Raw genomic sequence first — 273,046 nt, forward strand, 5'->3', positions numbered from 1 at the left:
AAAGCCTTCATTACCTCAATCATGATGATACACGTTCCATTTACACATGCATGCACTTTGTTTGCTTACCACACTTAAGCCTACGTCTCTCACTAGAACACAAATCGAGGTCCTAAGCTACACGTATACACTACAATCAACAAGTCTAATATATCTGTAGGTGAAAAAGCCTTGGAACCTTGCATATTGAGAAAACCTAGCTCTTCCTACGAAAGTAGTAGGAAAGAGCCAACAAGGAGCTATAGAACCAATTGTGCCTAGAGCATTGGATGACACATCTTCAACGACAATCTCAACCAAATCAGCTCCCCTGCAACAGCATGCCATAGCAGCTAATTCACAAAGCAATGTCAATAAATGGCTACAAACATTGGCAACCATCGACAACTGCCATTCATTAGACCCCATCTTCTCATAGATAGATGCTAAGGTGCTATAGGTAGATCCTCCACTCACACATGAAAAACCAATCGTGACCTAGAGATGCCATTCTTTATGGCTGACCTCAAGTGAGATAATGAACCTGAAGAAGGTACCCATACCAACGATGACTCAGATTTTCCTTAGGACCTTGAAACTAAGGCTGAGAATGCTAAAATTGAAGTTCAAATCTTTGATAATGACTTAGCCATTCTGCATGCCCTTATGGTAGTTGAGCTCCCAAAAGTTGAACCTCCAAGAAATTGTCTCAAGTGTCCATGATTCCTTGCACTCCATGTCCAAAAGCATGTCCTAACCTTGCAACTCCTCCTCCCCTCTCCTCCAACCTTGCAACCCATCCTCTCTCTCTCCTCCTCCCTCCTCTCCTCCTCCTCCTCCTCCTCCTCCCTCCTCCTCCTCCTCCCTCCTCCTCCCTTCTCCTCCTCCTCCCTCCTCCTCCCTTCTCCTTCTCCCTCCTCCTCCTCCTCCTCCCTCTCCTCCTTCTCCCTCCTCCTTCCTTCTCCTCCTCCTCCCTCCTCCCTTCTCCTCCTCCCTCCTACTCCTTCTCCTCCCTCTCCTCCTTCACCCTCCTCTCTCTTCTTTCTCCCATGCTCTTACACCTTCTTCCTCTCCCACTCCTATGCTCCCCCTAAACCCTTAGTTCCTCAACCCTTAACCTCCATGATCTACGAGGGAGACCAATTCTCCACCATGTACTCTACCCTAAACCTTGGATCCTCCTTCTAACCCTGGAACCTCTCTCTAAACCTTGGAACCTCCTTCTAACCCTTGAACCTCCTTCTAAACCTTGGAACCTGCTTCTAACCCTTAAATTCCTCCTAAACCCTGCAACCCCCACCAATGAAGGTGAAAGCGTTCATTACCTCAACCATGATGATACACGTTCCTTTTACACATGCATGCACTATGTTTGCTTACCACACTTAAGCCTATGTCTCTCATCGAAACACGACTCGAGGTCCTAAGCTACACATATACTACAACCAACAACCCCAATATATTTGTAGGTGACAAAAAGCCTTAGAACCTTGCATACTGAGAATACCTTGCTCTTCCCATGAAAGCCGTGGGAAAGAGCAAACAACAATGAAGTGATTAAAGCCAGAGAACTTTGTAAAAAAGCTAGAAAAATCACTATTCTTAGCTTTGATAACAAGTACCTGGAGAAACCTTTGACCATAGAGGAGCTCTTTGAAGCTGTCAAGGTGATAATTGATGGTAAAACACCAGGAGAGGATGGACTACCAATTGAATTCTACAAAAGATTTTGGTCCACTGTTGGCCCATACCTCCTTCTCTTATGGCAAGAAAATGTTAAAAGTGGGTTCCTACCTACACATATCAATGGTGGTGTTATAAAACTTATTCCTAAGGAAGGAGATAAGACTGAGCTAAGGAACTGGAGACCTCTTACTATGCTCAACTGTAGCTATAAACTCTTTGTTAAAGCTCTGGCTGTGAGGATAAAAAATAGAATGGCCAAGTGGATCCTACCAGAGCAGAAAGGCTTCATAAAGGATAGACATTTACTTGAAGCTATCATCAACATTTGGGAGGGATGTCGGTATGCCAGAGAAACAAAATAGGACATATGCTTCTTGAAGGTTGACTTTGACAAGGCTTATGATAGACTTGAATGGGAGTTCATCATCCAAGCTATGACTGATATGGATCTTGGCCCCCTTTACATTTCTTTTATCAAATTCCTCCTCATAAATGCTACAGCAAAGATTTGTGTTAATGGGATCATGAGCCAACCATTTGAGCTTAAAAGATCTATAAGGCAGGGGTGCCCTATTGCCCCTTTACTCTTTGTAATTGTAGCAAACTCCTTGGGATGGCTTCTCCATTCAACAAAGCCAAGAAAACAAGTTGAAAGGTATTGAGCTACCCTCAGGCAAGCACCTTAACTGTCAGTAGTTTGCAAATGATACAAACTTAACCCTCAAGAATGAGGCACAATATATCAAGGTGGCCATGGAGTCTTTTAGATATTTTTCGCAAAGCCTCTGGTTCCAAAATCAATCACTCTAAAACTGGATATGCAACACTCAAAGGTGAGGAACAGCAAGTGTTGGAAGGGATGGGATGCCAGAGGGTCAAGCATGCAGTCTTCAGGCTGCTGGTGGGTATCCCCATGGGGTTTGATATTTCCCTCAAGAAAAGGTGGGACTCATTCATGAATAGATTCCAAAACAAGATGGAGAAATGGAGAGGATTTTAGGCTAGTCTGGTAGGAAGAAGAATTGTTCTTAACCATTGCATCTATCCTATTGTTATCTTCTACCTCACAGCGTGGTCCCCCTCCAAAGTTGGAATTAACAGATTCATAAAAATTTGCAGATCTTTTCTATAGGGAGGCAAGATACCCAAGGTCAGGTGGGACTTTTGTATCAAACCCAAGTAGGAGGATGGATTAGGAGTTATTGACATAGATCAGGCTTCTCTAAAACTCTCCTCAACCTGTATTTTAAAGGCAATCCTAAACCCTATTGAAGACTGGGCTCAACTTCTCCTTAGGAATGTCAACTACCTAAGACCCCTCAGAGTTCTCAAGTGGAAAAACTATCCCATGCTATCAGCTATTTGTAACCTTGAACCCTGCAAACCTAAAGGCAGCCAGCTTTGGGTCTCTCTTTGGACAGCTTTTGAAGGGATTAAAAGCCAAATTGTCTTTTCAATTAAAGGTGCCTTTATGACCTTGGACTCAATTAAGTGATTTGAATAGATGACTCCTAGATTGCATGGATCTATTTGCACCGGTGATGATACTCAGCATGACATTACTCATACGGGCGTTGTACCTTTGGCTATGCATGATGGCCAGACTAAGAAATTTTTTGATGTGTTGAATGTGCCTTCTATCACGAAGAATTTGTTGTCTGTTGGGCAAATGGCTGAGCAAAACTTGCAGGTGCAGTTTAATAAGCATGGTTTCATTGAAGAATTTGATAATGGCTGTAAACTTATTGCAAAAGTGAAAAGACAAGAAAGAATGTTCATTTTAGATGCAGGCATACCGGAATTGAAGGCTACCATGTTCACCCATGGTATGGGTGTTGTTTAGGACTTGGAAATTTGGCACAAACACATTGGTCATATTAATATTCAGAAGCTAAAAAATATGCAGCATAAAGGGATTGTTGTTGGCCTACCAAAGTTTAAGTATAATGCTTTGGAGCATGTATGTCCTGCATGATGCCAATTTAGGAAGCAATCCAGGTTGCCATTTACTAGGCATATGTGGGAACGTAATAGAACCTTGTAGTTGATTCACACTAATGTCTGGGGTCTAGCTCAGACTACCTCGATGGGAGGTTCATCATATTGTCACATTTATTGATGATTTCAGCCGGTATACATGGCTATATTTTTTGAAACATAAGGATGAGGTCCTGCCTACTTTCAAGCATTTCAAGCAACATGTTGGAAAGGAGTTTGGGTCATATATCATATGCTTGAGATCAGATAATGGAGGTGAATATCTATCAAATGAATTTGATGACTTCTTGGCCTATCATGGGATTAGACAGGAGCTTACATGCCCATATACACCACAGTAGAATGGACTAGCTGAACGTAAGAATGGGGTGATTAGTTCATGTGGTAGAGCCATGTTGAATGAAAAGAACTTATCTGATTATTATTGGGCAGAAGCACTTGCAACTGTAGTGTATGTGCTGAATTGCACTCCTACTACTGGCATTCATATGCTCACACCATAATTGTATCGACACCGATGTCAATCATTTAAAAGTGTTTGGCAGCTTGGCATATGTGCATATACTGGATGAGAAGAGGAGAAAATCATATTCGAAGGCTAAAAAATGTGTGTTTATAGGCTATGCTCAAGATAAAAAAGGCTTTAAGTGTTACAATCCCTCTACTAGGAAGACTTTGATCAGCCGTGATGTTATTTTTGACGAGATGAGAGCTTGGTATGGTAAACCTGATATAGTGGTTCTACATCAAGCCTTGGATGCTCAGTTGAATGATAAAAATCAGCCACATACTACTTCTATGTTAGGACCTACAGCCAGTGGTGATTCCACTGTGAGTCCTTGGTCAGGCAAGTTGCATTCTTCCACCACTGGCACCTCTATGTTAGTGAGGGGGAGAGATAAAGGGAAGAACAAGGCGAATGAGATTGAGGTTGATATGCCCCCTGGACCATCTAATTTAGGTTATGATTCTTCTGGTAATGACAGTTTGGATAGTGAATTGGGCATTCCTTCTACTTCCACACCAAGTGTGAAAAGCAGCAGGTATGTGCCTTCTCATGAGAGAGGAGAAGCTAAAAAGTCAATGTTTGAAAAGTCTGTGAGAAGATCTCAAAGGGTAAGATACCCTGTTGATAGGTTGACATACACTAGGTTTGTGGCAAAACACTGTGCATACATGGCAAAAGTTGTGGGACATATAGAGCCATCTAGATTCAATGATGCTATGCATGATGAGCAATGGCGAATAGCCATGGATGAAGAAATGGATGCCCTTGCCTTGAATCAGACTTGGGATTTGGGTGAGCTTCCTGTAGGAAAGACACCCATGGGATGTAAATGGGTATACAAAGTGAAATGCAAGTCTAATGGATCAGTAGAAAGGTATAAGGTAAGGCTGGTCGCAAAGGGTTATGCACAGAAGTATGGTTTGGTTTATGAGGAAACCTTTAGTCTAGTTGCAAAGATGGATACTGTGAGGATGGCAATAGCTTTAGCTGCTGCAAAAGGATGGAAATTATAGCAAATGGATGTTAAGAATGCCTTTCTCAATGGTGATTTGCAAGAAGAGGTATACATGTCACAACCAAAAGGATATGTCCATTTTGATTTTCCGCAACATGTTTGTAGATTGAAGAAAGCCTTGTATGGGCTAAAGCAAGCTCCATGATCCTAGAATGAGAGGGTCAGTCAGTACTTGCAAAGTCTTGGTTTTATGGTTGGCAGGGCTGATCACTCATTATTTGTGAAGAAGACAGATGCTGGTTATGTTGTGATTGTTATATATGTTGATGATTTGATTCTGACTGGCAGTGATGATGATGGCATTACTAAAATTAAGAGCAAGCTGAAAATGGAGTTTGACATGAAGGATTTGGGAGATTTGAAGTTTTTTCTTCGCATAGAGTTGTTGAGAACACCTGATGGCATTTGGCTTATGTAGAGGCAGTATGCCTTGAATATGTTGGAGAGGTTTGGCATGAAGGAATGCAAACCTATGGATACACCTTATTGAGATATCAAGCTCTACCCCCGATATATCTCCTGGATGACTATCATTTATGTCACCGCCTATGTTAGTTGTACTCGTGATGTAGTTAGACTACCACGTATGTTTTTGGTTTGGGTTCACATATGAACCACGTATTCTAGGGTTTGACATATAGGGTATTTCCCTCTTCTATTGTATTGTGGTTGTGTACAAAAGTGAAGAAAGGCTTCACCCTCCAACTTTGTGTCCTCTCTCTTTTGTGTGTTGTGAAGAAAGCTGAACTTGAGTCTCCTATCTCTCTCCCTCATTCTTTACATGGTATCAGAGCCTTGTTCGTGGTAAGGAGCTCAAGAAAGCAAGCCAAGTTTGTGGTGTCTTGGTAAGAGGACCAGTGTTGCTTTCCTATTTCGAGTTTGGGAGCAAATCTCTGCAGATAGCACAGCCAGAAGTGCAGGAGTGCATTGTTTCAGATTGAGAGGCCCTTCGCGGTGTGGCGAGAGCATAGTATATGCTACGGGATGGGGCGAAGCCCTTGGTGACTTTATTTTTGTGATTTGAGGCCGTTTCGGGGCCCGTTTTGAAGGCGGAAGTTCTTCGCAGGCACTCAGAAAAAGACCCTGTTTTTCGCTGTGCGACCACTGCTGTGCGACCACTGCGTGGCTAGTCATCGGTGGAAAGGTGCCACAGAAATTGCATCGTATGCCTGTGTGCAGAGATATTGGGAGTTGCAGATTCATGCCTGTTGCCTGTTGATGCAAAATCGTCACTAGGAAGTGACTGTGTGGTGAAATACCACTTTCGTCAGTGTTGCAGATCTGCCCCTGTGAGGCTTTTTGCAGAAGTTTTGCTATTTGCCCTTGTGAGGCATTTGTTGTGTTTACAGGTTGCTGTTGCAATTCGTGATTTGTAAAATGTCTGAGAATCTGTCTACCATTGTCAGTGAGAAGCTTGACAAGAACAACTTCCAAGCATGGAAGTTCAGGATGACAAACTTCCTTATGGGAAAGGGAGTTTGGGAGTACATTAGTGGTGAAACTGCAGAACCAGTTTTGGGTGCTGCTCCCACTCCTGTTGAATTGAAGGCCTTTAAGGAATGGCATGAAAAGCCAAAAAATGCTTGTATTGGCTATCTGTTAGCATTTCAGATTCTATGATTGTGCATATACAGGATGTAGAGACGCCTAAGGAGGCATGGGATACATTGGTGAAGCTGTATAGCACAAATACCAAAGCACGAAAGATGCAGCTAAAGCAGGAGTTGCACAATGTGCAAAGGAAAAATCTGAATATAAATGAGTATTCCTTGAAGGTGAAAGGCCTTGTAGATTCTCTTGCCTCCATTGGAGCACCTGTTGATGATGAGGACTTAGTGTCCGTGACCTTGAATGGTCTTGGGAAAGATTATGCACAGTTTCGGACATCCATTGGAGTCCGTGAAACATTTCCTGATTTTCAGGAACTTATTGCTCTCTTGCTAAGTGAAGAGCAAAGGAATGGTGGTTCAGCCACCTCAACTTCTCAAGAGACTGCTTTCTACTCGAATACAGGTAGAGGCAGGGGTAGAGGAAGAGGCCGTTTTGGTGGCCGTGCAGGAAATCAAAACCAGCAACAACAACAGGAAAACCAGTCCTATGGAGGAGGACGTGGTAGTTCTAGAGGCAGGGGGAGCCAAAGAGGCCGTGGTTCATGGCAAAGGAACCAGCAAGTAAATAGCAGCACAGAATGCTATTATTGTGGAAAGCCTGGACACAAGGAGAATACATGCTATAAAAAGCAGAATGACATCAAAAGTGGGAAGTTGCAGCAAAGCAACTATGCATCATCAAGTGGGCATGGTGACGACAGAAATGAGCACCTTTTTGTGATGCAGCATATGGTTAACTCCATGTCAGGAGATGCTGCAGCTTGCAATGATGTTTGGTATGTTGATTCAGGTGCCTCTAACCACATGACCAGTCATGGTGAGTGGTTTCATGATGTTAGAAATTTGGATAAGCCAGGTTATGTTGAAACAGGTGACGATACTGTGCACCCAATTACGCAGGTTGGTAAAGTGCCATTGGCTATGCAGGATGGCAAAACGAAGTACTTGGCAGATGTACTTCATGTTCCAAAAGTCACTAAGAACCTGGTTTCAGTTGGCCAGATGGTTGAGCAAGGTCTGCAGGTTAGATTTAATCCTGATGGATGCTTTGTTGAGGACTTGAAAAATAAGTGCCGCTTGGTTGCGAAAGGCAACAAAAATGGCAGAATGTTCACCTTGGATGTTGATATGCCTGAGGTGAAAGCTGCTATGTTTGCGCATGGGAGAGGTGTCATTGCAGATATTGAGATATGGCACAAGCGCATTGGGCACGTGAATATACAAAGGCTGAAATCTATGCAAACGAAAAACATTGTTGCAGGTTTGCCTAAATTCAGAGTTGAGGGAATGCAAAAGGTATGTGAAGCATGCCAAATGGGTAAGCAGGCCAGACATGCATTTCCCAAAAATGATAAGGTGAGCAGAACACCTTTGGAAGTGATCCATTCAGATGTTTGGACAACCAAAGCTGCTTCTATTGGTGGATGCCATTATCATGTGATGTTTATTGATGACTATACTAGGAAGGTGTGGATTTATTTTATGAAGCACAAAAGTGAAGTGTTCAGCCATTTCAAGGCTTTTAAGGCCATGGTTGAAAAAGAGAAAGGTGTGCATATTAAAGTGCTAAGATCTGATGGAGGGGGAGAGTACTTTTCAGAAGAATTTTGTGAATATCTGAAAGAACAGGGAATTCAAAGGAAGTACTCATGCAGGTCTACCCCTCAGCAGAATGGGGTTGCAGAAAGGAAGAACAGGCATATTGCAGAAGTAGGACGGGCGATCCTAAATGAGAAAAACATGCCTGATTATTTTTGGGCTGAAGCAGTAGCAACTGCTGTTTATATTATGAACAGAACCCCCACTGCAGCTGTCCATGGCATGACGCCTGAAGAAATGTATACAGGCCAAAAACCAGATATTTCTCACTTGAAGGTATTTGGTTGCATAGCTTATGTTCATGTTCCTGATGAGAAGAGAACAAAGCTGGATCCTAAGGCAGAAAAATGCATCTTTATTGGATATGCTCTGCACCAGAAAGGGTATCGCTGTTATAACCCTTCCACTCGCAAAATGCAAGTGAGCAGAGATGTTGTTTTTGATGAAATGAGCAGTTGGTATGCACCAACTGTTATGGTAGGAGATGCAGATGCAGGAAATGGGAATGCTGCAATAAATGCAGAGTAGCAATCTCAAGCCTTGAGTGGACCCAGAGAGTCCTCTACTAGTGGATCTAATGCATGGACAGGGAGATTGAGATCTAGTGAATCGTCACGTGGCAGCCCTGATAGTGTTGTGCAGGTATCACATAAGGGAAAAGAAAAAGTAGACCATGCTCCAGTGTTTGATGTGTCTACTGGTAGCTCTCATGTTGATGGAGAGTCAAGCGGCTCTGAAATGAGCCTTGATGAGGAACTTGGGATTCCTTCTGTTGTTACACCTGGTGCAAGGAAAAGCAAGCATGATTTAAAGACTCCTACAACTGATCCAGTTGTACGGAGGTCCACTCGTATTAAGTATCCAGTTGACAGGCTGAGATATGATGGGTATACAGCACATCACTATGCTTATATGGTCAAGGTTCTAGAGGAGCTAGAGCCCACATGTTTTGAGGATGCAGCAGGGCATAAAAATTGGGAAGCAGCTATGGATGAAGAGATGGCTGCCTTGGATCCAAACCACACTTGGGATTTGATGCCTTTGCCTCATGATAAGAAGGCTATTGGCTGCAAGTGGGTTTACAAAGTAAAGCACAATGCTGATGGGTCTGTTAGCAGGTACAAGGCAAGATTGGTTGTCAAAGGTTTTGCGCAGACATATGGAATTGACTATGAGGAAACTTTCAGCCCAGTTGCAAGGATGGCAACCGTGAGAGCAGTAATTGCTATGGCTGCTGCAAAGGGATGGTCTTTGCATCAGATGGATGTGAAAAATGCCTTCTTGCATGGTGATTTGCAGGAAGAGGTTTATATGATGCAGCCAGAAGGTTATGAGGATAATTCACACCCCGATTTTGTATGCAGGTTGCGCAAAGCCTTGTATGGCTTAAAACAGGCGCCGAGGGTATGGTCAGACAAGATAGGGCAATATCTTGTCACTATTGGATTTCAGATTTCCAATTCAGATTTTTCACTTTATGTGAAAAGGACAAACAGAGGGATTGTGCTTATAGTCATCTATGTTGATGACTTGATTATTACAGGTGATAGTGATGTAGACATTAATGAAGTGAAGCTGCTGTTGAAGCAAAAATTTGAGATGAAGGATTTGGGAGAGCTGCGTTACTTCTTGGGCATTGAGGTTATTAGATCCCCGAGTGGGATATGGCTGTTGCAAAGGCAATACGGTTTGGACATGCTGTCCAAATATGGGATGACAGGCTGTAAGCCTATTTCTGTTCCATTGGAGCAGAATGTGAAGCTCAATGCAGAGACAGGTGAGCTTCTTGAAGATATTACTATGTACAGGCGCATAGTAGGTAGCTTGATTTACATGACTATAACCAGACCAGATTTGAGCTATGTTGTGGGGCTGGTGAGTCAGTTTATGCAGGCACCGAGGAAGCCACATTTGGATGCGGCTAGGCACATACTGCGGTATGTGAAGTCCACATTGCATTATGGACTGTTTTATGAAGCTGGGTGTGCATTACAGGTACATGGATACACAGATGCTGACTGGGTTGGTAGTGTCTCAGACAGGAGATCTACTAGTGGTTTTATGTTTTCCCTTGGGAGTGGTGCCATCAGTTGGAGCAGCAAGAAGCAGCCAACAGTTGCCTTGTCGAGCACAGAGGCTGAGTACAGGGGTGCAGCAATGGCTGCATGTGAGGTAGCTTGGTTACAGAAGCTACTTGCAGATATGGGACAGTCAATTCATGCAGCAGTTGTCATTCATTGTGACAACATTAGCAGCATCATGCTTGCTAATAACCCAGTTTATCATGCTAGAACGAAGCACATTGAGGTGCATTATCACTTTATGAGAGAGAAGGTTATAGCTGGTGAGATTGATCTTGTCTATGTCAGCACTGAGGAGCAGGTGGCTGATATTTTTACGAAGGCATTGGGTACCGAGAAGCTTCGCAGATTTAGGAGCTTGCTTGGTGTACGTGAGATGGATTTGAGCTTGAGGGGGAGTGTTGAGATATCAAGCTCTACCCCCGATATATCTCCTGGATGACTATCATTTATGTCACCGCCTATGTTAGCTGTACTCGTGGTGTAGTTAGACTACCACGTATGTTTTTGGTTTGGGTTCACATATGAACCACGTATTCTAGGGTTTGACATATAGGGTATTTCCCTCTTCTATTGTATTGTGGTTGTGTGCAAAAGTGAAGAAAGGCTTCACCCTCCAACTTTGTGTCCTCTCTCTTTTGTGTGTTGTGAAGAAAGCTGAACTTGAGTCTCCTATCTCTCTCCCTCATTCTTTACACACCTTTGGAGCAAAACTTTAAGATTATGGCTGATTCTAGAGTTGAGATTGAGGACATTACCATGTATAGGTAGATGGCTGGTAGCTTGATATATTTGACTATCACTAGGCCTGATTTGGCATATGATGTGGGACTCATTAGTCAATTTAGGTAGAAGCCACGAAAGCCTCACTTGGATGCAGTGAGGAGGATTATGCGGTATGTCAAGGCTACATATGAACATGGGCTCTTTTATGCATATGGCAAGGAAATAGAGCTGGCTAGATACACAGATGAAGATTGGCCAAGATGTGCATATGACAGGAGATCCACTAGTGGCTATGCATTCAACCTTGAAAGTGTTATAGTTAGCTGGAGTAGCAAAAAGCAACCCACATTGGCATTGTCTAGTATAAAAGATGAGCATAGAGGTGTAGCATTGGCTTCATGTGAGATTGCTTGGCTTCACAAGTTGTTGCAGGATTTGGGATTGCATGTGGATAAGCCAGTCAAACTTTACTGTGATAACATGAGTAGTGTCTAGTTGGCAAGTAATCCCGTATATAATGCTAGAACAAAACATATTGAGGTACACTACCATTTCATTAGAGAGATGGTGTTGATGAGGCAAGTTGACCTCATTCATGTTCGGATTGAAGATTAGGTTGCAGATATCTTTACCAAGTCCTTGGGTAAAGATAAGTTCATATCATTTCAAGAGCTTCTTGGTGTCTTACTCCCTACTTGAGCTTGAGGGGGAGTGTTGGAACACAAGCTCGGGTATGCTATCCCACAGATATGTTACAGATAGCTAGATATGCCTATCGGCACTATGATTGGTGTGATAGTAGTTAGTAGTAGTCAGACCATGGTTCATACCCATGGTTAGTTCTTATCAGTCCAATTAGGTCTTATCTTGTGGTCTTAGTTCTTTTTAGAGTGTTCACTTGGTGGATGTACTATTTTTTTCCCTCTAGTATAGAATAGACTGTGTGTTGGAGGCTGCTTGCCCTCCTGGTGTTCTTCCTCATGCCTGGGTGTTCTCATCTCCGCTATGCTATCTTCTTTGATAGGCACCTCTTCATCAAGAAGAGTCCTTGCATAAGTTTTCTCAACTGAAAGAGCTCCCCCTACGTGCCTTACTACACTATGAGTCCTGCCAGACAATGGGGCCTCAAGCCTACTCTTCCTGAGAGTCTATAGCAACCAATTTGGGACTGTTTTGGCTGTGTCTATCTCTTGAATCTCTTGCTTGACAACTTCATCCACACCCTATGGAGGTACAAAATCAATCGGTGGCTGAATCGGGGCATGTGCATCAAGAGGAGGTTGCTCTAAATTCTGATTTTTAGCATGAACTTCAACAGGGGGAACCAATTGCTATAGGAAGCATCCCCTCAAAAACATTATCTAAAGAAGCTGGAATCTAAAATTCAGCATGTGTTGCTCAAAAATTTATGAACGCTAAGCTTATAAGTCTTTATTCTTGCAAATACATTTTGGGAACCCTCCAAGCATAGCTCGTCACGGCGAGCCATGTCCAAAGGGTGCATAATTTTTGTTAAATTAGAAAAATTTCCCCTGCTCTCAGTATAGCTCGTCAGCGAGCTATGCTACATGGGGTTACTATTTTTCCCTTCATTCACATCTGACTTTAGAGGATTGTCTTTCACCTACACTCGAATGATATAATTACTTTTTCCTACGTTAGAGGAGAACCCGTGATTCCTCACTAGCTCCTACAAGACAACTACCTACTCCATTTCACTAGCTCTTGTCAGACCAATGCCTACTCCATTTCATGTAGAGTACGTTCTTCCACCTCTCTTTGTGGCATCCAACCTAGCCTATCCAATTTAGAGCATAAACTCATTCTATTGCTCGACAAACTATTGCAAACATATAAGAAATCTCAATTGTGGACATGACATAAGAAGAGTGACAATGGTAACTTAATGTCAATGAGCTTAGCACGAAGAACAACAATGAGCTTAGCAAGAAGAGGGACAATGGTAATGTAACATGAATGGGAACTCGTTTTTGTCAAGCCACTTGAGCCTTATCAATAATTGATTGATCTAGTGTACCCAACCGATGTACAATACAAGGGGTTGCTAGCGTTTTTGGCCTAACAAGATTATATACTACACTCTCAAGTAGACTATTTTCCACCCTTTGGAAATTGGAACTGGGTTATGTCCGATTTTTGTGTTTCAAAATTCAATTTTTTTATCTCACAGAAATATGTGTGGATCCATGAAATTTATGTCTCACTACCTCCACTCGATTTGAAGCCATAAAGTATGCTTGTTGTTGATTCCTACATCAAAGGGGAAACCCATGATTCCTCACTCACTCGTGTTTAACCATTGCCCAATCGCTTTCTCGTAGAGTATGGTCTTTGCGATTAGATCTGGCTCTCCGAGAGAAATCTCATATTGCAGCACCTCCGTTCATTGGCAAGTCTTTGGTACACTATGCCTTCACTTCTCATTAGGAGAGAAAATGCACCGAATAAGGGCATCAAATTGTTTAAACTCTCCTTAGCATAGCTAGGAGGGGGATTTTTTTGAATTCATTCAAATAAAGGCCCCCTACAAGCATAGCTCACCGGCGAGCTATGCTGAGAGGGATTGAAACTTTTCAACAACAAGATTTGGCTATGTAAAAGGACACCCATTTCACCGGAATGATGATCTATGCATTCCCTTTTATATTCTCCAGATTTAATAGCATTTTGTGTCAACCATTGTAACTAAAAGACTAGCTTATTATGCTTACTGTGTACAAAATAAATATGCTATGAGGCTCGATGTAGGTTGTAATATTGTACGAAGAATTCCCTTGGCTCGATTTTTCGATAGACCTTTGTCAAAGGGGGATAGAAAAATATTTTCATTGTGAATTTTTTATACTCTCCTACACAACTCACCAGTGATCTATGTGGGAGGACGATGGAAAAAATTCTATATGGAGGTACTCATGGTCTAATCAAATTGGTCTTATTAAGAAGACTAAAAAATATTTTCTTAAAGTGTCTGGGAGATGCTTTCAAAATTTTTTGTCTTTAAAATTTTATTCAAACATTAACTTAAGAGTATAATATGGATTATTTAAGCTCTATTAAAAAGTATTTTAGAATGTGATTCCCAAAATATTACAAAAGCTTGCTATGGAGATGACAAAAGTAGATAAATTCCATCATGTTGGGACCAATGATGGAAATAAAGAGGTGCAATGAGCTACAAGTGGATAATATTAAAATTGGGGTGAGTATTTTCATCACTGAGTCAATGAGCTACAAGTGGATAATATTAAACTTGGAGTGAGTATTTTCTTCACTGAGTCAATGAATATAGCTATGACAAGAGTTGACAAAATGTACTCACTGTTTTGAATGTTTTTTAAAACGATACTACTTTGACAAGAAATAATTTGCTGTAGCCAAAATTTTCAAAAACTACATCATTAAGAGATAGTGATGAGTTTATTGATGATGATTTGCATGATGTAAGTTCAAAAAAGATGCCCAAGCTAAAGGAGAGTTGAAGGGTAAGAAGGAGAGTAGAAAAATCCAAAGTCAGGAGGAAGACTCTTTTACTGAGACTCTTACACACTTCCAAGTGGAATTATTAGCACAGACTATGGATCGACTCAGGATAGTGAGAGGTACTCCATCTCCCCTAAGCCGTTTATGTCAAGTTTACATTCCTGGTGGCATGAGACAGATTGACCCAAGATGATCTACATTGAAATACAAATCCACTTCTGATAGCTATTTGGAGGGAAAAGGCTCATTTGTATTGTCTATGAAGGGCCATTTTGGGACTGCAATTCCTATTAGTAAAGGTATCATTGCAACATGGGATCCCATTTGGCAGGATATGAATCAAAAATTTAAGGAAAGCTTGGTAAGGAATGAAATGTGGGGCGATTTACAAAATAATGTCTCTTTGTTGGGATGGCAATCATAGCACTCAAGATTGGATGTAGGCTATCAAGAAGAGCTATAGCTTTAATGCATCCAACCACATTGCAATGAGGCCAAGCTTTATATTTGTTGGTCTTGTAGATTAATTGCCTTTGATTGGAGCATAAGAGAGGAGATGGATTGAACAACTAATGTGGATGGGACATTTTGATCGTGCATGTTAAGGCAGATGGGGATATTAGGATTTGACGATTAATCTTTTAATGTCTCTTTTTGTGAAAATTAAATGAGGAGGCATTTGTCAAAACAAAGTTCAAGGATGTTTTGTACTCATTTAGAAAAGTAGCTAAAGTGAATGACTCTATTTTTGCATCCAAGTTTACTCTTGAGGAGATGGAGCCAGATAAATTTGAAGCTCCATAGTGCACTGTGGTGTGGTGTTTGGTTTAAAGTATGTAATTGAAGCTTCATTTTTCTATAGCATGTTGTTTGGAGTAGTACCTTAGCTTGAATGCCTGGTTTGTATTTCATTGTGTAGGTGAGAATTGTCAGAGACACAAAGCTAAAAAGACATGGTGGATTGTCTTGGTATCCACTCACTTGTTATATGTTGGCGCGGATTCTATTCTCGATATGTCCTATTCTATATGCATTATATTTTGGGATTTCATCAATTTGAATGGAAATTTAGGATATGAAGCACATAAGAAACCATGTCAATCTTGTCTTTGGGTAAATTTCTTGCTGTTGAGAGGTTTCTCTATGAATTCCATGAGAATGGCTTGCTTTCACATCACTTAGAAGATGATATAGAAGTGAGAAAGATGGCCACTACTCCTTTCACATAGTAGTGAGTCCTAGGGATGTATAGGTGCAACCAGCTACATCAATTAAAAGAAAAAATAAATGAACCTCAAGTGTGGATAGAGACATTGTGGATATGGGCAATCTCCAACCTAAGAGGAGAAGGGAGGATTTATAAAGCAGGGCACTCTAGCCTCCCTTGTCTTGAATGGTTCCATGATGCTATGCAGTGAAGTATTATGCTCTGAGATTTGTTTGTGGACAAAGGCAATCTTTTAAGTTGGCTGTATTTTTTATTTTGTGAGATAGTAGAGACAGTTACATTGCCCTTTGTGATCAAAGGCTGGTTACAATGGTTCCATTGCTGGGACCCTCATCAAATCATCCAGAGGAGTCCCTGGGCAACTTAAGTAGAGAAATCAATTGCTGATTTTGGTACAGCCATCCATTGCTTTTTGATATGGAGCATATTAGGCTTGGTTATGATGCAGACTCACAGTTTGAGGCAGAGCCACAGATAAGGGGAGCACACGCTAATGTTGTGGGATTGTTTGACGCATTGTGATGTTATTAAATATTATTGATGTTGCATGTGGGGTATGATGGAAGATCAAGGAGGGGGGCACAAACCTCTTATAGTGCGGTTGTAATTCTATTGTGGACATGCCCATTGGCACGGTGGTTGAGGGTTGTGATTGCTTGCTTGATTGGAATAAGTGGTCCACTTATAGGCTTGAGGCAGGTGCTCGGCCATGTTGGATGACTCAGGATGGTTGCTATTGACTTCCTCTACCACTCGTAGATGGGAGACATAACTAATGGGGAGATGTGGTTTCCATGTTCACGACCGCATACATTTGAGGGGTGTGGATCCGTTTGGAAGGAGACTCATGGGAGGCAAGTGAAGTTTCCTTGTTTTGGATTACTTTTACTTTTTGGATTTTTTAAGAGGGACTTCATTATTTCTTTTGTAGGATTCTCTTCATTGTTGGAAATAGTACGTCTCTTCATTATTGGAAATAGTAGGTACCTAGACAATATAAGGTTTATACATCTTGATGTTATACAATTGCATGTTGTTATCTCTTGCTTTGATTTTGCATTGGTAATCTAGGAGATGGCTCTAGATTTGTACATTTTGGGTTGCAAGCCAAGTGCCACAAAATTATATGAAGAAAGAGGAATACAATTTGAAGAAAAGTGATTTGATTTGAAAAGTAATGCATGAATGAATTGTTCTTGCAGTTCCTCTTGTCTACATTTTGCAAGGAAGGAGGAGTGGTTCTAGATTTTCTTGTTGGTGTGGGTGGGACCACCATCCATGCAAGGGTGAAGGTTGGGTCCATGACATGGCAGTGGATTAGGATCCAAAGGTTGTGAATCAGATCTTGACACATAGAGGTGAGTCATTTTGGTTAACATAGTCTAATGTTATGCTTTAATTTTTTATTTTGAATTCTTGTGTTAAGATATGACAACGAAGCTTACTATACAGGTGTGCAATTGGTCTAATTTTCAAACTTATTTGCTTGTGTAAAATGTGTAGTGGTACAAGTTTAAGGAGAGATTTCTACATCTATGCCTCATATAGTTCCAAAGTTTGGAGAACCCATCGAGGATATTGAATTCTAATAGTAAGACATAGAGGATTTATTCTTTGAAATATTTTTTTAAACTATAAGAAGGGAGTTACTATAAAGTGACATTTACAATAGTGGTCTTCTTTGTTATGTAGAGAACATGGCTAGGAACATGGAGGATCATGGTGGGCAATATGACAAGAAGGAAAAAGAAAATAAGAGAAAATTTTATTTGTATCTATGTGGATGGCTCTGCTTCAAAGGACCAATAGCCATATCTATGTTTCCGTTTATTTTATATCTTTGCTATAGAGACATGTTTGAATTAGGTTTGTTGCATCTATGTGGATGACTTTGCTCTGAAGGAGTAGCCATATCTATGTTTCCTTTCATTTTATGTCTTCATTGCAGAGACATGCAAGTTTTACATCAAACTTGTTGGATCATGTGGATGCCATTGTTCTAAAGGAGTAGCTTTTTCTATGTTTCCTTTCATTTGATGGCTTCATTGCAGAGACATTCTATTTTGCAATCAAATTTTGCAAACAATCCTAAACCCTAAACCCTATATACCATAAACAAAAAACCTTAGCCCTATACCCCTATACCCTTAATCCTAAACCCTAGAATATACACTATCCTACACCCTAAATCCTATACCTTTTACCCTAAACCTAATCTTAAATTGTGAATCCCAAACCATGAATCCTACCTAAAACCTAAATCTTGAACCATAAATCCTAAACCCTTAATCATAAATCCTAAACTGTACAACCTAAACCCTAAACGGCTAGCAATAATTTGCAAAATATCTTGATTTGAGCAATAGGTTTTGTTACACCGGTTGGGTCTTTCCCCAACCAAGGACTCAAAATTAAGAAATTTTATTCATTAGGTTACATTATACCAACATATTGCCAATGCAATACATTATCTTGAATTTTTGTAGCATGCAACCTATTGCTCAAGCAACACCTTGGAGTGAAACTCAACTTGTTGCTTATCTCTTGATTCTAGCAATAGGTTGTGTTGCACCCCAATCTCCAACTTGTTTCTATGTTATGTTTCACTCAACTTGTTGCTCGAGCAACACCTTGGAATGATATTGAACCAGTTGATTAAATCAACAAAGTCCCTTAATTCTAGCAAGAGACTGTATTGAGAACCAACGTGTTGCTCAAGTAACAAGTTGGTACTTTCTCCAACTTGTTGGATTGTGACACAAGCTCTTGCTCAAGCAACCTACATTTTATCCCACCAATGCAAAAGGCTAATTTCAACATATGCCTTGCCAATGATTCACGGGCTAAACCCTTGGGAATAGTGAATGGCATGTCCACAAAGGTCAGAGGAGTATGCTTTTCCCTTCAATTCAAAATCTTAGATCTCCCCAAAAAATCCTATCAAATCTTAGTAGGACATCCTTGGTTACAGGAAGCATCAATCCTCCATGACTGGGGAATGAATAGATTCAGAACCCAAAATCGTGACACCACAGTCAGGGTGCATGTGGGGACAGGAGCTATAAAACCAATTGTGCCTAGAGCATTGGTGGATGACACATCTTCAACAACAATCTCAAGCAAATCAAATCCCCTGCAACAGCATGCCATAGCGGGCAATTCACAAAGCAATGTAAATAACTAGATACAAACATTGGAAACCATTGACAACTGCCATTCATTAGACCCCATCTTCTCATAAATAGATGTTAAGGTGCTACAGGTAGATCCTCCACCCACACATGAAGAACCAATAGATCTAAAGGTGCCATTCTTTATGGATGACCTCGAGTGGGATAATGAGCCTGAAGAAGGTACACATACCAATGATGACTCAGATTTTCCTTGGGACCTTGAAACTGAGGTTGAGAATGCTGAAATTGGAGATCAAGTCTATGACAATGACTTAGCCTTTCTTCATGCCCTACTGGCAGTCAAGCTTTCAAAAATTGAACCTCCAAAGTTGAATAAAAATAGAAGATCCTGAAAGAAAGCTAAAGGAGAAAATTGCAGAAAATCCAAGGTCGAACACTTCAATGAATTCGAACAAGTCCAAACAAGGATCGTCAAATTGTATCTTGCAAAGCTGGCTCCCTCAAAATTAGAACCACTGCCTCTTGAATGGTCCCCTAAGGGACTAGAAGGAATATGCACAACAAATGAACCCTTACTTGGGAAATCCTTACCAATGGAGAAGTTACCCCACAGTTCCCAACGTAAGAAGTTTCAAAAGTATAAACCACATGTGCAGAATAAGCTCCATCAAGAGACTTCAGAAAAAGAAAGTCAAAAAGAGCCTAACAAATTGGTTAATGAAACTATGCCACCTAGTACACATGGCACATGTCAGGCTAGTTCAACACCATTAGAGGCCGATCTTTGAGAAGCAGCCAGATTACTTCAAGAATTACACAAGTGGTAGTGTCCCAATAGCAATGCTAAGACCACTAAGAGAATCTGAAGTTCAAAAAACTGGTAGCATTGGAGAAACTCCAATCTATGAGGGACTGGCAAAAACTCGCACAATAAACCTCGCCCTTGAAGGGGAGGAAGAAAAACTAGTTTTCATTGGGAAATAGCTTCCACAAGAAGATGAAGCCAAACTCAAAGCACTTCTAATGGAATACTATGACTGCCTAGCATGGTCATACAAAGAGATGAAAGGAATTTCACCAGATGTGGTAGTACACACGATACCTATAAGGGAAGGTGCCTACCATAAGGTATGTGGACCTTATTGCACAAATCCTAAGTATGGCACCATGGTTTATGACACAACTGGAGCACTTCTAATGGAATATTGTGACTGCCTAGCATGGTCATATAAGGAGATGAAAGGAATTTTATTAGACATGGCAGTACAAACGATACCTATAAGGGAACATGCCCACCCTAAGGTATGTGGACCTTATCACACAAATCCTAAGTGTAAAGAATAAGGGAGAGAGATAGGAGACTCAAGTTCAGCTTTCTTCACAACACACAAAAGAGAGAGGACACAAGGTTGGAGGGTGAAGCCTTTCTTCACTTTTGCACACAACAACAATACAACAGAAGAGGGAAATACCCTATATGTCAAAACCTAGAATACGTGGTTCATATGTGAACCCAAACCAAAAACATACGTGGTAGTCTAACTACACCACGAGTACAACTAACATAGGCAGTGACATAAATGATAGTCATCCAGGAGATATATCGGGGGTAGAGCTTGATATCTCAACACTCCCCCTCAAGCTCAAATCCATCTCACGTACACCAAGCAAGCTCCTAAATCTGCGAAGCTTCTCGGTACCCAATGCCTTCGTAAAAATATCAGCCACCTGCTCCTCAGTGCTGACATAGACAAGATCAATCTCACCAGCTAGAACCTTCTCTCTCACAAAGTGATAATGCACCTCAATGTGCTTCGTTCTAGCATGATAAACTGGGTTATTAGCAAGCATGATGCTGCTAATGTTGTCACAATGAATGACAACTGCTGCATGAACTGACTGTCCCATATCTGCAAGTAGCTTCCGTAACCAAGCTACCTCACATGCAGCCATTGCTGCACCCCTGTACTCAGCCTCTGTGCTCGACAAGGCAACTATTGGCTGCTTCTTGCTGCTCCAACTGATGGCACCACTCCCAAGGGAAAACATAAAACCACTAGTAGATCTCCTGTCTGAGACACTACCAGCCCAGTCAGCATCTGTGTATCCATGTACCTGTAATGCACACCCAGCTTCATAAAACAGTCCATAATGCAATGTGGACTTCACATACCGCAGTATGCGCCTAGCCGCATCCAAATGTGGCTTCCTCGGTGCCTGCATAAACTGACTCACCAGCCCCACAACATAGCTCAAATCTGGTCTGGTTATAGTCATGTAAATTAAGCTACCTACTATGCGCCTGTACATAGTAATATCTTCAAGAAGCTCACCTGTCTCTGCATTGAGCTTCACATTCTGCTCCAATGGAACAGAGATAGGCTTACAGCCTGTCATCCCATATTTGGACAGCATGTCCAAACCGTATTGCCTTTGCAACAGCCATATCCCACTCGGGGATCTAATAACCTCAATGCCCAAGAAGTAACGCAGCTCTCCCAAATCCTTCATCTCAAATTTTTGCTTCAACAGCAGCTTCACTTCATTAATGTCTGCATCACTATCACCTGTAATAATCAAGTCATCAACATAGATGACTATAAGCACAATCCCTCTGTTTGTCCTTTTCACATAAAGTGAAAAATCTGAATTGGAAATCTGAAATCCAATAGTGACAAGATATTGCCCTATCTTGTCTGACCATGCCCTCACCGCCTGTTTTAAGCCATACAAGGCTTTGCGCAACCTGCATACAAACTCGGGGTGTGAATTATCCTCATAACCTTCTGGCTGCATCATATAAACCTCTTCCTGCAAATCACCATGCAAGAAGGCATTTTTCACATCCATCTGATGCAAAGACCATCCCTTTGCAGCAGCCATAGCAATTACTACTCTCACGGTTGCCATCCTTGCAACTGGGCTGAAAGTTTCCTCATAGTCAATTCCATATGTCTGTGCAAAACCTTTGGCAACCAATCTTGCCTTGTACCTGCGAACAGACCCATCAGCATTGTGCTTTACTTTGTAAACCCACTTGCAGCCAATAGCCTTCTTATCATGAGGCAAAGGCATCAAATCCCAAGTGTGGTTTGCATCCAAGGCAGCCATCTCTTCATCCATAGCTGCTTCCCAATTTTTATGCCCTGCTGCATCCTCAAAACATGTGGGCTCTGGCTCCTCTAGAACCTTGACCATATAAGCATAGTGATGTGCTGTATACCCATCATATCTCAGCCTGTCAACTGGATACTTAATACGAGTGGACCTCCGTACAACTGGATCAGTTGCAGGAGTCTTTAAATCATGCTTGCTTTTCCTTGCACCAGGTGTAACAACAGAAGGAATCCCAAGTTCCTCATCAAGGCTCATTTCAGAGCCACTTGACTCTCCATCAACATGAGAGCTACCAGCAGACACATCAAACACTGGAGCATGGTCCACTTTTTCTTTTCCCTAATGTGATACCTGCACAACACTATCACGACTGCCATGTGACGATTCACTGGATCTCAATCTCCCTGTCCATGCATTAGATCCACTAGTAGAGGACTCTCTGGGTCCACTCAAGGCTTGAGATTGCTGCTCTGGATTTATTGCAGCATTCGCATTTCCTGCATCTGCATCTCCTACCATAACAGTTGGTGCATACCAGCTACTCATTTCATCAAAAACAACATCTCTGCTCACTTGCATTTTGCGGGTGGAAGGGTTATAACAGCGATACCCTTTCTGGTGCTGAGCATATCCAATAAAGATGCATTTTTCTACCTTTGGATCCAGCTTTGTTCTCTTCTCATCAGGAACATGAACATAAGCTATGCAACCAAATACCTTCAAGTGAGAAATATCTGGTTTTTGGCCTGTATACATTTCTTCAGGCATCATGCCATGGACAGCTGCAGTGGGGGTTCTATTCATAATATAAACAGTAGTTGCTACTGCTTCAGCCCAAAAATAATCAGGCATGTTTTTCTCAGTTAGGATCGCCCGTCCTACTTCTGCAATATGCCTGTTCTTCCTTTCTGCAACCCCATTCTGCTGAGGGGTAGACCTGCATGAGTACTTCCTTTGAATTCCCTGTTCTTTCAGATATTCACAAAATTCTTCTGAAAAGTACTCTCCCCCTCCATCAGATCTTAGCACTTTAATATGCACACCTTTCTCTTTTTCAACCATGGCCTTAAAAGCCTTGAAATGGCTGAACACTTCACTTTTGTGCTTCATAAAATAAATCCACACCTTCCTAGTGTAGTCATCAATAAACGTCACATAATAATGGCATCCACCAATAGAAGCAGCTTTGGTTGTCCAAACATCTGAATGGATCACTTCCAAAGGTCTTCTGCTCACCTTAGCATTTTTGGGAAATGCATGTCTGGCCTGCTTACCCATTTGGCATGCTTCACATACCTTTTGCATTCCCTCAACTCTGAATTTGGGCAAACCTGCAACAATGTTTTTCGTTTGCATAGATTTCAGCCTTTGTATATTCACGTGCCCAATGCGCTTGTGCCATATCTCAATATCTGCAATGACACCTCTCCCATGCGCAAACATAGCAGCTTTCACCTCAGGCATATCAACATCCAAGGTGAACATTCTGCCATTTTTGTTGCCTTTCGCAACCAAGCGGCACTTATTTTTCAAGTCCTCAACAAAGCATCCATCAGGATTAAATCTAACCTGCAGACCTTGCTCAACCATCTGGCCTACTGAAACTAGGTTCTTAGTGATTTTTGGAACATGAAGTACATCTGCCAAGTACTTCGTTTTGCCATCCTGCATAGCCAATGGCACTTTACCAACCTGCGTAATTAGGTGCGCAATATCATCACCTGTTTCAACATAACCTGGCTTATCCAAATTTCTAACATCATGAAACCACTCACCATGACTGGTCATGTGGTTAGAGGCACCTGAATCAACATACCAAACATCATTGCAAGCTGCAGCATCTCCTGACATGGAGTTAACCATATGCTGCATCACAAAAAGGTGCTCATTTCTGTCGTCACCATGCCCACTTGATGATGCATAGTTGCTTTGCTGCAACTTCCCACTTTTGATGTCATTCTGCTTTTTATAGCATGTATTCTCCTTATGTCCAGGCTTTCCATAATAATAGCATTCTGTGCTGCTATTTACTTGCTGGTTCCTTTGCCATGAACCACGGCCTCTTTGGCTCCCCCTGCCTCTAGAACTACCACGTCCTCCTCCATAGGACTGGTTTTCCTGTTGTTGCTGTTGGTTCTGATTTCCTGCACGGCCACCAAAACGGCCTCTTCCTCTACCCCTGCCTCTACCTGTATTCGAGTAGAAAGCAGTCTCTTGAGAAGTTGAGGTGGCTGAACCACCATTCCTTTGCTCTTCACTCAGCAAGAGAGCAATAAGTTCCTGAAAATCAGGAAATGTTTCACGGACTCCAATGGATGTCCGAAACTGTGCATAATCTTTCCCAAGACCATTCAAGGTCACAGACACGAAGTCCTCATCATCAACAGGTGCTCCAATGGAGGCAAGAGAATCTACAAGGCCTTTCACTTTCAAGGAATACTCATTTATATTCAGATTTTTCCTTTGCACATTGTGCAACTCCTGCTTTAGCTGCATCTTTCGTGCTTTGGTATTTGTGCTATACAGCTTCACCAATGTATCCCATGCCTCCTTAGGCGTCTCTACATCCTGTATATGCACAATCATAGAATCTGAAATGCTAACAGACAGCCAATACAGGCATTTTCTGGCTTTTTCATGCCATTCTTTAAAGGCCTTCAATTCAGCAGGAGTGGGAGCAGTACCTAAAACTGGTTCAGCAGTTTCACCACTGATGTAATCCCAAACTCCCTTTCCCATAAGAAAGTTTGTCATCCTGAACTTCCATGCTTGGAAGTTGTTCTTGTCAAGCTTCTCACTGACAATGGTAGACAGATTCTCAGACATTTTACAAGTCACGAATTGCAACAGCAACCTGTAAACACAGCAAATGCCTCACAAGGGCAAATAGCAAAACTTCTGCAAAAAACCTCACAGGGGCAGATCTGCAACACTGACGAAAGTGGTATTTCACCACACAGTCACTTCCTAGTGACGATTTTGCATCAACAAGCAACAGGCATGAATCTACAACTCCCAATATCTCTGCACACAGGCATACGATGCAATTTTTGTGGCACTTTTCCACCGACTAGCCACGCAGTGGTCGCACAGTGAAAAACAGGGCCTTTTTCTGAGTGCCTGCGAAGAACTTCCACCTTCAAAACGGGCCCCGAAATGGCCTCAAATCAAAAAAATAAAGGACCGCAGCATATACTGCGCTCTCGCCACACCGCGAAGGGCCTCTCAGTCTGAAACAGTGCACTCCTGCACTTTTGGCTGTGCTACCTGCAGAGATTTGCTCCCAAACTCGAAATAGGAAAGCAACACTGGTCCTCTTACCAGGACACCACAAACTTGGCTTGCTTTCTTGAGCTCCTTACCACGAACAAGGCTCTGATACCATGTAAAGAATAAGGGAGAGAGATAGGAGACTCAAGTTCAGCTTTCTTCACAACACACAAAAGAGAGAGGACACAAGGTTGGAGGGTGAAGCCTTTCTTCACTTTTGCACACAACAACAATACAACAGAAGAGGGAAATACCCTATATGTCAAAACCTAGAATACGTGGTTCATATGTGAACCCAAACCAAAAACATACGTGGTAGTCTAACTACACCACGAGTACAACTAACATAGGCGGTGACATAAATGATAGTCATCCAGGAGATATATCGGGGGTAGAGCTTGATATCTCAACACTAAGTATGGCACCATGGTTTATGATGAGTTGGAAAAACTCCTAGATGCTGGATTCATCTATGAGATAGAGTACTCTGATTGGGTTTCGCCCATCGTCATTGTGCCTAAACGCAACAAGAAGCTCAGAATATGTGTAAAACTTAAAGAATGTGAATGCCACCAAAATTAGGGATCACTATCCTCTACCCTTAACAGAAACAATGTTGGAAAAGGTGGCAGTGAAATTTTGTGATTTTTTCAATAAAATGCAACTGCAAAGAACATAGCTAGTGGCTAGCTATGTTCAACATGAGATCCCAAAACAATATATACTTCCAATCAATCATCTCACCAAATTGAGAAAAACCTATTACAAATGAATAGCTAATAGTAGAATGTTTCTCCCAAAAAATCCAATTGTTGGCATCCCCATGACAAGCACACAATGTTGTATCCCAAAATATAATGCCATAAGATCATCTAAAATTTGTATGAGAGAAAACAAAAGCCTAAAGATAGGAATCCTAATCCATATATGCGATGACTTGATAGTGCGAAACTGATTAATGAGAATCCATAAATGCCCCACAAAGTATTGATACTGTACTCAAGCCTTTGTTCCAACAATAGACTCCACAACATAATGTACCGCCATGTCAACTTGAAGGAGCCGCACTCTCTAGCATCCTGAGTTTCCTTGTGTCGATTCCCATTGGAATCCTCCTATGGAATTGTCCCGATCTCTAGGAGAGTTTCAAATGCTAGATTGAACTCACAAATCCCCCTCCACCTATGGACGACATTGAAGATATCGGATGGGTGAGAGAGATGACATATGCAACATTACTGTGCCTTTGATCCACAAGGCATACAATGAAGTCCAAGCCATAGTGGATGGTGGATTAGGTGTAAATGTCCTATCAAAGGAGCTCTACGACTAGTGAATGCTTTCAGCTCTTAAATAATTCCCAAGCAAATATTGCCATCCATTCCATTCCAAATGAGAAAGAACATGTTTCTAGTCAAGAAGCAGCCAAGAAGCAGCTAGGAGACAAAAGGGCAGCCAGGCAAAGTGCCATCAGTGTAGCCAAAAAAGAAATCCCATTAATCGTGTTGCCAATGGCCAAATGCAAAAATACTGATATGAGTGACCAAAGTTCTAATCATAAGAGCCCAAGGTTGATTACCTTGTAGAAATTGCAGTAACATTTTCCCCCTGTGGGCAAGGATATGCACATGAATATCCATGATGTTCAACCCACCATGCATCTTGGGAAAACAAATGTGATGCATCTAAAGAAGCCTAGACTTTTTCTGCCATGTTTGGATTGCCAAAAGATTTCCATAAAGATAGACATGAAAGATGTAAGATCTGCCTTATTGAACATGACCAATGGCAAGTAAAATTGAATATATGCCACAAGGATCGACTACACTATTTGAAGATGAACGTGCAAAGGGCAGGTTACCAGTTTCCAATACTTAAGCTTTTTTCGAAGCTTAGCCAAAACCCAATCACTTTGTTGCCGACGAGTGAGTTCCCACCCCAAAGGGTAACCAAGATAACGAACAAACCGAGTAGATGGAATGATATCCCCGGGCCATAAGGCAGGATAGAGGGTTGGTAGAACCTCAGGTGTCAACCCAACCATTGGTGTTAGAAGAAATATCTAAGGGACCAAGTCCCATTGCATCTACATGCAATCAATAGCCGCCATATCCATACTTTGATGAAAGCTAGTCATATGAGGGTGAATTTGGCCCCAAACTCTAGAGTTAGATGAGGCAATCAACAACCAACATATCTATACTTTGATTAAAGCCAATCATATGAGAGTGAATTCGGCCCCAAACTCCATAGTTAGACAAGGGAGTAATCCAGAAGGTTCACAAATAAGATCCCCCACATCATCGGAAGTCCCATAATTTTCTACGTGACCACAAAACATGGGAGGTATGCCATCCTAGTGACAACCCCTTAGAAGCCTATACCTGGGGTAAACATGCCACTCTATAGTCAAACTTCATCCCAACCTGCTAGGCTCAATAAAACCCAAGTCACAATGCAAATGCCCGGTGGGTCAAAGTCCTCTAATCATACATTTGTATAGAAACCATATACATGGAACCCTCCACCATGACCACCAACATATAGAGTAGGGTCACCATATCCTCAAGTTTTAACTATACCATAAATGGTGCTTACCAATGAGGCAATGATGATCCTAGTGTAAGCCCTAGGAAGGGAGGCCACACCTCCATTATTTATACAAGGAGTGACCAAAATCCTTCTAGCAGCAAACCCATCACAATCTCCAAGTTAATCACCAAGTTCTTAGGGGGGGAAGGAGACCCATTCTCCCATGTTGAGCTTTTTGAACAAATCTATGAGACATTTGGTGATATCAAAGATCTTGAAAAGGTCGATGCTTTTGGCTTAATCCTGGATGGCAAATGTGGACAATGGTTTAGAGCATTGAATTTAGAGGAGAAAATTGATTGGGACACGCTGCAAAAGTCCCTCATAGTGGACTTTTCCCTCAGTGGACCCAAGTGGAGCCCAATCAATTAGCTCTATGAGGTCAAGCAAAAAGAGACCGAGTCTCTTCAAGATTATACTGCTAGAATCAAACACTTATACTCGTGCTACGAATATCACGAGACGATGAGCAATGTGTGGTTCCTACCATGCTTCCTCATTGGACTATGGGATTCAAAGCTTCATGACCATATTTTTGCCATGAAACCCACGTCATTTGAGTTGTGTTGTAAGACTCATGTGCACTTTGATGACAACATGAAAGAAAAGGCTCAAGGAGGGAAGATCACACTTGCCTCCTCAGAAGTATCCCAGACCTTGAAGGCCATTACTTCAAGTGAAGTCAAGGAGACAACGTCGCCTAGCAAATGTGTGAATATGGAGGAATTGGATACTAATTTATTAAATCAGTTAAGCCAACAATTGGAGGGAGGAATAGCCAAGGAAGCCCCTAGTAATCCCTACCTATTTCCAAGGTGTGACAATGTATAGTGTGGGATCTACACTGGGAATCATCCCACCAACAATTTCCCTCACCTTTGGGTAAGGCTTGCACTTTGTTGCACACAATGTGCATGATGGGGGAACCATGATACATCCCAGTGTTGTTATCCCAAGGTCAATCCTCAGTCGATGTGCCAGCAAAGGCCACCTCGTTCTTTACTCGCACTACCAAATTCGTCCAACTAGGGACAATTACCAATACAAGGAGCCAATCTTGCTATCCTAGGGCAATTTAGGGCTCAAAATCTCCCATTAACCCAATCTATACTCAGACCTCAACACCTCCACCGTGAATCACTCCTATGAACAAAGTCTTAGTGAAGGAAATACCTAGTAATTGGGAAGAACTATTAGATCATGCCCTTAGTGGGAATACTCATTCTCAATTTGGTAATACTATGAGTCAGTCCAACTATGTAAGTCATTATGTTATGCAAGACGTCCAATATATCGCCATCTACCAAATGGCTTGTATCTCTCAAAATGCGAGGGATATGAAAACCTTCACAAGGAGACCATCGATCTAATGGTATACATGTCAAGGTCCTGATCACTAATGAGTGCCCATACAATGGACCAGTTACTCCGGTGGTCTCATGCTTTAAATGTCAAGGACCTCATCCCTTGAAAGATTGTCCCTACAGGGACACCCCATTCAGCACTAGCCACAATCCCTTCAGACACACAAGCACCATTGTGCACTGAGTGTGGAGTTGACCACCTCTATAAGAATTGCTCAATGCGGGGACCAACAATGCTAGCTACTGCACCTACGAATGCAACTCTTAATCTTCTCAGCTTTGAAAGAGGCGAAGTGTCCTTGGTATACTTAAATGTAATTACAAGGGCCCAAGCTAAGGCACTCAGGAAGGAATCTTTGTAAGCACACCAAAAGAGATAAGTCCAGTACATCCTAGCCTAGAGAGGTAAACAACAAGGGTGCAGTTAAGGTGGCAAAAGGTTTTAACAAGATCAAGATGAGGACACAACCAACTTTTCCACCTCATCCTCTTCTAGTCATACTTCCTCACCCAATAACCAATTTAATCAACCATAAAATGGATGGGATGACACTTGGGGAGCGTTGACTCATAGGAAACCTACGACCCCTAAAGGTCAAGGTGAATACCCAGACCTCGTCATTGAGAAACATTGCCTCACTAAGGCACACCATCTAGTGCGTGATTGCTTAAAAAAATTTGAGCAATGGCTTAAGGCCATCAAGGGGCTAGAATCCATCCATCCTAACTACCAAACCTTCAATAGAGCCCCTAAAACCTCTTCCATAATCAAACGAGTGGATGAGGAACTATCACAAAGTTCATCGACAGGACGGTCATTTATAAGGCATAAGATATTTGAGGAGGACCCTACATGACACCAAGCAAGAGAAGAGGACAATATGTCCTTTTATGGTTTTGAAGAGACACAGTTGGTTGGCTGGGTGAATCAATCACACAACCCCAAGATGTAGCTGGACTAGCTGCATATATATCCATTGAGATCAAGATGCCCATCATGACACCATTACAGGGTAATCCCACTCTATGAAAACCTCTTGGATTGGATGAATGGGCAAATGGTAGCTCATGAGTCCTCTAGCTCCTGAGATAGTCGAACCCCCAAATGACCCCCAAAACTTTCACAAGATACCCATCAACAAATTGGACCAATGCTTTGACTAACGCAATACTCCCCATCTCCTATCAAGGTAAGAGCGTGACTGCAATCTTGGATGGTGGAGCTTGTGTAAGCATAGTACTAAGTAGTTTTAGGCCAAGTGGGGATGACCTAAGATGGATAGCACAAACCTCATAGTCAAAATCAGTTGATGAAGCAACAACCCAATCTATAGGAATTTTAAGAGACGTTAAAATTTGACTTACCGAGTGTGGTTTGTTGTATTTGACTTCCCCAACCAATTAAATGGCTATGACATCATATTGGGTAGACCTTTCATGTGCACTGTACGATTGGTGTACAACTAGAGCTCAAATAAAATATATTAACTTAAGGATGAGCAAGTCATGAGGATCGATCTCCACACCCTATGTCAGAAAATCTATTTGCAGGGCTGAATTTGACACCACCAATAGGTCAACATCGATAAATGTATTCAATGCTTATAAGGAAGCGAACAACATGAAGACTCTTGAAGACTCTTGGTGTGCGCCTTTACAAGGGTTAGAAGAATCAAAGAATTGGATACATACACACTGGCCACAATAAATCTACCAAGTATAAAGGAGCTCAATTTATACACCTTGATAATGTACCACCATTACACCTTTTTATACCATAAGAGTAGTACTAGAATCAAATTGAAGCTATAATTGATAATGCTATTAATACTAAGGAGATGTATAATACTCCATCTCAACTTTGGATCGAGCTGACATCAACAAGTGCAACATGCCGAATACCGACCTTGGCAGATGATCGAACAAGCAACAAACTCATCTCATGTAAAACATTAAAACATATGAGCCAAGTACTCCTTCCAAGTTTGTGATACTTAAATTCAATCCAAGGATGTACCTCAATTAAGGCTGTTGGGTCTTAATGTTGAATGTTTCCATGGACAATCATGTTGTGCCTTGCACATTTTTTGTAAATCCTGCAAGTACCTTAACCGAAGTCGTAATTCTTTGTAAAAGCTAGATCCAAGACACTTACAAAGGGTTGTTTGGTGATGAATCAACTTACCAAGATGCAACCAAATGTACCAACATTCAACCATCGACATCAACATTTTCTTCCACCTCTCAACCTCTACAAGGTCTCACCCGCAAAGATGCAAAGAGAAGAGCAACCAATCAATTGTGGGTCTGAAAGGATCTACTACTTACCCGAGGGTACTTTGAAGGTGAATCATATATTTGAATCCCAATGAAACCTCGACATCAAAGCCCCCCCATCATGGAAAACAACAAACCTCAACATCGAAGAACAAAATGACACCATCTAATAAGGAAGGAAGAATATCGTTGGGTTCCCACAAGACTACTAGAGGCCAAGGGATATTACCTTGGAAACACTTATATTTGGGTACCCAAGGTACTAGGTGTAACAAGATCACCTCCGTTATCTTCAAGCAACAATGGCAACATATCGAATACAAACCTTGGTAGATGATTGAACAAGCAACAAACTCATCTCATGGAAAACATTAAAACATATGAGCCAAGTACTCCTTCCAAGTTTGTGATACTTAAATTCAATCTAAGGACATACCTCAATTAAGGTTGTTGGGTCTTAATGTTGAATGTTTCCATGGACATGTTGAGAGTTCACGCTCAACATCATGTGATCATGTGTGCATAGCACCATCAAGTGATCATATGTGCATAGCACTAACCTTATAGAGTGCTATAAAGGAAAGGGTTAGATCCCCTAACCCTAACCCTAAATGGGTTTGTATATATTCTATTTTTTCGACTAAATCTAGTGTACAATTAGTCATTTGTGGTGTGCTCTCTAGCTGTGGCCTCTCTCCTCATCTCCACTTTTCTCCTCCCCCCTCTTCATATTTTGTCATGGTATTAGAGCTACCTTGCCTTCCATTGAGGCATTACAATCCGTATGCAAGAGTATGAGAGAGTGTGATAGATCGAGAGATTTGAGAGTTTTTTCTTGAGTGATCTTCTCTTCCATTGAGAGAAACTTCCGTTCACTTGAGAGATTATTCCGTTCATTGTGAGATTTCATTCATCAGAGATTTTCGTTTGTTTGAAAGAACGTCTGTTCTTTCCATTGTGATTTTAGAGTGAGAGAGGTGTTTTCTTCTTTAGAGAAGTTCTTTGTAAGGTTTGCTCTAAGGTTCATTTTGAGAGAATGAGAGAGATCCATTCTCTTTGATTAACAGAAAGAGAGAGAGAGAGAGTTTTTGAGAGACTCTACACACTCACCTTCATCCTTCATCCTTCAAAGCAGCTTTAACTCTACAACGACTGCAGCCAACAAGGCACCTAGATTCCTTCTACTGAAATGAACTCCAAACACTTCATGTCCAAGCAAAGCCCTTGCAGCCTCTCCAACCCTGGGCCACCTATAGCAATGACAGACGCTTTGCTGAGTGTCAAAATGCCTGTCTACACTAACGACGACCACCCATCCTCATCTTCAAAGCTCTCTCTAGGCTCAACGTTTCACCGACCACACTACTCCATCGTTACTTATAGCTGCAAACGATAGCAAAGGCATCTTGGCCAACTGCTTGCTCACAACGTAGCTCCAAAGCTATGGGACTTGCCTACAACTCCTACAAGCAACACCCAGTAGCATCAACTCGCTCATGGGCTACATACCAGCCTCCGACAGTTCTAACGGCCTCTGGCTGCTAGCGACCAGCCGACAAACGCTCGTGCCAACACCACCGCTCTAAGCCTCAAAGGCTTCACCATCTGGTCTACAGTGCAACACCTCTCCTACAAGGTCTCTAGCGAACTCCGCCATGGCTCGCCATCAATAGTCCTGCTCCTGCTTCGACCCATTTGCTCCAGTGACCTGCCACTTCAGCTTCAATTTTGTGCCTTCCAGTGTGCTCTACATCTAGCATGAAGGCACCTACCATAATGGTTGCTCCATCCAACGAGCTCCAACGAAGAAGGAGACAGAATCTTCTTAGATTTTATCGAAATCTACAAGATTTTGGCTACCCACGAAGCAACACGTGGCAGCTTCCTCATCCTCACCACAACCTCACCTTAAAAGGGTTGGATAAGGTTGGTTAAGCCAACCCAAGTAAAATTTAACCACAATTCCCTAATCAAGGTGTGATTAAGAGACTGCCACGTGGTAGCTTATCCACTGCCACATCAGCAAGTGCCACATCAGCCTTATTAGACACGTCAGTAGCCCCGTGAGGCTGCCACATCACCCCTACTAGCTCCGTTGGCATGTCACCTACCACATCACCAGTGACACATCATCTACCATGTCATCTAGCCATGTCATTTACCATGTCATCAGTGCCACATCATCTATTGACATCATCATCTATGCCACCTCAGCTGTCCAGTCAGCACTGACCTCTGCATGCACACACAGTGCTTCACAGTCACTGCATGTGACCACCACTCCTGCCACCTCAGCACATAGGGCTTCACAGACACACTTCTTGCTAGGCACAATGCCACATCATCATAGCATGTGACCCACAGTGACACATCATCATTGAGCACCATTTGCACTCCTTTTGCCCCTCCATCTAGATCAAGTCGTATCTCTTGATCCAGGAAGAATTTGAGGGTGCTCCAAAAAGGAAAGTCGATCGTTTTTTCATGCTCTACGCACTTGTCACATCACGTGTACATTTCGGTGCAAGTTACACTCACATTTGAGCCTCGTCGACAAAACCACTTCCTTCATGCACATTTGCCTCTACATCGATGCATCTGACCTAGCACTTAAAAAGAACAAAAGAAAAGGAATTATTTGCTATTCTTTCATCAATCGACAGTTGGTATAGATCTAGGTCAGAGTAGACTAGATCGCCATAGAGGGGATGCTTTAAATTTCCCCAAGCTGCCAATCTAAGCCATGCTCGAAATTCCCAACTAGTACCTATTGTCCGTATGCTCACATACGGTTTCACATCATTACATTACCTAAAACCTTATGTTCATCAGTTCAGTGAGTAGACTTCAGAGTTCAGAGGCATTGAAAATTGTTTCAGTGGGCAGATAGCATTTGATTTCACACACACATGCCACCATTGTAAAGCCTATTTGCTATTTCACAGCATCGTGCACATCATTTCAGCCTTGTAAAGCCTCTTGGCTATTCCTGGCATCATTGCCACAAGCCTTGTAATACAAATTAGATTTTATATATTGTAGTTCTATTTTTGCCGACACTTCAAAAATTTCACTTGGCATAGTTAGTGTATTTGCAGTTAATTCATACAAAGATTTTCACGACACTTTTGAGTACATTTCTTATACCATCTCTACAACTAGCAACCTCAATCTGGAGGCATCTGCTAAGTTAGAAAACTCTAATTATGGCACATGGAAATACCAAATAGAGACCATTCTTGTACTTCAGGACAAATGGGAGTATGTCAATGGGTCTATACCTATACCATTGGACAATCCAGCCACAAGTAGCTCTGTTGAGATATCGAGCTCCACTCGTGATATGCCAGGGTGACCGTTGTGCATTTATGTCACCGACTTGTTAGCTGGAGATGCGGTTGGTACACCACCCAGGAATAATAGCTGGATGACAGCTATCCTTATCTACTCTAGTTTGTGGCTCAGTTAGTATGCCACCTTAGTTAGTTGAGTTTGGTTTGAGACCCACATATAGGGTTCTTCTATTTCTTTGTACTTGAGTTCTTTTGGCTTTCACAACTAAGAAGGAAACTGTTTTCAACCTCCATCTTTGTGTGTATTCCCCCATTGTGCATGTGAGAAAGCTGCAAGTGAGACTCCTTCCCTCTCTCCCACTATCTTCACATGGTATCAGAGCCTTGTTCGTGGTAAGGAGCTCAAGAAACCAAACTAAGTTCGTGGTGTCCTGGTAAGAGGACCAGTGTTGCTTTCCTATTTCGAGTTTGGGAGCAAATCTCTACAGGTAGCACAGCCAAAAGTGCAAGAGTGCACTGTCTCAGATTGAGACGCCCTTCATGGTGTGATGAGAGTGCAGTATATGCTGCGGGATAGGGCAAAGCCCTTGGTAACTATATTTTTCTGATTCAAGGCCATTTTGGGGCCTGTTTTGAAGGCGTAAGCTCTTCACAGGCACTCAAAAAAAGGCCCTGTTTTGGCTGTGCCACTACTGCTCGGCTAGTCGGTGAAAAGTTGCTGCAGAAATTGCATTGTATGCCTGTGTGCAGAGATATTGGGAGTTGCAGAATCATGCTTGTTGCCTGTTGATGCAAAATCGTCACTAGGAAGTGACTGTGTGGTGAAATACCACTTTCGTCAGTTTTGCAGATGTGCCCGTGTGAGGCAAAAGCTATGTTTTTTTACAGTGACAGAATATTTTGCAGTGTTCTGTAATGGCATCTGATTCTCTTTCACAGATTGTCACTGAAAAGCTTGACAAGAACAACTTCTAGGCATGGAAGTTTAGAATGACGAATTTCCTTATGGGAAAACGCTATTGGGAGTTCATTACAGGAAATGAAAAAGAACCTGTTCTTCCTAATGTTCCCAATCAACAGGAAATGTAGGCATTTAAAGGATGGCATGAGCGAGCCAGGAAATTTATGTACTGGCTGTCTATCAGTATTTCGGACTCTATGATTGTGCATATTCAGGATGCAAGTACGCCAAAGGAGGCATGGGATACTTTCGCAAAAATGTACAGCACAAGTACGCAAGCCAGGAAAATGCAGCTCAAACAGGAGTTGCACAATGTGCAGAGAGAAAATTTGAGCATAAATAACTACCACATGAAGGTGAAGAAAATTGCAGATGCACTTGCTTCCATTGGGTCGCCAGTGGAAGATGATGATCTAGTTTCTGTGACCTTGAATGGTCTAGGAAAGGATTATGCACAATTCCAGACATCCATTGCTATCCATCAAAATGTTCCTGATTTTGAAGAGTTGTTTGCTCTTCTAATTTCTGAAGAGCGGAGAAATGGGGGTGCATCTTCTTCAGGAGGAACTTCAAAAGAAACTGTCTTCTACTGAAATGTTGGAAGAGGTAGAGGCAGAGGTAGAGGAGGCCGATCTGCAGGGCATGGTAGAAATCAGAATATGCAACAAACTCAAGAAAACCAGTCCTATGCAGGAGGACGTGGTAACTCTAGAGGCAGGGGGAGCCAAAGAGGCTATGGTGGATGGCAGAGAGGCCAAAATGCAAACAGCAATGTTGAATGCTACTATTGTGGTAAAATGGGTCGTATGGCTAAGGACTGCTACAAAAAGCAGAATGACATTATGAATGGAAAATTGCAGTAAGGCAATTATGCATCTTCCAGTAGATAGGGTGATGATAGAAATGAGCATCTATTTATGGTGCAGCACATGACCAACTCTGTGACAAGTGCAGAAGAACGAAATGATGTGTCGTATGTTGACGCAGGTGTGCCAAACCACATGACAGGTCATGCATAATGGATGCAGAATGTAAGGAAAATGAAAAAGCCAAGATTTGTGGAGACTGGTGATGATACTGCACATCCTATTGTGAAGATTGGTAAAATTCCTTTAACTATGCAGGATGGGAAAAAGAAATACCTGTCCGATGTATTTCATGTCCCAAACATCACCAAGAACCTAGTTTCTGTTGGTCAAATGGTTGAGCAGGGCTTGCAGGTCAGATTTAATCCTCATGGATGCTTTGTTGAGGATATGAAAAATAACGGTCGCTTGATAGCAAAAGAGGGCAGGATGTTTATGTTGGATGCGGACATGCCTGAATTAAGTGCAGCAATGTTTGCACATGGGACCAGTGTAGTTGCAGATATTGATATCTGGCACAAACGCATTGGTCATGTTAATATACAGCGACTTAAATCAATGCAAGCCCAAAATATTATTGCAGGATTGCCTAAATTCAAGGTTGCAGAAATGCACAAGGTTTGTGAAGCCTGTCAATTTTGGAAACAGGCAAGGAAACCTTTTCCTAGGCATGTTCAAGAGAGTAAAAAGCCATTGGAATTAATCCACTCTGATGTGTGGACTACTAAACCTGCATCTATTGGAGGCTGTCACTATTTTGTCACATTTATTGATGACTTCAGCAGAAAACTTTGGGTGTAGTTTTTGAAAAAGAAAAGTGAAGTGTTTGGGCACTTCAAAGCTTTTAAAGCTATGGTTGAAAAAGAAACAGGCCTGCAAATAAAATGCCAAAGGTCAGATGGAGGGGGAGAGTACCTCTCAAATGAGTTCGCAAGGTTCTTGTAGGAGCATGGTATAAAGTAGCAATATTCATGCAGTCATACCCCACAGCAAAATGGAATTGCAAAAAGGAAAAACAGGCATATTGGAGAGGTATCTCGGGCCATGCTAAATAAAAAAGATCTACCAGATTATTATTGGGCTGAAGCAATTACTACAGCAGTTTATATAATGAACAGGACTCCCACTGCAGCAATACATGGCATGACGCTAGAGGAGATGTATACTGGTAGGAAACCAGACATTTCTCATTTGAAAATTTTTTGTTGCATCACCTATGTTCATGTGCCAGGTGAGTTGAGATCCAAGTTGGATCCAAAAGCTGAGAAGTGCGTCTTTATTGGTTATTCTCTACAGCAAAAAGGATATAGATGCTATAACCCTTCTACACATAAGTTCACAGTGAGCAGAGATGTTTTTTATGAGATGAGCAGCTGGTATAAACCAGTAAATGTAATGATTGATATAGATGCGCAAAATAGTAATGCTGCACAGAATTCACAGCAGCAATCACAACATATTAGTAGACCTGGAGTGTCCTCTAGCAGTGGTTCACATACTTCGCCATGGACAGGCAGATTGAGATCAGGAGAATCTCCTCAAAGCAATGCAGAGAGTGGTATGCAGGTATCACGAAAAGGAAAAGAGAAGGTAGATCAGCCCATGTTTGATGTGAATGCAGGTCACTCTTATGTGGATGGTGAATCTAGTGGCTCAGAATAGAGCATTGATGATGAGTTGGGTATTCCTTGTGTTGTTACACCTGGAGTAAGGAAGGCCAGGGATGTTTTGAGAGCACCTGGAAGTGAGCCTATTTTGCGTAAGTCTACCAGGGTTAGGTATCCTGTGGATAGGCTGAAATATGATGGATTTATAGCCATTCACTATGCCTATATGGTCAAAGTGATACAGGAACCAGAACCCACTTCTTTTGAGCAAGCCATGGGAAATGAAAAATGGGAGAAAGCCATCGTGAAGAAATGGATAACTTAGAAGCAAATGCTACATGGGAATTGGTGCCTTTGCCTAAAGACAAGACAGAAAGTATTGGACACGACTTCATGTAGAAAGAGCTCCAAGCATGGACCTAACAGAAGGTTGAGATTATATTGATGTAAGAGTTGTCAAGGGGTATGCACAGACATATGGCATTGATTATGAAGAAACTTTCAGTCCGGTTGCAAGGATGGCAACCATAAGAGCAGCCATTGCTATGGCTGCATCAAAGGGATGGTCTTTACATCAAATGGATGTAAAGAATGCCTTCTTGCATGGTGATTTGCAAGAAGAGGTCTTTATGGAGCAGCCACCAGGTTATGTTCATGCTGTTCATCCTGAGTTTGTTTGAAGAAAGCCTTGTATGGCTTGAAGCAAGCACCTAGAGCATGGTCTGACAAGATAGGACAATATCTTGTCACTATTGGCTTTCAGATTTCCAAGGCAGATTTCTCACTCTATGTGAGAAAAACAGAGAAAGGGATTATGCTACTGGTCATTTATGTTGATGATTTGATCATCACAGGTGATAGTGATGAAGATATCCTTCATGTGAAAATGCTATTGAGGTAGAAGTTTGAGATGAAGGATTTGGGAGAGTTGCGTTATTTCTTGGGCATTGAGGTGATTAGATCACCAAGTGGGATACAGCTCTTGCAGAGGCAGTATGGATTGGACATGCTGTCCAAATATGGGATGACAGGCTGTAAGCCTATTTTAGTTCCTTTAGAGCAGAATGTGAAGCTGAGCACAGATGCAGGTGAGCTTTTAGAAGACCCTACTATGTACAGACGCATAGTAGGAAGTTTGATTTATATGACTATTACCAGGCCAGATCTAAGCTATGTTGTTGGATTGGTAAGTCAGTTTATGCAGGCTCCAAGGAAACTGCATTTGGATGCGGCTAGATGCATACTCAGGTATGTGAAGTCCACATTGCAGTATGGACTATTTTATGAGGTTGGGGTTCAGATACAGTTGCATGGATACGCTGATGCTGATTGGGCTGGTAGTATTTCTGATAGACGATCTACCAGTGGATATGTGTCCTCTTTTGGGAGTGCTGCAGTCACTTGGAGCAGTAAGAAACAGCCTACAGTTGCCTTGTCGAGCACAGAGGCCGAGTATAGGGGTGCAGCAATGGCTGCATGTGAGGTAGCTTGGTTGCATAAGCTACTCTATGATATGCATCAGTCTATAGATGGGCCCTTGTCATTTATTGTGACAACATGAGCAGTATATACACTTGGCAAATAACCCAGTCTATCATGCTAGAACAAAGCACATTTAGGTGCATTATCACTATGTGTGGGAGAAGGTTTTACTAGGTCTTATTGATCTAATTTATGTCAGCACAAAGGATCAGGTAGCTGACATATTCACGAAGGCATTGGGCACAGAGAAGCTGCGCAAGTTCAGAGACCTGCTTGGTGTGCAGGAATTGGGATTGAGCTCGAGGGGGAGTGTTGAGATATCGAGCTCCACTCGCGATATGCCAGGGTGACCGTTGTGCATTTAGGTCACCAACTTGTTAGCTAGAGATGCGGTTGGTACACCGCCCATGAATAATAGCTGGATGACAGCTATCCTTATCTACTCTAGTTCGTGGCTCAGTTTGTATGCCACCTTAGTTAGTTGAGTTTGGTTTGAGACCCACATATACGGTTCTTCTATTTCTTTGTACTTGAGTTCTTTTGGCTTTCACAACTAAGAAGAAGGAAACTGTTTTCAGCCTCCACCTTTGTGTGTATTCCCCCATTGTGCATGTGAGAAAGCCGCAAGTGAGACTCCTTCCCTCTCTCCCACTATCTTCACAAGCTCTACTCCATCTGTTGTCACAGCACCAGCAACGGGATCTACAACGACATCTACAGCTACACAAATAGTTTTCGCACGACGAGTAGCAGATCCTGCCATTGCCCAAGCTCAAGCAGAATGGGATAAGAAAGACAAGTACGCCTATCACCTGATCAAGCAGAATGTGCAAGATGTCATGCTAGGATAGCTCAACACAATCAAGACATCAAAAGAAGCATGGGATATGTTCACAACTCTCTACGAGTCCAAGAACACATCTAGGATTCTCACCTTGAGAAACCAAATCAACCAGAGTTTTCGCAACAATAGTGAAACCAGTCATGCTTATGTACTTTGCATAAAAGACTACAACAATTAACTTGTAGCAACAGGAGAGACTATGAATCCCACAAAAATGGTTCAAGTCATTTTGAATGGACTAGCAGAGGGATACGAGAATCTAGTCCAGAGTATTGCCATCCAATGGCAAATTCCGACACTCGAAGAGCTTTAGTCAATCCTACTTGGTGAAGAACTCAGGACTCAGGCCATTCAAGCATGTAAAGGTCATTCTAATGATCAGGCATTCACAGCTTCAAACAGAAGCAGAGACAGAGGCAAAGGCAGAGGTAGATCATATCAGAAAAGTGGTCATCATCATCAGCAACAAAATCAAAGTCAGCATCAACATCAGCATCAACATCCGCATCATCCTTAGCAACATCAGAATCATTCCAATCGAGGAAGATTCCAAGGACGAGGGAATGCATCCACCAATGTGCCAAACATCCAGTGCAACTACTGTCACAAGTTTGGACACTATGAAAGAGATTGCTGCAAGAAGCAGTACGACCAAGGCAGTCAATCCAGCAATAATCCAGGGAATTCCTGAGGTAGAGGAAATCATCGTGGTGGACATTCTAGTCACAATAATTTTGCAAATGAACATGAAAATATGTTTCTTGCAAGCGAGGAATTGCATCCAATTGATACAGTGTACCTAGACAAGTGTACCTAGACACTGATTTCAATCCCAAAGAGGATCACAGCTATCATGTCAACCAAGTGGAACAGGATCCTTGGTACATCGACAGTGGTGCATCATCTCACATGACAAATCATCAAGAATGGTTCACAAAAATGAAACCATTAGAAGGTTAGAAAAATGTCATCTACACAGTAAACAATACACCAAATCCAGTTCAAGGGACAGGTGTATCCCTATGAACAATTTCACTGGTACAAAAGAATTAGTGAAAGATGTGCTCTATGTTCCGAAGCTCAGCAAGAACCTTTTGTCAGTAGGTCAAATGACAGAATACAATTACAAAGTCATCTTCGACGGTGATGAATGCACTATCAGAGACAAATCCAAAAGATGTCAGCTAGTAGCAAAAGGTGTCAAGGAAGGACGCTTATACAAAATGCTAGCTACAATACCAGATAAGCATGCCATGTCAGCTCAACCACAACAGATGCCACTATCTACAAAATGGCACAATAGATATGGTCATGTCAATTTCAAGTACTTGTTAGATCTCAGGAATCAGAATATGGCAATTGGGATTCTGAAGCTACAGTTTCTTGGAAAAGTTTGCAAAGCATGCTGCTTCGGCAAACAAAAGCGAACCAACTTTGTCAGAAGTATCTCTCGTGCATGAGGTATTCTTGTTTGATACATATAGATGTATGGGGTTATGCTAAAACCCGCAGCATCAATGGTTCACTTTACTACTACTTTCATCGACGACTATAGCAGATATTGTTGGGTCTACTTTTTGAAACAAAACTTTGAAGTGTTTTCTAGATTTCAAGAATTCAAAGCCATGGTAGAAAACCACACATGCAGAAAGATCAAGGTCATGAGATCATATAGAGGAGTTGAATACATGTCTTTAGCATTCATGAACTTTTGTAGAAATCATGGCATTCGAAGACAATTCACATGTGTAGATACTCCTCAGCAGAATGCAAGACCTGAAAGGAAGAATGGGACTTTAGCAGACAGTGCTAGAGCAATGCTTAGTGAAAAGCATCTTCCAAATCAGTATTGGGCAGAAGCAATAGCTACAGCAAACTACTTGCTTAATCGGCTTCCTACCAAACCGATACAAGGTATGACTCATTATCAAGCATTCACTGGACACATGCCACACATTGGGCATCTCCGCATATTTGGTTACATAGCGTATGCCCATATACATGATGATCATCGCAGGAAATTGGATGCGAAGTCACGCAAATGCATCATGGTTGGCTACATTAAAGAAAGCAAAGCATACAAATTGTCTGATCCCATCAACCACAAAGTCATTATCTCCAGAGATGTAATCTTTGATGAGGAATCTGAATGGAAAACATCACCTACACAAGAGATAGAAGCATCGACTTCACAGTCATCTATAGAAAAGGTTGATGAAGAAGAGCAAGAATTGCCAGCAACACCCCAAGCAAAGCCACAATAGCTCAGACGGACTACTAGGGAAAGCAAACCTCCAGTCAGATTGACATATGCTCAAAAAGGCAAAGCAATTCAGGTGGAAACCACCAACTATGCTCTTATGCCTACCATCATGGCTACAGAAGAGCCAGTGTACTTCGAAGACACAGTAGACAAGCCAAAATGGCAAACTGCTATCAATGAAGAAATGGATGCTTTGTATAAGAATAATACTTGGGAATTATGTGACCTTCCACCAAGAAAGAGGCCATAGCAAACAAATGGGTATACAAAGTGAAGTACAATCCAGATGGCAATATTTAGAGATACAAAGCCAGACTAGTTGCAAAAGGATTTGCACAACAATATGGTCAGGACTATGATGAGACTTATGCTCCAATAGCAAAGATGGATTGCATACGATTCTTAATATCACTAGTGACACTCAAGAGATGGAATGTGTATCGGCTCGATGTCAAGAATGCTCAATGGTTATCTAGATGAGGAAGTCTACATGCAACAACCAGCAGGTTATGTTGAACCAGGAAAAGAGAATACGGTTTGCCTACAGCTTAAAACAAGCACCTAGAAGTTGGTAGAGCAGAATCGACAAGTATTTTTCTGATTTGGGATACATGAAGTCCAATGCAAATCATACTCTCTACTACAAAGTTCAAGGGAAAGACATTATTATTGCACTTTTGTACGTAGATGATCTGATTGTGACAGGAAGCAAGGATAGCTTCATCAGAAAACTGAAACAAGACTTATCTGCAAAGTTTGACATGAAAGATCTTGGACTTATGCAGTATTGTCTTGGAATTGAGTTCTAGAGAGATTCAGATAGCACATTCATGAGTCAACTCAAGTATGTTAACAGTCTCCTAAAGAAGTTTCATATGGCAGATTGCAAGATTTCAGCCACTCCCATGGAACAGAGTTTGAAACTTACTAAAGATTCAAAAAAGCCTACAGTCAATGACAGATACTATAGGCAACTCATCGCATCTCTTATATATCTGACAATCACATGGCCAGATATTTGTTATGCAGTAAGCTCACTAGCACAGTTTATGGCAAATCCAAAACAGTCTCACTGGAATGCAGCCAAAAGAGTCTTGACATACATAAGAGGTACAAGACAGTTTGGGATAGAATACAGAGGAAGTCATCCACAGTTGCAAGGATACTGTGACAGTGACTATGCTAGAGATCATGAGATCAGGAGATCGACACAAGGGTATGCATTTTTCCTTGGTCAAGGTGCTATATCATGGTTGTCAAACAAACAACCAACTGTTTCTTTGTCTTCGATTGAAGCAGAATATAGAGCACTCACTACAGGTGCATGTGAGGCTATATCGCTTAGAAGAGTGTTGTCGGAAACAGATTACTTTGATGAGTCTAAGCCAACAACGATATACTGTGATAACCAATCGGCTCAAGCATTGGCCAAAAATCTAGTATATCACTCTAGGACAAAGCACATTGATGTCAGAGAGCACTTCATTAGAGAAAGAGTGTTACTTGGTGACGTCACACTGCAGCATTGTGATAGCAAAGAAAATGTTGCAGACATCTTTACCAAACCACTTGGTAAAGAGCTATTCGAGAAACACCGACTAGCTCTTGGTTTGACACAGAGGAAGGCCATTCGCATTAAAGGGGTGTGATGGAATGTAATGCTCAATCCTTCTTCGATTCCCCAGAATCATCATCTTGAGGGAAGGCCTACTTCATGATGTTGATCTTGAGGGAAGGTATTGAGAGTTCACGCTCAACATCATGTGATCATCTGTGCATAGCACCATCACGTGATTATGTGCATAGCACTAACCTTATAGAGTACTATAAAGGAAAGGGTTAGATATCCTAACCCTAACCCTAAATGGGTTTGTATATATTCTATTTTTTCAACTAAATCTAGTGTACATTTAGTCATCTGTGGTGTGCTCTCTAGCTGTGCCCTCTCTCCTCATCTCCACTTTTCTCCTCTCCACTCTTCATATTTTGTCAGGACAATCACGTTGTGCCTTGCACATTTTTTGTAACTATTGCAGGTACCTTAACCGAAGTCGTAATTCTTTGTAAAAGCTAGATCCAAGACACTTACAAAGGGTTGTTTGGTGATGAATCGACCTACCAAGATGCAACCAAATGTACCAACATTCAAGCATTGACATCAACATTTACTTCCACCTCTCAACCTCTACAAGAGTCTCACCCACAAAGATGACAAAGAAGAAGAGCAACCAAGCAATTGTGGGTCCGAAAGGATCTACTACTTGCCCGAGGGTACTTTGAAGGTGAATCATATATTTGAATTCCAATGTAACCTCGACATCAAAGCCCCCCCATCATGGAAAACAACAAACCTCGACATCGAAGAACAAATTGACACCATCCAATAAGGAAGGAAGAATATCGTTGGGTTCCCACAAGACTATTGGAGGCCAAGGGATATTACCTTGGAAACACTTATATTTGGGTACCCAAGGTACTAGGTGTAACAAGGTCACCTCTGTTATCTTCAAGCAACAATGGCAATGTGCTCAATAAACAGCAAAAGAAAGAATGGTAGCCAAAGCCTCTAAAATCATCATCATCAACAAATGAGACGCAACCGTCAATTCAAGCCTACAGATTATGAAAAATCATTGCGGTCTTAGGGTAATCTTCATTGGTCTTTTTTATCATCGTGTTATAATGTAATTCATTTAAAATGAAAATAAGATGTTGCAATTCATCGTTCTTTTTTATCATCGTTTAATGATGCAATTCATTTAAAATGCAAGTCATCATACAGGCAAAGATGGGAGAGTAGAACCACAAGAACCAATACAGAAGAATCACACACAAAGAACATCCTCTACCTCCTATTGAGTACTTACACAAGAACCTGTCTAAAAAAGAGAGACAATAACACAAGAACCTACTCGACCACCAGTCTATCAATACGCCATTGAGTTCATTGCATCATCTTCAAGGCAAACGATAGTTACACAAGATCTTGTCTCTAAAAAAGAGAGAGTAACACAAGAACTTGCCAAAACAAGAATACAATCTACTTTGAAAGCTACACAAGAACCATCCTTAGTCAAAAATTTGGCATCAAGCATCATGGCAGCTATAGAAGAACCTGTCAAAACAACCATGCCAAACATGGTGGAAGTCACACAAGAACCTTCCAATGAGAATGATGAATTATGTTCATAGGCAACTTTCTCAAAAGCAACTTGGGCTCAACAAAAACAGAAATCTTCGAGACACTACAACTCTACTTACATTTGCTCCAAAGGGCATATATCACTTTATTACAGTGAGACGATAAAAGTTGAATAGGCTAGAGGATGTAATTGACAAAGGCACAAGAAAGATGAGATCAAGCTAGAACAGCTGTAAGCTCAAGGAGATTACAACGACAATGTCAATACCTAAGTGCCGTAAACATAGCAACCCACCCTCTCTTGCTTGCCTCAAGGACAACTTCATCCCTCTTTATCCCTTCCGTCACAGGAGAGACCTAAAGATTTGAGTCTATGACACCCAACAACGAATGATACATCGGCAATAGTTAAACAAGCCCCTGCTCCTAGAAAGGGAGTACTAACACCAAAACCTACTACACAATCCACGAAGAAGAAGGCAACAATAGTTCAAGGCCTTGATGAATTTTCCCACCAAGGAATTATAACCTACTCCTTCAATATGCCATTTAGCCCATAGTTGATATACAAGAACCTAATCCTAAAAATGAAGTAGATCTGCAAGCTACAGCTAAAGATACCATAGACCTTAACAATACATTGCTACCATGGAAATAAAATCTTCACCACAACAAAGGATACGCAATCCTAATAACTTCATCAAGGTCTCGGGCCAATCAAAGACACAACAATCCCCGACGTCACAAGGCACTCCTTCACATATAGCACAACAAGTGGACCTACAATGAGTTTGATTGGAGAGTGAATTCGTTGACATCAAATGGAATCTGGATGAGTTTCTTGTGATCCTCAAATCTTTTTTCACTTTCATTTATTAACCCTTCATTAGCTAACTCCAAATCTCCCTCCTTGTCTTACTCTTTTCTTTTTCTACTTAACACTAGTACCCAATCAACCATTTAAGCCTCCCAATGTAATATCAATTTCAATTTAGAGGACTTTCTTAGACCCCAAGATGCTATTAGCCTCTTCAACCATAGTTCTCATTTTAGGAGTTAGTATGGTGTATTATTAGACTCCTCTAGATTTTGACGACTTAGACAAATAAAGCACCAGATTGCGCCACAACCTTATTGGGCTAAAATCTTTCAAGAAAATGCCTCAATGAATTGTAGTTATGAAATGGAATCTTGAATAAGTCCTATGTAGAGAAGCTAGGTAAAATGTTATGAACGAGACGTTTAAAAATGACATGTCAAAGACACAGTTTGAAGAGAATCTAATAAAAGTCCCACTCAAAGCAAATATGGGACTTAAGGAGGAGCATGATAATAAATTGTACTTACATTGCTAACACTAACACCACTAGGATCTTACATCAACCCCTACTTACACCTTAGAATTTTCTCTCTCTCTTTCTTTGAAAGGTCACAAGTACTCTAATCAATCCACTTAACGTCTAGCCATTGTAATCACTCCAGCCATGCAACCAGATAAAATATCCATCCTCCCAGCAACAATTTTACAACAAAGGTATGAAGACCTATGAAGCACTACGAACAGAAAAAGTTCACACAAGTACACACACGAAATGATCAACAACAACACCACTCCAATAACCACGACCTTTACACGACCAGGAAGGAGGCCATGTTAACTACATTAATCAGCAATATCATTTGATGGATAGTGACAAGTCCATAGCTAGGATTGTGCCTTGGAGCCAAATAGGCCTAAGTGGATTGTAAAGAATGAGGAAAGAGAGTGGCATAAAGGGAATAGAGTTGTCCCTCCCTTTAAAAGATGGCATGTATAAAAGGCCAAATGGTTGACTTTGGTCTTTTCTTGGTTGCACACATTGGAATACAAGCTCTCCTCCTCCTTTATGGAGTTGTGGCCATTTAAAGTCTTGCTCTTTCAGACTACAATGTAGGTACATTATAATAACTTGGAGTCACTTTATGCAATCCTTGGGAGCTGCCTTGTGCTTCCCTAAACAGATGTATTAGCGGGTTTTCTGCTGTCCCATAGGCCTGTTGGTCTCCCGTGAGGGAGTGGCCCTCATCAAGGAGCTTAAATCAAAACCAAAAGATGTGTGCCCATTTAATGTCTTAGTTTGCAAACTCCATTGTAGGTACCTTATAGTAACTCGGTGTCACTATATGCACTCCTTGGGAGCTGCCTTGTGCCCTCCCTCAACGGATGTATTAGCTGGTTTTTGGTTCTCATAAGACTTGGTGGTGTTCCGTGAACATAATATACTCTCTCTCTCTCTCTCTCTCTCTCTCTCTCTCTCTCCCTGTTGGTCTACTATGAGATTCGTGGACGATACTATTGCCTTTTTCAAGGCAAATTCGAGGGCCTCTCTAGACGACTCCTATACCCAGATTAGAGATGCCTAGCAACTTTTATGCACGAGGAAGTCCGACATAGAGATCATCTCATCAGATTGAGGAGACAAGAGCAAGGGACCATGCTTGGCCCATCCCAGAGTACGATCATAGATTTCTTCGAGACAGAGCAGGTTGCTCTCCCAACCATAGATAGTAGGAGACGCAGAGACCCTGAGACTAAGACGCGGCAAACTCGACAGAGGACAGATGCACTAATCACACTCACTAACATCTCTATTTTCAGACCAAGGGTGCAGCCGACCGAGGTTACCGTGGTGCTCGCCGAGCATCAAGTAGCGGCTAGGAGGACACCACGGATTACTCATCTAGATAGCAGACAACGATCCATTACGGGCTTCTTGCTTACTTTGCCTACTCTGCCTAGTCCTTCATTGGGTGTATCTTGAGGTTCTGTATGCCTATTGTATTGTATTGGATCAAACTGCGTCTCCACATGAGGATGATGATGCCGTATATGATTATGGTGGGCATGTACGATGATATCACGGACTATGTCTATGGTTTTCTAGCATGGGTTACGATGCTCGCTTAGTAGCTCCACCCTTTTGCTCATTGTATTGGTTTTCTTTTAGTCTCATAGACCCATCGGCCTTTGGCAAACTTTTATAAACTCTCTCTCTCTCTTTCTCCCCCCGCCCCCCCTCCTCCTCTCTCTCTCTCTCTCTCTCTCTCTCTCTCTCTCTCTCTCTCTCCCCTTATTTCCAATCTCTTGCTCACAATTCTCTTCGCAACACTTCCACTCAAAATAGACGCAGAGATACTCATGTAGGGAGCTACACAGGGCTAGGAGCAAGAGACCAAGAAGAAATGGAAGCCTTGCGGAGAGCAAATATGGAGTGAATCCTTAGGTTCCTTCTAGACAATTACAATCTCAAGAAGATTTCCCTGGAGAACAACGGTGGGGAGGTCCCTTCCAAACTCTGGTACAAACTACTAACAAGAGGAACAATCTCAAGAAGATTGCCCTTTCAATACAATGTCTTGTACTTCTTCAAGCCCCTTCAAGATTTGCAATGAAATTAGCACCAATATATATTGGCAGAAGCTAGCTTGGAATGAAATATCATCACAAACTCTGTACTTAATACTTCACGTGAGAGCTCTTCTATGTGGGCGATCAGATTAATCTTAATTGTATTTTACATATAAGCTCAATTTTGTAATTGAGTGCATACACTTCCAATTAAAACAACGAACACGGTGAACAAACGTGATCAGACATTGGATATTTAACCTTACATGCTTACATTGGTAACATGTTCTGGAGTTCTATCATATCAATCACAGTTTTTTTCTTCAAAAGGCTTTGATTCCTCAGCAGGAGAAACAGCAACGTCCACACATTCCAAACTCTGAGATCCGGTCACCTTTTCCCTACTGGACCCTTTCCAACTTAAAGCGTGAGCTGTTTTTTCAGCCTGCTTCATAAGACCCTTTGCCATATTCTGCATTAGCTCTTTTGTTGTTGGGCTTCCAGGAGCCGTGTTTTTATCATGACCAGAGCCAGGGACTATGTTGGGGGCATTGATTTGCTGATCAACTTCATGTAATTCCTCTCCTCTCTCATGCTCATGATGTTCCCCTGTGCATGTCACAGCTTCGAAGGTTTGAGGTTCGCTCAGCTTCTCCCTATGAGATCCTTTTCTAGTTAAAGTATTGCCCACACTGTGAGCTGCCTTTCCAGCCTGCTTCATGAAACCCTTTGCCTTATCCTTCATATGTACTTTTTTTGTCGGGTCCGGTAGCCTATTTGCCTCATGCCCAGTGGCAGCTACCATGTCAGGGTCATTGATTTGTTTATCATGTTGGTGCAATTCGTTTGCACCCTCAGTTACATTAGGTTCCTCAAGTTTCATCCTTACCGTTGTCCCTTTGTCTCCCACAGCTAATATTTCATTGCAGCTTTCATTATTTTTCTGAACCCGTGTGTTACCAGGGGACATAGTTTTAGATTTACGCCGATGCCACATATGTTTCTTTCTTGGCTTAAGCCTGGGAGTCTCCTCACAAGCCTCCTCACCGTTACTGGAACCTAATGTTTCCTGATTTGTAGCCTCTAAAACTTCTCCATCCCCAGCCTCTCCTGGTCTGTGTATCCTATGCCTTCTCTGCCACACCTGTGAAACTGGCTGTCCAGGCCTCATAACAGACACAGCTCCATCCTCACCTTTGCCAATTTTTATCGATTCGTATTTATCAAGGACGGGAGACTTCTCATCAGGAACATAAGCATCAATGTCATCACTAGATGGAATGATTCTGGAGGTCAAATCCGGAATTTCCAAACCCATTTCCTGCATCCATTGAAGCAAAAAGAATTAGACAAAGCCTCCTCCAAACAAATGGAAAACGAGAAAATTTATTTGTTGATGGTTGTGGGTTCCAAAGAGCTTACACTTTCAACTACTTTTATAGCTACATGGAGGCGACCCATCTTGATATCTAGAAGAGGAATCCAGAGGTCATGTCGTTGGCCACCTCGATATTTTGCAACGTCCAATTCGCAATACCTGAAGTCAAAATACCTATACCATAGGTACAATCTAAAGAAAATGCTATTTCTCAAAGACATGAATCCATATCATTCTTGAATTTTCAACACTTTGTTATTTCATCTATGTGTGTTGCAATAATAACATGGAAATGTTTTCCTTGTGAAGTTTTGTGTGTGTGTGTGTGTGGAGAGAGAGAGAGAGAGAGAGAGAGAGAGATTTCTAGCTTGTAATAAGCTAGTACATAGGGACAGACCTCACTGATATTAATCTGATTGCACCCTTCGAGGGAAGATATAAGTGAAAGCATCATGTTTGGGAACAGTTTTTGAGAGTTGGAACCTTATCCTATCATGGAACACTAGTTGCAGATTTCTCAATCGACAAATTGCAGCCTGGCTTCTAGATTCCTCTGATTGGGGTGCATGCTTGATTGTTGTGTGTTTGAAATACATTCTAGAAGAGATCTCGACTTGCATTTTATGGAGTTTTGCAAGATTGATGTTGGTCAATATTTTCTACTAATGAACCTAAGTTGTCCCGAGTGTGTACTGGTTTCATCTCTCCAGATCTGCTTTCCAGTGTGGACATCCCTGACGTGTGAAGGAACATTACAAGAAAATAGATGATTAATTTGGATAGTAAACTTTGTAATTCGGCTAGTTATCCCTCTTTGCAAGTGGAGGTTTTGTTTTCACTTTTGTGGTGACTTGCCTTCCTCCGTTGGAGTTTGTGTATCTTCCACCATAAGGGGAATTCCATTTTGAGGGGCTGTCACCTGACTTGACCACTCTTTCCTTTCTATGGGCTCATCTGATAGGCTAAAATATTTATTGGTAGTATTCTGCATGTTCAAATGTGTGATGTGAGCTATCAATTGTTCAAATTCTTATATATCACAAATATAATTTGCTCGCAACACGAAGACGTTCAGAAACAGATGCAAAGCTTCATTTGCAAATTGCACAGGAGATTTGTGCATACCCCAAATCATCATCACGAAATTGATCTTTGTCGGTGACATGCAGGACCAATGAGGTTGGCAATTCCCAGCTTGCAATTGGAACTTTAAATTCCTCCTGCCACTTAGGCGTAAGAGTTTTCCTATGGATTTTTGTTTTGAATCGGCATGTACCAAAAGCTCCTTTGACGAAAGGATCAGCTAACCCTGCACTAGAGGCAAAGTATCACATTTTTACATAAAGAGCAACCCATGTTTCAATTACATTAAATCATATCTTAAAATCCGTAACTGTACATCCCTTTTATTGATGAGGACTGTCAAGTATTCGTGGACCTATTACATTATAGATAAAGAACAACCCATGTTTCTTCTACATTGGTTCACATCTCAAACATCCACAATTATACATCCCTTTTGAATGATGAGACTGTTGAGCATTTGGCCAGATGTTGTTCATACTGTCAGAGGTAGATGGGGTAGACTCCAGGGAGATTCACATCACCCTAGGCACTATTATCAGTATATGGGATCCAGGCCCTTTCCTCCATTTCACAGATGGTGCTATAATATGGCATTATAAACCACCAGAGTGGCTATTTGTTCAGCCCTCTGTACGAGATAATCCCCATAGAGAGGCCAGCCAGGGGGATATCCTTGTAATTTTTGAAGTTTCTGAAGGGAAGACTGAAAGTAAGGCTTTCATGATCAAATATATGATCTCAAAATTAAGGCACTCACATGGTAGTAAAGTTCAATCTTAGAGAACAAACTAAAACCATCTCTCGTGCAACTGCAGGGAATGTCACTGATAGGACAAAGAACAAAAGTCAAAACAGTAAAACCAGATGTTTATTCATATCATAACAGCGAGTGGAATACTGCTGATCATCCTTAAGCATAGAAAAAAACTTTGGACTCTTTCATAAACATCGCCCAGCAAATTAATGCATTCATTCCTGCCAGTTAGTGTTAGTACTCTACATCAAAGCAGCCAAGGGGTCTTCTCTCCTTTCCAAACTACTAAGATTCACTCAAGCATTTTTTTGAAGAAGAGTTTCTATTCTTGAAGAACCTGTCCTGTGGAATGCAGGCCTAAACCCTACACTTGAAGAGTGTCCTAGTGGATGAGCAAATATAACTCATGACTTGAGCACAACAATACATGGGAGGGAGTCTGAAAAGAATTCCTTGTTCTGTGCCTCACAGATACGATTTCCCCATTAGGTGACAATATCAGTTTCCCCATTAGGTGACAAATACCTGCATTCTCCATCAATCTAGTGGATTTTGTTGACTTCAGCACAGCTGTAGTAGCGTGGCAACAATGTGAGCTGTAAATGTCTCTATTTCTGTACTCAAGTGAATGTGGCTTCCTGTTTGAGCTGCCCGCATCCATGCTGCCTACCCTGATAGAAGAGCATATTTATAGTTTCTAGGATGGCTTAGGTGGTTACAGCCAGGTTCTGATAGACCAGAAAGATCAACCTAAACCATCTTTTGCCATAGAATGGGGGAATCTATGCCTATAAATTTATGCCATTTGCCTCAGCCAAAGTGTAATCTCATTAATATTGCTGGGAGTACCTATCAATGAAATACAAAGGATATTGTATTCCCCGTAATCCCCCAAAATGCTAATACATTGCCTCTAATCGGACATCATCACCCACAATGAATACAACATAACCAAATCATATCAGATCTAATACAAGAGAAAGAAAGAAAGAAAGAAAGTCTATTAACGTCCACTGGAGACCAAAAGGTCTATGGGACAGCAAGAAACCCTCTAGTACATCTGCTTTAGGGAGGGCAGATGGCAGCTCCCAAGGAGTGCAAAAAAAACCCCCAATTATTTAGAGTATGTACATGATATTCTGGAAGAGTAAACAGCCATACATCAGTTTAATACTAAGAGTCTTTTGGTTTTGATTTAAACTCTTTGATTAGTGCTACGCCTTCATGGTAAACTGCCCATTTTTCATCCTTTCTTGCAGCGCTGACTTTAGCTAATTCAGTTGCCTCAATCTTGAGTTGAGTTTGTGTAAGCTCCTCTGCTATCCATACTTTGGTGCCCTTCAGCTTGTAAGATTGTCGAAGAAGCTTGATCCGCATATCTTTTGACTTCAGTGTAAGGATTGCATGACCTCTATAGTGCAAAATAGAAGCTGGCCTGGAGTCATCATCATCCTGCTCATCATCATTCACCCATTCAATGTTGGGCAAGCTTGATTTGATCTTTGTCAATATTTCACTATATGTGTCCTCCTCTTTGTACCAATCTTCTGGGAGCCCCCCTAATCTAATCTTCAGCACATTATCACATCTAGCTTCGTGTTCTTTAATCTCTGCTTGAATATCAGACTTACTTGCTTTGTTGTCCACTTCCACAATCACTTCCTTCTTAGCAGTTTGTACTTCAGTGTGAACAAGATCTCTGACTGTAGAGACTAGCTGCGGGGTAGGGGGGGAATCCTTACAAGATTTTACAACCTCATCAATTACTGCCTACTTACCAGGCCCTTCCAGGATGTGAAGTCAGGCCTTTACTTCTGCCAACTCCAATCATAGCCCTCTCACTACCTGCTGCAGATAAAAAATCTGATCCTGTTGCTGGAGGATGGGTCGTTTTGAGCCTTCCTGTTGCGGGGTAGGGGGGAAATCCTTACAAGATTTTACAACCTCATCAATTACTGCCTGCTTACAAGGCCCTTCCAGGATGTAAAGTCGGCCCTTTACTTCTGCCAGCTCCAATCGTAGCTCTCTCACTACTTGCTGCAGATAAAGAATCTGATCCTGTTGCCCGAGGATGGGTCGTTTTGAGCCTTCTTGTTGGTAATTCCGTGCATATGGAGAGGGTGTCATGGCAGTGACTGTAGAGTACCAAGTCTTGATGGATGTTGAAGGAGTTGAGGGGGACTTGGAGGAGAGGGTAGGCCAATCCATAGTTGGCTGTATGATCAACGCCCTGGCTTAACCTAACCCCCGGATTGGGTTGGGGGTTTAGCCCAACTTGGGGTTAGGAAGGACTAGGAATAGACTAGGTACGAGCGAGAGATATGGACAGATGGAGAGGTGTTGATGGGAGGAGGTACGGAGGTAGTACGGACGACGAAGGACGGAGGCTATGGTACGGAGGTATAGACGGGAGAGGCTGTACGGATGGAGAGACTATACGGCTGTGGTGCGGGGAGAGGTTGTACGGAGGTACGGCTATGGTACAGGAGAGGCTGTACGGCTATTATACGAGAGAGGCTGTACAGAGGTACGGATGTGGTACGGGAGAGGCTATACGGATGGAGAGCTACGGGTGAGGCTGTACAGATAAAGAAATCTGGACCCATGGCCAGGGTGGAAGCTCAAGGAGCACCAGTGATCAATGAGGCTGTGATGACAGGAAACTTGTGATAGAGTGCTAACAGTGGTCTCTGTGTGTGTTCCGCTGTGGTCTCCTTGTTGCGGCCCTACGTCGGACAAGAGCCCCTGTAACTCCCATCCATCTAGACCTCCAACTAGTGAACATGGGGGGAAGACCCCAAGCATGATCCGTGTGTCAACCACTGTTAAGTCTGTCGTGTCACTAGCTCTAAATCTCAACCTTGCTGACTACCTATGCTCTGCTGGTTCACATGATCTTTGCTTGAAAATCTCTGTGATCATGCTCTGGGTGGAGTTCTGTGTGCCTTGACCCCGCTCTATATCTTGAGCAAGTGCTCTCTGTGTCTGACAATCTCGTGGATGAAGAAAGCAAGGCATCGTTGAGCTGGGTAGCGAGTTGGAGAGGGATCCGAAACCATCTCTAAATAAACAATCATAACGACCACGAATCTCATGTACACAAGGCACTTGAAAGCGACATGCTCCTCCGACTCGATCTCATGGCAATCACACAGGGTGCATATGTGGCTCTTCCAAGGTATGCCCTCAGCTCATCCACTCTCAATACAGAGTCGGTGTAATGAGACAATAAACTGTCCCATGGATATCCTCAATGAATGTGGGCATATCTTCCTGGTGAACAACTGAAGCCCTCCTTTGAAATCCGTAAATAGTGATTCACGTAGAAGCTAAGCTTTATTGGAAGCTCGTTGGGGTGCCAACTAGGTTGTGAATGTGTGTAGCTATAGAAGGTTCTCTCGAATGACTTGATTGACCTAGTGATACGTGAGCGGGACTTAAGGAGCCTCGATTTCACGACTCCTCCAAATGTGACTACTTGTGCTTCAGTTTGGAGCCATTTTCTTGCTGTAATTTTTTTTTTCAAAAAGATTACTTCATTAAGTATGAATGAAAACCGCAAGAGCAAGCTCTAATGTTGAAGTACATCATGCCATGCATGAGAAAAAAACCAGCTCAAAAAGAGCTAACAAAAATCCAAGGTGAAGGCTGAAAATGCCACCTCAACCCTAAAGGAGACTCAAAGAAGAATGGAGATCCTCTACAAACTATGAAAAAAGTCTCTCTCCTGGCTATAGCTGCTCTGGAGGATCCTTGCATGCTCACCCAGATGGCCATCAGTGTGTGTTGCCAAGTTGCAATGCTAGCCAGAATCTCCCAAGAAGTGTCAAAATTGAGACCTTCCCCTGTGGGGAGAATGAGGGTCTCCCAAGCCACCCTCACTACAACATCTGAGGTGCCATCTAACCCACTCCATAGGAAGTTCTTGGTAGGTCTCATGAGTTGAGAGATACAATGTCTAGATCTGCACCAACACGAGCAAACGAACCAGGTAGTAGCCAATAATACATGGTTCACAACCACTACTCTGGATGCAAGGTGAAGTCTGAAAAAACTCCAAAAAATGAGTTTCCTCATGATGCTCTTCGTTGTATTTGATTCACAATGATGTTTGTGGTCCCATGCGGGTTGCAGCCATTGGGGGATTTTACTATTTTGTCACCTTCATTGATGACTTTACCAGATATACTTGGATTTTTGCCTTGAAATCCACATTCTAAGTTTTGGCATGTTTCAGACATTTCATTGCCTTGGTAGACAATGAAAGCCGGCTAAAAATTGCCCACATCAATATAGATAGGGGAGGCGAAGATATGTCAAAGGAATTTGTTGATTGTTTGGCCTCACGTGGCATACATCATCAATGCACTGTGCCTTATACTCCTCAGCAGAATCCCATGGCTGAGAGAAAGAATAGATCAGTCATGGAGATGGCCAGGTGTATGTTGAAAGGCAAACATTTGCCTAAAAAATTGTCATTGGATGCCATTATGTATGCAAACTATATTTTGAATAGATGCCCCACAAAGACTTTATTTACCATTACACCTTATGAGGCTTGGACATGTCATAACCCCAGGATTTCTCACATGAGGACTTTTGGATGCTTTGCATATGTACATGTGCCTTCTCAGACATGCACAAAATTGGATGATAAAGCTGTCAAAAGCAATTTTATTGGGTATAGCTCAAAGAGCAAGAGCTACAAGCTCTATCAGCCCCGCATGGACAAGAATTTTGTCAGTAGGGATGTTGTCTTTGATGAATCCTCATATATGCCTTTGCTGGATTGTCAAAAACAGCCCATTGTTGATGCCCCAGATCTCTTTGACAGCTTGATGCCTTCGTTTCCATCATACGCTCCTAATGATGTCACATCTGAGGTTACTCCTTCTATTGGTCATTTGCAGCCACATGTGCAGTCTCACAATTAGCATGATTTATAGCCTGATATGCCTCAGATTGACCAGGATATTGTGCATAGGACCATTGACCAAGAGAGAGCTGAAATTCAAGAGCCCAAAAGGCTTCCCCATTGGCTTCTTGACACTCTAAAAGACAGCAAAGAAGATGCTCCTCTACCAGCCCGTACTAGAGCAGCTGTCAAGAAAGAACAAACTAATTTGGTTGCTTCTGCATTGGTTGCTACAGCATGCAATGAATAGCCATTATGCAATAAGGATGCCTTTGAAAATAGGCCATGCAAGCTGAATTGGATTCCATCCATCAGAATAACACTTGGGAGTTGGGTGACTTGCCTCCTAGCAAGAATGCCATCGGGACTAAGCAAGTATACAAGATTAAACAGAAAGCTAATGGTTCAGTGGAACGTTACAAAGCCCGTCTTGCAGCAAGGCATTGACTTTGAGGAGACTTTTACCCCCACTTCCAGGATCCCTAATATCAAGATTGTTATTGCCTTTGCTGCCCACTTTCATGGGAAGGTACATCAGCTTGATATTAAGATAGCTTTTCTTCATGGGCATTTACAAGAGGAAGTCTATGTTACTCAACCTCCTGGATTTGAGGTTGCAGATTCTGAAAGGAAGGTATGTTGGTTAAAGAAAGTCCTTTGAAACAGGCACCCCGTGCTTGGTATTCGAGGATACATGCTCCTTTGCTTAGTCTTGGCTTTCAAAACAGCCCTACAGAGGCTACCCTTTACATCTATAAAAGTAGGACAGATTTGCTGATTTTAGTACTCTACATGGATGACATGCTTGTGACTGGGAAACATGCTGAGCAAATTGCAGCTTTTAACCTTGACTTGCAAAAGACATTTTCTATGTATGATCTTGGTCTTTTGCATTATTACCTGGGCATTCAATTTGCCGTTGGTACTCCGCATCTTCACAAAGAATTCAATTTCATTGAGTCCATGTCGGAGACAGCAGGGCTTACGACGAGCCCTTGGGGGGGCCCGAAGGGGATAGTGTAGAGGGGGGGGGGGGGTTTGGGGGCAAAAAATAGACTTCTATTAAGTAAGAAAGAAACTCGCTAGAGCAAGCTCTGTGCAGAAATACAACATGCTAAGCATGCAATAAAAAACTCCTCAAAAAATTGAGGTAAAAAGAAACCAAGGCTGAGGCTGAAAATGCCAACTCAACCTTGTAGAAGTCTTAGCAAAGAAGGGAGAGTCTCTCCAATCCCTGAGAAAAGTAACTCTCCTGGAGGAGGCTGCTCGAGAGGATCCCTGCATGGTCGCCCAAATGACCATCAGAGTGTGTACCGTATCTATCCAAGTACTAGCCAAGGTCCAAGAAGGGTGAACCTGAGAACCCTCCATAGCCTCAGTGCATCTAGCTCTCCAAATGTGCCGTACTGCAATGCTAGCTTAAACCTCTCATGGAGAGTCAACCAAGGAATGAGCAGCCCTGAAGAGAGTGGCCAAAACATCCTCTAGAGAGCACGACTCCACAAGGTGTCGTCGGATGTGAAGAGCCCAGGAGGAGTCATGTATCTCAAAGAAAACCTGGGGCCCTGAAAGAGTGAGCCAAGCCACTGATCCCCAGGTCATATCGAAGGGGAGGCGAACAAAAGTGCTGAAAAGTCTTGCAATCCCCTTCCATATGGTTCTCGCCTGTCTGCAATTCCAAAGGCAGTGCTAAATTGTCTCCGAAGCAGAAAGGCAACAAGGGCAACTAGGGTCAGCCCCGAACCTGGATCTCCATTGGTTCACTGCTATCCCACCATGAATAGAAATCCAAAAGAAGAGAGTGATTTTTCTATTCCGGTGGAATTTCCAGAGCCTCTGCCAAAAAATTTCCTGCAAGTCTACAGAAATCTGAAAATTCTCCCAATAAGGAGCTCTGGTGGGCCACCAACCCCTACAGTTGAGCTGGAATTTCCTGGAATTACTGACCGTGTAACAAAAGAAGGGGATGCCCTTCTCTCGGTGCCCTTCCTCTATCAACTCCCATTCCCCAGGGTGTTGGAACACTGAAAGGAAAGAGTAGAGTGGACACAAAATCAGAATACTTGCATATAGAATGAAGAAGAAAGAGGTCCTTAAGTAGGCACCTCATACAAGGTCACTGACATCACTGATGACCTCAAAGCTCCACAATCATCTCCTCAATCTGCTCCTAGATTCACTCAATCATCCTATGTGGCTTTTCCACCACCTAACTGTGCTTGTGGGCACCTAACTGTGCCTCTAGCACTCACACATAGAAACATAAGGTGTGCCTGAGGCATACACCTTGAGATATCCCAACAAACCCCCCCTCAAGGAAATGCCTCAGGCTATGTCAAGGATACATCTAGTCTCATAGTTTCTCATGCCATCTCATGGTGGTCAAGGATAAATCTATGGCTAGGTTCTCATGCTAGCAAGGGTTCCCTTGGGTGTAAGGTAAACAGAAAGGGATACAAATAGACCTTCCAATGGTTATCTCCCCTACATGTACATGCACACAATGTCTGTAGGAGGTACCATGGAACAAACATACACATGGCCTACATCATAAGGTGACCAGAGGTGTTTACAAAACACACAACACACAACACACAACAATTTATTTTCATTCATTTTGGAGGACTATCCAGGCTGAGTACCTTGACATAAAAAGAGAGATCTGGAGCATACATAGAGATGATTTAAAATGCATAATCTTCATGGGATGCCTCATCTTGTGGAGGCAAATTCACTGTAAGTAGATTTGCATTTTCTGTCTTTGCTTTGTCTCTGCAGAACTTCTCACTATGGTTGTTTTTGCCACAGTGCTTGCATGGATTAACTTTGAAGCAGTCCTTTGAAAGGTGATTTGTCTTTCCACAGTGATTGCAAGGAGAATACTTGCCCTTCTGGAATTTCATAACATAAGCAGTGTCATTGCCTTTCCTTTACTCCATATGTCTTTCTTCTTCTTGGAGAGCTGAGATAATGCCTTCAAGGTTTGGATTGGGAAGATTCTTCAAAGTGCTTACAATGTGATCAAAACTTTCAGGCATACTCTTAAGTAACACTGCCATAGCATCATCAGGGGTGATAGGAGAGTTGATAGAAGCTAATTGAGTCATAAGACTCCGCATATAGTTGACATGAGCAGCTAAAGTAGTATCACTTGCCATCTTTAATTCAAAGAAAGAGATTTTAAGTGATAGTTTAGAGATGTGAGAGCTTGCACCAAAAATCATGTCTAGCTTCTGCCAAGCTTCCGAAGGAGACTCCAAGTCAGATATGTGATGTATGTAATCATCACCCAAAGCTAAAGCAATTATACCATATGCTTTTTCTTCTCTTGCTGGATCCCTTGCCGGTCGTGTCGGAGCTGAAGATTCTCCAGCATTTGAGGCCGTAGAAGAAGCGGTAGGAGTAGGTTTGACAAGTCCCCATAAGTTCTCCCGCATCAATGCAAATTTTACCTTCATTTGCCATGTATGGAAGCCCTTTCCATTGAACTTCTCAAGATTATATAAAGTAGCCATGAGAGGGTCTAACCCAGATATTGGGCAGTGTCTATCTCTCTTACAAGGCAAAAAGAACTGAAATACTTCCAAAGTATAGGCACTTGATGTAGCAAATAGTAGTGACTAGTTTTCAAACAATGATGCTACTTTTTGCATGCTTTATAGAAGCGAATGAAATAAACACTTTCCAATCACAACCAGGTCTAGCAAGTCAAAACAAAACTGAAGCAACACTTGTAGTGAAGTTATTGAAAACTTCAAAAGACCAGAAATGCTAGAGTAGCATTTTATGTAGCATCATTTTCAAAAGTATGTCAAAACTGTCAAAACTAGAGAGCTGAACTTGGAGGGCTCATATCACACTCTTCAAAGCAAAAGAAAGGGGGCTTTCTGAGGCAAAAGAAAGCTGGTATACCACAGTAGATCCTCTGGGAAGAAGAGGCGAAAATATGCGTCAGGTTGCCTTCACCTTCTTGAACAAAGTCGACTGGTTTTTCTCTGTTTTCTCCTTCAATATGCAGCCATTGCTGCTCAGATTTCAGCACAAGGTAGCTCTAGGTATGGAGAAGCTTGCCCTAAAAGGAATTAGACAAAGACAGAGCAGGTGCAGAGAACTTGCAGGAAGAAGGATCGACGATTTTCGTGCAATGGCGACGAGCAGCGCGCATATTTCGTTAATTCCTTCCAGCCCAAAGTTCGCCCCAACAAGAGGGATCTCCAGCAGAAAGGGCGTGGGAAATGGTTGAGGATTGAAGGAGAACAAGCTCAAGCAAATTTTTGGGAGAAGAGGGAGAGATGGTGAAGAAGAAGAAGAAGATGATGATGATGATGTGGCAGAAATGGGCTCAAGGGGGATCAAATGGCTCTGATACCATGTTGGAACACTGAAAGGAAAGAGTAGAGTGGACACAAAATCAGAATACTTGCATACATCTCCTCAATCTGCTCCTAGATTCACTCAATCATCCTATGTGGCTTTTCCACCACCTAACTGTGCTTGTGGGCACCTAACTGTGCCTCTAGCACTCACACATAGAAACATAAGGTGTGCCTGAGGCATACACCTTGAGATATCCCAACACAGGGTCCGACTACAAAAACTTAATTGGGACACCTCCATAGAGCCACAGCCTCCATGAGCCCAGGGCGATAAGTAGCGGGTCAGGATCCAAGTACCACTGTGAAAAAGAGCCATGCTTCATGAAGCGCACTATCGTGATTGTCTGAAACTGTACCTCCAACAAAATACCGTCTATGGATCTGGACAGCCTGCCCCCCGAAGAAACATCAAAGACTAGGGCATCCTCATGTGTGTTATGTAAAGCAATCACCTGCAAAGGAATTCCCAATTGGAGAATGCCCCCATCCAGGTGGAACAAGTAATCAACATGTCATCTATGTCCACCCAATCCAAGGGCAAGGCTGCATCAATCTGTTAGACTCTCCCTGCACTCCCTCTTAGATTATGAACCATCTCGGCCTATCGGTCTGCAGGAAGCCTCCTGAAGGCTTTCCATGCTCCCACAGTAGATGCAAGCCCCCTCTCCCATCTGGGCCACTCCATGTAAAGAGAAGCTCCAAGTGGTCTGCCATGCTCATCCAAAATATTATCGTTCCACATGATAGGCTGCCTTTCAATCTCTTCACAAGTGGATGGGGGAATCCTACAAAGAGTACTCCTGAAGCTGGCCCATGCTTTCAGGATAGCAATCATAAGAGGGGAAGAAGGAGATCTGAGGTGGGCTGTGGTGAAAACCCATCTGGTACTGTGTGTCCAATGTTGAGATATCAAGCTCCACTCGCGATATGCCAGGGTGACTGTTGTGCATTTATGTCACCGACTTGTTAGCTGGAGATGCGGTTAGTACACCGCCCACGAATAATAGCTGGATGACAGCTATCCTTATCTACTTTAGTTTGTGGCTCAGTTTGTATGCCACCTTAGTTAGTTGAGTTTGGTTTCAGACCCACATATAGGGTTCTTCTATTTTCTTTGTACTTGAGTTCTTTTGGCTTTCACAACTAAGAAGAGGAAAACTGTTTTCAGCCTCCACCTTTGTGTGTATTCCCCCATTATGCATGTGAGAAAGCCGCAAGTGAGACTCCTTCCCTCTCTCCCACTATCTTCACATGGTATCAGAGCCTTGTTCGTGGTAAGGAGCTCAAGAAAGCAAGCCAAGTTTGTGGTGTCCTGGTAAGAGGACTAGTGTTGCTTTCCTATTTCGAGTTTGGGAGCAAATCTCTGCAGGTAACACAGCCAGAAGTGCAAGAGTGCACTGTCTCAGATTGAGACGCCCTTCGCGGTGTGGCGAGAGCGCAGTATATTTTTCTGATTCGAGGCCATTTCGAGGCCCGTTTTGAAGGCGGAAGTTCTTCGCAGGCACTCAGAAAAAGGCCCTGTTTTGGCTATGCGACCACTGCGCGGCTAGTCGGTGAAAAGTTGCCGCAGAAATTGCACCGTATGCCTGTGTGCAGAAATATTGGGAGTTGCAGAATCATGCTTGTTGCCTGTTGATGCAAAATCGTCACTAGGAAGTGACTGTGTGGTGAAATACCACTTTCGTCAGTTTTGCAGATCTGCCCGTGTGAGGCAAAAGCTGTAATTTTTTTCACTGACAGAATATTTTGTAGTGTTCTGTAATGGCATCTGATTCTCTTTCACAGATTGTCATAGAAAAGCTTGACAAGAACAACTTCTAGGCATGGAAGTTTAGAATGACGAATTTCCTTATGGGAAAAGGCTATTGGGAGTTCATTACAGAAAATGAAGAAGAACCAGTTCTTCCTAATGTTCCCAATCAACAGGAAATGCAGGCATTTAAAGGATGGCATGAGAGAGCCAGAAAAGTTATGTACCGGCATTTAAAGGAGGCAGTGGTGGATGGCAGAGAGGCCAAAATGCAAACAACAATGTTGAATGCTACTACTGTGGTAAAATGGAGGACTGCTACAAAAAGCAGAATGACATTATGAATGGAAAATTGCAGCAAGGTAATTATGCATCTTCTAGTAGACAGGGTGATGACAGAAATGAGCATCTATTTATGGTGCAGCACATGACCAATTCTGTGACAAGCGCAGAAGAACGAAATCATGTGTGGTATATTGACTCAGGTGCGTCAAACCACATGACATGTCACGCAGAGTGGATGCAGGATGCAAGGAAAATGAAAAAATCAGGATTTGTAGAGACTGGTGACGATACTGCACATCCTATTGTGAAGATTGGTAAAATTCCTTTATCTATGCAGGATGGAAAAAAGAAATACCTGTCCGATGTATTTCATGTCCCGAACATCACCAAGAACCTAGTTTCTGTTGGTCAAATGGTTGAGCAGGACTTGCAGGTCAGATTTAATCCTCATGGATGCTTTGTTGAGGATATGAAAAATAACGGTCACTTAATAGCAAAAGGAAAGAAGGAGGACAGGATGTTTACGTTGGATGCGGACATGCCTGAATTGAGTGCAGCAATGTTTGCACATGGGACCGGTGTAGTTGCAGATATTGATATCTGGGATAAACGCATTGGTCATGTTAATATACAACGACTTAAATCAATGCAAGCCCAAAATATTGTTGCAGGATTGCCTAAATTCAAGGTTGCAGAAATGCACAAGGTTTGTGAAGCCTGTCAATTTTGGAAACAGGCAAGGAAACCTTTTCCTAGGCATGTTCAAGAGAGTAAAAAGCCATTGGAATTAATCCACTCTAATGTGTGGACTACTAAAGCTGCATCTATTGGAGGCTGTCACTATTTTGTCACAATTATTGATGACTTCAGTAGAAAACTTTGGGTGTATTTTATGAAAAAGAAAAGTGAAGTAATGGTTGATGTAGATGCACAAAATGGTAATGTTGCACAGAATTCACAGCAGCAATCACAAAATATTAGTGGAGCTAGAGTGTCCTCTAGCAGTGGTTCACATACTTCGCCATGGACAAGCAGATTGAGATCAGGAGAATCTCCTCAAAGCAATGCAGAGTGTGGTATGCAGGTATCACGAAAAGGAAAAGAGAAGGTAGATCAGCCCATGTTTGATGTGAATGTAGGTCACTCTTATGTGGATGGTGAATCCAGTGGCTCAGAACAGAGCATTGATGATGAGTTGGGTATTCCTTCTGTTGTTACACCTCGAGTAAGGAAGACCAGGGATGTTTTGAGAGCACCTGGAAGTGAGCCTATTTTGCGCAGGTCTACCAGGGTTAGGTATCCTGTGGATAGGCTGAAATATGATGGATTTACAGCCATTCACTATGCCTATATGGTCAAAGTGATACAGGAACCAGAACCCACTTCTTTTGAGTAAGCCATGGGAAATGACAAATGGGAGAAAGCCATGAATGAAGAAATCGATGCCTTGAATGCTAACGCTACATGGGAATTGGTGCCTTTGCCTGAAGACAAGAATGCAATTGGCTGTAAGTGGGTTTATAAGATCAAGCACAATGCAGATGGTTCTGTGAATAGATACAACGCAAGATTAGTTGTCAAGGGGTATGCAGAGACATATGGCATTGATTATGAAGAAACTTTCAGTCCGGTTGCAAGGATGGCCACCGTAAGAGCAGCCATTGCTATGGCTGCATCAAAGGGATGGTCTTTACATCAGATGAATGTAAAGAATGCCTTCTTGCATGGTGATTTGCAAGAAGAGGTCTTTATGGAGAAGCCAGCAGGTTATGTTCATGCTATTCATCCTGAGTTTGTTTGCAGGTTGAAGAAAGCCTTGTATGGCTTGAAGCAAGCACCTAGAGCATGGTCTGACAAGATAGGACAATATCTTGTTACTATTGGCTTTCAGATTTCCAAGGCAGATTTCTCACTCTATGTGAGAAAAACAGAGAAAGGGATTATGCTGCTGTCATTTATGTTGATGATTTGATCATCACAGGTGATAGTGATGAAGATATCCTTCATGTGAAAATGCTATTGAGGCAGAAGTTTGAGATGAAGGATTTGGGAGAGCTGCGTTATTTCTTAGGCATTGAGGTGATTAGATCACCAAGTGGAATACAGCTCTTGCAGAGGCTCTTGCAGAGGCAGTATGGATTGGACATGCTGTCCAAATATGGGATGACAGGCTGTAAGCCTATTTCGGTTCCTTTGGAGCAGAATGTGAAGCTGAGCACAGATGCAGGTGAGCTTTTGGAAGACCCTACTATGTACAGACGCATAGTAGTAAGTTTGATTTATATGACCATTACCAGGCCAGATCTAAGCTATGCTGTTGGATTGGAAAGTCAGTTTATGCAGGCTCCAAGGAAACCGCATTTGGATGCGGCTAGACGCATACTCAGGTATGTGAAGTCCACATTGCAGTATGGACTATTTTATGAGGCTGGGGTTCAGATACAATTGCATGGATACACTGATGCTGATTAGGCTGGTAGTATTTCTGATAGACGATCTACCAGTGGATATGTGTTCTCTTTTGGGAGTGTTGCAGTCACTTGGAGCAGCAAGAAACAACCTACAGTTGCCTTGTCGAGCACAAAGGCTGAGTACAGGGGTGCAGCAATGGCTGCATGTGAGGTAGCTTGGTTGCATAAGCTACTTTATGATATGCATCAGTCTACAGATGGGCCAGTTGTCATTTATTGTGACAACATGAGCAGTATACACTTGGCAAAGAACCCAGTCTTTCATGCTAGAACAAAGCACATTGAGGTGCATTATCACTATGTGCGGGAGAAAGTGTTACTAGGTCTTATTGATCTAGTTTATGTCAGCACAGAGGATCAGATAGCTGACATATTCACGAAAGCATTGGGCGCAGAGAAGCTGTGCAAGTTCAGAGACCTGCCTGGTGTGCAGGAATTGGGATTGAGCTCGAGGGGGAGTGTTGAGATATCGAGCTCCACTCGCGATATGCCAGGGTGACTGTTGTGCATTTATGTCACCGACTTGTTAGCTGGAGATGCGGTTAGTACACCGCCCACGAATAATAGCTAGATGACAGATATCCTTATCTACTTCTGTTTGTGGCTCAGTTAGTATGCCACCTTAGTTAGTTGAGTTTGGTTTGAGACCCACATATAGGGTTCTTCTATTTTCTTTGTACTAGAGTTCTTTTGGCTTTCACAACTAAGAAGAGGAAAACTGTTTTCAGCCTCCACCTTTGTGTGTATTCCCCCATTGTGCATGTGAGAAAGCCGCAAGTGAGACTCCTTCCCTCTCTCCCACTATCTTCACATCCAATCCTCTCCTGAAGTGGGCATGTGAGACTGTATGCATCTGATAAAGAAATCCTTCCAAGGCTCTTGCCTTGGCAGGAGTCCTCTCACAACGACCTTGCAGAGTAAAGCTTTGCACTGTAGATCCAAGTCGATGATATTCAAACCCCCTTCTCTTGTAGGAGGAATCAAGGTCTCCCAAGTCACCCTGGCTGTAACATCAATTGTGCCATCTAGACCACTCCATAAAAAGTTTTGTACATGCCTCTTAAGCTGAGTGATACAATCCCTACAGTGGCACCAACAAGAGCATACAAACCATGCTGTGGCTAGAAGAACCTGGTTAACCACCAACACTCTGGATGCCAAGTCAAGTTTGGCTGAGCTCTAGAAAAGGAGCTTTCTTCTGATGCTCTCCAACACTGGAGCAAACTGTTGTGAAGGAGAGATGCCCACTCCAACCTGGCAGCCCAAATATCTGACGGAGACACCCCTCTGTACCCAAGTGAAGCCAATATTATTACCCCAAGCCGGAGTGTCATCATCCCAAATCCAAAAACCACTGGATTTATGCCAATTAATGTGTGCACCTACAGCCGTGCAAAATAAATCCAAGGCTGTCTAGAAGGAAGTGAGTGTCCTGGGGGAGGCATCCAAAAAAACAGCCATGTCATCTGCCAACTTACTATCCAGGAGCTCTTCTTCCCTGCGGAGAGGAAGCCTCACCCCATAAATATCAGCTTGAGATCTAAGGTAGATACTCATAGCTTCCCCCACAAACAAAAAAAGAAAAGGGGCAAGACGACAACCCTGGCAGACTGATCTAGAGATTTGAAACCTGTCCCCTCTTACCTCCCCAATAAGCACCTGGCTATGGGCTGATCTATAGAGAGAGGATACTCCTCTAATCCATGCATCTGAAAAACCAAAGCGAGATAGAGTACCCTCTAAAAAATCCCAGTCTACTCTGTCGTAAGCTTTCTCAAAGTCCAAGAGTAGAATGACCAACCTCTGGCGGCTCTGCATGGCCCATTTTGAGGCCTCCCAAAATCAGAAAATATTATCGAAAATACTTCTGCCATGCACAAACCCTATCTACATGTCATGAATCAAATCTGGAAGAAAAACCTGTAGCCGCAAACTGATCGCTTTCACCAGAATCTTGTAAAAAGTGCCCAATAGAGTGATGGGTCTCCATTGTGACACTAGATTCCTATTACCCCCCTTTGGGATGAGATGAATGAGACCATCTGTAAGCGAGTCACGCATCTCACCAGAGTCCCACACGCCCTGCAGGGCTGATGTAATGTGATCACCAATCTGCTCCCAAAAAGTACTAAAAAAAGGAAGGGGTAAGTCCATCCGAACCTGGGCACTTGCCCTTGTGAACGGCAAGTAATGCAGTCCTGAATTCTGCATTGGTGAAAGGTGCATCAAGAGAGACATACATCTCATCCTTCACCAATACAGAGATACACTGCCAAATAACATCTCTGGCATCATCTATGGCCTGTGTGCCCGGATCTGCAGTAAGAAGGGATGCATAAAATTCCGAAGTTACATGCATGACGGCATCCGGATCTAACTGTAATACCCCGTCTAAGTCAACAAGCCGTGAGACACTCTCTACTATGTCTGGGTCCATGAGTAGAGAAAAAGTGTTTAATGACCCTGCCACCCATCTGAATCCAAAAGGATTCCCGTGCATGAAAGGCATACTCTACTCTCTGCTCCAACAATGTCTGCATATGAACCCTTGCTGTAGCAAGGCGCTCCTGAATCCAAGCATCTGTGGGCCTCTTCTGCTCTTCCCTCTGAAGGGACGCTAACTGCTAGCGTATACCAATCTCACGTCTGAGAATCTCACGTCTCCTGGAATCAGCAACTGTATCATAATAGTCACTAATTCTAGATATGGCTGCAGCTACTTGAGATGGGTGGACAACTCCACCCTGTATGTGAGAAACCCAAATCTGTAGAATATCCTTCGTGAGGTTCTCCTCTTCATCTGGAATCCTGACACTGGCAGAGCGTCCTCTCAGATGGGAAAATGATATGAGGTGGAAACCCCAGTAGAAATGCATACAGATCCGCCTCTGTCAAGTGCCCAATCGTCTACATAAAATCTGCCAATACGTCATGGATGGGTATGTGTATTCTCCTGTTCGACCAAGAGTACAGGAGTGACTGTGGCATACAATGAAAGCCATCATCAAACCAAGTGTCCTTGCCACTGCACTGAAAGAGAAAGGCATCCCAGGCTGCCCTCTCCAAAGAATGAATTCCACCCTGTCTGCCTCTCTTTTTGTTTAATGGCAAGTCAACCATGTTGAAATCGCCACCAATGATCCAAGAATCTGCAATGGGGGCCCAAGAGAGTAACTCCTTCCAAAAGGAGATCCACTCCCCTCTGTTGTTGGGAGCATAAAGATTGAGAAGACCAATCTTACGCCCTCCAATCAAAATAATGATCCATTGAGCTCTAGAGGGGGAGATAATACCATGACCAGCAACCAAGGGGAGAATAAAAGTAGAGACCCAAATGCAAGTACCTCCCCTTGTGCCCATGGCAGGCGACTAGAAGGTATGTCCTGAAAGCAATATGCCAGACTTAATCACTAGCATCCAACTTGTGTTCCTAGATAAAAAGGATATCAATAGCACCTCAAGTGACACCTGGATGAAGCTGATTCCGGATCAGCTGCCTACGGCGACGGTGTGGAACTCCGCCTAGGCCTTGTATGTTCCAACTGACTATCCTCATCGACAAGAGAATGCTACATGGAAAGGCTTACCCAACCTAGTAGAGGAGACCAGCATCCCCTGGGCCGAAACACTCCTGCTGAGGACAAGAAACTCAATATATGAAAGGATCCCCACACTTTCTGAGGGGGAGGTCCTATCAAAAGGAATCCCAATGACCAGGACCCCTAAGGTGGAGGACACAAACTCATCATCATCCATGAAAGTCGCCGAATTTGCCAGTGCTGAAAAGGAGTTCCTGAGATGCAAGTCTAGCCGAGAAGTGCGAAGAAGACCTACACTCATGGAAGAAGGAGGAGAAGGGCCTGCTAGGCCTCTATCAGCAGAACTGGAGCTGGGGGCTGAGGAGACCTGTGGTTGGGCTGAAGTGGAATCTGGAGTCCTCATCTGTGCATGCACTTTCTCGGTCATCCTGACTGTGGCGGAAACCGTCTCTGGGGAAGAAGTATATGTAGCCCCCTCGTGGTCAGAAACTGGAGCTGGTGCATCTAAAGGCCTCTCCTGATGTGGAACTGTAGTGTCTGGGGCTGCAACAACATCCACCTCTGGAGTCTGGATGGTGTCTGTCTGAACCGGATCAAAAGTCTCCTCCTGAGGTAAGGGAGCCGCTCTGACAGCTCTCCATCGTGGTACTCAGTGTGCTGCGCGCTTTGGGCACCATGCTGCCCCTGGTGAGTCTGGGATGCACGAAGCAAGGTGCCCTGCTACTCCTGGTGGTCCTGGAGTGCGTGGTACAAGGCATTGGGGAGGTGCAATCGGGGTAGTACATGAAGGAGCCGCACCAGAAGACCTCTTGGGTCTTTTTCTCTTCCTTGGGCAGTCTCTAGCAAAGTGCCCAAGGGTCCTTGAAATCCTGCACCGGTCCTGTCAACCTGCAATCTCGACTCTCTGTCGAAAGAGAGAGCCATCTGGACGCTGAAGCATGATGTGGTCATCTGAAATGTTAGGGTCAGAGACAATGACCCTAACTCGAGGCACCCCATCCGCTCTGACTGCCTTTGCCGAGGAAGAAGGCATGCCAGGAAGGGAAGGGACCGTCCGCTCTGACTGCCTCTGCCAAGGAAGAAGGAATGCCAGGAAGGGAAGGGATCTCAGTGACCACTCCGAATGTGGCTCTGATAGTACCGAGAAGTCGATGGTAGACCTGAGGAAGACCAGGGAACCTGATGAACAGATTTGTGACCTGACTGTCCTCCTCGAAGCCCAAGGTGTAGGGTAAAAGAAAAATCCTCCTCGAACCCAAAGCCAAAGGATTAGCTTTGAGAAGAAGGGCTCTGGACTCATGGAAGTCAAAAACCACCTAGAAGAATCCTCGTCCCAAAAGTCGAATATCCCTGAGGTGTGGGGCGAGATCTCCTGGTAATGCCGCCAGCATTCAATCTCTAGCCTGTGATCTGAAAGGGTGTGACCCAAAGATGCGGGCGAAAAGCGATGTGGAGCCCTCAAGCTCCACATCTTTTTTGAGCTGCTGCAACTCGCCTTCTGAAAATATGACGGTTCTCGCAGTCGGTGGGAGTGGACGAAGATTGGCTAAATGGGGATCCATTCGCCAATCTAAGTGAAAAGGCCATTTCAAACACTGAAAATACTCCGTCCATGGAAATGCTGCCCAAGATGCCCTCGAACAAGGGCGCAAGAAGGAGAGGAAAAGGTGGTGAGGAGGGAGGAGAAGAGAGAGGAGGAAGGCGGGGGGGAGAAGGGAGAGGCAGTAGGGGTGGGTTTAGGCAGCAGGGGGTAGGAAGAGGCGAAGGAGGAGAGGGAGGGAGGGGTGCGGGTAGGTAGTGGGGTGTAGGAGTAGGCGGGGGGGGAGGGGAGGGGAGGGATAGGGTCAGCAGGCAAGGGGGAAGAGGGGAGCGGACGGGGGTAAAGGAGGGAGCAGGGGAGAGGGAGGGAGGGGGCGCGGGGAGGGGGGGGGGCAGGGAGGGCAGGAGCAGAAGGCGAGGGGGGAGGAGGGGGGGTAGGGAGGGCTTGGTGGGCAGGGAGGGCAGTAGGCGAGGGGGGAGAGGGCAGCAAGCAGGGGTGTAGGAGGGGGCGGGGGAGAGGGAGGGAGGGGGCGGGGGGGAAAGGAGGGGGGCGGGGAAGGCAGGGGCAGTAGGCGGGGGGGAGGGGAGTGGGCAGCAGGCAGGTAGGGAAGGGAGGCGCAAGGGGAGGCGGGTGGGGGGAGAGGGCAGCGAGGGGGAGGAGAGGCAGCAGGCGGGTGGGGAGGGGCAGCGAGGGAGGGCTGCGAGGGAGGGGAGAGGGCAGCGAGGGGGGGGGGGGGGGGAGGGAGAAGGCAGCGAGGGGGGGGGAGGGCAGCGAGGGGGGGGAGGGACAGGGGGGGGCCTAGCGAGGAGGAGGGTGAGGAAGGGACTGACAGAGGGGGCAGCAGAGCTTCAAGGGGAGGAGAAGCAGCTAGCTTGCAGTTGGCTCATAGAGGGGGGTATTTTGATGTCACAATAGGCCATTCTATGGGCTATCCATAAGTGCCACTCATCCCTTGGTATGTGCCTTGTAGGCCTAGTTATAGGTACTTAGGACACTTGGTACCGTTAGGTCATGTACCAGTTAGTACAATTAGTGCCAAGGGTTTCATCATAGAGGGTGTACTTTGTGCTCTTTTCTCTATTGCAACAATTCATTACAGCAGCTCGTTTTTGCTTCCACTGCTTCATTCTTTGAACTTCCATTGCTTGCCCTAGCCTACAATGTTGTTGGTACGGAAGCAGCAAAAGGCAAGGGCGTAGGGTTAGTCGAGTGTAGAAAGCGGGGACGGCAGCCGGTGAACAGAAACAATATCCATATAGAAGTACGGACAGCCATATTGTTGTATGGAAGAGGCAAGAGGCGAGGGTGGAAGGGCAGTGGAGGGCAGAAGGCGGGAGCAGCAGTGGGAACCGTACATAAGTATAGGATGGAATGGATGGGTAGAGGACTGCACAGAAGTATGGAAAAGCCGCAGACTGCTGTCCGGGATGGAAGCACACGGAAATAAAGGCGAAGCAGAAATGGGAGTATGGGACAAGAGCGGACGGGGGAGGGAGATGAGCCTAGTGAGCAACAGGTGACGACGAGCAATCCTCCATCTCCCTTCTTGCAAATCCGAATCTGGAAGATAGTTTAAAGACGTAGCCACATCCCATGTCTAAGCTATGCAAGAAAGATAACTCATAGATAGTTTGTTGCTTGATGGTTTTCAAGCATACCATCTAGATCTGACGGTTTTAAGCCACATCCCATGTCTAAGCTATGCAAGAAAGATAACTCATAGATAGTTTGTTGCTTGATGGTTTTCAAGCATACCATTTAGATCTGACGGTTTTAAGCCAGCTGCCTCTAGGATCTCCAAATGGACAACTGCGATTGGAGCCTTCTCTTGTACTCCAAACCACTCCCCTAAACCAAATACAGCAAAACAAACATAGTGTTAGCACGGTCTACATGCAAATGGTGTACATTTTTTGAAGTTCTAGCTCTATCCACTGAAAAATCTAAAGAACATATCAAACTAATGCACTAAACTACATGGATGCACAATAACTTTATGTTCACAACATTTTATTGTCTGAATTGGTTTTACAAAAAAACCATAAACACCATCAACTTCAACACTTGTAATAACTTTTCAAGTTATAGCTATTAATCTATCTATGACATTATCCTTCCACATAAAGAAACATGCTTTGACCAATAATCAGTGATACATGAGTGCCACTGAGATAGAGTATTCCTAACCGGTATGATCTATAAATTCAAAATCAAGATCTTTGCATTTGGATCACAACAGGATACCTTTGCATTTGGATCACAACAGGATATCTTTGTATGTTTATGACCACAACAGGATATCCATGAAAATTTTGCAAAGAGCAAAAAGGAAATGAATTCAAACCAATTTCCTCTCCTCCTCAACAGATCGAAATGGAATCATTGATTCCTTAGGCAGATGAGAAGAACGCACTACAAATTGAATCATAATACGTCCTATTTGTTGAAAGCAAAAAACTTGTTATTTTCTAGTAGTGATACTACATATTCAGCAGCACACTAATAGGCGATTCCATCAGTCAGTAAATTGCACACTACAATACCTTGATGATGAAGTACCGCACTCGTCAACACGACACTTCTTGCCTGAATTGATACTCAGCCCTAGATGTAAGGCTTGCATTACTGTTTCAAAGGATACTCTTGGAGCCACTCTACGTAATATAAATTGCTTCTTTTTGTGACTTGCAGCACTGAAGACATGCCATTAATGGATATACAGTCACAAACGGGTCTCCCACTCGCCACAATTCCCACAGCCCATCCCCTCAGATACCAAGGACGGCTAACAAAGACAGGACCAGTGTGATCTTGACATCACGAATCCTACTCATAAAGCCAAAACCCTAGCTACATTCCACTTTTAAGCCATCAACCACCCAAAGGTAGGTGCAATTTACATACTACTGGTATATCTTCTTTAGCCATCGTGATCCATATTATATTATAGACTAATGGAAGACAATGTGATTTATCACTTAGCAACTATTAACTTACCTGGTTTTTAATACCTTGTTACATTCACCCTTCCATATCCTTGGCTATCGAGAGAGCATTTTAGACGCGCTAGATGATGCTTCCTAAAGAATCACTTGTTGAAAGTATAATAAGGTTTGCACTGTCTTCTTCTGTTGTTTAACAAATGAAGTAGGTGAGGTGGAGTTTTTCAGCTATTTCACTGTCCTACTGAATTGACTTGTGGAATGTTTTGTTTGGAAAGTACGAAGTGGTTTAATTGAAGAAAACATCAAACAAGTTTTGAAATAATGTGTTTTTGCAATAGTTAGCACTAATAAATGCACTAAGGAGATATGACTCGGTAGTAATTCAGGAAGGCACTCTCAAAGTCTCCTTTACATGACTGGAAGATATACAATATTACATATCAAGGTAATTCTCAAAAAAAGGTAAAAAGTATATGGCTAAACTAGAAAATAGAAATTTTTAAGCAAAGTTAAGCTTGCGTTATTATTGGTACCAAGGCATAAGCTGCTATTTTGTTCCAAAAGATTGTGAAATATATTATGTAAACCCAGTTTTTACCCTAAGATGTAAGATGGACCCAATACAAAAAATGGGACAAGGAAAATGACAGAGAGGATGAGAGGAGGGGGAGACAGAGACAAAGAGAAGGAAAAGGAAGGAGGGGAAGAGAGAGGAGAAGATGACAATGACGATGAGGTTTGTGTTAAGGCCTGCTGCCAGCACAGCCTATGGGCCCGAAAACAGCACTAAAAGGAGAATAAAATGTAATATGTAACATGAGAGGGACCCCATTGGTTGTTGCTCATTATGTGTGCAGTGCCATGAAACTTGGAGACACCTAGGAAACTTAATTCTCTATATTGACATACAATTGTGTCTATCAGCACCATTTATGGCCATTTGTAATCCAGCAGTAGACATATATCTTTTGACCAGTGGGAGCATCAACAGGTGCATGTGTAATGACACCTATCATTCACAAGTGCTCAAGGATCATATGTTGATAACCATGTATATCAACTTCTATCGGAAAAAGTTTTGCACATTGTAGTTACAGGTTGCAATGAGAACAAGTTGAATGTCATATTTTTCCTCCTATAATTACTCATGTCTAAATAATGGAGGGAAGTAATAGAAGCCTACAAGAATGTGCCAATGATCTTCACATCACCACCCAATGCCAATGTTCAAAGCATAGTTGGAAGAGGAAGGCTTTTTTGAGACCAAGGGACTTCAATAGTCATAGGTCAAGAAGATCGCTTTGAAGGACATCATCTAGGACTATGAACAAAGGGATGCTCTAGGCATGCAGATTTATTAGGCTATAATTGGATTGTAGAATGAGTCGATGCCAGGAGGGCAAGTTGTGAACAAATGCCAAGATCAGTGATAGTGTTGCAACTGTCCATTTCTTCTCCATAAATGATATTAACCGGGATTACGAAGGTGATCAAATGACAAGGCGATTGATTAAGATTTACTTGCACACAGATGCGTAAAAGGTAGGAGAGGGAACAGCTTCGCTACATGTCCAACTCAGTTACACATAAGGGATCCTTGTCTGAGAGGATGCTAAATTGGAACCTAAAAAATGGTAGAATTATTACTGCCAAGTTTCAGCATATGGGCTGAAGATCTTTCCAGCCTATTTTTTGCAAGCGCACAATACCACGTCATTGGGTGACCTTGTGCATCCTCATCTGATTATCAGGAGAGGACTTATATTTTTGCTTCATTACCATCACTATGGCTAGTAATACAGTTCCTAGACTCAACTTGTGGAGGAGAACTAGGAGTACCTAGAGACTAAATGGTTGCCATGACCACAATTTATGAGCATCTGCATTGCTAGGTCAGCATAGAAGAAGTATCAGAGGACTTCAACAGTGACATTGGAGCCAATCAATGCGGCCCACTCTTGAATCGATAAGCCGGGATCCCAGATGATTCGAAGTAAGCCCTTTGGTCCTCATCGGGCAGAGTTTGCCATGACACCACTGTAGATTGAGGCCATCTTTTAGACGAGGACATAGCTTAACAAGGTTTGGGCTTTGCCTAGCTGGATGAGGTTGGCACTAGAGTCATGCACACGACTAGCAAAGAGAGGGGTTAGCATGGCCTGGTACACACAAAGAAAAACAGAGACCACACACAGAGCAAAGGTTGACCAGAGGATGCACGATGGAAGTCCAACCTATTTGAGCTCTAAGTATGACCAACACAATAACAATCAACACAGGAGACCCCTGGGCAAACTAAAACTTGCAAATACAATGGCCAGGGCAATCCAGCAAGATTCCTCTAGCATTTTGATGCCACATGTCAAGATGGAGGGGATCAATCAAATGAAACCAAGGTAGCATGGTTCCCCATGGCCTTAAATGACGAAGCCTCTAAATGGTATTGCGATCTCTTGGTGGAAGAACGAGCTAGATGGAACAACTCCAAACCGAATTCAAGAGGTGGTTCCAAACGGAAAGACTTTAAGATGATCCCGCTCTCTAACTGAGCAAGCTCGAACAAGGTCGCAGGGAAGATGTACGCAAAATGAAGCGCCTAATTGCAAAGTGTGACCCACGTCTCGATAAGTACCTGACAGCTTGATTCATTGCCGGCCTAAGGAAGAAGGTCCGAAAGGACATGAGAAAGATAAGCCGCGGTAAAGCATTCAATGCTGCTCATGCGGCCGTAATTAATAGAGGATGGAAGGACAGATTCTAACTCTGAGAGTGATGACGGTAAGGATAGACACTCCAAGAAAGGCAAATCTAGATCCAATACACAATCAGCTGAAGAAGATTGACTCTCGGACATGACCATGAAGCTCAAAGATGACATGATGCAGGCCATAGAGCAAAAGTTAGATGTCTCTCAGCCAAAACAGTAACCAAGGTGAGAGAATGTCTGGTGCCCACACTGTATGGCCATCCACACAGCCAATGAGTGCCCAATCCTAAGGAACAGAGTCAACCCACCAGAGGTAGCTCAACCCCCAAGGTTATGGTGTGCCATTTGCAATGTTGCGGGCCATGAAGTAAACACCTGCTTCTACAATAGTAGCCAACAAAGCAAAAGTTGCATGTCTCTCAGCCACAACAGTACCCAAGATGAGAGAATGTCTGGTACCCACACTGTATGGCCAACCACATGGCCAATGAGTACCCAATCCTAAGGAAAAGACTCAACCCACCAGAGGTGGCTCAACCCCCAAGGTTATGGTGTGTCATTTGCAATGCCGCATGCCATGATGTAAACACCTACTTCTACAATATGAGGATTACACAACCCCGACCCCAACAGTACCAATGAGCGCTAATCCCAGTATATCGGCAGCCAGCACTAGTAGTCAATGCACAAGTGCCACGGCTCAATCCCATCCCGATGAGGACATAGGTGCCTCAACTATTGAGAAATCCCAACTCCGCAATATCCTCTCGAGTCCCCAATCTTGCCAGTAGTTCTAGTGCAACAACTCCAACTTGAAGAACTGGAACCACAATACAAGTATGAACATGAGTATCCAATGTACTACATGGAAGGTACAAAGGGACTCATTCTTGTATATAAGGCCAACCACATATCAAACACCCATCAAGTGTTCTGGTTGTAGGGAAAACCACCGCATAGCGGGAATCCCCACACAAGGGTAATCACGTTTTATTTCAACCTGTATGCAGAGATGGTGGAGTTGGGCATGCGTGCATGGACTACCCACTCAGAGCAAAGCCTCAACTAACCAATGAAATAAAACCTGATGTACCCCGGGGATGATTAGTGTGGAAAATCACAATGTGGCTACACAAAGTGTGGTATCATAGCCACTCTTGGTCATAACACGGTTGCCAAAAGAAGAGACAAGGAAAAGACTCCTTTCCACTCAAGAGCCCTCTAGTAAAACAAGCCTCACAAATCCCACAACTCAATGAGGCCATGCCCAGCATATCTACGTACAATACCAACAGGAGAAAGATAAATTTGAGACACACAAGATGGCAGCAGCAGAGGTTAGAGCACCCTCATTACCCAGCAATGACACAGTGATTGATCCCCACATCTTCCAAAAGGTAATGGAGCAACAGGCAATATATCCCCAATTGGATGGTACTGCACTAGCCAGCTTGATAAGCTGCCCCATCACGATGCCAATTGGAACCTTACTGAGAAATTTCCCTACAATGTGGGAGAGTTTCAAGAGATGGATAGAATCTTCACAATGCTTTCCCCCACTTGAAGAAGAAGATAAGATTGTTTCAGTAAAATTCGGTGCCAATACCTTGAAATAGTGGACGGTGGAGCCGATGTAAACATTTTAGCAAGAGATCTTTATGAAGAATGGTTATCTCCAATGCAGAAGGCTACATTCAACATCCGCCTAGCCGACCACACTAAAATGAAGCCACTGAGCATCGTTGACAATGTGCAAACAAAAATTACTATCTTGAATCTTCCCAAGGGATCGACAACATATCAGATATCGTTGGAAAGACCATGGCTTCGCAAAGCTTCAGTACTCTACGATTGGGGCACTAATCGAATCACAATCCAAAACAGAGAAACCGCTATCAATATCAATTTGGGAATAGGAAAAATCAAACCCACTATTCCCAGAAATATTGAGGACACTTCTTCCACTACAGCCACCAGTCATACATTCCCTTTGCATGCAAATGTATTGAAACCCATAGAAGGGGATACGCAAAGTCACATTGATAATTGGATACAGGCATTGGCCCCAATAGATAATTGTAAAACAACACATCTAATGTTGCCAGATGTGGTTTTCATTCATACTCAATGAAGTGATCTTTTTGGGGGAAAAAAATGTTGCCAGATGTGGATGCACAAATGATCCAACTAGAAGCACCAATCTGGGACGACGAATCAAAAGAGGTGGAAGTGCCATTCTTCCTGGCAAATGTTCAATGGGACAGTGATCCTAAAGAGGCCATAATTAAAGACTATGGTGCAAACTTTGATTGGGACCTAGAAACAAAAGCCGATAATGCCACATTGAAAGGTCAAGTATTTGACAATGACTTAGTATTCCAACAAGCACTGATGGCCGTAAAATACCCCAAGATAGACCCTCCAACACTAGCCAATAGCAATCGAGTAAAAAGGAGGGTGTGAAGCACCAAAAGGCCAAGATAAAGCACTTTAATGAACAACGTAGACCAGAGTGGTGGAATCGTATTTGACAAACCCCACAAAAGCAACTAAGTTCCTAAATTTGAAATGAGATTCCATCCTAAGTCTCACTTGAGAGCTTTCCTTCTTGCTTATAATCCCTCTCCAGTTTTTTTAAAGACTTATCCATGGAAAATCTATCGTGATTGTGCTAACTCCCCTCACCAATGGGTTTCATTGGATATTTTGAGCTCTTTTGACCAGAGTGCTAACTTTAAGAAGACACTAGGTAAGACCATGGATAATGTCCTTATCTCTCTCCGTAAGTACACTATTCCCATTGGGAATGATTCATCTTATAATCTGTTAAAACAATCATTTATGGGAGGCCAAGATGCATGCATGGCCAAAGAACCACTCCTCAGAAGTGAGACTCCAACAGAAAATCCTCACTAGTCTCATAAAGCAAAAAACTTTGCAAGTTCAAACCCAATGTGAGAATGAAGAGTGAAATGGTGAATACTCACACAAAAAGTGCACACAGCTGAATTGGACCAAACATCTTCCACAAAATCTAGTAGAGCTGGCAACCCAGCAAGCACCTCAAAGTGCCATAATGGCCTAAGGGAACCCAATTACTTCAAAAACTACACCAGGGGAGAAGCAACAATAGCAATGCCCAAGGTAGTCAGGGAATTAGAGCTCACAGAAACAGATTATTGAGGATACCCCAGTATATGAAAGACCAACCAAGACAAGAAAATTGAATCTTGCCTTGGATAGAGAAGGAAAAAAGCTTGTATATATCGGCAAACAACTCACTCTAGAAGTAGAAAATGAATTAAAAGCATTACTGATGGAATATAGAGATTGCATGGCTTGGTACTACAAGGAAATGAAAGGAATTTCCCCTGACGCTGCAGTACATACTATACCGATTAGGGAAGGATCCAAACCTAAGGTATGTGGACCCTACAAGAATAAATCCCAAGTATGGTACCCATATCTATGAAGAACTAGAAAAGTTATTGGATGCCGGTTTCATTTATGAGATCGCGCATACCGATTGGGTGTCACCAATTGTGATTGTTCCTAAGAAAAACAAGAAAGCTCAGAAAATGCATGAATCTCAAGAATGTCAATGTAGCAATAATCAGAGATCATTATCCCCTACCTTTGACTGAAACAGTTTTAGAAAGGGTAGCTGGGTCTAAAGTGTATAGCTTTTCGGATGGGTTCAGCAGATACAACCAAGTCTAGCTCGCTCCTGCAAATCAAGCAAAGACAGTATTTGTCACTGAATAGGGAATTTTCGCATACAACGTCAAGCCATTTGAATTATGCAATGCCCCAGCAACTTTTCAAAGGGCCATGTACACCGCCTTCAAAGCATTCCTGCAAATCAAGCAAAGACAGCATTTGTCACTGAATAGGGAATTTTCGCATACAAAGTCAAGCCATTTGGATTATGCGATGCCCCAGCAACTTTTCAAAGGGCCATGTACACCGCCTTCAAAGCATTCCTGAACAAATTCCTACAAGTCTTCCTCGATGACTTGTGCATACATTCAGGAGAGAAGGATCGCTTGAAATGCCTTGAAGAAGTACTAAAGAAGTACTAAAAAAATCTAGGGAGTATGAAATCTCTTTAAATCCTCTCAAATGTCAATTCCTGGGCACACATGGAGTAGTCTTGGGACACATAGTCTCTCGACATGGGATTGCAATTGACATGGACAAAATAAAGATCATCATGCAACTTCCCCGCTTGTAGGCCATCATCTCCCGGTCGTATTGATGCCCTCTAGGCCCTAGTATGTGCCATGTAGCTTTAGTTATTGGCACTTAGGTCACCTAGTACTTTTAGTGTCTTATGACACCTAGTACTAGTGGTACCACTAGGACATTGTCCTAGGGTTCCCCTTTATTTTGTACTTTGTACTTTCATTTCATAGTTGTTGATGTGACGACTTTCAGCGTTCTGCTCCACGTTTGTATCTCCTTCCGCTTCCTTGAGCCTACAGTGGTATCAGAGAAGTTCTTGCTCCTAGTGCTTCTTCCCCTCCTCTACTTGCCCACCCTTGCACAGCTCCATGGAGGCATCATAAGTCATCTACGTTTTGCATCACCAGCTGTGAGAACGCTTGTACGATTTCTGCAAATCTTCTATACAGTCCTGCGCCAATCTTCCGTACAACCCTACACTAATCTTCCTTACAAGCATGCATCAGATTTGTTTTAACTCGCGTCAGATTTGGGCATTCATCCGTACAGCTTGCGTGGCACCGTACAACTTGCAAAATTCTCCGTTCACCTTTGCACCCCATTGGCTCATATTTGTTTCAACTTGCATCAAATTTGGGCGTTCATCCGCACAGCTTGCGTGGCACCGTACAACGTGCAAAATCCTTCATTCACCTTTGCACCCCATTGGCTCATATTTGCAGTCATATTGTCAACGACAGTTGAAATTTGGCGCTCTTGTGTCACATTTGAAGTTTTTGCAGTGATGTTTGCTCCTTCGCTCGCAGTTTTTGGAGTTCTATGGTATTTGCCATTTGTTGGCTCGATTTCATCGACAAAATTGGGGCTTTTGAGTGCTTTGATGTCAGATTGTCAATTTGCATCAATTTTTGGGGCCTTTTCCTTAATTTGGCTTCTTTTGTCCTTTAGAAATTAGGGCTTTTTACATTGAGCTTCAATTTTGCAAAGGACAAGGCCTTTGGCAGATTTGCAGGTAATTTTTCTCTCAATTTTGAGTGAAAGAATCTGACATTTGTTATCTCTAGTAGTCAGATTGGTCTATTTTGGCATTTTTGCAAGACATTGCAGTCAAATCGCATCAAATAGCAATAACATTTACCTGCTTTGATCTGAAATTGGCGGTTTTCAGTGAAATTGACAAGAAATTGCAGGACATTTAGTCATATTTGCAAAGTTGCCCTCTTTTTGACCATTTTTCCCTTTCAGATTGTGGGGTTTTTGCCTTAGCTTCTATTTACAGTGATCTCATTTTGTCACATTTGCAGTTGAAAGCCTTGAGGCTATTTTTACATCACTTGGTCAGTGCGCTTTTACTTGTGCTTTTTACAATGGTTGGCAACAACAATGATTTGTTTGGCAGTCTCTGTAAAGATGATAAGTTGGATGGCACCAACTATCCTTTGTGGTCCTACCATATGAAGCATATCCTAGTTGCAAGAAACTTTGTTTCAGGTATTGATTTGAGGCCAACCAATGCTCAAGTGGCTGCCCCTACTTCTGGCACTCCTCCAGGGGGGAATCTTCCCGACTCTTCTTCCTCTCGTACTCTGTCACTACTACTACTACTCATGTTCAGATCAGATGGCACTCCAGAGATGCAAATGCACACTCATGCATTGCCTTATCATGCAAGAGAATCATTATTCCACACATCCGGTCATGCAAGACAGCAAAGGACGCTTGGGATAAGCTAGCTTCTCTTTATCAGGTTCGCAATGAAGCACAGGTTCTGCATATTTGAGAAGACAATTGCACGAACTCAGCATGCAGGAAAGTGACTCAATGAGTGCATATTTAACAAAGGTCAAGGACCTCATGGAGCAACATGCAAATATTGATGAAGTGGTGCCTAATTCTCAGCTTGTTAGCACTACATTGAATGGACTGCTAGACACATATCAAGGGTTCGCTACAACCCTTAGACTTGTAGCCAATGGAAATCCTTATCACTACTCATTTGATCAGTTAGTCACTTTGCTTTTGCAGAAAGAGCAAAGTCGTGCTAATGGGCAAGCTAGTATTCCCGATCATGCATTTGCTTCACAACAGAAAGCAAAACGCAAGGCTTCCAAGCCTACAGGCAAGCCTAAATATGCGCCTAAGAAGGGCAATACCTCCAATGTATCTCAAAATATAGCAGATAAGTCAAAGAAGAAAAGATGCAACTATTGTCACAATTCAGGGCATGAAATTTCAGAATGCAAGAAGCGCATTGCTTCGGAGAAGAAGATGCATACAGATGCCTAGTATATGATGACAATGCCATAGTTCTCACTAGCACTTTGAAAAAGGGGCTTTATCACCTTGACTATCACTCAGCTGCACTTTCTATTGAAGCATTTGCTATTTCAGATTCACAGCTTGCTGAAACTCATCTTTGGCATGAGAGAATGGGTTTCTTTTGGGTAAGATGCATCAGTTTCCTTTTCAAAAAGATTGTCCAAAATTCTCACAAAGGAAATTGCAGCTAGTGCACAGTGATGTCTGTGGCCCAATGAGGACAAATGCCATTGGTGGGTACAAATATTTCATGACTCTAATTGATGACTTCACAAGATATTGCTGGGTATATGCTTTAAAAGCCAAATCTGAAGTGTTCTCATGCTTTCAGAGGTGGCTGAATATAGTTGAGAATGAATCAAGATGCAAGCTTGTCACCCTCAACATAGATAGGAGGGGAGAGTATATGTCAAAGGAGTTTGATGCGTTTGTCTTCGCGGGGCATTGTTCACTCATGCACCACTCCTTACACTCCTCAGCATAATCCTATTCCTAAAAGAAAGAACAGGTCCACTATGGAGACGGCCAGATGCATGCTTAAGGCCAAGTCCTTTCCCAATAAATTTTGGCTTGATACAGTGATGCGTGCTAACTATGTGCTAAATAGATCACCTACAAGGGCATTGAGGACTGTTACACCTTATGAAGAATGGAAAGGCAAGAAGCCTTCACTTTCACACATGAGAGTTTTTGGGTCTCTTGCATATGTCCATGTACCATCTCAGCTGAGACATAAGCTTGATGATAAGGCAATCAAATGCATATTTATTGGTTACAGCCAGTAGAGCAGAGGGTATCAGTTGTACCAACTAAATACTGGGACGATTATTGTCAATAGAGCTGTAATCTTTGCCGAACATTCAGCTTCTCCTCTTGTGGACTGCAAAGCTAAGCCAAAAGTTGACATGTTTGATGCCTTTGACTCTTGGTTACCTCTTCTTCCCTTGGGGGGGACTTTGATGGGCAACATGAGCCTCCTGCAAGCCCTCCAAGAAGCAATAATCAGCCAGCAACCCATGCTGATTTGCAGGTTCCTCTTCCAGCACCAAATGATCCCAATATTCATGATGCAGTGATTGAAGAAAGAGCTGTCAATAAACAGCAAAGGCGAATTCCCAGTCAATAGACAGCAAAGGCGAATTCCCAAATGGCTTCTTGACAAATTGAGGGACAGCAAACAAGATCAACCTCTTGCTGCCCGGAAAAGATCAGGGAATAGACAGATGCATGATCACTTTCTTGAGTTTGCACTCCTTACTACAGCTTGCAATGAAGAGCCTTTGTGCCATAAAGATGCTTTTGACAGCAAAGAGTGGATGGATGCAATGAGAGCTAAGCTACAATCTATTGCCAAAAATGACACATGGGAGTCAATAGATCTACCTCCTGGCAAGCATGCCATTGGTACCCCGTAGGTCTACAAATTAAAAAGGAAATCCGATGGCAACATAGATCGACACAAAGCCCGTCTTGCTGCAAAAGGGTATGCCCAACAACAAGGCATTGACTTTGAGGAGACCTTTGCTCCCACTTCCAGGATTACTACTATCAAATGTGTCATTGCCATTGCAGCCCATCACCATTGGCAAGTGCACCAGCTTGACATCAAGACTTCCTTTCTTCACGTGGATGTGCAGGAAGAAGTTTATGGGACACAACCTCCTGGCTTTGAGGTTGTTGGCTCTGAAAATAAGGTATGCCGGCTGAGAAAAGCCCTTAAGGGTGTGAAGCAGGCACCCAAGGCATGATATGCTAAAATTCATGCACATTTACTCTCCCCTGGTTTTCAGATTATCCCAATAGAGCCCACCCTTTATGTCCATGGGAGTGGATCTGATTTTTTAGTGCTGATTTTATATGTGGATGACATGCTGATCACGGGCCCTGATACTCAGCATATTGCAGCTTTCAAGGCTGATTTGCAGCAAGCTTTTGAAATTTCAGACATGGGACAGTTGCACTATTATTTGGGCATGGGCATTCAATTTGCTCATGTTGAGGGGGGTCTTATGATGTCACAGTCCAGGTATATTGGACAACTCCTTGATCGTTTTCAGTTTGAGGATTGCAAGCCAATCTCTACTCCAGTGGACCCTGGCTTCAAATTTTCAGCTCATGATGGGAGCCCACCATCTAATATCACCCTTTACCAACAGGTTGTTGGATGTCTCATTTACTTGTGCCACACCAGACCTTACTTACAGTATGCAGTATCCCATCTCAACAAGTTCAAGCACATGCCCAGTTCACAGCATTGGCAGGCAGTGAAGACAGTCTTCAGATCTCTCAAAGGCACTTAGGATTTAGCCCTCTTGTATGGTGATCAGGGTTCACTTACCATGCATGCTTACACGAATAGTGACTGGGCAGGTTGTTCCGACACCAGAGTGTCACATACCGGCGACTGTTTTTTGCTTGGCTGTTCATGTATCTCTTGGCTCAGCAAGAAGCAATGAACAGTTGCCACATCCAACTGTGAGGCTGAGTACAGGGCAGCCTTCACCACTTTAGTAGAGTGTGCCCGGCTTCGATAGTTACTTGCACATCTTGGTATCCATGAGACATCCTCCACCATGGTCTACACTAACCGCCAGAGTGCTTTGGCCATTGCGCGTAATCCAATGTTTCATGTGCGTACCAAGCACATTGAGGTTCACTATCATTATGTTCGAGAGCGGTTGTGAGCAGGAGACAGAGAGTTGTCCTACCTTCCCACAGAGGACAACATAGCAGATCTGTTTACAAAGGCAGTTCCTCGTCCCAAGTTTGAAGTCTTTTGACAGGCTTTACACATGGTTCCCTTTCTTACATGATCTGGCTACCTTGTACATTCATAGGTGGCTATATCCCTTGGGAAGAACATGTGCCAGCATGACCAGAAAACACGAGGTATGCTAAGACGTTTCCATAATACTTCAGCCCATACCATGGAGGGGGGTTTGTAGGCCATCATCTCCTCGTCGTATTGATGCCCTCTGGGCCCTGGTATGTGCCATGTAGCTTTCGTTATTGGCACTTAGGTCACCTAGTACTTTTAGTGTCTTATGACACCTAGTGCTAGTGGTATCACTAGGATACTATCCTAGGGATCCCTTTATTTTGTACTTTGTACTTTCATTTCATAGTTAATGTGACGGCTTCCAACATTCTGCTTACAAACTTGAGCCTACACCTCCCACTAAATGCAAAGGGTGCCTAAGTCTTCATCGGCCATGACGGATGCTATAGAAGGTTCATACTTAGGTATGCCATGGGGGCCCCTATATAAGCTCATAGTCAACTTCATCTGGACATATGAATGTGAACAAGCATTCGAAACCCTCAAGTAGAGATTGATCACAACCCCTGTTCTAATAGCACCAAATTGGGATAAAATTTCATGTACATACTAATGGTTCCAACTAAGCAGTAGGGAGTGTGTTATGTCAACCGAGCAAGCACAACAAAGACTACCCAGTATACTTTGCAAGCAAACAACTAAATGATGCGAGGGTGGATTACACCACAACAGAAAGAGAAGCTTTGGCAATGATCTACACAACGTGAAGAAATTTCAACACTATCTATTGGCTACTAACTTTTATCTTCTACACAGATCATCAAGCCTTATTGTATCTTGTGAATCGACGATGTACCACAGGCCAGATCACTCAATGGCTTCCACACCTACAAGAATTCAATATACCTTTGTAAGACTAGAATAAGTCCAATCATACAAATTTAGAATTTTGTTGTTCTAAAGATCAAAAATCTACAAAGAAAATAAAAGAGAAAATGAAAGAGAAGAAAAAAGAGGTAAATAAAAACTTTTAAGAAAAGCAAAAGGAAGACATACTTAGCAAGCAAAGCAACACTTATGTCGTCATCAGTGCCCAAGCATAAGCAGCTATACTGGGTTTCTAAAGACCCGCGGAGTCTCTTGGGCAAACCCAGTGCTTACCAAAATATGTCAAATAAACAAAAGAGAATGAAAACAAGAAAAAAGAAGAAACGAAGCAGGTGACTTAAGCAAAAATAAACAAGCAAGTCAAGAAACAAAAACTTTCAAAAAAAAAAAAAAAACTAGAAACTCTCTCTCTCTCTCTCTCTCTCTCTCTCTCTCTCTCTCTCTCTCTCTCTCTCTCTCTCTCTCTCTCTCTTCCAGATACAGAGAGAGATTCCTCAGAGAGCACCGTCGCATCCCTGCCAGAGACCTGGTTATTCATGAGGAGCAGGACGAGGCGCAGGACCATGAGCATAGAGATAGCCCATCTTGCCAGAGAGCACCGATGGTTCCACCCCGACGATGTACATATGACATGATCCGGTAGCACCGCAGGATGATCTTACACAGAGGCCGTACCCGTCGGTTTATTTCTAGACGACGGAGGATGATGGCAGATTTTCGGAGGAGATTGCTCCATGGAGACTTGGCACCGCCAGCAGCCCACTTGACACTTGCCCAGATCTTCACACTCATGGCAGGAGGCATGGTCGATGGCCATGACTTCCATCATTTCTTTGGATCACAGACCCCTTAGGGAAGACGATGTTCCTCATATTTCATATTTTACATTTTGTATCTAGGCATTTTTTGTACTCTATTTCATTTCATTTTGTATCTAGGATTTTGTAGCCATTTTTGGCATCTTAGCTATATTACGATGAGGCCACCTAGTTGGCGCATCGTTGATGATGTATTTTCCTTTCGGATGATTTTGTGTCCCATAGGCCATGTATGGCCTTCCGTGGACCTTTAATAAAATCTCTTTCTTTCTCTCTCTCTCTCTCTCTCTCTCTCTCTCTCTCTCTCTCTCTCTAATTTAAAACATAAAAAGTTAAATGGCACTTTACACTTATGTCTCGTTTCTGCAAAGAGGCAAAAATACATTTCTAACTTAGAAAGCACAAGTATACTCAAACAAACTCTCTTTTGAAACTAAAAGAAAAACGGGCTATTCAGCTCCCCGCTTTTTGTTTTCAGCTTATGTTCAATCATTCTAAACAAACCTAAGGCCGAAACACCATAGATAAAAGACTTCATATCTAAGAATGTGCGAACTTTTTTCATTATTTTCCTTGAATTATACCTCTTGTGTAATAGTAAAGTGATCAAATTACTACATTGAGTGATAAAAGACTCCTTAGTTGTACAAAGTTGGGCAAATCTATGGAATTGGGATCAAATGACTCCATATTTTGCCAAATCAGAAATGTTTGAGTCAATGTGAGGCATTTTTATAATGTGTAAACCACTATATTCAGGTTGTTCACGTTTATCGTATATATCAACCTCTAATCCTATGCCTCTAATCCTATGGTAGATTGAGAAAGTCTAAGATCTAAGAAAACACAAGAATCCCCTCTTGAAATTCACAATCCCTGAGAAAAGTAACTCTCTTGGAGGAGGCTGCTCGAGAGCATCCTTGCATGGCCGCCCATATGGCCATCAGAGTGTGTATCGTATCCGTCCAAGTACTAGCCAAGATCTGAGAAGGGTGAACCTGAGAACCCTCCATAGCCTCAATGCATCTGGCTCTCAAAATGTGCCATGCTGCAATGCTAGCTAAAACCTCCCATGGAGAGTCAACTGAGGAATGAGCAGCCTTGAAGAGAGTGGCCGAAACATCCTCTAAAGAGCACGACTCCACAAGGTGTCGTCAGATGTGTAGAGCCCAAGACGAGTCATGTCTCTTGAAGAAAACCTGGGGCCATGAAAGAGTGAGCCAAGCCACTCATCCCCAGGCCATATAGAAGGGGAGGCGAACAAAAGTGCTGAAAAGTCTTGCAATCCCCTTCAATATGATTCTCGCCTGCCTGCAATCCCAAAGGCAGTGTTGTTGTTCTTACTTCAGCCCTGCAGGCCATTTGGGACTCTTGCGAGATGCCTGGGTCGTTTACAGAGGGTCTCATCCACCTTATCCTGAAAGGAGGTTGCAGAAATTTAGTGTCCCAGTAGAGGCCTATCACACTTCTGGGAACTTGTTACAAGATTCTGACCAAGGCAATCACCCTCCGATTGCAGCCCCTTCTCCCTGATCTTATTCATGACACTCAGACGGGATTTGTGCATGGCAGAAGCATTTTTTATAACATTTTCTCTTTCTGGGAAGCTTCAGAGTAGGCCATGCAGAGTGGCCAGAATCTATTCATTCTACTTTTGGATTTTGAGAAAGCTTATGACAGAGTAGATTGGGGTTTTTTGGAGGGCACCCTTCTACGTTTTGGCTTTACTGATGCTTGGATCAGAGGTGTTTCCTCTTTGTACAGATCAGCCCACAGCCAGGTCCTTATTGGTGGGGTAAGGGGTGAGAGATTTCAGATTTCGAGATCAGTCCGTCAAGGATGTCCCCTTGCTCCTTTCCTTTTTTTATTCGTGGCCGAAGCTATGAGTATCTATGTTAGATCTCAAGCTGACATCTTTGGGCTGAGACTTCCCATCAAAAGGGAAGAGTAGCTACTTGTGAGTTGGCAGATGACACAGCAGTTTACTTGGATGCCACTCCACAGACGCTCACTTCTTTCGGGACAGCATTGGATTTATTTTGCTTAGCAACAGGGGCGCAGATAAATTCGCATAGATCCAATGGCTTTTAGATCAGTGATGAGGACACTCCCGTTTGGGGGCTTGACATAGGATTCACTTGGGTTCAGAGGGGTGTGCCTGTCAGATATTTGGGCTGCCAGGTCGGCTTCGATATTTCTTCCACGCAACAGTTTGCTCCCGTGTTGGAGAGCATCAAGAGGAAGCTCCTTTTTTGGAGCTCAGCCAAGCTGGATCTTGCCTCTAGAGTTGTGGTGGTCAACCAGGTCCTCTTGGCCATGGCCTGGTTTGTTTGTTCATGCTGGTGCCATTCTAGGGACTGCATCATTCAGCTCAGGAGACCGATCAGAAACTTTCTTTGGAGTGGGCTTGATGGCACAGCAGATGCCCTAGCCAGGGTGGCTTGGGAGACCCTCATCCTCCCTACACAGGAAGGGGGTCTTAATATTATTGATCCAGATTTACAGCGCAGAGCTTTACTATGTAAGATGGTGGTGCGGGAACTTATGCCAGGGCCAAACCCGTGGAAGGACTTTCTTATTAGCAGCATACAGAGGTGCGCACCTTCTTCAGGAGCAGACTGGATGAGCAGTATTAGGTGGATCTTCACCACATCACACCTCAGATCACCTTTGTCCCCTCTCATGGTTGCCATTCTGAAAGCTTGGGCCAATTTAAGGAGCACTCTTCAGAGGATTCCTCCTTTCTCTCGTGAAGAGATTGATAGGCAACCCATCATGTGGAATGACAGTATTTTAGATGATCATGGCATACCACTCGGTGCCTCACTCTACATGCAGTGGTCCAGGTGGGAGAGGGGACCTGCATCATCTATGGGGTCTTGGAAAGCTTTCCGCAGGCTTCCAGAGGAGACCAAATCAAGGTTCACAGGACATCTCAGAGGGAGTGCAGGGAGGATCTTGCAGATTGAGGCAGCCTTTCCAGAGGTTTGGGTAGACACAGATGATATGACACTCACTTGCTCCACTTGGGCAGGTACTTTTACGAGAGGCGGTGTTCCGCTTCAGGTTTTGGCCTTTCGAGATGCAGAGGAGGATACTTTAGTTTTTAGTGTGCAGGATGGTGGCAGATTGCTCAGGTCCACAGAGGACATCTTGCTTGAGTCTGCTTTTCAGCCTATCAAGGTTGTAGGTCTTTTGGTGCAGGGATCAAATTCAGAGTGGTTCCTAGACCCAGACCCCCGGCTACTCTCCACCAGGTCTTGGAGGCTTTGGCTCTATGGGGGAATTCCCATCAGGTATTTGCAATGGGACCTCAGAGAGTGGGAGTGGATTGACGCAGGGCATCAAGAGAAGAGCATCCCCTTTTGTTACACGGTCAGTAATGCCAGGAGATTTCAGCTCAGTAGTAGAAGTTGGAGACCTTCCAGAGTTCCTCATTGGGAGAGGGAGACATTTGATATCACTGCGGATCTGCAGAGGTGCTTCTGGAGGAGACTCTGGAAATCCCACAGGAATAGAAAGATCACTATCTTCTTTTGGCTCTCTATCCATGGTGGGATTGCAGTGAACCTTTGGAGATCCAGGTTCGGAGCTGACCCTACTTGCCCTCGTTGCCTCTCTGCTTCGGAGACTATTCAACAGTGCTTATGGGATTGCAGACAGGTGAGGATGATTTGGATGGGGGTAGCCAGGATTTTCAATCACTTTGCCCACTCCCCATTCTTTATGACATGGGGCTCAGTGGCTTGGCTTTCTCTTACAGGGCCTCAGGTATTCTATGAGAGATTTGACTCCTCTCGGGCCATTTCGGTTCGACGTCATCAGATTGAGTCCTGTTTGTTGGATGTGGTACCACAACTTCCTTTTACGGTGGTACATGCCTCTGTGGATACTTCTTGGGAGATTCTAGCGAGCATAGCATCCTCGCATATCTGGAGAGCCAGATGCACAGAGGCTTTGGAGAGTACTCAAGTTCATCCCTCGCACACATTGGCTAGTATCTGGACAGACACCGTACATACTTTGATGGCCGTATCGACGAGTATGCAAGGAGACTCCCGTGCAGCCTCAGCTAGGAGGGCTTCTTTCCTCAGGGAATGGAAGGAATCTCCCTTCTTCTCTGAGACTACTACAAGGTTGAGGTGGCACTTGCAGCTTCAACCTTGGTTGTTTTCCACCTCACTCTGAGGGGGTTTTATTTATCCTCATGATTTCATGATTATTCCGCTTTGAGCTTGCTCTCGCGGGTTTTTTCTCTTACTTAATAGAAGTCTCTTTCTTGGGGAGGGTTTTAAAAAAAAAGGCAATGTTGTACTGACTGTCCCCAAAGCAGAAAGGCAAGGAGGGCAAGTAGGGTCAGCCCCAAACCTAGATCTCCAATGATTCACTGCTATCCAACCATCAATAGAAAGCCAAAAGAAGAGTGATTTTTCTATTCCGGTGGGATTTCCAGAGCCTCTGCCAAAAATTTTTCTGCAAGTCTACAGAAATCTGATAATTCTCCCAATGAGGCGCTCCGATGGGCCTCCAACCCCTACAGCTCAGCTGGAATTTCCTGGCATTACTAACCGTGTAACGAAAGAAGGGGATGCCTTTCTCTCAATGCCCTTCATCTATCCACTCCCATTCCCCAGGGTCCCACTGCAACAACTTAATTGGGACCACTCCATAGAGCCACAACCTCCATGAGCCCAGGGTAATGAGTAGCGGGTCTCTTGAGCTGAGTGATACAATCCCTAGAGTGGCACCAACAAGAGCATACAAACCAAGCTGTGGCTAGAAGAACCTAGTTAACCACCACCACTCTGGATGCCAAGTCAAGTTTGGCTAAGCTCCAAAAAAAGGAGCTTTCTTCTGATGCTCTCCAACATCGGAGCAAACTGTTGTGAAGGAGAGATGCCCACCCCAACCTGGCAGCCCAAATATCTGACGGAGACACCCTCTGTACCCAAGTGAAACCAACATCATTACCCCAATCCGGGGTATCATCATCGCAAATCCAAAAACCATTGGATTTATGCCAATTAATGTGTGCACATGCAGCCGTGCGAAATAAATCCAAGGCTGTTCGGAAGGAAGTGAGTGTCCTGGGGGAAGCATCCAAAAAAACAGCCGTGTCATGTGCCAACTCACTATCCAAGAGCTCTTCTTTGCGGCGAAGAGGAAGCCTCACCCCATAAATATCAGCTTGAGATCTAAGGTAGATACTCATAGCTTTTGCCACAAACAGAAAAAGAAAAGGGGCACGAGGACATCCCTGGCGGACTGATCTAGAGATCTGAAACCTGTCCCCTCTTACCCCCCCAATAAGCACCTGGCTATGGGCTGATCTATAGAGAGAGGATACTCCTCTAATCCATGCATCTGAAAAACCAAAGCGAGATAGAGTACCCTCTCAAAAATCTCAATCTACTCTATCATAAGCTTTTTCAAAGTCCAAGAGTAGAATGGCCATCCTCCGGCGGCTCTGCATGGCCCATTCAGAGGCCTCCCAATATGAGAAAATATTATTGAAAATACTTCTGCCATGCACAAACCCTGTATGTGGGTCATGAATCAAATCTGGAAGAAAAACCTGTAGCCGCATACTGATGGCTTTCGCCAGAATCTTGTAAAAAGTGCCCAATAGAGTGATGGGTCTCCATTGTGACACTAGATTCCTATTACCCGCCTTTGGGATGAGATGAATGAGACCATCTATAAGTGAGTCAGGTATCTCACCAGAGTCCCACACGCCCTGCAAGGCTGATGTAATGTGACCACCAATCTGCTCCCAAAAAGTAATAAAAAAAGAAGGGGTAATTCCATCTGAACCTGGGCACTTGCCCTTGTGAAGGGCAAGTAATGCAGTCTTGAATTCTGCATTGGGGAAAGGTGCATCAAGAGAAACATACATCTCATCCTCAACCAATACAGGGATACACTGCCAAATAACCTCTCTGGCATCATGTATGGCCTGTGTGCCCGAATCTGCAGTAAAAAGGGATGCAAAAGAATCTGAAGCTACACGCATGACAGCATCAGGATCTGACTGTAGGCGTTTGTTGACCATGCGACCCATCTAAATCCAAAACGATTCCCATGCATGAAAGGCATACTCTACTCTCTGATCCAATAATATCAGTATATGAGCCCTTGCCACAGCAAGGCGCTCCTGAATCCAAGCATCAGTGGGCCTCTTCTGCTCTTCCCTTTGAAGGGATGCTAACTGCTGGCGCATACCAATCTCACGTCTCCTGGAATCAGCGACTGTATGATAATAGTCACTAAGTCCAGATAAGGCTGCAGCTACCTGAGATGGGCGAACAACTCCACCCTGTATGTGAGAAACCCAAATCTGTAAAATATCCTCCGTGAGGCTCTCCTCTGCATAAAAGGCATCCGGAATCCTGACACTGGCAGAGCGTCCTCTCTGATGAGGCTCAAGAATCTACAACACCACTGGAAAATAATCTGAAGTGGTAACCCCAGTAGATATGCATACAGATCCACCTCTGTCGAGTGCCCAATCGTCTACATAAAATCTGTCAATACGTGCATGGATGGGCATGTGTACTCACTTGTTCGACCAAGAGTACAGGAGTGACTGTGGCATAACATGAAAGCCATCATCAAGCTAAGTGTCCCTGCCACTGTACTGAAAGAGAAAGGCATCCCAGGCTGCCCTCTCCAAAGAATGAATTCCACCCTGTCTGCCTCCCTTTTTGTCTGATGGCAACTCAACCATGTTGAAATCACCACCAATGATCCAAGAATTTACAATGGGGGCCCAAGATAGTAACTCCTTCCAAAAGGAGACTTGCTCCCCTCTGTTGTTGAGGGCATACAGATTGAGAAGACCAATCTTACGCCCTCCAATCAAAATAATGATCCATTGAGCTCTAGAGGGGGAGATAATATCATGACCAGCAACCAAGGGTAAAATAGAAGGAGAGACCGAAATGCAAGTACCTCCCCTTGTGCCTATAGCAGGCGACCAGAACGTATGTCCTCAAAGAAGTTTGCCAGATTTAGAGCAATCACTGACATCCAACTTGTGTTTCTGGATAAGAAGGATGCAACCAATGTATCTCATTGTCTACCCCCGTGGAATCCAACAAAATCAAAGGCAGCCCCCCAATCTCAGACCTCCTGAACCTCCTATATTCCCGTGAACAAGCCAATAGATTTGGTCTAGTTAATCCGTGCCCCAGAGGCCTCACAATAGATAGCCAAGTCTCCCCTGACTGTTTCAAGGCTCCAAACAAAGCTCTATCACCTACAAACTCTAAGTCTAGCAGCTCCTTCTATCTTGATAGGCAGTCTCATCCCTGTGAGGCTGATCATCTCAGAATGCAAAAAATAGCCTGCTTCCCGCTACGAAAGAAGGGGGCAAGAGGCACCCCAAAAGGCCTCGCCAGTGTGCCCCCAATGATCACCTGTCTAGAGCTCCTTGCTGAGACCCCTCTTCTCCAGCTCTCTGAGAAGCCCAATCTCCGCATGGTGCCCTCCAAGAAAGACCACTACACGTTGTTATACGCCTTCTCAAAATCCAAGAGAAGGATGGCAAGAGGCTGCGACACCTCCCTGGCCTAATCCACTACCTCCCAAAGTGCATATGTTGTCCAGGATACTGCGTTCCTGAACAAAACCAATCTGTATTTCATGAATGATATCCAGCAGGTGAGGCCTCAAGCGGGGGCGCAAGCTCAAAACCTTGGCCAAGATCTTGTAGGCGGTGTCCAACAAAGTGATCAGTCTCCACTGCCTGACGTCCAATCTATCTCCCTTCGAGATCAAGTAAATCCAGTCTCGGCTCAAAGACTGTGGGAGGGAGCTTGAGTCAAAAATCTCCTAGCAAGCCAAACAAAGCGTAGTGGACATATGTTCCCAAAAAAATCTAAAAAATTTTGGGTGAAGCGATCATCCCCTGGGCAGTTCTGAGGAGGGAGCGCTTCAAGAGACTCCTAGAGCTCCTCGCCTATGAACGGAGCCCTACTCGACTCCTCAAGCTCTAGGGGACAACCGACGGAACCTACACCTAAACTGTCTCTCGGGCAACCAAAGTCCCCGGCAACTCCTCCTCAGACTAAAACAACTAGCAAAAGAAGTCCATGGCCAACTCAAGGATCTCCTAAGGGTCGTATGCATCTGCACCTGCGCATCCCGTAGCCTCTGAAGCTGATCTCAGCAAACCATTCCCAAGTGGTCTTGAAGAATTGTCCGGTCATCATATTCCCCTGCTGCACCCATCTGGCCCAAGAGTAGTAGTATGAGAGCTCGGCCCAACGAACCTCCGTGGCCTGCAAGTCAAGCCGCGCGCTTTCATACCTCGCTGAGCCACTGGGAACCGGGGTCCTACTCTCTCTCTAAGTCCCTCAATGGACATTGGGTCTCACCGCAATGCTATCTCCTGCTGCTGAAGAGCATGTCTCCGATGAAGGGCCTAGGACCATAGCTGCTCCATTGGATTGCGCCTGCTACCCTCGTCGGGGCCCCCCCACTAGCTACCTCCAGATCCCAACTACCCCCTACGCTTCCTGCAAGAGATCATCTACAATGTGGACCCCCTTTTGGGGGAGTCCAAGACAGGGCTGCTCTAGATGAAGTACAACCAGGGAATGATCTGACATGGTGGTACCTACTAAAATGCCCATGGAGCCTCCCCTGTGCAGCGCCCAGCCCCCAAAACATAAAACTACTCCAACAAGCCATCATGGCTCCTCTAGTCAAAAGAAAAAACGGATCTCTACCACTAAATCGTGAAAATGAACTTGGTACTCCTCTCCACCGCTGGCATCTAAGCGAAAGAGGCTCCTCCTTGCTTGTCCTCTATAAACTCTAGGTTGTTTGAAGTCACCTCCAAAATTCTAGGAGTCAACCTCTGGGAAGCTCTCTGTCATCCACCTCCAAAAGCGGGGCGGTGCTAACTGCAAACGGGTGCATCCACATTCAGAATCGCACCAGCACAGAGACTTGTCCAAACTACACGATCTGTGATGAGCTCGTCCTAATCAAAGACCCTCGAGGCTAGGGCTACTGCCTAGGAGACTGAGATGCACATCCCTCCACTCCTTCCCTACTACTAGGGACCACACCTATGACCCCCTCCAAGGGAGGATGTGGTGGCAACATCCAATGTCTACTGCTGAAAACATGTGCTCTTGAATCAAAAGAAAATCTATTGCCCGCCCTACCACTACTCTTTGCAACTCCTATCAAAGTATCAGATATTGTGGCTGACTACGTGCACAAGTCGTGGAGCCTATGCACATTCCAACTCACCACGGTGCAGCTCATGGAAAAGGAGTGGTAGAAAACAAGGCTCAAGCCTGCTCCTACGAATCAGACCTCCGTGAATTCGAAGGAGTTTTGGAGAGAGAATAATCTGTGTTTGTGTGTCGACGTACCAAGGTCGTGACTAGCTCTATACCAACCTTATGTGCCCACTACAGCATGAAGGAGATCTACCCTAGACAGTTGTGGGTGCACAAGCACCACCTAAGGCGGTAGGCAAATCACTCCTACTGCCAGTCGTGGAGCCCAGCCTCTCTAGGATAAAGCCGCATTGGTGAAATGAGCAGAAGCACCATAGCAAGCACCATAGCAAATTTGTTTGTACCTAAGCAGGCAACACTAGTTGGAAAAAGATGGATTATATTTACGCATGCAAAAGATCTAGTCCCGAGAGTTATACTTCTACACATCAGCTTCGCAGTACCAATACTTTTTGCACATGTGGAGTCCATACTTCTTTGATTATGTTGCCCTAAGAACCATCTTTGCAAAGCCCCTACAAAACTTCTTGATTAGTTTAATAATTTTAAAAGCTACATTGAAGTTTTTGGTTTATAGAATCTAAATGTTATATGCTCTATAACCATTTTCCTATTTGCCTTTTATGTTAGGAAAAAAAAATCAGGGATAGGAAATATATTTTTACCCTTGAAAGTGCTAAAAATACTATAGAATTGGAAATTGAAAAGGCTTTCTATTGCTTCTTATGTAAACAAGTAAAAAACCTTGTTGATGTGTAAAACCAGACTTTTAAGTGAGGGCTTTAGAATCCCTTCTGTACATTTTCAACTTCTCTAAACTTCTTTAAAAGCATTGTTTAAATTCGCCCATTTTAAGGATGAAGGCAAGGATGCTTTCATTCAATCTTTCAGTATAACACTATAAAACAAGGAGATATAGAGTAGGATTAAAAGAAGACAATACTTTACCCTTAGAAGAAACAGAAGATTTTGGAGTCATCAAAGACTCAACAAGCCTTTCAACATCTAGCACAAGCATATTTGGCTGCACATCCAAATGAGTAAAACTAAAAAATTATCATCATGACTTGTTTCTAGCCTTGAATCATCACTACAATAATATTATTTTGTACTTGCACAAATTTAACACCACCTTATCAGCTTAGATGTAGGGGATTCCTAGGGATTCAGAAATTTCTTTCAAAGCTGATGTCTGACTGGATCTCTTCATCATCCATACCAATCTAGTATTTGTTTCCATTTCAGTTTTCATTAGATCCATAGTTCCCTTACACGGGATTTTGATTACAAGATTATTTCTACATGGTCTCATAGGCCTCTCTCTCTCTCTCTCTCTCTCTCTCTCTCTCTCTCTCTCTCTCTCTCTCTCTCTCTAGCTGACTTTGATTCACGAGAGCTTCCAGCCTTATTGGAGGCTGATTTAGATCTCGCCCACGCCTTAGCCACCCTTGTCACAGTCATACAGGATGTTGCCACCAGATCCTTTCTTACGACCCGACCTTCACGAGTACGAGATGGAAAGATGCCTCAAAACCCCTGGTTTGATGATGAGTGCAGAGAGATGCAAGCCCACTTCACACGGGAGCGAGCCTTGGGTCAGTTGACGTCACATGAGGCACACACGATCTTTCAACGGTTGGCACGCCGCAAGCGACGAGCCTTCCTCACACATAGGATGGATGAGATCATCAGATCATTTCGCAGAGGAGACCCAACCACTGGGTGGGGATTCCTCGCGCAGGGGAAGCCACCCATCCCCATCACCGATCCGGGTGTGTGGCACACTTATGCATGCTCCTTATATGATGTCCTAATGCACACACCGCCAGACATGTCCACTATGCCCAAGCCCACTACCTGTCATCTATTCACTACGCAGAATGTGCGGGCTGCACTTCGCCGGCTCTACAACCGGAAAGCACAAGATCACGAAGGCCTTCGGACAAAGCACTTTGCACATGGATAGGAGACCTAGCACCGATCCTTGCACATATGTTTAACCTTGCAATTTGTCACGGCTTCCCACCAGCATGGAGCACCACTACTATCGTATCGATACACAAAGCAAGAGAACGCATGGACACCGAGAACTATCGCACCCTCATGATTGGCCACACACTAGCTAAGATCTATGGATCGGTACTAGAGAGAAAGATCAGCAATCATATAGAGGCATGGGGGCAACGAGCACTGGGATAGGCAGCACTCTACTCTAGACCACATTTTCACTCTATGGATCGTCTTTCGAATGATAGCTCAAGAATCCATCTTTTTGCACCACTTTCTTGCATTGATGGCAGAATGCGCTTGACTTTCTCGATGGTGTTGCATGCTGGAGAGTTGTGATTCGACATCGATGTGAGAGGTATGCATACGGCCAAGGTTGGTTTTCAGCTGACCTGAGACCTCAGACCTCAAGAAGATGCAAATTGTATATTTATGCACAAGTGGCTCACATGGGGTCAAAGCCAAGACAATAAGGTATTGTCCTCAGTTTAAAATTGGCCATGTGCCTATCTAATTTGTCTTTTACTTCGAGGTTAGTCATTCAAGTCACATGGCTTGCCAAGCACGGTATCCGGATGGATAGGCTTCCCCCCTTTCAGTACAGCATGGATGCACCTCCTGAGTCGATCCCGCAAGATGAGATCAACCCTATGAACAGCAAATGGGGATGTCTCATCCTCACCTCGGATATCTTTGGCAAAGTGGGAGGTCTCAAGGGGAATGAGCAAACTGCAACAAACAGATCTCGGCTGTCCATGTGCCGAATCCGGATCCAAAGAAACCTGGAATGTGCATCTCTTTGCTCTACTGAAATGGTCCCCAAAAGTGTGGATCTGAAAAGGACTGCAACTCTGCCTGATCCTCGAACTCCCCTTGTATCCCTCATCTCATCTCTGTAGGCAGATTCCCATGTATATCCGTTGACTACTGGAAGTGGGCGCTCTGGACTCTAATGTGTCTCAGTATAAAAGACTATGTCGTGACCTGTATAGGATTCCGAGAAGTTCCCTAGTTCTGACCATAAGGTACCATTATAGTTCCAAATGGTGCAGGATAGGGTCTCGGATATTTAAGTCTCATAGACCCTGCTTCCCTATGTAGGGGAGGGGGGGCAGGTGCCCTACAGGGGGCTCCTATAAGAAGTCGTCCCTCTCGTACCACCGCCTACTTCCCCTCCTTCCGAGCCTAATCCCGCTGCTGTAGCAAACTCCCTAGGACTGTGTGTATGGCTGTGACCTCCTGCCGGAGCTGCAGGATATCCTCTATGAGGCCCTGAATGAGAGCAGCTTGCTCCCAAATGGCCCAAGCCTACTCCTATATGATGCAGCTCTGCTCCTAGTTAAAGCCGACCTGCTCCCATGCGAAGCAAGTCAGCTCCATCTCACGCTCACGGAAACTATGTATCTCCATGAGCAAGGTCTTCCAAACCTCTCGTGTATCAGACCACCCATGTCCAAGTTGAAACTCTATGATTATGATTCTGTTAGCATAGATTAATACTCAGCAAGGGTCCTAGCGTACCTTTTGCTTCAGCTCACTGAGCCTTGTATGAGTTCGCTTTTCTGTGTACTTTGTCCCATAGGCCCGTGAGGCCTCCCATGGACGTTAATATCTCTCTCTCTCTCTCTCTCTCTCTCTCTCTCTCTCTCTATATATATATATATATATATATACACACACACATACTTTTTTTTTTTGTGGAATCTTTGAGTCATTATATTACAAAAAAAGCTATCCAAGAAAAGGAGAGCTATAATACATCAAGAGAAAATCTCACTGTAGGACAGATATACATCATGATCAAAGACACGAGATTGCAAGCAATCAAAAAGAGATTGCTGCAAGAGTGTCTGGAGAAGGAGAAATTGGAAAAAACAAGATCACCAAAGACCCTATGATTGCGATCCTTCCAGAGAGTCCAGAGTGTCGAGTACCGAACCCAAACAAAAAAGAAATCAAACTCCTCTCTGGGTGGATGTACACCAAAAAGCCAGAAGAACTTGCCAGGAAGCAATATGTCATCATGCCAAGACCTGTCCATGAGGAAGAACACCCAACAAAGCTCTCCACAAGAAAACCTACTGACGGAGAGGAATCTTAGAATGCCAAATCTGTCTCAAACGTTTCTGCCACCATTTCATAGGACGATTAAGATGCCAAAGCTGATTTGCCTTTTGTGAGATAAATTGCAGAGGAAGTAGAACTTTATAAAGAGAAGAGACAGTAATATGTGCAAACTGCAGAGGACGGTATGACAAGCCCACAAAAGAAAGTGTCCAATCGTGAAGACGATCTTGTAGATGTAATGGAGGAACCGGTTGAAAAGGCCGGAGCATCAAAGTAATCTTATGCCGAAGTGGACAATAATGCATTTCAAGGCCAAATTTGGCAGCGGCCAAAGAAAAAGTAAGGGGAATTCTAGCATCATCAACAACATCCTGAACCAAACGAATACCCTTGAGACTCAGAAAATACGAACATCGAGGCTCCTGCAAAGCCAAAGGAAGGGCGAACACTCTAGACCAATGTATACTTTCAGCTCTGAAAGAGTTGCCCTGCAAGGAATCACTGCCATGCCAATCCAAGTGAGAAAGGATATGTTTCCAATCCATCAACAAATGGAAAACCAAAGGACAGCCGGGGATTTTGCCTGTCACAGAACGAAAAGAAACTCCCACTGGGAAAGCTGCCAATGACCAAACGCTGGAGATTCAACATGCAAGAGTAAATGATGAATCATGGCAGCCCATGGTTGAAAACCTTGCAAAAACTGCAGCATGAGTTTTCCCTTATGAGCAAGATAGTGCATATGGATATTCATAATATTAAGACCTCCATGCATCTTTGGAGAACAAAGTTGCTGTACCAGAAGCAAACGTAGGCTTTTTTGCCATGGCGAGAACACCAGAAGATTTCCAGCACCTCAGACATAAAAGAGGCAAGATCAGCCTTGCTGAACATAATAAGAGGCAAGTAGAATTGAATATGCGCCATTAGAATAGATTGCACAATTCGAAGACGAACATGCAGAGGCCAAGTTGCCAATTTCCAGTACTCCAGCTTTTTCTTGAGAGATGCGAGAGTCCAATCAGACTGTTGACCAGGAGAAAGTGTCCAACTCAAAGGATAGCCAAGATGACAAACCAATTGAGTTGGTGGGATGATTTCTCTAGGCCATAAAAGAGAGTGCCATTCCTTGGAATGCAAAGGCAACAATTTTGATTTCTGAAAATTTACATGAAGCTTAACCATATAAAGAAAGAGCTTGCATCAGCTCAGAAAGATCCTGCTCTATATTGCGGGGAGTGAAAAAAGAATCATCTGCATAAGCTTGAGCAAGCAATGGTTTACTGTCATGAATTTCAAATCATGTAGCTTATCCGTAGCTACGAGATGATCCATATACCGAAGCATGGGGTGCGTGGCTATAGCATATAGGAGCGCACTAAGTGGACAGCCTTGACGCACCGAACAACGAAGAGTCCATGCTTCAGAGATATCCCAGAAAGAATGCAAGCAGCTTGACTGTCACTATAAAGCCAGTATATGATATGCTGCAATTTCTGCCCAAATCCCAAAGCATGCATTGTCTGAGAGATGCAGTCCCATTAAACAGTATCAAAAGCCTTGGCAATATCAACTTGCAGTAAAAGAACATCCTGCTTTGTGTATTTAGCATACTCAATTCCAACATAAGCATTTGCGATATTATCAGTGATATGCCTGCGAGGAGAAAAACCATATGGTGCAGGATGTAAACCATCATGCAAGTATCCTTTAATACGATCAACCACCATTTTGGTGATGATTTTATAAATGACAGACATAAGAGTAATGGGTCTCCAATCAGCCAATGATTCACAAATCTGCTTTTTGGGAAGAAGCTTTACTAGCCCTTTTTTCCAAGAAACTGGCATATGTTGCTGTTCCCAGGCACGGTTGATCATACGCAGCAAAATGGGCTTGAGAAGATCCCAGTATTCAAGAAAATTTTCCACTGTAAAGCCATCCCATCCCAGATTTCCATTTACCACATGATCGGACAGCAGTGGTCAATTCTGTTTCAGTGAAAGGGCATTCAAGCTCAAGAGCCTGTGCATGTGAAACAATAGGGAAAACATGCTGCAGTAATTGAGTCCGAGCTGCCAATACTGCCGAAGAAAGAGGATCGGCCGGTCCAAACTGCCTAGAAAAATGATGAGCACAAGCTGCAGCAACTTGAGCTCGAGAAAGAAAGAAACAAAGAAAGAAAGTTTATTAAAGTCTTCGGAAGACCGATGGGTCTATGAGACTGTGAAAATCCTGATACAACAAGCTGTGGTAGTGGAGCTACTAAACGAGCGTCCATACCAAAGCAACATGAAAATGCAAAATGGCAGTACTAAGTCCTAAGTACAGCATAGTCATGTCGATAGTCGACTATATATCAGTCTCAGCATCATCATCAATATCATCATGATCATCGACAGCAGCAAGATATCAGGATGGATGAGGCAATGGAGGCATGAAGTCGGCAATATAGTGTTGTCGGCCACTCACAGGTGCGGTCCTGGCACGTCTCCTAATCGTAGCTCTGCGTCTGACCAGGGCTATGGTGACCCCTGTCGGTCGGCAAGCTCCGACTCTAAAAAAGGAGGGGGTGTCCCCAAGTGTGCTCTGTGTGTCAACCCTCTATCTGAGCTGTCGTGTCACAGGCTCCAAGTCACAATCATGTAGAGGCCTCGTCTCGTGGGGGTCCCTGTGATCGAGCTGAAAGAACTCCGTGATAGCCGAGGAAGAAGTATGCTCCTTTCTCCGTTCTCAAAGTATCCTCTCACGGTGTCTATGTGCCTCATGAATGAAACATGCCAAACACCGCTGGTCATGGTAGGAGAGGAAACAGACCAAAATCCCATAACTATCCTTGAAGAGGCAGTGGAAACGCCCTCGGATCTCATAGTACACAGGACACCTGAGATGAAATGCTCCTCTGTCACAACCTCCTGCATGTCACACAGTGTGCATATGCACCTCTCCCTAGGTAGTGGCTCTGCTCTGCCGCTCTCGATGCTAAGTCTGTGTGAAGAGACCCGAAACTACCCAAGAGAGATCCTCAACGAGTGGGGTAGGTGAATCTGCGTGTATCCTCGTGGGTCAATGAAACCCTCCGCTGTGATATGTGAAGTGATCTCTGTAGAAGCTAAGCTTCACTAGGAGTTCACTCGGTCCCAACCAAGTCCGAAATGTGTGTAGCTGTAGTAGATCCTCACGGATAACCTGGTTGACCTCGTGTGATAAGAGGGGAGAAAACGGAGCATCCATGCTGTACTAGAAGGGAGGTAGTCTATCCATGTGGAGCCCCAATCGTTCAAACCATCTCTCTGTACGTGCATAACAACACCTCTACTACAAGTGCCATAGAAGAGGATAGAGCTATCCATGGTAGCCTGCTACGCCCCGAGGTATAATCCCCATATTCCCTAAGTCGGTATAGATATGTGATGACCTGAAATGCAACATCTAGCTGTAAAGGGGGTGACCCAAACTCAGCCGAGTCATCTGGTGAGAAACAGATGACTTACCACGAATCATCCATGATAACATGAGAACCTGTAGCCGCTCCACACGGGCCCACTCTGTATCCGACAAGTTTGGCCCCCAACAAGGGCTGCCGTACATCCCCGCTAGGCGAGCCAAGGAGTCAAAAAGCAACCCCTTGGTGCGTTGATCCTGAAAGTGCGAGCGGAAGTACTACCTCTCTAGTCTGGCCAATGAAGCATACCCTCTACTCAAGTGTGCCTGCATCGCAGGTCTCATAGTGAAGCTGGGTCCGAAGAAGATAACCCCAAGATAAGTGTATGATGAAACTATCTCAACAGATGACCCCGGAAATGTAACCCGCTCCTAATGCATGATGGCTCGAGATGTATTAAAGATCATGACCTTGGTTTTACCCAGGTTGACCTTCAAATCATGAGACTCACAAAAGGACTGTAGTGTGTCTAGGTGTCTCTGAAGCCCCTCTACTGAGGAAGATGAGAGCTACGTAATTTGCATAGAGCAGAATCTGGATCAACGTGCCCGCAAGAGAGCAACCTACACCCCCCCTATATGTATACAAAGGACACCCTTGTTTGACCCCGATGGTGCTCATGATCTCGTCTGTCCACACGGACTCTATCAAAAACTCTCTCGTAAAGTGCCATGATAGCCCAAATGATCTCCTGGTCACAGCCCAAGTCCTGTAGGCATTGTATGAGGCGGGCTCTCGGAACCGTGTCAAATGCCTTGCGGAAATCCACAAAGCAACAATAAACCCTCTGCTTCCGTGGCCTCACCTCCTCAATGATACATCTGAGTGTGAGGATCTGGTCCATGGTTCCATGATCACGCCGGAATCCGGCCTGTCCTGCTACTCTAAGTCCTCGGCACTCTGCAAGTCTGCTAACCTCGGAGTCAAGTACTGATGCATAAATCTTGGACATGACAGTCCAATCATAAGGGTCCTGTAGTTCTCCGAGCTCATGGGATCCCTTGCCTTGTGGATGGGTGAGATAGTGTTAATGGTCCAAGTGTGTGGAAATCCCAAACAGACAGCTTCCTTAAAAAGCTTTGCTAAGACCGAGGCTAGGAGGTTAATCCCATATGCAATAAACTCAATGCATAGCCCGTCATGATCCTTCGCTCGGCCATTATGAAGTTTCATTACGGCATCCTTTACCCCTCCTCTAGTGAAGAGGGTGCAGGATGTGGGACGAGGCATGTGTGAGAGGTTAGGGACTGGCTGATTTGGGATGTCATAAAGTGTGCGTGCATAATCAAACCAGATCTGAGTGTCAATGAGTGGCGGAGGGGACCGTCCTTCTAAAAATCTCTGCCAAAAGTCCTTAGAGTTGTTACTAAACAAAATGTTCAGTAGCTCCTCCTCGTTCCGACGAACAAAGTCTAGTTTCTTCCTCCGTACCAGTCTACGGTATTCATGTAGCGTATCTGGTGCACTCGGAAGACTGTTTTTTGTTTCAAATCTGAGTTCACGGCGTAAAGCCTTACACTCATCATCGTACTAACTATTACAGGGTACTGTTCCAGGGGGTGGTGGACGGGTGGAGCGGGTGGTGTGGAAAAAAGCGTGAATGGCAACCTCGTGTAGTGAGAGGGCGACAAGGATAGCACGATCCTCTAAAAGGGGTATGAAGTCAATATAAGCGAGAAGTGTGTACAGACGGACAGAGTAAGAAGATGAGTGATCTCGATCAAAGCGTATATCATGGTAGGTGGAGTAAGCACTAAGTGGGGTGGAAGGTGTTGTGTGAAGGGAGGTGGAGATGCTAAAGAAAAGGTATGTATGATCAGCCCCTGGGGAAAGAGGTGCTACAGTGAAGTCAATAATGCGAGATGTGAAGACATGGGATCCCATGATGTAATCAACAACACTGGAGCCTCCCATGTGGAAAGCATGTGAAACCACCTGAAGCAAGCCATCTGTCAAGACAATTATAGATAATGAGATCATGTATCCTGCCGAGGTCTAATATGGTCTGCCCATAAGATGAGAATGGACCTCGCCGGTCAGCCGAAACCCGTAGCATATATACCTCCTCAAGGTCAATATCTGGCAGTAGAGTGGAATCATCTCTAACGTCAAGAAGTGGTACCTGACGGGCCTTTGTCCTCACGTTGAAGTCCCCCACTATAAGGACTCCTCCGCGGCTAGAGAAGTCAACGATGGACTGATAAAGGGCAGCAAATGGGGATGTCTCATCATCACCTCAGATATCTCTGGCAAAGTGGGAGGTCTCAAGGGGGAAGTAGCATACTGCGACAAATAGATCCCGGCTGTCCATGTGTCGAATCCGGATCCAAAGAAATCTAGAATGTGTCTCTCTCTGCTCTACTGAAATGGTCCCCGAAGTGTGGATCTAAAAAAAACTACAACTCCACCTGAACCTCGAACTCCTCTTGTACCCCTCGTCTCATCTCTGTAGGTAGACTCCCATGTATACCCGTTGACTATTAGAAGAGGGCGCTCTAGACTCTGATGTGTCTCTGTATAAAAGACTATGTCATGGCCTGTATAGGAATCGAGAAGTTCCCTGGTTCTGACCATAAGGTACCATTACAGTTCCAAATGGTGCAAGACAAGGTCTCGGATATCTGAGTCTCAGAGATCCCGCTTCCCTATGTAGGGGAGGGGACAGGTGCCCTACGAGGGCCTACAAGAAGTCGTCCCTCTCGTACCACTGCCCACTTCTCCTCCTTCCGAGCCTAATCCCGCTGCTGTAGCAAAGAGCGCCTCTCCTCAACCTGTAGAGGTGTGAGGAGAGGAAGTCCAATGTCCATTAGAAAGCAAAGTACGACAAATATTGGTAGCTTGTCGCTTATGATGTAAGCTCTTAAAAAAACCCTTCGACGAGCAACCTTTATCCAAGAAAGCTCGCTAACGAGCTCGTCTCCCATTCGGAAATTTTTCTATGATCATTACTTTGCAAACAATGTCTAGCTTGGCATAAAGATGTGCTTTCCTCAAGAGACAAAGACCGAAAATGACTAAGTTCAGTCAAAGACTGACAGGTAGATTTTGCCCGAGCAACCATATCCCTCAATGTTCTGAGATAATTTTTGCCATTATCGTGAATAACTGATTGCATACGAGCAACAAACCTCAGAAAACCCCCGAGCAGCATAATGCACTTTCCGAACAAAACAACCACGCAAAGGCATTTCCCACATTTGCTGCAACAGGCATGCATCCCGGGAAAAAAATAATAATAGCATCCTTGGCGTATTCACGCATGGGATCATGATGTCATCCACCTCCACCATGAGCCCAACAGTGAGAGCAGAGTCCTTTCAATCCTGGCGCGTGTCTTCAAAGCCCTCATGCATAACATCAAAAACCAGTTGAGCCTCAAGAGAAGCATGCATCGAGTCGTCCTGACCCGAGTCTTGTTTCTGCTTCTTGTGCATGTAGGTCTTGACAGTTTCCATGGGAAAATGAAAAGAGTAACAAGGAGATGCTGAAAGGGAAAGACAAAAGGAAAATAGAGAGAGAGGCTAAGAACTCTCTCTACAGACAGCATGCACTGACAAAATCTGACTGTATAAATGCGACTATACGGAATGTATGAAAATATCTGACAGTACGGATTTCCGTACGGAATTTTCTGACAGTATGGATTTCTAGAAGTACGGGATTTGTACGCATTTTTGTTCAAAATTTTGCACAGAAATTTTCTAACAAAACGGAATTTGTACGGAATTTTTTGATAGTGCGGATTTCTGTATGGAAGTACAGACACGTACGGACAAGCTGACACGAAAACGTACGGACGAGCACCTGCAGCGTGGAAGCACGAAAGCTAGCGCGGGAACCAAGAAAGGGAGCAAGAAGGGACGCGCAGGATGCTGGCTACAAGCTGGTCTCCTCCTCACACACACACACATACATTAGAGAAGGTTATGGGGACAGCAAAGATAACTTGCAAAATTTGCAGGAGCAACCAGTCAAAAAACTAAAGAGCTACTTAAAAGAAGTTTTGGAACGCGGCAACAAGGTACTAGGGCTAGCACACAAGCTAGCTCAACAAGTGCTCACTACATATCAAGTTTCAAAAGTAAGGGATTAATACTAGTTAATAGTGATCGCCAATCACATAGATCCTGAAGGGTCTCACACGGACTTTAATAGAATCACATCATATCATATCATATCATCTCTCTCTTTCTGTTGAGGAGGCAAGGTCGAGATCCCAGAAAGTCTACACTTGTTTTGTAGACTTCTGGAAGGCCTTCATTACAGTCCCACGATTTTGCATGATCAGGCGACTTCAGGAGATGTAGATCCCAAGAGACGTGATACGTGGAGTGATGAGCTTATATGAGTCAGTTAGAGGGGGAGTACGCACCCCTAGAGGCTTGTCAGATTGGATGGAGAGTACGATGGGGGTAAAGCAACAGGGATGCCCTCTCTCACCGACATTATTTGAGCTATACATTGACGAGATCACGACCTTCATTGACCGTATAGAGAGCGAGGGATCGTTGTTGGCTGACCTGATGATACAGATACTGCTGCAAATAGAGACATAGTCCTATCTTCCTCAGCTGCAGTCCTACAAAGGCACCTAGAGGCCCTAGAGGTGTTCTACCGAGAGAGAGACCTAGCAGTCAACACTGGCAAGACCAAGGTTATGATTTTCAACACCTCACGAGCTGTTCTTGGCCGACACTGCTTCACTTACTAAGGGGAGCCAGTGGAGATTGTGCAGTCGTACACTTACACCTATTGCATTCACGATGACTCATGCAACCAGGGAGCAACTTACACGGGGGCAGGGCTCGACTAGAGAGACTATGCTTTCAAGCACATTTCCAGGACTCCCCAACTAAGGGTGGCTATTCAACACATTAGTGAGATCGATGGCGCATGTACACAACACTATTTCAGGGGGCAACCTATCAACGGGACTAAGTAGTAAGTGGTGACGCTTCGAGAGGTTGTAGGCGACTATAGGGTCCAAGTTTGCGTTGGTCTCTATGTGATGGAGATGCGACGACATAGAGACTTTATTACGCCGCATCAAAGAGCAGAAGGTGACAGTGACACGCAAGACCAAGCTAGATCGAGCCCAGTGACATGTTCAAACTTTTACACATTTGAGTCTACCCCTAGACATAGTAGAGTTGAGGAAGAGCAGATTGAGGATATAAGTACTGAGTGGCTCAGTGGGATGAGACGACGACAAGGAGAGATGTAGCCAAAGATGCGAAGGCAGACCAAAACACATACAATGGAGGTTCAGCCCATCACAGCTATATTTGGAGGGGATCCCCCGATCAAAGGAGTCACCATCGACATGGCCCGTCGGATACAGAGGTTGCGGAGACCACGCCCCCCACTGCCGAGAGAGACGACCGGAAAATACAGATACGAGACATTTTTGCAACTAATAGGAGACCTACCCTTGCACCCAGCTTTGTATTTGGACTCTGAGTTTTGAGGACTAGTTTTGTTATTTAGTTTCTATTTAGTTTAGTACTCAGCATAAGGGGTTTAGGGAGCCCTTTGCTTCGGCTCACAATGGCCTTGTATGGGTTACCTTTGGTTTTCTACTTTGTCTCATAGGCCCGCGAGACCTCAAGAAGACGGTAATACATCTCTCTCTCTCTCTCTCTCTCAAACAACACACACACACACATACACAGAGGCCAGATCCTTGGCTAGAATGTTTCGAAACATAGAAACGTTTTCAGTTGCTTGCCCAGGAGGATCGGTTGGATGGCACCAACACTCTCTTTACAGTTTTTTTATATCTATTACTTACCAAGGGCTTCTGGGATCATGTTACAGGTGATGAGGCCCGTCCCAATCCTATAGCACCAGGTACTCCTCCTCAGCAAAGGGGGGGTGGGTTATGGTTGGGTGGGGGGGTGGGGGGGGGGGGGTATGGTGGTGGTGCAGGTCGTGGGCAACAAGTTGCTCCGGTTGGGCAAGCACCTACAGGAATTACTCTTGAGCAAAGGAGGTGGGACACTCGTAATGCTCAAGCCTTCTCTTATCAAGAGGTTTATGGTCCCTCATATTAGGTCCTACCAGATTGCTAAAGAAGTGTGGGATATTTTGGAATATATGTATCAAGCTCGTAATGAGGTGAGAGTCTCATATTTGCGCAGAGAGCTTAACAATGTGCACATGGATAAGGGTGGGGGTGGGGGTGGCTCTATGCAGGAACATGTCACCCGGATTCAAGATTTGCGAGAGCAACTCTTGAACATCGATGACATCATTCCAGACTCACACCTTATTACCATTACTTTGAACTCCTTGCTGCAGTCTTATCTTTCTTTTCATACGTCTCTCAACCTTTCGATGCGAGGGAATCAGAATCGCCTCACTTTTCAAGAGTTGGTAGCACTCTTGTTGCAGAAGGAGCAGACGCGAAAGAAAATGGCTTCACGTTCTCATAGTGAGAAGCATGCTTTTTCAACGAAGGGCAAAAAGAAAGTTCAGCCACGTCATGCCTCTAGCAGTGGTTATGGACATGCTCATGCAAGTGGGAAAGCTAAAAAGGATGCCTCAAAGCCTTTCAAGAAAGGCAAATGCCATTATTGCAAAAAGCATGATCATCACATCAGTGAATACCCCAAGAGGCTTGCAAAAGAGAAGAAGAAAGAGTCTGGTATGGTAGTTTCAGGCACAGCTCATCATGTAGGTTCTGAGGATACTTATGCTCATTTTGTTAAGCATGAGTGGGCCTTCTTTACTTGCAGCTATGATGCTCCTTGGGAGTCACGTATTTTCAGCGTGAATAACATGGTTAAGACATGGTACTTTGATAGCGATGCTTCCCGCCATATCACCTTACATAAATCTTTCTTTGATAAGTTATCTAGTGCACCGATTGACAAAACAGTTTCTTGTGCCAATGATTCTTCTTATCGAGTTAAAGAAATTGGGAAACAACCATGGTTCAAATCTTTACATCCATGATGTTTTGTATGTCCCTAGGATTAGGAAGAAGTTACTTTCTGTCTCTTCTTTCTCTTGAAGAGGTTACCAAGTCATCTTTAAGGATAACAACTGTACGGTCCGTGACAGGGAGAGAGATTATGCCTTGGTTTTCACCGGTACATTATGTCACGGGTTGTTTCAGCTTAATGTCTATGAGAAAAGAGCATATTCAGCTTTTGTGGCTTCTACCTCTACCATGCAAGATACAGTTATGGCATGCCAGGTTTGGGCATGTAAATTATGGCAGCCTTATGCTATTGCAAAAGGTTAATATGGTTGATGCCTTGCCTCATTTGGAGACTCCTCGAAACAAAATATGTGAGGGCTGTATTTTGGGTAAAATGCATCGTTTTTCCTTTCCCAAGGATGGTGCAGTCCGGGCTACACGAAAATTACAGCTCGTTCATACTTATGTTTGTGGACCCATGCACACTCCGTCTCTTGGAGGTCTTCTTTATTATATTACATTCATAGATGACTTCACATGTTTTACCTGGGTCTTTGCTCTTAAGCAAAAGTCTGAAGTTTGCAATGACACTTTGTTACCTTGGTTGAAAATCAATCTGAATGCCGGTTGCAGACCCTCCGTTCAGATCGAAGGGGGGAATATATGTCCAATGCATTGCAACAATTTTTTGCCAAGAAGGGCATTACACATCAGTTTAGGTGAGGTATACTCCTCAACAGAATGGAAAGGGTGAAAGCAAAAATCGTACAAATCGGTCAATTTCGGAGATGGGGAGATGCATGCTAAAAGGAAAAGGGCTGCCACACAAATTTTGGATGAAAGCCATCATGTGCTCAAATCATATTTTAAATAGGTGTCCCACGAAGGCTCTTAAGGTCATTACACCTTATCAAGCATGGTTTGGTCGTAAGCCCAATGTGGGCTATTTTCGTACATTTGGTTGTGTGGCGTATGCACATGTGCCTCAAGAGTGTGTGGCAAGTCAGAGAAGTGCATCTTTATTGGCTACAGCAGTGAAAGCAAGGGGTATAGACTTTATAATCCCGTAACCAAGAAGGTTATCACTAGTCGGGATGTTATCTTTGCTGAAAATGCAGATCTTCCCTTTGCTGGTTTGACAAAAATCAGGGTCCTTCTGAACCCTCTGACGGGATGCTACCCATTTCCTTTGATGCTGCACCTGATATGCCAGTGGAAAATCAGAATTTGCAGCAAGATAGTCTAGTGGGTGGTGCCTCAATTCAACCTATGGCTGAGCCTGTTTTGCAAGAAGTGATTGATGATGCCATAGCACGAAGTACAGTAGTGCAGGAAGTACAGGAAGTAGGATCAGTACCTCATTGGCTGCTCCACACTCTTGAGGACAACAAACTTTCAGCACCAATTCCTAGACGTACATGGAGTGGCACTAGAGACGCTGAGGATGCCCATTTCTGTGAGTCTTCTTGGGTCAGCAACATACTTGAGGTAGATGAGCCTGATAGTTTTGATGATGCACGAGACAATGTGCATTGGATGCCGGCAATGCAAGCGAAGATTGACTCCATTAAGAAAAACCACACTTGGAGTTGGTGGACTTGCCTGCCGGCAAGAAGGCAATTGGCACAAGTGGGTGTATAAGCTCAAAAGAAAATTAAATGGGTCCATTGATAGGTACAAAGCTCGCCTTGTAGCAAAGGGCTATGCACAACAAAAAGGCATAGATTATGATGAAACCTTTGCTCCCACGTTGTGTATGACCACTATTAGGTGTGTGGCCGCATTTCATGGATGGAAGATCCATCAGTTGGACATTCAAACTGCATTCTTGAATAAGGACCTTCAGGGGAGGTCTATGTTTCTCAACGCATTGGATTTGTGGAACCTGGCAAGGAAGCCAAAGTATGCAAGTTGAGAACGGCCTTGTATGGTTTGAAGCAAGCTCCATGAGCTTGGTATGCAAAGATAGATGCCTTTTTGACTAGCCAGGGAATGCAGAACAGTCCGCATGAGAGTACCCTCTATGTCATGCAGTAAGGGGGGGATATGCTCATCATTGTTCTCTACATCGATGACATGCTGCTCCAGGGTACTAATTCTGTAAAAATTGCAGATTTCAAGGCTGCCTTACAGCAGATGTTTGAGGTGTCAGATTTGGGGTTGCTTCACTACTATTTGGGCATCCAGTTTACACAAGATGATAGAGGTATTGGACTGTTGCAGTCCAAGTGTATTGGTAAGCTTCTAGAACGGTTCAGATTTCAGAATTGCAAGCCCATCCAAAAAAAGATAATGTGGTTGCAGATGCCTTGCCTCAGAGGCCATAGACTAATGCTATTTCAGCCACACATCATGAAGAACTTGACTTATAGCCATGACGGATACTTATAAGGACAATCTTGATTTTTCACATATCTAGAGAGTGCTCAGATGGAGCTGGTCCATAAAGGTTACTACATTGAGATGGTTGTTAGTGGAATCATAACTGAATTTATGTGACTTGAAAAAACTTGCAGGAGAAAGTTATTAATGAATGTCATAATCATTCATTCACAAATCATAGAGGTATATCACATACTTGGGACAGTGCGAGGGTCATGACATGATCTAGACAATGATTGATAGGTTTAGTAAGCCAATGCACTTTATTCCATGCGGAAAGAAGTTGAAAGCTATAGAAGGCCTTATTGTTAATAAAACATACCTTTGTTCATCATGATGTCCCAATGACTATTGTTTTTAACTCTAATAGTAGCTTTAAAGTAACTTTTCGTAGGCATTGTTTGATAATTTGGTTCACATGAGTCTTTTTGCCTTCACATGGGGGAAGAGTTAATAGACACTTTTTCACTACATGATTGGATTTGTGGGGGATGCAGAGGGCTCAGTGGAATCTAGTGGTAGATTGGTGAGGTCATGAAACCATCCTTCAATAAATTAAAGGGTAGTAAACTACAAATACCCAGCCAACACTGTAACATCAACAATTCAAGAAATATACAGAATGGGAGCTACAATGCAACTGCACCAAGACAAAGATACGGATTGGCCCCAAACCTTGGCGCCCCTTTTGGTATTTCTTTGATTTATTAAGTGAGAGGCCCTGAATTCCAGGCTACACAAAGGATACATTCTTTCTTACATCTGGGGCATTCCACATCCTAATAGGCATCCGCATACCCTGCACAGCCTCTGTTGTTCACCACTCTCACCAATCCCGGCAATAGGTCTCCATCCCTAATCTAGGAATCTTGCACACAGCCCTAATAGGCATCCGCATACCCTGCACAGCCTCTGTTGTTCACCACTCTCACCAATCCCGGCAATAGGTCTCCATCCCTAATCTAGGAATCTTGCACACAGCCCGAAACTGTTACTAGTAACAACGCTTGGCCACACAGTTCCCCATAGCTGTCACTAGTGCCCAATTAACCATTTATTTGCTCCAAGCAGAAAAAGAAAGCATACGGAAGCTTTCTCTATTGCCCAGGACTGCCACTACCTATAGTCTCTCAGCCTATAAGCAGCACACATCCTAAAACCTTAGTCTATTTCCCATAGGGGAACTTGCATCTCAACACAGCAAACACTATGGCAGTCACACTTGTACTGTCTCTCTCTAGGCTCCAGGGATACTTTCCATCTCAAGCATGGATACCCGACACCTGTCTATTCAGCCAGGAGGCTGCACCAATCATGTGCCCTCTGCCTAGCAACCACTGCCTGTATGTACACTCTCTTGGAGAAACCCCTGTATGTACACTCTCTTGGGGAAACCAAAGCATATCTCTACTAAAAGTGACCTACATCAAGCATAGCAAAAGAGCATCCATTTCAGTTCCAAAAGGCTTATAGCCAGCCTAGGATTGTTGCTAGCAACCAACACGTGATCACACAATCCTCCACAGCTGACCCCAAGTGTCCACTTAGTCATTCACCTGCTCTAAACAAAAATAAAGCATGGACACACAGCTAGTATCCATTGGCAATGATGTACAATCTAATAGGCCTCAATATCCCAAGGAATAACCCTGCTGGGCTCTGCTCTCATTCCCAGTGGCAATAGGCATCCAACACTTTTCCAAATGCTTAAACAAGACTTAGCTATTACAAGCAACCCGTGCGGGGTCACACAACTCCTTTGACTGTCTCAAATGCCCACTAAACCACTTGCATGCCCAAGCAATGGGTGAAAGCATAATGATCAGCCTACAATCTCAAGAAGCCTGCACTCGAACTGAAAGCATTCAAGATGAACCATTCTGCCAACTAAGTCCCTCCAGAACAGCTCACAGCTTAGAGCAATCACCATAAGGCATGTGTGATCTCATCACCAGCCCGGAGCTCAACCAAGCTCATTAATGAGCTAATGCGCACCCTGCAAGCTAAGACCTCTTCACTCTGCCACGCTAGCAGCAGCTCGTACAAGTGCACTGATCAGGTCCGTACAGCCCAGTACGTCCACCTATGCTCCCCGTACAACTTTGCAATAGCTCACAGCTTGTACTCATCCAAGACCCCGAACAGTAACAGCCAAAGCTTATAGATCAGCCCGTACAGTAACTGCGTACGGACTGTCCGTACAGATCCGCACGGTAGTCCCATACTGCTCTATACTTAAATATCCGTACAGCATAAAATGTGTCTTTTCTATCTCCGCTTCTGTGAACTCCCTCCTTGTCAACCAGCCGCCTTACGTAGCTTTCTCCTGGGAAGTTCCATAGAGAACCTTACCAAAAGCATCAAAGCATGAGAAAATGCCACTTCGCAACCCAAGGCCCTGCCCGCTTTATTTCCTGGGGTCTAGCCAACATGCATGCACTAAAATTCACACCCTTGTGACAGGTCATAGGATGCTTTTCTTCAGGACGTATGGCTGCTTCTAGTGAGAGTTGTGGGCTCGGTTCAAAGGGTTTGGTTTGGTTTGGTTTGGTTTGGTTAGGTTAGTATGTTCATCGCGTCCATGGATGTCACTTGTAGGGAATAGGAGGTTATGGCTATACAAGGTGTCCCAATTAAATTATTGACCTGGGACCCCGGTGAGTGAAGCTGTATAGTAGCAAGTACCCACTCCAAAAGCATTCCCTTTTTCCAATTTACAATCAGCAATGCAAGGAAGTTTCAGATTCGAGCTAATGACTTAAGACCATCCAGAGCAGCCGATTGGGCAAGAGTTTTCAGATTAGCTTGAACTTAAAGAGTTGTTTTTGGAGGAGGCTTTCCTCAGAAATAGGAAGATCTTTCTTTTCTTTTGGCTTTCATTTACTAGAGGTATTGAAGTAAACAAACGGAAAGAGAAATTTGAAGCTGATCCTTCTTGCCCATGGTGTATGCATGTTACTGTCTATCCAAGATTACCTTTAGGAGTTAGGGTCATTTAGGCAAGGATAGCTGGCTTACGGGAAGAGTAATCGCATTCACTTTGTTTATCACTTGGGGTGCAGTCACATGGCTCTCTTTCAATAGACCTCAGGTTTTCAATGAAATCCATGTTTTGTCATGGGCTTTCAAGGTACAGTCTTATCTTTTTCAGGTATGCACTGTGTTTGTTTCACTCAATAGAAGCATGCACATACTTCCGTTAAAGCAAGTTGGAAGATCATTGCTAGTACCACTGCCGCGCACATTTGAAGGGCCAGGTGTATAGAGGCAATCGACAGGAAGCAGGTTTATCTAGCTCAAACTCTGGCCAGTGTATGGACAAACATTGTGCATCTAGATTGCAGGGGAGTTCAGAGCGGTCTCATTTAGGAGGAGGTTGTTTCTCTAGCATGACTTCACATTTCCAGCCAGATTCTTGGCTCTTTCAGGCATTGCATGTTCTTTAATGCCATAACTTTTCATGTTCTGCATGATGTATTTCAACCTGCGGTTTTTACTCCAGGTGTTTCATACTTAATAGATCTCATTTTATTAAAAAGGGAGATCGAATATTCGGCCCCCATTTTATTAAACATTTCCTTGCGCCAATGGCTCTTATTATTTTCTCTCTTATCATAATTGTAAGGAACAAAGCTAAGTATGCATACCTCAACTAACGATTGTTCAAAGGCCTCAGCCACCATCCTTTCCTGAAAAATAGCAGTGTCTTCATGACATTCTATATACATGAAAACTTGCATCTACCTAGCCCCTATGCTCTAAAACTCTTCTTTTCATCTTGCGATAATTGACATTAGAATTTTGTTCGTGTTTTCATTTACCATCCAGCCTGCCACTCCAGGAAGTTCACTGACATTCACACCATGATTGGAGACTGGCCGGGCAGTCATTTGAACATAAGGAGCATTCTCAAAGCAAAGCCGGAGACGAATCAAGAAGGGCCATTCACTTGAAAACTTTATTCCAACCCGAACCTATACCAACAACATAATCTTGTTGTTGCAGAGATTGCAGCTCAAATACACCAAGAAAATAGAACATTATTAGGCATGAAATGTATTTTTTCTGCGATAGACATACCTTCCCTTCAATTTGTAGCCTTGAGATATGAATGTTAGTCCAAATGCCTAGCCCAACACGTCTTCTCATTTGCACAGCAAGGACTGCATCCATATCTTCTCCTGCTAAAAAGTCCAAACCCAAATCCAAAACCTGCATATCCAATAAAACACATAATCAAGCCATCAAGATGAAAGAAGAACATGAGGGCACTAGAAAATTACAAGGTGATCATCATCTGCTGTCCGGTCAAGGGTGCGAATCGCAGTGAATAAAGGTGGGCTCCTTCCCAAATACAGATGTCGCAAGATTGCCTTCCTCTATGGAGGGTAATCACTTGTTAGCTTTCTTTTCTCTCTCTCTCTCTCTCTCTCTCTCTCTCTCTCTCTCTAATAAGTGCAGTAAAGAGAAGATTGTCATTGGAAGTACAATTTTTTACATTGGATGCAATATGCCAACACAAGGGTGTGTAGAAGACACTTGGAGAAACAAGCCTTGGAAAATGCAATGGCAGCCTTCATGATAGGGACACGTCACAAGGCCACATCCAATGTCCTCTCCAGTCTCAACAGCATCTGCCTCAACTTGATAGAAAAAATCGATAATCTGGAAGCCACAAATGTGGCTATACAAGGTGAAAAAGCACATGTAGACAAGACATTGGCTGAATTGAAGACCAAGGGGGAAAAGTGCACGAAGAATGGAGAAAATTAAAGGCCAAAAGAGAGGAATGGGAGAAGGAAAAAGCAGAGTGGGAATCAGGGAAAACCAGCCTTCAAGACAAGCTAAGCAATGGCGATCCAGTTATAACAACTCAAAGATATGAAACTGACCCCGGAGGGGACATGCAAAGCCATGGAGATCCGTAGTAAGTGAGGCATATGAAGCTCAATGTACCCTAGTGGTGTGATGAATCCCTCCTCCGAGATACGAAGACAGTGATCTCTGTAGAAACTCAGCTTCACTGGAAGCTCCCTCGACTCCAACCAAGTCCTAAAGATGTGTAGCTACAAGAGATCCTCTCGAATGACCTGGTTGGTATGTGGCCCGATCGGGATGGTGGGTGGGACTACGGGAGGGGCATCGAACCTGTACTGAAAAAGAGGTATCCTATCAATGTGAAACCCTAGTCTCACAAACCATCTGTGAGTCCATGCATACCAACATCGCTCGTCTCCCTCTGCTGCCAACCTCATGGAGGAATCGAGAGCTAAACATGGCCATCTCTGCCTCCCTGATGTGTAGTCCCCATATGATCTAACCCGGTGTAGATATGTGATGGTCTGAAAGGCTGCATCTAGCTGGAGTGGAGAAGCACCAAACTCGGCCTGAATGATGTGATGTGGTACAGATGGTTTCCCCCAGATCATCCGTGAGAGAATGAGAATCTGCAAGCGCTACACCCGTGTCCACTCTATCTCTGACATGTCAGGTCCCCAACAAGGGCTGCCATACATACCGGCTGGTCGGACCAAGGAGTCGAAGAGAAGAGCCTTGGTCCGAGGGTCCTGAAAGTGTGAGTAGAAAAGCACTGTGTCTCTAGCCGAGCCAGTGAGGCGTATCCTCTACTCAATATGGCCTGCATCATTGGTCTCATCGTGAAGATCGGGTCGGAGAAGATGACCCCCAAGTAAGTATATGAGGATACGATCTCAACTGGTGACCCACAGAAAGTAAACTGCTTCCGTTGCATGATTACTCGAGAGTTGTTAAAGATCATGACCTTGGTCTTGCCAAGGTTGACCTCCAAATCATGGGATAGACAAAAAGCCTACACTGCATCCAGGTGTTGCTCGAGCCCGTCGGGTGTGGACGACAAGAGTGCCACATCGTCTGCATAAAGAAGAATCCTGATGATGATCCCGGCAAGTGAGCAACCAGTCCCTCCGAACGCCCCCATGAAAGTCTCCAGGTCATCGATATAGAGGCCAAACAAGGTTGGTGATAAGGGACAACCTTGTTTGACCCCTATGGTACTCAAGATCTCATCCCGATTGATGTCTGGACACGAGCCTTGGAAAGATTTTTTCTTACGCTACATTCAGTCCTATACACCTTCTCTTGGGGGAGATTGGATGGACAGCACGAGATGGATCTTTACTTCAGCCCATCACAGATCTCCCCCCTCCCCTCTCATGGCTACCATTTTGAAAGCTTGGGACAGCTTCAAAGGCACTCTTCGGAGAGTTCCACCCTCCTCTCGCGAAGAGATAAACAGGCAGCCTATCATGTGGAATGATTGTATATTGGATGAGCATGGAAGACCACTAGGAGCATCACATTATATGTAGTGGTCTAGATGGGACAAGGGTCCTGCCTCCACGGTGGGGGCCTAGAAAGCATTCAGGAAGCTTCCACAGGATCAGAAACTATTATCAGTCAGCCACCTTAGAGGGAGTGCAATCGGGATTCAACAGATAGATGTAGCCATACCGATACAGATGGCATGCCCATCACAGAGTCCACTTGGTTGGGTGCTTTCACGAGGACGGGTATTCCTCTGCAGGTTATAGCCATGCGGGATGCACGGGAGGATGCCCTTGTTTTTTGCGTTTAGTCGAGACTCGGGCTTCACATATCTTCAGAGGCTATTCTTTTGGGGGTTGCCTTTTAGCCGGTCACGATTGCAGGGTATTTGGAGTGGGGGAAGGATTCACTGTGATATCTTGATCCTAACCCCGTTCTTCTGGCACTTGAGTCTTGGAGACTCTGGTGTATGGTGGTTCCCCCATTAGGTCATGCAGTGGGATCCTAGGGAGTGGGAGTGGATTGATGAAGAGCACCGAGGGAAGAGCATCACCTTCTTTCGTTATACAGTCAGAAATGCCAAGAGATTCCATCTCAACAGTAGAGGTTGGAGGCCCTCTAGAGCTCATCCTTGGGATAGTTTTTAGATTTATGCAAATGTGCAGGAAAAACTTTTGGAGAAGGCTCCGGAAATCTCTCAAGAATAGAAAAATCAACCTTTTGTTTTGGCTTTCTATTCACGAAGGGATTGCAGTGAACCTGTGGAGATCCAGGTTTGGGGTTAACCCTACATGTCCTCGATGCCACACAGCAATTGAGTCAGCTCAGCATTGCCTCTGAAAGTGCAGACAGGCCAAGATGATCTGGAAGAGAGTTGCTAGAATACTCTCCATATTTCATAGAGCACCCTTTTTAATGACCTGGGGATCAGTTGCATTGTTGTTTCTTACTGGTCATCAAGTGTTTTTCGAGGGACATGGCTCAAACTCAGCCTTCTTTGTACGACGACACCTTGTGCAGTCATGTTTCCTCCAGGATGTTCCTTTCCCTCCTTTCAGAGCGGCCCGTGCCTTCGTAGACACATCTTGGGAGATTCTGGCTAGTATTTCAGCTTAGCATATTTGGAGGGCCAGATGTACAGAGGCGATGGAGAGCTCCAAGGTTCACCCTTCCCAGACTATGGCCAATATATGGACTTATACTATACACACTTTGATGGCCATATGGGCGACCATGTAGGGATCTTTGAGAGCAGCTACCGCTAGGAGGGATATTTTTTTCAGAGTTTGGAGAGAATCTCCTTTCTTCTCTGAGTCTCCTTCAGGGTTGAGGTGGCATTTTCAGCCCCCACCCTGTATTTTTGTTAGCTCTTTCTGAGCTGGTTTATTCTTTCATGCATGTCATGATGTACTTCCACACTTGAGCTTGCTCTTGCCGTTTTTGTTCATACTTAATGAAGTCATCTTTTTGGGAAAAAAGAACCCAGTGAGAGGGCTGCCCGCGATGACAAGATACACTTGGGAGTCACCTCATAGGATAGAGATAAGGACAAATAGTGAAATACAAGGCTCTAAAGGAGTGGCAATTCTCTTTAGATCAAACCTAAGACGGCCTATATTTGTGATGCGGAAGGAGGAGCATGCACGCCAAATGTGGATATGAGTTCAAGCGCCCGACACACGATCGATTTTCATTGCAGTATGCTACTCCCCCCCAAATACATCATTGTATGTGCATGAGGTAACCACAGAGAGCCACAGCCCATACAAGACGATATATGTTGATATCACGGAGTTCTCCAAGCAAGGGGAGATTCTCCTCTTGGGTGCCTTCAATGCACATACGGAGAGCAGACAGATCGGTTTGCTAGACTTTGGAACTGACCCCACAGGGTACCAGAGATTGACCTAGCCTTGGGATAGCTACACATTTAGAGGATGCACCATAGGTCATAGGGTATGGGGAACACCTATTGGAGATGGGATCAGAACATGACCTGGTCATATATAATAGACACCATGGAGGGATGGCAAAGTTGAGGCCCCAACAAGACCCCTTGTAATGAAACTCCGAACAACTGTGGATAGGTCTACCCTCATGAGCGTGAGGGCAACCTTGAAGGGGACCAGATATGCTTGGATGATTGTAGGATCGATAGGCAAAGAGAGAGTGCAGATTGCAAAGAGTCGATAGAGTCTGTGACGTCAAAATCTAGGATAATGAAAAACTAGGAGTACAAGGTACTTGTACCTAGACCTAGGACTAAGTGTCCTAGGTGTCACATAGGACTAAGTGTCCTATGTGGCCTAAAAGGCACTAACACAACAAGTGCCTACATTTATGCCTACAAGGCACATACCATGGCCTATAGGGCATCACTAGAACCACCAAAAGATGGCCTACAAACCCCCCTCCATGGGATGGGCTGAAGTACTCTGGAAACGTCTCAAAATACCTGGTATTTTTTGGTCATGGTGGCACATGTTCATCCAAAAGAATATAGCCACATATGAATGTACAAGGGATGTCAGATCATGTAACAAAGGAAACCAAGTGTAAAGCCTGTCGAAAGACTTCGAACTTGGGACGAGGAAGTGCCTTTGTAAACATATCTGCTATGTTGTCCTCTGTGGGAAGATAGGACAACTCTATGTCTCCTGCTAACAACCGCTCCCGAACATAATGATAGTGAACTTCAATATGCTTGGTATGCACATGAAACACTGGGTTACGCGCAATGGCCAAACCACTCTGGTTGTTAATGTATACAATAGTGGAGGATGTATGGCGAATACCAAGATCTGTAAGTAACTGTCGAAGCCAAACACACACTACTGTAGCGGTGAAAGCTGCCCTGTACTCAGCCTCACAGCTAGACGTGGCAACTGTTGGTTGCTTCTTGCCGAGCCAAGAGATACATGAATTGCCAAGCAAAAAACAATTGCCAGTATGTGACACTCTGGTGTCGCAACATCCTGCCCACTCACTATCCGTGTAAGCCTGCATGGTAAGTGAACCCTGATCACCATAGAAGAGGGCTAAATCCTGAGTGCCTCTGAGATAGCTGAAGACTCTCTTCACTGCCTGCCAATGCTGTGAACTGGGCATGTGCATGAATCTGTTGAGCTGAGATACTGCATACTGCAAGTCAGGTCTGGTGTGACATAAATAAATAAGGCATCCAACAGCCTGCTGATAAAGAGTGATATCACATGGTGGGCTCCCATCATGAGCTGAGAATTTGAAGCCAGGGTCCACGGGAGTAGAGATTGGCTTGCAATCCTCAAACTGAAAACGATCAAGGAGCTGTCCAATATACTTAGACTGAGACATCATGATACCCCCCTCAACATGAGCAAACTGAATGCCCAAATAATAATGGAGCTGTCCCATGTCTGACATGTCAAAAATCTGCTGCAAATCAGCCTTGAAAGCTGCAAATTGCTGAGTATCTGGGCCCATGATGAGCATATCATCCACATATAAAATCAGCACTAAAAAATCAGATCCACTCCCACGGACATAAAGAGTGGGTTCTGTGGGACTATTCTGAAAACCAAGGGATAGTAAGTGTGCATGAATTTTGGCATACCATGCCCTGGGTGCCTGCTTCAAACCATAAAGAGCTTTTCTAAGCCGGCATACCTTATTTTCAAAATTAACAACCTCAAAGCCAGGAGGTTGTGTGACATAAACTTCTTCCTACAGATCCCCATGAAAAAAAGCAGTCTTGATGTCAAGTTGGTGCACTTGCCAATGATGATGGGCTGCAATGGCAATGACACATCTAATGGTGGTAATCCTGGATGTGGGAGCAAATGTCTCCTCAAAGTCAATGCCTTGTTGTAAGGCATACCCTTTTGCAACAAGACGGGCTTTGTATCGATCTATGATGCCATCAGATTTCCTTTTAATTTGTAGACCCACCACGTTCCAATGGCATGCTTGCCGGGAGGGAGATCAACTAATTCCCATGTGTCATTTTCGGCAATAGATTGTAACTCAGCTCTCATTGCATCCATCCACTGTTTGCTGTCAAAAGCATCTTTATGGCACAGAGGCTCTTCATTGCAAGCTGTAGCAAGGAGTGCAAACTCAAGAAAGTGACCATGATGTCTGTTCCCTGATCTTGTCCGGGCAGCAAAAGGCTGATCTTGTTTGCTGTCCCTAAATGTATCAAGAAGCCATCTGGGAACTTGCCTTTGCTGTCTATTGACAGCTCTTTCTTCAATGACTGCATCATGAGTGGTGGGATCATTTTGTGCCCGAAGAGAAACCTGCAAATCAGCATGAGGTTGTGGCTGATTATTGCCTAGTGGAGGGCCTGCAGGAGGCTCATGTTGCTGGTCAAAATCCTCTTCTGATGATGGCAGAGGTAACCAAGATTCAAAGGCATCAAACATGTCAACATCTGGCTTTGCTTTGCAGTCCACAAGAGGAGAAGCTGAATGTTCAGCAAAGATCACATCTCTACTGACAATAATAATTGCCTTGTCATCAAGCTTATGTCTCAGCTGAGATGGTACATGAACATATGCAAGAGACCCAAAAACTCTCATGTGTGAAAGTGAAGGCTTCATGCCTTTCCATGCTTCATAAGGTGTAATAGTCTTCAATGCCCGTGTAGGTGATCTATTCAACACATAGTTGGCATACATTACTATATCAAGCCAAAATTTAATGGGCAAAGACTTGGCCTTAAGCATGCATCTGGCCATCTCCATTGTGGACCTGTTTTTCCTTTCAGAAACAGGATTCTGCTGAGGAGTGTAAGGAGTAGTGCATGAGTGAATAATGCCCCGTGAAGACAGAAACGCATCAAACTCCTTTCACATATACTCTCCCCCCCTATCTGTGTTGAGGGTGACAAGCTTGCATCCTGATTCATTCTCAACCATATTCAGCCATCTCTGAAAGCGTAAGAAAACTTCAAATTTGGCCTTTAAAGGATATACCCAACAATATCCTGTGAAATCATCAATGAGAGTCATGAAAAGAGATTTGGACAATTCTTTTGAAAAGGAAATCAATGCATCTTACCCAAAAGACAACCCTCACACACATGTTTGGAAACTGTGTGAGTCTGAGGTACATCATTTGCCATCTGCTGTGAACGTAGCTTTGCAAGAGCTCTATAATTGAGATGGCCCATTCTCTCATGCCAAAGATGACTTTCAGCAAGATGTGAATCTGAAATAGCCAATGCTTCAATAGAAAGTGCAGCTGGATGATGATCAAGGTGATAAAGCCCTTTTTGCAAAGTGCCAGTGAGAACTATGGCATTATCATCACGACGATCATAAACTAGACATCTGTAGCCATCAAAAATTACTATGAAACCTGAAGTAGCCATTGCTGAAATTGAAATCAAGTTGACTTCAATCCCAGGCACAAAAAGAACATTTGTCACAGTGACCGGATGGCTTGAAACGGATGTGAGCTGCACATCGCCAACTCCTTTTACAGCATATGAAGCATTATTAGCACATGTAACAGTCCCCCCTCCAGTTGCATCAGCTAAAGAATGAAACAACTGTCTGCAAGAAGTGACATGCTTGGAAGCACCACTATCAAAGTACCAAGACTGAGCATCATTAGCAGTAAAGAATGCATCAGCTTTGGATGGATCAAATGAGCAATGGACAGCCCATGCCCAATCATCCTGAAGAGCATGTGCATGTGAAGCATCTTTTGGCTCATGGGATTCAATAGCATGAGAGGCATTAACTGTCAATTCTGCTTTCTTTTTCTATGAAGCAATGCGCTTCCTGCATTCTGAAATGTCATGTCCAGGCTTGCGACAATAGTTGCATCTTTTCTTCTTTACTTTATCTGCTGTATTTTTAGATGCATGGGAGGAATTGCAGCTGCTATGCGCAGATTTTGGCTTGCCCATAGGCTTGGAAGCCTTGCCTCTTCCTGTCTGCTGTGAAGCAAATGCATGATCAAGAATAATGGCTTGTCTATTAGCTCTACTTTGCTCTTCCTGCAAAAGCAAAGTAACTAGCTGATCAAAAGAATAGTGGTCTGGATTACCCATGGCCACTAATCGAAGGGTTGTAGCAAACCCTTGATATGTATCTGGCAGTCCATTCAATGTGGTACTAACAAGCTGTGAATTTGGCACCACCTCATCAATGTTGGCAAGCTGTTCCATGAGGTCCTTGACCTTTGTCAAGTATGCATCCATTGACTCACCTTCATTCATACTGACTTCCTGTAATTGCCTTCTCAAATATGCAACACAAGCTTCATTGCGAATCTGATAGAGAGAAGCCAATTTATCCCAAGCATCCTTTGCTGTCCTGCAAGACCGGATGTGTGGAATAATGATTCTCTTGCATGATACTCAAAACCTTGTAAGGTCCATAATACCTATGAGCAAGTTTAGCATTGGTATTACCTTTCAAGGAAGCATGCCTAGACTTATGTAATCTGAGAAATACATAATCCCCTTCTTTAAAATGAAGCTCTCTCCTATGCTCATCAGCATAATCCTTCATCCTTGCTTGGGCCCTTACCATATTATAGACTCATGTAATCTGAGAAATACATAATCCCCTTCTTCAAAATGAAGCTCTCTCCTATGCTCATCAGCATAATCCTTCATCCTTGCTTGGGCCCTTACCATATTATCTTTACATTGCTGTAATAGAGCAGTCATGTGAGGTTAGGGCGAACAGAACAAGCCAAGAATGTCCTAATTTGGTGCAGAAAAACAACAGATCGTCGCTTTCTTCACTTTCTTGTGCCAGAGAGAAAAAAACGTCAATGTTGACTCAATCCTCCTTCCTTTTAGGAATCTCATGCATAGAAATGATCAGGGAAGCAAGGGCTTTCCACTGATGTAAGAAGCCCCAAATTCTCAGCATTTCGAAAATCGGGGTTTCTCATAGCCTGCCATGTGGCAGCTCACAACAGAGAGCACTTCTGGCACTGAATTTTTGCAAAGAGGTAGGCTCCAAGCTCAAGAGTAGATGCTCCATATTTCAAAGTGATTGGACAAAGAATTTCCCACCAATTCCCACGAAAAGTGCTCTGATACCAATGCAACAGGACTGCTCCTAACTAATAGTAAACACACCCAAATTTGGTAGAATATGCAGGAAGGTTAGAATAGAGTAGTACCTTATGTTTTAGGAAAAAGGTAGGGGTAGAAGGTCATGGGCTGGACCAGCAACAGAGACTTGTGAGTGGCTGCACAAGGACAGGAGGAAGTCAATCCTTTTTAGAATTCAGCTGAGTGTTGCAACTCTTGCTGTGTATTCTATTTCAGTAATGAAGTACAAGTCATGAATTGCCTTGCCAAGTACAACTAGAGCCTTTATATAGGTATGGCCCAGGGCAGCACAAAGCAGTATTGCTTATGGGATTACCTCCTAGGATGCCACGTGGCAATTTATGGTATCCCCTAAAAAAAAAGAACACTTACAAGCCAATAAAGGCCTTTCTACTAACTTTTAGCCTAAGTAAAAAGTAACCATCTGTTACAAATGGCACCCTCTGGTCCGACCTTGGAGGTTTCCTAGAGACATAACTGACAAGAATATAGGTTTCTATACCACGACACATGAGAGCCCGGAGAGAGGGCTGCCCACCGTGACAAGATACACATGGGAGTCTACCCATAGGAGGAAACTGAGGAGGGATAGTGGAGTACGAGGCTCTGGGGGTGTGGCTGTCCTCTTCAAATCAACTCTCAGACCACTCCTTTCAGTGGTTAGGAACGAGGAACATGCACAGCACATGTGGATTAGAGTTCAGCTATCAAAGGCACGACTGATCTTCATTGCGGTGTGCTACTTTCCTCCGGATACATCATCCTATGCACGTGAGGTTGCCACAGAAGGGAACAGCCCGTATCAGAGTATACATGATTTTATCACAGAGTTCTCTAGACAAGGTGACACCCTCCTTGGTGACTTCAATGCAAGCTCAGGGGACAACCAGGTGGGACTACTTGACTTTGCATCTGATTCCCTCATAGTACCAAAGTTAGATGCAGCTGAGCTCAGGATAGTGAGACACTCAGCAGATGCTCCACAAGTGACAAGGTATGGGCAGCACCTGCTTGTGATGGTACATGATCTGATCATATACAATGACCTTCAAAGATGGCCATCATCCGGTGGACTCACTTGTTTCCCACATGGAGTGGGGAAGAAGCACAGTGGACTACCTGATGGGCTCCCTTGCCTTCGCATCTCAGATTCACGACTTTGTGATACCCCCTCCCCCACTCGGTGCTAATCACTCATACTTGACATTCTGTATTTCCACTACTAGGACAGCCATATAGAGAGTCGTCATTATGTCCACTCGGACCCATGTTCACTTTGACCAGACTCTTGATCCAGTTTACGCGAGTCACTTCGCTCGAGAGCTTCCGACCCTACATGGAGCGGAGGTAGATCTTACTAAGGTTAGCTTCAGTGGTACATGAGGCTGCCATCATATCTTTCCCTACGACTCGACCCACACATGCCCCGGCTGGGAAGATGCCTCAGAACCCTTGGTATGATGATGAATGTAAGGAGATGAGATCTCACCTCACACACGAGCAGGCCCTGGGACACTTGACCTCATCTGAGGCGCATGGCATCTCACGTCGGATGACACAACGTAAGAAGCGAACTTTTCTCTCACAGGATTGATGAGGTGGTCGGATCCTTTCGAGGGAGGCACCCGACTATCAGCTGAGGACTCCTATCAAAGGGGAAACAGCCCATTCCCATCACGGACCAAAAGATTTGGCACAGATATGCATGCTCCTTATACGACATCCAAGGTCAGATGCCACCAGATATGTCCTCTATGCCCAAACCCACTACTTATCACTTGTTAACTGCGCAGAATGTGAGGAATGCCCTCCATCTGCATAACCGGAGAGCACCCCACCATGAGGGGCTACATACAGAGCACTTCACACATAGACAGGAGGTCTTGGCCCCGGTTCTGACGCAGCTATTCAACCATGCAGTATGCCACGGTTCTCACCTACTTGGAGCACTACCACCATTGTACCAATACATAAGGTGGGACACCCCATGGATACTGGGAACTACCGCACTCTCATGATTGGCCACACTCTAGATAAGATTTATGGATCGGTACTAGAGAGGGCGATCAATAGTTATACAGAGGACCATGGATAGCAGGCTCTTGGGCACGCAGGCTTCCAGAGACAGCACTCCACACTGGACCTAAGAATCATCAAGGAGGTGAAGTCGAGGCGGCAAAAGGTCTACACTTGCTTTGTAGACTTTCAGAAGGCTTTTGACACAGTCCCTCGCTCTCGCCTGATCAAGCAACTATGGGAGCTGCATCTCCTAGAGGCCATGATCTGGGGAGTGATGAGTCTATACAAGTCCATCACAGAGCAAGTCCGCGCTCCTCGGGAGCTATCAGATTGGGTTGAGAGCACCATAGGGGTGAAGCAGGGTTGCCCCCTATCATCGACTCTCTTCGGGCTATACATTGATGAGATCACATCCTTTGTTGATCGCCTAGGAGGAGAGGGCTCCCTATTGGCTGATTTGATGATACAGATACTACTATATGCAGATGACATAGTCCTCATTTCGTCCTCATCCAAGGGATTGCAGAAACACTTGGAGGCCTTGGGAGATGTTCTACAGAAAGAGGAACCTGACAGTCAACCTTGGAAAAACCAAGGTTATGATCTTCAATACATCCCAAGCAGTGCTTCATCGACATCGACATCGACATAGTTCCACATACCGAGGGGACCCAGTGGAGATAGTGCAGTCCTACACGTACCTAGGGGCAGTATTCACGGGACCAGGACCCATGCCGCCAGAGCACGACTCACGAGGGAAGGGTGTCCTAGCCCGATTAGAGAGACAGTGCTTCCAAGCGCATTTTCAAAATCCACCGGACGAAGAGCTGGCTTTTTGACACTCTCGTGAGACCGACTGCCATGTATGCAGCACCTTTTTGGGGGAGTGACCTTTCAGCTACTGACTGGAACGGATTTGAGAGGCTACAACCGAGGCTGAAAAATCCTAAATCCAGCGAGAAACAAGAGATCCAACTCTGGCCTCGCCTAGAAACAGCTTAGGAGAAGTCTTCCAAGCATGGAGAACAGAAAAACCAGCAACGACAGCCCAAAAAACAAGCAAAAAATAGGTCAAAATCCCTGTAGACAGCTCCTGTTCAGCCAGAAAGAATTCACAGCACCTGGTAGCAGCTCCTAAACAGCCTGAAGATCACAACACCTATCGCAGCTCCTGGCAAGCCCGAGCACCTGGCAACCTCCTGGTCAGTTGTGAAATCCCTAGACAGGCTCGTGGTCAATTGTGAAATCAACAGGCAGGCTCCTGGGTAGCTCCTAGTAGGTGGCAAAGCTCCCTGGGAACTCTTGGCAGGCTCTTGTAGGTGGTGAATTCCTCTTGCAGCTCTAGCAGGCTCAAGCAAACCTCGAAATCTGCTATGGCGCCGTCTGGGGCTGTTTCTGGCATTCTAAATCCAAAAGAAGGCCCCTGTGCTAAAAATAGCAATTTTTTAATTGCACCACTCTTTTGGCACCCTGTTGCACACTTTGGCCCTAGGAATTAATCGCCTAGTAACTAGACGCACATTCACAATTCCCAAGGGCCCACTAGGTAATTTAATTCCCCAAGCCCCGCACACATGGCCGGACCCTCGCACCCTAGAGGCTCAAGGCAGTCACGCACAAATTATAGGAGTCGCAAATCAAAAGTCCCATAATTTCACATCCTCGTGACAAACCCCCCTCTTGAAAAAAGGCAAACGTCCTCAATTGCCTGCAAGCCAAACAATAAGAAATAATAGCAATGGAAAAATCAAAAGCAAGTGAAATAACCAAAGCTGAAATAGAAAAATAACCAAATAACCAAATCTGAAAGACTGCAAACAATGCCGCCAACAAATCAACCAAGTCTGAAATGCGAGCGACCCAACAGACCAACCAAACCTAAAAGGACAGCATACCAATGATGCCAACAAGTCAACCAACAATGAATATGTATCTATAGAGCCATGGTAACAAATACAAAATACATTGCACATAAGATGCATCATTACCACGTGACTAGTACAACAATCATAGAAGCCCTCACAACAAAGATACTGATGCTTTATCCTCTAGCACCCCAGCTGCTGCTCCTCCAACTCAGGAACAAACAAGATGGGATGCAAGAGATGCAAATGCACATTCCTGTATTGCTTTATCATGGAAGAGAATCATTATTCCAAACATCCGGTCTTGCACGACAGCAAAGGATGCTTGGAATAAATTGGCTTCTCTTTATCAGATTTGCAATGAGGCACGTGTTGCATATTTAAGAAGGCAATTGCAAGAAGTCAGTATGAATGAAGGTGACTCTATGGATGCATACCTGACAAAGGTCAAGGACCTCATGGAACAACTTGCCAATATAGATGAAGTGGTGCCAAATTCTCAGCTTGTCAGTACCACATTGAATGGACTACCATATACATATCAAGGGTTTGCTACAACCCTTCGACTAGTGGCCATGGGTAATCCCGACCACTACTCTTTTGATCAGCTAGTCACTTTGCTTTTGCGGAAGAGCAAAGTCGTGCTAATAGGCAAGCTATTATTCCTGATCATGCATTTGCTTCATAGCAAACAAGAAAAGGCAAGGCTTCCAAGCCTATGAGCAAGCCTAAATATGCGCCTAATAGTGGCAATTCCTCCCATGCATCTAAAAATACAGCAGATTAAGTCAAAGAATAAAAGATGCAACTATTGTCGCAAGCCAGGGCATGAAATTTCAGAATGCAGGAAGCGCATTACCTCAGAGAAAAAGAAAGCAGGATTGACAGTTAATGCCTCACATGCAATTGGAATCCCACGAGCCAGCAGATGCCTCACATGCACATGCTCTCTAGGATGATTGGGCATGGGCTGTCCATTGCTCCTTTGATCACTCACAGTTGATGCATTCTTTACCGCTAATGCTGCTCAGTCTTGGCATTTTGATAGTGGTGCTTCCAAGCACATCACATCTTGCAGACAGTTGTTTCAATCCTTAGCTAATGCACCTCGAGGGGGCACTGTCACATGTGCTAATAACGCTTCCTATGCTGTAAAAGGAATTGGAGATGTGCAGCTCACATCCATTTCAAACCATCCTGTCACTCTAACTAATGTTCTTTTTGTGCCCGGAATTGAAGTCAGCTTGATTTCAATTTCAGCAATTTCCACTTCATGTTTCAGAGTGATTTTTGATGGATACAAATGCCTAGTATATATATGATCTTCGTGATGACAATGCCATAGTTCTCGCTGGCACTCTGAAAAAGGAGCTTTATCACCTTGATGATCACTTAGCTGCACTCTCTATTGAAGCATTTGCTATTTCAGATTCACAGCTTGCTGAAACACATCTTTGGCATGAGAGAATGGGTCATCTCAATAATAGAGCTTTTGCCAAGTTACATTCATAGGACACGGCAATTGATGTACCTCAAACTCACACAGTTTCCAAACATGTGTGTGAGGGTTGTCTTTTGGGTAAGATGCATCGGTTTCCTTTTCAAAAGAATTGTCCAAAACTCTCGCAAAGGAAATTGCAGCTAGTGTTCAGTGATGTCTGTGGCCCAATGAGGACAAATGCCATTGGGGGGTACAAATATTTCATGACTCTCATTGATGACTTCACAAGATATTGCTGGGTATATGCTTTAAAAGCCAAATCTGAAGTGTTCTCATGCTTTCAAAGGTGGCTGAATATGGTTGAGAATAAATCAGGATGCAAGCTTGTCACCCTCAGCACAAATAGGAGGGGAGAGTGTATGTCAAAGGAGTTTGATGCATTTTTGTCTTCACAAGGCATTGTTCACTCATGCACTACTCCTTACACTCATCAGCCTAATCTTGTTCCTCAAAGGAAGAACACATCCACTATGGTGATGGCCAGATGCATGCTTAAGGCCAAGTCCTTGCCCAATAAATTTTGGTTTGATGTAGTGATGTGTGCCAACTATGTGCTGAATAGATCACCTACAAGGGCATTGAGGATTGTTACACCTTATGAAGCATGGAAAGGCAAGAATCCTTCTCTTTCACACACGAGAGTTTTTGCGTCTCTTGCATATCTTCCTGTACCATCTCACCGGAGACATAAGCTTGATGACAAGGCAATCAAATGCATATTTATTGATTACAGCCAAGAGAGCAGAGGGTATCGGTTATACCAACCAAATATTGGGAAGATTGTTGTGAGTAGAGATGTAATCTTTGCTAAACATTCAGCTTCTCCTCTTGTGGACTGCAAAGCTAAGCCAAAAATTGACATGTTTGATGCCTTTGACTCTTGGTTACCTTTGATTCCCTCAGAACGAGCAGACTTTGACCAGCAACATGAGCCTCCTGCAGGCCCTCCAACAAGCAATGATCAGCCAGTACCCCATGCTGATTTGCAGGTTTCTCTTCCAGCACAAAATGACCCCACTATTCATGATGCAGTGATTGAAGAAAGACCTGTCAATAGACAGCAAAGGCAAGTTCCCAGATGCCTTCTTGACACATTGAGAGACAGCAAACAAAATCAACTTCTTGCTGCCCGGAAAAGATCAGGGAATAGACAGATGCATGGTCACTTTCTTGAGTTTGCACTCCTTACTACAGCTTGCAATGAAGAGCCTTTATGCCATAAAGATGCTTTTGACAGCAAAAAGTGGATGGATGCAATGAGAGCTGAGCTACAATCCATTGCCAAAAATGACACAAGGGAATTAGTAGATCTCCCTCCCGGCAAGCATGCCATTGGTACCCGGTGGGTCTACAAGTTAAAAAGGAAACCTGATGGAAGCATAGATCGACACAAAGCCTGTATTGTTGCAAAAGGGTATGCCCAACAACAAGGCATTGACTTTGAGTAGACCTTTGCTCCCACTTCCAGGATTACTACTATTAGATGTGTTATTGCCATTGCAGCCCATCACCATTGGCAAGTGCACCAGCTTGACATCAAGACCGCCTTTCTTCATGGGGATCTGCCAGAAGAACTTTATGTAACACAACCTCCTGGCTTTGAGGTTGTTGATTCTGAAAACAAGGTATGCCGGCTAAGAAAAGCCCTTTATGGTTTGAAGCACGCACCCAGGGCATGGTATGGCAAAATACATGCACACTTACTATCCCTTGGTTTTCAGAATAGCCCCACAGAGCCCACTCTTTATGTCCGTGAGAGTGGATCTGATTTTTTTGTGCTCATTTTATATGTGGATGACATGCTGATCACGGGCCCTAATACTCAGCATATTGCAGCTTTCAAGGCTGATTTGCAGCAAGCTTTTGAAATGTCAGACATGGGACAGCTACACTATTATTTGGGCATTCAGTTTGCTCATGTTGAGGGGGGTGTCATGAAGTCACAATCCAAATATATTGGACAGCTCCTTGATCATAGTAACATGAAAACGCGTTTCGTCTTGTCGAAACAGGACGAAACGTTTCGAAACAATACAAAACGCTCCCAACGAAACGCGTGTTTCGCCCAAATCTCAAAATGGCGTTTTTGCCCGTTTTCTCATTTTTGCCCTTTGCGAATCGATTGCAATCCTCCCGCCTGATTTCGTTGCTAGTCCGCAGCCCGCTTCTGCTCCCTATGCTTCCTACGCTGAGCGCTCACATGAGCTTGTGGCTCGTGACGTTGCTCCGTTGACTTGCAGGCTGCTGCTCCGTTGACCTGCAGCCTAGCACTGCCGCTACTCCTTTGACCTGCAGGTTGCTTGCAAGGCTCAAGCTAGCTGCTGCTAGCTACCACTAACACAAGGCCTGCAATCGACTCCCACGCTCTGACTCCATCAACGACCTGCAGGCTGCAATCGAGATTCGACTCCCACCGATGACCATCCACACCTAGGGCCTGCAGCCTGCTGCCATCGACAGTCCTACCCACCATCCCCTTTGTTGCTGCTGTTTTTTGGTTCTGCTCAAGGAGCAGCACCTGGATCAAGGAGCAACAGCCCAATTTGCCCCAATTCTCTGTTTCTTCCCAAATTTCAAGGCCTTCTCCATCATGCCTCCTCGCAAGTTTCCCACTCAGCGTGATGTTTGGCAAGATTCAGTTCTCATTAGCAAATATGGTACTTCTGGCACAAAATGTGTGGTTTGCAAGTATTGTGGGGAAACAATTCGAGGAGCATCAAACCGGGTGAAGGCACATTACATTTGGGAGAGAGCACAAGGAACACATGGCTGCACTCATGTTCCAGAAGGTATTTTTTTGGCCCATGGTGGATTGCCATCAAAGTTTGAAGAGGTCCGGTCATTGCTCCTTCTACCTTTGCCTTCGGAGATAATTGATGGGAAGGTGCAAGAAGCCAAGGAAAGTGAAGCACTGAAAAGAGGGGCCTCTACTTCAACAAGAACCTCAGTTCAAGTGTCTTCTCAAAGTAATACTAGGGCTTCTTCCCAAGTTCATATCACCCCGGAGTCTTCTAACATTGATGAGTCTTTACCCAATGTCAATGTAGATGAAGCTCCCTCGCATGTTGTGGCTTCTCCACATTCATCAAGCTTTGTTAGTGTTGTTGTGGGTCATGAGAGGATCCCAACATCCTCCCATATTCATCTCAAGACTGCAACAACAAGAAAGAGGGGAAGAGACATGCCAAGGCGCCAAATCACCCTTGATGCTAGCTTTGCTCCAAAGTTGAAGCAAGAGGCTGAAATAGCTGAACATCGTTTCTTCTATCAATGCAACCTTGCTTTCAACATAGCTCGATGTCCAGCATACCAAAAGTTCCATCGTGCACTTGTGGCAGCAGCCGCAGCAGGAGCTACAAGTCTACAACCAGCACATTGTGAGTCCTTGAGAACTACCCACTTGACAAACCAAGTGAGGCAGATTCAAGAGGAGCTTGTGGGTTTGAGAGCTTGTTGGGAGCGATATGGTTGTAGCATCGTGTCAGATGGATGGAGTGACACTGTAAGTTATAAGTACAACCCTTCACTCTTGACCCTTGAGTCTTTGGTAAGATTTGTGGTGGCTGATTTTAGTATTAACAACAAATGTATGATTTACTTATGGATCTTGATTCTTGTGACTTGCCATATGTGGCCAGCGGCGGCGCCACATGATAAATATCTTGGTCTCATCTTGTGCTGGCACTACATTACTTCGTGTAGTTGATGCCTACACCCCTGGCTTGAGTATCACTGGGGAATGGATTTATGGACACATTAAAAATGCCATTGAGGAGGTTGGGCCACAAAATGTGGTCCAAATTATTACTGACAATGGCTCCAATTGTGCCAAGATGGGAGAATTAGTTGAGAGAGATTATAAAAGCATTGTTTGGACTCCATGTGCTTCTCTCTCGATGGACTTGATGATGGAGGACATTGCCAAGTTGGATTGGGTGCAATCTACTCTTAATAAAGCAAGCCAAATCATCAAGTTCATAACAAGAAAGAGCATTGCATTAGCTCTTTTCAGAGCAGTATGCAAGTATGATCTTGTGAAGCCATCTAAGACAAGATTTGGCTATCTCTTTCTTGTTCTTCAAAGGTAAGTCAACATCCTTTTTTAGCTAGCCAATTGAGAGTTAATTTCAATTTTCAATTCTTCATACTTATGTATTCAAATTTTAATTCTTAACTTGTCCTAAACTTGTAGGATGACACAAACGAAAGATGCGCTTAAGCGCCTCGTTTGTAGTGAAGAGTGGGAAGCTTGGAGAGGAAGCCGCAAAGCGGAGGCATGTACAATCACTTCATACATCTTGGAAAGTATGTTTTGGGAAGAAGCTGCAGCCATAAAGGCTGCCATTGCACCTTTGTACTTCATTTTAAGATTATTTGACCATGAGGGAAGTACAATGACTCGTCTTTATCACTACATGCAAAAGCTTAAAGAGAGTATGCTCAATTGTAGATCTCTCTCAAGTCATAGGTATGCAAACTCTTTAGTGATTCTATCATGACTCATGAGCTGCTACATAGAATTTAGAGAATGTTTATTTATACATAGTATTGCAATTTACAGGGTGGATGATCTTCGTGCCATATGGACAAGAAGATGGAACTGGTTTCATAAACCAATCCATATTGTTTCCTACATGGTGCATCCATTGTACAAGCAAGAAAGTCATTGGTCCGATATTGTTCTTATAAATGGATGGACATCCTATGTGGATACAATTATCCCCTCTGAAGAGCAAGGAATGTGAGTACTAAGTTCTAACTTCTAAGTATCTTGATTCTTGATTCTAGACTCTAGTATATTGTACGATCAATTAGCTTTTACTTGCAACCTCTTTTGACTCTGGCATGCATGCCTTTAAAGTCTACTTCATGAATCATTATCCTAATTCCTATCTAACACTAAAGCAATGTCCCTGACTCATCTTATAGGATTGAAAGAGAGTCTGTCCTCTATGTTCATGACCGTAGCCAATTCAGGCGAGATGTGGCTATGAGTCTAGAGCAAAGGAAATTTGTTGTATCATGGTGGGAGATAAATGGGCGACTTACTCCCACTTTGCAAAGATTAGCTCTTCGAGTTTTATCACAGGATTGTCCTAGTGGATCAGCTGAGCGCATATGGAGCATATGTGCGGACATCCATACTAAGAAAAGAAATAGGTAATCCAAATTATAAGTTATAAATGGTTGGATGCATATCTTGAGTCTTGAGTCTTCTCTAATTTTACGAATCATGACTAATTAGAATCTAGATTCTAGATGCATTTTCAATCTTGTTTTCGTTCAAAATATTTACGTTTTATGTGATGTATCATGTTACAGATTGAGCACATCACAGCTTGATAGGTTGGTCTATGTAAATGCCAACCTTCGTCTCTTGGAGCGGTTCAAAGACAAAGAAAGTACCAGTGGGGCTGAAGGGGCTGAAGTGTTACATTGGAAGGTGAAAGAGGTTCATCCTGAAGTTCTAAGAAAGCTTGAGCAAGGCTTGGCTCGAGGGGAGAATATTGATATATTATTCATCCAAAGGCGCAACGATGAGGATATAGCATATGATTTCCTTCGAGAGGATGAGACACGCTTTCGATGCGTCACACGTTCGCAATCAAGGGTTATTGCACAAGCATCTACTAGTGCACCACCCTTGATTGCAAGCATTGGCACTTCATCTTCACCACGCTGTTATAGACGCCGACGAGATCGTGGTTGTACCCTTGCTACTAGTGGTCATAGTAGTGATTCCTTTGAGGAGATGGTAGCAAGGGTAGAGGAGGAAGAGAGTTCCGATGGCACAAAATCCACAGATGAAGATGCAGATAGTGATAGTGAACTTGGTAGAGAGAGTAGTGAGCACTGAGTAGTTTCAAATTATGATTTGTTATCACTCATGCTACTCATTTTTGGAACTTTGAAGTTTGAGCTTACAACTCGTCACTTTGGGAACTTATTATTTCATATGTCTATTTTGGGAACTTATATTTACTTGACATTTTGGAAAGTGATGACTCATATATCTAGATTCAAATTTCAATGAATCAATGATGTTCATATCTCTAGAGTCTAGATGCTAGAATCCAATGTCCAATGTCAATATGCTTTCAAGTTTTGACTCCATAAATATTAATTGGTCTAAATTTGAAACTTGAGAAAGGAGACTTGAATTCTAAATGTGTTTGTGTTTTGGATTACCTAGAGGCTAGACACTGGGTGTCTTGACTAAGGACTTGTCACTTGATACTTGTATTTCTCTTTGTTCACTCTAAACTTGAATATAACATGTCTTATCTGCCCCTATCCTTGTATTTATCAAGTATCATTTCAAAACCTATCCGTTTCGTCCGAAGATTCGAAACGAAACGAAACAAAACCTGTCGAAACCTCGAAACAACGAAACGGACGAAACGTTTCTTGTGACTATGTCCTTGATCGTTTTCAGTTTGAGGATTGCAAGCCAATCTCTACTCCAATGGACTCTGGCTTCAAATTTTCAGCTCATGATGGAGCCCACCATGTGATATCCCTCTTTACCAGCAGCTCTACTCCAGTGGACCCTGGCTTCAAATTTTCAGCTCATGATGGGAGCCCACCATGTGATATTACTCTTTACCAGCAAGCAGTTGGATGTCTCATCTACTTATGCCACACCAAACCTGACTTACAATATGCAGTATCCCAACTCAACACGTTCATGCACATGCCCAGTTCACAGCATTGGCATGCAGTGAAGAGAGTCTTCAAATATCTCAAAGGCACTCAGGATTTAGCCCTCTTCTATGGTGATCAAGGTTCACTTACCATGCATGCTTACACGGATAGTGATTGGGCAAGTTGTTCCAACACAAGAGTGTCACATACTGGCAATTGTTTTTTGCTTGGTAGTTCATGTATCTCTTGGCTCAGCAAGAAGCAACCAACAGTTGCCACATATAGATGTGAGGCTGAGTACAGGGCAACCTTCACCGCTACATTAGAGTGTGTCTAGCTTCGACAATTACTTACAGATCTTGGTATTCGCCAAACATCCTCCACTATGGTCTACACTGACAACCATAGTGCTTTGGCCATTGCGCGTAATCCAGTGTTTCATGCGCGTACCAAGCACATTGAAGTTCACTATCATTATGTTCGAGAGCGGTTGTCAGCAAGAGACATAGAGTTGTTCTACCTTCCCAGAGAGAACAACATAGCAAATATGTTTACAAAGACACTTCCTCATCCCAAGTTCAAAGTCTTCCAACAGGCTTTACACTTGGTTCCCTTTGTTACATAATCTGACATACCTTGTACATTCATAGGTGGCTATATCATTCTGGATGAACATGTGCCACCATGACCAGAAAATATCAGGTATTCTGAGACGTTTCCAGAATACTTCAGCCCATACCATGGAGGGGGTTTTATAGGCCATCTTCTCCCGATCGTAGTGATGCGCCCTATGGGCCCTGGTATGTGCCTTGTAGGCATAGTTATAGGCACTTTAGTGTTTTAGTGCCTTTTATGCCACATAGGACATTTAGTCCTATGTGACACCTAGGACACTTAGTCCTAGGGTCTATCTTTATGTACCTTGTATTTTCATTACTTCAATCTAGTTGACGTGACAGCCTTTCAGCCTCGACTCTTGTGCTTGCTCCCACACTCACCGCACCTACAGTGTCCACTGGAAAGGTCTTTCCTTCTTGGAAAGTGCATGCATAGGGGCTGCAATTTCTGCAAAGTGACAGATAAAACAATGGTAGTGGAAACACAAACCTAAGAAACTACAAACCTTGTGCAAATTCTTTGGTTGTGGCCAACTCCGTATTGCTTCCACTTTAGCTGGATCCATACAAACCCCATCCTTGTAAACAATATGTGTCAAAAAATGAATCTCAGCCATGAAAAACTCACTCTTTTTGGGGTTTACAAACAGCCTCTGCTTCCTGAGCTCAGCGAACACAATCGCGAGATGCTTCCAATGCTCCTCCTCATCTTTCAAAAACACAATCATGTCATCAAAGAATGTACCCACAAAGGCTCTGTGGCCTCGAAAGATCCTATCCATCATGCAATTGAAGGTGGCAGGAACATTAGTGAGTCCGAAACACATGACCAAAAACTCATACAACCCAAAAGAAGTCCTGAACGCCGTCTTATGCACATCTTCCGGACGTATGCAAACCTGATGATAGCCACTCTTCAAATCAATGCGGCTGAAAACAGCTCCCCCCTTCAACCTAATCTATCCTGGGTATAGGGAAGCGATTCTTAATGGTGATCTTATTCAAGGTGCAGTAATCAATACACATATGCCAAGAACCATCCTTCTGCTGAACCAACAGAACTGGAGAGCAATAAGGCAATGAACTTGGCCGAATCGGCCCCTTTTCCAAAAGTTCATTTACCTCACTCATAATCTCCTCTTGTTACACCGCACATTTAAAACATCTCTTTTCGTTATAGAGAGTTTTCAGCTCTTCTGTACTCAAATACGCAGCTGCCTTTTTATTGTTTTGTCACCTCCCTGAAACAAATGATTAGCCTTCTTCTCTATTTTGGAAAATCGGAAGCCATATCTCTTGTGCCATCCTTTTTAGATTCTTGCTTGTGTCCATCTTTGAACCCATAACTCTTCCCCTGCATCAAAGCATATGCCATGATAGCATTCTCAATAAGCTGAGACACATTGGATACTTTAGTCTTCATGCAGTAGTCTCTCAACTCCTTAGGCAACCCGCAGCAATATTTCTCAACTTGCTCAGCGAAAGGAACAATCCAGTAGGAGCTAACAGGTAGCAAAGCCGCCCAAAACTCGTTGTTATACTCCTCTAAATCACGGCAATTATTAAAATTCAGCTCGTGCCAAGCAGTCATGATATCCACCTTAAAAGTTGTGGTAAGCCACGCACTCAAAACACACCTGTTTGAACCTAAGCACATGTTTGGTGTGGTGTTTTGCATGATCATAGTGGTCCACCACTGAAGTGCATTCCCCTTTAGAAAACTTGCAGCCTGGCGTATCCTGGACGACCTTGTGAAATTCCCTCCTATGTAGGCTATAAAACTGCTACAAAAAGGTCAAGGCCTTAAGTTTATCATGCACCCCACTGAATGTCTCAAATTGTACTCCTGCACCGGCCTCTTTAAACTCCTTCATCTTCCCTTGAGGTACCAATTGCCAAATTATCGTATACAGGTGCCTTGGCAAAAGGGACAGCAGCACTTACTCTATCTTCCACACCACCAGCATAGGGAAAAGCTGTATTATTCAGACCAGCACCCATATTTTGCATATTTTTCAAACCAAGGTTACCTGCTGCTGCATTAGGCATACATGTTTGCATCCCTGGGGCTGCTCCAACATTTGCATACATCATATTCTATCCCATGGGCAGTAAACTAGGCTGAAACCCAACTATTTGACTTAGCAAGCATACCCGAAAATTGGGCTTGTGGGCTGACCATGGCTTGAAACACTAAACCACCACCAAAATAACCTGGTTGCACCAGGTGTGCCATAACTCCATGCTGTGCGGAAACCATGGATTGAAAATGATTACCTTGAGTTGGCCCCGGAATAACATTAGGCTACTGCAAACCATAGAGGTTTTGAGAGGGCTGATCCTAAAAGCTGGCATGCGGTCTCTTGTTAGCTTCAACATCCTTATCCCCATCATCGGGCTTCCTTTTCTTCGGCTGCACATCAAAATTCAGCATTTTCTGGAAGCGAGGATCATGTGTGAACTGCGTGAAAGCACTCATGAAACTCCGCATCTGTGCACTGAATAAATCCACATCCTGCTCATCAGTCCAATCATCCTGATGCTCAACAACATGCTAGGACTCCTCTCTTGCACCCTGATCATCATCATGAGTCTGAGACATCCGCTCTTCCTCTTCCTCTCCAGTAAGACTCAAAGATCTCTCCCTGTGAGACATATTTACTGAATAGTATGTTGTCTTCTTCGTCTAGTCTATTGGACTTGCACCAAGCCAACCACAAGCTCCCCACTTGAAGAAGTTAGGGTGGAACCACTGAAACCAGCCATAACAACGTAAACAGTAGTAGGATCCACTTAATTACAGCGTACACAGTAAATTGACAAATAATTATGTACCACATATTAAATCACAAGAAAGCAAGAGCACTCCTCCTCAGATACAAGGACACCGATTGGCCCCAAACATTGGCGCCACTTGCGGTATTCATTTAACATTCATTTGAAGCCAAGCGGCTGATTGCAAAGGTCTCTGGGAAGCTGCACCACAGACAAACCAATGCCCGCAAACTCCCCCCATCCAGCCCACCCTGCAATTCCCTACTCAACTCCAAATGGTGAAATGGCATCAGATTACTAGACAACCACCTGCAATTGCACGACCAAGTGCCCAATCAGCCAGACACGGCTGGACAACTGCAAGACAGCTCCCACACACCTAGATTCTGGTGCAATCAAACCAAATCGCTATCCCAAAACAGGTCAAAATCAACCTGGAGCCTTCCTGGCCACAAACCACTGCATAAATCCACTTTCCCCGCAAGGAATCAATTCCAAACGCAATAACCAGCCAGCAACAAGTCTAGGAACGGCAAAAGCAAGCAAAGAGAAACCTTCCTTCGCCAAGAATCCTCAGAAAACAGGTCACCGTGGCTGGAAAACCCTAAATCCAGTGAGAAATGGTAGATCCAACTCTAGTCTAGCCTAGAAGCAGCTTAGGAGAAGTCTTCCAAGCCTGGAGAGCAGCAAAACCAGCAACAACAGCCCAAAAAGCAAGCAGAAAACAGGTCAGAATCCCTGTAGACAGCTTCTGTTCAGCCAGAAATTCGCAGCACCTGGTAGCAGCTCCTAGATAGCCTGAAGGCAGATCATGACACCTGTAGCAGCTCCTGGCAAACCCGACCAGCACCTGGCAACCTCCTGGTCAATTGTGAAATCCCCAGACAAGCTCCTAGTCAATTGCAAAATCACCCGACAGGCTCCTAGCAAGTGACGATACTCCCTGGGAACTCTTGGCAGGCTTTCGCAAGTGGCAAATTCCTCTAGCAGCTCTAGCAGGCTTTCGCAAACCTCAAAATCTGTTCTAGCCCCTTCTGGCTGTTTCTGTCCTTCTAAATCCAAAAGAAGGGCCCTGTGCTAAAAATAGTAATTTTTAATTGCACCACTCTTTTGGCCCCCTGCTGCACACTTTAGCCCTAGGAATTAATTGCCTAGTAACTGGGCACCGATTCACAATTCCCAAGGACCTACTAAGGAACTTTAATTCCCCAAGTCTTGCACACATAGCCGGACCCTTGCGCCCCAGAGGCTCAAGGCAGTCACACGCAAATTACAAGAGTCGCAAATCAAAAGTCCCATAATTTCACGTCCTCGAGACAGCCTGCACATGTACTTGGAGCTCTGGTTCTGAGCAGTACTTGATTTCTCTTTTTCCTACTACATTTTGTACTAGCTTTTTGCATTTTTAGCACTTAGCACTCAGAAAGGGCCTTATTGAGCCCTTTGCTTTAGCCCACAATGGCTTGTATGGGTTACATATATCTCATATCTTGTCTCATAGACCTGCGAGGTATCCTGAAGACGTTAATACCTCTCCTCCACCCCACAATTCTGATGTTAAGGGCTTTTTCTGTAGCTCTTTTTGCTCTCCCGCTCCCTAGTTGCAGTTCCCCCTTCCCTGCTCCCCCGCTCCCTCTACCTCGCCTCTACCCTTCCCCCTACCTCTACCCTCCCCCTACCCTTCCCTCGCCATCTCCTGCCACCTCCCCCCGCCTTCTCTCCGCCACCTCTCCTCCCCCGCCATCTTCCCACCTCCATCCCATCCCTTCTCCGCCTTCCTCTCTCAGCCTACGCTGCCCTCTCCGCTCCCCCGCTGCTCCCCGCTCCCGCTCCCTCGCTCACGCTCCCTCGCTCACGCCCATGCTCAGCCCCCTCGCTCACGCTCTCCCGCTGCCTCTACGCTCACACTCTCCCGCTCAGCTCTCCCTCGCAGCTCTCAGCCCCTTGCTCCCCGCTAACCCCTCAACCACCCCTTGCTCCCCGCTACCCCCCGCTCAGCCCCTTGCTCCCCTCAGCCACCTCTCGCTCCCCGCTACCCCCTCACTCAGCCACCTCTCTCCCTCCTTTTTCGCTCATCCACCGCCCCCCCCCCCTTCTCTGCTCCCCTCGCCACCTTTCACCCAACCAAAAAAACAAAGGGAACCACAACCACCTTTATTTTTTTTTATTCTTTTTTTTTAAATCATTGCCATCTTAGCCCCTCCTCCTTCTCCAGCTCTTGGCTGCCTCTCCACTTCAGGCTTCCGCCCTACCTCTCCACCACCTCGCACTCGACATGCCTCCCATTATGGGGGGGAACCGGTGCTCCCGCTCCCGGCTGAACACTAACACTAAGATCTGCACCCGCACCCCAAGAGAAATGGGCAACAAAGCCAAGAAAGACGAAAATAACAACAAAAAAAAAAAGCAAACAACACAACTGAATTTGTAGGATGTGAACACACGTTACAACCGAAGTGGACTCGGGGTAGACAGCAAGGCAAAGGTAGAACTCTATCTCTACCTCAATCTCAACCTCAACTCCCACTACAGTGTCAGTTTCTTTTTCAGCTCCGACCTCAACTCCCTCTATCTCTGTCTCTACTTCGACTTCAGTCCCCGCTTCAGGCCCAGCTCTAGTTCCAGTCTCAGCTCCATCTACATCTACGATCAGTGACATACTCATGCCCATGGTGCCGGTTGTTGTTCCCTTTCCCTCTTCTCCTCTTATAGCTCTCGCACAGCTTATGACCCCTACTTCGGAGGTGTCATACACTATGCCGCATTACGCTTCACTCTCCCCTCTCCCTCTCAGTCAACCCACCCTCCCACACCCCGTTGGGACTGCCTCATCCATTCCACTGTCATCTCCGTTCCTCACTCAGCATGGCGGGTGGGGAGAGATCCCAACCGAGAGCAACCCTCGGTCATACGATTTCATGACACTCAAGCACGACTTTCAGCTCTACAACGCAGGTCAATCCTTCGAGATCAACCAGCAATCTCTATGGATGAGAACCTCACACCTCTACAGGTTGACGAGAGGCGCTCTTTGCTGCAGCAGCGGGATCAGGCCCGAATGGAGGGGAAGTGGACAGTGGTACGAGAGGGACAACTTCTTACAGGCCCCCGTAGGACACCTGCCTCCTCCCCTACATAGGGAAGCGGGGTCTATGAGACTCAAATATCCGAGACCTTGTCCTGCACCATTTGGAACTGTAATGGTACCTTATGGTCAGAACCAGGGAACTTCTCGAAATCCTATACAAGCCACGACATAGTCTTCTATACAGAGACACATCAGAGTCCAGAGCGCCCTCTTCCAATAGTCAGTGGATATACATGGGAGTCTGCCTACAGAGATGAGACGAGGGGTACACAAGGAGTTAGAGGTTCAGGTGGAGTTGCAGTCCTTTTCAGATCCACACTTCGAGGGATCAATTCAGTAGACCAAAGAGATACACATTCCAGATTTCTGTGCATCCAGATACGACACATGGACAGCCAGCATTTGTTTGTTGCAATTTGCTACTTTCCCCCGGAGACCTCCCACTTTGCCAGAGATATTCGAGGTGATGATGAGACATCCCCATTTGTTGCCCTTTATCAGTCCATCATTGACTTTTCTAGCCGCGGAGAAGTCCTTCTAGTGGGGGACTTCAACGCGAGGACAAGGGGCCGTCAGGTACCGCTTCTTGATTTTAGAGATGATTCCACTCTACTGGCAGATGACCTTGAGGAGGCAGGTACGCTACGGGTTTCGGCTGACACGCGAGGTCCATTCTCATCCTATGGGCAGGCCCTTTTAGACCTAGGCAAGATACATGATCTCATTATCTATAATGGTCTTGACAGATGGCCCACTTCAAGTGGTTTCACATGCTTTCCACATGGGGGGGGCTCCAGTGTTGTTGATTACATCATGGGATCCCCTGTCTTCACATCTCGCATTCCTGACTTCACTGTAGCACCTCTCCCCCCAGGGACTGATCATACATACCTTTTCTTTCGCATCTCCACCTCCCTTCGCACAGCACCTTCCACCCCACTCAATGCTTACTCCACCTACCATGATATACACTTTGATCGGGATCACTCACCTTCTTACTCTGGCCGTCTGTACATAATTCTCGCTTATATTGACTTCATACCCCTTTTAGAGGATTGTGTTGCCCTTGTCACCCGCTCACTACACGAGGCTGCCATTCACGCTTTTCCCCACACCACCCACTCCACCCGTCCACCACCCCTTGGAACCGTACCCTGTAATAGTTGGTACGATGATGAGTGTAAGGCCTTACGTCGTCAACTCACATTCAAAACCAAAAATAGTCTTCCGAGCACACCAGATACGCTATGTGAATACCGTAGACTGGTACGGGGGAAGAAACTAGACTTCGTTCGTCGAAACGAGGAGGAGCTACTGAACATTTTGTTTAGTAACAACTCTAAGGACTTATGGCGGAGATTTCTAGAAGGACGGTCCCCTCCGCCACTCACTGACACCCAGATCTGGTTTGATTATGTACGCACACTTTATGACATCCCAAATCAGCCAATCCCTAGCCTCTCACAAATACCTCGTCCCACATCCTGCACCCTCTTCACTAGAGGAGGGGTACAGGATGCTGTAATGAAACTTCATAATGGCTGAGCGAAGGATCATGAGGGACTATGCACTAAGTTCATTGCATATGGGATTAACCTCCTAGCCCCGATCTTAGCAAAGCTTTTTAATGAAGCGGTTTGTTTAGGATTTCCACACACTTGGACCATTAACACTATCTCACCCATCCACAAGGCAGGGGATCCCATGAGCCCGAAGAACTACAGGACCATTATGATTAGACATGTCATGTCCAAGATTTATGCATCAGTACTTGACTCCAAGGTTAGCAGACTTGCAAAGTGTCGAGGCCTCAAAGCAGCAGGACAGGCCGGATCCCGGCGTGATCATGGAACCATGGACCACATTCAGACACTCAGATGTATCATCGAGGAGGCGAGGTCACAGAAGCAGAGGGTTTATTCTTGCTTTGTGGATTTTCGCAAGGCATTTGACACGGTCCCGAGAACCCGACTCATACGATGCCTACAGGACTTGGGTTATGACCAGGAGATCATTTGGGCTGTCATGGCACTTTACGATAGAGTTTCTGGCAGAGTTCGAGCAGGATTCGGGTGGATAGACGAGATCATGAGTACCATCAAGGTCAAACAAGGGTGTCCTTTCTCGCCTACCTTGTTTGGCCTCTACATTGACGGGCTTGAGACAGTGATGCAGACACAGGGGGGTGTAGGTTGCTCTCTTGCAGGCACACTGATCCAGATTTTGCTCTATGCAGATGACGTGGCTCTCTTGTCTTCCTCAGCAAAGGGGCTTCAGAGAAACCTAGACGCACTACAATCCTTTTGTGAGTCTCATGATTTGAAGGTCAACCTGGGTAAAACCAAGGTCATGATCTTCAATACATCTCAAGCCATCATGCGTCAGGAGCAGTTCACATTTGCGGGGTCATCTGTTGAGATAGTTTCATCATACACTTATCTTGGGGTTATCTTCTCCGTACCGAGCTTCACTATGAGACCCACGATGCAGGCACACTTGAGTAGAGGGAATGCCTCATTGGCCAGGCTAGAGAAGCAATGCTTTCGCTCACTTTCAAGATCCACACACCAAGGGGTTGCTTTTTGACTCCTTGGCTCGTCACCCACAGGGATGTACGGCAGCCCTTGTTAGGGGCCAGACTTGTCGCATACAGAGTGGGCCCGTGTGGAGCGGCTACAGGTTCTCATGCTATCACGGATGATTCGTGGTAAGTCATCCGTTCCTCACCAGATCATTCAAGCTGAGTTTGGGTCACCCCCTTTATAACTAGATGTTGCATTTCAGGTCAATCACATATCTGTATCGAGTTAGGGAATATGGGGATTATACCTCGGGGCGTAGCAGGCTACCATGGATAGCTCTATCCTCTTCTATGGCACTTGCAACGGGAGGAGATCAGAGGTGCTGGTATGTAGGTACAGAGAGAGAGTTTGAGCGACTAGGGCTCCACATGGATAGACTACCTCCCTTCCAATATAGCATGGATGCTCCATTCTCTCCCCTCTTATCACACAAGGTCAACCAGGTTATCCATGAGGATCTACTACAGCTACACACTTTTTGGACTTGGTTGAAACCAAGTGAACTCCCAGTGAAGCTTAGCTTCTACAGAGATCACTTCTTACATATCACAGCGGAGGGTTTCATTGACCCACCAGGATACACACAGATTCACCTACCCCACTCGATGAGGATCTCTCTTGGAGTTCCGGGTCTCTTCACACAGACTTCACATCGAGAGCGGCAGAGCAAAGCGACTACCCAAGGAGCGGCGCATATGCACACTATGTGACATACAGGAGATTGAGACAGAGGAGCATTTCATCTTCAGGTGTCCTGTGTACTATGAGATCCAAGGACGTTTCCACTGCCTCTTCAGAGATAGTTATGGGATTTTAGCCCATTTCCTCTCCTACCCAGACCAGTGGTGTTTGGCAGGTTTCATTCATGAGGCAATTAAACACCGCAAGAGGATACTCCGAGCACGGAGACAGAAGCAGACTTCTTCCTCGGTTAATCCCTCTCAGAGCTCTATCACGGAGTTCTTTCAGCTAGATCACATGGACCCCAACGAGACGAGGCCTCGACATGACCGTGACCCGGAGCCCGTGACCCGGCAGCTCAGACAAAGGGTCGACACACAGATCACACTTGGAGACATCCCCTCCTTGTTTAGAGTCAGAGCCCGACCGACAGGGGTCACAGTAGCCCTGGTTAGACGCAGAGCTACGACCAGGAGACATGCTAGGACCGCACCTCTGAGTGGCCGACAGCACTCTATCGCCGACTTCATGCCTCCACTGCCTCATCCATCCTGATATCTTGTTGTTGCTAGGGATGATGATGATATTGATGATGATGCTGAGATTGATATATAGTTGACCATTGACATGACTATGTTGTACTTAGAACTTAGTACTGCCATTCTGCATTTTTGCATTTTTTGCATTTTTTGCATTTTGCATTGGTATGGACGCTCGTTTAGTAGCTCCACTACCACAGCTCGTTGTATCAGGATTTTCACAGTCTCATAGACCCATTGGTCTTCCAAAGACTTTAATAAACTCTCTCTCTCTCTCTCTCTCTCTCTCTCTCTCTCTCTCTCTCTCTCTCCCCCCCCATCCACGAGTTCTTTCAGCCAGATTACATAGACTCCCTCAAGGTGAGACCTCGACACGACCATGACCCAGAGCCTATGACCCAACAGCTCAGACAGAGGGTTGACTCACAGATCACACTAGGGGACATCCCCTCCTTGTTTAGGGTTGGAGCCCGACCGACAAGGGTCATAGTGGCCTTGGTTAGACGCAGAGCTACAACCAGGAGACATACCACGACTGCACCCTTGAGGAGGCCACAGTGTTCTATTGCTGACCTCATGCCACCACTTCCACAGCCTCATCCATCCTGATGTCCTGTTGCCGACGACAACAATGATGATGATGATGATGATGATGGTTATGATGATGCCGACGATGATGCTGAGATTGATATATATATAGTCGGGATATGACTATGTTGTACTTAGGACTTAGAACTGCCATTTTGCATTTTTTTACATTCTGCATTGGTATGGATGCTCGTTTAGTAGCTCCACTACCACAACTCATTGTATCAGGTTTTTCACAGTCTCATAGACCCATCAGTCTTCCAAAGACTTTAATAAACTCTCTCTCTCTCTCTCTCTCTCTCTCTCTCTCTCTCTCTCTCTCTCTCTCTCTCTCTCTCTCTCTCTCTCTCCGAGGATCAGGCGGAGTTGCAATACTCCTTCGTTCAGCGCTCACGAGCTTGATATCCGTGGTTAGATGAGATGTCCATGCCCGTTACCTATGACTCCGATTTCGACGCCCCTCCACACGCGACCTCTTTATTGCAGTCTGCTACTTTCCTCCTGAGACGTCACATTTCGCACGGATGCTACATGAGGATACGGGGGTATCCCCCTATCTGGATCTCTACTCAGACATTGTGGAGTTCTCCAGACGCGGAGAGGTCCTCCTAGTTGGGGATTTCAACGCAAGGACAGGTGCACATCAGACATCACTCCTGGACTTCCACTCAGATCCGGTCCTATTACCTGAGGTGGACACAGAGGACTCGGGCTTCCCCCACTCCTCGACTGACAATCGCGCTCCCATTACTGCGTATGGGCAAGCTCTTTTGGAGCTTGGACGTATACATGATTTGGTCATCTACAATGGACTAGACCGGTGGCCTGCCTCCTCTGGTTTCACATGTTTCCCACATGGCGAAGGAGCCAGTGTCGTCGACTACATTCTGGGATCTCCTGCTTTAGCCCCACAGATCACTAACTTCCGCACTGCACCCTTACCCCCAGGAGCCGACCACACTTACCTGTTCTTTCATATCCTTGCGCCCCGAGCCCCCCCCAACCACACCCCGCACTATACTACCTATCATGATATACACTTTGATCATAACCTCTCACCTGATTACTCAGCCCACCTAGCCTCCCTCCTCAAACACAGAGACACCATACCCTCTCTAGATCACCGAGCCACCCTTATCACCCACTCCCTTCACAATGCAGCCCGCCATATTTTTCCTTCCACTACTCGGTCCACCCGCCCTCCACCGCTGACTCCACCCCTTGCAATAGCTGGTATGATGACGAGTGTAAAGCATTACGCCGCACACTCCGACTCACGACCCAGCGAAACACTAGGGCCAACCCACATCTCATCAGGGATTATCGTCGACTAGTCCGCCGCAAGAAGCTAGCCTTCCTGCGCCAGAATGAGGATACGCTACTAAACATTCTGTTTAGTAGCAACTCCAAGGATTTCTGGAGGAAATTCCTAGAACGCCGATCCCCCTCCCCCCTCACAGACACTTCCCTCTGGCACTCCTACGCACGTACACTCTATGATATCCCTGATCAGCCTCCTCCCGACCTCTCAACCACCCCCCGCCCCACCTCTTGCACCCTCTTCACAACCCAGGGAGTCACCCACGCAGCACTTAAGCTTCACAACGGCCGAGCTAAGGACCATGAGGGCCTACGCACAGAGTTTGTTGCCTATGGCATCAAAACTCTAGCCCCCATCCTGGCAACGCTATTCAATGAAGTTGTCTGCCACGGGTTCCCCAGAGCCTGGACCCTGAACACTATCACACCCATCCACAAAGCAGGAGATCCCATGGATCCAAGGAATTACAGGACCATCATGATTGGACATGTTATGTCCAAGATCTATGCATCAGTGTTAGATGGCGAGGTCAGTGCTCGCGCAGAGGTACAGGGGCACAGGGCATCCGGACAAGCCAGCTTCAGGGCGGATCACTCGACTTACGATCACATTTTTACACTTAGAGGGATCATTGAGGAGGCCAGACACGGGAGACAGAGAGTATATTGTTGCTTTGTGGATTTCCGCAAGGCATTCGACACCGTTCCCCGCACCCGACTCGTCAGACACCTGCAGGAGTTAGACTACGACTCGGAGGTTATCTGGGCAGTAGTAGCTCTCTATGAGCGGGTGACGGGCCAGGTCAAGATTGGCACCAGCTGGACCCCAGAGATCACGAGCACTATCGGAGTCAAACAAGGATGTCCCTTGTCACCGACTCTATTTGGCCTCTACATCGACGAGCTCGAGACCACCATCAAGACACTCAGAGGTGCAAGCTGCTCTCTTGCGGAGGCTGTCATCCATATTCTCCTATACGCAGACGATGTAGTACTACTATCCTCTTCTACTACTGGTCTTCAGCGACACCTGGATGGACTTCAGGTCTTCTGTGATACACATGACTTGAAGATCAACCTTGGGAAAACCAAGGTGATGATCTTCAACACTTCCAGATCCGCTATGCACCGAGAGCAGTTCCTCTTCGCCGGCGACCCTGTTGAGATAGTTGACTCTTACACATACTTGAGCGTTGTCTTCTCAGGCCCGATCTTCACGTTGCACCCGGCCATGCAGGCCAGGATCAACCGAGGCTACGCCGCTCTTGCCAGGCTGGAGCGACAGTGCTACCACTCCCACTTCCAGGACCCGCAGACCAAGTCTCTCCTTTTTTATTCTTTGGTCCGCCCAACAAGCATGTACGGTAGCCCGTGGTGGGGAGCCGACCTTTCAGACACAGAGTGGGCTCGAGTCGAGCGCCTACAGATACTCATGTTTGCTTGGATGATTCGCAGCAAACCATCGGTACCACACCAGATCATTCTAGCAGAGTTCGGCGCCTCACCCCTACAACTTGATGCGGCTTTCCATGCTATCACTTATCTCCACAGAGTCAAGGATTTCAGCTCCTACGTTGACGGTCGCCTCCGCCTACCTTGGCTAGCCCTATCCTCCTCTATGGCCTTATCCGTTGATGGGGACCAGCGATGCTGGTATAGTCGTCTTTCTAGTTGATTCACCCGACTGGGCCTCGACTTAGACCGGTTGCCTCCTTTTCAGTACAACCTCGACGCTCCACCATCTCCCCTCTCCCCCACTGACCAGGAGGTCAACCAGCTCATTCGAGCGGATCTGCTCCAGCTCCACACCTGGCGGACAGGTTTCTTCACTCCGAGCTTCCTGTGAAGCTCGACTTCTACCGCCGACACTCCCTCCAAATCTCACAGGAGGGCTTCATCACGCCTCCGGGTTACACACAGCTTCATCTACCACATGCGCTCCGGATCTCCCTCGGTCAGTTTAGGGTCTCGTCGCACCGATTACGGATCGAGAGCGGACGCGCAGAGGGTATCCCACGAGAGGGCCACCTTTGCCCACTTTGCGACTTGCAGGAGATCGAGTCAGAGGAGCACTTTGCTTTCAGATGTCCTATCTATTATGCCATCCGAGGCCGGCACCACTGCCTCTTCCGCGACAGATTCGGCCCCTTCCCACACATGCTGCAGTTCCTGGATCAGCAATGCCTAGCCGCTTTCTTACATGAGATGACTCGCCACCGGGATACCTCTCTCCGAGCACGACGACACGCGCAGCACACACAGCGTGAGGACACCCAGCGGCCCATCACTGATTTCTTCCAGTCATAGGATACCTCTCCTCAATCTAGCCGCTTTCTTACATGAGATGACTCGCCACCAAGATACCTCTCTCCGAGCACAGCAACACGCGCAGCACACACAGCGTTAGGACACCCAACGGCCCATCACTGATTTCTTCCAGTCACAGGATACCTCTCCTTAGTCTAGCCGACGACGCGGACGTGAGCAAGAGCCAGAGCCACGACAGCTGCGCCAGCGGACAGACTCACACATCCGAGTCCATGACATCTCGTCTCTGCTCTCTGCCCACCCCACCGGGGTTACCATTGCCCTCATCCACAGGGCCACCCATCCCCCCCACGACCGAGCTCGACTAGGCAGCGTGACGTCAGAGGCCAATCATCTATCGCAGGGTTTTTTCCGGCCTCCCATTTGACGGCCCCTCTATGATTGGTCTCTGACGATCACCACCTGCACATATATTTTGTATCTCCCCCCCCCGCCCCATTTTTCGTGCCCCCCCCTTCTTTTTTGTATCATCCAGAGGTTGACACATATTTTTTGTATCAGGACTAGACACACCGTCCTTCATAACCTCTTTTTTGTAGAAACGGTTGGCTGGCCCGTTTTGAGACCGCCACCATTATGCTCATTGTATCAGTTATCTTTAGTCTCATAGACCTTCATGGTCTCTCGAAGACTTTAATAAACTTTCTTTCTTTCTTTCTCTCTCGCTCGCTTGCGTGCGCGCATGTGCACACATGCAGGTGGTTTGAGAGATTGGGGCTCCACATGGACAGATTACCCCCCTTTCAATATAGCATTGAGGCTCCATCTATCCCACTCAGCTATCACGAGGTCCAGTAAGTCATCATCCGCGAGGATCTTCTATAGCTACACACATTCAGAACCTGGTTGGCACTGAGCGAGCTCCCAGTGAAGCTCACCTTCTACAAGAATCACTATGTGCGCGTCTCTAAGGAGGGCTTCATTGATCCACCAAGGTATACCCAGATCCATCTCCTACATTCATTGAGGATGTCTATCGGACAGTTTCATGTTTCATCACACCGAGTCCGCATTGAGAGTGGACGAGCCGAGGGGGTACCTAAGGAGTGTCGCTTTTGCACCTTGTGTGATCAACAGGAGATCGAGTCACACGAGCACTTCACCCTTAAGTGCCCTATATACTTATGATATCTGAGGCTGCTATCACTGTGTCTTTAGGGATGGTTTTAGATCCTTCTCCAGAGTCCTCTTCGACCTAGATCATGGATGCCTAGCCACCTTCACCCATGAGGTAGTTAGGCATAGAGAGTGTCTACTTAGATTGTAGAGACAGGGCACGACACACAATCAGACTCATCTAGACCGTCCTCGATAGAGGACGGGCACACAAATCATTCTTAGTGACATCCCATCCATGTTCAAAATTGGGATATGAACAACAAGGGTTACCGTGGCCCTTGTCAAACGCAGAGCCATTGCCATGAGGCCATGACAGACCACATCCACATATAAATGTGAGCGCTCTATCTCTGGCTTCATGCCAGTGCAACCTCACCCATCATTGGGCATACCATGATATCGCACACCTTTTTGGGACCTCCTTCACATATTTGATGTATCTGACCAGACTTGATATTAGATTTGATATGATGAGATGATGCCATGACTATGTAGTACTTAGCACTTAGCATTGGTGATGATGCTCATTTAGTAGCTCCACCCTTTCAACTTATTGTATCAGATTTCTCTCAGCCCCATTGACCCATCAGTCTTCCAAAGACTTTATTAAACACACTCTCTCTCTCTCTCTGTGGAAACCGTCAACACATATAAATATCTAGGGCTGGATTTTTTTTTCCATAAAATAGACTTCTATTAAGTATAAAAAAACCCCGCATGAGCAAGCTCATTGCGGAAATACATCATGCTAGGCATGAGAAAAGAAACCACTCTATAGGTGTAAATAAAAACTCAAAATAAGCTTGAGAGAAACCAAGGTTGAGGCTGAAAATGCCACCGCAACCCTGGTGTAGTCTTTGAGAAAAGGGTGAGCCCCTCCATTCCGTAAGGAATATAACCCTCCTGGCGCAAGCTGCCAGGGAGGACCCCTCCATGCTCACCCAACTGGGCATCAGAGTATGAATAGTATAAGCCGAAATACTCGCCACAAACTATGAGAAGGGTGGACCTATGATCCATCGAAGGCCTCTATGCACTTGGTCCTCCAGATCTGCCAAGCAGTACTACTAGCCAGTATCTCCCAGGCAGAGTCCACATCAGCATGTAGTAATGGTCTATACCTAGAGATAGGCACATCCTCCAGAGAGCAAGACTCAACTAGGGCTAGATTTCACAGACTGCGAATAGAATGCATGCGTGGAGAGGAGAATAGAAAGAGGATTGAAATTGTTATATAACTTCCAAAATAAATGCAAAAAAACACAATTTTAAAATTGGAAAATGAGAAAATTCCTATACACTATGCTTGTACAAACAATAATCCTTTACGGATACCCAACTTGGGCACCTGGACTCTCTAGGATCTACTGGGAAAAAAGAGAAATGGCACATAAACATTTCATAATAGGGGAGTTACGGGTTGAAGCACAAACACCCTACAACGTCCTACTGGCTAAAACAAGTATGATACCTCTAGAAGGGGAGGAACTGTGTCAATTCATGGCCTGCCGCCTACCTCAACAAAGATGAAAAGGTGACACCAATAGGATACCACACAAGCCAATGGAAGCTATGCAAAGTGCAGGATGGCATAGGGAGTGGATGAAGTCGATGGAACCATGGGGTATAACAGCTGCTGGTATGCCAGAAGATGCATGTGAAATTAGGGAAATAGTGATGCCGAAAATGCTACAAAATCTATGGCAAAACTTGTGAACAAAAAAAAAAGTTTCACAAACAGGAAATTATCTTAATGGACACCTAGGGAATCGAGAAATACCTCGAGGAAGACATATAATCTGCAAAATTAGAACCAGTTCAGATGATACAGAGGTGGAGAGGGGCAGGTGGGCAAGGCTAAAAATCCCGAAGAAGAAAGGATCTGCAGCTCACCCTGTACTTTGTTGACATTTGTAGGAGTAAACCTGGAGTATGGCTTACCCTTGACTTCTTGCCCTTCTTTAGAAATGGTACAAATGGCCTTTAGGTCTCACCTTCTTTAGGAATTCCATTTTTTCTTTCACAGTTTATTGCAAGTGATCTTGTAGAACGATGAATCTGGATCGAACGTGTTTATCTCTGCCCTGATTTTAGGTCTAAGGCCCAGTACAAACTTTCTCTTTTGCTCTCTTTCCAAAATTGTGTCAAATGACTGAAGCTGAATAAGTATTTGTCACAACCTCTCAGTGTAAATAGATATAGTCTCTTTCTCAAATTGGCTAAAATTGTCCCATTGTTGCCTGACTGAGTTGGTAAGGATTCTTTCTTGATAGGCTTTTTGAGCTCTCTCCACGTTGATAGGACAAAAACTGTATCAAGTTTTTAAGCACTGTATATAGCTGTGGGTAGGCACATAGATGTACACATCTAGGGTAGGTGTGAGCTTTTGGTATTTGTGGATTTTTCTTTCACAAGCATGATGGACTGATGTATAGTTTTTTGAGACAATAAAGTATGTTTTGCAGGGACTTCACAGGAAATGATGAAATGCAATGTGGTTGTACTAGACCTCCAGAGTAAGGGTATCCAGTGTGTGGTCAAGTGAAAATGTTTTTTGGGTCATGTAAAGTCAAGTCATGAAGGGGTTTTCTTTATTTTCCTAAGTCAATGTGGTCTTGCATGTTACGGGAATTTGATATATTCTGGTGCCCATGTCAAGGGGCTTCTCATGTGGGTGTACGAGGGTGCATGCAAGCCTTAATGTGCATGCTAATGTGTGTGGGAATTGTGTGACTAGAGGTCCAAAATGTGCATGTAATGTGCCTTGGGGGGTATTTGCATTATTTATTGGAGGGTGGTAAATTCCACGTGATGACATGGCTGGAAAATCTAGAAGGGAACATGTACATGCAAGGTGGCTACATGATGGATGAAGGGGAGTTTTCTAGACTGTGAGCTGGAGCTACGTGAGGATGGCGGCTGGGAGCTGTGCGGGTTGACGCTGGAAGGATCTACATTGCACTTGGGGGCTCCTTGAAGAGAAGGTTGGACGGAGAGAGAGACTCTCGTAGATGAGAGAGAGGGTGTGCATAAGCGAAAGGCTGAGCGCCCATCAAGTGAAGGCCTATGTACATGACGGGATGGGGATTTCCAACTGCATGCTTGGCACAAAGGGACTCCAGGTTTGAAAAGGATAAGCTCTGGGTGCTCCGAGATTACAGTTACGTGGCGAATTCAAATCGAATGGGAGAGAAGGGCTATTGCGGACGCTGCTGGTTATCTTCACGTAGGGGAGTTTGTGAGCTTGTGTGCGTTGAGAAGACCTTGGTGCTGGAGATCTCCAGAGATAGCGAGCTGTTTGTAGTTGGCTGAGCATGGCTGCCTCACAGGCCGGACGATCATCTTTTGCACATGAGCAGATGCAGGAGAGGCTACGAAATATCAACGTTATAGGAAGGCATGTGGGTGATAACAGAAATGATGCAGAGAATGTGTTGTCTGGCTAGGATTATATGAAAGGGCTGTTGCTAAAGGTGTCTTCCGTTGGGTTCGTGCATGATGGGTGATGAGCTATGGATTAGTAAAGCTTGAGGCGTAGCTGTGTATAGTTTTCTGTTGGCTGAAGGACTGTTGGTGACGTGAAGTATGAGCGTGGAGTACTCTGTGGGTAGGAGAAGGATACATACGCTAGAAGTGGATTTGTAAGGCAGAGATGGTTGATGCGATCTGATATGCCGGTCCCTTTCACTCTTTGGTCCTTGATTGCAGCTTTGGGGAAAGTTACGAGCTGTTGTCCTTGATGGAAGCTTAAGAGTTTTGGCTGTGGGTTCATAGTATTCTCAGACTGACTATTCTCTGAGTTTTGGGGGGAAGTTCAGTTCTAAGTTCAATATTTATCTATTTCGGGCCGTGTAGTCTTTTGGTTCTCTCTAAGTCTGTGTGATCCACGTTCAGTCAGTTTTTGTGGGGGTTTGTCTCGGTGCCTAGTACAAAGACACATACTCTGGAACCTGGTACATCATCTACGAGCCCACATTGCTGCTGATCCCTATGAAGTCTCAGTTATGATACTGACGTGGTAAAGTACATAATTTCCTGGCTGTCTTTGCTTTTTTTTCCTTATCATCTTTTTTGGTGATCCTGGTGGGAAGCTGGAGTTTTGGATTGAGATTGGGTACTCAAGACAAAAGAGCCTAGAAGATTGGCTAGGGAATGTTGCTTGAATCTCTGTGTGGTGAGGGACTGAAACTATGAAGACAAAGCCTCACATGAGAGTGATTCATTGTGAGTTATGTGGGGAATGTGGACACAGGAAAGAGAGATGCCTTGATGTTGAACTTCAAGTGATACGTCTCCGTGCTAAGGTTTAGAAGGCTTTGAAAGTGATTGCTCTTAGGAAGAAGAATGCCAGTCAGATTCAGGGTAAGTTTTCTTCAGCAGAGTGATTATTTTTGTTTTCTTCCCAGAAGAGGTTGGGTTGTATTTCTGGTTGGGAGTGAATCTGAAATAAGTCAATCAGGAGGAGAGATGGGTCGTGAATTTCCTCAATTTTACGGGTTGCCCAATGAAGACCCAGAGAGGTTTTTAGAGTGCCTGGAATTCACAGCTCTTATTAAAGACAGGAATGCTCCAGAAGTCCTTCAGATTCTATCCTTTTGTCTGTTGGGAGAAGCGAGAACTTGGCTGCAGACTTTCTCTACAAGGATGCATGATGATCAAGGTGCTCACAGAAACCCGACTTATCCAGAGGTGAGGATAGCTTTCCTGGATAGGTTTATGTGTGTTAGAGATCCTAATGGCATTTGGAGAGAGCTAGGTTTACTGCAGCAGCAGCCGACCCAGTCAGTGGATGAGTCTGTCGGTAAGTTCACTTGTTGTGGAATAAATGGCAGGTGGACTTATTGCCTAAAGTTCCTCCCAGAGTCATAAAAAAGGATAGCTTTGTTGGTGGTCTGAAGCTGGAGATTACGATAAAGATTGAATGTAAAGAGCTGGTCACTTATGAGGATGCTCTCAGGGTAGCAAAAGAGAAGGAGAAAAAGCTGAAAACATTGTCACAAATGATGCAGGAGATGCCAGTGGTTCAGCACGTGCCTAAAATTCTCTCTCATGTGAAGACAGAAATACAGAAGCTTAAAGTCAAAAAGGAGTAGAATATAAAAGAAGAAATTCACGAAATGTCAAAGCTTATGAAGAGTTTGAGTCTGAATTTGATGAACATTAGGGGAAGAGGTAGATCATCGGGTGGTTATGGCAGAGGCAGCATGCCTTCTTCAAATAATTCAGGCCCATGGCAGGCAAGATGAGGTCAAGGGTCATTCGCACCTTGTGTCTAGTGCTTTAATTGTGGAGAGTGGGGACATTACAGCACACACCATAATAAGCCTCCTCGTGCTGGAGGTGATGTTTATCAACTGCCAACAAGGTTAGATAATAGGGTAAATGATCACAGTATAGAAGTAAAAGATGCAGCTCAGCCTAGTACCTCTTGAATCCGTAAAGCCACTGCAAAAGAGAAAGGGAAAGGTAAGGCAGTTACATTTGGCTTGTTGGAGTTGGAGGAAGTTAAAGAGGTCATGCCATTAGGGAAGAGAGATAGAGAAGAGGAGGTTGGTCCGAGTGCAAAGAAGAGGAAGCAGTTTGAGGACATGATGACCTACCAAAAGAAGAAGAGCAGGAAGCCCAGAAGGAAGTACAAAACTGCAAATTATCCCATGGGGAAGGAGCAGGGTGAGTATGATTTGGTGGAAGATCTTTCAGCGAGGAAACCGGACATTACATTTGCCCAAATGATTGGTAAAAAAGAATGGAGGCGGGCTGTAAATCCAGCAAAGAAAAACTCTCATAAAGGTACAATTAAGCTGATGTCTGTCTCAGAGTTGCCAGATCTTTTACCTGCTGTGGAAGCTTGGCATAAAGGAAAGGGGTTTGGAGAGGCCTATATAGATGGGGGTGCACAGATTTGTGTGATTACCCAGGCTTGTGTGGAGAGATTAGGACTAAAGATATCCCACTCCTCTAGTGATCGCATCAGAATGGCAAACCACTCCAAGGTGAAGACTTTAGGGATGGTACCTGGCCTAGAGGTTGAGGCCTGTAGGTGCAATTCAGAATTGGGAGAAATGAATCTTTTCTGTACATACGAATGGGAAGAAATCGAATTTCGATATGGTAAGCAGGGCTGAAGTTTCAGATTCAGCAAGTGAAGAGGAAGAGAGAAGTGAGACCAGCAGTGAGGATGAGAGCTCGGTGACTTCAGAAAGTGATGAAGGAACAATAGCATTGGTGGATCTGGTAGATGAGGATTCACATGTAGATTTTGTGGGAACAGCAGGGTTCAGTGAGGAAGAGGTGCATAGGTTCGAGGTTATCGAGGACTTGATGCAACCCAAATGTTCTCAAGAATCAACCCAAGTATTGATTGAGCAATCATTGAATCATGATCTCAATGTTGAGGAGAAAGAAGAATATTTGAAGATGTTGCAAAAATACCCCAATCTGTTCATCACCTCTTATGAGGAGATCAAGGGATTTAAAGGGAAGCCTCTGAGGATTGAGCTAAAGGAAGGTGCCAAACCTGTTTTCCAGAGGATAAGGAGATTAAGTCCGGAATAGAGAGAGGTGCTGAAGGAAGAGATAGATAACCTTCTCAAGGCAGGAATTATGTATCCTATAGTTCACTCTGATTGGATAAGTCTAGAAGGTGACACATCTGTCGAACTTTATTCATATGTTATCTCAGATTTTGTATCCTCTTCAGCAGAGGGTCAAATGTGAACCTCTGAAATGGACGACGGAGAGTGAAGAGGTGTTTGAGGCAATTAAGGAATCCTTGACTCATATTTCAAGTGTAAAGCCACCAGATTATTCCATGACTTTTTATGTAAATCCGTCTATAGGACCAGATGGGTGCTATTCTTTTGCAGCAGGGAGAGGGTTCCAGATATATGAGGCCAGTCTACTATGCCAATAGGGTAAAGAGTGACGTAGAGAGGAAGTATTCAGCAACTGAATTGGTCCTAGCTAGCCTCCTGTATGCCTATAGGAGATTCCGGTCTGATCTATTGTCCAGGCCTTTTGTGGTTCTCACCTCGTGTTCACTACTGCCTCACTCATGATGAAGGGAGATGCTATGTTGGTTGTGAAGCAAATTTTAGGTGTCTGGAAGGTTAAGCATGTTCATTTGAAGAGATGGATAAGTGCGGTGATGAAACTCTTAAATCAATTCGATGCCTGGACACTCCAGCATATTGAAAGAGGTAAAAATGTAAATGCACATGATGCTGCACAGGAAATTACAGCAGCTTATGTTGATGCAATAAGAGTGCAGGAGTCCTTATACAAAGGAAGGGAGACATTGGCTTGTGAGGAAAGCTTCTTGTTAACTAGTAAAGTGCCTCAAGAAGTTCCAAAACAAAGAAAATACAGATTTATTAAAAGCTGTACCTCTTATTGTCTGATAGGAAGATTTGCCTGTGATTTATCAACCTTCCTCCAATAGTGCTTCGGAGCAGTAGAGGGCTTCGCCAAAGAAGCCATAGCAGAAACCAGAGGAGAAGGGAGAGTAACCTTGACAGCTAAAGAAGGAGCAGGAGGAATGAGCTTGGATGTAGAAGGGCAAGCACATGCAAAATGACCAACCTGTCGGCACCGATAACATGCAGTGGGAAAAGATGCAAAATGGAGCCTGATGCGCATCAGATGGGCAAATCCCAAATCAAGATCCAGAGTAGATGGCACGGGCTGCGTCATATCCCACAAAATGCAAAGACGAACATCACGGGAGGCTTGCAAGAACTCCTGTCTCAGAACATGAAGAGGCCTTCCCAAAAAAGCTGCAAGAGTTGGAAGATGCTGAAGAAGAGGCACAGGCAACGCTTTGAGAGTAATCCAAACCGGACAGTGAGTCAAAAGGGTTGCAGAAGGATCGAAAAGTGGATCCCAGGGCATGACATAATCGAAGAAACCAGCCCTAGGAACACCAGCATGACTGACAAGGAGCTCTACACCTCAGTCGAAGAGCAATAGGCATAGTAAAATCCTTTGCCTAGAAAGACAAAGGAAGAAATACAATCTAGACCCACTGCAACATCAGCCCAATGACGAAGCTGAGCTGAAGATAAAACCCTGCCCATGAAATAGAGGCAGACTCAAAATTGTTAAGCCTGTCAAAGACCAGAGACCAAAAGGGCAGAATCCAAGAAACAAACAAGCAGGAAACTCGATGAAGGAACTTATGTGACAGAGGTAGAGCACAATTGGCGAAGAAGATCCAGCTGGAGGGAAGAAGAAGGGCCATCGGAAACATCCAGCTTTGCCAATTTGATCAAAGGTGAGGCAGACAAACCACCATGCTTCCACCGAAGAAAAACACGAGTAGGAGGAGCAGAGGCAGAAGGAGGCGCTGAGGCAGAAAAAACAAAAGAGGAGGAAGGAGGCTGCGCAGTCGACCGTACAGGCTGTACGGTCAACCGTACAGCCTGTACGGATGGCCGTACAGCAGGCACGAAAGGCCGTACGGAGAAGTGCTCACTGTTGCTGCACACCAAAGCTGCACTAGCTCGTAGTGCTCAAAGAGAATCTTTGTACCCTGTCTTGGTATGGGCTGTTTCAACCAGCCTTGGTACACAATCGCCTTCTGTCTTTCATATCCTTTGTTCCTTTCCTAGTTTTTATTTGCATTTCATACGACTCATCAAGGTGCCGTTATTTGGCTTTGAAGTGTTGCCTCTGATAACAGCTTGCAGCAGTTGCACAGCTCCTCTCCAAAAGGCATTATAGCCCTTCAGCCTCCAGTAGTGTGTTTGGGTAAGGATCTTCTTCCACTTCAGCTCTCCCCTCATCAAGCTGCAGTGACTAGCTTGTTTTCAAGATCTTACCTCACGAGGTTCACCGATCACAATTACTCTTCAGTGACAAGGCATTGGAGGAGTAATTTTGGTTACAAGATCATGACTGAGAAAAACATTGTCCTTTTGAGTTCCAATTTGTCCAAGCATTCCCTAGGTAATGCACGATTCTCTCCATGTCTCCTGCCGTGCAACAATGGCATGTACCATCTCTCGTCATCTGCTTCATCCAGGGACCTATGGGAAGGCCTCTGTAAACCACCAGCCAGAAGAAGCAACTTGCAAAACTTCTCCAGCCAGAGATTGGCGGACAAACAGGAACATGACCTGGTAAGGATCTCATGCATCACTTGCTGCTTCAGCCAACATTGCTCTCACCAACATCTCCAGAGGGAGGCAGCCAGCTCCAAGCCTCTGCAAATGCAAGTGATGCAGGATATGAAGGGTACCCACACTGCCCACCCTGATTGCCCTATCCAGAATGATCAAAACTGCTCTCCTGGATCCTGCTGCAGCTCTCTCACGGCAGCTCTCGTAAGGCCAAAGCCCCCACTGATGTACTTCTCTCTGCCCAGTTTGGGATCAATGGCCCATCTCTTCCGCAGCCATCCCACAACTCTAATCCTCTTCTATTCCAGAGTTGCTGTCAACGGCTTCTGACTCAAACCACAATTGCCCTTTCACGCCTATGCTAAAAAAGACCGGATAGGGCATGCCCTCAAAGTTCCATCATCACATACACCTTCTGGCTTTTCTGATGATATTAAATAAAATTGAAGCTAACGAAAATATTCACCTTATTGACTTCTCCCCAACAATTAACAAGCATATGGTGCTCGCACATGAGCACAATCTTAATCGTTGCATAATATTTTCACAACCTACAAGGAAAGGTACTCATAATGAATTGGTGAACAACGTCGATAGAAATAGCGACGTAGTAGCAAATTGAAGCAAGAACTTTTACAAAAAATGTTTTGACAACCCACAAGGAAAGGTACTGGTAATGGATTGGTGCATATCCATACAAAATGTAGTAGTAATCTGAGCAAGAACTTATTTTTAAAAAAATGTTGTCAAGCACATGGCAACCCAGTCTCTCTCTAGAATCACTTCAAGAAGTAAATATCTACCAATTTGAATACAAGCTAAAATTTAATTTTGGTGACAAACTTGTACACTGAAGTCTAACAAAATGCAATGGAAACATTTACAAAAGCTTCAAAAATCTTACAACTGTCCATGGTTTGTATTTGTCTAAAAACCAAGGGATCAATGCCGTAAGAATCTCTTGCGATGCGAACTTTTCAATAAAAAGAGGCCAAATCTTTTCAATCGCTTGATTGAGCCATTGTACTGACTCACAGTCAGAAAGTGGCTGCAGATAACCACAGAAGACATACACTTAGCACTAGTGAAATTAACAGGCATCAAGTATACATAGAAGCCTTGGACTTCAAAATACAAGAAAGTGCAACTTTCTAAGACTTGTAATGTAATGTTACTGTTTCTACCCGTCTTTGATATGCAGACCTCCGTTCCTCATTTCGAATTTCTCTCCGTACTCTTTGGATATACATTCGATCAGCCTGCAGGAATTTGAAGACACTATTTCAACTCTCTTTTACTGACATTCACACACTACAACACAACAACTACAAAAAATGTATCACCCATACAATAACACATCACTAGTACAACAAGAGGCACTAATTGTCATAAGAACTGCGGATGCCTTTTCCAGATGAAGGTATGATTGAACGTTTAAATGGACACATTTAAGAAACTAATAAAAACACCCTGAGCATTGCTGACAGGTAAAGTTACATGTCATTGTCAACAATACAAGTCAGTTTTGCATTGCCACTAACCACAAGTACATCCCGAAGATGTGAACTAGTGAAAGATACGAGCAAAGACATCCAGGCCTTCAATGGATGCTTGTGACCATCAACAACAAGCTTAAACACATTGTCCCCAAAAAACTCCTTTCACAAACATGCAGAACAAAGTCAGCAAATATCTAAAGAATGTTCCTAGATTCTATTTTAGTATCTCGTTTCTTGTTCCACAGCCTAAGCACTTAACACAAGTCGATGAAAACTGGATTTCTTGGAAAATTGGAATAAGTACATTGGCTAGACAGGAAAGCTTATACTGACAACATAAAGAATTGTCACGAGGCTTATGCTGATGGAACTCCTCCAACCCCAAGGGAACCAGTTTTACAGGTAGCAAAAGTAGATAGGAATGTTTCTGTAACAACTTCAAAGTTGTTAACCATCGATAGTTTTGAGACTGGCAAAGTCAGGTTCTTCTGAGAACAACTCTATAAATTTAACAACTCTGCCCAAGAAAGATATGCTTCCAATGTCCCCTTTAAATCTTGGAACCATATACTTGCGTTATCACAAAAGTAAGCCTCCACAACAATAACATAATGAACTTCCAGATAGTTCACCAGATTGAAGTCTGTGTTCCAACAATTAAGCCAGGACTGCACACACTTAGGCTTTTTCTCCTTTTCCCCAGCAGAAAAATCGGGAGAAAATGATGGATGCCACCTGTGGCACAACAAGCATCACAATCTGCTGTAGATGAATTTGCTGCTATTGCAGATAAGCAACCTCCTGGCTCATGTAATTCAGCTGAAACATGGATGGGTCCGGTAGAGATGGCTCAGAAGGAGGTGACTCATCATGCTGCACACCCTCCATAGGCACCTGTGGGAGATTGGAAGACCAGGCCATAGGGCTAGAAGAGGAAAATGGTTGGCTGGAATAACAAGGCAAAGCAAACTGAGTGCAAGGCAAGCAAGCGGAATGGCAAGGATACTCTAAATGAGCATAGGCAAATAGCGGAAACAAGCAAGGGAACAAGAGAGAACACAAGGGAGCCGTCCACCACAAGAGTGCTTAAAGAATATTCAAGACTTGGCGAGAAGCTGCTAATTATGGGTGAAATCATAACAGAAAAGGGGCTTCTCTTGTACACATCCGCAGCTCCCTCCCCGTCGCTATCCCTCTCCCTCCCTGCTGCCCCTACCTCCCTCTTCCTCTGCCTCCCCTCTTCCCTCCCCTCCCTTCCTCCCCTGCTGCCTCCCCTCTTCTGCCTCTGCTTTCAATCCCCCCCGCCCTTCCCTTGCTGCTCCACCCCTTCCTTCCCGCTAGCCTGCCCCTCCCTTGCTGCCCAGCCCCTCCCTTCCTGGCCCCCCCACCCCTCCCTCACTGCTGCCCCTGCCCCCCCTACCCCTCCTTCCACCCCCGCTGCCCCTCTCTCTCCCTTCCCTCTCTCTCCCTCTCAGCCCCTCCCTTCTCTCCTCTCTCTCCTCTCCTCCCTTCTTGCATCTTAGCCCCTCCCTTCATCCTGTTTCTTTCTATGAAGCAATGAATCGATCTTCAATTTGTTTGAATCGGCCTTCTACCTTCGACTTACAAATGGCTACCCATTCAGCCAATCCTTGTCCACTTCCGTTGGTTGTGAGAACATGCATATTCTCAAAAGACGAGTTGCTGCAGCTTCAAAAGGATGTGGAGTTTTGAGAGCTCCATGACCTCTTTCCTCCAAGACACAGGCTAGGGGCTGCATGCTTTCTAGCTTACCTTTAGAACTCACCCCCCTGCATTTTTTATGTTCGATTATTGGGACGATGTTGCTTTCAGGAGGTTATTAATTTTCCTAGAGCTGCGAGTGCATTGCTCAAGGCTATCCCCTTCGCACTTGGTTCTTGGAAGATTTTTTTTTTACCCTTCACTTTAGGTTTCCACCCTGTGGAGGAGAATAGATGGGTGGGTCACTTAACACTTCATCAAGTTCCCCTCACTAAATCCTTGCCACAATCGGAGCTTCTTTTGGGCTGGTCACAAAGATCCCCCCCTTCCCTAGTTCACCCTCTTTTCCGCAACAACGGAGGCAATCAAGTCTAATGGGGGTTCCCAGAGTTGGGGACACCGTGTCTGACCCTAACATTTCCAATGACCACATTATGCTCCAACGTACGGAAGGCTCTCTTTTTTGCCAGAGAGTCGAGATCACAAGCAAGTAGGATCAATGTTGGATATGTAGGACTTTTTGGTCATTTTGGTAGACATTGATTGCCCAAAGAAGAAGACAAGGCCCAAGAAGTCTTCTAGTGCGGTCCCTTCTCGACAAAGCGCTCCATCAGCACCTCCTACATGTCCAGCACCTCCTACATGTCCAGCACCTCCTGTACACCCCACAGCTGCTGCCCCTCATTAGGTTGCGATAAGAGTTGACTTTCCTCCACCATCTGCAGATCAGGAATGCTCCCTCTCTTGTCTCTGACTCTGCTCGGTTGCAGCCAATGATGATGTTTCTTTACCTCTTCGGATTCTGGCATTCCTTATCCTTTTGAGCAGCCCCCTTCCACCTCAATATTGCAAGCATCTCTTATTGATCAAGGGAAGGATGTGGCTCCTTCCTTTGCTGCTCTCTTGCAGGCAGGGATCTAATGGACTCCAACACCATGTTTGGTTCAGAGGAACTATTTCTCTCCTCTGGCTGATTTTGGAGAGGCAAAGTTTGTGTCCTCCACCCTTTGGTGATGTTCTTCTTTCACTTCCTACTAATAGAGCGTCTACTTCCACAAGTTGGGGGTCCTTTCCCCCATGGACTTTCCTCCTCTCCACTACTCCAAAAGATGACCTCCCTTTTGTTCTTTCACTTCCTACTCATAGAGCGTCCACTTCCACAGGGTCCTTTCCCCCATGGACTTTCCTCCTCTCCACTACTCTAGAAGATGATCTCCACAAAAGGGAGGTGTTTCTGCCAATAGGTCGAGTAAAATTTTTCTGTCTACTTCCTTTACACAAATGAGGATTGTTAGTTGGAATAAAAGGGTCCCGATGGTGTACCTCATTGGCGCCGCATGCAACTGATTCATAATCAGCTTCATCCAGGTGTCAAACATTCTTTTTATTTACAAACACAAGCTGAATGTTAAAGATCTTCCAAAGTCGGGTAACTGTTTTCTAGTCACACATTTTTTGTCTCCTACACTGACACTAACATGCATTTCAGTTTTAGATCTTTTCTCCCCCTTGTGCTCAAATATAGTATCATTACACCCTCTAGAGCACAAAGGGTTTTACTTCTTATTGGGAGAAGTAAGGTTGGTCTTCTTAACCTCTATGCCACCAACAATACAAAGGAACATGTACTTTTTTGGAAGGAACATCTCTCTTGGGCCCCAATTGCAGATTCATGGATCATTAGAGGTGACTTCAACATGTGGAGGTGCTTCAAACAACAAAAAGGGAAAGGGAAGGTGGCATTCATCCTTAGTTACCAAGGAAGGGAAATGTTCCGAGAACATCGGATGCCAGCGGAACAGGAACATTTCAAGAAGGGGGGAACGGGACAAGAATGCCTCTTCACATGACATGTCATCAAATCACAAAAATGTGAAAAGTAAACCACTTTAACAGTTTTAAACTTGCCCTTTCAGCGTTAAACTTTTTCAAACACAAAATCCCTTTAAAAACTGAAATATGCATTGAGGAAGATGTTTGCAATGTGCATAATGCCATAAAAGTGCAAAATACTATAGATCAAAGAGCATATGATATGCCAAATACAAGAAAAGGAGCCATGCCTCAGGCCTACAACCTCGAGGCTGAAGGCCTCAATACAAAACAAGAAAAATTAACTCAAGTACATGATGTATAAAAAAGAGAGTCAGCCCTAATGGTCTGAACGTGGCATAGTGATAGAGGCGTCTCCATTGAGCCCCATCATCATGGTCCCTCGGCCCTCCCATCATCATCATGCTTGGGAGCATCATCTATTGCATCATTATCTAAGTCCTCGTTAGATTGAAATCCAATATATAGTCCAGGAGTACACTCTGCCCTGAACTTATTAAGCAAACACAAGTTCGCATTAACAAATACAAGATCATTTGCCTTTTGAACCTCAAGCGTATTCCTCTTTTTAGATGCAATGTTTCCAAAGCAGCTCCACCGGCACTCAAGAGGCGAGCATGGGGATTTTACTTGGGTGCCTAGAGGGACTGCAATGTGATACCTAGGATGTCATGTAGTCAGAGCAGCAATTGGCACCACTACTTCTGAGCATTCGGAGGAAGCTCTTGCATTGGAGCTCGGCCAAGCTATCCTTGGCAAGTACAGTAGTGGTTGCCAATCATGCTTTACTTACTCCTATGTGGTTCATCAGAACTTGCATCAACAAAGTGATCAGGAATTTCATTTGATCGGGAGAGGATGGCCGCTCGACTAAGGCAAAGGTGGCTTGGGACATCATTACACAGCCACATTGAGGGACTGTAGTGGGATAACTAGGATGTCATGTAGTCGGAGCAACAGTTGGCACCACTACTTCTGAGCATTCGGAGGAAGCTCTTGCATTGGAGCTCGGCCAAGCTATCCTTGGCAAGTACAGTAGTGGTTGCCAATCATGCTTTACTTGCTCCTCTGTGGTTCATCAGAACTTGCATCAACAAAGTGATCAGGAATTTCATTTGATCAGGAGAGGATGGCCGCTCAACTAAGGCAAAGGTGGCTTGGGACATCATTACACAGCCACATTAAAGGACGGGCTAGGCATTGTGGACCCAAAATGCTAGAGCAAAGCGTTGCTTGTGAAGTTTAGTCAGAGGCATGCTACCTAACACGGAGCCATGGAAGGAGCTACTCCTTCCACAGACTCCATGAGATTCGGCCAAAACTGGGAGGCCCTTGGGAGCCTAATACTAGGTGGATTTTTTTCTAGGACAAGGGCTACTCGCTTGGGTAGGAGCTCAAAGGTGAGATTTACAACAGCAATTGTTGGGGATTGGGATACACTATGAGAGACACTTTATTAGAGACATCCGATGCCATTCGAGGAGTGGAGGCGTCAACCCCTCCTTTTTAATTACCTTATCAAATCAGCGACCAAACAACCATTGGGGAGAGACCCAAACTCTCCTTGGGAGGTTTTGTTCAAACAGTGGCCAACACAGTGGGAGAGTGGTTTCCTTTCATGGAGTTGCCCCCACTTCCTCAGAGAGGAGGATCACAAATTATGATAGAAAGAAAGAAAGAAATTTTATTAGAGTCTTCGGAAGACCTATGGGTCTATGAGACTGAAAGAAAACCTGATACAAATCACAGTAAGGGTGAAGCTACTGAAACGAGCATCATCACCCGTGCTGAATCCTAGGTTTGATCATACATAATCAAATACATCTAGATGTAACAATGAAAAGAAAAGGATTGGAGCGAAGCAAAATCCTCCGTATGTCAAGAGCCACCTGCGAACCAGCCATGGCAATGCATTGGCACAGATAGGCTCTCTCCCAAAAAAAATTCTAATACAGGCCTGGTCAGTAGAACTCATGCGATATGTCTTTATTTAAGGTGCTCCGCGTCCAAGCCATTACACAACAAGCCTAAACCTTCCCGCACCTCATAGTAATGCGAATCAGAGCCAGAGTGGCCCATTATCAAAAGAAACTTGCTGATCCAGTTTATCAAGCGCGTTTATGACAATGAAGTGCCCCTTTATTGTCCATCCGAATTGCCGAAGAGACCGGAACAAAAAACTGCGTGCTGCTCCATGGTGTATAAGCTTAGACCACAAACAAACCGGCGGATCTAATGCAAAGTTCATCATTCAAATAATAATAATTTCTGTCCGACACAGAAATAGTTCGAAAGAAGAACCAGAAATGAAGGGCGGAAATACATGTGATTCCTGTATGTACGTTAGCATCATCGTAAATCGTAATAAGAGACTTCAGTGAAAATAGCGAATTTGCGTTGCGTCAGAACGTATCCACTCGAACTGTTCACGTGCAAAGTCTACTTGATGTAGTGTTTATATTAGTCTGTTAGTAGATTGAAAACAAAACGGATCGAAGTTGGATTGAGGCTTAGACATGCAATTTCTGTGCACATAGTTAAGAGCTGTTGATTACCTCGTATAATAAGAAGAAACCAATAACAAAGATCCAGAACGAAGTGACGTGGAAAATGGAAGCGATCCAGAGCAGGAAAAACACCAAGCCGATCTGTAGCATGAAAGGTTGATGCTGAAAGAGTTCCCGGTAGGGCGGCATGTTGCAGTGTGCTCCTGGGAGCGATGGCGATGAATCTGTGGCAGGAAGCTGGCGTGAGTGTAGCAATCGTTTGCGTTTTTTGGAGATTGGAATGAAGTGGATATTCAAGTTTGCCCTTCCTTCGATTCGATTCAAGTTTTGTCGGCGGATTTCTGCATCTTAATTCACAAGGCCACGTAGGCGCCAGATCGCACTTTTATTTGACATGACAATTTTGTATACCCGCTGACGTGACAGATGGACTAACAAGAGAGATTGTCAATTTATGTATTATTACTGGCCTGGCCCGGTGGGTCTTAAGAAAGGCCCACCCAAACCAAGGACAAAGTGGAAGGAGTAGAAAAAACAGTGGTAGCCAAGCTTGCCAAAAACTAAGGAAAGGAACCTATAGTGGACTTGCCACCGTATTCACACTTGGTTCTACAATCAACTAAGCTAAAAAAAGCTTCATCAAGCAAGTCTCACACTTGGTTTGCATGGAGCCTACCTCGTCTTTCCCTCTTCCTTTGCATTTGCTCAGTCTTGTCTCCTCTACACCTTCATGCACAACATGTCCCTCTATCTTGTCTTCCCCTCTTCCTTTGATGGGGAATTATACAATACTCATTTCTTTTGGGAAGGCCTTTTGGATGAATATATTATATTCATTCACCTTGTCGTATGTGTAATATGTATCCTTATCTCTTGAGATAGAGGGACTTATCTCATGGAGGGGGAAAACAGGGAAAATAGCTATTTTTGTTATGCTTGCAAATGCACTAGGGAAATAGAGAAAAGCACCCCATACTATAGACCTCATGGTGCTATTTCCCCTACCCATTGTTGCCACTCACAATTTCATATTCTCCTTTACTATAGATGCAATAGAGTGATAGGGAACCAATTGGTTCCAATGTATCAAGATTTGAACTCTTTTGCTCCTGAGAATGAAGCACTTGATAATACTGTTAACGAGAATGAAAATTATATCACTCAGACAATGTTGCACACTCACCCAATTATGCCAGGACGTTCAGGTGGAGACAAAGGGCAGTGTTGTTGAAGGATTCTCATTAATTCTAAATAACAAGAAGGTAAACCAAGAGTTTTATGTAATTCAATGTTTTTTCTTTGTAATTGAACGAAGAAGAGCAAGACTAGATGTTTTCGCTTTTTAACGGACACCATTGATTAACACTACATGTTTACAGGTATTGCAAAGAAGGGCACATACAATTCTGTGCAGAGATATCCCAAATGGGATTATCGAGATAATTCATAACTCAAGATTACAAATATTGTATTAATATAGCATATAGGTACAAAATGATTTTTTACATAGTATACACATCTGAGGCAATGGATGCAAAGTACACATTATAATGTCAAATAAAATGGATGATTCTTAGGCAATGGTTATTGTTCAAGTGATGGCTGATGTTGTGAAGGGTTAGCATCCACCAGTACCCTAGGATGATCCTATGAAGAAGTTTGATCAACGAGCTTCTCCTGTGCCTTTTTCTCATCCACCACTTCCTCTATCTTGTTACAAACAAAAATGGAAACTCAGTTTCTCGCATATTGTATACAGTTTGTCATAAATAGATTTTCATAGATACATCTATATTCATGAGTCAACTCTCTCTCTCTCTCTCTCTCTCTCTCTCTCTCTCTCTCTCTCTCTCTCTCGCTCTATGTATCACAAACCAGAGTCTCATACACATATGAATTTTAGAAGATGTCATTATGTATTGCAAACTTGCAAGAGAGTACACTCTGCCTCAACTCATATAGGAGGCTCTTAAGTAGTTATAGGATTCTAAGGTCCAAGCTCAGTATATAGATGGGGAAGGGGCTTAGGATCCTTAGGTCCAGGCTCAATATTTGGATGGTGAAGGGGCTCAAGATCCTCAGGTCCCAAGCTCAGCATTTGGATGGGGAAGGGGCTCAATATCCTCAGGTCCGAGGCTCATTAGTTTGAGGGATTGGATGAGGGTCCTCACATCCAAACTCAATAGTTAGAGGAGGAAGTTCAGGGAATGGTGGAGGCTTCTGAGGTAGGGCCTCAGCCTCAAGGTCCTTAGGTCCAATCAGAGAATCCTCATCCTGCTCTTGAGTGATGTCTTCCATCATTTTTTAGCTTTGTCCCCTATCTAATTTCTTAGAGCTTTCCTTCCTCCCCTCTTTTCGCTTGTGGTGTAAAGGAGGCATATTAAAGGAGATCTACGATCATTCTAGCTCTAAAGTTGAACACATATTGATCATTATAGCTATCCTCAGTCATCGGCACAAATACAAACAAAAATTTAGTTTCAAGTTCAGTGTTAAGATTAATGTTATACATGAATTTTAAATCGATCAACAATGGTGGTTACGGGAGCCGGTGTATTCTTAGGGGAAAAAAAGACTCAATAATGTACTTGGTGTTTATATTCAATAGATTATAAGCTTAAAACTCTTTAAATTAATTTTAAAAAAGTATTGATAGGGCAAAGGATTTTCTGTCTTACCTTCAAGTGCATCAGCTGAATTGCACCCAACTTAGATTTATTTTCTGGGAAACGATCAAGTGCAAAAGCTAGTCTCTTCAAAGCATTGTAAATTGCATATGTCAATGTCAACAGCTTTCTACAAAATATATCCTATGTTATTTCAAAAAATTAAGATACTTCTTTAGGGCAATGCAGGCTCACTTATAGATCAATGTCTCAATGAGTTCGTGTAACTGAATTGAAGCAGAAGCATGATTTTGTTAGCAGATGTATTGTAGCTAAACTCCAATGTCGTCTACATTTGACAATTCCTATAAAGTTTAGAATTTGTGGATTGAAAAGAACAATTCAGCTCCTTACGCAATGTACTTGAATAATCACTTACTTTGAATGGTAAGGGATGACAATAAGGCGCACAGATTGCAAAATGTGAACCACTTCGCAAGCTGGTCCACTGGCTCCCTGAGATACCTTAACTTGAAGGAGAAAGCTGGGTCCACGATTTTTACCAAACCTTGAATCTCTTCTTGTAACTTTTTTTTAGTAAGGTGCAAATCAACAAGAGTAGTTTAGAAAATAGTATTCAAAATAATTGGTTATCTAAAGTGATATAGAAAAATAAAAACTTATGAGAGTCCTGCAAGGATGATTGTGTCGGTAACTTCTCATGCTCTATTTTTTATTGCTTTCATACAATCTATTGGGGTAAACTCTCTTAATGACTCCGCATCCTCAAAATGTATATCTATAGTAGGTCCTAGTGTATCTAGACACCCCAAAACCTATAATTCTAGCTTTGCAGTACCTATATTGGTGGAAGAGGTACAAAGACACCTGGTGTCCTTCAATTTTAGCATTTGCAATTCTTCAAAGGCTGTTTTTGCTCTTGTTCCTTTTCTATGAGTCACTTCCTCTATCTTTACTACATCTTGTTTTGGCATTCGTGCAGGTGGTATCAACAAAATGTCTCTCATCTTGATGTCTGTCATATCTAAAGCCTAGAGGAGTTTGTCATATCTCCATCTCACCATCTTTAAAGTAGTCACATACATTGCCATGATTGTCACCCTATGGCTGTGGGCTGCAAGAAGAAATGTATCTTGGAAAAACTCTATGAAAAAGTTTTCAGCACTCACCTACAATGCCCAAATGGCTATTCTTTGCCACTAGTATCCAAGGCCCCCAAAGTTCATATCATCACAAACCTACTTAACTAGCCTTTGAAAAGGAGCCTTGGGAATACACATTCCCATGGCTCTCTAAGCCCTTCTTATCTCCATTAGTACATTGACCTTTTGTGTAAATCTTTTTTTTTTGCTTGTTAGAGAAGATGCATTTGCTTTCCTTTTCTTGGATTTGCGTCTGGTCCTTTTGATGCTGGCAATTTTGCTATGGGCGGACCCTTGTCCTTCTTCCTGGTAGTAGCCTTCATCCTTGCCATTGGAAATGATACGAAACTGCACATTGAAGAACATGAAAATAAGTCCTAATTCTTCTCTCTCTCTCTCTCTCTCTCTCTCTTCCTCTCTCTTAGTTCTCTTTCTCTCACTCTCTCAGCTCTCTACTCTCTCACTCTCAGTTCTCTCTCCCTCTCACTCTCAACTCTCAACTCTCTCTCTCTCTCTCTAAATTGCATTCTTTTGTACACTTTTGTGTAGACCCTGACCAGAAAAAATAAAGTACAAAAGAATGTGATTGGGAGGGTTGGAAAATACCCAACCCTCGAAATCGCATTCTTATGTACACCTTCTTGGCCTACCAATTTTTGCAATAAGGGTGTCCTGAGCCATGTGTTATACCCCCCCCCCATCTCTCTCTCTCTCTCTCTCTCTCTCTCTCTCTCTCTCTCTCTCTCTCTCTTTAAATTACATTCTTTTGTACACTTTTGTGTAGACCCTCACTAGAAATAAATGTACAAAAGAATGTGATTTGGAGGGTTGGAAAATGCCCAACCCTCCAAATCGCATTCTTTTGTACATTTTCTTGGCCCACCAATTTTTGCAATAAGGGTGTCCTGAGCTATGTGATATATACCCCCCCCCCCTCTCTCTCTCTAAATTGCATTCTTTTGTACACTTTTGTGTAGAACCCTCACCATAAATAAATGTACAAAAGAAAGCGATTTGGAGGGTTGGAAAATGCCCAACCCTCCAAATCACATTCTTTTGTCCACCTGCTTTGGCTGCCAATTTTTACACGAAGGGTGTCCTCAGCTATGTGACATATACCCCCCCCCCTTCTCTCTCTCTCTCTCTCTCTCTCTCTCTCTCTCTCACACACACACACACACACACACACACACACGCACGCACGCACGCATGCACGCACTCACGTATAGGGTCAGAGAGATGAGGTACCTATCTAAACAGAACTTTCAAGTTGGGCCAGATAGCACGGAAGTGTGTGTAGATACCAAGGACACACAGGGGATGATTGAGCCAACGAGGATGATCAGGAAGAAGGGACACAGAGAGTATGATTGGAACAAAGGACACGTAGGGGATGATATAGCCGTTGCCCCTATAAAAGGCGATAAATGTTGTAAATAGAAGGCATCCCTCGATTTTTTCACTAAATCAACATTCATAATTACTCACACGTGTGAAGGGGATGAGTCCAATGTTTCATAAATACCCTGTAATGATCAAACTCCCTCCACCTAGAGACCTACAGGATTGAAGTCAATTCTCTCTGTCTTTCACAACTAAGAAGAGGAAAACTATTTTCAGCCTCCACCTGTGTGTGTTCCCCCATTGTGTATGTGAGAAAGCCGCAAGTGAGACTCCTTCCCTCTCTCCCACTATCTTCACATGGTATCAGAGCCTTGTTCATGGTAAGGAGCTCAAGAAAGCAAATCAAGTTCGCGGTGTCCTGGTAAGAGGACCAGTGTTGCTTTCCTTTTTCGAGTTTGGGAGCAAATCTCTGCAGGTAGCACAACCAGAAGTGCAAGAGTGCACTGTCTCAGATTGAGACACCCTTCGTGGTGTGGCGAGAGGGAAATATATGCTGCGGGATTCGGCGAAGCCCTCGGTGACTTTATTTTTTTGATTCGAGGGCATTTCTTGGAGGCGGAAGTTCTTCGCAGGCACTCAGAAAAAGGCCCTGTTTTTGCTGTGCGACCACTGCTGGACTGGTCGGTGAAAAGTTGCTGCACAAATTGCATTGTATGCCTGTGTGCAGAGATATTGGGAGTTGCAGAATCATGCTTGTTGCCTGTTGATGCAAAATCGTCACTAGGAAGTGACTGTGTGGTCAAATACCACTTTCGTCAGTTTTGCAGATCTGCCCATGTGAGGCAAAAGCTGTGTTTTTCGCAGTGACAAAATATTTTGCAGTGTTCTGTAATGGCGTCTGATTCTCTTTCACAGATTGTCATAGAAAAGCTTGACAAGAACAACTTCTAGGCATGGAAGTTTAGAATGACGAATTTCCTTATGGGAAAAGGCTATTGGGAGTTCATTACAGGAAATGAAGAAGAACCAGTTCTTCCTAATGTTCCCAATCAACAAGAAATGCAGGCATTTAAAGGATGGCATGAGAGAGCCAGAAAAGTTATGTACTGGCTGTCTATCAGTATTTCGGATTCTATGATTGTGCATATTCAGGATGCAAGTATGCCAAAGGAGACATGGGATACTTTGGCAAAAATGTACAGCACAAATACGCAAGCCAGGAAAATGCAGCTCAAACAGGAGTTGCACAATGTGCAGAGAGAAAATTTGAGCATAAATGACTACCACATGAAGGTGAAGAAAATTGCAGATGCACTTGCTTCCATTGGGTCGCCAGTGGAAGATGATGATCTAGTTTCTGTGACCTTGAATGGTCTAGGAAAGGATTATGCACAGTTCCGGACATCCATTGCCATCCGTGAAAAATTTCCTGATTTTGAAGAGTTGTTTGCTCTTCTAATTTCTGAAGAGCAGAGAAATGGGGGTGCATCTTCTTCAGGAGGAACTTCAAAAGAAACTGTCTTCTACTCAAATGCTGGAAGAGATAGAGGCAGAGGTAGAGGAGGCCGATCTGCAGGGCATGGTAGAAATCAGAATATGCAACAAATTCAAGAAAACCAGTCCTATGGAGGAGGACGTGGTAACTCTAGAGGCAGGGGGAGCCAAAGAGGCCGTGGTGGATGGCAGAGAGGCCAAAATGCAAACAACAATGTTGAATGCTACTACTGTGGTAAAATGGGTCATATGGCTAAGGACTGCTACAAAAAGCAGAATGACATTATGAATGGAAAATTGCAGCAAGGTAATTATGCATCTTCTAGTAGACAGGGTGATGACAGAAATGGGCATCTATTTATGGTGCAGCACATGACCAATTCTGTGACAAGTGCAAAAGAACAAAATGATGTGTGGTATGTTGACTCAGGTGCGTCAAACCACATGACAAGTCATGCAGAGTGGATGCAGGATGCAAGGAAAATGGAAAAACCAGGATTTTGGAGACTGGTGATGATACTGCACATCCTATTGTGAAGATTGGTAAAATTCCTTTGTCTATGCAGGATGGGAAAAAGAAATACCTATCTGATGTATTTCATGTCCCGAACATCACCAAGAACCTAGTTTCTATTGGTCAAATGGTTGAGCAGGGCTTGCAGGTCAGATTTAATCCTCATGGATGCTTTGTTGAGGATATGAAAAATAACGGTCGCTTGATAGCAAAAGGAAAGAAGAAGGGCAGGATGTTTACATTGGACGCGGACATGCGTGAATTGAGTGCAGCAATGTTTGCACATGGGACCGGTGTAGTTGCAGATATTGATATCTGGCATAAACGCATTGGTCATGTTAATATACAGCGACTTAAATCAATGCAAGCCCAAAATATTGTTGCAGGATTGCCTAAATTCAAGGTTGCAGAAATGCATAAGGTTTGTGAAGCCTGTCAATTTGGAAAATAGGTAAGGAAACCATTTCCTAGGCATGTTCAAGACAGTAAAAAGCCATTGGAATTAATACACTCTGATGTACGGACTACTAAAGCTGCATCTATTGGAGACTGTCACTATTTTGTCACTTTTATTGATGACTTCAGCAGAAAAGTTTGGGTGTATTTTATGAAAAAGAAAAGTGAAGTGTTTGAGCACTTCAAAGCTTTTAAAGCTATGGTTGAAAAAGAAACAGGCCTGCAAATAAAATGCCTAAGTCAAATGGAGGGGGAGAGTACCTCTCAAATGAGTTTGTAAGGTTCCTGCAGGAGCATGGCATAAAGCAGCAATATTCATGCAGTCATACCCCACATCAAAATGGACTTGTAGAAAGGAAAAATAGGCATATTGGAGAGGTATCTCGGGCCCTGCTAAATGAGAAAGATCTACCAGATTATTATTGGGCTGAAGGAGTTGCTACAGTAGTTTACATAATGAATAGGACTCCCGCTGCAGCAATACATGGCATGACGCCAGAGGAGATGTATACTGGTAGGAAACTAGACATTTCTCATTTGAAAATTTTTGGTTGCATTGCCTATGTTCATGTGCCAGATGAGTTGAGGTCCAAGTTGGATCCAAAAGCTGAGAAGTGCATCTTTATTGGTTGTTCTCTGTAGCAGAAAGGGTATAGATGCTATAACCCTTCTACTCGTAAGTTTACAGTGAGCAGAGATGTTGTTTTTGATGACATGAGCAGCTGGTATAAACCAGTAAATGTGATGATTGATGTAGATGCACAAAATGGTATTGCTGCACAGAATTCATAGCAGCAATCACAAAATATCAGTGGACCTACAGTGTCCTCTAGCAGTCGTTCACATACTTCGCCATGGACAGGTAGATTGAGATCAGGAGAATCTCCTCAAAGCAATGCAGATAGTGGTACGCAGGTATCACGAAAAGGAAAAGAGAAGGTAGATCAGCCCATGTTTGATGTGAATGCAGGTCACTCTTATGTGGATGGTGAATCCAGTGGCTTAGAACAGAGCATTGATGATGAGTTGGGTATTCCTTCTGTTGTTACACCTGGAGTAAGGAAGACCAGTGATGTTTTGAGAGCACCTAGAAGTGAGCCTATTTTGCGCAGGTCTACTAGAGCTAGGTATCCTGTGGATAGGCTGAAATATGATGGATTTACAGCCATTCACTATGCCTATATGGTCAAAGTGATACAGGAACCAGAACCCACTTCTTTTGAGCAAGCCATGGGAAATGAAAAATGGGAGAAAGCCATGGATGAAGAAATGGATGCCTTGGAAACCAATGCTACATGGGAATTGGTGCCTTTGCATAAAAACAAGAATGCAATTGGCTGTAAGTGGGTTTATAAGATCAAGCACAATAAAGATGGTTCTGTGAATAGATACAAGGCAAGATTAGTTGTCAAGGGGTATGCAGAGACATATGGCATTGATTATGAAGAAACATTCAGTCCGGTTGCAAGGATGGCAACTGTAAGAGCAGTCATTGCTATGGCTACATCAAAGGGATGGTCTTTACATTAGATGGATGTAAAGAATGCCTTCTTGCATGGTGATTTGCAAGAAGAGGTCTTTATGGAGTAGCCAACAGGTTATGTTCATGCTATTCATCCTGAGTTTGTTTACAGGTTGAAGAAAGCCTTGTATGGCTTGAAGCAAGCACCTAGAGCATGGTTTGACAAGATAGGACATTAGCTTGTCACTATTGGCTTTCAGATTTCCAAGGCAGATTTCTCACTCTATGTGAGAAAAACAGAGAAAGGGATTATGCTGCTTGTCATTTATGTTGATGATTTGATCATCACAGGTGATAGTGATGAAGATATCCTTCATGTGAAAATGCTATTGAAGCAGAAGTTTGAGATGAAGGATTTGGGAGAGCTGCGTTATTTCTTGGGCATTGAGGTGATTAGATCACCAAGTGGGATACAGCTCTTGCAGAGGAAGTATGGATTGGACATGCTGTCCAAATATGGGATGACAGGCTGTAAGCCTATTTCAGTTCCTTTGGAGCAGAATGTGAAGCTGAGCACAGATGCAGGTGAGCTTCTGGAAGACCCTACTATGTACAGACGCATAGTAGGAAGTTTGATTTATATAACTATTACCAGGCCAGATTTAAGCTATGTTGTTGGATTGGTAAGTCAATTTATGCAGGCTCCAAGGAAATCGCATTTGGATGCAACTAGATGCATACTCATGTATGTGAAGTCCACATTGCAGTATGGACTATTTTATGAGGCTGGGGTTCATATACAGTTGCATGGATACACTGATGCTGATTGGGCTGGTAGTATTTCTGATAGATGATCTACCAATGGATATGTGTTCTCTTTTGGGAGTGCTGCAGTCACCTGTAGCAGCAAGAAACAGCCTACAGTTGCCTTGTCAAGCACAGAGGCTGAGTACAGGGGTGCAGCAATGGCTGCATGTGAGGTAGCTTGGTTGCATAAGCTACTTTATGATATGCATCAATCTACAGATGGGCCAGTTGTCATTTATTGTGACAACATCAGTAGTATACACTTGGCAAATAACCCAGTCTATCATGCTAGAACAAAACACATTGAGGTGCATTATCACTATGTGCGGGAGAAGGTTTTACTAGGTCTTAATCATCTAGTTAATGTCAGCACAGAAGATCAGGTAGCTAACATATTCACGAAGGCATTGGGCGCAGAGAAGCTGCGCAAGTTCAGAGACCTGCTTGGTGTGCAAGAATTGGGATTGAGCTCGAGGGGGAGTGTTGAGATATCGAGCTCCACTCGTGTTATGCCAGGGTGACCGTTGTGCATTTATGTCACCGACTTGTTAGCTGCAGATGCGGTTGGTACACCGCCCACGAATAATAGCTAGATGACAGCTATCCTTATCTACTCTAGTTTGTGGCTCAGTTAGTATGCCACCTTAGTTAGTTGAGTTTGGTTTGAGACCCACATATAGGCTTCTTCTATTTCTTTGTACTTGAGTTCTCTTGGCTTTCACAACTAAGAAGAGGAAAACTGTTTTCAGCCTCCACCTGTGTGTGCATTCCCCCATTGTGTATGTGAGAAAGCCGCAACTGAGACTCCTTCCCTCTCTCCCACTATCTTCATAGGGTCATCTTCCATGAGGAGTCAAAATCAAAGAGAGGGAGGGAGGGAAGGGTGGGGGAGGGGGATGGGTCTCTCACTCTCTCTCATGCAAAGAGAGGGAGGGAGGGAAGGGTGGGGGAGGGGGATGGGTCTCTCACTCTCTCTCATGTAAAGAGAGGGAGGGAGGGAAGGGTGGGGGAGGGGGATGGGTCTCTCACTCTCTCTCATGAGAGAGAGTGAGAGACCCATCCCCCTCCCCTACCCTTCCCTCCCTCCCTCTCTTTGATTTTTACTCCTCATGGAAGATGACCCCTCCCCCCCCTCGCTCTCTCTCTCTCTCTCTCTCTCTCTCTCTCTCTCTCTCTTACTCTCATCACTTTTTTAGCAAAACAATAATGTGTACAAAAGAACGCAATTTGGAGATGTGTTAAATCACATTCGTTTATACACACAATTGTCATCATAGAGAGAGAGAGAGAGAGAGAGAGAGAGAGAGAGAGAGAGAGAGAGAGAGAGAGAGGAACATTCTTCAGCATTGTCCATCGCACACTCAAGGGCGTGGTGTAGTGTGGCATGGTGTGGTGTGGTGTGGCAGATCGGTTGTAGGTGTGGTATGGCATTCCCATCACATTAACTAAGGATTGAGGCAGGGAGAGCTGCGGGCACACCTAGGGAGCAATGGATCTACAGACTTTGCACATTGGGTGAGGTAGAGCCGAAGGAGCATTTCGTGTATCTGGCCCATTTACTCTACGAGACCCAAGGGTGCTATCACTAATTTTCTAGGAGGGATTGGATTGGCGGCTCTCTCTAGATTGATTCACTTCTAGAACTAGGTTTGTGTTGGCCTCTCTCTAGATTGATTCACTTGTAGGACTAGGTTTTGTCTTGGTCTCTATCTGATGTAGATGATGAGATGTCATAGAGAGACCCTTCTACGTTAGATTATAGAACGAGACATGACCACTTAGTAGGGGACTGTAGTGGATCAAGCCCAGTGATATGTCACATATTTCTACACATTCGAGTCTTCTCTGGACATGTTGAGATAGAGGAGGAAGCGATCGACAACATGAGAGTAGCATGGACCAATGAGATGAGACAAAGATAGGAGAATACAGCTAGAGACATTGAAGCCGCAATGCATCACTATTGACATGGCCCACCAGATACATAGAGCTTGGAGACCACGCCCTCCACTACAGTGTGAAATGACCAGATAGACACAAATGCAAGACTTTTTTTGTAGCTCATAGGAGGGCCACCAAGGCACCTGAATACGTCTTCTAAATCCTACTCCGAGATTGAGTGTAGCTATTAGTCACTAGTTTTGGATTGTTTTGGATTTGGAGTCTACATGGTTTGTATCTTTGGGGGTTTGGGGGGCGACCACCCAACCAGAGGCATCACTATTGACATGGCCCACCATATACAGAGAGCTTGCAGACCACACCCTCCACTACAGTGTGAAATCACCAGATAGACATAGATATGAAGTATTGAGAGATCATGCTCAACATCATGTGATCATATGTGCATAGCACCATCATGTGATCATATGTGCATAGCACTAACCCAATAGAGTGCTATAAAGGAAAGAGTTAGATGTCCTAGCCCTAATCCTAACCTTAAATGGGTTTGTATATATTCTACATTTTAAACTAAATCTAGTGTACAGTTAGTCATTTGTGGTGTGCTCTCAAACTTCAAAGTCCTTCCTAGTAAACATCTAAAAAACCAGTCAAACATCTCATGCAATGCATTGCTGCGAGTGACCATTCTATTTTGCACTCATTTAAAATCATTGAAACAATAGATCGTAGCTTTGCAATGGTGTCGATTTTTGGTATTCTTCTGAGATGATGCAATTTATTTCAACATGCCTATAGATGGAACAAGTGTGACACCATGAACTTGGTGGGGGATTCGCTTCTACAAATACCAACTATGGGGGACCAAACCTCTGGGCCCCTCCCAAGGAAGAGATGGTGACAACGTGTGATATCTCATGAGAACATGTGCTCCTAAATCAAGAGGGAGTCAACTAGCCTACAGGATGCGTCAATTTTACGAGCAAAAACCTATGAGCAGGTTTATCCGAGCGTGTTTTTCAAGAGATTTAAAAAAATGTATTTCTTTAGGAAATATGGTTTTTACGCTTTTACTTTCACTAGAACTAGATCCCTTTATCATAAAAATATATAGACTAGTCACTCATTCATTTTTACACAACATAAATTTCTTATTTAGAGACATCCCTTTGTACCCCTCTTATTACCTTAAAAAAGTGTTGATTCCTTTAAGAAACATCCCTCATAATCACTCTCAATGTAATAATACTATGCATAGATCATTACTTATTAACACATTTATATCATATGGCAATGTCTTTTTAGTGTTTTTATAGCATAAATAACAAGATATTTATGGACATGTTTCTAAAGAAGTTTAAATTACTATAAATAAGTATTAACTTGGGCTTATATATCACTCTCATAAAATACATGTAATATTTAATACAATATATGCAAGATTTTCCAAAATATAACTCCATAGATGTGCTCAAAGGGGGTGTTCCGATCAATTTGAGTGGTTGAATGACTATATTTGGACATTGGATATGAAAGTTATGTTACTTTTAAAAGTGCTGTCCAAGGTAGTTTCGCCAGCGAAACTACCTTGGGAGATCTATTTCAAAGGGGTTTCGCTGGCGAAACTACCTGGATGGCTTGCTTCAATGAGTTTTCTTTGAAGAAACCCTTTCATGAAGATAGGTTGAGAGAGGGTTTTCAATGTCACCCCCTATTAAGTAAAAGTTGTAAGAAGGATCATAAGGGAATTTTCATAGAGAAGTCTACTCTAAATGTGGGTTTCTTCAAAAGCCATCCCATTATGCTCTCACCACTCCTAAAGATTCACCTAAAGATTTTTGTAAAAAATAGGCATTGCTATAATACTTTGCATATTTCTAAGTGAAACTATGTTTTCTTCTGATCAATTTTTGCCATATTTATGCATAGTTGGAAGCTTTTTTTTTCCTTCGCTCGGATGCTCGGAAGATTTCGCTCAGAAAATGCTCGTCCCCTAGCCTACATACTAGAGCCCGTTGCAATTCTTGACAAAGAATTGGGTATTGCAGATGACTACGTGCATGGTCATGAAGCCCATGCATGTTCCAACTCACCACTATCAAGCTCATGGAGATGGGGCAGCACGGTGAACAAGGCTCGCTTGTGCATAGGAGCTTGCTCAAGGAAACCGAAATTGCCAACATGCATGCAAAAGCCTGAGGACTAAGCATTTGCACCCCCCCTGGAGGTATAAGAGGAATAGGCTAAACCATGCATGTCCACAGAGCTAGCCTACTGTGGAGGAGAGGTTGGCGGGGTGGCTTTTGCCTTGCCTTACAAAACTGAGGAAGGTGCACGAGAAAGAGGCTCTATGTGAGGCTGAATCTGGATGAGGAGGAGGGGGGGCAGGTGGTGAGGGTAATCACTATAGGAGGGGTAGATAGAGGAGACGGGGGCTGGAAAGGCACGGAGGGGACAAGCTAATCTTGGGGGACTAGGGGTGAAGGGTCCGGGGGAGGCGAGGTTGGGTGGTATCTGTCTCGCTACTGAAGTCAAAAGACGCTATGGTGGGGGCTGTTGAGACCCTTGAGACTCCTCCTTCGCAGTCAAGGGAGGATGAGTCCTCTTGTGTATGTTCCTATTGTAACAGCAGATCCAGTGGGCCTGAAGACTCACCTATGGAGGGGCCTAGAGAATGTCATGAGGTCGAAGGCCCCCTCTTCAAATCACATGGTATGCATGTTTGCAGGCCTCCAACCTGGTCTCCTTGTGACTCCACGGCATCCTGTTCTCTCTTCTTACGATTGGTTCGTTGTCGGTGATTCTTTCTAGCCCATTTACTTCGCTTCTTCTTCCCCACCTTGGTCCACCTTCCCTCGGAAGGCTCGACAAATGCAAGTTATTTGCTATGTACTAAAAAAATCTCAAATTCTTGGCATAGAAATATTCAGTAGGATTTTCCCAAAGTCTCTTGGAAGGAGTTTTCTTTACCTTGATCTTTTTCCTTCTTGCTGACTTGGATTTCTTCACATAGTTCTCATTGCAAGAACCACAAGATCTAGTCATGGTTACAACTCAAATGCTCATCAATAATCATAGTGCATGTGTATCATCTTCAAATCAAAGAAGATAATCACAATGGAATACAATACTATAAGAGAGTGTTTGAGCCAAAACTCTAGTATTAACTGAGAATATGCTATCAATGAATGATCTCTAAGCTTGCATCAAGCATTCAACAACCAAAGAATGCCCAAAATTGTAGAGTAAAAACGAGGTAATTTGGAGGGCTTGATTCAAGCTCTATGAAGCATAACTAAAAGGGCTTTTTATGTGCAATTAACACTCTTATACTAGAGAATGTTCACCTAGGAGGGCTGCCAAAAAAATGCACAGAGTTGCTCATGAGAACGTCGCCTTCTTCGACTAGTCTTTGTGTGATTTCTCCTCGTTGCAGCAACCATTGGTCCTCAAACTTGGATACAAGATAGCTCATAGTGTCGCCCACCTATGGCTAAGACGAATTAGAGTATAGTTGAGCACATCATTGAAATTACACAACAGATTGGCGCACTATATTAGTGTCGGCATGTGCAGTAGAGATGACCTAAGCTTGATTCCTCTGGGTCATAGTTCACCCCAAGATAGGGTATCTCTAGCTCAAAAGGTTTGGCAAATGGTGCTGAAGATGAGGAGAACAAAGCTAAGAAAAATATGGAGAGAAAGAGGGCAGAAATGAAGAAGGTGGAGGGTGGAGAAGAAGATGATGTGGAGCTAGAATGAACTAGGGGCTCAAGGAGGCTTTGATACCACATGTTGGGGAGTGGGAGACATCATGGAGAAGAGTGTGGGAACCAAATGGCAAAATGTTCCATTGAGTTGAGAGTAAGTCCTCTCTTTCATAGAATGGAAGAGAGGGTGGCCTAAATCAATGGCACCTCTCCTACATCAAAGGAGGTAACTCCTAAATCATAGGAACTCTACAATCATAGGTACCACCCTATGTAGGGGGCCTTGCACTGCATCACCACTTGTGTCATGGCCTATGGCACTAAGTGTGCCTCTTCTACACACACTCACACACAATCATATGACTGCTAGTGGATGCACACATGCACCTAGCAAGCCCTTGATCACACATCTCAACAAATGCTCATGGCAGAAATACATCAAGCATAGCATGAGAAATACAATACCCTAAGTGGGCAAACAACTTGCTCATCAAACAGAATGAGTAAAATACTAAGGTTGAGGTTGAAATCGCAATTTTAGAGAAAGCCAAGCCACTGAGCCCCATGTCATGAAGAAGGGGAGGGAACAAAAGTACTCAAGAGACTAGAAATGCCTTCCAGATAAATCTCGCATGGCTGCAATCCCTAAACAATGCTAAATGGACTCCTCAATATAGAGGCAACAAGGACAAGTAGGAGCTCTAACCCAAACCTGGACCTCCACAAGTTCAATGCAATCCCTTCATGAATAAAAAACCCAAAAGAAAATATTGATTTTTCTATTCCTAAGAAATTTCTAGATTTTTCTCCAAAAGACTTCTGCAATTTTGTAGAAATATGAAAATTCTCCCAATGAGGAGTTTTGGTGGGCTTCCGACCCCTAAGGCTGAGCTGAAACCTCCTGGCATTGCTAAGCGTTCAAAAGAAAGGGAGGCTCTTCTCATGGTTATAGTGCAAAAAAGAAGCTGGCCTGGAGTCCTCATCATCCTGCTCATCATCATTCACCCATGCAATGTTCGGCAAGCTTGCTTTGATCTTTGTCAATATATCACTATATGTGTCCTCCTCTTTGTACCAATCTTCTGGGAGTCCCCCTATTCAATCTTCAGTTAATTATCACATCTAGCTTCATGTTCTTTAATCTCTGCTTGAATATCAAGCTTACTTGCTTTGTTGCCCACTTCCACAATCACTTCTTTCTTAGCAGTTTGTACTTCAATGTGAACAAGATCTTTGACTGTAGAGATTAGCTGCGGGGTAGGGGGGGAATCCTTACAAGATTTTACAGCCTCATCAATTATTGCCTGCTTACCAGGCCCTTCTAGAATGTGAAGTCGGGCCTTTACTTCTACCACCTCTAATCATAGCTCTCTCACTGCCTGCTGCAGATAAAAAATCTGATCTTGTTGCTCGAGGATGGGTCGTTTTGACCTTCTTGTTGATAATTCCATGCATATGGAGAGGGTATCATGGCTGCAAGTGTAGATTGTCGAGTCATGATGGATGTTGAAGGAGTTGAGGGAGTTGAGGGGGACTTGGAGGAGAGGGTAGGCCAGTCCATAGTTGGATGTATGTTGAACCCCCTAGCTTAACCTAACCCCAGGGTTGGGTTGGGAGTTTAGCCCAACTCTGGGTTAGGGAGGACTAGGACTAGGTGTGGATGGGATGACGAGGCTGAGCAACTAGTGGCTGTACTGAGAGGCCGAGCAGTTGGCTATACAGAGGTACGGATAGAGAGGCTGAGCGGCTGTACGGAGGTACGAACAGAGAGGATGGGAGGTGTGGAGGTATGGACGGAGAGGCTGAGCGGTACAGAGGTACAAATGGAGAGGCTGAGTAGTACGGAGGTACAAACGAAGAGGCTGAGCAATGGTACAGAGGTACGAACGGAGGGGCTGCGTGAGAGGAGCTGAGTGGAGGGCTGATAGGCTGAGAGAGAGAGAGAGAGAGAGAGAGAGAGAGAGAGAGAGAGAACGAAAGAAAGAAATTTTATTAGAGTCTTTGGAAGACCGATGGGTCTATGAGACTAAAAGAAAACCTAATACAAATCACAGTAAGGGTGGAGCTACTAAAACGAACATCATCACCCATGCTGAGTCCTAAGTTTGATCATACATAATCAAATACATCTAGGTGTGACAATGAAAAGAAAAAAGATTGGAGTGGAGTGGAATCCTCCGTATGTCATGTCGCCCTAGCTGGTGCATAGCTAGTGATGGGACGCTAGTGTCCATCAAAGGGTGCCGTGCATCTCGATCTCCTAGACGAGGCTCGATGCAAGACCAGAGCCACCGTGACTCCCTTGGGACGTATCCCGAGTCTAAATAATGACGGGAGGTCCCCCAAAGTGATCTGTGTGTCCCCTTGATGTCTCGTGTGTCGTGCTGTAGTCATCGGGTTGAGGTCTCTATCACGTCTGTGGCTAGAGATTGGACGAGATCAATGTCACTTGATGGGAAGAACTCTGTGATCCTACTCTGAGAGGTGTCTAATGATGTGCATCGCCTGAGTAAGTACTCTTTGTGTCAGACCCCCTCGTGAATGAAGGCTGTGAGACATCTTTGATTTGGGTAGGCAATTATCTGGAAAGGAAGCCATCTCTGAAGAGACAATGGCAGTGACCTCAGATCTCATAGTACACTGGGCGCCTGAAAATAAAATGCTCCTCTGACTCAACCTCCTGACAGTCACACAATATGCATATGTGATGCTCCCTAGGCATCCCCTCTGCTCTGCTACTCTCTATGCGGAGGCGGTGTGATGATACCCAAAACTGTCTGATGGAGATCCGTAGTGAGTGAGGCATATGAAGCTCAGTGTACCCCGGTGGTGTGATGAATCCCTCCTCTGAAATACGAAGACAGTAATCTCTATAGAAACTCAGCTTCACTAGAAGCTCCCTCAGCACCAACCAGGTCCTAAAGGTGTGTAGCTACAAGAGATCCTCTCGAATGAGCTGGTTGGTGTGTGGCCCCCCGATCGAGATGGTGGGTGGGAGTACCGAAGGGGCATCTAAACTGTACTGAAAAGGAGGTATCCTATCGATGTGAAACCCTAGTCTCACAAACCATCTGTGAGTCTGTGCATACTAGCATCGCTCGTCTCCCTCTGCTGCCAACCTCATGGAGGAATCAAGAGCCAACCATGGCAATCTCTGTCTCCCTGATGTGCAGTCCCCATATGATCTAACCCGGTGTAGATATGTGATGGTCTGAAAGGTTGCATCTATTTGGAGTGGAGAAGCACCAAACTCGGCCTGAATGATGTGATGTGTTACATATGGTTTCCCTGGATCATCCATGAGAGCATGAGGATCTACAGGTGCTCCACTCATGTCCACTCTATCTCTGACATGTCAGGTCCCTAATAAGGGCTGCCATACATACTGGCTGGTCGGACCAAGGAGTCGAAGAGAAGAGCCTTGGTCCAAGGGTCCGAGAAGTGGGAGTAGAAGCATTGTCTCTCTAGCCGAGCCAGTGAGGCATATCCCATACTCACTCTGGCCTGCATCACTGGTCTCATTGTGAAGATTGGACCGGAGAAGATGACCCCCAAGTAAGTGTATGAGGATACGATCTCAACTAGTGACCCACCGAAAGTGAACTGCTTCCGTTGCATGTTTGCTCTAGAGGTGTTGAAGATCATGACCTTGGTCTTGCCAAGGTTGACCTCTGAATCATGGGATAAACAAAAAGCTTGCAGAGCATCTAGGTATCGCTGGAGCCCCTCGGGTGTGGACGACAAGAGTGCCATGTCATCTGCATAAAGAAGAATCATAATGATGATCTTGACAAGTGAGCAATCGGTCCCTCCATAAGCCCCTATGAAAGTTTCAAGCTCATCGATGTAGAGGCCAAACAGGGTTGGTGATAAGGGACAACCCTGTTTGACCCCTATGGTAGTCAAGATCTCATCTGTCCAAAATAGGCGTGAGACTCGCTCATAAAGTGCCATGACTGCCTAGATGATCTCTTGATCACATTCCAGTGTCTGTAGGCGTGTGATGAGATGAGCTCAAGGTATTATGTCAAAGCCCTTGTGGAAATCCACAAAGCAACAATATACCCTCTCCTTCCGTGATCTGGCCTCCTCAATGACACTCCTGAGGGTGAGTATGTGATCCATAGTCTCATGGTCTCACCTGAAACCGGCCTGACCCTCTGCTCTGAGCCCTCTCATCTCTGCGAACAGGTTGACCGATGCATCCAATACAGCTACATAGATCTTGGACATCACATGTCTAATCATGATAGTCTTGTAGTTACTCGAGTCCATGGGATCCCCTGCCTTGTGGATGGGGGTGATGGGGGTGAGTGTCCAAGTGCGGGGGAAGCCAAGGCAAACACCGTCATTGAATAGCTTTGCCAAGATCGGGGCTAACATGTTGATCCCATATGCGATAAACTCAGTGCATAGCCCCTCGTGATCCTTAGCTCGTCGGCCATTGTGCAGTTTGAAGCTTCTAACAAGAATACTTGTTTTTCTTCTTTCTTTCTCAATCTAGGACACTCGAACACATCCCACTTCGCCAAAGTGGCACGAGAGGAGGGTGAGACATCACCATATGCACCTTACATCAGGATATCCCAGACCTTTCAACCCGCGGGGAAGTTCTCCTTGTTCGGGACTTCAACACTAGGACGAGCATGTGCCACGCACCACTCTTCGACTTCCGAGACGACTCTATCATGGTACCAGACATGGACAGAGTAGGTATGTCCAGGATCTCATCAAACCAACACGAGCCTATAACACCATATGGACACGTGCTCCTTGATTTGGGCAGGATGCATGATCTCATCATCTACAACGGGCTTGACCTATGGCCCTCCTCAAGTGGTTTTACTTGCTTCCCACATGGGGGGGGCACTAGTGTAGTCGATTACACCATGGGATCCCCTACCTTCACTTCATGTATCACCGACTTCACCGTAGCACCACTCCCTCCAGGAGCTAATCACACATACCTATTCTTCACTATCGCCACCGCACGCTTAGCCACACCACACATACCACATAGGAAGCACGACACCTACCACGACATACACTTTGATCACAGCCTCTCACCTACCTACTCTGGATGCCTAAACAGACTCCTAACCTACATCGATCACATACCACTCATAGAGGACCGTGCTGCACAAGGCTGCCCTCCAAATCTTTCCCCACACCACACAGTCCACTAGACTACCACCTCTTGGTGCTATACCTTGCAACAACTAGTATGATGCGGAGTGCAAGGCTTATCGCCAACAACTCTAACTTGAAACCATATGTCACCTCCCGAACACACCAGACATGGTATGCAAGTACCGATGTCTCGTATGTCGAAAGACGCATGCATTTCTTCATCGAAATGAGGAGGAGTTGCTGAACATCTTGTACAGCAACAACTCTAAGGATTTTTGACGAAAATTCATTGAGCATAGGTCTCCATCACCCCTCGCCGACACGAGAGTATGGCACACATATACACACCATCTTTATGATGTCCCACACCAGCCCACTCCAGATCTCATCACTGTTGTGCAAGAGAAATTCCTACAGCAATACCTCACAGCCACTTTGGGGAAAATAACATGCTGTCCCTGTCTTTGAACAGCGATATCTTTTCACTGAAAGACCGGATGCCAAAGCTATAAACAGCAAAGTTGTAGTTGGTAGAAAGATCTACAACTTGTCATTTGACCTCAAGAGCAAAATCCTTGTGGATTCTCAGATATTCTCACCTGAAAAATAGCTTCCTGCACATTGGTCACAGATAGACAGTAGACTGCAACTTTTTGTGGTTTTGCAGAGGCTGTAACTCCTGCAGCTTATACCAGATCAACTTGCTTCCAAAAGCAAAGTTGTATGTTGTTTTGTGAACTACAACTTTCCAGTTCGGCACAAAGTGCAATTTCGCACCAGGAAAGAGATATTCAGTCCTAAAAATGACTGTTTTGTCATAAAAAACAGCAACAGCATCTTCCTTGAATGTTTGCTGCCCTTTACAGCACTCATCTGCTCCAGCAAAAAAACAGCCCCAAAAAATGGTCAAAATACATCCAACAGATCACCCCAACGTAGAAACCTCTGCATTGAGCAACTCCTACAACGCCAGTCGCGCGGCATCACACCTCTCCAGTCAACGTCCTAACAACAACACATCGCTCAAAGCTCTAGCCTTAGCAGTAGTAGCAAGCCTAAATGATGCTCCTATGATCAGATCTCCGAGTCTCCAGACACTTCACAAGCAAGCCCAAGCCTACGGCCGTCAACGATCTCCAGCAAGTATCTACGAAGCAATGCCTCCATCAACGAGGCAACGTAGCTCCCAAATGATGTCTTCTCCAACCACTCCTACTCACGGCTCTACAACAGTGTCCTGCAACACACGCTCATGGGTGCCTCAACAGCTTGGGCTCCCTCGATGGCTCCATTGAACTCTCTCCTCAAGCTCTTCTCCTCGAGCTCTCGGAGCTCAGATCAGCAGATAAGCATAGCTATGGCTGCCCCGTCTTCTCCACGAGAGACATCGATCCAAAGCTCCTTCAATGCTCGATCCGCACACACCACAAGCCCTCGCGAAGCTCCCCGCAGACCGAACACTATGACCTGCTCTGATACCAGTTGTGGGAGTGGAGAGCACATACAAAGGTATAGGAGACACCAAAAGTGGTGGAGCAAAAGCTACTCCAGCTTATTCCTCTATCATATATATATGAGTATACATGGGCACTGTATAAGTGGGTGGGCACACTATCCTTTACCCCAACAAGCACTTGGCATACACCTTCGACATACCTAAAATAGAATCTAAGCTTGGATAAAACTACCTAGCCTCATAAAATGGAAAAGCTTTAGCAATCCTCTATCTAGCCACCCAAAATGGAATGTACTCTAGTTATGCTTGATCACAGCAAACACTCATACATCCAATTACACACCACATTCATATTCCTTCTCTCACGCACATACATAAACATAAAAGCTCACATGCATTTTTTATTACCATCACATTTTCACTCACATTGATACATGCATAATTCATTGAATCACTCATTTTTACAAGCATTCACACACAATTCACTCAATCACATTCACACATTCTTTCATACACACACATTCTCTCTCTCTCTCTCTCTCTCTCTCTCTCTCTCTTTTCACACAACTTTTAAGTCACATTAACACACTTTTCAAATCACATATTCACTTTTATACTCACTCTTTCAATCACTCTTACATTTTCTAAACCACGCTCATCCACATTTTCCCCATTCTTTTGAAATAAAAGAAAACCTAACACAAAAACAAAAAAAAAACCAAACAAAGGTTGGAGTACATCTGATAGATCTTGTGCGCCTTCTACATCAAGTATCTCATTGCAATCCATCAATAGTCACCATATCCAGCAATCACCTATACATTGCACTTCTCATCTCTAATGCAAATAATCTATCAAATTCGGTTGAAGGCTCTCATAGATGCTCATTGTATCATCCTCCTATAAAGTGACCTCGTTCAACAATATCGCTAGCAATTCCTATGTCTCCTATTCCTCTTCATCCCAAAAGATATGAGCAAAGAATAGCTCTCGGTCGCTCGAAGGGGCAAGAGCTTAAAAATAAACAAACAGCATGGAGATTGATGGTAGTCCATCTAATACTTCTTTAGCCCAACGTGGACGATTGACCCAATTATAAAGAGTTATCCAAAAGTGCTTCCACATGAGAAATTTTAGGCATTTCGCATTGCCCTAAACTTATGTCCTTTTGGTGATTGATCACTACCTTGTACACCACATTGGCACTGTAGGGGGGTTAGAATTATTATTATAATCTAGGCAGTGGCCAATGTAATGTAATAAGTGGATTAAGGGCACTTTTTCCTCAAAGAGGTTTTTCCCCCTAACCACAGTCTAATCTCTAACTACAGTTAGTGATTAGATAGGGTTTTGTCACTTAGACAAAACCCTCATCTCTTTCATTATACTTCACTTCATTTTAGTCCACCTTATGAGTGACCTACGTTCAGCTCACTCTTTCTCTCTCTACATTTCTCACATTTGGTATCAGAGCAAGTTCACCCTACCTGACCTCTATCTCCTAGCCCACAAGCTCCACTCTCAGCCCACAAGCTCCACTCTTAACCCGCAAGCTCCTTGTGCAGGATCCATCCGTACCATCCGTACAATAGTATGGACAATGTACCCGCATATGTGACACCATCTGTACAGGCCGTACTGCCCCATACTGTTGTAGTTTCACCGTCCGTACTGTCAGTGTACCTATAGCTGGCTATACATTTGCATCGCCATCCATACTCCCGTACTGTAGGTGGTTGCCATCAACTTCCATACAGCATCGTACGACATCCATACAACATATGGACTGATAGTCTGTATTGTCTTGCATTCCGTACCCATTGTTTTCGTACAGTCTGACCATACAGTTCGCCATCCCATCCGTACAACAATATGACTGACTCACTGTCAGTTTTGCCGTACTTCGTATAGTCATACAGTCATCCGTACACTGTACGGATTTTGTACATTGATAGTACTACAAGTACGGATTCATACTTATAGTTCCATACTATCAGCTCGGTGCAGGCTAAAGGTGTCCATACACTTCCATTGCAGGGCCTTCTGTGCAGGTTTTATTCCTACAGGCATTCTTGTAGTTGGTTTTTTGCCATTCATTTTTTGTAGATAGTCATTTTTTGGCTTAGATCTTGCAGAGAATTTAGGACATTTTGAATTTGTGGATAGACATTACAATTGGTTTGCAGGTGTTGAAGAAATTTGGGCTTTTGCAATTACATTGCAATTTTGTCGTGAAATTTTGGGCTTTTGCAGCAGGCAGAGTGTAAATTGTGCAACATTTGGGGCTTTCAGACCTTTTTCCTCTTTTTGTATTCATTTTTCCACAAGAAATTGGGGCTTTTGCATTTGGATTGCAATTTGTAGGAAAAAGAGCATTTTGGAAGTTTGAAAGCATTTATGGACTCAATGCAAGTCAATTTGCAGACTTTTGCCACTTTTTTCAGATTCTATTTGTAGATTTTTGGGCATTTAACAGAGCATTGTGGTGCATTTTGAGCCTTTGATAGGCTATGACAGTATTTGTCACTATGGGTAGATTTTCTTTGGTAGATTTTACTTGTGCATTTTGCATCCCAGGAAGGGATTTTACTTGTTCAATTTGCTGTATTTCTGAGTTTATCTAGAAAAAATGGTTCAGAATAACCCTAATGAGGTGTTCGGAGTCCTCACACAGGAGGATAAGTTGGATGGCACCAACTACTCTTTGTGGAGTTTTATGGTTCGCAATACCTTGGTTGGCAAACATCTTTGGGATTATATCAATGGAGATGAAGCAAGATCAGATATAGTGGCCACACTTGTCACTCCTACAGCTAGAGGTAGGGGTAGAGGTCAAAATGCAGAACAAGTAGTTGGAGTTGTCGCTCCAAGAGCTCCCACGACAAAACAAAAAAAATGGGATTCTAGGGATGCACAAGCTCTATCAGTGATATCTCTCTCTCTGTCAAGAGGTTCATTATACCTCACATTTAGTTATGCAAGACATCAAAGGTAGGTTGGGAGATATTAGAAAGTATGTTTACAGCAAGAAATGATGCCAGAGTTTCCTTTCTGAAGCAAGAGATTTCTCATATGCATATGGATGAGGGAGATTCCATGAATACTCACCTCACAAAGCTTCAAGATTTGAGGGAGCAAAAACTACTAAATATTATTGAAGTCAGAGATGATTACCCCACTCTAAATTCTCTTCCTGAGTCCTATCTTGGTTTCTACACCTCTTTGAATTTATCATTGAGGGGGGGCAGCAATCCTCTCTCTTTTCACGAGTTAGTAGGACTTCTGTGATAGGAGGAGCAAGCACGAAGAAATATGGTAACTCAGGCTGGCGAGCATGCCATGCTTTCCAAATTTAAGCCCAAAGGAAAAGGGTAGCAAAAGCAACATGCCAATCAACCCACACATCAGCATAAAGCTAATTCAAGACATCCCTCTTATAAGGCTAAGGGTGATGCAGATAAGTAGAAAAAGAAGGGCATTTGCCACTACTACAAGAAGCCAGGTCATTATATTGGAGAATGCAAGAAGTGCATAGCTAAAGAGAAGAAAAGGGATTCAGGTATGGTTGTGTTAGATGCATCAGCTCCTCATTCACATGACGGGGGAGATGTTACAGCCATCTTTGTGGAAGAACACTATGCCTTTCTATCTTGCACTTCAGATTTTTTAGTGGGTAGTTCAGATGCTACAGCACTAATGATGATGATCCTTATGCTTTCTTGACTTGCAGTTATGATCCTTCAACGGATGCATGCCCTCTCAGTGTTAATGAGACACTGAATACTTGGTATCTTGACAATGGTGCTTCAAATCACATCACTTCTAAGAAGAGCCTGTTTGCATCTCTGCATCCTCCACCTACTAAAAAGAAGGTGACTTGTGCAAATAATTCTTCTTATTCAATGTGTGGAGTGGGGGACATTATTCTCACATCCAATGATGGCACAAATTTCAAAATTTCAGATGTTCTCTATGTGCCAGGCATAAAGAAGAATTTACTTTCAGTGTCCTCTCTTAATAGAGGAGGATTTCAGGTTGTATTTGATGATGCTAAGTGTGCAGTCAGAGACAAAGCGAATGACTATGCTTTCATGTTGTCTGGCACTTTGTATCAAGGTCTTTTTCAGCATGATTTATATGAAAAAGTTCCAATCTTGCATTATCAGTGATGAGCACTCCCATTGTTGCGATGCAGAATGCGGAGTTATGGCATGCCAGGTATGGGCACATGAGTTATGGTAGTTTAATGACACTACAGAAGCATGATATGGTTGATGCATTGCCTCCTTTAGAGTCACCTCGGTTGCATCCTTGGCAAGATGCATAGATTTCCTTTCAAGAAGGATGGTGCAGTGAAAGCTACACGAAAATTACAGCTCATTCATAGTGATGTCTGCGGTCCCATGAGGACACCTGCTATTGGGGGTTATCTTTATTATGCTACATTCATAGATGACTTCACCAACTACACTTGGGTCTATGGTCTTAAGGAAAAATCAGAAGTGTTTATGCATTTCAAACACTTTGTGGCTATGGTGGAGAATGAGATAGGACTCAACGTGCAGACACTTCGCATAGATAGAGGGGGGAGTATATGTCTCATGAGTTTCAGGCATTTTTTAAGGAGAAACACATCATGCAATAGCCTACGATGAGGCTTACACCTAACATAATGGCAAAGCTGAGTGCAAGAATCACACTCTTATGGAGATGGATAGATGCATGCTTACCAGTAAAAAGTTGCCTCACACATTTTGGCTTGAAGGCATCATGTGTGCCAACTATGTTTTGAATCGGCGGGCTCCCACAAAGGCTTTGAAGACAATCACTCCCTATGAGGCATTGCATGGGAGAAAGCCTTCAGTGGATCACTTCAGAGTTTTTGGTTGTGTTGCATATGCCCACGTGCCTGTGGAGTTTCGACACACAAGTTGTCAGATAAGGCACTTAAATGCATTTTTGTGGGGTATAGTTCACAAAGCAAAGGCTATCGTCTCTACAATCCTGCTTCACACAAGATTTTTGTGAGTAGAGATGTTATACGCTCTAAAAATTCAGCACATACACATGCTGAATTGAGATTCTAGCTTCTTCAGATGATGTTTTTGAGGGGATGCTTCCTATAGCATTTGGTTCCCCCTATTGAAGTTCATACTGAAAATCAGAATTTATAACAACCTCCTTTTGATGCACATGCCCCGATTCAGCCACCGATTAATTTTGTACCTCCACAAGGTGTGGATGAAGTTGTCAGACAAGAGATTCAAGAGATACACATAGCCAAAACAGTCTCGAATTGGTTGCTACAGACTCTCAAGGAGAGTAGGCTTGAGGCCCCATCGTTTGGCAGGACTCATAGTGTAATAAGGCATGCAGGGGGAGCTCTTTCAGTTGAGACAACTTATGCAAGGACTTTTGTTAATGAAGAGGAGCCTTACTCTTTTGAAGAAGCAAAGGATAATGTGCATTGGATGCATGCCATGCACAATGAATTGCAGTCCATAGAAAAAAATCATACTTGGGATGTTGTGGATTTGCTCACTAGGTAAGCATGCCATTGGTGCCAAGTGGGTTTTCAAGGTAAAAAGGAACCCATATGGGTCCATTGATAGGTACAAGGCAAGGCTGGTTGCCAAAGGCTATGCACAGAAGAAGGGCATAGATTGTGAGGAGACTTTTACTCCTACATCCAGGATAACCACCATATGGTCAGTTATTGCAACGGCTGCAAATTTTGTTTGGAATGTCCATCAATTGGACATATAAAGAACTTTGCTTAGTGGGGATTTTCAGGAAGAGGTTTATGTCAAACTACCTCTTGGATTTGAACTTTCTGGCAATGCACTTCAGGTTTGCAAGCTTAACAAAGCTTTATATGGGCTGAAACAAGCCCCACATTCATGGTATGCAAAGATAGATGCATTATTGGCAAGTAAGGGATTACATAATAGTTCCACAAAAAGCACTTTTTACATCAAGAAGGATGGGGGGATGTTTTGGTCATGATTCTTTATGTAGATGGCATGCTGCTCACAAGGTCAAATGAGGATTAAATTGCATATTTTATGGCTGAGTTGAAAGCTGAATTCGACATGATAGATTTGGGCATGTTAAATTTTTATTTGGGGATCCAGTTTATACAAGACAAGCGTGGCATGGTTATGTCTCAATCCAAGTATGTGCGAAAGCTCTTGGATAGGTTCAACATGCATGATTGTAAGCCTATTTCCACTCCCAGGAGCCGGGGCTGAAGCTTACTATGTATGATGCAGGTGAATCGGTGGATCTCACACTTTACAGTCAGGCTGTTGGATGCCTCATATAGTTGTGCAATACTAGGCCCAATATTCAGTATGCAGTATCTCAGGTGAGCAGATATATGCACAGCACAAAGACAACACATTGGCAGGCTATAAAATGCATCTTTCGTTATTTGCAAAGTCTTATGGCTTGATGTTTCCTAGGGGGGGTGACTTGCAGATGCATGCTTACAGTGATTCATATTGGGCTGGAGACTATGATACTAGGCAGTCCCACTAGAGGTAATTCTTTCTTTTTGGGCAAAGCTTGCATTTCTTGGCTAAGCAAGAAGCAATCTACAGTGGCTACTTCCTCATGTGAAGTTGAGTATGGGGCAGCTTTCACAGCGACAGTTGAGTGTGTTTGGCTGCGATGTTGTTGATCTTCGTCTCTTATTGCAGGGTCCTTCTCCAATTCTCATTGATAGTCAGAGGGCTATAGTAGTGGCAAAGAATCCTGTGTTTCATGCTCGCACGAAGCACATTGAGGTTCATTATCATTATGTCAGAGAGAAGTTGCATGCAGGGGAGATCAGTATGATATATGTGCACTATAGGGGGGTGTTAGAATTATTATTATATTCTAGACAGTGGCCAATGTAATGTAATAAGTGGGTTAGGGGCACTTTTCCCTCATAGAGGTTTTTCCCCTAATCACAGTCTAATATCTAACTATGGTTAGTGATTAGATAGGGTTTTGTCACTTAGACAAAACCCTCATCTCTTTCATTGTACTTCACTTCATTTTAGTCCACCTTGTGAGTGACCTACGTTCAACTCACTCTTTGCTTGCCCACTCTTGCTCTCTCCGCATTTGTCATAGAAATGTAGCTTAGTTATGCTATCCAGTATTACATGTAGGTGAATGATGAGGTATGTTGTTGTGAGTGGTGATGTGTGTTGCGAGACAATGATCAGTTGTGTTGTGTGTATTGAGTGATGTGATGTTATGAGGTGTGTTATGTTTGAATCTTATCATGTGAGCTGTGTGACTTGCTTTAAGGTGATGTGGTTTGAGACTAAATGTTATTTTTGAACTTTTTATTGGTAGTCGTGTTTTATAGAAAATTTTATGGACAAGATGATTGCGGTAATGATGAAGCAATGGATGTTCAAGTTTTGATGTTTGCGAGTATGCTTCACATTTAAGTGTGAGGGGAATGATATCATGTCATTTTGGGTCTTAAAAAACATGTACTTTTCACAATTCCATGTCATATGTAAGGATGATGTCATTCAATGTGGGCACAACAATGTGTTTTCCATGATATTTAGCCATTGAAAATGGTGCATAAATACTATTCATATTTTAGCAATGTTGCTATAGATAAGTAGAACTCACTGAGCTAAATGACTTTGCTTTTTATAGCATTGCATTTCGAGCTACAGCTAGAGAGGTATGAAGTTCGCAAATATGAGGAAAAAGCACAATTTGATTGGTGATTTGAGAGTGGTAGAAAGGGGAGGATGGAAGGGGTGTCAGAGGGTGACAAATGTCATCCATCCAAGGGTGAAAATCCAATGGTGGTGATTTAAGCTAGGAGGTTAAGGTGGTTGAATGAAAGAAATGCATGGAGAATGCTACGTGACACCCATTTGGAGAAAGAGAGAGAACCATCTTCTTGATCTTGACTGTGAAAGAGAATCGCACATACTTTCTAGAGTTTGGATGGCCTAGGAGAGAATTCATCACAGTAAGTCAATCAAATACTATTGTAGGCGTGGAAAATGCAATGAAGTGCTGGAAGTTTCATGGCTCATAGGACAGACTGATGATCTAGACTTGCAGAGTCAAGAGGGTGTGGAAAGCTACACCCTCTTTCAAACTAAACTTTATGCTGCGGAGAGTGCTCTTTAGGAAACTCCCAGTGAGATTAAGAATAGCGAAGTGGAACCCAAGAGTTCCAGTAACATGCCCCTTGTGTAACATTTGTCAAGAGACACATATGCACCTTTTCTGGGACTGTTTCTTTGCAGGACAGGTTTGGTGCAATTTAATTAGAAGATTGAACAGATCATAAATTCAGGCTAACGTCAAGTGGAAGATGGTGCTTTTGGGGGATAGAAGCTCATTACAAGAGATGATGTATGATGCTTGGCAGGTGGTCAGAGGGATCATGATAGTACACATTTGGAAATTTCAGAATGATGTGGTTTTCCAATGGCCTTACAGTTGGGGGGTTCTGGAGATGGCTATCTTTGAAGAGACTATAGTACAGTTGGAGGATTTCTCTTGTATATATTTTTATTTTCTTTTAATACATATGCCCCCTTTTTTTCGCCCAAAAAAAAAAAGATTAAACTACCTCGTTTCTTTCTTTGCCAAGTATGAGCTTTGGTGTACTCTATATGTCTTGTAACGAACAATATAATATTTGGCAAGAAATCAATAATTGGACGTGAAGTGGAAACTATCAAAGAGTTGTCTAGGACATTCCTAGTTGATGCGGCTTAGCTCATGGATCCCTATAAATATTTTTCCTTTTGTGGAGCCAGGTTGGCCCTACATTTTGGGACATACATTAGTTGTGAGTCTTATTGATAGGCAGAGCTTACCCAACCTTTCGTAAAATCCATTCCCTTTTTGGGTTTGACCAACCCCTAATTCAAGCCAACCTTTAAACCTATTTATTTAAAACAAAATCAATGTTCTCTTCCATGAGTGATCATTACCAGCAAGCAGCCTAGGGGGAAGTTTGGTTTTCTTCAACCCTCGTTGGGCCACGTGTATAATATTAAACCGTTGATTTGGAAAGATCTTTTAGATATAAGGGTTTGAATTTTTCTTTATTTTTGGGCATGCATTGTTTTTTTTTATTTTTAGTATGGGAGGCTCTCCGTCTTCAGAATTGTCCCCTCATGCCCTCTGCCTTCGGAAGTCCTTGTATTGTTTGTTTGGCATGCTCACGTGTGTCATTATAACTCTCAGACTGCATTATACTTTCCAGGCTCCATGGTATGTGGATTATCTTCGGTCTTCATTTTTACAACTCTCCTTTGTATCCATGTCTATGGAGAAGATGGATGGGCATACTTTGGGGAATGGAAGAAAGGAACGGTTATGGAGAACATGGGCTGAGGATGTTGGTGAAAGACTACCCGTATGCAATAGACGGCCTAGAGATTTGATTTGCGAATGATAGAATCTTGGGTGAGCGACAAAGATGATATAGAACTACATAGCTAGTGGACGGAGATAGGGCATAGAGACGATCACCCTTTCCTTGCAAGTCTAACCGTTTGACATACCTTTGAGGAAGAAAGGTGTAACCATGCAAATGATGAGCAAAAGGAAGTATCATAACCAAGAGTTGATCATGTTCGTTCAACAGGAAATATTGTTACGATGCTTGTGTTTGCATCGCCACTGTAAGCAATCATCTAATCGAGTTTTGTGTGAGGATCGATGGTAGCGTGCTGCAATGCAAGCTGGGATGGGACATATATGGTGGGAGAAATTGGCAAGAATTAGTTGAGAGGTTATTCTTGTTGACCTTCTGGTGAATTTTAAAGATGAGATCCCCCCGAGTCTTTTTCTGCAATTCCACACCTCACATCACTCCTCAGCAACTCGCTATGGCTCTACTACGGCCTGCTCAAGCCCAATGAGCTCTTAGTCTTCTCCATTAGCGATGTGGGTGTCTTCTCTATGTCTCTCTATACCTCTCCGCTTCAAAGGCCCAACGGGTACACCTTTGCATCCATTCATCTTCCTCTTTTTCATCATCCCATATGTGCACATCCAAAGATACATTTCATATGTATTGGACAAGTCCACAAACGACAGATTGGGTAACATAGTTTTAGCAGATTGCTTATATTACTTGCAAGGATGAATGACGTGGAAGCTTCATCCAGAGCTCCCATAAGTTTTCATTCGAATGATTTTAACGATTTCCAATTGACTTGAAGGAGACGGCAAAGTATGCACACAACGAGCACTTGAACAGGAGAGAGGAGACTTGGAGAATGATTGCAAGATAGAGGGCACCAAGCGGTCACGGGCTGTAGTAAAAGCAATACCATAATGACTAGCCAAGAATTCAAAGGATATAAAGCTAGGAGGCTACGTCCCAGAAGTTGAGAAGAAGAGCAAGGAAGCTAGTAATGGGAAAAAAGCCACAATGGGGTTTTCCATTGCATAGATGGAAGCTAGTAATGGGAAAAAAGCCACAATGGGGTTGTCCATTGCATAGATGGAAGCTAGTAATGGGAAAAAAGCCACAATGGGGTTGTCCATTGCATAGATGGAGGTACACAGATAGATCGGTACAGAGTGACATTAAGCTTTGGCCTTTCAAGGTCATCTCAAGGCTTGGAGACAAGTCGATAATCTTCGTTCAGTACAAGGGTGAAGAAAAGCAATTCTCAGCCGAGGAGATTTCTTCTATGGTGCCGACAAAAATGAAGGAAATTGTGAAAATTGTACGTAGGAATCTCCTCGACTGACAAAAATGAAGGAAATTGTGGCGTATGGAGAAGTTGTCTCTCTGCGAAGAATGGGCAATTCTATAGCAAAAAGCATCCATGATTGTGGTGTTCGGCATGTTCTTCTTGCTATCGTTTTCTTCATGCGTGGGACTCTAGCGATTGCTTCAGCACGCATACCTTCCCAGACTGCAAGCAAAGCCCATGAACTCTACACAATCTCTCAAGAAGCAAGAAGTACCTCTTCCATCCAGAGAGTTGAAAGACAGCCTCAAGAGACCCGAACTCATAATTATAACCTACAAAAGTCCAGAGCTATGCTAAATCGAAAGGACGTGACAAGAGTGGCTAAACAATTGAATTTGAGGTAGATTTACAAGACATCGAGCTTTTAGACAACCTGAGAAAGCAGAGAAAGAGATAAAGGCCCAAGATGACCGGGCACTAGAGTACAAAAGCCAGGCCAAATAGCATCCAGAGATGTCTCATCTTTTTGCTCAAGATGACTGGGCACCAGACTACAAAAGCTTCCTTGTCGTTGGGCCATGCAATTGCTCAAGTTCTTTTGGTCAATAGCAATGGTCAATGACCCACGACTACTATGATAAGGAAATTCGACACATGAATCAGCAACAGAATGGAATTGAGTGATGCTCATTGTTGGTGCAATGCCCACATACAACTATCATCTCCATCCTCCAGCCGGTTTTCTAGAATGGGCCCACGGACTACACAAGGAGGAATGCCGGCCTGTTGAGGACCATAGAAGGCTTCATGGCAGATCATGGAAACAGGGGTTTCATGAGCGGTGTGTGGACGGGCGGCTTTAACTTTGGAGGATGATCAATGGGGTTGTAGAGACTATTCAAAAAACCTCATTTGATGAGGGTGTTGTATGAGGAGAACAAGGCATTGAGGCGAGCTCATCCTACATGGTGATTTTACTAGCATTTGACTATGGTTACAACTATTGACATTCAGGGAATATGCGAGTATCTTATCCATTTGCGAGACTTATTCTTGGCGTTAATATTCTCGACGATTATATTCTCGGTACCCAAGGAAGGGCCCATTCTCTCGGATTATAATTCTTTGGGAAAGAAAGCGCACCGGCTCCCCGCCCACACACTGTGTGGTTATAATAATTATATATTTTATATTTTCATACAAATATTTTCAATTGCTCGTCCATTCAAAATCGCTTATTTTCAATCTAAATTCTTACAAGATTCCTATCTTTTGATGCATGTTCTCAATGCAAGGGAGCAAGGAAATCGAAGCTGGATGCAAGATCGAAAGATATCGAGACCTTTATTCATATGATTGTAGTCCATGAGACAATATTGTATAGATTGCAATGAGGATTAGTCAATGAGCTTTAAATCTGTGAGAGTCGTCTTATTCATGTATTTCTTGGGCTTCAACTCCCACATATGAAAACTATTTAGCCGAGTCTATAATATCACCACCCTTGACATTTGGAGGGAGGATGAGTCTTAATGAACCCTGTGTTATGTCTCATGTCCACATTTAGTCTCATTCTCTTTTTTCTTTTAAAATTTTGATAAAATGCTAGGATTCAAGTTCAATTTCGAGTTAGTAGTTACGTGCTCCACGACGGAAAGGCTACGTATTGTCGCCGCAAATCTAGTTTTGCACTCTGAAACCTAGGGTTGTGCTCACTCAAGTTTAATTTGCTTTAGTTTTTAATTAATTTTGTTTGACCTTGCAAATTTCTTTCCGAATTCCGTGTCTCGTCCATTATAAAATGTGTTCATTTAGTCTTCTTCCATCGTTTTAGAGAACGAAGATGGAGGAAGTTGACTCGATGACTAGAGACGTTTTCGATAATAATAGAATGTCGTACAAAGCTCATTTCCAACGAAGAAGAGACGCTGCAAAGCTTCTTCATTTTGTCTTATGCACCAGGCTTTCCTTGCCGGAAACACTGCCGGAACGTGCATTTCACATCTGTGAAGCAAAAAAGGTTGCACTTCCGTGATCAAACCCTGCACCTTTTACGCCCGTAAATCTGCTGCGATACCACTGCACCACCGAGGTGCTTGTGCACATATGTGCGCAGGTGCACGCACATATGCGAAAAGGTGCCTGGTGCACGCCTACAACCCCGGCTTTCACAGGACAAAATGAAGAAGCGTATCAGACCACATGCCATTGCTTTGCTCTCGTCACTTTTCTTCGCTTCTCTGTTGTCGTACACCTAGTGCATCGGTCGCCAAGGCAGCTATAAAATCAGAAAAAGGGCTCCAAACAGTTTTCTCCCTCTACCGGAAAGGTGAGACTGACGGAGCCTTCTTCCGTTTAATACAAGGTGAGGTCGCGACTAACGGAGCCTGGAGATCCGGAAGATCGCCTGAGGAGAACGCAATCCATCCTTCTCACCAAAGAACCGAAATCCTCAACACACAGAATCTGAGTTTAAACTCGGTGGGAAGCCACAGAAAGAAGCGATGCGAGAGTTGCGCTTGCCAAATAGAGCGCCCACCAGAACTGGCACAAGAGGACTACTGGAGAAATCTTGATGATTTTTGGGCACTCTCTCTCTCTCTCTCGTTCTCTTTTTCTCACTCTCGTATTCTAAGAGACAGATGGAGCATTGAGCAGCAAAAGAGGATCCAGCAAGTGCAGTTACTGAGCAACCAGCTGTTTGCATCTTATCTTCCAAAGATGAACGCCTTATGCCAGTATTTGCACATCTTAGCGAGGGTCAGAGACATTCGCAATTCATCATGAGTGTAAGCGATCAAGGCGAGGGTAAGCTCATTTGGGGGGGAGCGCCGAAGGATGGAGCGAAGCAGCAGAAGCAGCGAAGGAGCGATCGAAGAGCGGCAAGCTTGATTTTGTTGCGGGGAGATGGGAAGGAGGGCGATGTGGAAGGTTTAGCGAAAGTGGAGGAAGGCATGGGGCGAGGAGCAGGAGCTACCGCCATAGCTGCCATAGCTGGGCACCTCAAACTACAAACAAGGCAAGTGATACCTGAACAATAAATAACTTATCAAGGGCGAGGTTATTTGGAGGTTCGGTTCAAATCTCTCTTGGGTTGAGTTGCCGTTTACTGAGCACTCTTTCTATGTGAACAAGGAAAGCTTGGGCATCACTCCTAGATCACTTTGAGCATCACCCTCGAAAAGTTTCGAAAATTGCCATGACCAAATCTTCTAGCTTGATTCTTAGAATTTGTCACTGAGCATGTGACACTGTGGAATATCAGCTTGTGTGGGTAGTCGACAACTAAGTCTCCCTGAGACAATCACTTTTCAAGTACGTAACATAGCACATAAGTATTGTCCCCTACTTAATAAAAAATATGAATTCCATTACTTAGGGGGAGTGTTAGTTGTGGAGAGGAGAAGAGGGGTAAAGTAATAGGAAGCACTGAGTTCACAAAAACCCAGGTTTAATGTAATGTGATTTGTTAAGTACATAGAAACGGATGTTCTTACTTTTTCATATATTCATAAAAAGGGGAAAAATAATTACTTAGCCAATGTGATCAATGTAAGGAACGAATCTTTCTATTTAATACCCAAATATGTATTTTTTTAAGAGAGTAAATGATTTTGTACCACATGTATTAGCTACTTTCATGTATAGGAAGTTTCATTTTTCGAATTTCCAATTGCAAAAAGAAGAAGAGAGGAGGTGGATTTTACATGAGCATTGTTATTTACAAATTCAAGCACCTAGTCTTTTTGTGCATCTCAAAACATACATATGGAGACATTGAATCAGTCTTTAATCTATTTGCAAGGTTATTGCTCAATTTGCCTCCAACGTTAGGTATTCACATTGCTTGTAATGCACGTCTTGCCAACACATGGCATTTTAAGTACTTACCGTGTAGTTTACTTCATCGTGTGTTATGTTGACAATTGTCAAAAAGGCATCCTTTCATGAACACGGTTTCTCTCTTGTCGCCATATCACAAGTCTCCTACAAGTTGGCCAGTTGTAAAAAGAGCATGCTATAAGTATACCATTTTCAGAAGTGCTCATGTGTCTTCTCCTTGATAGGGCCCCCCAGTTAATAAAAAAAAGTTATTAATTAATTAGTCTCCTATGGTGGGAGGGAGTGGTATATGGCAAAATATTAGGGATAAAGGGGGGAGGGGGAAAGCTTGAATTAAATAAAGGGGGGAGGGGAGGGGCATTAAAGAGGGTGGGACTTGAGATTAGGGAGGGGCAAGGGCATTAAAGAGCAAACAACATCCCAAAGGGGGAGAGGGATGGGCACTTATAATAATCTATAGCTTAGTGGTAGGGCTCTCTCATTGGATAAACAAGGTTTTGGGTTCAAATCTTTTCTTGAATGTTTCGGGAAGCCCCTCTTAGACATAGTCTATAAATAAAATAAGCAACATAGGTTAATTAATGCATAAATAAATTAATCAATAGGGCAATTAATTTGTAAATAAATTAAGCCATAGAGAAACATAGGTTAATTAAGCCTCCATGAAGAAACATAGGTTAGTTAATACATTGAATTGGAAGGAGAGGTGAATAGGAGTGGTGTCTTCTCCTCAATTAGCTCAACATGGATTCTCATGTTCTCTTTGCTTCCATATTCTATTTCAAATCGCTATCACAAGAGACCTTGCTTCACAAAACATATATTATCTTTAGTGAAAGTTCTCTTTACGTCCACATTCTATTTCAAATCCCTATCACAAGACACCTTGACTTCACAAGACATATTCTATCTTTAGTATGTACAAGTTCTTCTAGAAGGGTAATATGTTTACTTCTTTATAGGCCTCAAAGAATCCATAAAGGTACAATAGAAATTGCAAATATATTTTTGAAGTGACACATAACACTGTATTTAGAATTTTTGGACTTTTTCTCTTGTTTTGGACCTTTTTCCCAAACCAATCACCTCCACTTGATATTGACCTACTAGACTCAAAAAAGAGTGTTTTTACAACACTATATATATCTATCTCTGCAAATTATGATATGTGGAAGCAAAGGTGCAAGTATACTGAGCGAGAAAGTGATTGTGAGGGGCCACATGTGACACACCCATTAATATGTGGGCACATAGGCCTTGATCCACATAGGGCTAATTTTTAGTTATTTTTTAAATTTATAATCAATTCTTTAATTATTAATTTCTATTCATTTTTATTATTTTCTTAATTATTAATTAATTTTTATTACTAATCCTTTTCTATTACTAAATAATTTTTTATAATTATTAACTTATTGATTTCTATTGCTTTTTGTTATAAACATTACTTTTATTACTAACTAGTTTTTGATTAATTAATAATTAATTTCTTAATTTAAGCTTAATTATTAATAGATAGAATTCAAGAGTTGTTCATATCAACATACAGATGGTGTAAATACACCATTTTGGAAAATGATGTATAAGATCACCGAGAGGGGACTGCCACATAGGGACATATCTGCTCTTATGCTTCGGAATCTCTTTCTGAGTCATCAGACTGTGTTATTGCATCTTTAATTGGATCAAGTCTACCCAAACAATGCTTGATATGTGCAAGGCTGCTGTCAGGGATCGTGATACTTTTTTCCACATCATACCCATGCTTCTTTTTAAGATTTCGAGTCCTTGATTTCCAACAATGGATGATGCTCCTCACCTCCACTTTAGCCAAGCCCTCTCTTTATTTAGAACCCATTCCAGTTTCTTTTCCAAACAACCCTCATAAAGCTGTTTCATGGTATACCTCTTTGGGAGATTTTTTAATGGTTTGGGTTCATATCATAATGCTATGAATGTGCTAGGGATTCCCATTTCATCCCTTGCTACTCGAGCAACCTTTGCAGCTTCTTCCATATCTTCAGCTATAGTGGACTCTTTAGCAAATGCAAAATCTTCTCTTTGTTGAGATATCAAGCTCCACTCGCGATATGCCAGGGTGACTGTTGTGCACTTATGTCACCGACTTGTTAGCTAGAGATGCGGTTGGTACACCGCTCACGAATAATAGCTGGATGACAGCTATCCTTATCTACACTAGTTCGTGGCTCAGTTAGTATGCCACCTTTGTTAGTTGAGTTTGGTTTGAGACCCACATATAGGGTTCTTCTATTTCTTTGTACTAGAGTTCTTTTGGCTTTCACAACTAAGAAGAGGAAAACTGTTTTCAGCCTCCACCTTTGTGTGTATTCCCCCATTGTGCATGTGAGAAAGCCGCAAGTGAGACTCCTTCCCTCTCTCCCACTATCTTCACATGGTATCAGAGCCTTGTTCGTGGTAAGGAGCTCAAGAAAGCAAGCCAAGTTCGTGGTGTCCTGGTAAGAGGACCAGTGTTGCTTTCCTATTTCGAGTTTGGGAGCAAATCTCTGCAAGTAGCACAGCCAGAAGTGCAGGAGTGCACTGTTTCAGATTGAGACGCCCTTCGAAGCCCTCAGTGACTTTATTTTTCTGATTTGAGGCCGTTGCGGGGCCTGTTTTGAAGGCGGAAGTTCTTCGCAGGCACTCAAAAAAAGGCCCTGTTTTTTGCTGTGTGACCACTGCGCGGCTAGTCTCGGTGGAAAGGTGCCGCAGAAATTGCATCATATGCCTGTGTGCAGAGATATTGGGAGTTGCAGATTCATGCCTGTGGCCTGTTGATGCAAAATCGTCACTAGGAAGTGACTGTGTGGTGAAATACCACTTTCGTCAGTTTTGCAGATCTGCCCACGTGAGGCAAAAGCTGTGTTTTTTGCAGTGACAGAATATTTTGCAGTGTTCTGTAATGGCATCTGATTCTCTTTCACAGATTGTCACTGAAAAGCTTGACAAGAACAACTTCCAGGCATGGAAGTTTAGAATGACGAATTTCTTGATGGGAAAAGGCTATTGGGAATTCATTATAGGAAATGAAGAAGAACCTGTTCTTCCTAATGTTCCCAGTCAACAGGAAATGCAGGCATTCAAAGGATGGCATGAGAGAGCCAGGAAAGTTATGTACTGGCTGTCTATCAGTATTTCGGACTCCATGATTATGCATATTCAGGATGCAAGTACGCCAAAGGAGGCATGGGATACTTTGGCAAAAATGTACAACACAAATACGCAAGCCAGGAAAATGCAACTCAAACAGGAGTTGCACAATGTGCAGAGAGAAAATTGGAGCATAAATGACTACCACATGAAAGTGAAGAAAATTGCAGATGCACTTGCTTCCATTGGGTCGCCAGTGGATGATGATGATTTGGTTTCTGTGACCTTGAATGGTCTAGGAAAGGATTATGCACAGTTCCGGACATCCATTGCCGTCCGTGAAAAATTTCCCGATTTTGACGAGCTGATTGCTCTTCTAATTTCTGAAGAGCAGAGAAATGGTGGTGCATCTTCTTCAACAGGAACTTCAAAAGAAACTGTCTTCTACTCAAATGCTGGCAGAGGTAGAGGCAGAGGTAGAGGAGGCCGATCTGCAGGCCGTGGTAGAAATCAGAATATGCAACAAACGCAAGAAAACCAGTCCTATGCAGGAGGACGTGGTAACTCTAGAGGCAGGGGGAGCCAAAGAGGCCGTGGTGGATGGCAGAGAAGCCAAAATGCAAACAGCAATGTTGAATGCTACTATTGTGGCAAAATGGGTCATATGGCTAAGGACTGCTACAAAAACCAGAATGACATTATGAATGGAAAATTGCAGCAAGGCAATTATGCATCTTCTAGCAGGTAGGGTGATGACAGAAATGAGCATCTATTTATGGTGCAGCATATGACCAATTCTGTGTGACAAGTGCAGAAGAACAAAATGATGTGTGGTATGTTAACTCAGGTGCGTCAAACCACATGACAAGTCATGCAAAATGGATGCAAGATGCAAGGAAAATGGAAAAGCCAGGATTTGTGGAGACTGTGATGATACTGCACATCCTATTGTGCAGATTGGCAAAATTCCTTTGTCTATGCAGGATGGGAAAAAGAAATACTTGTCTGATGTATTTCATGTCCCGAACATCACCAAGAACCTGGTTTCTGTTGGTCAGATGGTTGAGCAAGGCTTGCAGGTCAGATTTAATCCTCATGGATGCTTTGTTGAGGATATGAAAAATAATGGTCGCTTGATAGCAAAAGGAAAGAAGAAGGGCAGGATGTTTACATTAGATGCAGACATGCCTGAATTGAGTGCAGCAATGTTTGCACATGGGACCGGTGTAGTTGCAGATATTGATATCTGGCACAAATGCATTGGTCATGTTAATATACAGTGACTTAAATCAATGCAAGCCCAAAATATTGTTGCAGGATTGCCTAAATTCAAGGTTGCAGAAATGCACAAGATTTGTGAAGCCTGTCAATTTGGGAAACATGCAAGGAACCCTTTTCCTAGGCATGTTCAAGAGAGTAAAAAGCCATTGGAATTAATCCACTCTGATGTGTGGACTACAAAAGCTGCATCTATTGGAGGCTGTCACTATTTTGTCACATTTATTGATGACTTCAGCAGAAAACTATGGGTGTATTTTATGAAAAAGAAAAGTGAAGTGTTTGGGCACTTTAAAGCTTTCAAAGCTATGGTTGAAAAAGAAACAGGCCTACAAATAAAATGCCTAAGGTCAGATGGAGGGGGAGAGTACCTCTCAAATGAGTTTGCAAGGTTCTTGCAGGAGCATGGTATAAAGCAGCAATATTCATGCAGTCATACCCCACAACAAAATGGAATTGCAGAAAGAAAAAACAGGCATATTGGAGAGGTATCTCGGGCTATGCTAAATGAAAAAGATCTACTAGATTATTATTGGGCTGAAGCAGTTGCTACAGCAGTCTATATAATGAACAGGACTCCCACTGCAGCAATACATGGCATGACGCCAGAGGAGATGTATACTGGTAGGAAACCAGATATTTCTCATTTGAAGATTTTTGGTTGCATTGCCTATGTCCATGTGCCAGATCAGTTGAGGTCCAAGTTGGATCCAAAAGCTGAGAAGTGCGTCTTTATTGGTTATTCTCTGCAGCAGAAAGGGTATAGATGCTATAACCCTTCTACACGTAAGTTCACAGTGAGCAGAGATGTTGTTTTTTATGAGATGAGCAGCTGGTATAAACCAGTAAATGTGATGATTGATGTAGATGCACAAAATGGTAATGCTGCACAGAATGCACAGCAGCAATCACAAAATATCAGTGGACCTGGAGTGTCCTCTACCAGTGGTTCACATACTTCGCCATGGACAGGCAGATTAAGATTAGGAGAATCCCCTCAAAGCAATGAAGAGAGTGGTACGCAGGTATCACGAAAAGGAAAAGAGAAGGTAGATCAGCCCATGTTTGATGTGAATGCAGGTCACTCTTGTGTGGATGGTGAATCCAATGGCTTAGAACAGAGCATTGATGATGAGTTGGGTATTCCTTCTGTTGTTACACCTGGAGTAAGGAAGACCAGGGATGTTTTGAGAGCACCTGGAAGTGAGCCTATTTTGCACAGGTCTACCAGGGTCAGGTATCCTGTGGATAGGCTGAAATATGATGGATTTACAGCCATCCACTATGCCTATATGGTCAAAGTGATACAGGAACCAGAACCCACTTCTTTTGAACAAGCCATGGGAAATGAAAAATGGGAGAAAGCCATGGATGAAGAAATGGATGCCTTGGATGCAAATGCTACATGGGAATTGGTGCCTTTGCCTAAAGACAAGAATGCAATTGGCTATAAGTGGGTTTATAAGATCAAGCACAATAAAGATGGTTCTGTGAATAGATACAAGGCAAGATTAGTTGTCAAGGGGTATGCACAGACATATGGCATTGATTATGAAGAAACTTTCAGCCCGGTTGCAAGGATGGCAACCGTAAGAGCAGCCATTGCTATGGCTGCATCAAAGGGATGGTCTTTACATCAGATGGATGTAAAGAATGCCTTCTTGCATGGTGATTTGCAAGAAGAGGTCTTTATGGAGCAGCTAGCAGGTTATGTTCATGCGATTAATCCTGAGTTTGTTTGCAGGTTGAAGAAAGCCTTGTATGGCTTGAAGCAAGCACCTAGAGCATGGTCTGACAAGATAGGACAGTATCTTGTCACTATTGGCTTTCAGATTTCCAAGGCAGATTTCTCACTCTATGTGAGAAAAACAGAGAAAGGGATTATGCTGCTGGTCATTTATGTTGATGATTTGATCATCACAGGTGATAGTGATGAAGATATCCTTCATGTGAAAATGCTATTGAGGCAGAAGTTTGAGATGAAGGATTTGGAAGAGCTGCGTTATTTCTTGGGCATTGAGGTGATTAGATCACCAAGTGGGATACAGCTCTTGCAGAGGCAGTATGGATTGGACATGCTGTCCAAATATGGGATGACAGGCTGTAAGCCTATTTCAGTTCCTTTGGAGCAGAATGTGAAGCTGAGCGCAGATGCAGGTGAGCTTCTGGAGGACCCTACTATGTACAGACGCATAGTAGGAAGTTTGATTTACATGACTATTACCAGGCCAGATTTGAGCTATGCTGTTGGGTTGGTAAGTCAGTTTATGTAGGCTCCAAGGAAACCGCATTTGGATGCGGCTAGACGCTGACAACTATCCTTATCTACACTAGTTCGTGGCTCAGTTAGTATGCCACCTTAGTTAGTTGAGTTTGGTTTGAGACCCACATATAGGGTTCTTCTATTTCTTTGTACTAGAGTTCTTTTGGCTTTCACAACTAAGAAGAGGAAAATTGTTTTCAGCCTCCACCTTTGTGCGTATTCCCCCATTGTGCATGTGAGAAATCCGCAAGTGAGACTCCTTCCCTCTCTCCCACTATCTTCACACTCTTGACTCAATTTGTTCTTGGGCCCACAAGCAGATTACTCTGCAAAAACTGCCTGATTTTGTCTATTTGTAAAATTACCAGACATAGTTGCTCCAAACTGCAAAATCGTCATCAAGCATATGTGCAAGAATATGCAAATTCCCTATGACAAATTCACAAATTTCACAATAGTAATTTTACCAATCGATGCAGCCCACTGCTCCAATTTGTAGCAGATGCCGTGGTTGCAAGGGAGGAGAGGCGAAAGAAGTTCAAAGCAGACAAGCGGCCATGGAGCCATCTCCAAAGGCCAGTGCTGGGTCCCCTAAAGATTAAGAGGCACAAAAAATCAGGAGTGAAGGCACTTCAGGAGATCCGCAAGTTCCAAACCACTGTGGACAATCTCATTCCCCATGCACCCTTCCAACGTGTTGTACGTGAAATAGCACAGCATTACAAGAGTGATGTGCATTTCACTTCAGGCACTATGGGAGCAATTCAGGAGGCAACAGAACAGATGACAGTAGGTCTTTTTCAAGACACAAACTTATGTGCTATCCATGCCAAAAGAGTAACAGTGATGGACAAGGACCTTGCACTCGCTAAGCGCATCCGCCCCGATCCCTCCCTTAGGCCCTAGATGTTGTTTAGGTTCATTTGGTGTAACCTGAATCATTTTGTAAATCTCTGCCCTTTGAGGCCAATGAATAAAAGATATTTTTATGTTCTATTAATGTTCCCATGTTATTATACATGTTACGTGATGCTTTCCATCAGTTTATGCAAGTTCAATGTGAATTTGAGTGGTCAAATGATGTTTTTTCATCGTGGTGCAGAAGGCAAATGTGTTCACGTGGGGAGCCCAAAAATGGCAAAACCCACTATGGCGCGTATGGGGCCTGTTTGACCAAGTCAAACAAGCCCCATACGCGCCATCTTGGTCAAACAGGCCCCATACGCGCCATAGTGGGTTTTTCCATTCGCGATGCCGAACACATTGCCTTTTGCCGCACGATGAGATTCTTACTGGATTGCTCAGAAATGACCATTATAGCACAAATATTTATCTGATCGCATGCTTTTGAACAGAATAGTGAATGAAAATATTAATGCCAACAACAATTAAAGTTACAAAATACAATGACAGTATAAAATAAATTTTGTAAAAGAACACAAAATGGGGCACTGTATAAAAAGTATAGCTGTATTCATATAAAATAAAATTTCTATACAATAAGGCTTCAGAGCCTTTCTCTCTTCTCTAAAACACTGAGAACATCGGGCTGATGAATTCCCAAATACACTCCTAGCTCTAAACCTAGTCAATAGAGAGTCAATGCTATTGTCGTTGCTGGCCAGGGACATGGCTGTTGCCGTCAATGCCATACCTTGAAAATTGATTCCAAAGGCATTGAGGGTAGCCATGCGGTTCACCAAAATGACCTTGTCAGCATTGCGATTGATGTCAGCATGACAAATCACTCTTGACAAGGCCTTGCACTTTAGGAGGTCATCAGTGCCATGTGGAGAAAACTTTTTGTCGATAACCACAAAGCGCCCTTTTGCTTGGCCAAGGTAATGTGCCAGTGAGTGATCTTTGCCGAAGCTACTGCGAACAAGGTGTTGCTGAGATGAGAATAGGTCGACCCCAAATGCCTCTTGCAAGAGTCCAACATTACATTAGAATTCCATTAAAGCAAAAGTATACCAAGAGAGAAGAAATTCAAAGCTCATAGTTTCTTACCACTATGGAGTCATCATGCTCAATCCCTTCCTCTTTGTCAATGAGGATGGATCCAGAGATCATTTCAGTGGATTTCTGACTCACTGAGTCAGTTCCTGCGTTTTTTGCCCGGGTGTTGGAACTCAAGTTTGGAGCAACCATTTGCAGATCTATCAGTTCCGGTGGACTTAGGAGGTCCTAAAACTTCTATGTTGCTCATCATTCGCACTCCAATGGAGTTTACAAACAGCTCTGTTTCAAAAAAACGTTTTTTAGTCCGTGTGTTGGACCCAGTGATTGAGACCACGGTTTTCAAAACCGTCTGTCCCATTGCGTTCCGGACGCCCAAAAACCCCTACCTATCAGTTCTTGCGTGATTCGGTGGAGGATTTTCAGAGTTATAAATCTCTGTGTATTCGATTTCGTCTCTCTGTTATGCATTTTTCATACTAAGGTTTTGAAACCTTAGATTTATGCCACATGGCAGTGGATAAGTGTTGACTCCCATTTCTCACTCATCGGTTGGGATTTTGGAGTTCTGGCAGAAGAGAGATATTTGCAGATTTTCTTGCTGAGTCCGATTATGCAATGGCGCCCATGTTTTGAGGCATCTCAGGTTCTATTTTCAGTAGCGCTCATTACCGTGGGACTATGATTTCTTGAGCATACCTTATGCAGATCACTCTGGTTGCAGTGTGCGCTCATTCGTGGTGTGCATTGCGTTGCAATGGATGATTTATAGGCCATTTGGATGCATTACGGTTCTTATTGGATGCGCTGATAGGCCCAAATTGCCTTGTGGGATGCTATTTTTTATGGACGCTTTGCACATGGATGCTATTTTATGCTGAGGGACAGCTTTGAAACATTGCAGGTGATGCACTGATAGTGCTATGCTCTCTTGGAGACATTATTGATGCATATGCCAGTGGACAGTGTTTATGCTTGAGTCATTTGGCACTTATTAGCATTTTCTTTTGGGCCAGATTTGCTCATATGGATGCATAGTATATGCACATGAGTCACATGCATCTTTTGATGCTTTGAGCTTTGAGTTTTTTTTTTGTGATATTTCAGTCTATTGTGGCATACACATTTGGGTGCACCTGGTATTTGGTGTGATTCTCTCTTGAGGCACTAGCATTTGGGATTTTGCTTTATTTGCATCATGGCATCCTCTTCCATGTCTGAAAAGGAGTTTTTCAACATTAAAAAGTTTGATGGGACAAACTTTTCTTTGTGGAAAGAACAGATAAGGGATGTGCTTATTCAAAAGAAGCAGGTTAAACCCTTGGCAGGGATTGAAGCTAAGCCTGCAAATATGTCTGAGGATGATTGGAATGAGTTGGATGCATTAGCAAAGTCTACTATTAGACTTCATCTTGCAGAGTCAGTTTATTTCATAGTAGTAAATGAGCAGACTACGGAAGATTTGTGGAAGAAACTGTGTGCCACTTATGAGAAGGAAACTGCCTCTAATAAAGTTTACCTCATGAAGAGGTTGTTTGAGCTGCAAATGAAGGAAGGGGTCTCCAGTGCTTCGCACTTGAATGAATTCAATATTATTTTCAGCCAGCTTCAAGCTCAGAAAATGAATTTTGATGCGGAGACTAAGGCAATATTTCTCTTATGTTCATTGCCATCCTCATGGGATACCTTCCGTACAACTGTCAGTAACTCTGCACCTGGTGGAGTACTGAAATTTGATGATGTTGTGGGTAGCTTGTTGGCCGAGGAGATTAGACGGAAGTCTATGGATGGCAACAAGCAGGATGCAGCCTTAAATGTGCAAAGGCGCAGATCACAGTTCAAGGGGAAGTCCCAAGAAAGAGGGAAGTCACGTAGCAAATCCAGGGCACAGAACATTGAGTGTTACCACTGTGGCAAGAAGGGCCATATGAAAAAGGATTGCTACAAGCTAAAAAGAGAGCAAAGGCATAAGAAAAAGAATGCAAATTGGGGTGCAAATCAAAAGGAAGAGAGTCTAAGGGAGGACAAAGGAAAAGTGAAGATCGAGGAGATCAATGCAGTCACACATGATAGTGACAATGATGTTCTCTTCATGTCTAGTTTATCTGCAGAGTTGCTTACCACTTCAGATGATGCATATTCCCAGGATTGGATTTTGGATTATGGTGCTTCATTCCATGTTACTCCCCATAAGGAATGGTTCTCCACTTATGATAGTGGAAAGACAGGTTGTGTACATCTTGGAAATGACTATGCATGTGACATAGTGGGAGCAGGTGACATAAAGTTTTCTTTTGCAAATGGGTCTGCATTTGTTTTGAAACATGTGAGACATGTGCCTAAGCTGACCAAGAGTCTTATTTCAGTGGGTCAACTAGATGATGCTGGTTTTCACACCACTTTTGGCTTTCAAAGTTGGAAAATTCAGAAGGGCTCTATGCTTTTAGCCAGGGGTGCCAAGTGTGGGACTTTGTATCCCTTACATGTATCAGGGGTATTTGATCATGTTGTTGCAATAACCGAGCAGCCAAGCACTTCTTTGTGGCATTGCAGGTTGGGGCACATGAGCCAGAATGGAATGAAACTCTTATGCCGTTTGGGTTATGTACCGCATTTGAGTTTCTCTGATTTTGAATTTTGTGAGCATTGTCTCTATGGGAAGCAGACTAAATCAGCCCATAAAAGAAGGGGAAAGAAAGAGTTTAAAAAGCTTGATTTGGTGCATTCAGACGTATGTGGTCCCATGCCTACACGGTCATTAGGCGGGGCTGAATACTATGTGACATTCATTGATGATGCAACTAGGAAAGTGTGGGCTTATGCTATAGCTCAAAAGAGTGATGTGTTCCAGGTATTTCAGAAATGGCTGGCCTTGGTTGAGAATCAGTCAGGTAGAACGCTTAAATGCCTACGGACTGACAATGGTGGAGAGTATCTCTCTCATGACTTTCAGCATTTCTGTGATACTCGTGGGATTAAGAGGGAGCTTACATCCCCTCATACTCCAGAGCAAAATCCAGTTGCAGAAAAGATGAACCGTACCATTCAAGAAAGGTTGCAATGCATGCTTTCCAATGCAAGTCTTTCTGGTGGTTTTTGGGCTGAGGCAATGAAGACTGCAGTGCATGTGATCAATAGATCACCTAGTAAGAGTTTGGATGGTGGTATTCCTGAAGAGGCATGGAGTGGCAAGAATCCCTCTTACTCTCATTTGCGTATATTTGGGTGTGAGGCATATGCACATGTGCCAAAAGAGCTTCGAAAGAAGCTAGATCCTAAGTCTAGGAAATGCATCTTTCTGGGTTATGGTGAAAGTGGAGAGATGGGCTATCGTCTCTGGGATCCAGAAGCAAAGAAGATCATACGCAGCCATGATGTGGTCTTCAATAAGAAGAAGATGCATAAGGCACCCATGAGGGATGTGGAAATGAGGAGAATCACTTTCCAGGATGTGAATCCACCTGCATATGTTGATAGACAGCAAGCTGTCCATGCACCAAATGTGCAAGAAATGGTGCCACCAAGTACTCCCACAGGTATACAATCAAGGGTAGATGATGGATCATCTATTGGTGGAAATCATGAGCCAAATGTGGCTGATATGCAGGTGGGACAGCAAGCTGAAATGCCATTGAGAAGATCATCTAGAGTGTCTAGACCGCCTGATAGGTTTGTTCCAGGGGTAGACTATGTGATGCTTACTGATTGCGGGGAGCCTTCTTGCTACAAAGAGGCTATGATGCGTGAGGATCAACGCAAGTGGGAGTATGCTATGCAATCAGAGATGAGTTCACTTATGAAGAATAAGGCTTGGGACTTGGTTTCTTTGCCACATGGAAAGAAAGCATTGCCATGTAAATGGGTCTACAAAATGAAGGTCACAGGTGATGATGTGCCTAGGTACAAGGCCCGATTGGTTGCTAAAGGGTTCAAGCAAGAGAAGGGTGTGGACTTTGATGAGATATTCTCTCCGGTTGTGAAGATGACCACACTTAGATGCATGCTTGGACTAGTGGCAGTAGAGGATATGGAGCTTATGCAAATGGATGTCAAGACAGCTTTCTTGCATGGGGATTTGCATGAGGAAATTTACATGGTGTAGCCGGAAGGCTTTGAAGAAAAGGGCAAAGAGCATTTAGTTTGCAAGCTGAAAAAGAGTCTCTATGGTCTTAAGCAAGCACCTAGAGAATGGTATCAGAAGTTTGATGCTTTCATTCGGTCCCAGGGTTTTAGAAGGAGTGAAATTGATCACTGCCTCTACACTAAAAGGGCTAAGGATAATAGCCTGATAATCTTGGCACTATATGTGGATGATATGCTATTGGCTAGCAAGAATACTTATGAGCTAGATGCATTAAAGGCCAAGTTGCATGAGGCCTTTGATATGAAGGATTTGGGACTTGCAGGTCATATTCTTGGCATGCGCATCACGCGTGATCGGAGTAGGAAACTCCTTTGGCTTTCACAAAAAGAGTATGTTACAAAAGTATTGCAGCGTTTCAATATGGAGGGGGGGAAGGCAGTGAGTACTCCATTGCCTCCATATGTGAAACTGAGTCATACAGATAGTCCCAAATCAGATGAGGAGAGGGCCATGATGGCCAAGGTTCCTTATGCATCAGTAGTTGGGAGTCTTATGTATGCTATGATAGCTACTAGACCAGACATTGCATTTGCAGTGGGAGTTGTTAGCCGGTATATGGCTAATCCAGGAAAGAGGCATTGGGAGGCAGTTAAGTGCATCATGAGGTACATGAAGGGTACCAAGGAGATGTGCATTTGCTTTGGTAAAGGAGACATGCATGTACTTGGGTACACAGATTCAGACTATGCAGGGCATGTGGATAGTAGGAGATCCACTTCTGGTTATGTGTTCACCTTTGCAGGTGGTGCAGTGTCGTGGATGTCTCATGCACAGAAGTGCGTTGCTTTGTCTACCATAGAGGCTGAGTATATTTGCAGCCACAGAGGGTTGCAAGGAGGCTATATGGCTTGATCGGCTAGTGGGAGATTTGGGGATTCATACAGGTGTACCGACATTGCATAGTGATTCCATGAGTGCTATATTCAACTAGCACGGAATCCGGTCTTTCATGCAAAGACCAAACACATTGAGGTCAGGTACCATTTCATCAGGGAGGTACTTGAGGACAAGCGCATAGAGCTTGTCAAGGTTCATACAGATGATAACCCTGCAGATATGCTGACGAAGAGTCTACCTAGTCAGTGGTTTGAGTATTGTCGTGTATTGATGGGCATTGGATAGTATGCTCACTAGTTGTTCTCTCTTAAAGGCACATTGTCCTTTAAGTGGGAGGTTGTGGGGGTTAAAGGTCACTGTGCCTTAACCCCAGTTATGTACAATACTCAAACACATATATAAATGAATGAAAAAGAAGATTAGGGTGGTTCTGCACCCACCAAACTTGTGTGGCTCTCTGTCTCTCTCTCTCCTTCTTCCGTTCTTGCTTCCGTTGAGAGCACTCTCAGGGTATGGACAGTTTTGATAGTCTTCCGTAAAATGGTCATAACTTTCTACTCCGAGCTCCGATTTTAATGAAACTTATATCAAAATCTTCATCTTTTCAAGATCTTTCTACTAATGTATTTAGATATTTGTTCCATTTAGTAGAATAAAAGTTATTGTTGTCTAAGTGGTCGGGTCTATTGTTTGGAGCAGTTTTGAGAACCTTTCGTAAAAACTATCATAACTTTTTGTTCCAAGCTCCATTTTGAATGAAACTGATATCAAAATCTTCTCTTTTTGAGATCTATGTTTCGTCCCAACTGTCCCATTCAACCAAATCAGCCCTATCAGTTCACACCTTTCACATCAATTCACATTGTGTTGAGTCAAAAGATGTTCTTCCAACAATGGCTCGCCCTTACTTTTGGGGCTGACTGATTAGCTCAAATCAATGCTTTCTCTCAACCTTTCTTATTTCCAATGCTAGAGTACAACCTCACCTTTGATGTCTATATCTTTGTTTTGATCTGAGAAGATAGAGAGTGAGTGTCTCTTTAAGCTTCGTCTAATGCCCAAATTTCTTCTCTCTTCTTCAATTTGTGGGTTGAGACGTCACCAAAACCAAACCCCCAGTTTTTTGTCACAATACCATCCAAACATTTTTGCAATTCATGCTCCCTATCAGATACATACAGCTATGCAAACCGTAGGACTTCTTATCTAGCCTCGTTAAGAAGCAAATTCCCAACATGATGGTATACACTACCATGAACTTGAAAGTTGTGTATACCTCTAATGCCAAAAAACATTCCATCAATTTGAGCACCCAATGAAACAAAATCAATCACACTATCATAAGTCCCTTTGTTGTGCTTAAATAGTCTACTTCTTGCATCATTGCCATGCTTCAAATCTTCAAGTGGTTTCTCGTAATGGAAGTAGTGATACACACCCAACTTTACAAAAATGCTTTCCCACAACTTGATGCATATTTCCTCGTGTCTCTTGATTCCACAATCAAGCATTGCAAAGACTACAAAAGTGATTCATAGCTCCAAGAAACTAAAGAGTAAGAGCACAAAAGATCACTGGATATACATATGGGTGCCCTACATCATCTCTCAAAGGAAATCTACATAGAATAGAAAGGCATCCCTCTACATTGAAAATCGAAGCCATGTTGCTGATTGTGCACTATCTTGCAATTGAATGTCTGGAAGACCTAGTTACAACCAGTTGAACTCTTCTTATTACAATTGGAGGACTTGTCTCATTTCTTTCTCCAAAAGTGTCTTGTCGCACATTGAGTGCACCATTACAGATAAATTCCACAATTGTCTCTACGTTTCTTATAGCTTGTTTTTTGAAGATTGTTCTTTGTCTAGCAAAATCATGACATGCCCTAGGTATTGAATGCAACATTTATATATATATATATATATATAAAATATACATATACATATACAATAGTTGTTTCTTGGATATCTGAGTGAGTGCTTCTCCATTCATGTGTGAACATGGTGTTGCTATATTTGTATGTCTATGTAATTCCTTATTTTTATTTGTTTATTGATTTATGTGTTGATTTTATTGGACATATGAATGAGTGCATCTCTATGTATGTGTGAATGCAATGTTGTTATTTGTTTACATGTGTGCATGTCTGCACCTACATGTGGCTCTCTCTCTCTCTCTCTCTCTCTCTCTCTCCCCCCCTCGATGCATCAAGGTAGGTAATCTCTTGGTGGGTCTGCCTGTGGGGTTTCCACTCTCTCTACTTATCACAGTTAACCTGGGGTATGTGTCGACTTAGTATCCCAATGTGCATTGGGTTGTTAACCCGATGTGCGATAGGTTACAAAATGCCAAGAACTAGGTTTTTAACCTAGCGTGCAAGGGTTTATCATGGTAATGTATTAGTTGGCTTAGTGACCTGATGTGCATGGGTTAGGGTTGACTCCTATTTTGGACAAGATTTACTCATTAATTATGCTAGTTGTCAGAGATTTTGTCAGATGTCAGGCTGTCAATCAATGTCAAATGTTGTTAGGGTGTTAAAAGGCTAACCCCACAAAGTCAACACTATCCCCGTGAAGTCAAAGTTAACTCAACAAAGTCAATGGTAACCCAGCAAAAAATTAACCCATCATGCATTGGGTTAATAACTCGATGGGTATATTGCGTTAAGCTAATGTAGCACCACTTCTCCGTGGGAACTGTCTGGCTGATGGAATTTTAGGATTCTCTGAGTTTCTTGGGCCTTTGTGCAGTGTTTGAAGTGTGTGGGGACTGGTCTTCTAGCTAGTCTATCTACTAAACAACACGATCCAACAAAAGGAATCAAAAATAGAAAAAAACAAGCAAGTTTGGACTAAAATGGAAGGTTTTCTTCCCAAGATGGACTGTTTGTCATTCCCAATACCTTGAAACTTCAACCCAATCATCACCATTCAGCTTTTCCAGTGGCATGGGACTCCATCCAAGGTTTAGCAATGATCCTAAGTTCTCCATACTAGATTTTAACACCTCCAATGCACACAAAACTATAAAACTACAAAAATAGTTTGAGTTTTCTGCTTCCTCCTTTTCTCTCTCTTTCTTCCACCTTTTTAGCTCACTCTCTATACAAAACTCCATAACCAAACTTCATGGTGATGGGAAATAACAAAGGAAGCATGTGCAAGCAAAAGCATACCTCTATCTCCCCGGCAACAACAGTGCCAAAAATGTGTAGCCTCTGACGGTGACTCCACATGTTGAGGGGATCTTGGAGGAATGTCAAGGGAACTCTTCACCTCCTACTACTCCTTATGGGAGCAATGCCAGCACTTGCAGTCCAAGATGTCACTTCAATGGCTTTCGGAGTTATAAAAATGTGAGTCCTCAAGAAGAAAGGGGAGAAGGAGAAGGGGAGGGGAGATGAAAGAGGGGGGAAAGAGAGAGAGAATGGAAGGGAATTCATGAAGCAGGAAGGAAGAGCCATATCCCACTTGTGGATCTAATCACCTCAATGCCCAAGAAGTAATGCAGCTCTCCCAAATCCTTCATCTCAAACTTCTGCTTCAATAGCATTTTTATATGAGGATATCTTCATCACTATCACCTATAATGAGCAAATCATCAACATAAATGACAAGTAGCATAATACCTTTCTCTATTTTTCTCACATAAAGTGAGAAACCTGCCTTGGAAATTTGAAAGCCAATAGTGACAAGATTGTGAAGAGAGTGGGAGAGAAGTAAGAAGTCTCACTTGCAGCTTTCTCACATATACAATGGGGGAATACGCACAAAGGTGGAGGCTGAAAACAATTTTCCTCTTCTTAGTTGTGAAAGCAGAAAGAACTCTCTCTTAGTACAAAAGGAATAGATGAACCCTATATGTGGGTCTCAAACCAAACTCAGCTAACCTAAGTGGCATACTAACTGAGCCACTAACTAGAATACATAAAGATAGCTGTCATCCAGCTATTATTCATGGGCGGTGTACCAACCGCATGTGCAGCTAACAAGTCAGTGACATAAATGCACAACGATCACCTTGGCATATCACGAGTGGAGCTCGATATCTCAACACTCCCCCTCGAGCTCAATCCCAATTCCTGCACACCAAGCAGGTCTCTGAACTTGCGCAGCTTCTCTACACCCAATGCCTTCATGAATATGTCAACTACTTGATCCTTTGTGCTGACATAAACTAGATCAATAAAACCTACTAGAACCTTCTCTCGCACATAGTGATAATGCACCTCAATGTGCTTTGTCTAGCATGATAGATTGGGTTATTTTCTAAGTGTATATTGCTCATGTTGTCACAATAAATGACAATTGGCCCATCTATAGACTGATGCATATCATAAAGTAGATTACGCAACCAAGCTACCTCACATGCAGCCATTGTTACACCCCTATACTCAGCCTCTGTGCTCGACAAGGCAATTGTAGGCTATTTCTTGCTGCTCCAAGTGACTGCAGCAATCCCAAAAGAGAACACATATCCACTGGTAGATCATCTATCAGAAATACTACCAGCCCAATCATCATCAGTGTATCCATGCAATTGTATCTGAACCCCAGTCTCATAAAATAGTCCATACTACAATGTGGACTTCACATACCTCAGTATGCGTCTAGCCGCAACCAAATGCGATTTCCTTGGAGCCTGCATAAACTGACTTACCAACCCAATAGCATAGCTCAAATCTGGCCTAGTAATAGTCATATAAATCAAACTTCCTACTATGCGTCTGTTTATAGTAGGGTCTTCCAGAAGCTCACCTGCATCTACGCTCAGCTTCACATTTTGCTCCAAAGGAACTGAAATAGGCTTACAGCCTGTTATCTCATATTTGGATAGCATGTCCAATCCATACTGCCTCTGCATGAGCCATATCCCACTTGTGGATCTAATCACCTCAATGCCCACAAAGTAACGCAGCTCTCCCAAATCCTTCATCTCAAACTTCTTCTTCAATAGTATTTTCACATGAAGGATATCTTCATCACTATCACCTGTGATGATCAAATCATCAACATAAATGACAAGCAGCATAATACCTTTCTTTGTTTTTCTCACATCAAGTGAGAAATCTGCTGTGGAAATCTAAAAGCCAATAGTGACAAGATACTATCCTATCTTGTCAGACCATGCTCTGGGTGCTTGCTTCAAGCCATACATGGCTTTCTTCAACCTGCAAACAAACTCAGGATGAATAGCATGCACATAACCTAGTGGCTGCTCCATATAGACCTCTTCTTGCAAATCACCATGCAAGAAAGCATTCTTTACATCCATCTGATGTAAAGACCATCCCTTTAATGCAGCCATAGCAATGACTGCTCTTACAGTTGCCATCCTTGCAACTGGACTGAATGTTTCTTCATAATCAATGCCATATGCCTGTGCATACCCCTTGACAACTAATCTTGCCTTGTATCTGCTCACAAAACCATCTGCATTGTGCTTCACCTTATAGACCCACTTGCAGCCAATTGCATTCTTGTATTTAGGCAAAGGCACCAATTCCCATGTAGCATTTGCTTCCAAGGCATCCATTTCTTTATCCAAGCTTTCTCCCATTTTTCTTTTTCCATGGCTTGCTCAAAAGAAGTGGGTTCTAGTTCTTGTATCACTTTGACCATATTGGCATAGTAAATGGCTGTAAATCTATCATATTTCAGCCTATCCATAGGATACCTAGCTCTAGTAGACCTGCGCAAAATAGACTCACTACCAGGTGCTCTCAAAACATTCCTTGTCTTCCTTACTCCAGGTGTAACAACAGAAGGAATACCCAACTCATCATCAAGGCTCTATTCTGAGCCACTGGATTCACCATCCACATAAGAGTGACCTGCATTCACATCAACCATGGGCTGATCTACTTTCTCTTTTACCTTTCGTGATACTTGCATACCACTATCTGCATTGCTTTGAGGAGATTCTCTTGATCTCAATCTGCCTATCCATGGTGAAGTATGTGAACCACTGCTAGAGGAAACTATAGGTCCACTAATATTTTCTGATTGCTGCTGTGAATTCTGTGCAGCATTACCATTTTGTTCATCTACATTATCAATCACATTAACTGGTTTATACTAGCTGCTCATCTCATAAAAAACATCTCTGCTCACTGTAAACTTATGAGTAGAAGGGTTATAGCATCTATACCCTTTATGCTGCAAAGAATAACCAATAAAGATGCACTTCTCAGGTTTTGGATCCAACTTGGATCTCAACTCATCTGGCACATGAACATAGGCAATGCAATAAAAAACTTTCAAATGAGAAATATTTGGTTTCCTACCAGTATACCTCTCCTCTGGCGTCATGCCATGTATTGCTGCAATGGGAGTTCTGTTCATTATGTAGACTGCTATAGCAATTGCTTCAGCCCAATAATAATCTGATAGGTCTTTTTCGTTAAGCATGGCACGAGATACCTCTCTAATATGCATGTTCTTCCTTTAAGCAAGTCCATTTTGTTGTGGGGTATGACTACATGAATATTGCTGCTTTATGCCATGCTCCTGCAAGAACCTTGCAAACTCATTTGAGAGGTACTCTCCCCCTCCATCTGACCTTAGGCATTTTATTTACAGGCCTGTTTCTTTCTCAACCATGGCTTTAAAAGCTTTGAAATGCCCAAATACTTCACTCTTCTTTTTCATAAAATACACCCAAACTTTTCTACTGTAGTCATCAATAAAAGTGACAAAATAATGACAGCCTCCAATAGATGTAGCTTTAGTAGTCCACACATGAGAGTGGATTAATTCCAATGGCCTCTTACTCTCTTGAACATGTTTAGGAAATGGTTTCCTTGCCTGTTTTCCAAATTGACAGGCTTCACATACCTTATGCATTTCTACAACCTTGAACTTAGGCAATCCTGTAACAATATTTTGGGCCTACATTAATTCAAGTCATTGTACATTAACATGACCAATGCGTTTATGCCAGATATCAATATTTGCAACTACACCGGTCCCATGTGCAAACATTATTGCACTCAATTCAGGCATGTCCGGATCCAATGTAAACATCCTACCCTTCTTCTTCCCTTTTGCTATCAAGCGACCTTTATTTTTCATATCCTCAACAAAGCATCCATGAGGATTAAATCTGACCTACAAGCCCTGCTCAACCATTTGACCAACAGAAACCAAGTTCTTGGTGATATTCGGAACATGAAATACATCATACAGTTATTTTTTTTTCCCATCTTGCGTAGACAAATGAATTTTACCAATCTGCACAATAGGATGTGCAGTATCATCACCAGTCTCCACGAATCCTGGTCTTTCCATTTTCCTTGCATCCTGCATCCATTCTGCATGACATGACATGTGGTTTGACGCACCTGAGTCAACATACCACACATCATTGCTTTCTTCTGCACTTGTCACAGAATTGGTCATATGCTGCACCATAAACAATTGCTCATTTCTATCATCACCCTGTCTATTAGAGGATGCATAATTGCCTTGCTACAATTTTCCATTCATGATGTCATTCTACTTTTTTTAGCAGTCTTTAGCCATATGACCCATTTTACCACAGTAGTAGCATTCAACATTGTTGTTTGCATTTTGGCCTCTCTGCCATCCACCACGACCTCTTTGGCTCGCCCTGCCTCTAAAGTTACCACGTCCTCCTCCATAGGACTGGTTTTCTTGAATTTGTTGCATATTCTGATTTCTGCCACGGCCTCCAAATCGGCCTACTCTACCTCTGCCTCTACCTCTGCCAGAATTTGAGTAGAAGACATCTTCTTTTGAAGTTATTCCTGAAGAAGATGCACCACCATTTCTCTGCTCTTCAAAAATTAGAAGAGCAATCAACTTCTCAAAATCAAGAAAATTCTCATGGACGGCAATGGATGTCCGAAACTGTGCATAATCCTTTCCTAGACCATTCAAGGTCACAGAAACTAAATCATCATCTGCCACTGCCGACCTAATAGAAGCAAGTGCATCTGCAATCAAAATCAGAAAAATTCTCATGGACGGCAATGGATGTCCGAAACTATGCATAATCCTTTCCTAGACCATTCAAGGTCACAGAAACTAAATCATCATCTGCCACTGCCGACCCAATAGAAGTAAGTGCATCTACAATGTTGAATGCTACTACTGTGGTAAAATGGGTCATATGGTTAAAGACTGCTAAAAAAAGCAGAATGACATCATGACTGAAAAATTACAGCAAGGCAATTATGCATCCTCTAGTAGACAGGGTGATGACAGAAATGAGCATCTGTTTATGGTGCAACACATGACCAATTCTGTGAGAAGTGCAGAAGAAAGCAATGATTTGTGGTATGTTGACTCAGGTGCGTTAAACCACATGACAGGTCATGCAGAATGGATGCAGGATGTAAGGAAAATAGAAAGACCAGGATTTGTGGAGACTAGTGATGATACTGCACATCCTATTATGCAGATTGGTAAATTCATTTGTCTATGTAAGATGGAAAAAAGAACTACCTGTCTGATGTATTTCATGTCCCGAATATCACCAAGAATTTGGTTTCTGTTGGTCAAATGATTGAGCAGTGCTTGCAGGTTAGATTTAATCCTCATGGATGCTTTGTTGAGGATATGAAAAATAAAGGTCGCTTGATAGCAAAAGGAAAGAAGAAGGGTAGGATGTTTAAGTTGGATGCGGACATGCATGAATTGAGTGCAGCAATGTTTGCACATGGGACCGGTGTAGTTGCAAATATTGATATCTGGCATAAACGCATTGATCATGTTAATGTACAACAACTTAAATTAATGTAGGCCCAAAATATTGTTGCAGGATTGCCTAAGTTCAAGGTTGCAGAAATGCATAAGGTATGTGAAGCCTATCAATTTAGAAAACATGCAAGGAAACCATTTCCTAGACATGTTCAAAAGAGTAAGAGGCCATTGGAATTAATCCACTCTGATGTGTGGACTACTAAAGCTGCATCTATTGGAGGCTGTCATTATTTTGTCACTTTTATTGATGACTATAGTAGAAAAGTTTGGGTGTATTTTATGAAAAAGAAAAATGAAGTGTTTGGGCATTTCAAAGCTGTTAAAGCTATGGTTGAAAAAGAAATAGAAACAGGTCTACAAATAAAATGCCTAAGGTCAGATGGAGGGAGAGAGTGCCTCTCAAATGAGTTTGCAAGTTTCCTACAGGAGCATGGCATAAAGCAGCAATATTCATGCAGTCATACCCCACAGCAAAATGGACTTGCAGAAAGGAAAAACAGGCATATTAGAGAGGTATCTCGTGCCATGCTCAATAAAAAAGACATGCCAGATTATTATTGGGCTGAAGCAATTGCTACAGCAATCTACATAATAAACAGGACTTCCCTTGTAGCAATACATGGCATGACACCAGAGGAGAGGTATACTGGTAGGAAACCATATATTTCTCATTTGAAAGTTTTTGGTTGCATTAATGGCCTATGTTCATGTGCTAGATGAGTTGAGATCCAAGTTGGATCCAAAAGTTGAGAAGTGCATCTTTATTGGTTATTCTTTGCAGCAGAAAGGGTATAGATGCTATAACCCTTCTACTCATAAGTTTATAGTGAGCAGAGATATTTCTTATGAGATGAGCAGCTGGTATAAACCAGTTAATGTGATTGATGATGTAGATGCACAAAATGGTAATGCTGCACAGAATTCACAATAGCAATCACAAAATATTAGTGAACCTATAGTGTCCTCTAGCAGTGGTTCACATACTTCGCCATGGACAGGCAGATTGAGATCAGGAGAATCTCCTCAAAGCAATGCAGATAGTGGTATGCAAGTATCATGAAAGGAAAAAGAGAAAGTAGATCAGCCCATGGTTGATGTGAATGCAGGTCACTCTTATGTGGATGGTGAATCCAGTGGCTCAGAATAGAGCCTTGATGATGAGTTGGGTATTCCTTCTGTTGTTACACCTAGAGTAAGGAAGACAAGGGGTGTTTTGAGAGCACCTGATAGTGAGCGTATTTTGCACAGGTCTACCAGAGCTAGGTATCCTGTGGATAGGCTGAAATATGATGGATTTATAGCCATTCACTATGCCTATATGGTCAAAGTGATACATGAACCAGAACCCACTTCTTTTGAGCAAGCCATGGCAAAAGAAAAATGGAAGAAAGCCATGGATGAAGAAATGGATGCCTTGGAAGCAAATGCTACATGGGAATTGGTGCCTTTGCCTAAAGACAAGAATGCAATTGGCTGCAAGTGGGTTTATAAGGTGAAGCACAATGCAGATGGTTATGTGAACAGATACAAGGCAAGATTAGTTGTCAAGGGATATGCACAGACATATGGCATTGATTATGAAGAAACATTCAGTCCAGTTGCAAGGATGGCAACCGTAAGAGCAGTCATTGCTATGGCTACATCAAAGGGATGGTCTTTACATCATATGGATGTAAAGAATGCTTTCTTGCATGATGATTTGCAAGAAGAGGTCTATATGGAGCAGCCACCAGGTTATGTTCATGTTGTTCATCTTGAGTTTGTTTGCAGGTTGAAGAAAGCCTTGTATGGCTTGAAGCAAGCACCCAGAGCATGGTCATTTGCAAGAAGAGGTCTTATGAAGCAACCACTAGGTTATGTTCATGCTATTCATCCTGAGTTTGTTTGCAGGTTGAAGAAAGCCTTATATGGCTTGAAGCAAGCACCAGAGCATAGTCTAACAAGATAGGACAATATCTTTGTTGAGATATCGAGCTCCATTCGTGATATGCCAGGGTGACCGTTGTGCATTTATGTCACCGACTTGTTAGCTACAGATGCGGTTAGTACACTGCCATGAATAATAGCTGGATGACAGCTATCTTTATGTACTCTAGTTAGTAGCTCAGTTAGTATGCCACCTAAGTTAGTTGAGTTTGATTTGAGACCCACATATAGGGTTCATCTATTCCTTTTGTACTAAGAGAGAGTTCTTTTTGCTTTCAGAACTAAGAAGAGGAAAACTGTTTTCAGCCTCCACGTTTGTGTGTATTCCCCCATTGTGTATGTAAGAAAGCTGCAAGTGAGACTCCTTACTTCTCTCCCACTCTCTTCACATGGTATCAGAGCTTAGTTCGTGCTAAGGAGCTCAAGAAAGCAAACCAAGTTTGCGGTGTCTTGTGCGACCACTGTTCTGCAGGTCGTTGCCATTTTTAATCCAAGAATCGATGAAATTTCACAAACCAGAGCTATTGCAGTCTCGTGAATTACAACTGTTGCTAATAGACTATTTTGGCATATGACAGTTGCATAAGCACTCAGCTCTGCACAAATGCAAAAAAATGCTGAGAAATTTGTAAATACTCAAGAAAACTGAAAAAAATAACTATTCAGGAGGATGCTAAAAAGACTTGTAAATTGCTTGGAGGTGCAACAGAGAGTACGCCAATTGAGCATCAACCTCTAGCAGAGACAGGTAGTAGCTTTCTCTGATTAGTACATCTGAACTCTTTGAGAGAAGTATGTTGCCCATAAGATCGAGCCTACTAATTTAACCTCTTGTTTAAGTTGTATATCTGGCTTCAACTTTTATGTCCTCTATTCCACAAGTCCCCTTAAGTCCTCAAATCCTTTCTGTTCAGTGTGAGGACCTTCTTTTAACAACTGGTCTCCTAGCCGTTGCGCGTTCCAAATGGTCAAGAACTATATGAGTCATATGCTAACATACTATGGCTTTCATTACATCAGTTTAAGACTGAGATTCTTTAGGCTTAAATCTCTGATAAGTGCTGTCCCTTCTCTATAAACAACCGCTTTGCCCTCCTCCTTGGCTTCCTTTAAGACAAGGATGAGCTCTTCTTAGATCCAAATTCTAGTGCCTTTTAAGTTGTGAGTTTGCCTTAGAATCTTTATCTTTTCTGCCCTATTTTTACAGACTTGAGCATTGTGCAAAGATAGCGCAAAAATTTGCAAGTTTTGCATAGAAAATGCATCCCATATGTGAAATTTGAAGATCTGGGACTATTCTAGATGCATTTGCAGGTCTGATTATGCATATCATGGTCTGCTGTGCAGAATTTCGGACAAAAAACTATTATTATTTGGCAAATTTGGTTACCTTAGGCTGTGTTCCAGGGAGAAAACAGCTGGTACAGCTGTGCGTTTCTGTGCTTTACAAACTGGAAAAATTTTACAGCAAAATGCAGTTTTTGGTTGGGATGCATGCCATTCATTGATAACTGTAAATATTGCAAAAAAATAGTAAATTGAGGCTTTTGCTTTTGTGCAGAAATCTTAGTGTGAGTTTGCCCCTTTTATAGTGTGAGAGGGTTGCACAAAGATAAACCAAACCATAAGTTATACCAACGAATTGGAAGGAGCTTCCAATTATCACACTTGCAAGCATGCAGTTAAAAGTTCTGGCACAAAGGTCAAACCAACTGAGGGTGAAAAAGAGATAAAGGATAAGTAGATCAAGAAAAAGTTATCTTCTGGTACAAAGGTCAAACCAAGTGAGGGTGAAAAAGAGATCAAGGATAGGTAGAGAATCAAATGGGTAAAAAGCTTAACAATCTAGCACAGCCTATACCCCTTACCAAAATGGGGTAGTTAAAAGAAAGAACAGGGCTATACTGGATTGCACCAGAGCAATGCTCATGGATAAGAATGTACATAAATATCAATGGGCTGAAGCAGTAAATACAGCAGTATAGCACCTACTAAAGGTATACGAGCAAGAAACAAACAGTTAAACATCTCAAGATATTTAGTCATTAGACTCATCAAATAACACCCTTGCTGATTATCAGTTTTCTGTACTCAGCCGAGCAGTGCTTTAATGGATTAGCCCCAACTGTTCAGCTTCGTACAGCCTTTTGGACCAAGCAGTTGCATCAAGGAATTACTAATAAAAAGTTGCAAACTTGTTAAATAAAATTTATCTTTATTTAAAGTATTGAATGATGAAGTAAGGAGCATTGATTGTTACTGATGTTTGGAAACAGTAACAAAGTGCAGGCATCTTTCCTTGGGATGGAGTGCCCTCCGAGTCTTTTGCAACCAAAGAGAACAGCCTCTTTTTTTTGTCTATATATGTAGTTGGTAACATGAAGTCTGAGTATCATCATTGCACATAATCTAGCCTTGCAGTCAGTTCAGTGGTTAGGTTTTTCTAATGGGGGGGGGTTGGTCTTGGCTCCTTAGGCTTGTGTCTATTATCCAAGCAAGATTGTAGATCTGAATTTCAAGCCAGCGATATTTTTTGCATTTTAAAATTGTATTTTGAGCACTCCAACCCCCTCCTCTGAGATCATTGAGAGGTTTTACAAGCCTTTCACATTGACTTCCGTAGATGAGAATGCTTGGTGATATAGCTATTGGAGGATGGTTCTCCCATGGTTTGCTCTTCTTAGATGAGGTAAAAGTAAAGTTCTTGAAATGAGAAAAGTATAGATTGTGTCTCTATGAACTACTGCATTTATGATCTTTTACATCTATTGAGTAGTAGACCTCTCAACATTTGTAATTCTCAAACTCCCATCCTTATTTGCCAGAGTTCATAAGTCCCACTGTATTTTAGAAGTTCTCCTATGTTCCTCATCATCTCCCCAAAAGAATGTCCTAAACAAGGAGCATTTTATGAAGTATTTTGTACACTTTATCCAAAATCATGGGTGGCGGAGGGCTCTCAGTTCTACATACCCGTCTCACTATGGTCAATTCTAGACCTAGAGATTTCACATAAAACATTAAGGCAATTCATGAAGCATAGATTGATCGGGCCTCAATGCAAGTTGTGAAGTTGGTGTCTTCTGCAAATTGTTAGTTTATCATTTGTTGTTTGTTGTCCAATTGGACACCATTTACTAGACCCTACCTCTTATTAGACTCAACAACCCAAAGAATCAGGTGCAATAGCACAAAGAAGATGTAAATAGAGGACATGTCTATTTTATAGATCTTCCAAGTCCAAAGGTTGGAGAAATTAATCCATTAACTGCAACCTTTAGCTTTTGCATTCCTTAACAAGGCACAAACAAACAATTGGAATTCCTCCCCAAAGCCCATCTCTTGTTGAGATTGAGCAATAAGCCTCAACACTAAAATGGGCACCTATGGCAAGTGTTAGCTAGGTCTAAGCCTAGGTTCTACTTTGATGCCAAGGCTTGTAAAATAACCATAGATTAGGAAGACCGCATAGGGGGAGGAGACAAAGTGGCTCGCTACATCCATTGGAAATCACAGATAAGGAGAGGGAAAGTATTTCCATGGATTTAATTGTATGAACTACACGTGGACATGATGCCATATGGGTATTTTTGGGTAGATTGACCAGGATGGCTAGGTTTACTCCAACCAAGACAACAATTTCTGCTCCACAGTTACCAAATGTTTGTGGAGGAATTGTTTAGTCTTTGTGGGCTTTTGGCTCAGATTGTCAGTGATCGTAATCTTAAACTTACCAGTCATCTCTTGCCTCTTAGGCCTCATCTTCCACTAGATTGGGTGTTCTTTCTCTCGTGGATTTTTCTACTCCGTGAGATTTTCCACAGGAGTGACTTGTTTATGCCACTAGGTTGGGTTAGATTTTCCACCCTACTTCCTCCCACCGATGAGGATTGTTAGATGGAGTATCCAGGGTCTACGTGGTGTACCACATCGTTGCTATAGGCAGCTGATTTGTAATTAGTTTTATCTAAGTGTTACCAGGGAATCCCTTGACATTTGTTACCAGGGGATCCATTGACATTTGTTTTATTCACGAACACAAACTGGATTTCAAAGATTGTTCAAGGTCAATAAACTACTTTCGGGTCATACCTTTTGGTCTCCTGCTTTGGGCACTAGGGGAGGAACATGCATTTCTGTCTCAGATTCTTTTCTTCCCCTTGTGGTTTGACATGGTATCATCGCACCCTCTAGGGTACAATGGATCATTTTGGTTGATTGGGTGACATAAGTTTGGTCTCCTCAGCCTATATGGCCGCAACAGTAGAGGGCATCGTGTCCTTTTTGGAAGGAACTTGTCTCTTGCCCCCCCCCCGCCCCCCCATTGTATACTAGTGGATTATTACCTTTAGATAAAAGGAGGGAAGAGAAGATAGCATTCACTCATAAGAGAGAATAGCTTGGAATGCCTTCCTGTTTCAGTTGAGTGGTAGAGATGCTTGAACAAATGATGCCTTTTAGACCTTGCCTCATTCGCTCTTAGTCTTGTGGTTGAACAAGAGGCTATAGATGCCCACCCATGAGTGGATCAACAGATTTTATGTTGAACGATTGGGTATTAGGCAGAGGTGGCTTGGTATGCATTGCACTAGGGGTTTCCACCTCATATCACTTTCTAGTGGTTTTGATGTATTTTGAGCCTCATTCGAGATGCCACTAGTATTAGGATCCTAGATGCCTTCTATGCAAAGAAGTGCCCCACAGAGGATGTTTTGCAAATTTACATTTCTCATTTTCATGGTGGAGTGTCATCTCTTTCAGATGTGGCAGCATCCTTCTTTGGTATTAGTGATTTTTACCATACTATTGCTAGCACCAAGAGACGTGAGATTCTCAGACAAGAGATTGGCCTCCGATAGTAGTTAGCAGCCCTATAGAAGGAAGAAAAAAAATGGCCTACAGATACTTGGATTCATGAGGACTTTACTCCATGGGAGGAAGAGTCAATAAAAACCTTTTCACCCGAGACATGATTCTAACGGGGTTTTGCAGGCTTGCGTATAGCTACATAATATTATGCCTCCCTTCTTTCAGTAGATCTTGACACACTTGCTAGAAATGATGCCCAACAAAAAGTTTGGCAGGGTATTCCAGCATTGGTGAAACCAGACATGAGAGTTTGACAAGGTATTTGAGCATAGGTGAAACCAGACATGAGAGTCTTACTTGATGCACTTTTCACCAATCTAGAATTTAGTTCTCACCCTTTACAAAGGCAAATGCCCGGGTTCAGATGGGTTGACAAATTCCTTTTTTATTGCTTTTTGGGACATGATTGGGATCATGTTACCTCAACCTTACAGGGCTTTTGGGGCTCTAGTACCATGTCCGATTCATTTACAGAGGATCTCATTCATCTTATACCAAAGGGAGGCCACAGAAATTTAATCTTTCAATGGGGACCCATCACTATTTTGGGAACCCTTTAAAAGATGTTGACCAAAGCTATCACTCTATGTTTGCAGCCTATTCTTCTAGATCTCATTCATGATACGCAGATAGGCTTTGTGCATGGTAGAAGCACTGTTGATGAAACTTTTTCATTTTGGCGAGGGTTCACATTAGGCTATGCAACTAGTGGCTTGCCATTCTAATCTTGGATTTTGAGAAAGCTTATTACAGAGTAGATTGGGGTTTTTTGGAGGGTACCCTTCTAGGCTTTGGATTTTCAGATGCTTTAATCAAATGGGTCTCATCTTTGTACAGGTCTGCCCACAACCAAGTGCTTACGAGAAGAAACAAGGGAGAGAGGTTTCAGATTTTTAGATCAGCTTGCCAGGAATGCCCTCTTGCCCCCTTGTTGCATTTATTTGTGGCTGAAGTAGTGAGCATACTTTGTAGATCTCAAGCAGATATTATTGGGCTGAGACTTCCCCTGAGAGAGGACAAGGAGCTCTTGGAGAGTGGGCTGGCTAATGATATTCTTGCTTTTTTGGATGCCACTGTAGAGAATCCCAATTCTTCAAGGCAGCTTTCGATTATTTTGCTCTGCAGTAGTTGCACATATTAATTGGAATAATCCAATGCATTTTGGATTAGTGACAAGGACAGTTCAGTTTAGGGGGCTGATATTTTGTTTTTACTTGGATGCAGAGGGGTGTTTCTGTCAGATACTTGGGTCTCTAGGTCGGTGTGGGCATCTCTCCTTTGTAGCAATTTGCCTCTATGTTGGAGAGTATCAGGAGGAAACTCCTTTTTGGAGTTCAGCCAAACTTGATCGTGGTGGTCGCCAACCAGATACTTGTTGGTACCATTCTAGGGATTGCATCACTCAGCTCAAAAGGCTGATAAGGAAATTCTCTATGGAGTGGACTAGATGGTTTGGCAGAGACCAAAGCCAGGGTGGCTTGGGAGACCTTGATCCTCCCCACATGGGAAGGAGGCCTCAATGCAATAGATCCAGACTTCCAAAGCAAAGCCTTATTATGCAAGGTGGTAATCTGAGTGCTTTTGCTAGGATAGGAACCTTGGAAGTATTTTTTATTTAACGCATACAATCATGTTGTCGTTCTACCAGACGTGGAGATTAGATGGATAGTACAGGTGGATCTTTACCTCAGCCCATCTCAAGGCACCCTCCTCTCATTTTACGGTTGCTAGTCCAAAAGCTTGGGCCAATTTCAGAAGTACTTTTAGGAGAGTTCCCTGATTCTCTGTTTCTCTTGGAAGTCACGAGATAAACTTGGGAGTCAGCCTACAGACAAGAGACGAGGAGGGATTATGGTGTACGAGGCTCTAGAGGGGTAGCAATTCTTTTTAAATTACATCTAAGGCTACTTATCTCTGTGATGATGAAGGACAAGCACACACAGCACATGGGTGCAATTCCAGCCACTTGATACACGATCTCTCTTTATTGCAATATGTTATTTCCCCACACACATCATCATATGCACATGAGGTTTCTACAGAGGGTCATAGCCCATATGAGACAATATATGATGAGATCATGGAGTTCTCCAAGCACTCCTCAGATGTGAGTTCAATGCACACACAGGGAACAAACATGTGGAATTGCTTGATTTTGAGTAAAACCCCCTTAGAGTGCCAGAGATGGAGCCAGTAGAGCTCGGGATGGTGAGACATTTAGAGGATGCATCTCATGTGATAGGATATGGGAGACACCTACTAGGGATGGGAGCAATACAGGACCTGATCATATACAACCGTCTTCAGCAATGGCCGTTGTTCGGAGGGCTTACCTATTTCTCACACGGAGGAGGTAGTAACATTGTAGACTACTTGTTAGGCTCCCTTGCTTTTGTGACATTGGATACATGACTTCATAGTCCCTCCCCCCTATTTTTCATTTAGCATCTTGACTGCACTACTAAACACAGTACCTGATCCCCTCGCCCCCACCCAGATTCAAGTACACCTTGATCATGCTCTTGATGCAGCCACTTTTCCTTCGGGCTAGCGACCCCCTTTGGAGATCATGCAGACCTCACTATTCCTGTTCCTGTTGGTCTATGTAGAACTTACCTATGATCCATTCTCCTTTCCATTGACCATCGAGATCCTAAGTCTCCAAGTGGGCATATCCCTAACCTTTATTTGCTAGGGCCTTTGCTTTTTAGAGAATCTCGCTCTCGTAGGGCTTGTAGCTTGGCAGCCCATCGCTGCAAGGGAACCCTATCGGGGTATTCTAATTTTGAGGAGCCTTTGTAAATAGATTTTCCAAGTTGTCTTCAGTGGGAACATAAGAAAATTGAATATCAACTAGCGATAATCTCTCTCTGACACATTGATAATGAACCTCAATACGCTTTGTGCGGGCATGGAAAACTAGATTCCATGCAGTACCAAAGTACTCTGACTACTATCGGTGAAGATGACTGTAGGAATTGTTTGACATACATGAAGATGTGCAAGGAGCTTCTAGAGCCAAACACACTCCATTGTAGCTATAAAAGCTGCTCTGTACTCAGCCTTAGAGGTAGAAGCAACAATTGTAGTTTGCTTCTTGCTAAACCAAGAGTTGCATGAAGTACCAATTATGAAACAATTGGCACTATGTGACACATGGGTGTTAGAATAGCCAACCCAATCACTATTAGTGAATCCATGCATGATAAGTGAAGAATTGGCCGCATAGAAAAGGCCCAAATGTTGAGTGCCTTTGAGGTACTTGAAGAAACGCTCCATGTCCTACCAATAGTGTGTAGAGGGGCTACGCATATATCTGCTCATCTGTGAGACATCAGATTGAAGATCTGGCACGGTATGGCATAAATAAATCAAACAACCAACTGCTTGCTGATAGAGAGTGATATCACATGCACCATTACCATCCTCGAATGAGAAAACACCAAGTTCTAATGTTGTGGATACTGGCTTGCAATCCTCAAACTGAAAAACAATGCAGAAGCTGTCCAATATACTTGGATTGTGACTTCAAAATACCCCCCTCACTGCTAGCAAAGTAAATGTCTACATAAAAATTGAAAGGACCAAGATCAGAAATAGCAAATGTCTTCTACAAGTCAAGCTTAAAAGCTGCAATTTGCTCGGCATGTGTCCCAATAACAACAATGTATCCTTGAATACAAAGCCCGTCTTGTTGCTAAGGACTACATAGCAACAAGGCATTGATTTTTAGGAGACTTTTGCCCTCACTTCGAGGATTACCACTATCAAGAGGTTTCTTCTCATTGCCTCCACCTCCATTGCTTCCATATCTTGTCCTAGTCTACAAGTGCTTATGAGGGTGCTTGTAACATTATGAGCATCAGATTTGGGATTGAGCTTGGAGATTGCTCACTTTGATTTATGGTTGCCTTTCTTGATCACACGGTTTGGAATTTGGATTGCATCCTATGTTAACTTGCATAATACTATCCATCACAAACCGAGATTTGGAGGTAGGATCCCTTTTATGGCTAGACTGATGTTGAGCTAGGAGGGTTTCCCTTTGGGGATGGAGAACCTCATGAGCATTACATAGGTGAATTGCGGGAGACCATTAGAGGAAACTAGCTAATGTAGTTGCAGATGCTCTCAGCAGGTTAACTCTAGCATCAGCTATGGTAATCTCTACATTATCTGTGGATGTTCCAAATTCATTCAAAGGGAAGTATTTCAATGATAAAGACTTCGGCACAGCAGTACAAGTTCTTTCAAAAGATCAACCTTCGACTTCCGAACAGAAGATTTTCTCATCCTATTCTTATACAGACGACCTTCTGTATTATCAAGATCGCGTCTGTGTACCACATGACAAGGATGTTCGACATCTTTTGTTAAAAGAGCATCATGTAGTTCCTTATGCTGCCCATCCAGGCATCAACAAGACTTATCGGTTACTCAGTGCAACATACTACTGGCCTCAGATGAAAAGCGATGTCATCAAAATGGTTACATCTTGCTTATCTTGTCAACAAATGAAAGCAAGCCGATGACTTCCAACAGGACTTCTTCAGCCTCTTCCAATTCCAACTGAAAGGTGGGAAAGTATTTCCATGGATTTCATTACAACACTACCACGATCCTCGCGAGGTAATACTCAGATTATGGTAATTGTTGATCGATTGTCCAAAATGGCACACTTTGTTGCTTGCAAAAGCAGTGCACAGGCTCCGGATATCGCCAAACTCTTCATACAATACATCTTCCGACACCATGGATTGCCCAAGAATATCAAATCCGACAGAGACCCTAAGTTTACTAGTCACTTTTGGATTTCACTGTTCGAATCTTTGGGAACAACTCTACTGTTCAGTTCAGCCTACCACCCAGAATCTGATGGCTAGACTGAAAGAGTCAACCAAGTTCTGGAAGAAATGCTTCGACATTATATTCAGCCACGCCTAGCAGCTTGGGAAGAGTATCTACTACTCCTTGAGTTTGCTTATAATAACTCTTTCCATAGTGCCATCAGTATGACTCCATTCCAAGCAGCTTATGGACACACTTCGATTGTACCAACGAATTTTGTACTTCAACATCAAGTGGCCCTAGCTGATCAACTCGTTCAAGAAATGCAAGACATTCTACTCCAAGTCAGGGATCATATGCGAAAAGCGCAAGAGCGGTATCAACGGTCTGCCAACAAACATAGACGTCACCTGGAATTTGACACTGGTGACATGGTGCTATTATTTGTAGCCCCACATCGCTATAAGATGGTTAAGTCTGTGCTTCCTAAGTTGCGACTATGGATTGCGACTATGGACCTTTCTGGATCGTCAAGAAAAATTCACCTTTAAGTTACAAATTGGAATTACCACCATCATGGGGTAAAATCCATCCGACATTTCATATTTCTTGGCTAAAGACGTACATTCCAGGCAATGAAGCAGTTCCTCCTGCAGGTGATTATGTCCCAGAAATCGAAGACGATTATGTTCTCCTTATTCCTGAGCGTATTCTGGACCATCGACAACGAGAGACTTGACATTGACTTATCACAGAATTCCTTGTTCTTTGGCGAGATCTGGATGACTCCGATGCTACTTGGCAATCTGATGAAGACTTACAACAGTACCCTAACATTTTACAGCAGTATTTTCAGAATTTACCGTGATATTTTCTACATCAGTTCATTATCTCCACCAGGGTCTTATTTTGAGTGGGAGGGGATGTCACGATCTGTGACGTATTCCTTTCTCTATATCTAGACTTATGGATGGTTTGATGAATGGACACTTGTGGAAGGGTATGCCCTTTCGACGGGACACTTCCTATGAGGCACAACCCTTCACAAGAGACATTCTATGGAAGAGACACTTCTATTGTAATGTACCCTCTCATCAAGGGTCACACCCTTCACAAGGGTTACACACCTCTTTATGCACATACACTTTGGAGTACACACCTTTTCGTGTGTGACTCTTCACTCTCTATATAAGAGAGGCCCAATTGTATGGATGACACACTACAGCTACACTACAGACACTCAAGCAATACAAATATTTCCTTGTTCTCTGCTATTTCAGTCTCCTTTCTGTTCCTTAGCACATTTCTAAATATAGTAAATCTAGGATTTCTTACACATAATTTTGGCTGTCATTTTCAGGTTGTACTGTGCAAATGCCGCTTTGTCATTGGCAGTGGTCATGAGCGTACAAGAATCAGGTGTAGCACTCTACCATCTGGTATTATCCGTGAAATCTGCATTCTTGGCCTGGTTCCATGTTGGAAATGGTCTGGTCACCTCCCTATCTATAAGCCCCCAAATGAGGAGAGCATTGCGGAGTTAACCATAGGGTGATGCGGCTGCCACATGGGCAGCACCTTGGTTGCCATGTGGGCAGCATGAGGTTGCCACATGGCAGCACATAGCTGCCATGTGGGCAGCAGGTCCAAAGACATACCTGGCAATTCAGAGCCACCATGGTGGACAGCAAAGATACGGCTATGCCACGTGGCTGCCAACAATTGGCTGGAGCATGATTGCACAGGGATTACAAGCAAGACACGTTGTGATGATGCAGCACTGACGCCAACATCAGTACGGAGGGGTTGCAGGGAATTATACAGACCTAGAGCGGGTCTCCAAGAGCTGGAGCAAAGCCTGAAACAGTGCGGAACAGCAGCAGCAAAGAGGCGCCTGGTTTTGGACAGGTGATCTGGCCCTGGATCAGGTCGGGTTAAGGCTGAGGAGCCTAGGCCAGTGGCAGCTTGCCACGTGGGCAGGCAGGACCAGCCATCCCTCAGATTGTGCGACCCCACCAGGCGGTTTTACAGATCAGCCAGTCGACCTCCTAGGGCTGACTGGGTCAGTTGAAAGGCCTGGGTGGGTGGGCCAGTTTAGGGGGCATGGGCACCTATCCCCTATAGGAGGCCTTTGGGGCCCTAAATTCATCATCCAGAGCAGCAAGAAGCCCAATAGATTGGAGCAGAAGATCAGCAGCAATAGGGCCTACTCCAAGAGGTCTAGAGCATGCTGAAGAGCTACAAAAAAAGTTTGGTAGGGCTGCACACCTAGGCTGACAATTAGGGCTGCAAGGTGCGTATCAGGCACACAGTGACTAACTCTACAGAAGCTCGATGAGGAGCACGCGGGCTGAGGGTCTAGAATTTCCACGAAGGTAGTAGGACAACACCTTTTGCGGTAAGGACAGAGGACCACGATTTGTTGGGACTCTGGACTTCTTTTGTATGTTGTCCTGTCTGGCGAAAATATATTTTGGTTGGTTATTTCTCTCTTGTGAAGCATTTTCTATTACTGGCTTGCACATACACACATGTTTGTTGAGTACACACAAGTAAAGAAGGTTGGGATTCCATAGTTAAACACTTCCCCCTAAATTCCAGAGACACTCTATCAGTCTTTTGCTGCAGGATACCCTTTGTCTGGTTCATTTCTAACATTCTATCCCAACCATTAAGTTCAGTCCCACATGAGTGCATCCTTTCTGTGTGCGTTTGAGCATGGCATGTAAGCTGAACAGCTCAAACTTTGATTGCCTTTTGATGTAGGCTTGTCGTTGACAGCCTTTTGGGAGTCTAGGAGACTCTTTGAGTGGATTATTTGAATAGGCATGCATCCCAAAGCCGCCAAGTTTGGTCAATGAATCGTGCTTTTCCATGTCAATGGTGATGAGCTTGTGTTCCATGTTAGTGGCCAAAATCTCATGTTGTCCACGGGAATCACCCACAACCAAGGGATAGGTTATCTGTTCTATCAGTGTAGGTAAATGGAGTTGGCCTTCTATTGGAGTTGCCAGCACAAAGGGGACCTAGTGGCTAGTCAATGGAGAAGCATCATCCTTGCAAGCAAGAGAGCTCCTCGCCTCTTTCCTGGATCCTCTAAAAATGGGGTCATTGTCCCTCCTAAGATCCCCTGAATAGGTATCCTTTCCATCCCCATCATTTTGGACCTCAGTGCATAGGAGAAAGCATGGACTGATTGCCCCTCTCCTGCATTGCAATGTCACAACCTCTCCGATCTTCTCAAAAAGTTGTTGGCCAATTTGCTGGCCCATCTGCTTCCATGCCTTGGCTTGATCCTCGGTCATCCTCTGAAGCATTTACCGATAAAGCATCCATGAATTTAGCCCTGATGCCATCAAGTGTGCATTGCAAAGCTATTCGTAATACCCTTGTGTGCTTCCAAATGATTCTTGCTGTCTTTACTCATTCCCGTTGTTTAAGCTGCTATTTTCATTAGAACCCTAATCCCCACAAAATCCTTCAGTATTTGCACCTAGAATCACTTGACAACAACCAGATTTTTTGTCTTGCATCCAAAGGCACCATCAAAGGCAGTAAAGCATGGTTTGACTGCATGCCAGGGAGCGGCATAACATGGCTGGACTGCATCACGAGCATTGGTAGAAATGCATTGGCAGGCCTTCTGAGTGTTTGTCGTAACTGCTCTAGGCATCATAGCTCCAACAACAGGTGGCTGCTCCAAGGCATTTGTAACTACACATTGAGTATAGAAGGACATCTTTGTCAAATCTACCAGCTGGATATGTAAGTACAACAACCGTCATATATATCTTGTAACCGGCCTTCAGTTTCCTAAAGGGTAGTAGACCATAACTATCATTGCATATTCATTATTCACAGCCACATTGCATCATTTCCAGCCACTTAACTTTAAACAATACCACTTAGAAACAATTTGAGAAATAACTAGATGGACGCTAGAGTGCCCCTGCTCAATGAAACCAAATACAAGACACCACACTCGCCCCAAACACTTGGCGCCCCTTCTGGTATTTATTTATTTCTTTAGGAATGAAATTTGTACATTCAACAAGGGCTCACCCTTGTGCTCTCCCCCACTGGCAGTTCCACTATCCAAGCCAAACTTTGGCTACAACCTGCATTCCATCTTAGTGCACACACTAGTCCCCAAGTGCCAAGGCAAGGCTAAGGCATTCACCATTGTCCATGACCAACTGTAAAGGTGTCCAAGCATTCCACAAAGCATCCAACTTGCTCAACAGGTCTGGCACACCCACAACCCACTGACCAGCCTCTCAGGGTGACCAAGCATCAACATAGATCTCAAACAGAACAAGTGACTTGAATACAGGAAGAAATCCACACACTACCCCTTCGACTCCAATCTGATTACACCCTCTCTAACTGGGTGCCTATTCACTGCCTGAATGGCCAAGAGGGGCTTCCAACAACAAGCTTTCCAAAATGACCAAATGCAATCAACATGAAAGAGAGTGTGACAAGAGAACTCAAACCAGCTTCAAACGACTTCTATCCAGCTCCAGATCAGCTCCAAGGAACTCCAATCCAGTCCAGAACACCTCCACGAGCAACAGACCCGGCAAGCAAAGGTTGCAGGAGGAAATGGTAGCTTGGAGAAAGGAGGGACGAGAGAAAATGGACTGGAATGAGAGAGAGAAAGAGAGCGGGAGGATCAAGGGTAGGAGAAGGAGGAAGAGATCAACGCAACGTGCAAGATCCGCCTAGGGAAGCGTGCACCTCGAACAATGTGCAGAAAACAGCCCTACACCAGTCTCAAAATCAGCGCCAATATACCTCGGGATGCGTGCAATTGTCCGTACAAGAAGCCTTTGGATTCGTGCCTCTTCCGTACAGCCAGCAATTAATGCAATTTAGCCACCTTGATTTGTGTGCCAATTCAAACGTTATGTCCGTACTGTCCGTCTTGGGAACCATGCATGACAACCGAACTAACCCATACAGCCTTGAAGATGCCTCAAAATGAATGCCACTCAAAGCAAGACAGCCGTACATCCACCTCGGGATCAGCACCTGCAGTCCGTACAGCCATATAGAATGCCTCGAAATACGTGCAACAGCAAGGAACATGGGAGGAAGGCAATCTCAAAAAATGTGTGAAGGAAAAAGACAAGATGAGAGAAAACATCCCGTACCTTAGCCTTGGAAAGAGAGGAAGGGGGTAGGTGTGCATGAGGGGCTGCCACGTGGCCCCCTCATTAATGCTCTAACCCCACAAAACCAATGGAACATTGATTTGCCCCCACAATAAAGTTCTAACCCTTCTAACCAATGAAACATTCATTTCTTATGACCCCTCTAAACCTTGCCTTGCCCCTAGCATGTAGGCCCAGTGTGAGCACCTAGGGACTTCTGGGAAGTGTCGCTTCCCTTGGGCTAGTCCCCTAAGCCAAAGTTAGTCACGGTTCATAAATTCATGTCCCCATGACATATTCCAACCTTGCAAGATGTTTTGTGCTTGCCATGCACTAGCTTGTGATGCACAGTGTATTTCAGCTTAAGACCACCTGAAATCTGATGCATGACAATCTTTTCAATAAGCCCAAAAGAATAGAATATTTGATGCAACACTCGTGGATGGTAATTAAGAGGATTCTACCAGCATGTGAATCTTCCTTATGTTGAAGCTGCCCTAAGCTTTTTGCATGCTGCTCAAAGCTGTGCATAAGCTGCCCAAACAAGAGGCATGTTGCCGCATGTTTCCTCCATAGGCATTTGATTGTCCCATGGTATGTAATAAACCTTTGTTGCTGTCCAACTATGCCAAATGCATGCACGTGTATTGGATGGCTGTGAATTCTTTCCTGCCTCACAGCTTGAAATGTGATGGAGAGGCCTGAAAGAAGGTGGCTGAAAAGGTAGCTCAAAACAGCCTTGTAGGGGCCGGTAAAGATGGGCTGTAAAGGCCTGAAGATAACCCAAAAACAGCCTTGTAAAGGGGCTGTAAAGGGCCTCTTTTTTTTGGAGGGGGGGGAAGAGAGGGGGGGGGAACCTAAGTCACTTGAGACAGCTAGAACACCGGAGGGGGTGGTGGCGGAGGCAAAGGCCGTGGTCATGGACGTGGAGGTGGTGGTGGCCACGGGGCGAATCATCCCAAGAACTGGCTATTCTGTCTAGGAGAGGGGCACTGGAGGAACGAGTGTCTGAAAGCCCAAGAGTATGATCGCCAAAAGGCGGAGCTCGCTGGCAAGATGCCCAGCACATCCCTAGTGCAAATAGTGGATGATGATCTGGCGGTCGACCCGAAAGTCAACGTAAACACCAGATCGGGGAAGACCGTGCAGGGCCCTTCCGCATCAAAGAGTTCCTTGCTCGAATGGTATGTTCAGGAGGAGGTGAGGCGCCGAGTGGTGGAATGGATTAAAGAGGCCACCCCTCCTTAGGTAGTACTAGAGCCAATGAAGAAGGCAGAGCTGAGCCGCAGAGTGCAGTTCGCAGAGTCTCCCACGTCAATTCCAGCAAAACCAGTCCAGAGTGGGAGCGGGGTTCAACCTTTGCGAGACGATCAAAGATAAATTGCGGCAACGAAAGCCACAGCTAGAAGGGAAGCCAGGTTCCAGATGCGGGCCAAGGTTGTGGAGCCGAGAGAGGAGTCTTTCCTAGACGCACCCATTCTAAATTTGTTGGGACAGTTGTCGCTGGTTTCGCAATTTCACAAGCAACTTATCCAATCCTTGACCACAAAGACGGCAGTCCCAAACGTAGGGGTATCCAGGCAACATCAACACCAATTCCCCCAGTTCTGCTAACGAACATGCAAGTCCCGTTCATATTAGCCAAGGCACAAGGCCGCAAATTTTTCGAAGTGCTGATTGGCGCTGGTTCGAGAGTCAACCTTGTCACACTCAAGACTTGCCAAGAGATGGGATGGAACGATTGGGAGCTGGCGGCTTTCTTGGTTCAAATGGCGGATCAGAGGCGAGTGCGGCCACTCGGGATCCTCAAGGCGGTGGTCCTCGAGGTTGCGGAGATTTCATTCGTGGTTAATTCGTGGTTTCATTCGTAGTTCTCGGAATACATTTTCCTCTTGGACAAACCTTGGTTGTGGCAAGCACGGGTGAAGCAGAACTGGGAGCTGAATACCCTCTCGGTATAGAGAGGGAAGAAGGTCCACGTGCTTACTCTCAATGTGAAGTCGATGCAAAGAAACCTGGAACTACCCAATAGAGATCCTCAATGAACAGATTAGGTGAATCCAAGTATATAAAGGAGGAGCAATAAAACCCTCGTCAGAAATACGTAGGCCGTGATCTCTGTAGAAGCTAAGCTTCACCAAGAGTTGATTCAGTTCCAACCAAGTCCAGAATGTATGTAGCTGCAAGAGATCCTCACGTATAACCCGATTAACCTCACGATACCTAAGTGGGAGAAACGGGGCGTCAATGTTGTACTGGAAGAAGTGAAGTCTATCCATGTGAAGCCCCAATCCCTCGAACCACTTGCCTGTGCGTGCATACCAGCATCTCTGGTCACCCTCAGCTGCTAAGGCCATAGGAGAGGACAATGCCAGCTAGCGTCGTCTTGTTACATGATCCTCGAATCCTGAATCAAACTGTAGAGGCGGTGATCCAAACTCGTCCTGAATAATCTGGTGGAGACTCGAAGGCTTACTCCGAATCATATGTGACAACATGAGAACCTGGAGACGCTCCATCCGAGCCCACTCTACATCCGAGAGATCCGGCCCCCAACATGGGCTGCCATACATTCCAGCTAGTCGGACCAAGGAGAGTAAGAGATGGGAAGGAGAGAGAGAGAGAGTGTGTGTGTGTGTGAGAGAGAGATAAGGAGGGGGGTGGGGAGAGAGAGAGAGAGAGAGAGAGAGAGAGAGTATAGGCTGCAAGTAGGAGGGAGAAGGAAGGTGAGTAGATAGGATTAGATGTCACATCAAAAGTACATTGCACATGAGGGGAGGGTACTTGTATAGTACCTCTAAACAACCCCAAGTATTGATGATCCTAACCCCCACTAACTTGACCAACTTTTGGCCTTTGTTACAAATAGTATACAAAGTATCTCAAAGCATAGATCCTCTGTCTCGGTCTCCTACATACCGCATAAAGTGTAGATCCATCTCTCGCGTTGGATGCCCTCTACTTGTCCTATCTCAACACGTAGCTTGTGTGAAGATACTCGAAACTGGTAGGAATCAGATCCCCTGCTCTTGTGACCATCCAACTTAGAAATTACCTAAATGAGGGATTGGCTAAGCCGACTCATAGCACGATCATGGATTTCTCCTCCGATGACCCGAGCCAAGGACAGCAAGAGATCAAACGCAAAAGAGAGCCAGGACACAACTCGTCAAATCCAACCCCCAATGGACACTCGCATAAGGGCTGCAGACATACCCTCTCTCTTGAACTTGGGGAGAGAGACCGCTAGAGTGGCGATAGCACTTGTTAGACAGCAGCCCACACCACCGAGACTACAGAGGGGGAGGGATGGACCCAAACAAGCCAAGCAATAGCAGCGTTCTATCACTGATTTTCTCTCTCAATGCAAGCCCTTGCCAGATCCTGAGCCACTGTCAGATGAGCTCCTCTTGCCTCTTCTCAGTCGTCCAATTGTGTTGGTCCCACTGATAGCATACACAAGTCTAGCCACTCAGGGCCACGTGGCCGATTGATAGACAACCAATGGATTCTCCTCGGTATTCGCTTACATCATTGTGGATTTCTCCTGCAGCGAGAGCGCGATGTACTGCTTTTATTTCTTGTCACATGCGTCAACCTTGGTATGGGTGCCCATTTTAGTGGCCCTCACCCATACTTTCATTGTATCTGGTTTCTTTTCAAGACCCTTTGACCTTTTGTAGATGTTAATAAACTTTCTTCCTTTCTGGGCACAATGTTTTTTTGCCTAGAAAGTATATTCCCACGTATTCTCTCTTTAGTCCATGGCGTATTAGTACAGATAAGAATTTCCTTGTAGATAAGAATCCCGATTCATTGAAATTATAATGCATCCCTAAAAACATGTTTATAAGGAGGACAAAAATCCACATCCCTCAGGATTTGTTATGAACCTAAAATCTATGAATGGGTTCTAGAAACCAAACTTTGATTCTCTCTTCTTTCTCCTCTTGAAGAATGACTTGCCTCGACCTATATAAACATGTCTACAACATTGCCTTCAGAGAGAGAGGCAAAAGGGTGGTAAAGGGCCAGGACACCAAATCCTAACTACTCCATGTCCATCCTTAGTCTTGACATGAGTAACCCACAGATAAGTGGCGTCCGCTAAGGAAGAGTAGAACCTCTCACTATGTCAAGGTTGAGACAAAAGTTCTAGTAGATTATACCTTCACCCCACGTTCAACCAAAATATGTGAAAGTAAACAATACAGTCCATAAATTGAATCTTTCTTTCAAACGAACAAAACAAACGAAGAGAAGAACTCCTTACACACAAGATTTCATGTTCCTTAGGAATTATATACAACAATTAAAATTTTTCCCTTACAAATCATACAAGTATTATGGACAAAACTAACTTTCATAGAAAAAGATAGAGCTTTATGCACTGAACAATATCTATACAATTTCTCTACTAGGAGAACAATCAACCCAACACAAAATTCTAGCCTCATGATAGGCTCAACAACCCAACCTTGGGTTTGGTCTAGGGGTTTGGTTGGTTTAAATCACTCCTCGTAGTGGGCTAGGTCTTCCCTTCCTATTCTCACTCCCTGTCAAAGTTGCATCTACAAGAAAGCAACCTTAGCATAGCCTTTTACAAACTTGTGAATGCAATTAGAAAGCCCAAACGTTTTTTCAATTGTGTATTAGTCAAAAGAATGACCATCCATCATCAAGTGGGGTCAACCAACTATCGGAGTCATCATCTTCCCAACCAACCACGTTGAACCATAGATGGTGACTTCTTTGCTGAATGTTGCGATGTAATAACTCCTCGACTCAACTCCTCTTGCAATTCTTTGATGACTACTTATGAATCTCACACTTGCCTTTGATACCAATGTAAAGGCCTCTATACCTTCGAGTACAAGCCTTCACATTCAATACAAACCAACAACCCCTTATAGCTGAGCGAGCATGCTCACCTCCAAACCTTAGGTTCAATTCCTTAGAGCTCGAGGTCTAGACCACCAAGGAAGGCAATTTGACTAAAGGTCAAGTCATGCATCCCATACTATGTGCCCCTTTCACCAATCTCCTACTACTTAGGCCAACAAGTCCTATGGTCTCAAGGAATGTGTCTCCCAAGAGACTAATGAACAAAGCCCTAGGCTTGTCTCTTATAATGGCAACTAGGAGCTATAAATTAGATAGCCTTGCTTCTACATGAGGCCTCGCATTTGGCCTTGATTTTCCTAGATTAACCTACTCCACAAGATCTAAACCTCATCCATGCTAGTTCTAATATGAGGAATCACCCCAAGTTAGACCAGTCCTAACCCTCGGCCTGAAGTAATATTGAATTAGCCTAGTCTGAACCTTGGTTGCTTCCAACCTCTAGGTTAGACAGTCATCCCTAAATCCTAGATCTATCACATCTTGGCTTCAACCCTAGATCTTTCAATCATAGTTTAGCACTAGTCAATCCTATTAAAGATGCAACAATTCGTTTCACTCCTTACGTAGCCCAACCTTTTGAAAATTTGGCTAGCTTGTAGCGAGTGCAGCCCAAAGAGCTTGATACATGGATTAACGAGCACTCAATACTACCATGTTTTGTTGTCATGCCCTGAAAAAGGTCCCTTGAAACTTTTGACGAATAACGCAAACTACTTGTTGTTTTGCATTATTATTTTTGTGAGTATATGCTGAGATAAAGCTCATTGTGTATATGTCAAGACTTGTAAACAGGGATGAGCCTTGCACTTGCAAGGTTTAAAACTGGATGGACCGCAAATTCATAATGTGAAGGCTTTGTATCCTTGGATCCAGGAGCAACTGAGAGTACTTGCAATTAGACAGTGCGCTTGAACGGTGCACGAAGTCTCATTCCATAGTCAATGCGGCAACATGCCACTTGGGTCCAAAACTCCAAGCGGAATTGCACTAGACAAATACAGGGGTGGTATAAGAATCAGAGATGGCGTTGAGACAAATAGTCTCAAGCATGAATCAGAGCAAGACATAGTGAGATGAGCTAAAGGCAAAAAGTTTGTTTGATTTAAGGGATGCACCAAAAGGACAAGTTTGAGCTTGCCTCAGTTCATTGGCGAGAGGATTATGGCCTAATGCTCGGCAACTGTAAAGATTGCCCGCCTGTAAGTCGGCCACACAATCAATTGCCCAACCATGTGGCTTTTGGAGCTCTTTTGGGAGCCATGCATCTGACTTTAGCGTAGAGGAGCCAAATAAACTTGAATCCATGTGGCTTTTGGAGCTCTTTTGGGAGCCTTGCATCTGACTTTGGCGTAGAGGAGCCAAATAACCTTCGAGTACTAAAATGGCAAGGCAGAGTCCTAAACCATATATTCACTCATATGGCATCAACACTCTATGGTCCTCTTATGGACCTTGATCTTGGGCACAAAAGAAGTATGTTGTAACATGCAATGGTTAAAGATCTTACTTGGCAGGGTGGAGTCTAGTATCAAGTCGATATGATGATCCTCCAGTAAATGGGATGGAAGTTGAGGGGCAAGATCGTCTCGAAGCATAATGTCTTGAAACTCTTGGGTTAGATCGACCATGGCTTTGCCCCAATGGAGGAGATAGCTGAATTTTCTACTGGCAGCAGACAGACAAGTGCACACATTGTGGCCTTCTGGATAGTATGACCTGCTCATAATTGCCAACCGAAACGAAAACGACAAAAATGGAAACGGTAAAAACGTCAGAAACGGAGTTTTCGGCCCAAGCCGAAAGAGCGAAAAGAGAAACGGCAATATGATACAATTTAAGTGTAACAATAAAATTTTCAAACATAATACAATTATGAATATAGTGCTTAAAGTGATAAATTATGCTACTTAGCATCTACCATTAAGTCATGACTTATGCAGTATGCATGATGTTTCAACATCTATGATTCTATGATCTCTCATTTATGAATGATGCTTCAAGATTTAAGAATCAACAAGTTACAACAATCTGAAACGGATTACAATTTGCAACTACATAAGTAAAAAACATCATAGTATCTACTATTATCCAGATTCCAAATTCATGAACCATGTGAAATGTCACGTGACATATCAATGTCAGAAAAATAAAAGCACACCTATAGTAGCTACTAGCATCCATGATCATGAATCATGTCAAAAAAAAGGCAGCCAGCTACCAAAATAAACTCAGTACTGTATCAATGACCACCAAAAACAGAAACATAGTCTAGACTCTAGAGACTAGGACACATCTGAAGTCTCCCTAGGGCCTAATCTAGTAGTACTAGGCTAGCACTGTCAAACTGAAGGTACAGTACTAGTCTCATCTCCATCATCTACATCATCCATCGACTCAACATCCTCTGGCTCGTCGTCCTCAAATGAGTCAAGGGTGTCACTGTCTGAAAAAGAAGCAGCATCATCGGGGTGCAGCTGAGTGCTAGCACCATCTCTAGATGGCTGCGATCGTGTGTGGTTTGCTAGTGCCAGCATCTCCTCGCACATATGTTCAGCTCCTCTCGTGGGATCTCTGGTATGGCCTTCATCTTCTCCATGTCCACTTGGCGAGGTTTGGGGGAGCTATCGGAGTCCTCAAGGAGGCGGAGGTTGCATTGGCAGAACACCAAAACGCTCCAACTGAGCCATGCTGAATCTATTCCTCTTCTTTGTGTGGAAGAAGGCCCAAGTGCTTCAGTTTCTCTCACACGGACCCGAACTGCAGTCCTGGGAGAGAGCTCGTATAGCAAGGCGTTTCTGCCATAATCCATTCAAGCAAAGATAAGTATCGGTAACTTCTTATTTATACAACTTCAAACTACTTAAAAATTAAGTTACAAGTAGTGAAGTTTCAAGTTGTGTCTTACCAAAGTAGGAGCACACTTTCGATATTTCTCCCACCAAGAGATAAGCTGCAACTACATCTCTCGGAGCCTAGCCGTAGGTCAACCAAATGAGAGGTTGTGATTGCGGAACAATAAAAGATCATCCTCCAAACTTCGTTGCATTTATACATCACCATCTGTCCACTTTTGTAGGTATTTGTAACCGTCTCTTGTTACTCGTCGTTCCTCTTTGTTTAACTCTCTTATTATGACGCTGGTAATGATCACGGGCGATGGCTTTTATTTTTCCTCCCAGCCAACTCAGGGACCTGATACGTCATATCTCGTTACATCCATCGTTGTTTTTTCTTTATCCTTATCCCTGAGACCCACATTTTCCCTAGATAGTTCCTGGCCACATGTCTTCATTTTAGGCCCCTTCTTAGATGCATCCTTTTCTACCCCTCTCTTGGAGTACATTCAAAACCAATTGCCCCTTGGCAATTTGCACATTTTGATGCACCTAGGCCCTAGCCCTATTAGAACTACCTAGTCAATGCCATTACGCCCTCACCTAGGACCTTGGCAGTTACTTCTCTTGACCATTCAATTACGCACATTAACTATTACAAAAGTTGGTCATCTAAGAGAAAATGCCCACCGATCTATCCGAGGTCATGCTATCTCGACTAGAGCATAACATTCCTTCCCTCTTCAAGCATCAGCGTCCTCGATGATGAAATCTGGGAACGCTCTCCGCAACTGGTATACAGATTCCCAGGTAGCTTCCGATAGAGGCTGACCATGCCATGCAACCAACACCGTGGGTATCTTCCGATTTCGTATCTGCATTGTTCCTCGGTCCAGGATCCTTGTTGGTTTGTGTCTTGCAATATCCTCTATCTCCTGAAACAAAACCACACCTTCGATTAGTGAGTCACCTGTATGCAAAAATTTCTTTAAGCGCGAAACATGAAAAACCGGGTGCACCTTACACCCCTGTGGCAATTCTAATTTATAGGCTACACTGCCTATTCTCTTTAGAATTAACCACGGCCCACAGTATCGAGGTGATAACTTAGCACACTCTCCTGAAGTCAACGACTTCGAGTGCGAAGGAATTCTGAGAAAAACTTTTTCTCCTTCTTCAAATACTCTTATAGACCGATTTTCATCCGCATACACCTTGGCTCTATCCATAGCCTGGCGGATGTTAGCTCTCGCAAGTGCTAGCATCTCCCGCATCTGAACTACAAAGTTCGCGGCACTAGGCACTTTCTGAGGTACTCCAACTATAGTTGGATTGGCTGGCCTATAACCATAGTTCAGTTCAAACGGACTGAACCCAGTAGATGAATGTTTCCTATCATTGTAGGCAAACTCCAACAATGGCGACCACTTGTCCCATGTATGTTGCCTCAATGACACATATGCTCTCAGCATATCCTCTAAAGTCTGGTTGACTCTCTCCGTCTGACCATCCGTCTCAGGATGATCCCCACTACTCATTCCCAACTCAGTCCTTAGTGTCTCAAATACCGCTGTCCAAAAGTGACCGGTAAACCTGACATCTCTGTCTGACACTATGGATCTAGGCAATCCATGCAGACGAAATATATGTCTAATAAACAAATCCGCTACTTGCGGGACACTAATAGACTCTCTAGTCGGAATGAAGTGAGCCATCTTGGTTAGACGATCAACCACCACAAGGATAGAATTATACCCTCCTTGTGTTGCAGGTAGTCCTACAATAAAATCCATGGAAATGCTCTCCCACTTACTTAGTGGTATTTCCAAGGGCTGTAAAAGTCCGGGTGGCTTCACCCGCTCGGCCTTACTTACCTGACACGAGAAACACCGTGTCACATATTCATGAATATGCTTTTTCATCTTTGGCCAAAAGAAATCTCGCCTCACGAGATCATATGTCTTCTCGACCCCTGGATGTCCCGCACACGGGCTATCATGGCATTGTCGAATGACTCTCTGCCTGAGATCATTCTGACCAGGTACTACAACCTTGCCATTTCTAACTAGCATACCATCCCTTATGGTATATCTTGCATAAGTTTGGCCTTTTCTGGATGCCAGGTCATCCTTTTCATTTTCCCTGGGTTTTAACACATGAGCTTTAGGCCACAAGCTCTAGACAAACTCGTCCACTTTTTGAGTTTCTCTTATCTCGGTCATTAGAGCACTCTCTAATACCGTGAAACTCAGGTTGTGCATAATGCGAGACAACGCATCAGCAACCTTATTGTCTTTTCCTCTTCGGTACCGAATCGTTAGATTAAACTCCTGCATGAGCTCTGCCCACCTAGCTTGGCGGCCCCTCAAGTCAGGTTGTTTACAAAAATGTTTCAGAGTATCATGATCTACATCCACATAAAACTCTGAACCATACAGATAATGCCTCCATGTTTTCAAAGCATGGATAACAGCATACAACTCCAATTCATGAGTTGGCCAATTCCTTTGAGAGGGAGAAAGCTTCTTGCTTTCAAAGGCTACTGGCCTTCCCTCTTGAAGGAGAACTGCTCCTACCGCAATGCCACTTGCATCGGTTTCTAGGAACAACGGTTTCTGGGGATCAACTATTTTTAACACCGGTCCTGTGACCACAGCTTGTTTTATGGTATTAAAACTTTCTTGTTGATTCTGTCCCCAAACAAAAGGTACTTTATCTGAGGTCAGATCAGTCAATGGCGATACTATTCCGGAATATCCTTTGATATGCCTTCTATAAAACTGGACAAATCCCAAGAATGATCGCAACGCGGTCAGACTCTGAGGGATTGGCCAAGTTAGTATCGCAGCCACTTTCCTCGGATCCATTTCTACCCCCTGTGGAGTAATTATGAACCCCAAATACTCAAGCCTAACCATACACAGTATAGTTTTCTTTTTATTCACGTAAAGACTGGCTTTCCTCAAAGTATTGAACACTATTCTTAAGTGTTCGCGATGCTCAGTAATACTTTTACTGAATATCAGGATATCGTCAATAAAATGTACTACGAACTTTTCGATATACGGACGTAGTAAATCGTTCATAAGCATGACGAAGGTCGCTGGAGCATTGGTAAGTCCGAAGGGCATTACCAAAAACTCATAATGACCAAACCTGCTTCTAAAAGCGGTTTTATGCACATCCTCGGCTCTAATCCGGATCTGATGATAGCCGCACTTAAGATCTATCTTGCTGAAAATCACGGCTCCATGTAATGCATCTAGCAAATCATCAATCCGAGCCATCGGATACCTGTGCTTAACAGTGATATTATTCAATGCTCTGTAATCTATACAGAGGCGAAACGTATCATCCTTTTTCCTCTTTAATATCACTGGTGAAGCAAAAGGTGAGAAACTTGGTTGAATCTGCCCCAACTTGAGGTATTCTTCCAGTTGCCTACGCACCTCCGCTTCTTCAGTAAAACTCATTCTATAGGGAGGTCTATTTACAGGTTCTGCCCCCGGGATCAGTTCAATCTTATGCTGAACTTTCCGCTCTGGAGGTAACCCATAAGGTAGTTCATCCCTAAAACATTCAGAGAACTCCTCTGTTATAAGATTAGCCAGCTTGGCCATCTCATCACTTTGCGTAACATCAGTGCTAGCCGAAGACTCATCCACCGACTCTACCGATGCTGTGCAAAGGTATAAAAACTCTACTTGAGCCTTTCTGATTTCCATCACGGAAACCAACGGTCCCTGAGGTATATCTTTTTCACCTCGCAAGACATAAAGCACATCATTCATCTTGAATTGATATACGTGCTTTTTCCAATCAATGGCTGGATTCTTCCTAGAATGCCACGCCATTCCCAGGGCTATATCCGCATGAGCAAGCTTGGTCATTTCAAAATCAAGCTTCTCAGTATAGTCCTGAATCCGAAGCTCCAACTGGGTAACCCTTTGGTCCCATACTTCAGTTGAACTTCCGTCTGCCATCCTGACTGTGTACGCATAGTCAGATGGACTTGTCTTTAATTTCAGCCTCTTCACGAGCTTGGAGTTAATCACATTGTGAGTTGACGCTGAGTCAAACAACACAATGACATCATGACTGGCCACTTGCCCTTTCATTTTAATTAACTCCGTATCATTGAAGGCTGTATACCCCGTTGCTGCGGGCTTAGATAGGATGTTATCAGGTGCACTCGTCACTAACTTAGCAACAGATACACATAACAAACAAGGTACTAACCTCTGAGAAGGTCCCGCCAGTTGCATCTGCATATGTTCCGCACTGGGACTCTCCTGCATTTCTACGTCGCATTCAGATATTATCATATTAGCCGTGCGACGATCTTTATTCAGTGGACAATCCTTCCACTGATGTCGCTGAAGGCAGCCGAAGCACAATCCTTCTTTCCTAGCTTTCTCTTTTTGTTCAGGGGTCAACGAGGACTTTGACCAAGCCCGGGCTGCCATTGGAGTTATTTTCCTTTTCACCCCAACGGTGGTACTTGTCTTTACTGGTCCCTCAACCGGCTTCACCTGCTTGGTTTGGCCACTTGGCTGCGAGACACTTGTCTTTGAAACCCATTTCCTCGGAAATCCCCCTTTTCTCGAGTGCTCATACTGAGTCCTTGCCTGCACAAATCCACCAGATCTACCTCTGGCATCCTCATAGTTCAGGGCTACTGCTATAGATTCATCTAATGTAGTCACATATTTAGCCCGAACTTCCATTTTGATCTTGTCGTTCAGTCCATAGATATAGTCTTTTAACTGAACCGACATAGGGAGAGGGTCTGCTATCTTCATGACACATTCTCTGAATTTGTCAGTGTACTCTGCCACTGACAAGCTCCTCTGACGAAGATTTCTATAAGCATCCCAAGCTCGGGATTCTTCATCAGGTGGGAGAAAGTGTTTCTTGAATTCAGTTGTGAACCCTTCCCAGGTGGTTGGAGCAACTTGATCCTTCTGTTGCTTTATCCACCATCTGTCTGCTGCCTCAATAAACAGGTGTGTGGCCTCGCGGATTTTCTTTAGATCGGATTTAATCTCACAAATGGCGAAGGCTTCTTCCCACTTGTGCAACCAAACCTCGATCACATCAGAGCTGCGCTCGGTCATCCGACCAGCGTACTTCTCCGGTCTATAATTAGCAATATTGGGCACTTTGACCCTTGCGCGCTCTAAGGAATGTACACTGGGCTCTGGCTCAGCTAGAGCTTTGCCCTTATCAATCCTAGACGGTCTAGCCGACAAAGCTTGCACCATCTCCCTAATCTCATTTTGACCAGCATTCACTTGAAGTTGCTGGTTCATAATCTGCTGTAAAGCATCCTCTAATATTGAAATCCTACCAATCAATGTAGGTGCTGCGTGATGTGACATCTGTTGTGTAGACTGTACTCTAGACTCGCTAGGATTCACCCTTGAATTCTGTCCTTCTGCTTCCATTTGTTGAAAGGGAAGTTTTTTTTTTTTTTCTCTTATGCGAAAACTCCAAAAGTACAGCACTTCAAAATCCCTTCCTGTACAGGAACAAAGTACTGCAAACTGAAAACTTGAAATATATATCCTAAAGGGAAAGAGATGCCCCCTGGATATCCTTGAAACTCGCAAAAAAAAACTCTGCCCTGTTATATTTTCGATCTGTCAATCTAAAATGGTGAAAAGCCTGCCATCACGTGTGCGCTGATCGACAAATCCAAGCGATGTTGGGAAAAAAAAACTGCGGGTCTTTCGTGGCCGTCGTTCCGGTTCAGATTTCGTCGTCACCTCCTGCTCCACTATCCAAACCACCGCGCAACGTCTACTGCCCGTCAAACTCTATCACGTATCGTGTGCCTGCGCTCCTTTATCACGACCAATCACCTCGCCATCTTCAATCACATGAAGATCACGATCCCTCCTCTCTGTGTCTATCGTTCACGCTGCTCGTCAAGGACTCCAATTCGTGCGCTGCCTTCCGAGACCTGATAAAATCAACGTGACTCCTTCACGTAGCGCAGATTATCAACCCGCTCCCAGCCGCTGCGTCAAGCCTTCAAGGTGCAATTTTGATCTTTCGTCATCCGCACCTCAACTATCTCTCCCTCTTCATTGACGCTGACTGTGCTAAGAATCACCTCACGTAAATAATAACTATCAAAGTGCGCTGCTTCCCTTCTCGTCGATCTCTAGGCTCTGATACCAAATGTAACCGTCTCTTGTTACTCGTCGTTCCTCTTTGTTTAACTCTCTTATTATGACGCTGGTAATGATCACGGGCGATGGCTTTTATTTTTCCTCCCAGCCAACTCAGGGACCTGATACGTCATATCTCGTTACATCCATCGTTGTTTTTTCTTTATCCTTATCCCTGAGACCCACATTTTCCCTAGATAGTTCCTGGCCACATGTCTTCATTTTAGGCCCCTTCTTAGATGCATCCTTTTCTACCCCTCTCTTGGAGTACATTCAAAACCAATTGCCCCTTGGCAATTTGCACATTTTGATGCACCTAGGCCCTAGCCCTATTAGAACTACCTAGTCAATGCCATTACGCCCTCACCTAGGACCTTGGCAGTTACTTCTCTTGACCATTCAATTACGCACATTAACTATTACAAAAGTTGGTCATCTAAGAGAAAATGCCCACCGATCTATCCGAGGTCATGCTATCTCGACTAGAGCATAACAGTATTCTTGCATCCCCTCCAACTCCTTATTTTCATATTGATCTTCAGCACACCATAGGGGATGCAATACGTGTGCCACCGCATGGATTGAGCAGTGGAACCAATTCCACCTAAAATTCGATATTCCACACATGTCTTGGACGCTAAATTACACCACAACATACAAAATTCATACATAAACTAAAAATTACAGCAATAAGCTTTATCCTTTAATAGTAATTTAGTAAACTATAAATTGTAGTCTTACTTGTCAGTCGATAGGGAAGTGTTTCAGTTGAGGGCCTCTCTAATCTTGTCCATAAACTCGTACAAGAGCGCAAACGTGCCTCTCTCCATGTCTCTGATATATAGCACCGTGTAGATAGGATTAACAAGCACCGTGTAGATAGGACTAACAGCTTTGACTAATGCCTCCGCCTCATGCCACCAAGCTTCATCCATGATCATGAGTGCAAATTTGACAGACTTTACATGGCCTTTGGCATCTCAATCATTCCACTCCCAAGACACAACCGTGCGTAGCAAGCCCTGGCGCACTTGCACGAGCCTCTCCACCACTATGAACATGTAAGCAAACCTCGTGGTTGAAGATTTCAATAGCTCGAGGTCTCTGTAGGCCCAATAGAAGCTGAGGATTTTGGGTCTCTTCATGACATACTTCACAATACTGCGGACAATGGAGAAAATGGCACCAATCAAACCTATCTTTCCTAGGTCCTTGATCAAAAGATCAAGGCAATGTGAGGCACATGATGTCCACACAATCTTTGAAAACTCATCTTCCAACATCTCACCCATAGCCACACAATTGCAACCATTATCTGTCACTACTTACACCACATTCTTGCACCTATCTCCAAGATGGCTGCAGGCATGTGGTTACAAATATACAATCCTACAATCACTGTACTGGCAAAAGAGGCATCTATGGCTCTTAAGAACATGGTCTCCTTGTAAGAAGACACCAAAATGTTATACACACTCCTCTTGCGTACAGTCAACCATCCATCACATAAGAGTGTGCACCAATAATTAAACCAAGCCTCTTTCAAGGGCTGCATTTGTGCTTCCACACTTGTCCTCTCGTCCTCTCTCTTCTTAGCTCTTGTGTCCTCGAGGCTTCACATGTAGGCCCTTTCCATTCATACCCAATGCGACTAACAGCTCACATGGCCTTCTCCATAAGTCTTCGCCACATGATAAGGGTATTGCATATCTATAAAGAGCTTCGTGAGCTCTCTAGTGGCCTCCTTGACTGCCTGCTTTTGCATGCGTGCTTGAATGCTAGACCTTTGTAATGAGCCTCTTTTTCTACACTAGCATCCACAATACCTGATCCATGCGGCAAGGGTGTCCTCCTAGCATTAGGACCCCAAGCTCGATGTTCAGATGCCCCTACACTTCTCTTTGAACCCAATGTGCTAGCAATAGCATCATCCAATGGCTTCGTGGCCTCGATCTCTTCTTTGTCTTAATTTGTTGCCGCCATGCGCTTACGCTTCCATTTTTCAAGGCCATCTTTCACAAGAAGAGGCACAAACTCACAAGGTTCTATATCCTTGTTGGCAGCACCCGCCAGATGGTCTTTCAACCATGTGACGGACCCCGTTTTGCTTCTGCTACTTAGTTGCACCCTCCACTTCTTGGGGCCACCACCTCCCACATAACTATCAATGTGGATGGCATGGCTCCAATACGGATCTTTTAGCATTATGAAGAGAAGTGATAGGGAAAGGAGGAGGAGGAGGAGGAGGAGGAGGAGGAGGAGTGAAGGAGGGTGTAGGGGAGGAGGAGAGTGATAGGATAGAGGAGAGTATTGAGAGGGTAGAGGAGAGTAGGAAAGTGGAGGGTAGAGGCAGTAGGCGGCGAAAACAGGCACGGCACGGACAGGTGGGAAAACCCTAAATAGGGTTTTGAAAAAAACAAGACGAAAACGGTGTTTCGTGCCAATATGGACCTACTTGAATGTGAGAAATCAATCATATCCCTAGAATACTCCTATCCCACGGATAATGATCGGCTCAGATAGTCCTTCGACCATAGTGAAGGAATGTTGCCACCAATCGGAAGCAGGTCAATACTCACGAAACCACCGGATCCTTGATATCATGTCGCATCCCAACAACTGCGTAAGAATGAAATCCCGTTGGAATGAGGCTTTTTGAATTGAGAAAGAAAACTAAGAGGCCTTATGCGTGATCTGTATGCGTAAGCTGAGCGTAGACCCATCCACACCAAGCTCACGAGATATCAGAGTGCACCCCATATTTTTGTTAGCTGCAAGAGATAGCATCTTCGGAGCTCCCCATGTCAAACAAGACAACAAAGCATTGCCCTTGAGCTGAGCCATACGCTCTGATAAGAGCCTTCTTCTATTCATCGAGATCACCCTCCTTACTTTCAAAGACCATCGATGGAACGGTGTTCAAAGCAGCTAGTACTAAATTTGTAGCTGATGCTCGCAGGGCTGGAAGAGCTACCGCAAAGGCGACAATCCAAGCTGATGCTTTTGCAATCTTTTCGGCCAACCACTCTGGACAATCTTTCTTCCCATATCCAACAATGTGATGGCAATGGAAACAACGATGCTCTGCATGGTACAGTTTCTATTTGGCTGTAAGTAGACTCCGGTGATACCCGCTTTATCTTTCTCATTTGAAGTCATCTTTGTCTTAGAATCCTTATTCTGACCAGACACCAGCTGCCGGTTATTCCTTCTTCTGATACTGATTGTCATTCTGTTGAGGCCCTTTACCCGCTGGGTCTGCTGATGCAAGGCTTTGGCTCTTGGCTGGACCTGCTTGGGCCCCCATTCAACATCATCTCCTCAAGGATAAGCACGTGCCATAGGTGAGCGGGTTGAAATTCCGTACGTGAAAACGAATGCTGGAGTCCAATATTCTAATGAATTTCTTCATCTTATTGTATTCGAACACGCCCAATTACTGTATCGGCGTGATGACCATGTTGCTATAGGACAACACAAGCAAGCTGTTCTAGGAGGGACGTAAGAACTCATCTTTCAAGTTAAGCATATACTAAGGAGGGGGAAATGAGCTTTAAGATAGCACACAAACATATCCCAAACGAAATTAGTGACATGTGTGGTAGGCTTAGTATGGCTACTAGCCCAATGTTGCCACCACATAACCGCCTCACCGGTGAGATGAGGGGAGGCAAGGTGGACTTTGTCTTGTTCATGTTGAATGCATGCTAACGGGAAGTAAGCAACAAAAAAAAATTTGTCAAAAATAGACTTCCATTAAGTATGAATAAAACCCGCCAGAGCAAGCTCAACACAGTAATACATCATGGCGTGCATGAAAAAAACATAAAGGAGGTACAAAATAACCAAGGTTGAGGCTGAAAATGCCATCTCAACCCTATGGAAGACTCGGAGAAGAAGGGGGAGTCCCTCCATTTGAGGAAAGCAGCCCTCCTAGCAGAAGCTACTTGAGAGGACCCCAGCATTCCCGTCCAAATGGCCATCAGCGTGTGTATAGTGTCTGTCCATATACTAGCCATGGTCTGAGAGGGGTGAACCTGGGATCCATCCAATGTCTCTGTGCACCTGGCTCTCAATACATGCCACGGTGATACACTCGCTAGTTATCTCCCAAGAAGAGTCCACTGAGGTATGCACAACCCTGAAGTGTGAGGCAAGAACACCGTCCAAAGACAAATTGATGAGTCAACTGCAAATGGTCAAATTACCGTCATATTTCAAGAAGTTCAGCGTGGACCAGGTGAGGGTAGTGACTTTGGCTGGTATAGAGGCTGGTGTCTCTATGGCAATTGCCGTGCTCATGCTAGCCTGCATAGTGGCCAATACATGTTGATACGCATTGCCTCCTCGGTCAAGTCTGTGCTAATTCTCGGCCTAGGCCATGTCATCATGTCTAAGTGCCTACTCATGCTTGCGTTCTTCGCACATCAATAAGAGCAATTTTTTGAAATCCAACAGTCCTTTGCCTACTTTCGATCCTACTCCCTCCTTTTCTTAAAGTTGCTGCCTACTTCCGATCCTACTCCCTCAAACAGTCCTTTGCCTACTTCCAATCCTACTCCCTCCTTTTCTTAAAGCTGTTGCTTTCTCTCCTCCAATGGTCGTCTTTTTTCTTCCAGCCGTCGTGAGTCTTCTTCCAGCTCATCCAAGAGGAGTCAATTTTGCTCCATAAGCTTCTTCAACATTTCTTGAGTTCTTAGCAGAAGCGTACTCTTCTCAATGTCTTTGTCTTCTTGGGAGTCGCTCTCCTGATATTCTTCTTTTCTTTCCTGCTCCATGGGGCTTGGATGTGTGGTCTTTCCGAATCTCAACACAACCATGCACTAGATTACAAACAAAGCTCTGATACCAATGCAACATGCAACGGCAGTCAAGATGAATGACTGAATTACAAAACAAAGCATACCAATGTAGCATGCAACGATTAAAGATCATGTAAATCGTAGCGAGGCCTTCTTTAAACCTTGTTGCAAGACATCTTTGCGTATACACCACAAAGAGGGGAGAGAGAGATAAGGGTTAGAGAAATGGAGTCAACAACCGACTGGGTCCTTGTACCCACTGAGGGCCCCCTCCCCCAATATAGGGGGAGAATTTGCTTTAAACTTGGAGAACTTAAAATACAAAAGACACTCCTCTAGAGCACATGCAATGCAACTTTGAGGGTGACACCTTGAACACATAGAGCTGACCCACAAAGCCTGAGAAACGGTTCCAGCCACATCCAAGGCCTCAATGCTGCCCACACTAACGTTATAGACCACTATGCAACCAGCCTCTAATAAAATAAGGACGGTAAAATCACAACTTAGCAAGTATAAACACGCACAGCAAAATAATAACACAAGGGAGCTAGAATGCTCCTACTCAAAACACAGTACACCGATTGGCCCCAAATCAACTGCTAGCGCCCCTTGCGGTATTTCTGTGTTATTTATTCAACTGAAAACAGATTACAACAAAGACTGAACCCCATTCCTATAGGCATCCAGTTCACAACATAAGCAATCCAAGCCAATCATGGCTTCACAAGCCAATCCCAAGGCATAACCCATCTGGCAAGCTGCCCAAGCTCCCACAGTAAAATCGCCCAACAATCTCAGCCTTGCCAAGCTGTTATGGCATCAATCCTTTGGCCCAAGCTCTGGCCCAAGCTCCCACAGTAAAATCGCCCAACAATCTCAATCTCGCCAAGCTGTTATGGCATCAATCCTTTGGCAAGCAAGGCCAGCACTCAGCCCTTGGCTGTTACGGTGCCCCTCGACTGACAACCTGTGAATTGCAATACAGCTGACCAATTGTAAGGGATCTCACTGCACAATCACCTGGCAAGCAGCCCCAACCTGGAAAACCCCACAAACAAGGTCGTCCAGACTCTTCTTGCCTGGAATCAGGCCAAAAACACAACGACCAGCTTTCTACTGCCTGGCAACAGACCAACCACAACACCCACAGCCTGGTCTCGGTTAGAAATCAGCAAAAGGTAGGCCATCCAGTAAAACCACAAGCCCAGAAGGCCCCAAAAGCAAATCGCCCAGCCTGTAGGAGCCCCGGAACAGCCCAAAACTGCCACGAATCAGTTTGCCCCTGCCCTGGCACACTCTAGAGCAACCTGCACAGCCCCAGGACCAAATCGCCTTGTTTCCTAGGCCGGAAATCAGCAGGAATCTGCTCTGTATGAAATCGCCCTGCTTCCATGGCACCTGAATCAGCAGGAATCAGCCCCAGATGAAATCGCCATGCTTCCCTAGCACCTGAATCAGCAAGAATCAGCCCATGAAATCGCCTTGCCTCCCTGGCCTGGAAATCAGCGAAATCATGCTCCAGATGAAATCAACCCATCAGATACTGCTCCAAAACGGCTAGTAGACCTCGAGAACAAACTCGCCCCCCTAGCCAGAACTGCCCTCTCAGCCTGGTAGCCTCCTTGCACCTGACTTTTGCTGTTCCTGGCCTCTGGACACAATTGGCAGATTTTAATCCCAAAATAGTAAATGGATTTCTACCACTCTTCTAGGGTCACCCAAACATACCCCAAGGCACAATTAATACACCAACAAGTGCATGATTTGCCTGGGGTATCTAGGAATTAATTCCCCGAGCCTGATACACGTACCAGGACTCCCCGAATTCCCGTGCCACCAAGGTCCAAGGTATTCACATGGAAAATCAATTACATTAGAATTCACAAATAAAATCACGTCCTAGTGACACACTGTGGGAGGCTATCGAAGAGGCTGGTGCTGTCCACAGGCATGCAATAAACTGCGTGAGAGAGAGGTGAACGGAGGTGAAGCTGAGGACAGAAAGAGCTGACATATGGAGCTGAGAACTGAGAGATGAGAGCTGAGTGAAGGAGCTGAGAAATAGAGCTTTAAATGAACTAGAAAAGCTGCTGAAACAGAACCCCAAACCTCAACTATTGGCTGGCCAAACCCCAGGCTGAGATGCTGCTGGTCACCCTCTCTTTGGATTGCAATCTGTACGGTGAGTATCTGCTGCAGTACGCAGACTTCTGAAGCGGGCTGAGGACTGTACAAGGGGCTGGAGGAGTGCTGAAGGCTGGAGGACTGAATGCCCAAGAATGGTGATACGTACACTTTCTTAGCTCTCTGGTTTTCGTTGATTCACTGGCTAGCTCACAATCACAAGCGCTAGCATCATATTTTTCCTCCCAGCCTCCTTGTAGATTGCATCATCTAAAGATACGTAATTTTTCATTCCTTATGCATATCCACAAGCCCACAACTCCCTAGATGGTTCCTTCTGCCACATGTCATCCTTCTAGACCTTTAACTTGGTACACCATTTATCCCTCTCTTGGGGCACAATTAAAACATTTGCCCCTTGGCATTTTTTACACATTTTGGTGCACCTAGGCCTTAGCACTCAGAACCACCTAGTCGATGCCAATACACCCTCACCTAGGACCTTGGCAGTTACTTCCCTTGACCATTTTATTTACGCACATAAATATTACAGAAGTCAGTCCTCTAAGGGAAAATGCCCACCGACCTTTCCGAGGTCATGCTATCTCGGCTAGAGCATAACATTCCTTCCCTCTTCAAGCATCAGCGTCCTCGATGATGAAACCTGGGAACACTCTCCGTAACTGGTATACGGATTCCCAGGTAGCTTCCGATAGAGGTTGACCATGCCATGCAACCAACACCGTGGGTATCTTCCGATTGCGCACTTGCATTGTTCCTCGGTCCAGGATTCTTGTTGGTTTGCGTCTCGCATTATCCTCTATCTCCTGAAACAAAACAACACCTTCGATTAGTGAGTCACCAGTATGCAAAAATTTCTTTAAACGAAAAACATGAAACACTGGGTGCACCTTACACCCCGGTGGTAATTCCAATTTATAGGCTACCTTGCCTATTCTTTTTAGAATTAACCATGGCCTACAATTCGAGGTGATAGCTTAGCACACTCTCCTGCAGTCAAAGACTTAGAGTGCGAAGGAACTCTGAGAAAAACTTTTTATCCTTCCTTAAATTCTCTAGTGGATCGGTTCTCATCCGCATACACCTTAGCTCTATCCATAGCTTCGCGGATGTTAGCTCTCACAAGTGCTAGCATCTCCCGCATCTGAACCACAAAGTTCGCGGCACTAGGCACTTTCTGAGGTACTCCAACTATAGTTGGATTCGCTCGCCTATAACCATAGTTCAGTTCAAACGGACTGAACCCTATAGAGGAATGTTTTCTATCATTGTAGGCAAACTCCAACAATGGCAACCACTTGTCCCATGTATGTTGCCTCAATGACACATATGCTCTAAGCATATCCTCTAAAATTTGGTTGATTCTTTCCGTCTGACCATCTGTTTCTGGATGATCCCCACTACTCATTCCCAACTCAGTCCTTAGTGTCTCAAATACCGCAGTCCAAAAATGACTGGTAAATTTGACATCTATGTTTGACACTATGGATCTGGGTAATCCATGCAGATGAAATATATGTCTAATAAACAAATCCGCCACTTGCGGGGCACTAACAGACTCTCTAGTTGCAATGAAGTGAGCCTATCGAATGACTCTCTGCCTGAGATCATTCTGATTAGGTACTACTACCTTGCCATTTCTTTTCAACATACCATCCCTTATGGCATATCTTGCATAAAATTGGACTTTTCTGTATGCCACGTCATCCTTTTTCCTGGGTTTTAACACATGAGCCTTAGGCCAAAGGCTCTCGACGAACTCATCCACCTTTTGAGTTTCTCTAATCTCGGCCATTAGAGCACTCTCTAACACCGTGAAACTCATGTTATGCATAATGCATGACAACGCATCAACAACTTTATTATCTTTTCCTCTTCGGCACCGAATCGTCAAGTTAAACTCCTGCATGAGTTCTGCCCACCTAGCTTGGCAGCCTCTCAAGTCAGGTTGTTTACAAAAATGTTTCAGAGTATCATGATCAACATCCACATAAAACTATGATCCATACAAATAATGTCTCCATGTTTTCAAAGCATGGACAACAGCATACAACTCTAATTCATGAGCTGGCCAATTTCGTTGAGAGGGAGAAATCTTCTTGCTTTCAAAGGCTACTAGCCTTCCCTCTTGAAGGAGAACTGCTTCTACCGCAATGCCACTTGCATCGGTTTCAAGGAACAACGGTTTCTGGTGATCAACTATTTTTGACACCGGTCCTGTGACCACAGCTTGTTTTATGGTGTTAAAACTTTCCTGTTGATTCTGTCCCCATATAAAAGATACTTTATCTGAGGTTAGATCAGTCAATGGCGATACTATTTCGGAATATCCTTTGATATGCCTTCGATAAAATTGGACAAATCCCAAGAATGATCGCAAAGCGGTCAAACTCTAAGGGATTAGCCAAGTCAGTATCGCAGCCACTTTCTTTGGATCCATTTCTACCTCCCTCTGGAGTAATTATGAATCCTAAATATTCAAGTCTAACCATACACAGTATAGTTTTCTTCTTATTTACATACAGACTGGCTTTCCTCAAAGTACTGAACACTATTCTTAAGTGTTCGTAATGCTCAGTAATACTTTTACTGAATACCAGAATATCGTCAATAAAATGTACTACAAACTTTCCGATATACAAACGTAGTAAATCCTTCATAAGCATGACGAATATAGCTGGAGCATTGGTAAGTCCAAAGGGCATTACCAAAAACTCATAATGTCCAAACCTGCTTCTAAAAGCGGTTTTATGCACATCCTCAGCTCTAATACGGAAAGCGGTTGTATGCACATCCTCAGCTCTAATACGGATCTGATGGTAGCCACACGTAAGATCTATCTTACTGAAAATTACGGCCCCATGTAATGCATCTAGCAAATCATCGATCCGAGCCATCGGATACCTGTGCTTAATAGTGATATTATTCAATGCTCTATAATCTATACAGAGACGAAAAGTATCATCTTTCTTCTTCTTTAATATCACTCGCGAAGCAAAAGGTGAAAAACTGGGTTGAATCTGCCCCAGCTTGAGGTATTCTTCCAGTTTTCTTCGCACCTCAGCTTCTTCTGTAAAACTCAATCTATAGGGAGGTCTATTTACAGGTTCTGCCCCCGGGATAAGGTCAATTTTATGTAACCCATAAGGTAACTCATCCCTAAAACAATCAGAGAACTTCTCCGATATCTCTTTAGCCAACTCGGCCATTTCCCTATCTTGGGTAGCCTCAGTGCTAGTCGACGCATCATCAATCGACTCTACCGATGCTATACACAGACACAGAAACTCTTTCGGAGTCTTCCAAATTTACATGGCTGATATCAATGGTCCTCGAGGTAAATCCTTTTCACCTCGCAAAACATATTCTACTCCGTTCAGCTTGAACTGGTAAATATGCTTTTTCCAATCAATGGCTGGATTTTTCCAAAAATGCCAAGCCATGCCTAGGGCTATATCTGCGTGAGCAAGTCTGGTCAGTTCAAAGTCCAACTTCTCAACATAGTCCTGAATTCGAAGTTCCAACTGGGTAACCCTTTGGTCCCATACTTCAGTTAAACTTCCGTTCTCTGACCATATAAGCATAGTCAGACGGACTAGTTTTCAACTTGAGCCTCTCAATAAGCTTCGAGTTGATTACATTGTGCGTTGATGCTGAGTCAAACAACACAATCACATCATGATTGGCTACTTGCCCTTTCATTTTAATCAACTCAGGCTCATCGAAAACCGTATACCCCGTTGCTGCGGGCTTTGAAAGGATGTTTTCAGGTGCACCGCTTACTAACTTAGTAACAGACACACTTAACAACACAGGTACTAACCTCTGAGAAGGTCCCGCCAATTGCATCTGCATATGTTCCGCATTGGGACTCTCCTGCATTTCCGCATCGCATTCAAATATTATCATGTTAGCCGTGCGACGGTCTTTATTTAGTGGACAATCTTTCCACTGATGTCGCTGAAGGCAGCCGAAGCACAATCCTTCTTTTCTAGCTTTCTCCTTTTGCTCAGGGGTCAACGAGGACTTTGACCAAGCCCGGGCTGCCATTGGAGTTACTTTCCTTTTCACCCCAACGGTGGTACTTGTCTTTGCTGGTCCCTCAACCGGCTTCACCTGCTTGGTTTGGCCACTTGGCTGCGAGACACTTGTCTTTGAAGTCCATTTCCTCTGAAATCCCCCTTTCCTCGGGTACTCATGCTGAGTCCCTGCCTGCACAAACCCACTAGGCCTGCCTCTGACATCCTCATAGTTCAGGGCTACTGCAATAGATTCATCTAATGTAGTCACATATTTAGCCCGAACTTCCATTTAATCTTGTCGTTCAATCCATAGATATAGTCTTTCAACTGAACCGACATAGGGAGAGGGTCTGTTATTTTCATAACACATTTCCTGAACTTGTCAGTGTACTCTGCCACCGACAAATTCCTCTGGCGAAGGTTTCTGTAAGCATCCCAAGCTCGGGACTCTTCGTC

The 273,046-nt window shown here is 43.8% G+C and overlaps 1 protein-coding gene across 2 annotated transcripts; it reads right to left on the minus strand.

Moving 5' to 3' along the window:
* Positions 1–49,462: 49,462 nt before the first annotated feature.
* LOC147887707 (C2 domain-containing protein At1g53590-like) lies at positions 49,463–172,325 on the minus strand. 2 transcript variants are annotated; one of them, XM_087393477.1, is made up of 12 exons: positions 172,111–172,325; positions 165,686–165,760; positions 165,406–165,549; positions 118,633–118,728; positions 118,430–118,561; positions 118,171–118,323; positions 117,997–118,038; positions 98,472–98,547; positions 73,381–73,473; positions 52,035–52,218; positions 50,954–51,068; positions 49,463–50,852 (listed from the first exon to the last, which is right to left on the minus strand). In XM_087393477.1, the coding sequence occupies exons 1-12, from the start codon at positions 172,249–172,251 to the stop codon at positions 49,836–49,838; spliced, it is 2,268 nt and encodes a 755-aa protein (XP_087249603.1). In that variant the 5' UTR covers positions 172,252–172,325; the 3' UTR covers positions 49,463–49,835. The 2 variants fall into 2 exon arrangements, with proteins under 2 accessions (XP_087249603.1, XP_087249604.1); XM_087393478.1 differs by lacking the exons at positions 165,686–165,760; positions 172,111–172,325 and adding an exon at positions 164,968–165,300 and having other exon boundaries at positions 165,406–165,517.
* Between the last annotated feature and the right edge of the window lie 100,721 nt (positions 172,326–273,046).

This window comes from Dipteris shenzhenensis, chromosome 22, assembly GCF_047967505.1.
Source record: "Dipteris shenzhenensis isolate YYH24624 ecotype China chromosome 22, Dip_SZ_1.0, whole genome shotgun sequence".
NCBI lineage: Eukaryota > Viridiplantae > Streptophyta > Polypodiopsida > Gleicheniales > Dipteridaceae > Dipteris > Dipteris shenzhenensis.

Coding starts and splice junctions, on each gene's coding strand:
- LOC147887707 (XM_087393477.1), bottom strand. CDS start 172,251: ATGCCGCCCTACCGGGAACTCTTTCAGCATCAACCTTTCATGCTACAG. Junction 165,550..165,685: donor GGTCTGCATATCAAAGACGG/GTAGAAACAGTA, acceptor GGTTATCTGCAG/CCACTTTCTGACTGTGAGTC. Junction 118,729..165,405: donor AATACAAACCATGGACAGTT/GTAAGATTTTTG, acceptor TACCCTCCATAG/AGGAAGGCAATCTTGCGACA.